Genomic DNA, 288,358 nt, shown 5'->3' on the forward strand with positions numbered 1-288,358 from the left:
TATTTCCCTGTGTTTTGATTGAGAGGTTATGTTGGGGGAGGGGGCGATGATACCTTCCTCAATGACTCAAGGGGGCGATTCTTTCAAAAAGGGTAAGAATCACTGCCCTAGAGAACTCAAAGAACTAAGGAAATTCATTGACAAAAACCTACAAAGGGGTTTTATCGAATCAGCTCGACCAAAGATTGCGGCCCCAGTCCTATTTCTTTACGCTTTTGCATGGACCACCGGAATTTAAACACTGAGTGTAGAAAGTGTGTACCCCCTTCCCTTAATGAAGGACTAGTTAGTTTACCTGTCCAAAGGAAAAATCTTTTCTAAACTAGATTTATGTGAGGCGTACTACCGCATTAGAATAAGGGAAGGGGATGAGTGGAAAACTGCTTTAAATACAAAACAGCCATTAGGTTGTTATCAATTTAAAGTACTTTCATTCAGATTACAAGGGGCCCCAGAGGTTTTCATGCAATTGATAATGGAAGTTCTACATGAACATTTGTTCAAAGGGGTCCTTGTTTACCTGGATAACATTTCAATATACACAGAAACAAAAGCAGAGCACATAAAACTGATCTGAGTGGTTCTAAACAAACTCCACTTCGTAAAACTGTACAAACTGTGCAAAACTCTGCAAATGTGAGTTTACCACTTTTCAAGTGGCCACTGGCTAGCAATTCAACCCCATGCCTGAGCTGCCCACAGAGGACCCAAAAATCCCCTCCCTTGGATTAACGATGTGGATTAACAATCTACAAGGTACATGGCCTGTTGTCAGATTGGCCCTACAAGAGGCTAGGGCAGCTTTCAAGGCCCAAGCAGACAAAAAGAGGGCTGAATCAAAACCATTCAAAGTGGGAGACAGAGTCTACCTCTCCACCAAATTCTTACAGTCACTTCAACCCTCAAAAAAACTGGGGCCAAAGTTCATATGCCCCATCACAAGGATTATAAATCCAGTCACTGTGGAACTCCTCCCCCTCCCCAAAACACTTAGACAGGTTCACCCCATTTTTCATGGTAGCCTATTGAAACCGGAGGTGACCTCCACCCTTAGATCACCTTCACCTTCACCCACACCCACAATCCCCATTATAATAGAAGGTGAACAACACTTTGAAAGCAAAGAAATCCTCAATTCACACATAAACCACTGGTCCACCCAGTACCTGGTGGCATGGAAACACCTCCAGCCTCCCAAAATGAATGGGTGCCCAAAATATATGTTAAGGCTCCTATGCTGTTAAGGAAATTCCACCTGCAATACCCATCTAAACTCTCCTAATTATTCATTGTGTTTTGTATTTTCTAGGTGGATTATCCCTTTTTAAAGACATATCTGAGTTTGAGTTTTTGAGTTTTTGAGTTTGAGTTTTATTAGAATTTGTAGGCCGCCCTTTTCCCTGAGGGGACTCAGGGCGGCTCACATAAAACTGGGAAGGGGGGAACACAAACATCAAGATAGAAGACATATAATAAGGCAACATACATTCATCATTCGGGAGGGGTAACTATCCTTATCCCCAGGCCTGACGGGCGAGCCAGTTCTTCAAGGCTATGCGGAAGGCTTGGACGGTGGAGAGGGTACGAATCTCCACGGGGAGCTCGTTCCAAAGGGCCGGGGCTACTGCTGAGAAGGCCCTCCTCCTTGTGGTTGCCAGCCGACACTGGCTGGCCGATGGAATACGGAGGAGGCCTAGTCTATGGGATCTTATTGGTCGCAGGGAGGTAATTGGCAGAAGGCGGTCTCTCAAGTATCCAGATCCACTGCCATGTAGGGCTTTATGGGTGATTAATAGCACCTTGAAGCGCATCCGGAGATCCTGACATCTGATATGTCAGATCCGTGAATCTGCCATTCTTCAGGGGAAGAGGGGGGCCCTATACTTCCTTTAGACTTTTCTATCCTTCTTTCCTATATATCCTGTACCATGTAATTAATTGCTTTATAGCTTCTAGCCTGGCACCTAGAGGCCTGGCATTTTCTCATCTTTTGGGGAATGTGTGGGGAGGGAGGGCCATGTGGACTGCATCGCTCAGGAAACAACCCTAAGAAAGTCTTCTTATCTATTTCCCAAGCGTCTGTTACAAAAACATTTCCACACCTGCTGATTGACTGAATCCACATTAGACTGTTGGGAGGGGACTCTCTTATTCCTATTGTATTGCCTTAAGGACCCCAGATCCTGCTTTACTTTTGCCCAGCTATCACTCCTTTTTCAATAAAAGGTTCCTTTTGAAATGTTAAGTTTCAAGAGTCTTTACTTCCTTGATTAAGGAGGGGAGGCCAGGCCTTACACTTAATTATTGTAAAACCAAATAAATTCAGTTAACATGATGCTTTTGAAATGTTTTCTTTCTATCACATGTTTGTGTAACACCAATATAGAATCAGTGCTAAGAGTAGGAAGCAACAAAGGTGCTTACCTTCCAGGTCCTTGGATGGGACACAACATAGAGAGCCAGGAATTGGAAGCTAAGTAGATTAGTCCTTGGATGCAACTCCACTAGGAGATCCAGGACTGGAAGTTAAACAGATTAGTCTTTGGATGGGACACCACCAGGAGATTCAGGACGTGGAAGATAAGCAAATTATTCTTCAAATGGGACTCTTCCCCAGCCCCTCAGCAAGAAAGAACTTTTCAGAAGAGCTGGGCAAGTTTAAAATTGGAGATGAGAAAAGGGGGAGGAGGAAAGGGTGCAGGGACCCCCTTCCCCTTAGAGAAGAATACTTGGTTTTTGTATACACCTGGACAAGAAATGAAGGACAACACAGACACACACACCTCTTCCCTCTCTATGCTAATGAGAAAGGGCAAAGGTAAATTTTTCAGAGGAGGGAGAGAGCAGCGGAGAATGTTCTCCCTTGCCGCTGGCATTTGACGAGTTGTCTGCATGGCGAATTGTCCTGCGTGGAAAGTCGACCAGGGCAAGTAACCCCATGGTAAATTGGCGGGGGAGGTCACCAGGGAGGGGGGCAGGGCATCCAGAGTGTGGGGAATCGCAGCCGTGGTAAGGTAACTCTGGTGAGTTGTCCTAGACTTGCCTACCACTAGGGTCCCAACTGGAAAGAAAAATATCATTCATTCCAGTTGCAGTTTTCTCCAAAGCAGATAGAAGATGTAATCTGGAAATGGTCCCCCTGAGCAGTTGTCATGATATACAACGGAAGATGCAGCATCCAATAGCAGTAGACTTATATACCGCTTCATAGGCCTTTCAGGCCTCTCTAAGCGGTTTACAGAGAGTCAGCATATTGCCCCCAACAATCTGGGTCCTCATTTTACCCACCTCGGAAGGATGGAAGGCTGAGTCAACCCTGAGCCGGTGAGATTTGAACCGCTGACCTGCTAATCTAGCAGTAGCCTGCAGTGCTGCATTTAACCACTGCGCCACCTTGGCATCCAGAGCCTTTTAGAGTTTCTCCAGTATTAAAAGGGCTTTGATTTGGGTTGAGTGACAATTTGCAAGCAATCCCTTACACTCCATAGATGTAAGAGAGCATTTGGAATATTCCACAATATTCCAAGTGCCACAAAAAGTACTTTGCAGGTAAAAGCTATGAATTCTATCAGTGAAACTTGAAAAATTAGAATATCGTGCAAAAGTTCATTTATTTCAGTAATGCAACTTAAAAGATGAAACTAATGTATGAGATAAGACTCATTACATGCAAAGCAAGATAGTTCAAGCTGTGATTTGTCATAATTGTGAAGATTATGGCGTACAGCTCATGAAAACCCAAATCCACCATCTCAGAAAATTAGAATATTACATGCAATCAATAAAACAAGGATTGTACATAGAACAATATCGGACCTCTGAAAAGTATAAGCATGCATATGTACTCAGTACTTGGTTTGGGCCCCTTTTGCAGCAATTACTGCTTCAATGTGGTGTGGCATGGAAGCTATCAGCTTGTGGCACTGCTGAGGTGTAATGGAAAACCAGGATGCTTCAACAGTGGCCTTCAGCTCTTCTGCATTGTTCGGTCTCATGTCTCTCATCTTTCTCTTGGCAATGCCACATAGATTCTCTATGGGGTTCAGGTCAGACGAGTTTGCTGGCCAATCAAGCACAGTAATCCCACAGTCATTGAACCAGGTTTTGGTGCTTTTGGCAGTATGGGCAGCTGGAAAATGAAGTCAGCATCCCCATAAAGCTCGTCTGCGGAAGGAATCATCAAGTGCTCCGAAATCTCCTGGTAAACGGCTGCGTTGACCCTGGTCTTAATGAAGCACAGTGGTCCAAAGTCCTGTTGCTCAGTGGTCCAAAGTCCTCTTTTCTCATGCTTCATTAAGACCAGGGTCAATGCAGCTGTACTGAGTATATATGCATGCTTATACTTTTCAGAGGTCCGATATTGTTCTATGTACAATCCTTGTTTTATTGATTGCATGTAATATTCTAATTTTCTGAGATGGTGGATTTGGGGTTTTCATGAGCTGTATGCCATAATCATCACAATTATGACAAATCACAGCTTGAACTATCTTGCTTTGCATGTAATGAGTCTTATCTCATATATTAGTTTCACCTTTTAAGTTGCATTACTGAAATAAATGAACTTTTGCATGATATTCTAATTTTTCGAGTTTCACCTGTATATCTTGTAAAAGGCTCAAATTGAATTCTGAAAAAGAAACTATATACTACTACCATGTTTTCCCATAAATAAGACAGGGTCTTACTTTCTTTTGAACCCCCCCCCGAAATAAGTGCTTGGCCTTATTTTCGGGGAGGTCTTATTATTTTTGAGGTGCAGGAGGCGGCGAGTGTGATCACCTCATGGCTGCTGCTATGTTGCAATATTTTCAGGGAAGGCTTATTTTTTGGGGGGAGGGCATATTTTAGTGCACGCATCAAAAGCCCAATTGGGCTTATTATCTGGGGAAGTCTTATTTTCAGAGAAACAGGGTAGTGTTCCTACTACAAATAATTGATTCTGAAGAAGAGAGATGACATTTTTGAAAATAAGCTACTATTTATTCTCATGTTTCATTTATCTTTGGGCAGGAGCCAAATCCAAATGATAATTCAGTCACTTCTTATAATTATCTTGATATTGCTTTAAGGCAAAGACAAGCAATCTTCAGCATCTCTTTCTGGAAGGACAAAAGGAAAAGAACAGGAAAATCATTTTTCAGACTTTCTTAATGCCTTCAGCATAATTAGAAATCTTTCCTATGTAACTAATTATCATAGATGACCCTACTTTTAATATATTCTCCCCATCACAGTCTTTGCCCTCTAAATAAAAATGTGACCTATGGATGTCATTGCTACCTTCATAATCTTCTGTCACTGACATAATTTATCTGAAAAGGCAACAGACTGTGACAGAACACCATAAAGGAGGATCCTGAGTGAGCATGAAATTCTGTCATCAGCAGTTATTGCAGTTAGCTAAGAAAATTTTTAGAGTAACCTATTTATAGTATAATTATTTTGTAAGATTTCATTTTCATTCAAAATTGTTTAGGAAAGAAGCCTCAACAGTAAACAATTGTGTAGAATCAGAAAATACCTGAATCAGAAAGGCCCAGCTAAACCCAATCTTTTTAGATTATTGGGTCTAAAACTTCAGTTGTAGATTTTCTCAGAATTATAGTCATTCAAATATAATTTGGAGGAACATTGTAATGCCTGGATATGGTAGGTAGTGAATGGAATAACAGTTCCACACTGCAAGCAACTTTGAAAGATACACTGATGATACCCAATGATATATTTTAATTCCAGGTCCAGTTCTTGCCATCGTATTTAAGAAAGACATTGGCAGTCTGAAACCTGCCAATCTTACATTCTGTGATTGAAGAAGGCTGGTTTTATGGTTAACAGAAATGACTAATGTCCCCTTGTGGAAACTTTGTGTACATAAAAATGTAGTAATAAGGCTTCTACTAAGGAAACTCTCCAAGAGATATGTACAATTCTAAATCAATCCCAAGTGTTCCTTTTCTGAGATGATGACCATGGAGCATGGTGTTTTATAGCTCCAGCACATTCATATGATACTGATTTTCTGAATACATTTCAGGGAGGCTTTTAGACACATCCTCATTTTGTGGATTTAGGAAGAGACTAAAGCAAAAAAGCCCATACTTTTTAGTTACCAGTAGTTTAAAAATGACAATAATTGATGGCTTTCTGGTTTCTATATGCTACATGGGCATCCTTTTTTGGATAGCATATAATTTTGTCCTTATTTCATTATATTTTTGAAGCATATAGCAATAGGCATTGTCCAATCTTTTTGGTGCAAATAACTTGCCAAGATAAAATATTTCTTACTACCTGCAAATATTTATAATCAGTAAATGCATACTGTGTGGGAAAGGTAATGTGATTCAATATTTCAGCATTTTTAATTCTTTCTGCACAAAACCAGGTCATCTGTCTGATTTGATACATGAAACAAGATCATTCTCTTATTCATTCATATTGCTAGTTCATTGCATTATGAATACTGCATTGCATTAGGTTACAAGGAATATAGTTTTAGTTTAGAATATGGTCAGAGAATTGAGGTGATCTTTTAAGAGATCCATGTAAATGTAGTGAGTGACCCCATTGATTACTGCTGGAAACATGATGAAATCAAATGTTAATGTTAGCTAAGGGTATCAGAAATAAAATTTCAGAGAGGTTTTAAATCAAGAATGTACTTCAGTGATTTGCATTTAAAGTATAAGTCCAAACATAGATCAATAGCCTCTTGTTTTACTGCCAGTTTTACTATGTCCAAAGAAAATGTGAACCATGTTTGTAGACATTCATTTTGACATGGAGCTTAGAAAGTATGAGTGCCTGAAAAGATTTAAACAATCAGTTATTCTGTGATCAAAAGAAATACTTGGGCAGACTTATATTAGGCAAACTTCTAGTGAATCCTCCAATAATGAAAGTAATTCTGTATCCCATGATACAGAACCTGATATTTTGTTCAGTGATTTTAGGCAGACAAATTAAATACTGATTTACTGGTGTTACACAAATCACTGAAGGTCACACTCCACTTTGTTAATTAAAGTACTTAATATTCATATGCATATCAATCAAGAGCAAAACCTCAAAGGCCAGAATGTCATTATAATGTAGAACCGCCATTGGAAAGCAGTGGGACTGAGCTATATTATTACCCATGTTCCCTCTAGGAAATCCTCATGGGTATGTCTCATTGGAGATTCATTCTTACTCTCAATTTCAGAGAGCTAAAAAGTCCAGTTCAACTTTACAGCTGTCCATTATGGGCCAGTGTGCAACTCTCCCAGCCTCTCAGGCCTGAGGGTATGTGCAAAGTTTCATATATATAAGGACTTCAACAAAGGGAGAGGAGGCAGCAGCAGTAATGCCTTTACTGGCTCCTGTCACCCAACTAGTCATAGGAGCTGAAGGCCTGGTCCACATGCTCTGAGGAGAAACCTCTGTGAACCAAAGCAGTTTTGGAAGGCTTGGTGAAATGTCCTGGAGCTGGAGTCCAAACAGCTGCTGTGAAATCATTTATTGTACTTTATTGCTCTGATAGAATGCAAGCAACAGATTATTAATGTATTAATCAAATTTATACAGTGTCCATCTCACTCTTTATATGTGACTCTGATTATGTTAACTGTACAATAAAAACAAAAGGAAAAGAACCAGCTAAAGAACAGAAGAAAATAAGGAAGCTCCAGGGCCACTCCCTGAAATTAAAGAGAAGATTAAGGATTCCAAACAAATTCAACAAATTCAAACTGCTAGGTCCTGAACTGGCTCTAGGAGTAGTTAATTTTTCAGAAGAGACTAAAAGTAGTATATGTTTATCAAGTCCCATTGAGCAAGGATAAAAGAGAAACACTGGACTGTTGGAACAAGATGTTACTTTGGGCCAAATAACCCCACTTTTGCCATAGCCAGCAACTAAACAAGCAGCAGTGGATACCAGGATCTGCCACTCAATAGTGTTTCATTTCGAATCTCTTAAAAATCATACTGGATGAGTAATGGCACTTATTTCCAAAAGAACTCATTTATGCCTGTTTTTAGTGTGTAGCACAAAATACTTTCTACCACTCCAAAATCTCATTCACATGAGGGTCATATACAGGTAATCTTCAACTTATAACTATTTGTTCAGTGACCATTCACAGTTATGGGACAAGGAGGTGTATGCAGTGCGTTGGGCCCTACTTACTTGGCAGCATTTCTTGGAAGGGGCAAATACCCCTTTTGAACTATGGACTGAGCATAAAAATCTGGAAGCCCTAAAAACTCCATGTAGGCTATCCCCTAAACAAATCCATTAGGCTCAACACTTTAATCAGTTCAACTTTACCCTGCGTTATGTCCCAGGAGGAAAGAATTTTATGGTGGATGCTTTGTCTAGATTGACCCAATACAACAGCATTAATGTTGCAGTGGTGAGACCTGTTATCTCCTTGAAAAGGTAGCAGCCCTGGTAACCAGTGGAGCTAATGGGAAGGGGGAGTCTGAAATTCCAAATGAACTTTGTGAGAAGCTCAAAGAAGCACTAAAAGCTGATGAATGGCTTACCACTCAGAAAAATGACTGCACCATGTGTGAAGGACTGGCTTGGGTTGGGCCAAATTATACATGCCCTCAAGTGAGAGAGAGACCGTATTAAAGGGCACCCATGACTCTAAGTCAGCAGGACATTTTGGATTTGTAAAAAACCTACACTTGGGTAAGAGGCAGTTTTGGTGGCCTTCATTGAAGAAAGACATTGAAAGCTGTGTGGCCAGCTGTCCACTTTGTGCTGTGGCAAAAAGACCTCCAGAAAAACCCACAGGGCTTTTACAGACTGTGGCCAATCCTCAGGCACCGTGGAAAGAAATGTCTATGGACTTTATGGTGAAATTGCCTGAAAGTGGAGAAACACTCTTAGATTGTTACGGATCTTTTTTCAAAACAGGTGCACTTTGTTCCTTACCCCAAGATTCCCTCCATAAAGATGTTAGCTAAACTCTTTGTACAACATGTCTATAAGTTGCATGGTGTACCTGAGTGCATTATTTCTGATAGAGGGGTGCAATTTACATCACAGTTTTGGAAGGAATTCTTGAAGCTGTTGGAAACTGCTCAGGTCTTTTTTTTTTTTCTTCTTTTATTCTTTTTTTTTTAAAAAAAAACAGAACTTTTTTATTTTTCTTTAAAAAAAACACAAATATGTCATCATTTGTCAATCATTAAGACATTGAAGTACAATTTTTTTTGTTGTGTGTGCCCCTCCCTCCCTCCCTCCACCCCCCACCCCCCCTCCTCCTTCCCCCCCGACTTCCCAGAACCCGTACACGGTATGGATTTTTAACTAACACAGTCTAAAATCTATTGAGAAAAAAGAAATAAAGAAATTAATGACATTCTAGATTGACCTTAGCTTCTTCTTACTGAACTGACTTTTAACAGTTTAAATCATTTCTGATCTTAAGCATAGGCTAACTGGAATTTCTTAGTCCCGTATTTATTTTGTATATAGTCAATCCATTTTTTCCAGTCTCGTTTATATATCTCATTTGAATGATCTTTGAGATATGCCGATATTTTAGCCATCTCGGCTAAGTTTGTTACTTTCAATGTCCATTCTTGGATTGTAGGCAAGTCTTCCTTCTTCCAATATTGCGCCACCAACAGTCTTGCTGCAGTTATCAGGTGCAGAATCAAATTGGTCTCTACCACTGTAAAGTCAGTACATATACCTAGTAAAAATAACTGAGGAATAAACTTTATCCTTCTTTTAAAAACATTTTGCATGACCCACCATATTTTTATCCAAAATGCCTTAACCTTTTGGCAGGTCCACCATATATGATAATATGTAGCATCGAGAGAACCACACCTCCAACATTTAGGCTGTACATTCGGATACATAGAAGCCAACTTTTTAGGATCTAAATGCCATCTATAGAACATCTTGTAAAAATTTTCTCTCAGATTTTGAGCTTGTGTAAATTTCACATTTCTTACCCAGATTCTTTCCCATGTATCCAACATTATTGGTTCCTCAATATTTTGAGCCCATTTTATCATACAATCTTTAACTAATTCTGTTTCCGAATCCATCTGTATTAATACATTATATATCCTCTTTATATGCATTAAGCTTTGATCTCTTATTTGTTTAAACAGATTATCCTCAACTTGGATAAAACCAATTTTTTGATCTATTTTCCACCTAGCCTGTAATTGCCCATACTGAAACCATGTTTGAACTACCTTCTCCTCTTTTAATACCTCTAAAGATTTTAATTGTAATACCCCCCTTTCCGAGGTAAGAAGCTGTCTGTAAGTAATTCTGTCCTGTTTTTGTGCTGTATTCATATTTTCAATTGCGTGTCTAGGAATTGCCCACATGGGTATCTTGTCATTTAATTTATATTGGTATTTCTTCCAAACCCGCAATAAAGCATTTCTTAAAATATGACTTTTAAAATTCTTATCCAATTTTTTGTTGAATAACAGGTAAGCATGCCAACCAAATACCAGATCGTGTCCCTCAATATTCAATATTCTATCATTGGTTAAATGAGTCCAATCACTAATTACAGATAATGCCACTGCATCATAATATAGTTTTAAATTAGGTAGTTTCAATCCTCCTCTCTCACGTACATCTTGCATTATTTTCATCTTTACCCTTGGCTTCTTTCCTGCCCACACAAATTTGTTGATACCCTTCTGCCATTCTAAAAGGTTCGCATCTTTTTTAAGTATAGGTAACATTTGGAAAAGAAATAAAAATTTTGGTAAAATGTTCATTTTCACTGCCGCTATCCTACCCAGCAAAGATAAGTGCAATTTCTCCCATTTTTTCATCTCTGTCTGTATGCTATGCCAAAGTGGTTCATAATTATGCTTATATAATTTCCCATTTGAAGTTAAAATGTTAACTCCAAGATATTTGACTTTTTTAACTACCTCACATCCTAGCATCACTCCTAATTCTTCCTTTTGTTTAATATTCATATTTATAGCTAATATTTTGGTTTTTCCTAAGTTTATTTTAAAACCCGACACTTGACCATATTGATTAATCGTATTCATTAAAACCATACTGGATTCCTGCGATTGTTCCAATATTATGACCAAATCATCCGCAAAAGCGCGGACTCTATATTCTTGCTGCCTAATCTTGATCCCTTTTAAACCATCCAAGCCCCGTATTTTATTCAACAATACTTCCAAAGTTATAATAAACAATAATGGGGACAAAGGACAGCCCTGTCTTGTACCTTTTCCAATTTGAAAAGAGTCTGTTAAATTTCCATTGACTATAATTTGTGCTGTTTGCTGTTGGTATATTGCTTTAATTGACTGTAAAAAATTATCTCCTATCTGCATTTTTTGCAGTATCTTCAGCAGAAATTGCCAGTTAACTCGATCAAAGGCCTTCTCAGCATCCAAAAATATAAACGCAGCAGGGATCTGGTTGTTCTTTCCCAAATATTCTAATGCATTAATAATTAATCTAACATTACTTTTCATCTGTCTCCCTTGTATAAAACCTGTTTGGTCCATATGTATCAATTGTTGAATGACCAACATTAACCTATTTGCTAATATTTTAGTAAAAATTTTATAATCTACATTCAGTAATGAAATAGGTCTATAATTTTTGGGTTGAGTAGTATCTTGATCTTCTTTGGGTATCAAAGATATAAACGCTGTCTTCCAAGATGGAGGGACTTTACCTTCCGTTTGAATCATATTAAATAATTCTCTAAGAGGTTCTACCATTTCTAACTGTAAGTTTTTATAGTAAACCGCTGTCAAGCCATCTGTACCTGGTGCTTTCCCTGACTTTAATTGCTTAATTACCTGTAGGATTTCCCCCGAGGTTATTGGTTGATTCAATTTTTGCCTGTGTTCTTCTCTAACTGAAGGTATTTTCTCTTTGTCTAAATATTTGTCTATGTCTAAACCATTAATTTTATCCCCTTTATACAGTTCTGTAAAAAATTCCCAGAAAGCCTTTTGAATCTCTTCCTGTTGAAACACCTCCTTCCCTCTGTAAATCAGTTTAGATATATTTCGAGTTTTCCTTTTTTTCCTAATCTGATAAGCTAACCATCTTCCAGGTTTGTTTGCATTACAAAAAGTATTGTGTTTTGCATATAATAAATTAGTAGCTACCTGGTCAGAGATCAACATGTCAAATTGAGATTTTAATATGTTAATAGCTTCCTTAACCTTTGTATCGTCTGGGTTCATTGTTAACTCCAGCTCTTTTCTCTTAATTTCCTCTTCCAGTTCTGTTCGTTTTAACCCTTGCTTATTTCTATGTGTTTTATTTATATTCATCAAAACTCCTCTCATATACGCTTTGCTTGCGTCCCATACAAATTCCATAGATGTACCCTTATTCATATTCAAAACAAAATATTCAGATAGTAATTTTTTACAATCATTAATATACTTTTCATATCTAAATAAGTTTTCATTCAATCTCCAAGACCTTCTTGCCTGCACTACCCTTCCCAACTCCATCCAAACTGGGTTGTGGTCCGAAAGGACCCTAGCTGCAATCTTTGTTTTCTTGACCCTAGAAAGCAAATCATTAGTGGTTAGGATAAAATCAATCCTTGAAAGGGATTGATGCCTGTCCGAGAAGAAAGTGAAGTCATATTCCTCTGCATTTCTTTCTCGCCAAATATCTCTCAATTCAAAATCATCCATAATGTCAAAGAAAGATTTGGGTAACTTTGCTCGCATCTTGGTATTTAGGCGGGAAATCTTCTTATCTCTCTTAGTATCTATCACTCCATTCCAGTCACCCAATAGTATACAGGAACTATAGTCCCACTGTACTAATTTAGCATGAAGATTTCTATAGAATCTATCTTGCTGTTGATTGGGAGCATAAATTCCCAAAAGTAATGTCTTTTTCCCTTCTAAGATTAAGTCTAAAGCAATATATCTTCCGAAGGGATCTGCTTCTATTAATTCAGCTTTCATATCTTTTCTTAAGTATACAACTATACCATTCTTCTTTTCCATAGCAGAAGCTGCAAAATGTTGACCAAGTTTTGAGTTGATCAAATATTTTGATCAGTTGACTTGATATGAGTTTCTTGCAAACAAATTACATCGTTCTTAAACTGTTTGAGATAATGAAATATTTTCTTCCTCTTCTGTGGAGAATTCAGTCCGTTGACATTCCATGTTAAAATCTTAGTTGTCATCTTTGGTTGGTTGAAGCATTTTTAGAGCTTCCTGCACGGCCTGTTTAACCTTAGGTCTAGCTCCTCCCACTGCTTCCAGATTTGTTATTGTAGTTCCTTGATCGATGGCCGATGATTGTTGATGCTGTTGCTTTTTAGCTTGTTTCTCCATACGTCTAGTAGTCATGCGGCTAGGTCTTAGTTCCATAGCACCTTGCACTTCTAGAGAAGAGAGATGCTCCATCTTGTCTGGTGGTTGTGTAGTTTGCTGTCTATCCTGTCCTTCTTGTGGTCTTTCTCTGGGTCCAGATGGTGCAGGGTGTCCGGCCTTCAATATATTATAATAAAAATCTCGGGCTTTCCATACAGAGTTGAGGCGGTACCTTTGCTTATCAAATGTAAATATGATGCCAAATGGCGCATCCCATCTATACTGTATCTGACGATTTCTGAGTTCTTCGACCAAAAAAGCGTAGTCTCTCCTGGCTCTTAACATTTGAGGTGGTATCTCTTTCAAAACAGCCAGGTCTTGACCGCCAATTTGAAGCTTAGTGTTATAAGACGCTTGCAGTACCATATTTCTAAGCTCTCTTGTAGTAAAATATATAACGATGTCTCGAGGAAGCTGCTTCTGCTTTGCCAGCCAGGAGTTAACGCGGTAAGCTTTGTCAATTTGCCAGTCTTGGTTGGTCCCTGGTCTTCCCATCAGGCGATCAAAAGCTTCCGATAGGATCTGTTTCAGGTTCTCCTGTTTCTCCTCACGCAGCCCCCTTACTCTTAATGCGAACTCCATTTGTCGGTACTGTATCATAATAATTTCTTTTTCAGCATTTTCCACTTTTTGTTCCACCACCTCTGTTTTCAATGTCAAGTTAGCATTGGCATCATTAAGAACCTCTAGAGTATCTTCCATTCCAGAAATATGTTCTGTTAATACAGTTACAAGACTCAGCATGTCGTCTCTAATTTTATCAACCTTAGCGTCAAATTTCTCATACAGCTCCTGTTTAAGTCCTTTTATTTCACTTTTAATTTCTTCTTTCATTTCTTTTATTTCCTCTTTTCTCTCCTCTCTATTATCTCTAAACTTATCTTCCATTTTAATTGTCTGTGCATTAAGAGCCTCGCTTAGATTACTCAGGAAAAATTCTTTCGTTAACACATCCCCAGCAGGGGGCGTAGGAAGCGGATGCTGCAGCTTTGTGCCAGGCACTGAAGATGTGCCCCTGGAAGTAGAGGGTGATGACTTCAAGTTAATATTTGGTTTTGAGGCCATTTCAAAATTTATCTGCCTGCAGTTAGTAGAACTCTATTGCCTGAATATGCAGCTTTAAGTAAAGAGGCTTTTATTTTGAAGTTTAAGGCTTAGCAAAACTTTCAGTGAGTAAACATTGTATCAAAACCGTTCAGCAGATTCATCACCATTTAACTTCCAAATAAGCAAAGTTAATGAAGGAGTAAAATTCTTCTATTGTGAAACCAAAACATATGATAAGCAATCTCTTTTGTTTTGAATTCTTGTGAGGATTAGCAAAAAGTGTTCGTTATTACCGGAGAAACCAGCCTGCTCGGCGCCATTTTAAAAGCCTCTAAGTAAATAATTTTTCGGAGGAGAAAAAGAAAAGAAGCTAAAATGTTGATAAACAATTATTGTCCACGCAGTAAACGGATTCAGCTCGTGATAAGATTAAATCAAACAAAACTTTGAGCAGAGTGGGGGAGACTTACTTTGTCCCTGCACAAGGCAGTTTGAAGTTCCCAGCACGGACAGCCGTTATGCCTTGGGCTAGCCCCCCTTTCCTTGCAAGCACAAAAGCTGCAAAAATCGAAGAGCATTTGCCAGCAAAACAGTTTCTTCTTTCCTTCTTGCCTGAAGGATAAGAAAACCTGATAAGACGTCAGATGGAAGATCCTCTAAACAGGTACGTAGCCAGGAATTCGGAGGCAGCTGATTTTTTGCTGCCTCCACCAGCAAGTCGAAACTGCTCAGGTCTTAAGCCCCTTCCATTAGCCCCAAACTAATTGGGCTTGTGAGAGAACTAACACAGTCCTGGAACAGTACTTCAGGTGCTAAATTAATTATCAATAGGACAATTGGGCTGACCTTTTGCCTTTCACAGAGGTAGCATACATTTAACAATTCTCTGCATAGTAGCATGGGGTTCACCCCATTTAAGGTGGCCTCCGGGCAGGACTTTGTAGCTATGCCAGAGCTGCCTGAAAAGAAACCACATGTATCATCAGCAGAGTAGATAGCCCAACTGCAGAACACTTGGCCAGTTGCCCGTAAGGAATTGGAGGAGGCATGTCAGGAACATAAAAAACAAGCTGACAAAAAATGTATGAAGACAAAGGATTTTCAAGTAGGTGACAGAGTTTACCTCTCCACAAAGTACTTACAGTCCACCCAACCATCTAAGAAACTTGGTCCTAAATATGTGGGGCCATTCCCAATTGTAAAAGTAATTAACCCCATCACTGTGTAATTGGAATTGCCCAAGAACTTAAAGCGTATTCACCCTGTATTTCATTGCAGCTTCCCCCTTTGGTATATTTTTATTATATCGAATAGACACACATACATACATATTTGCATATACTGTAGGAAAGGAAAGGAAAGGAAGAAAATGTAATTGAATTTTATGGTTGCATACAGTATTATACGTATAATGGCTGGTGAATTCTTCCATGCTTTTCCTTTTTTAAAAAATTCATGTTTTATTTGCAATTTTCTTTTCACGCCATACATATTTTGTGGACATGTATTAACTGGGTCAAATCTTTTTTAAACAATGCTAACAGAAACAATAAAAATACATATGCATACTCCTAGTCTTCCAACTTCTACAATACCATTCTCTCTGTCAGATCCCTAAAAAGTGATACTGCCATTCAATTGGGAGGAGGGGGCCTTGGACTCAATTTACTGGCAGTGCGTGTGACAACTGGTTTCCTGGCACCAGAACATGCAAACAATTACAAAGCTTCTTGGGATTCACCAACTTTTACCACCAGTTTATCCCCGCTTTTGCCCAGATTGCTCTCCTCATCACCAAGTTTTTAAAAACAAAAGGGGAGGGTAACCTGATATCAAAGCAGCCTTGAACTGGACAATGGAATGCCAAGCTGTATTTGAAAAACTTAAATGGCTGTTTTCAGCAGAGCCAATTCTAAAGCACCCGGACGCAGAGAAACCATTCTTCATACATGCTGATGCTAGCGATGTGGCAATAGGAGTGGTCCTGTTTCAGAAAAATGAGCAAGACCAATTACAACCATGTGCTTATACATCCCAAAAATTTAATGAATCCTAGCAAAGGTGGGCCATTTGGGAGAAAGAGGCTTCTGCAGTTCGGTGAGCTCTTTTAACCTGGAGGCATTTCTTAGAGGGGAGTAAGATCCTTTTTGAAGTCTGGATAGATCATAAAAATTTAGAAGCCCTAAAGACCCCAAGGAAACTCTCTCCAAAAGAAGTATGATGGGCTCAGCACTTTAAACGGTTTGAATTTATGCTCAGATATCTCGCCGGGGGGGGAGTATAATACAATAGTATGAAACCAGACGTAATGAAACCCATGATACAAAACAATCAACTAGCTGCTAAAGTAACCACCAGATCCCAGGCAAAACAAGACACTATGATAGACAATGACATCACCCAAACTTTTAAACAAGCTTTAGTCACTGATGAATGGTTTTTGAGCCACAAATCCAGCTGCCTGATGAAAGATAACTTAGCTTGGGTGGAAGGGAAGTTGTATGTTCCAGCTAGCCAAAGACTGCATTTAAAGGCAAGGTGCCATGACTCCAAATTAGCTGGACACTTTGGTTTTGTGAAAACTATACACCTAATTAAAAGGCAATTTTGGTGGCCATCATTAAAAAAGAAATAGAGAGCTATGTAGCTAGCTGCCCTATTTGTGCAGCAGCTAAAAGGCGCCAAGGGAAAATCCCAGGACTGTTACAGAGTATTGAGTATTGGACTCAATTTCACAAAAAGTACTGACACTGTACTGCTGTAGAGCTTTCTTCTTCCAGTAGATGTCTCTCCTCCTTCCAAGTCCAACATTAAATGGTCTGTCAAAAACAGCTGTTATCCAATAAATCTAGTTTAGAAATACAAATAAGCAAAAAAATTTCTGCTGAAAATCACCTTTCCAATTATTTAAGCTTTTTTACAGGCTTTCTGTATTTTAAGCCTTCCCTTGGGCATTTTTTTCACTTCTTAATTTTCAATTTTTAATCTTCTCCATGTGTCTAATCGCCATTTCTTTCATGCTTGGAAATGGTTCCACCACAAAACCGCGCTCAAATAAACCGCGCTCGACTAAACCGCATAGCTGACGTCATCAACAGGGCGACAACAGCGCGGAGACAGAAGCACGCTGTAAACACTAAACCTAAAATTAACCCCTAAACCTAACCCCCCTAAACCTAATCCTAAACCTAACCCTAACCCTTAACCTAACCCTAAACCTAACTCTTAACCTAAACCTAATCCTAATCCTAACCCTAACCCTAACCCTTAACCTAACCCTAAACCTAACCCTTAACCTAACCCTTAACCTAACCCTTAACCTAACCCTAAAGCTAACCCTAAAGCTAACCCTTACCTTAAGTTGAATTGGCTTGCTTTCAAAGCGCTATTTAAAGCGCCCTTCTTTCTCTGCACTGGCTGTTGTCGCTCTGTTGATGACGTCAGCAATGCGGTTTAATCAGGCGCGGCTTAGTCGGGCGCAGTTTTGATGGGTCATGCTTGGAAATTATCTTTTAAAATTCTTAAATATTAAGTCTTTAGAGTAAGTTATCTCACCCAGTTTCAATGCTCAAGATTGAAAAATTGGAAGCTGCCCACTGAGCAGTTAAAATTGGGTTTCCATTTGTCTCCTCCTCTAATTCAGACTCGGTAGTATGCCTCCCACAGGTTTAGTTTGGTGAACACCTTAACCTTGGCCAGATGGCATAGCATGACCTTCATTAGTGGCAGCGGATAGGTGTTTTCCACATATGCTGCATTTATTCATCTAAAGTCCATGCTTTTTCTTTTAAAAAGATGGCATGGACCCCCTAGATTTTGCTAGTTGTATGAAACCCCAGGCTAGGTTGGCATCAATGTAGTCTCTTAGCTTTTTCATCTCCTTGGGAGTCATAGAACACATTTTTGGTTTTGGAGTTTAGCCCCCAGCACAACCTCTTTTGCACAGTCTGTGGGTTGGTGGAGAGGTAGAGTATTGCATTCCTCTTCACTGAATGTCTCTGCTAAATCCCACTATTCTTTTGGTATCTGGAGAGTCCCGGGGGGGGGGGGAACGATGACTCCGTCATTACAGCAGCTTTCTCCCTTTGGTTAGTGTTGCTCAGCTGCTGCCAGGCTTTCCTTTCAGTTGAGGTTAGGGGTGGGTCTGGACCCACACCAATTTCAATTTTCAGTAACCCCCTTCCCAGGTGATCATTGGGCCCCATTTGCCACGCCAATCCCAGTCATTTTTGGCACCACTATGAATTCCAGCCCTTCCAGGGTTTGGCTGTGAGCCTGGTACTTCTATTCCCCTGACTCATTTAAATACAGGAGTCCCGTCAACCTCCACTCCAGGATCGTTGTTCTCGCCTCCCTCATGGACATGATTTGTCTCTTCCACATCTGGCCCTGAGAGGCTAGTTTAGCCTACAGGTGCTCCTCAGCTTGATAAAATTCCTTGGAAACCAGTGGTTGAACTTGTTCTTTTGCCCAGGCCCCTAGCTGGTATTTGACTTCAGCTATGGCCATTCACTCATGCATTGAGGAGAATGTCAGGCTCTCCTTGATTCCCCCCAGGCCCTGCCAGGGCCCAGCACTCCTCTGTTTTCTTCCTCCATCTTCCCTGAGACTTTTCCACTGCCCAGGTAGACCGGGTAAGCTACCGGAGCTCAAAACCCCGGACAGCAGCTCTGGTTTGAAGCCTTAGAGTTTAGAAAAGTTCTACAGATCAATTGGGCCTTTAAATGAATACCAATAGTAATACCCAGAACTTTTTTTTATCACAAATGACTTCATCTGTCAGAGAGTCATACTCACAGGTTGCAGCTTTTTTTTCTTAGCTATGTGACAAAACTGTCTACTGCTTCACCTTCTTCTTGCTTACAGCTGCCAAATATATATCTTTCATATATGACATTGGAGGCATCTAGAATGGCTTTAGTATCACTCTTTTGTTCCTCTGTAAGGGTTAAATTATGCTTATAAACATGGTTCCAAACATGCTCATCAGCCTCCTCAGTGTAGGGGCTTGTACTGCTGCTGGTTGTCATTTAAGCTTGTGGCTAGGAAGTAATTTTCAAACTCTGCTCTGAAGTTGTCTCACTTACTGCTGCAATCTCCACTCACCCTCATTGCCTCAGGCACTGATATGCTGTTAGCAGCTGCCATAATGCTGATTTTCTTGCTTCAAATGTTCGGCTTCCAGAACAGGACTGCAAGTGCTAGGCTGGCATACATCAAATGTGTAGAGACAGCACAGATTCAGATGCTTCTGACATCATGTTTCATGTGGATAATTAAAATGCTATACAAGCCATCATTGTACAGAACCATCTCGTTAGAGAGTGTAAAATACAACAGGAACAGGAAATGCATCATAGGAACAATAGAGGTGAATCCTAGAGTAGCAATGTAATACAGGAAACAACTATACTAGAGAGGAATAATAATGCTGCGTATAAGGTAGACATAACACCTGTAACAGGTGGCTGGGAGCAAAGGAGGCATGGCCAAGGATTGGTGACTAAATGTCCTATTCCATTGAGCTCAAAGGACTAAAAGTTTATTACATGTTACCTATGCACAAAAATTAGATCTACCAACAGTCAAGCCAAATTAGCACTAGATAAGAGTCTATGAAATTCATGGGGGGCTGTACCTGGTCTCTTGGTCGTAACAATCACAACAATTCCAAACTATTGGTGTGATTGACCCTGCCCTTGGAATCAACCTTGTCTTCTCCTACACCAAATTTTATTTTGCCTGAAACTACTATCTAAGATCAAACTTAATTCTGCTTCCATGTTGCTTCCACGTTGTTTATATTGTGACTTTTAATCTGTTTAAATACAGATTAAGTGAGACCTGCCTCAAAAACAGTAACTGTGAGAGGGACTTTGGAGTCCTAGTGGATGATCACTTGAATATGAATCAGCAATGTGCAGCAGCCAAAAGCTAAATACACTCCTGGTTAGTATAAACACATAGAATCAAGATCACATGAAGTATTATTACTGCTTTATAAAACCCTAGTAAGACACCATACTACAAAAAGATGTTGAGACTTTGGAAAATGTTCAGAGAAAAGCAACTAAGATGATCAAAGACCTGGAGACTATAACATGTGAAGAACAGCTGCAGGATTTGGGTTTGGCTACTCTAAAGAAAAGAAGAATAAGGGATAACATGATAGTAGTATTCCAGTATTTGAAGGGCTGCCACAAAGAAGAGTGGGTCAATTTATTTTCCAAAGCACCAGAGGGCAGGACAAGAAACAATGCTTGGAAACTAATCAAAGAGAGAAGCAACCTGGAATGAAGGAGAAACTTTCTAACAGTGAGGACAATTAACCAGTAGAAGAGCTTGCCTTCAGAAGTTGTGAGTCTTCATCACTGGATGCTAGAATAGACAGTCACTTATCTAAAATAGTGTAGGTTCTCCCACTTGAGCAGGCGGCTGGACTAGAAGACATCCAAGGTCTCTTCCAGCTTATTCTATTCTACTGTATGCATAATTAGAAACACAACTTGGCAAAGCACTCTGTGCCAACCTCTACTCACTTTTTGCAGGTCTCAGGTTACCGAATTCACAGTCTTCCTATAAAGTGTCTTAACTGCACTAAACTAGCTCTTTATTGAAACCAATAAATTGCACTGCTCATATAAAAGATACACAAACACTGAATATAGGTAAGTGGTATATGGCAGCTTCTCCATGGATGTGTAGCCATCTGACAGGCCTTTCGATAAAATATTTTAATGAAATTTTTCATTAAAATAATTCATATTTACTGATAAATAGATAACAAAAGTTTGAACTGCAAATTGCAAGTAAAGATTAGTGTAGTTGGAGTCAAGCAATGTTCACTATTTAGACTAGTTTCCATGATATCATTCTGAACCAGCTGGTTTAAGGAAATAGCATCCTAACCATTATTATAGCATTATATACTTTTGTTTTGTTTCTCTAGAATTAGAAATTTGTAATGCAACTTCAACTCCAGGCTTTAATTTAATAAGAAATCTAGTATTAAAATGTGAATTGTAATCATTTTTTTTCAAACCTGGCCACTATTAGCATCAAAGCCATTGTTCTTTATAATTTTACTGGAGGAAATCTTTCCTGCTGTTTCCCCTTTACCCAATCCCAATACAATATAAAAAAACAGGACAGGAACTAGTTTCTAAATGGTATTAGCAAATTAACCACAAAGATTGGCCTGTAGTCTAGATTCTTGGTCTGTATTATAACAATAACACATGGAAATTGTGTCCATTTTAAAGGCAGCAGGTGTTAGAACAATGAATGGCTACCTCCTTTGCATCTGGACCAGAAAAGCTGCTTCAGTGTTTACAAGAAATGTAACAAACATCCTGACCGTGGAACAGAAATACACAATTGCTATTCTTTTTTTCCGTTTTTCTCACACAGAAAGTTTTATTTATATTATGTAAATAAAAGCAGACTTGTTTGGAAGGAGGAGGAAACAATATTCATTTCCATATGGAAGTAAAAGCAATTTAGAGAGAAGGCATTCTCTTGTCAGATTAATTTGTTTTTTCCCTGCTTGGTTCATCCTAGATAATTCACCCTTTGACCATGCAACGGCACATTTTGAATCTTTGATGCAATTCAATTAAGCCAGTGGAAAGAAACCACATTTGAACCTACTGTTACACTAGTGCATCATTTCTCCCTCCAAAATGAAAAATACTGCCTGCTACACATAAATTTTAAAAATATTCAGGAGAAGAAAAGTGTAAAAGATAAGATTAGATTAGATTGGATTAGATTAGATTAACAGAGTTGGAAGGGACATTGTAGGTCATCTAGTCCAACCCCACACCGCCCAAACAGGGGACCCTACACTAGTGATGGTGAATATTTTTTGCCTCAGGTGCCAAAAGTACATGCATGTGTACTATAGTGCGCGTTCACGTGCCCACCCCCATAATTTAATGTCCCGCGTCATGCCCCCTGTGCACACGCGGATGGATTTCTTGGAGCCTGTAGAGGGCAAAAATGGTCTCCCCTGTCCCCCCAGAGGCCCTCTGGAAGCTGGAAATGGCCTGTTTTCTGACTTCCACTGGGCCCTGTAGGTCCGTTTTTTGCCCTGCCCAGGCCCCAGAGTCTTTCTAGGAGCCGGAGGGCAAAAACGGCCACCCCCACCTCTCAGAGGCCCTCCAGAGGCCAGAAACAGCCCGTTTTCTGACTTCTGGTGGGCCCGGTAGGTCCGTTTTTCACCCTCCACTGCTCCAGAGGCTTTCTAGGAGCCTGGGGAGAGCGAAAATGGCCTCCACTGCCCCCCCTGAGGCCTTCTAGAGGCCAGAAATGTTAAGTTCGTTATTAATTGAAGAGGCGTGAGGCAGCTGAGGTAAGAGAACAGCTATTTATTCAGTAGAACAGCAACAACAAACTATGTACAGAGATTCAGCACCATGCCCTGCTTGACAGCTATTTATACTAGAGCTGTCAAGCAGGGCAACCAATAGGAATGCTTAGGCAGCTTGCGCACAGCCAGCTGCACCTTAGCCAATCAGGCGCGGCTGAGCTGTTGCTGGCTGTCAGTCGTAAGTCAAGGACTTTAGGACCGGTTGCAAGTCGAGGACTTAGCAAGAAATATCCCATTTTTGGACTTCCAGTGGGCCCAGTAGGTCTGTTTTTTGCCCTCCCTGGCTCCAGAGGCTTTCTAGGAGCCGGGGGAGGGGAAAAAACAGCCCAACACGCAAACTGGAAGTTCAGGAATGGACTTCTGGGTTGCCCATTGGGCCTTTTTTCTCTCTCTGGAGGCTTCAGGAGGGTTCCCTGAAGCCTCCGGAGAGCAAAAAACAGCCCAACGCGCAAATCTGAAGTTTATTCCTCAGAAATGGCTCCGCATACCACCTGTGGCATGTGTGGCATAGGTTCGCCATCACGGCCCTACACCATTTCCGACAAATGGCAGTCCAATCTCTTCCTGAAAGCCTCCAGTGATGAAGCTCCCGCAACTTCCAAAGGCAAGCTGTTCCATTGGTTGATTGTTCTCACTGTCAGAAAATTTCAGTTTGCATCCATTATTCCTTGTCTGGCCTTCATAAAATCATTCTTCATAAATAGTTCTTAGACTGTTGTTTTTAAATGTCAGATTAGCCCACAATAAGGCTAGCCTTATTGCCAATTTGATCCTCAAAGCGGAGGCTGATCTTGCTTGTATAACAGAGACCTGGCTGAGCTCAGAGGGAGCCGTTCCCCTTGTAGAAATGTGACTATTGAGTTATCGAACATGGCACCAGTCTAGACCTCAGGGCCAGGGAAGGGTGTGGCTGTTATTATCAGAGAACCTCTAGTAACCTCCAGGGGCCCTGCTCCACAAGTGCCTGGCTGTGAGACTCTTTTTCTTAGGTTGGGCTCAAGGGATCAAGTGGGATTGCTGCTGTTGTACCAGCCTCCCAACTTCTGCTCTGTACCAACCTCTGCTGCGTTGCAGCTTCCCTACCCGGGCTTGTGGACCTCACTACAGGGCTGGTAGTGGAATTCCCCAGGCTTATAGTTCTGGGGGATTTCAATCTGCCCTCCCTGGGGTCAGAAGTAGCCTGAGATTTCATGGAAACCATGACTTCCATGGGCCTGTCCCAGTTCATCCAGGGCCCAACCAGGTGTGGTCACACAACCAATTTGGTGTTCTTGTCGTAGCAGTGCCTATGTGACCTGGAATTGGTGGCCCTGTCCTTGGTCCCCTTATAATGGTCAGATCACAGTCTGGTGGCAATTAGTTTCTTAAGAGCTGTACCCTCCAGCAGGGAGGGAGGTCCTATTAGATTGGTCTGCCCTGGGGGTTACAACTGCAGATCTACTGTGCAGTCCAGCTGAGCTCTTAGTCACTGTTTGGAATAGGAAGGTGACTGAGGCTCTGTGGATAGGATTGCATCCCTGCGACCTCTTCTCACCCGTAGACCTGTAGACCTCTCTGTGCCCCATGGTATACAATGGAACCGAGAGGGATGAAATGCATGAGGAGATGTCTAGAGCACCGGTGGTGGAAAACAAGGGATGAACTCAATCAAACACGGGTAAGAGCTGGTATTCTAGCAGTGATTAATGCTTCCCTACAGGAGGGAGCAGTGCCCCAGCACTTTAAGGAGACTGTGGTCCACCTTCTTCTTAAGAAACCATTGCTGGACTCTACCCGGTTGGATAATTTCTGATCTGTCTCCAATCTTCCCTCTTTGGGGAAGGTTATTGAGAATGTGGTTGCGTGGCAGCTCCAGAGGTTTCTGGATGAAACAGGTTATCTTGACCCCTACCAGTCAGGATTCAAGCCTGGCTTTGGGACAGTAAGGGCATTGGTTACACTTTTGGATGATCTCTGGTGGGAGTGGGATGGGGGTAGTCCATCCATCCTTGCTCTACTTGACCTCTCAGCAGCTTTTGATACCATCGACCATGGTATTCTCCTGGAGTAGCTTTGGGGGATGGGAGGGGGGGGTTGTGCTATCCTGGTTCACTTCCTTTCTCTGTGGCTGTTCTCAGTCAGGGTTGATAGGAGGGGAGAGATCCAGCCCTCTCCCACTGCTTTTCTGGGTTCCACGGGGTTCTCTCTGCTCCTGTTCAACATTTATATGAAGCCGCTGGGTGAGATCATTCGTCACCATGGGGTATCATCAATTTGCTGATGATATTCAGATGTATGTCTTGGCCCGTGGTGAGTTAAGTGATGCCGTGTCCTCCAGTGGTGGGTTCCTATGATCCACACTGCTATGCCCAGACCGGTAGCAGAAATGGGGTGTACGTTTGCATACCGTTAGAGTTGGAGACCCCTGTACCGGTATGGTATCTCCCCTGGCCTGCCCCAGCTCAATTCCCCTACTCACCCAGTAATAATGGAAGGGAGTGACAAAATACTTCCTACGGTGTGTGTGTGTGAGTTATGTTTTTCTAATGAAAGTAGCACACACCTGGAGTCTTAATTTGCTTGTTGGTTGGGTGTAATTTCCCCTGTAATTCTGAACTTCAGAATGACTCAGTGGTGTTTTTAGTTTCAGTTGGAGAATCTTCATAATGGCTTACCTGTGTTCTGAGTTTTGCTGATAATAAGATAATGCTCTGGTTGAATTAGACGCCTTTTATTTGTCTAGATATCTGTATTTTCCAGTCTATTGTATTGGATCTCTATATAGCACAGGGTATTGTAATCCTGTGCATAATTGACTTGAGTGTAGGTTTTTATGAAATTTCTTGACAGAACAATTAGAGAAATGAGATGCCTTCAGAAATTGTGGGTATACCATCACTGGAGATTTTAAAGAAGAAATTTGTCCATAATAGTATAGGTTCTCATCTCATGCTTCAGCAGGGGTTGGACTAGAAAACTTCCAAGGTCCATTCCAACTGTTATTCTTTATAAATCTCTCCACTCAGTCTTACCAACAGAATGGTGATAAACAATATTTGGAAATGTACATCAGGCAGTCTTCTGACAGCAAAATCTCATCTTATTGGCTAGTATCAAGGGGAATATGACTTTGAAAATGCTTCCTCTCCCACCATAACATGCAAGACAAGGTGAGAACTGGCTGGGAGGGGAGGGCAAGGAAGGGAGGGGCCAGGCGAGGGGCCACTCCATGTGAGTGACATAGTTGGCCATGCCCAACCAATCACATGACACACCCACCTAGTCAAGCTACCCAGTCACATGATCACCAAGCCACACCCACAAGATAGGCCACACCCATAGAATAAGTAGTAAAAAAGTTTGAAACCTACCACTGGTATCCTCCCTCTTGCAGTGCGTGGAGGCTGTTAGGGGCTGGATGGGGAGTACTACCCCAAACAGACCATGTGCATAATCTAGGGGTTCTCCTTGACTCATGACTCCTGCTCAAAAAGCAGGTGGTGGTCGTGGCCAGGAGGGCCTTTGCGCAACTGCGGGTTATGTGCCAGTTACACCCTTTCCTGGACCAACAAATCCCTACTCACAGTCACTCATGTCCTAGTCACTTTCCCTCTTGACTATTGCAACACGCTCTACATGGGGCTGCCCTTGAAAAGCATCCAGAAGCTCCATTTCATGCAAAATGCATGAAACCACATGGTTTTGTGCAGACCCCAGTGTACACATGTATCACCTCTCCTGCGGGAGTTGCATTGGCTGCCGATTTGCATCCAGGTGCAATTCAAGTTGCTGGTTGTCACCTTTAAAGCCCTTCATGGCTTGGGACCAGGTTTTATGAAGGACTGTCTCTTGTCGGCCACATCTACCCAACCCATCACAGTGGGGACGCAGGGAATGCTGCAAGTCCCATCCCTGAGGGAGAAACATCTGGTAGGACCCAGAAGAAGGGCCTTCTCTGTGGTGGCTCACTCTCTCTGGAACATCATTCTCCCATATATTAGAGCGGCCCCCACTCTAGTACTATTTTGGAAGGCACTAAAGACCTGGTTCTGCCAGCGGGTCTGGGGAACCCAGAGCAGGATGAAGCCCATTAAATGGCTCGTGTGATCTGCTCTTTCTGGGGCGGGGGTGATTTTTATTATATTATTCTATATTAATTTATTTGATACTTTTTATTCATTTTATTCTTTTAAATGTAGTTTTATATTTTGTAAGCCACCTTAAGATGCCATGAGTGAATAGGCAGCTCTATAAATTCAATAAATAAATAAATAAAACCTTCATAAAACTTTTTATGAACAAAGAACTTTTTACATACTGTATAAACTTTTGTATTTGCCCTCTCTCCACAATTACCACTATTCTTATTATTATGGTTTGTCACACAGTATATTTTTAGATTGGATTTGGCATTTTTATCCACCTATCGAATCCTTCCCAAGGACCTGTAGTCGGCAGATGTATATGTTTGATGTTATTATCAAGTATTTCAGGTATCTTCGCAAGATGTAAGCTATTCCAAATAAAGCTGCTTTTTGCAATTAACTGGTGGTGATATTGTCAGTACCCGTAGTTTTCATATGGTGCTCCAGATGTTTATATTTATTATTATTTTGCAAGCTGCATTATTCTCTAGAACAGATGTGGGGGAGGGGTGTATAAGGCACTACAAAAGGAGAAAGGATTTGACAGCTTCCTCCTATTCCCTGTCTCCCACAAAATCAGATATAATGGAGTTTGGATAAATGTCCACTTCTTAATAGTTTTAGGAAATGACCCCTGATTATCTCAGCCCAATGTCGCCATGGAAATGTTCTTCAGCTACTATTTTTAAAACCTCTCACTTCATAACAAAACCTGTGGAAATGATGAAGGGGAGCCACAAAGAGCTCCTGAGTTTTATAGTAGCACCTGGAATGGAGAGACCCTCCTTATTTGGACTGACCTGACTCCACAAGTGGAACCCTCTTGTGAATTGGAAAAGATGGCTTTTAAAAATCTGACCTCAACTGGCAGGGAGAAGGGAGGAAACTCCCTTGCCAGAAGCCAAAAGAGCCAACTGCCCAATTACATTTAAATAAATTGTTTTGGTAATAGTCCCTGATTTGGCAGGCTGGATGGCGCTGTATTCCATGGTGTGACCTTGGAATGGCTGATGGCTCTCATGGAATGGCATGACATGTAATTTTGATTCTCCTTATGCTAGCCTCCCCCTTATCCCTCCCTACAGCTCCCTCCCCTGTTTCTGTATGGCAGACTGGTAGCTGGCAAAGCATGATTGGCACAGGATGGCAGTACACACACACACACACACACACGCACACACACAAGCACAGAGAGAGCGTGCATGAGAAAAAAACATGTTTTGACTGAGGGCAAACTATTCTAGTCAGCTGTGGGGATACATATACACTTATGTCATTTGAGAGATTACCATATTTTTTGGAGTATAAGACACACTGGAGTATAAAATGCACCACGATTTTGAAGAGGCAAATTTAAAAAAAGTTTTTGCACTCTGCAGACCTCCCAAAAACGGTCCATTTTTTGTGAAAACACTCCCCTTTTTTTCAAAAAAAGGGGCATGAATAGCCTTTAGGAGGCTTGTAGAGTGCTCCTGGGGGGGGGGGTCCCCCAAACAAACAAAAAGTGGCCCTTTTTCACAAAAACAGGCCAGGTTTTTTTAAAAGGGTATGGATAGCCTTTAGGGGGCTTATAGAGTCTCCTGGGGGCTGGGGGGGATTGAGCAAAAATGGCCCATTTTTTGCTCATTTCTGCCCTCCCCAGCCCCCAGGACTACTCTGAAATCCTCCTAAAGGCTATGCATGGCCATTTTGGGGAGGGGGAGGGGTTTCGGGAGGCAAAAAATGCTGTATTCAGTGCATAAAATGCACTCAGATTTTCAGCTTCTTTTGAGGGAAAAAGGTGCTTCTTATACTCTGAAAAATATGGTAATTCTGAGTACTATACCATAGTAATCACAACTTAAAGATTAAAGGGCATTGTAGAAATGTTTTCTATGTGAAAACATTTTTATTAACAAATGCCGAAAAAATAACAGGAAAGCAAGATATAGAATTGCATTGCAATATATGTTGCAGTAACAATCAATTTTTGGAAAACATCAATTTATACAGTAGTAATAGAATCGGTCTGTAAGATTTGTACCTTTGAGGTCAACTTCAGAGGCCCTGCTTTCTGTCCTGAAAGCAATGTTTTTTTTTAGCAGTAGCCCCATGCTTCTTAGAAATGTACTACAGCAATGCAGCTAAGCCAATAAAGTGAAAAGCTGGTGGATTCAAAACTCTGCCTCAGAAGTCCTCTATGTCTTTCTACCCTGCCTTGATCCTCACCTTGATACTTCTCTGTGCTACTCTCTAACTTCTTGGGAATACTTCACTTGCTGTCGCCAACAGAACCTGCTGTGTGAGACATTCATACACACTGTGTACAAATTCTGGCAATGTAGAAGCGGAAAGACCAGTAGTGCCACCTCCTGGCTCTTAGTGTTGAAATTATATGGCTAAAGAAATCAGTTCTTTCCACACTCCTTTTTAAAGAGATAAAGCAGTAAATATATAAAACAAAACTGTATTTTTTAAAAAATAAAAGAAATAAGAGTACATACAGACTTGGGAGGTTAAGTAATCAATGCAGAGTCATGGCATAGGTATAGAGATAAGAAATATAGAGAATCATAGTGTTGGAAGGGGACTTGCAGGTCTTTATCATCTTAGATCTTCTCTGCACTCTTCCCATTCATTGCTTGTTCTACCCTCAATAGTTTTGGAGTCCAGAGAAGAATAACTAAGATGATAAGGAGTCTATAGGGTAAATTATATGAGAAATGGTAAAGGGAACTAGATATGAGTATCCTGACAAAGTGTGATGGCTCTCTCAGACGCAGGCTCAGATGACGATAAGGAGCCAACTTTGGAACTATCTGAGGGGGAAATATCTCAGCATTTTTATTGTTTTTTTTCCTTTAGCTTTAAACATTTTATTAGATCGGAATGTCAAACTCGCATCGTCATGTCATCATCACGTGATGTATTGGGACTTTTTTCTCCTTTGCTAAACCGGTGGGGGTGGCTAGCACATGACACATCCAGCTCGCGGGCCATGAGTTTGATACCCCTGTATTAGATTATAGAATAAAATACAAAATAAAAAGCAAATAGGAAGATACTGTGTGTGTGGGGGGGGGGGAGATGAAACCTTTTGGGCTCATACAGGCTATGTAAGGAGGAATAGACTTCCCAGAGAAGTACACATTCAGTTCCTGAAAAAAATGACCAGAATGGAAATACTTCAAAAAGCTAAAGGAAAGCCAATGGTGTATGAAGAAAAAGAAAAAAATGATTCTAAAACAGATACCGAGAAGACAATTTACAACAATGATAAACATGCAAATTGTAAAGAAAGTTAAATATTTAGGGGTTCTATTAACTGCAAGATGTGTATCACTCAAAGAAGATAACCATGACAAGCTGAAAGCAAAAATTAAAATGGATTTGGAAAATTGGAGAAACCTACAATTGTCCCTATTGGGTACACTAGCTACAATTAGATGAATATTCTGCAGAGATTATTATATCTATTTCAGATGATCCCAATAAAACTTGGGGAAAATATTTTGAAGAATTAAATAAGATATTAAAATTTGTATGGCAAAGAAAAAGTGAGAATAAAATTAAAAATGCTACAAGATATTAAAGTAGAGAAGATTTTGTTCTGGGAATTATGCCACCAAGCATCAACACTTATGTGGGTGAAAGAGTGGGCTAATTTGAGGAATATAAGGCTTTTAACACTGGAAAGTCATGATCTGCAATTGGGATGGCATGCCTTCTTATGGTACGAGAAGGTTAAGATACATAGCTATTTCTAGAGGCATTACATTAGAAATGCATTACTGTTAGTATGGACCAAAATCAAAGACTACCTGAAAGTGCCAGTATGGTTATCTATAATGGATATGGGGATATATCTTAATGTCATAAATATGGATAAAATTATAAGATGTAGGACATACTAAACAAAAGGGGAGAACTAAAAACAAAACAAGAACTAAAAAGATTAGGGATTGATCTATCATGGTGGCCACAATTACAGATATAATCCAGATATGAAAAAGGTAGAATGGAGTATGGGTTTTATAATGAACCAAATGAGCTAGACCAGATTCTAATGGGAACAGATGAAAAATTAATCAAGTGGATGTAGAATTATTTATTAACTATCAAATTGGAAGAAGAACAAGTAAAAAAATCTATGATAATTTGGGCTAGAAATTTTGGCTATACAATAGATTTGGACAGGTGGTAGAAATTATGGAATAGAAATTATAAGATCACAATGTCAATGACATATAAAGAAAATCTCTATAAAATATTTTATAGACGGCACTATTCACCTGCAAGATTAGTGAACATGTATAAAAGTTCTATTAACAAAGTTCTATTAAGTTCTATTAACAAAGCTGTTGTACTCAAACCATATTTTCTAGATTTTCCCTTTGGAAATTTAATGAATCCATATACTTAATTCTGATATTACTGAGGAATGAATCATACAATCATAGGGCTGGAAGGGATTTTGGAGATCTTCTAATCCAGCACCCTTTGCAAACCAGGGGTCCTTAAACCATCCTGGACAAATAATCGTCCAATCTTTTTTTGAAAACCTTCAGCAATAATGCACCCACAACTCTAGAAGGGGAAGTTGAGGCAGTCGTGGACACGGGCTGCACCTAGTGCTTAATCAGCATGTCCATCATGGAGCAGCTGAGCATACGCACAAGACTCTTAGCCAATCCCATTCGGTTTGAGCAAGTGGATGGGACGATAATTGGAGGAGCCTCCACCAAGCTAATTACCGACTTGGTGAAGTTGCAGACAGGGTACCACTATGAACTTCTCAGATTCATCATAGTTCCAAAAATGAATGAATGAATCATCTTGGGACTTATACGGTTGGATAAAGTGGGAGGATGGCATTCAAAAATTGACCCTAGGCATTGGGCTGCTACCCCTGTAAAGCCAGAAGGTCACCCAGGGGCCATCAAACCCCTTAAAGCAGACAGTCCAGAGTCTGCAGCCCCTGCAGCAGACACTAAAGTCCCAAGCATCCAGCAAGTACCAAAAGAATACTGGGATCTGGCAGGGATATTCAGTGAGGAAGATTGCAATTAAATATACCCAATTTATCCCGCAATTGTTGGAGATGTAGCCACAAGTCTGGAACATTCTACCATATGTGTTGGATGTGCCCCATCACAAGGAAATACTGGTGCAAAATTTGGAAATGGTTGGAAGAAATTACGGCGTAAAAAATAGAACTAAAACCAGAAGCATTCTTATTAGGACTATTAGATCAAAAAAATGGATAAACAACTTCAATACATAATAAATAATACATATACTCACTGCAGCTAGGATTGCTTTCGCACAAAACTGGAAAAAAATCAACACACCCACAGATGAAACAATAATCAGAAAAGTACTTGAATGTGCAGAGATGGACAAAATGACAATAGAACTAAAAGAAAGAGAAGAATCGGATTTATATTAAACTTGGAATAGAATTTATAAGTGGCTAGAAAACAGAAGCCAAAACAGAAAATGGAGAATGTAAATATAATGGTGATATAAATAATTAATATTATTATAAGGGTTACTACTATTGTTGTTATGTTATAGGACATAGTAAAAGCAATAGGAAGGCAATGCAAAATGGAGAACTAGAAAGGCTAAATATGAAAGCCAATACAGAAGGCTGTATAATTATTATGTATGTTTTGTTTTTTGTTTTTTCTTGTGTTTTTCTTTCTGTTTTTAAAGATTAAAATGTTCAATAAAAACTATTTTTAAAAAAAGACTGCAATTATCTCCCCTCTCACCGATTGCACGATAGAGTTTGTGCCTGGGGAAACCCTACCAAAGCCAAAAATGAGCTCCTAAAGAGATGGCAGAATTAAGGAAATACATTGATACCAACTTGAAGTAGGGCTTTATCCAACAGGCTGTCAGAAGTAGAAACCCCCGTGCTTTTCAAAGAGAAGAAAGTCTGTGTGTATGTGTGAGGCTTTGCATTGACTTCTTGGCGGCGGCGGGGGGGGGGGGATCAATGGCATTTTTATAAACAAACACCTAACCACTACCCCTCATGAAATACATGTTGAACCACTTGGCTAAAGGCAAAGTATTCACCAAAGTGGACTTGAAAGAGATGTATTACCACATATGTATCAGGGAGGGAAATGACCACCTTTAACTGCCGCCTTGGTAGTTTCCAATTCAAAGTCATGCCATTTGGGCTACATTTGGGCTGCTGTCTTCATGCAGTTCATTAATGAGGTGCTGCATGAGCACCTGTACAATGGGGTGCTCGTTTACCGTGATGACATTCTTGTCTTTTCTGAGTCCCTAGAAGAGCATGTAAAGCTGGCACGGCAAGTCCTGAAAAAACTTCTAGCTACCCTGCTCTATGCTAAGCTATCAAAGTGTGAATTCCACAAAACTTCACTGGATTACCTTGGCTATTTTATTTCCAGTGAGGGGCTAGAGATGGACCCAGGAAAAGTGATAGCAGTGCTAGTCTGGCAACCTCCACAGACCCGCAAACAGCTACAAAGCTTCCTGGGATTTGCTAACTTCTATAGGCAATACATCCCAGCTTTTGCAAAAGTCGCCCTGCCCTTGACTGAACTGTTTTTTTTTAAAAGCCACAGTATACAAGTGCAATCATGTGCTTTGAGATCTAAGACATATTATATTTCCCCCTCCCCCCTCCCCCTAAAACCCCACCTCCCTTCCCTCCCCCCGACTTACCAGAGCCCGTACATGGTATAGCTTTTTAACAAACACAGTCTAAGGTATCTTAAAAACAAAGCAGAAGAAAAGGATCGAAAAGATCTCTGCGTTGAACTCAGCTTCTTACTGTTACCCAAACTTTAAACAGTTTAAGTTATTACTAATCTTAAGCATATGCTATCTGGAATTTCTTAGTCCCATATTTCCTTTGTGTAGAGTCAATCCATTTTTCCAGTCTCGTTTATATCTCTCGTTTGAGTGGTCTTTAAGATATGCTGAGATTTTTGCCATCTCGGCTAAGTTTATAACTTTCAAAGTCCATTCTTGAGTTGTAGGTACGTCTTCCTTCTTCCAGTATTGCGCCACCAACAGTCTTGCTGCAGTTATTAAGTACAGAACCAAATTAATCTCTACGACTGAACTGTTAAAAACAGGCCCATCCCCGACAAAAGCTAAATCAACCTATTGGGTGGACAATAGACTGTCAAAAAAGCATTTGAAAAATTAAAATGGTTCTTTGCCAAAGAACCCATTCTGTAATACCTTGATCTAGAACAGAAATTCATAATCCAGGCAGATGCCAGTGATGTGGCTGTAGCGGCAGTGCTGGTGCAAAAGAACAAAGTGGGACAATTCTTGCCATGCGCTTATGTCTCCAAAAAGCTCACTGTCACGGAAAGAAGGTGGGTCATTTTGGAGAAAGAAGCCTATGTGATCCAGTGGGCCATACTAGAGGGGGGGATGTGCCATTCAAGGTCTGGACCATAAAAACCTCAAAGCCCTCAAAAGCCCAAAAGGCTAATGCAATGATGGAACAATACATCCGTTGTTCTGTGGATTACCAGCAGGACAACTGGTCGGATTTGCTACCTTTTGCCGAACTCGTGTATAACAACGCTGTCCACAGCAGCACTGGATTAACTCCTTTTCAAGTTACTAGCAGCATGAAATTTGTTCCCATGCCTGAACTGCCCAGAGAGCCCCCTTCCTCCATGTCTTTCATTGAATGGATGGACGTTCTTAAGAAGAGGTGGGAGAATATGAAAAAAGCTCTGGCAGAAGCAACAGAAGAGAACAAGAAACAAGTTGATAAGCACTGCTCGCTCCAAACTCCGTTCCGCATGTGGGATAAAGTTTTCTTGTCTTGTGTTTTGAGTCCAAGTTTGGTTGAGCATTGCTTCTTCCCAGGTGTCATGTGGTGAGATGGGTGGAAGGCTAATTCTATCTTTGTTATGTAGAATAGACTGGCCCAGACCCTAATGGCCCATTGACAAAGATGGGGGCAGCTGAGTTTCTGCCTCTCTTGAGTTTCTACTTCTCTTTTTAGAGAAAATATTCTGCCTTTTAAATATGTCCTAGGATAGTTCATTCTTCTAGGAGTGGGGTAGGTGCTAACTTCCTACAGTAGGAAGAAAGATCCAGTCTGGTTCCAAACCAGGAGAAAGATACTGGAAATAAAATGGAGTCTGGCTACATGGAAAGAAGGTTTGTGTTTATTTGGTTTCCAGAAACTTCAGTGACAGCAGAATGTTTCTGTGATGACTGACAAAATAGCTGAGTGAATGGATGGATTTTTATAGAGTTTTGGAGTTTGGTAATTGAGATGGTCCAGGGGGTTGGGCAATGTATTTATGCCTTGTGTCTTTTACTATTTCAATAGATTAATTCTATTATGTCCTAAAGGTCCTGTCCTGTCCTTAGAATTTGGGTGGGGGAATGTAAATTCTTAATCTCATCAGCTCCAGTCTTAGGTGGGAGCTCTGGCTGAAGCCATTTTGTTTATGAATAGATTGTCCCAGTCTTTCTGAATGGATACAAAATCTGCATTCTTCAATCTTCTTAGTTTGAAGCAGTTTTTCTATGGCAGGAAAAATGGGGCTGCTTTCTACCTTTGTTAAGATTTTTCTCTATTTCTCCTTTCGGAAAATATAATATTCTACCTCTTTTAATATTGCCCAAAATATTTAATTCTCTAGTGGGTGAGTGGTTTCCCACAACACACATTTTGTCACTTTCCCATTGGTTTTCCTCACAGATACATTACATTTCTATCCTTGCACAATTCCTTATTCATTATTTTCCCCAGAGTAGTTCCCAAATATTTAGTCACGTATCTAACCAAGAAGTACCTTCACCACTTATCATTGTCTTTTTTTCTTTGCGAATATGTTCCAGCTGCCAAGATGATATCTGATTTAGCTAGTTATCTAGACGACTGAAAAGCGGAGAGAATATACTTGAGAGGATAATATTGTTAGTGCTACCAATTAAAATATATTGCTCAACATTTATGTATTTTCTTTATAGAAAAAAAGACGGAGGCAGTACTATAGCGTAAGTTGGAAACGAGGGATGAAAAGCCACCTATCTTGGCTTTTATTAGGGATTTATTTTTCGGTTATTTTTTTCTTTTTTCTTTGACGTTCTGATTTAATTTTTTTATGTTTTGGAGGTGAATTTTAAGTATGGCAAAGGGAGCGACTAAATAAATGTTAGGACCCGAATCAAATTCTGCGAGGAAGGGCAATTGTACAACGAACATCCCATGTATTCTTTCGCCGCAACTAATAGTTTGTGATAAAGGCAACAATCTCCCTGCCGCTCCCTCCACCCCCACTCCGCCGCCGCCGCTGCTTCTATAGCAACCGCCCGGGCAGAAGAAAGAAGCAGGGGAGGCGAAGCGTGGCTTTGGTCTTGGCAGCTAGTTGCTAAGGAGGCGGCGCGGGGAGAACACCGCTGTGCAACTGCGGGAGAAGCAGCCTTCAGACGTGGAAGTGGGGCGTGATTCACGTGGCCCCGCAGCGGAGACAAGAGCTGGCCTTGCGGCACGCGCCGCCGTCGTTAAGGGCCTCTGCTATTGGGGCACTAGATGCCCACTGCTGCAGCCAGAAGGCTCATTTCCGGGTCTCTTACGCGGGAGCATTTTTCTCCCAGTTTAAACAAAGGATACATAGACTGAAAACTCTTCCTGACTCCTTTTTCAACAGGCATTAAGAAAACCGAATCGGAGCAGAAAGCTAAACACAAGGAAAGGTGACAAAAGACAATGTCGCATAAGTAAGTAAAAAGCAAAATACTAAAATTTTGCAAAACGCAATGACGTATAAGTAAGTACAAAATAAAACAGTACACTTTTGTTAAATATATAGTGTCATTATCAGGGGTGTCCATTTAGATCAATTCTGGTCCCGTTAGAGCTTCTACGAAGTTAACGTTAAAGGATGATGAATGGGTAGGAAACGGAAAATAGGAATAGGTTTGGCTTCACTTAGTATTTAGATGTAAATACCTTTAATATTGTGTTGCTTGCCTATTAATGACACTCCTATAACTGTAATTTAATAACTAATTTGTTTCTGGGGAGGGTTTATTGCAAACAAACATGGTGGAACGAAGTCTCATTTTCCATGCGTTTATCCCATTCGCCTTTGCCTATCTGGCTCTTTTCACATTGTATACACTCCTTAGATTGAAAAATGAGTGTTTCATATGGATACTCTATCCTTGTTTTGAAAAACAAAATAAAGTTTTAGAAATTCAAAATGTTTCAGCTGCATTACAGGCTGAGTTCTATTTTGTTTTTTTAATGGTGAAATAATCATTTTGGGACAGTTTTTAATAATAGAAAGCTGTATGACATGTTTCTCTTCAAGAAATAATATGTACAGTTTATGAAATCTAACTAGGTTCCTAACCTTTATGGTTTATAACTCATATTTTATTGGGAACATATGAAAGGTTTTAAGAGATTTTTGCCCTCTATTTGTAATGAGGCATATATCATGAGCCTTTATTATCATAGTTCATAAGGATCATAGTTCTCTGCAGTATTTTTTTCACAGGAACAAAACAATATAGAAAGTCATTGCAATCTGCATATATTGTAAGTGTGTAGGACATATTTATTTTTCTTGTATGAACGACATTTTAAAGTAAATTATACAGTTTTACATTATTTGTAAGGAAAAGGTTCTCATGCTCCAGAAAACAATATCTGAATCTTAGTTCAGTATTGTCCAACTTTGATTCATACACACTAGTTCCATGCAGCCATAAATAGGATAGCCATAAATAAAATAACCATAAATGTAAGAAATTTCTGTTGGACCTGTGATAGGCTAATAAATAGGCCCTTAATGATTTAAGGTTTTAGGAAGTATAGAAATAATCTAACTTTTATATGGTTTGGTCCCAGATCAAATTGTAATTGCCTAGACTGACTTGCAACAAAGGATCTTGTTGGCTGAAAAAAAAGGAATAAACAGTAGTGGGATTCAAATAATTTATCAACTGGTTCTCTGCCCTAATGACCGTCTTTTGCCTTGTAGAGTAATCTATCAAGTGATGTTAATAAACCAAATCCAACTTGGCCTACCAGGTTTCCTCAAGTCTTTCAAATCTACTTTTAAATGAGCAGTTTCAATAAAAAATAGTATTTACATTTCAGTTTACCTTATAGATCTTCAAAAAGTTCAATAATTATTTCCAAGCTTCGAAATCGCCTACTAGGATAAAGTCAAAGTCGAATAGCCTTCGAGGTGTTGTTTATTTTCTCTCCTTTCATCACTTTCACTTAAGTTTCCCATGTTTCAGTAATCTTCTTCCAGTAAATGGGCTCCCCTGCTCCCAATTCCAGCATTCAACAGAGTATAAGAGTCAAAACAACTGATTGTCAACCAGTCAGAGGGATTAAAAATAGAATTTAGAAAAGCAGTTTCTCCCAATAATCACTTTTCAGTGTTGTTAGACTTTTTCCAGGCTTTCTGTGTTTTAAAACATCCTTTAGGTATTTCTTTTACATCTTAGTCTTTAATCTTTCTCTTTAGTTTTTAAGTCTAATCTTTCTCCATAAATCCAATCACCATTTTGTTAATGTTTGGATATTGGTTTTTTGGAATTTTTTGCTTGGGTTAACTCTCTAAGGTAACATTTGGAAGTTATTTCACCCCGTTTCACTACTCTGTCCACGCACTGCTTCAGCACAAGATCTTAATGTCCTGGGTATCCCAGCTTGTGACTGACCAAGATGGCCATCATCCCTGCTGCCGTTTGGGAGAGCTTTCTTCGGATCAATGAGGAAATTGCGGTTTCCTCGTGATTGACGAAACGCCACTCCTTCCTTCACCAAACCTCCAGGGCGGCTTGACCCCATAGTGTCTCCTGGCAAGCAGTTGGTGGCTGCATTTCACGAAGCCCGGAAGACCTCCACTATTCTCCAGACATTCCCGCCTCAACCTCAACCAGTAGCCTCTGTTTTCTTGAGAAGACTGGTGAGGTGGGACTTTACACTCTCCCTATTCATATACACATTTTTAAAGCTGTATCATTCAATCCTGCTTAAAAAGAATCCTTTAATAGCTACCAGAAACCACAATATATATCAATTTAACCTTGATTGAATTTTGTAAACCTTCTGTTTACTTATTAAGAGCTTGATCTTTAATCCTATCAGTAGTATTCCACAACTTGATTTCTTATAATTTTCTCTTTCTCTCTTTTCAGGAACGACTTCAATAGTTTAATGTCCCTTTTCTAAAACTAAGCTAAGAAAGCTTTCTAAATGAGTTATACTTTCAATATGCTTTTTATTCAATGGAAAAAAGTCTATTGGTCAGTTATCTGAGTAAATAGGCAAATATTTCATTCATAAAATTGCCAAAGGTCAATTTTATTTGCAAAGTTACAAATAATGCAATTTGTGTTGTTTAAATTTCATTAGATTTGATAAGAATGTTTAAGAACATACTGTATTTCTTTTTCCCAAAACAAAAAACAAAACCTCTAGAATTAATATTTTCAAAAGTTTTGCTATTGTAGAAAAGACAACAAAAATCCATTTATCTCCTAATTTTATTTATTTATTTTATACACTTTATAAACTGCCAGCTCCAGGTGATTTGGGGCAACTTACATTTAAAAAGTGAAGAACCTAATGCTGGGAAAGATTGAGGGCAAAACAAGAAGGGGACGACAGAGAATGAAGTGGCTGGATGGAGTCACCGAAGCAGTAGGCGTGAGCTTAATACTCCAGAGTATGGTAGAGGACATAAAGGCCTGGAGGAATGTTGTCCATGGGGTCGCAATGGATCAGACATGACTTTGTACTAAGAACAACATTTAAAAAGTAAAAACAATTTAAAAAAGAAACAGACCATGAGTATCCAGAAGAGAAGTTTTTAAAAAGTTTTTTTATTTTTCAACATACAAACATTTCATCTTTCCTTAAACAGTTTGTCATCTGGGTACAAATATCTCTGTACGTCGGCTTTCAATATTTACAACATTCACATTAATATTAATTCTCTAATCTTAAAATTGTAGTATGTTAAACAATTAAACATTATTAATCTATTCATTTTCCTCTTAATGTATATTCTAATAAAAATACAATAATATTAAACATAATTATCTTCCTCATAATACCAACAGTTATCATCTTATTTATACCTCTATCTTAACATATTTTCTATTCTTTTATTTCCAATTCCCCTTTTTTTCTTCTAACCATTGATAAAATACTTTCCATATATAAAATATTCAGTTTGTTCTTTCTCTTTAATTATTAGTGTTAGTCTATTCATTTCTGCACATTCTAATATTTTCCTAATCGCCACCTCATCAATAGGAATCTCTTCACTTTTCCAATGTTGCGTAAATACAATTCTAGCTGCAGTTAATACTATAATTAAATAAGTGTTCTCTTTATTGTAAGTTTCAGGTAGAATCCCTAACAAAAATATTTCTGGTTTTAGCTCTGCGTTGTTTTATCATCTTCTCCAACTATGTGTTTATTTTTGTCCAATATTTTTTTGTTTCTACACATGTCCACCACATATGATAGTAATATCCAAATGTTGGCACTTGAGGGAATAAAAATATAACTAACAAATTAATGCCCTCTCTTAAACACTGATATTCACTTACCTTCCTTTGCTGATTTACAGAATGGGATTGTCTGCTCCCCGTAACAAAGAAATTGAAATTTTTAAAGCCCACTGATTAAACTTATGGTTTTATGGAAACCAAATGCAGTAATGTGAATGTATAGTTTTTCTCCTTTACCTATATATGTTGTGAAACTGAAGGAATAAAAGTGAAAGATAAGCTGACTTAGCTTTAAACATCTTTGCCAGTCTCGCTGGTGCATGGTGCCATCTGTAAAACATTTTATGCAAATTCTCTTTATATGCAGTTGACATTGTTAATTTGTAATTCCTTTCCCACAGTTTCTGCCATTTATCTAATTCTATCGTATAACCAAAAATTTTTGCCCATGTTATCATTGTCTCTTTTACTTGTTCCTCTTCTAACTTTATACCCAATAAGTAACTCTACAATTTCTTTATCAATCTTTCTTTTGTTCTTGTTAATATTTTATCTAATTCTGTTAGTTCTTTATAAAAACTATGTAATTTATCATCTTTCTCATATCTAGACTGTATCTGCACTTGTGAGTACCATGTTATATCGATCCCTTGCTCACTCTTTTCTTGTTTAGTTTGAAGCTCCCCCTTTTCATTCAAAATGTTTTTATATCTAACAATATTTCCCATGTTAATGACTTTTGGGTGAATCAATGTTTCCATTGTTGAAAGCCAAACTGGTATCCTCAAATAGTTCTTTGATTTTCTCCCATACTAATATTAGTACATCCCTTATATAATGTCTCTAAAAATATCCATGTATCTTATTTGTTCCATACCACAAGAAATCATGTCCTTCCAAAGTCAATAATCTTGTATTTCTTAATACAATCCATTCGTTCATCCATGTTAATACAGCAGCCTGATAATACAATTGCAATTTGGTAACCTGAAACCTCCTCTACTTCTTATATCTTGCAACATTTTAAAGCTAATTCTTGCTTTTTTCTCTTGCCAAATATACTTGTGTATTGTTTTATTAAGTTCTTCAAAATATTTTTTTCCCAATTTTATCGTGACTATTTGAAATAAATGCAATAATCTTGGCAGTATATTCATTTTAATTGTGGCTATTCTTCCTACCAACGATAATTGCAAAGTTTTCCATTTTTCCAGGTCTATTTGAATTTGTTTCAACAGTTTACGAGATTTTACTTTCTTTACAATCTGAATATCTATTCTCTTCAATAGATCTTTTTTCTGCTTATCTATAAGATCTTTAACTAGGATCTTAGTTTTCTCTTTATTTATTTTCACTGCCACTTCTCCATAGTCTTCTATTTTTTAAAATTAATTTAAGCCCTGTTTCTTATGGATGTTTCAAAATGGAAACTACCATTTTTTCGGAGTATAAGACGCACCAAGGTTTTGAAGAGGCAAATTTAAAAAAAGTAAGTAGGTAGGTAGAGGGATAGACAGGGGGAGAAAGAAAGAAATACAGTAGGTAGGTAGGGAGAGAGAGAGTAGGTAGGTAGAGGGATAGAGAGAGAAATATATATATAGAGAAATACAGTAGATAGGTAGGGAGAGTAGTTAGTAGGTAAGTAGGTAGACAAAGGGATAGGGAAAGAGAAATAGAGAGAGAGAAATATAGTAAATAGGGAGAGAGAGAGAGTGTAGGTAGGTAGGGAGAGGGATAGAGAAATACAATAGATAAGTAGGTGTTTCTGCTGGCACACCACTTGATCAATGCAATTCTCATCAATCAATTAAAAACAAGTTTTTACACTCTGCAAACCTCCCTAAAACAGCCTGTTTTTCACAAAAATGGGTCTGTTTTTTTCCTTTAAAAAGGCATGAATAACCTTGGGGGGCTTGCAGAGTGCTCCGGGGGGTGGGGCAAAAACATGCAAAAAATGGCCTGTTTTTCGCGAAAATGCCCATTTTTGTCAAAAAAATTGCATGCATAGCCTTATGGAGGCTTATAAAGTGCTGCTGGGGGCTGGGACGGGCAAAAAATGGCCCGTTTTTTGCTCATATCTGCCCTCCCCAGCCCCCAGGAGCTCTCTGAAAGTCTCCATAAGGCTATGCACAGCCATTTTGGTGAAAGGCCGGGGCTTCGGGAGGCAAAAAATGCTGTATTCGGTGTATAAGATGCACCCAGATTTTCAGCCTCTTTTTTGAGGAAAAAAGGTGCGTCTTATGGTCCGAAAAATACGGTAAGTCATCTGCAAATGCCTATAATTTATATTGTTATAATTTCCCTGTCAGGCCTGCAATCATATTCCTTTTAGGATCTTTCGCCTGCCACACACACTCTCTCTTTCTTTACTATGCTGTTTCATTAGTGGGGAATTAGGAGGGGGTAGGAGTAGAATGTGTTTGTTTTCAAAATAAAAAATTCCTTTCTAGAAATCAAGGTCATTCTTTGTCTCTGCATCTCTGCATCTGACCAGAAGTAGATGGGTGGAAATGCCAACGTGGCAGAGGAAGATTGGACCATGTGATGGACTTGTGGGTGTGGGGACAAGTTCATGAACTTTCAACTGGGTAGAAACCCAGGAAGGCTCACAGTCGGGTTTCCACAGATGTGCCAACATGTCTGTTTTATTAAATTGGAACTTTGATGAAAGTTATGTCTTGAATTCTGATTTAATTCTGGATGATATTTGGAACGCTGACATTAACCCAAATCTCCCTTAAAATAAATCACCAGCACCCTGGCATGGGGGCTGGCAAGGGGTGTTGATTCCCAACATCTGACCTGACCCGGTCAGCGTAAAATATCAGTGAACAATTAAGAGAAAAGAAGCTAATGATGAATTACTTTTCTGAAGTTCTTCCGAAGTACAAAAAAATTTGTGTGGGAGGAATTTTTCATCTTTATAGCATCTGGGAAGATGCACGCACAGCCAGAGGGGGATGGTTGGAGGGGGCACCCAGACCAACGTCTGTGGCCATATGTGAGTGAAAGTTCCTTCTCCTTCCCCAACAAAAACACAGCAATAAACGGGTGGAGATAATTACTTTTTCCATACAGCGATAAATGAGCTGAGCCAGCAAGAAGGGATTTGGCAAGCATCTCTCACCAATCAAGCACCACCAAATTGTACTTTTTTCCCAGGTCAAGGATGGCAGAGATGCCACTGGGCAACATGGGAAAATCCTCCAAGCCAGCAAAGGGGACCTTGGCCCTTAACCCCCCCCCCCGCCCCGCCAGCCATTGATGGTTGAATTGCAACCTATGAATCAAGCAACCCCAGGTCTTGGATGGGAGAGATTCCAATGGGCACCTGTTCTCCCTCAGCATATGGCACCATAGCAGATAACTGGGCAGTGACCAAACCAGGGATTGACCTCCCCACCAGTTCCAGTCTCACCTGCAATGCCCCAACAGGTTCTTACCTCACCTTCCTACAGAGAAGAGTTTTTGACAATGGAAGGAGGGATGAATGAGGGGGAAACTGCAGGAGGGATAGCAGAACAATGTGATGAGATGGTTCCTAAGTTTAGAGGTGCAACTGGGTTCCGTCCCTTGGGGGGGGGGCAATAAATGCCAGCGTTGCTGTCAATTCAGCCACAGAGCGTCAGAGTGCTTGGCTCCAGCCCCAATATCACAAATGTGTGCACCAACTGCCAGAGCAGTAAAGAGAAGGCCCCAGAAGCTACCACAGAAGAGTCATCTGGGCCAACAACCTCTGGAAGAGGATCCCTAACCTAAGGTGAAAAAAAGTCCTACCAATGGGGAGGCCTTGGAGGAGGAAAATGCCGAAGATGACCCAATGGTTAGTGCACCCATCCCCCCCTTTACAATAAAATGCAACTTCTAAGTGCCAGAAACGGGAGTGGAAGGGGAAGTTGGGGCAATTGTGGACAATAGCTGCACCCGATGCTTAATCAGCATATTGATTGTGGAACAAGTAGGTATACACACAAGACCCCTAAACCATCCCATTCGGTTTGAGCAAGTAGATGGAACACTGATTGGAGGGGCCCCAACCACGAAAATTATCGAGTTGGTAAAGTTGATGATAGGCCGACACTATGAATTACTTAGATTCATCGTAGCTCCAAGAATGAAGGAATCAATTATCTTGGGACTTGCATGGCTGGATTAGTGGGTGCCTACAATAAAGTGGGAGGATGGCGTTAGAACGGACAGCTTTGGGCTGTTACCACTGGTGGAGTCAAAAGGTCACCCAGGAATGATTGAACCCAACAGCCCAGACCGTCCGGAACCTGCAGCACCTGCCGCAGACACCAAACCCCCAGGGATCCAACAAGTACGAAAAGACTACTGGGACTTAGCTTAGTTCAGTGAGGAAGATGGCAACGATCTTCCCCCTCACCGGCCCACAGATTGCGCAATATACTTCAAACCTGGGGCTACCTTACCGAAGCGAAAATTGTACAACATGATTCCCAAAGAGATGGTTAAATTGAGGAACTACATCAACATTAATTTGAAACGGGGATGTATTGAACCAGCGAAGTCGAAAGTAGCAGCCTCAGTGCTCTTCAGAGAAAAGAAAGGTGCCGGAGTTCATCTCTATTGATCTGCGAGCCTTGAATGTGGTATGTGAAAAGAACACTTATCCTCTTCCCCTCATGAAAGATGTGTTAAACCACTTGGCAAAAGGCAATATCTTCATCAAGCTGAGAGAGTCGCATTACCGCATACGGATCAGAGAGGGAGATAAGTGGAAGACCACTTTTAACACCCCCCCTTGGCAGTTTTCAGTACAAGGTCATGTCATTTGGGCTACAAGGATCACCCGCAATCTTCATGCAGTACATAAATGAGGTGCTACATGAGCACCTGTACTGCAGAGTGCTTGTTTATCTAGATGACATCTTGATCTTCTCTGAAACCCTAGAACAGTGATGGGCAACCTTTTTGGCGTGGTGTGTCAAAAATCGGCAAAAAATCGAGCATAACTCGCGTTGTGTGTCACTTCGACAAAAACATAATTTTGCGCAATTTATAGTTTAAACTACAAAAATGTATAATTGTAATATATAATTGTATTTAATAAACCAAAAACAAATTATTTAACATACCTGCTTAGTAACTTCTTTGTTCATCAGTCGATTTCGTATGTTGCCCTTGATATTATTGAACTTGTTTGGGGTGCCGTGAACCAGGGCTGTGGAGTCGGCTGCTTCCAGCTCCACGTCCTCATCAACATGCCGCTCCAGCCCGCCCCTGCTATGAATATTCCTAGTGACGCGAGGGCGAAGAATATGAATATTCATAGCGGGGGCGGGCCGGAGCGGCATGTTGATGAGGACGTGGAGCTGGAAGCAGCAGACTCCACAGCCCTGCCGTGAACTGAGATAAGTGTGGTGCGGTCGTAACCGACAGTCCCAGGAGTAGACTCTCTGTGCCGGCCTGACTGGAGAGAGGCGCGCACTGTTCCCGCGCTCCTCTCCTGCGGGTCCTCCCTCGCCGCGCTGATGACGTGTGTGCGCACGGCACGCACGCCTTACCAGCAGCCCCTGCGCTCAGAAAGGGGCGGCGGCGATACAGTAAGTGAGTGTGGGCGGGGGAGATCACACGTCCCGCCCCCCCGTTCCTCCAGCACAGATTCTTTCATCCTCGGCGGCCGTGCAGGAGCCGAGGATGAATCGCATGAAATCCTGTGCGTGTCACCCCAAATGGCTACGCGTGTCAGCACTGACACGCATGTCATAGGTTCGCCATCACTGCCCTAGAAGAACATGTGAAGCTGATACAGCAAGTCCTGAAAAAACTTTTGGCCGCCAAGCTATATACAAAGTTGTCGAAGTGTGAGTTTCACAAGAACTCAGTAGATTACTTGGGTTATCGCATCTCCAACGAGGGGATAGAAATGGATCCAGGAAAAGTGAAAGTGTTAGAAAAGTGTTAGACTGGAAACCTCCAAGCACTCGCAGACAACTACAAAGCTTCCTTGGATTTGCCAATTTCTACAGGCAGTTCATTCTGACATTTGCGGAAATTGTCCTCCCATTGACTGAGCTAATAGGTCCTTCCCCAACGAAGCCAAAAACAAACCAACCTCTGAAATGGACAATGGACTGTCAAAAAGCCTTTGAGAAATTAAAACAGCTCTTTGCCCAAGAGCCCATGCTGCAACACCCCAACCTAAAGTGACCATTCATAATCCAGATGGATGCCAATGATGTAGCAATAGCTGCAGTGCTACTACAAGATAATAGAGGGCCACCTCTTGCTGTGCGCTTACATCTCCAAGAACCTCACCACTACTGAAAGGAGGTGGGCCATTTGGGACAAGACCATGTGATGGACTTGTGGGTGTGGGGACAAGTTCATGAACTTTCAACTGGGTGGAAACCCAGGAAGCCTCAGATTTGGGTTTCCAGATTGTGCCAACATGTCTGTCTTATTAAATTGGAACTTTGATGAAAGTTATGTCTTGAACTATGATGTAATTCTGGATGATATTTGGAACGCTGACATTCCCATTGCAAGTATATTTCATATTCCCTCTCCTTTTTTCCATATCTTGACTTAGCTTACTCTTAATTGTCTTTAAATAACAATCCTTACTGTTCAATGTTCATTACAATTCCATTAATCTACTATATAGAATAACAAATGGTACACATCTCACTTTGTTCATCATCTTAGAAGTTCTATGTATCCATATTTCATATATTTTAACTTATACTTAATTGTCCTTCCATTGACATATTCAATCAGTTAGCAACTCAGTATCATTATCATGTATAAAAGTGAATCACGTACCTCTACTTTACATTCTCAACATAACACTTTCCATATTCCATATATTTAATATTCCTCTATTTAATTGCCTTTCCATTATCATATTCAATCAGTTAGCAACTCAGTTTTATTATCATATATAGGAATAAACCACATATCTCAGCTTTATATTTCCCATATAACTATTTCTAATTGTCTGATTTTTTCCCCTAGTAAGTCTTTTGTCCCACTTCTCTATTCCTGTCTTCTCCCTTTTCTTTGTTTTGACATGTTCACCCACTTCAATTTTCCCCAAGCCATTGTCAAATCCAGTGAAATATTTTGTATTTTCCTTTGTTGGGGCATAACCGCCTTCTTCAATTTTCCCTATGCCACTGTCAAACTCAGTGAGATCTTTTGTCTGCTTTTTATTTTCCACCTTCTACCCCTTCACCATCCCCCCTCTTCTTCCTTCACTTCTTCACTTCCCGCTTCTCCTCAATAGCTATCTTCAAAATTCTATTTAGACTTGATTTTAATGATTTATGCATATTTTTTATAATTTCACATAGTTCTTCTAATTCCCACCTTTCCATAATGTCCAGTTCCAAAATTACAGTTAGTTATACAGTTCTTATTTCAGAGTTCTGGCTATCTTGATCCTTTGTTCTTTCTTTGACAAAAAAAAAAGAAAGAAAAGAAAAAAAGTCCCCCCCTTCCCTCCCTTGTTACCTTAATGTCTAATTCCAAAATTGCAGTTAGTTATACAGTTCTTATTTCAGAGTTCTGGTCCACCTTAAATTTAGCTAATACAGCTGATGTGAAGAGGAAGAGAAGCAGGATCCATCTTGATCTTTTGTTTTCCCTTCAGAAAAAAACAAAAGAAAAAACCTTCATATTTTCCCGATTCTTGATTTTATTATTATTATTACTTTCCCTTGTTACGGAAGGTGGAAGACTTCTCGTTTGTTATAGTTGCTCAAAATATATTAATTGGAACAAAATCAAAATACAACAAATCTCCGGTATGTTTCTCTTCATCTCCTGCTTTTCCAAATTCTGATTTATGGCAATTGGTTAATTAAAACTTTCTGCTCAGAGTTTTGCATTCCATTCGCTGCATAGGCAAGATTAGGTTATCAGTCAGAAAATAGTGCTCTCTTCTTGAGTTTTTTCTCCCTTGTTACATTCCATTTCTCATTAATTGGAGTTGCTTAAGATATATTAGTTAGAAGAAACTCGAACGAAGCAAATATCCTCGGTATGTTTTGGTTTCCATTTCACCCTCCTAGTCTCTCTTAAAAATGTATAGTTTGTGTTTGAATGGGTCTGTCACTTCTTTGCTTTCTCCTCTTTGTCCAAATTGTTTAAAGCAAATGGCTCACTTTTGGGCTAGTGATTCAACCCTCCATTTTTCCCCTTCTTCTTTTTTTTTTTTTTGCCAAAATCTGGATCTGTCCATCAATATTATTGATTTATACTCTCAAGGTTCTTTGCCTTTTCCAAATTCTAATTTATGAGTGTGGGTTAATTAGATCTTACCAGGCTTTCATCTCATCTCCTGCACATTGCTGTTCAGTTGCTTTGGCCTGAAGTCAGCTTCTTGTGCAGCCGTGTTGCCATGCTGCTGCCCTGACACCAATTCAAAGGGCAAATCTCCAACCTACGAGGGATCTGTTGCACTCCCTCTGGGTCTGATGAGACACTGCCCCTTCAACCCCCCCGGGAGGTTCTCATCCAAAAGGATCTCGGCATTGGTTTGTCAGGCAGTTGATCTGTCCAGCTGAAGAACTTCTGGTTGACTCTTCATATTCTTTTTTTGTGGGTCTTTTTGTAATGCTGTCTCTTGTATTCTTGTATTCTTCTAATAATATCATTTGATTTTTTCGCTTAAATTCTGTTTCCCTCTATATGTTATAGTTAATCCTCTAATATATGCTTTAGCTGTATCCCATACATTTTGTAAACATGTTTCTTCTTTTCTGTTCTCTGAAAAAAAAATCTAGTTCTCTTGCCATAAATTGAATAAATTCCTTTTAATATTTCTTGGTTCAATGTCCATCTTGATTTTCTTTTTTGTCTTTTATCAGATTATGATCTGCCCAATTACTTATATCTATACTTAACGTCTTTTATATATTAGCTTTTAGTTTTGCTGTCATTCATATCGTATCTATTCTTGACCAAGACACGTGTCTATTTGAATGAAATGAATATTGGGTTTCCTTAGGATGTATATCTCGTCATGCATCTTGAATAAGTAGTTCTTCCACCATTCTAAAAAAGGCCTTAGGAAGTGTCTTCCTTATTTTTTTATTTGCCTTTCTAGTTTTATAATACATTTCCACATCCGTAATTGCATTAAATTCTCCCAGAATACATATATTTTCATATTCCAATTCTATTTTTTTAATGGAGTTTTCCATAAAAATTCACTTGATTAGTATTTGGTGCATAAATTGCTACCAAAAGTATTAGTTTATTATTCATCATTATCTCCACCATCAAAATCCTCCCTTCCTCATCCATGAAAATTTGTTTAGCATTTATTGTCTCTTTTACATATAGGGTTATTCCCCTCTTCTTTTATTGTTATAAAGAAGTATATAACTTCCCAATTTGGGGGTATTCCAGTAATTTCAAATGTTATTTTTTATGTGAACTGCTTGTGAACAAGTAATGTTTAATTTTAATTTGGTTTATTAAAAATCCTTTTCCTTTTTGGAAGAAGGCGGGGCTTAGCAGTGAGAAGACGGCGTTTCAGGCTACTCCTGAAATTCCCCTATTCCGAAGGAATTTTTGGACAGGTCGTCGGACCCTAGCTGTCCCGTAGAGACAGTGAAAGGTGAGGGAAGATCCAGTGACCTCAGAGACGTTCGCAAAGTCTCTGGGGGGCTTGGAATTAACCTCTCCTGCCAACTCCTTTCTGGATTAGCTGTATGCTAACTGAAACTGCAGGTTGCCCCTAAGAATGGTGAAAGTGGATTCAACTGGTAAGCTGATTTTATTACTCAAAGAGAGACGGTCCGCACTAAAATTTAAGCTAATTGAAACCAAAGAACAGAAGAATCTAGCGGCGAATTGTTGTTTTTTTTTTAATGGATTTATGGCCGGTGGTTACCCTATTTCTTAAACGCTTTAAGGAATTCTTCAACATCCCCCCCCCCCTGACTCTTTCTAAGTGGGTTGTAAAACTAACCTACTACAAATTGGCCCTTCACGATCTGACACTTTTATTGCTTGGCTGTGTTGGTCTAAGATCAGATAAGATCGCACAGCTCCCAGTGTGTTTTTACTTGCAAATATCTTAGAGTCTCTAACTGCAACACAATATGGCGTCGAATTATATTCCCATGGGCTCATTTCAAATACTTTTTTCTACATTTCGAAAGCTGTTTGATTCATATCAAAGATTTGAAAAAAAATTGGATTATTTGACATTAAAATATGAAGGAAAAGGTGAGAATGTGGAATGTTTGAATGTTCCTGAAATACAAATGAAAAATGTGAGAAATGACATCTGGTCTATCTCGGAGGAAGAAAGAAATGCAATGCTGGAAAGGGGAGGAGCTATACAGAAGATTCATTTTAAGAGACAGATTGCAGGAGAAATGAGAAGTATTAAAGAATCTACACTTTATGAAACATCATTGGCAGATTTCTTAATTCCACCCTTGAGAATTAAAGTCAATTTGAAAAGTTTAACAAGCCTGGGACAACATTATTATCTCATCAGAGACATCCTGAGCAAAAAGGTGCGAAGATATCCCCGTTTGGACTTGCTTATAAAAACATTTGGTAAATCTATTCAACGAATGGCAATAGGACTGAGAAGGTTTTGTTATTGGAGAGACATAGGCTGACAGATTGAAGAATACAATTGAAAATTAGCTAAATCTAATTACTCTTATTTGTAATAGATATAGCTGAATAATAATTGATATTGATAGTAATGTATATAATGTGGAGTTGATATGATAAATAATAATTGGATATGAGAAAGGAAGGTTGGAAATACTTTTGGACTATATATAAAGGTTATTAATCACAATAATTATCACTATTAAAAAATAAAATAAAATATATACAGTTAAATGTTAATTAATATGGGGAAAATGCTATGATATACGATATAACTATATAAAGAAGGGAGAATGATAATAAATTATACTGCATGGAGGATGGAATTTTTGGTATTAAATATTATGGATGTTCAGCTAAAATAGGATATGAGGATTTGATGTTAATAGAGGATTTTACAAACAAATAAATGAAATGTCAGCATGTGGTTATGGATTAACTCTTTGGCATAGTTAAGGATGAAGGATGTTTAAATAACTGTAGTCAACTAAAAGTGGAGGTATAATGATATTAATATGGTAAACATTTGAGTTAAGATATTTGAATTAATATGAATTAATGGAAGAGATGCACCAAAACATGTTGTAACCAGCTGATATACTTTTTTAAATATAATATATACCTGTGTTCTTTTGTTTTGTTTTTGTTTTTGTTTTTGTTTTTTCTTCCCTGCCTTGTCTTTTGTTCTTTTTGTCTTTTTTCTTTTCCCACTGGTGTGGGCATGTATTGTTTAAGATTATTATTTTTACTAATATTTTTAAATAATAATTACAGTCAAATGAAAATGGATATATGATGATGGTGATATGTATGAATATTTGAGTTAAAATGCTCGAGTTAACATGAGTTATGTTTGTTGACTGTGGAGGAGATGCACGAAAGTTTATTTGTGACCGACTGACACACTTCCTATAGCATGTAAAGAAAGATATTGTACTTGTTTTAAATTAAAAATTAAAAAAAAATTTAATAAAAAAAAATCCTTTTCCTTTTTATTGCCGAATTCAGATTTCCATTTAGATTAATTGACATTAGTTTAATTTCTTCTTCCATGATTACTTGTAGGTGGGTTTTGTCATTCTTATCCCTCTTAGGTCTCTTGCCTTGGTCCCCTTTCTTATTGCTATTTCCTCTCTATCTCTTTCATCTTATTTTTGCTGTACATTCCTCTCTTCTGAGGCTTCTTCTCCTTGCTTAACCTCTTCTTTTTCACTTATTCCCATTTCCTCTCATAGTCCAAAATATTGCTCATAAAACTGTTCTGCTTTTCCTACAGAATCCAATCTGTGTCTTTGCTCCATCCAGGCCACCAATATTCCCTCTGGAATCAGCCATCCAAAGTTCACTCCATTCTTCATTAGTTGCCTCATCAGAAATTGATATTCTTTCCTTATTTCTCTCACTCTCCTCAGGATCTGTTTTAGTACTACTATTTCCTTCCCTTTGCATTTTAGAGGCTCGTCTCTTGCTCTTTGTAGAATCTGTCTTTATTGCTTAACATGGACCTCTCTAGGAAATCTATGTCTCACTGCATATCTGGTAATAACTCTAAATATTTCAACAATATCGGCCAAAAAGATTTCTTTGTCCACCTCTAGGGCACCTGCTAGCAAATCTGCCATTATCTTTGCTAGGTTTTCTCCTTTTTTCTTCTTCCATATTCTGAAATCACAGATAATAATTGGCCCTATCCATTCTAATGATATTATAATCTTTATTTTGGTCTGCCAGTCTGTTATCGACTTTATCCACTTTTTTTTTTGCCTGTTCAACTTTTTCTTCAACTTTCTGTACACATTGTTCATTACTTGCTATCATTTGGTGAACATTCTTTAGTTTTTCTTCTACTTTTTCTAATTTGTCCTCTACTTTCCCTATTTTTTCTTTGAAGTTATCGTGCAGGGCTTGGATCATTCCTTTTAAATCTGCCTGCATTACGTTCGCCTTTTCTTGTTGTAGTAAAGCATCCAAGGTCGTCTGCCCCGAGAGAATCAATCCTGCAGAGGATGATGCTGAAGATGATGCTGGCGGTGTTTTCCTCATTTTGAGTTATTTTTAATATTTGTAATCCACAAGGAGAAGAAAATGTAGTTATCAATTATAATCTGACAGTAGAAAAGGGAAAAAACCAAGAAAGACAAAGAGCAAAAAGAGTAACAGAAATAGTTTGTAATCCAAAAATATTCAATCTTTTGATTCCTTCCTTGTTTTCTTTAGGTTCTTCAGACCCTTATCCTTTATTATCCCATGAAAAGGAATAATGTATCAATAAATTGTAATCCACATAGGCCCACCAAACCCCAAATGTTTTGTATTTACTAAGAAAGAGTTCACAGAGCAAAAAAGAAAATATAGAAAGTGAATCCTTTTGTTGCTTATATTTCCCTTTGAGTTTCAAGAGCTAGATGGTTTAAAAATAACAGGACACAGTGTTACACTCTTTATCTCAGTTGTTCAGTCTGATCAACTTGTAGCACCAGAATTATTTTTCTGGCAGTCAATTCTTGTCTTTATTTACACAGTCACTCAAGGTTACTGTATTTTTCAGAGTATAAGACACACCTTTTTCCCTCAAAAAAGAGGCTGAAAATCTAGGTGCGTCTTATACACTGAAAACAGCATTTTTTGCCTCCCGAAACCCCGCCCCTGTCACCAAAATGGCTGTGCATTGCTTTTAGGAGGCTTTCAGAATGCTCTGGGGATCTGGGGAGGGCAGAAATGAGCAAAAAAGCATTGTTTTTTTGCTCAATTCCCCATCCCCAGCCCCCAGGAGCACTCTGTAAGCCTCCTAAAGGCTATCCATGCCTTTTTTTTTGATAAAAGGGCCATTTTTGTGAAAAATTGGCTGTTTCTTGCTCGGTTTTGGTGCCCCTGCCCCCCGGGAGCACTCTACAAGCCTCCTAAAGGCTATTTGTGCCCCTTTTGGGAGGAGGTTTGCAGAGTGCAAAAACTTTTTTTTTAAATTTGCCTCTTCAAAACCTTGGTGTGTCTTATACTCTGGTGCGTCTTATACTTCAAAAAATACGGTATGTACTTTATAGATTTACAGCTCCCAACTTCCACTTTCCTCTTCTGCCAATAGATGGCACTGCAGTTCTGCTACTCTCTCTCTCCCACTTTTACTTTTCTTTTTATACATTATATTCCAGTTTAAATTTCATAAAAATAAAATGATAACAAAGAAAGCAGATCTGTATATCCAAATATTGTGGTATTCAAAACTTCTGTACAGTCCAATATTATATTTGAGTTATCCAGTCCAGCTTTTAATTATAAATTATTTTCACACTTTTCTAAAAAGTTATCCAGCTTAATTTCCTGTTCCAAGATGGCTCTAACGTTCTCCTTGCCACTTTCTAAGAGGGGTGGAGAAGAAAAAAAACAATCCCACCTCCTCTTTAGGTCCCACTTTTACCAGCTGTATCTCAGCGGGATGCTTCTCTCCATTGAAATTAAAGTTTCAAAGTTGGAAATCTCTCACCCAGCTCGATTACACTGACTGTTAATCTTCAATGCTTCCTGTGGCTGCCCCAGCTTCGGTCCGGCATATGAATGTCGTCTTTTCCTCTCCATCGGGTTTGAGAGACTTCTCCAGATCAATCAGGGAGTTTGTGGGCTCCCTGAGATTAGCAGACTGTGCTCTCTTCACTCATCGCCCTTTCAAAGCGATTTCGGATCCAAACAGTCCTCCTGGAAGCTTGGATTTTGGAGCTGTCCCCCAGCGCACCAAGAGATGCATCGTCCACGCCCTCCCAGAAGACAGGTTTTGTTTAAAAATTCAGATAGTCCATGACTTAGAACGAGTCACTTAGTGACTGTTTAAAGTTACGATGGATCCCTAAAATATGGACATGATCTGGAACCAACAGTCAGGTCCCTCCCCCATAGTCATTTTGGGCCCATGCCAACTGATCTGCATTCCAGTCATGTGAATATGTTGCTGCAGAAAACTGACATTTACTGCCAGTTTCTAGGAAAAATTGGCCATTATGGACAATAGGTTTGCTTCACGATCGCAACATTTTCTCTATAACTGCCACATTTGCTTAATGGCCACCACAAAAGTCATAATATTGGGTGAGATCTTGTGACGATCTGTTTAACGACCTGCAGAACCTACGACCTGCATGACCATAATTCTGGTCTCAGTTACCATCATAAATCAAGAATTATCTATAAACCCAGCTACAACACCAGTCCATCCCAAAGCCTGGAAAAATGTTTTCAGTGACTTTCTGGATGTCTTTAGATTGGGAACCATATGGATTACAGGGAGATGCTGCGACAAGCAAGGCATGTGGGTTCTAGAAGATGACACTTGTTTTACTGAAGAGGTCTGAAGCACACAACTGTGCTTGATTTCCCCAAATAAACAGAAACAATTCGAAACAGGTGGTTCCTCAAATTGCCAAGCCCTGTGCTATAAAGGTTTTACAGGTTTTGTTTTGCTTGTTTGTTTATTTTCCTACCTTTATTATTACTTTAGAAGTACATCAAGGCAACAAATATGCATAATACAGGTAGTCCTCCATTTATGACTAGTCGCTTAGCAATGGCTCGAAGTGGCAACAGATCCCCACAAGCTATTTACATCTTGATTTTGAACTTGTGACAGATAGACAGATAAACACACATACACACAATATTTTGGGTGCTTGCCAACTTACCTTTGTAACTGCAGCAATATGTAACCACGTGGCCATGATTTTTGACAGTTTTTTTACATTTCCAGTGTTTACCTCCTTTTTCTGACAAAAAACATCCACTGGATAAAATTGATTTTCTTACCAATTGCCACAAAAGTCATAAAATTGGGCATGTCCACATGGTAACTCGCTTAACTATAACAACTTACAACTGTGATTCTAGGCTCAATTACTGAACTACTACTATTTTCCTTCCAACAACATCCCTGTGAAATAATTGGGTTAAGAGAGAGTGACTGGTCCAAAGTTACCCATCTGCCTTTCATGCCTAAGATGACACTAAAAATCACAGTCTTCTGGTTTCTAGACCAGCACCTTAACACCACACCTAATTGGCTATCTTGAATTATACCTGGTAACCAGTGCACCTTGTGAAGCATTGGGGTCACAAGGGAATGGCAAGCCAATCAATGTGTGTTTACTTCATTCAATATCAACAATATTTCGAGGTGGTCTTCAAAGACAACTGTATGTAGAGCACATTGCAGCACTTCATTCATGAGATGACTAGGCATACGTGATTCTGAAATGCATAGATGCAAATATTGCAGTGGATTAATCTCTGCAATGGCCCTCTTAGCCATAACTTCCACCTGCTCTCTGAGCAGGAGCTGTGAGTCCAAGATTACCACCAGGTTGTGCACCACTTAAGTGAGAAAGTACAATTCCATCCAATACTGAAGAGACACAGTCTCCGGAATATTCCTCCCCCAAGAAACCTCACAACTACTTGGTTTCGACAGGATTGAGCCTGTCTGTTCCTCCTTCACAAAGCTTCTAAGCACTTAAGATCTCAACAGTATTATTTGGTTGGCCTAGATGCGCACTTGTTATCAACAAGGAGGTGGCAATACAGTAGTCCTCAATGTATTAACACAATTGAGACCAAAATTTCTGTTGCCAAGTGAGACAGTTGTTAAATTAATTTTTCCCCATTTTATAACCTTTCTTCCCATAGTAGTTAAGTGAACTACAACAGCTGTTAAATTAGTAATACTGATGTTAAAAGAATCTTGCTTCCCTATTGACTTTGCTTGTCAGAAAGTCGCAAAAAGGGATTCATGATCCCAGAACACTGCAACTGTCAGAAATATGAACCAGTTGCCAACCATCAATTTTAATCACATGAGCTTGGGGATTCTACAACAGTCATAAGTATGAAAAACAATCACCTTTTTTCAATGCCGTTGTAACTTTAAACGGTCACTAAACAAATGATTGTAAGTTGAGGGCCACCTGATCCCAAACTGATCAATATTCCTATACAACAGTTTTTGCAGATGAGAGGGGTGAAGCCTCCCAGCAACTCCAATCACAGAGAACGGTCATCTCTGTTCTTGTGCTGATCTTTTCCTTGTTTGTGGGTTCCAAAGGGAGCCAAAAAGCCACTCTGTAGGAGCAGTGAAGCTACAAAGGAGTGCTCTCTGAGGTCAAAGGAGAGATCACAATCTCCTGTTGAACCCCAAGAGTTTTTTTCCTCTCTATGCCTCTCTATGTCAGGAAGAAGAGGCAGTCTAAGATGGCTGCCACAAAGCTGGGAGAGAGAACGACCATGTAAGCACAGTTCTGGTGCGAAGTTGGTGGACAATGTTGGGAACTGGATGAGAAGACCTTTATTTGAATTCTCAAATCCCAAAAATAATTTAGAAAAGGGTTCACAATTATTTAATGCAGCAGTGATCAGGCACTTTTGAAAAAATACTAAAATTGAAGGAGGCAGAATCGGAGAGGGGGGGGGGGGGAGACACAGAAAAATACAGAAAATTGGACTTTTAAACTGGATAGCCGTTTTATTGGAAAGGCATCTTGAAATGCTGGAATTATTTACTCAAAAATTAACATTAACTTGGGGGAGGACCGAAGACGTGACGACACGATGTGCAATCTCAATGCTCTGATATCACAGTCGACACTTTTGTCTCTGGGTGGTCCAAACGGACCTAAACCGTCCCATAGAGACAGTGAACAGGAAGAATACATCTTGCTGATCACAGGGACATAGCAAAGTCTCTGATTGATCCAAAAGAGGCTCTTCAAGCGGATGACAGAAATCCAGCCAAATGGCTGATGAATATGTAATTAAGAAAGGCTGATCGGTATAAAAATAACATTGAATAACTAAACAATGAAAGTAAAAATTAATATAAAGATGTAAATTGATACTAGTATTATATTAGCTTGTTGAATGAAACAAATATGTTTAATATTAATTTTCACACTGTTCACACACTGATATGTTTAAAAAATTAAAAAATAAAAACTTGAAAAAAATTTCTGTAGATATAAAACAAAAGGGGCAAGAGCATCAATCCTCAGGCATCCCACAAATAAGGGGTATCTCTCCTCTTCTATCAACATTGATTGAAACTTACTGCAAAGAAAGAATCATTGCAACATGGTACCAATTCCCACAACCAGTGCAGACAAATAACTATATTTTAAAAATTGCTGGGAGTATAAGATTCACTGAAACCAGTACACCATGCCCATCCTGGCTCTGCCAGATGTCTTTGACAAGCAGAATAATACTTCAACAAACACAATAATACATACAGTTCTTAATCCTGAAAGAGATTAAAATGTGTTCAGATAATCGCTTTCCTCCAGAATCCCCTGGAGTTGTTGACCACCTTCATAATTCTTAAAAAAATGTTGGAGGCCGAATCATAATCATTGGGTCCAGTGACTTCTTGAAGAGGGAGTGTATGACTGTCTCCTTTGAAGCCAAATTGAAGTATCCCCTCTGTCAAAGAATTAAGTGACTATCAGATTTAATAGCCATAGTTCCACAAATCCTGAATTCATAAAGTGTAGAATTTTATATAATCTGACAAGTACATTTAATTGAATTCAACTGAATTAGAATGGGATTTACTTCAAACTGACATCTATAAAATTTTGTTGTCAATTGTATATTATTTAATGCTTCCTTTAAGAGCTAACATATTTTTCTTTTTCCTGTTAGCACTTACAATAAAATATGGGCGGAAGCCCAAGAATCTCTCAACTGCTTGTTGCAAAAGGAGATTGAAGAGAAGTCCCCAAAGCCCCTGAAAGACCGCCTGTTAATTTTTCAGATGCTTGCTACTTTCTACATCAAATATGTGCAGATATTTCACAACTTAGAATCAGCTTATGACCAGATTGTTCACCCACAAAAACGCTTAATTATTCGTCAAGTGCTGGATGGTGTAATGGGCCGTATCTTGGAATTGAAGAATGAAATGGTAGAATTGGAATACTCAGAATACCATTATTTTGATGACATTTTACAGGATCTTAAATTATCCCCTGTAAGTATACTTCAGAAATTCATATTTTCTTGTGTGCATCCAGTCCCAAGCTAGTGCAGCTTTTTATTTTTGCTTTTTCACTGTTTTATTTTATTTACTTATTTAAAGTTTAATTTAAAATGAGAGTTTTCTATCAATATTCAATTTCACTTGAGAAGATCCTGTAGAAAAAACACCAGAATCTCACAGTCCGATAGTTGTTGGTACTTCCAATTCTTGCATTGCAAAAATTATATGATGTTCACTTCAGAAATACAGAGACCTAGTTCAATATTTCTGTTAAGATAAATGATAATTTCCAGAGGGTTTTTTTTTTTTAGAAATTCAGATTATAGTTTTACTCTAAATGTATATGTATAAAAGCTATGGCTCAGTGGCTAAGACGCTGAGCTTGTCGATCAGAAAGCTCAGCAGTTCAGCAGTTTGAATCCCTAGCACCGCGTAATGGAGTGAACTCCTGTTAGTTGTCCCAGCTTCTGCCAATTTAGGAGTTCGAAAGCATGTAAAAATGCAAGTAGAAAAAAAGGAACCACCTTTGGTGGGAAGATAATTGTGTTCCGTATGCCTTTGGTATTTAGTCATACCGGCCACATGACCATAGACACATCTTTGGACAGTGCTGGCTCCTCGGCTTTGAAATGGAGATGAGCACCGCCCCTTAGAGTTGGGAACGACTAGCACATATGTGCAAAGGGAACCTTTACCTTTAAATGTATATATAGGGTATGTACTCTGGTATGTAGTATAGAATATATACATCTAATATATGGAGTATGTATTCTAGTATCTATTATATACTAGTATCTATTATATAAACAGACATATTAGTATATAGAAAAATAATTATCAGAGGAAGCATATTCTCTCCATCTTTTGCATCACTTTACAATAGAACAATTGTTGGTCTGTTCTGATACAGCTGTTTTAAGCTACTTCATTTTGAAGTAATTTTGCAGCAGATGTTTGTTTAGCCATTTGAAATCTAAATATGATTGTATCTCTGGGTGGTGGGATCACTAAAAAGATTTTGAGAAATTAGAATGAAATAAAACATTCATAGCTAGATGGCTGTGCAAGCATTCCATATGGTTTAAGAGCTAGACCCTCAGAATAGTTCTAACATCTTCCCACTCAGCAGCTTAGAGATGAAAATTGGATTTAGATTGTGGCTTCCTGCATGAGTCAGCCCAGAGATACCTGGGACAAATCCATGATTTTCCTAGAGCCCATGAACTTTTGAATTCTTCTGCCATACAGTCAGACTCCAAACTAACAGGCGTGCCTTTGTTCACACATCAACATAGTCACAGCTGTCATCAGTTCTCCACGCGTAGTCCCTGCTTTTTTAAATCATCCTGCCAAGGGTTCTTCTAATATCTCTTCCTTGTCATTGCAGTTTAACTTTGACACTGCCTTCAATTTTTAGCCACCTTTTTTTGTTTTCCGCTTGCTTAATCATTGTCTCAGCCTTTCCTTCCTAATTTTTCAGTACATCAGTGTCTCCCCTCAGTCTTCATGGATCACCAAGATTGTGAATGAACATGGACATAGAGCATAGATATAGAACAGGGGTGTCAAACTCAATTTCATTGAAGGCTGCATCAGGATTGTGGTTGATTTTTGAGGGTTATGGTTGATTGGGTGAGCATGACTGGGATGGGGGCAGCCAGCTCGTTTCTCGCATTGGGAGGCACCTGTCCATTGTCTCCAGCAGAGGAAAGTGAGATCAGGGTGAGCATAAGCCCTTGTCCACCAGAGAAGCCTTGCAATTCCTCTCAGGCCACACGGAGGACCCCGGACAGCAGTGTGGATTGCTGGAGTCCTGGGCAGTGGAGGGCAAGCTCCCAGTTCAGCCCTTGAGCTCCCAGGACACCGGGCCCTCACAGCCCAGGCCACCTCCACTTGTCCAAGGGGGGCGCCTGGCTGAGCTTACCTTCTTCTCGCTGCTGCTGTGCTTGCTTTCTTTGGCCAGGTGGTACATGTTGTGTGCAGTAGGGCAAAGTATGTAGGTCAAAGGGAGGCCTACTCCCTCTCCTTGTGAGGAGACCCGGCTTTGTAATCTCAGCTATAGGATGGGAGACTACTAGGAGAGGAGGGGGCAAAGGGATGGCAAAAGGGCAGTAGCTGGTGGCCAAGTGCTAAGACAGGACTTCCCTCAGACCCTCCTTCCTCTCATAATCTTCCTTCCTCCCACCTTCCCCCTTCCACATTCCTATCTTCTCATTCCCATTTTCCTTTCACCCTCCCTCCCCTCCTCATTCCCATCTTCCTTCGTTCCTTCCTTCCTTCGTTCCTTCCTTCCTTCCTTCCTTCTCTCCTTCGCTGCTTCTCATTCCCATCTCCTTCCTTTTTCCTTTTTTTGTAGTGCTTGTTTCTTTTTTTTCACCTATTACTGCTTCAATGGAGTATGCTCAAGGGACTATACACTGCACATCGCTTCCATCCTGCCACCAATTGCATCAAGCCCTGCTCCCCCAGCTCCCGTCCTCAGCCCTGTGGAAGGCTGCAAGAAGCTCCCTCCCAGCTTCTCTTATCTCTCCCATTCCCCCAACCCCCACCAATGTCACAATGCGGGGATTGAAGGGGGGAGAACCCTATGCGCGCGCGCACACACACACACACACACACACACACAGGTTCCCATTTTGACCCCTCTCCCCTGTCACTGCCTCTGTTATCTCCCCCCTTGTAGCCCTGTACTTTGACATATATTTTTCCCAGGGCTGTATGTTATTATATATTCCCAAACAATTATAGAATAAAACATATGGTAGTATAATAATAGAAAGAATAATAGAAGACTCATTTAGCAATGACAAATTAGTTTTAGCAATACTAATCCAAACACTGAGCTCTTTGTTTATAAGGTAGGAATGAAGGAAGTTACTATATGCATAACCAACACAGTTTGTAAACATATATGTTTCTCTTCAACAGGATAACATTGAAATCCCTATCCCAAGGTACTTTATCAAGGAGAAACTTAAAGCATTAAAAGAGAGAGAGAGGATCCTTTCTCAGATCATGTTGGATGCCGGAATGTATGAAGATGAACCCGTAAGTATATCTATATAATAAATTGAGGGATACAGGTAATCCTCATTAGCAACCACTTGTTCAGTGACCATTCAGACTCACAGTCATGATGAACATGGGGACTTAATGAGCAATACTCAAAGTTGTAACCATCACAATGACTTGGTAGTCACATGATTGCAATTTTGGCACTTTGCAACTGGCTTGAACTTACGACAATTGCAGCAACTTCCTTGCCAGTTTTTCTCAAGCAAAGTCAATGGGGAAGCCAGTAGAACAAGTCACAAATTGCTCCTCTGTTTTTTCTCCCAGGGAGCCCCCAGGCAGCAGATCAAGTGCAGATCCCAAAAGGCAGGCTGTTGCCTTCTTCGCCACACATGGACCACAGTGCCCACCACTCCACACCACCTGCCCACCCATACTATAGGGCCCATCCCCACTCACTCATGCCATCCACCTGCATTCATACTGCAGCATCCAGCTGCATTGCAGCTCCCACTCCCCAGACAGCTGTTTCTCACTTAAATGTTGCAATGAGAACTGCTGGAATTGACTGCTAAGCAATGCAGTTATGTGACAATACACTTTATAATCTCTTTGCTTGGTGGTGGGGGAGGCTGAATATCATAACGACTTAATTAAAGATAATACATCATGATGATCATAATTATGGGACTAGGCAGAAATTCTTTCCTTAATGAATATATGGATACACATGTCCATACCCGTACAAAGCTTTCAATAGTGTCTTTTGTTCTTTAAACGTCTCAACTTTTTCTTTGATGGGAGCTCCATTCAATCATAAATTGGTTGGTCTTCCTGTGAACCCACTCATTCCACTTTCATGTTTATTTCCAGTCTAATCCTCATTATTTCTATATAACCAAATCATTTCAGTATACTTTGTTCATACCAATCACTCGTTTCTGTGTTCAGTAACCATACATTCTTGATCCTTTCACTTCTTTTCCTACCTGTACTCCAAGTAAAAGATTCTCACTCCATACAACTTTTATGTTTCTCTTGACATGTAAAAAGTGAGACAGAAGCACAAGTTTATGGAAATGTTTTTGTTTTGTAATCTTATGGGACTTTGGAGGCAACGGTCTTTGCTGTGATAGCCCTTTGGAATAATCTGACATATAGCTGGTCCTATGCGGGCCTTTTTTTAAAAACATGCCTTTTTTCCTCAGTCATTCAAATCAGGATGTTAAATAACTTTGTCTGCAAAGGGCCTAATACATTTTAGTTACCAGTTGCCAAATAATTGTTATATTTGGTTTTAGCTGGTATTATTTACTTTAGTTTTGGTTTCTTTGTTCTTTGGTCCACTATATACCATCCGGAATCATGTTGTTCAAATTGGATAGCCATACAAGAGCTCAGTCAATGTATTCCTTTAAGGACAGAACATTGAGAATATAAAAAAGCATTCTAGACCCATTTACCCCCCACAAAGTAGGGAGAGGTAATTTGGAATTATTCTGGGGTCAAAATGATACCTGTCAACAGGACTGATGTGGTGTGCTTACCTGAAATAACAATTGAGTTTTCTCTTAAACTTCCTTTTTATATTGCAGAAAAAACCTGTGAAGGTCATGCTTTTAGAAGAAGCTGTTAGAGTAATTCAAATAGCTGAGCGAGCTCGACAGGGCCGACTCAGGGCTACATTCATGAAGCAAATCTTTCTTGAAGAAAAGAGAGAACGATTAGCCAGGCTTCAGGGTACAAAAGGTCCAGATGTTGAAACTGCTGCAATGTGTATTCAAAGGGTAAACATACATACTTTTAGAAATATGTTCCATTGAAAAGTGGCTTTTTATTCAATTTCTTTTGAATGTGCTATCAATGGAGAATGTTCATACCTATTTTTATATTATTGTTTGCCTTCATTTAATTTAACAAAAAAGAAAAAAAAACAAATACATATTTACTTCTCATACATATGTGTATAAAATATGGTACAACAGTTTCAGGAAAGGATGATTGTATTTCATTGTAATATTTTAAGCATTTTGTTCTTAAGGTATAATGTCAGGTCTTTAATCCTCTATGTCAGTGGTCCCCAACCTTTTTGGCTGCACAGACTGGTGGTGGTGGTGGAAGACAGGTTCACACTCTCAATCTAATCCCGTGCATGCACAAATGAAGCTTCATGTGCTCACCCATCACTTGTGTAGCCCTTGTCCCAATGGGCCATGGACTGGGAGTTGGGGACCCTTGCTCTAAGTAATTGGAAACTTTAAGTTATCTTTTCCAAACTGAAGTACTATTACCAATAAAAAGGGTACTGAGCATCCATTTCAATAGTCTTTTTTTTAAAAAAAAATTATTTTCCTTTCAAATTCATTCTTAAATATACATTCTTATAATTATTATTTAACATTTGTCAATTTGTATCATTTTTCCGCCTGTATATTTACATTTTCATATTTTATTTCCCCTTCCCCTGATTTAATAATGGGTCATCTGAGTTATTTGTTTTGTGCTTTGTTCCTTTCTCTTTCTATTTGTATCTTCTTTCAAGCCAATCATAAAATTGCCCCCATGTCCTATAGTACACTGATTCCTCTTTGCCCTTTATTCTCAGTGTCAACTATTCATTTCTGCACAATCTAATATCTTCTTTATTACCTCTTCTTCCGATGGGATTTTGTCTGCTTTCCAGTTTTGTGCAAATAGAATTCTAGCTGCTGTTATTATTTGTACAATCAGATATGAGTCTTCTTTAGTATATTTTTCTGGTAGAATACCCAATAAGAATATCTCTGGCTTAAATTCTATGGGCTGATGTATCATTTTCTCTAACCATGATTGTATTTTAACCAAATAGCTTTTTCCATCTCTACCTGTCCACCACATATGATAATATGCGGCCTCTGATCCGGTGTCGATCCCGGGTAGCTCCCTGGTTTACCGAGGAGCTCTGGGAGATGAAACGCCAGAAAAGACGCCTAGAGCGTGGTTGGAGGGCCAGCCGGTCCGAATCTGATCGAACACTGGTAAGAATTTATATTAAATCCTACTTAGTGGCGATAAAAGCGGCAAAGCTGCAACATTTTTTCGCTCTTATCGCATCCGCAGATAACTGCCCAGCTGCTCTGTTTAGGGTGACCTGCTCCTTACTTAACCAAGGAACTGGGAAAGACCCCTTGCAGGGTAGCGCTGAAGAATTTGTTCAGTATCTGCAGGATAAAATTACTCAGATCCGGACAGGCTTGGACTCTGACTGGGTAGATTCAGGTGAGTCGACGGGGATGAATCTTGTGGAGACTATCTGGGATGAGTTTGACCCTGTGACCCCCAAGGGCATGGACAGGATTATGGGGAGACTCAGTGCTGCCACTTGTGTGCTGGACCTGTGTGGCTCTTGGTTAGTCTCGGCTTCCCGGGAGGTGACATGAGGTTGGCTCCAGGCGATTACCAACGCTTCATTGAGAGAGGGGTTCTTTCCCACCGCTTTGAAGGAGGCGGTGGTGAGGCCCCTCCTTAAGAAGCCTTCCCTGGACCCAGCTTCCTTAGCCAACTATCATCCGGTCTCCAACCTTCACTTTGTAGTGAAGGTTGTTGAGAGTGCGGTAGCACGTCAGCTTCCCCAGTACCTGGATGAAGCTGTCTACCTGGATCCATTTCAGTCGGGTTTCAGGCCTGGATACAGCACGGAGACAGCATTGGTCGCGTTGGTCGATGATCTCTGGCGGGCCCAAGACAGGGGCTACTCCTCTGTCCTGGTCCTATTAGACCTCTCAGCGGCTTTCGATACCATCGACCATGGTATCCTACTGCAATGACTTGGGGGGTTGGGAGTGGGGGGCACCGTTTTATGGTAATTCTCCTCCTACCTGTCAAATCTGTCGCAGTTTGTGTTGACTGGAGGGCAGGGATCGACCCCGAGGTACGTCACTTGTGGGGTGCCCCAGGGGTCGGTTCTCTCACCCCTCCTGTTCAACATATATATGAAGCTACTGGGTGAGATCATCCGTGGTTTTGGGGTACAGTATCATCAATATGCTGATGATACCCAACTTTTCATCTCTACCCCAAACCATCCAAACGATGCCCTTGACATGGTGTCCCGATGCCTGGAGGCTGTGCGGATCTGGATGGGGAGGAACAGGCTCAAGCTCAATCCCTCCAAGACTGAGTGGCTGTGGTTTCCGTCATCCCGATTTGTGCATCTTGTTCCATCTTTGATGATAGGGAGAGAAATTTTAGCCCCCTCAGAAAGGCCGCAATCTGGGCATCCTCCTGGATACGCGGCTTAGTTTAGAAGAACACCTGACGGCCGTGACCAGGGGGACCTTTTACCAGGTTCACCTGGTACATCAGTTGCACTCCTTCCTGGATCGGGATGCTCTGTGCACAGTCACTCATGCCCTCGTCCTTTCTCGCCTGGACTAATGTAACGCTCTCTACATGGGGCTGTCCTTGAAGAGCACCCAGAGGCTTCAATTGGTTCAGAATGCGGCTGCGTGGGTTATCATGGGGGCACCTAGGTGCTCCCATATTACACCCCTTTTAGGCGGCCTGCACTGGTTGCCGGTTGTCTTCCAGGTGCGATTCAAGGTACTAATTATAACCTTTAAAGCGCTCCATGGCTTAGGCTCAGGATACCTGTGAGACCACCTACTGCCACTGGTAGCCTCCCACCGTCCAGTGCGATCCCACAGAGTTGGCCTCCTCAGGGTGGCGTCGGCCAGACAGTGTCAGCTAGCGACCCCCACGGGGAGAGCCTTCTCTATGGGAGGGCCTTCCCTCTGGAATGAGCTGCCCCCGGAGCTTCATATAATCCCCGACCTCCGGTCCTAAAAGGCTGGCTTTTCCAGCAAGCCAGCCTGGCCTGAACAAAACAAAATAAATTATTGATCATTGTTAATTTTAATCATTTTTTTTTAAAAAATGTCATTGTTAATCCTAATTGGGTTTGTTTGGGATATTCTATTTAAATTTTTTTAACTTTTTTAATATGTGTGGTTTTTTCTAATGTTGTATGCCACCCTGAGTCCTTGGGAGAAGGTCGGCATATAAATCCAATAAACCAAACCAAACCAAACCAAACCAATATGTTCCTGGCAATTGGTGACATTTCCAACATTTAGCTGATTTATCCTTAAACATTTTTGCTACTCTTTCCGGTGTCATGTGCCATCTCTAAAACATTTTATATAAATTCTCTTTGTATGCTGTCATATTCCTTTCCCATAGTTGTTGCCATTTTTCTAGTTCTATTGTATATCTAAAGTTTTTTGCCCATCTTATTGTTTCTTTAACCTCTTCTTCTAAATTTATTCTAAGTAAATAAATGTACAATTTTTAAATCATTTTTTCATCCATTCCCATGAATCCATTCCTATCTAATTCTGAATCTTCCATGCTAAAGCTATACTCTTTAATGTCTTTCTCATACCTTGTTTGTATTTGCATTTGTTTAAACCATCCTATATCAATCCCTTTTTCTTCTAATTCTTTCTTTTGTTTTAGTTCTCCCTGTGCTGTTAGTATATCTTTGTACCTAATAACCTTTTTCGTACTACTAATATTCGGATGTGTCAAAGCTTCTATGATTGAAAGCCACATTGGTACTTCCATATAGTGTTTTTCTTTTACTTTTCCCCATACTGCATATAAACCATTTCTTACATAGTGTCTCTGAAAATAACCATGTGTTCTATTTTTCCCATACCATAAAAATGCGTGCCAACCCAATTGCATATTGTGTCCCTCTAAGGCTAATAACCTTGCATTTCTTAATAATATCCATTATTTTATCCACGTTAAGGCTGCTGCTTGATAATATAATTCCCAATTCAATACACCAAATCCACCTCTAATCCTTGAATCTTGTAACATTCTTATATTAATTTTCACTTTCTTTCCTTGCCAAATATATTTTCTTATTATTTTATTTAGTTTTTTGAAATACTTTCTCCTGTTTTATCAGTATTGTTTGGAATAAAAATAAGAGCCACAAGAGCCACAAAACCTGGGTGGGTGTGGCCAACTCAACATCACTCCCACAGTTACATGACACCCCCCCCCGACATGCCTACCCAGGTTTCATGGCTCAGTGTTTTCTGTGGGAATAGGGTCTCTCGCTCTTCTCTCCCTCTCTCTCATTTCTGTTTTTCTCTAGTTTTCTTTTCCTTTCCTCTTCTTCCTTCATTTCTTTCTTTCCTTCCCTTTCCCTCTTTCTTTTTCTTTCTTTGACATTGAATACAATAGCAAATCCAAAATAAAGTTATTAATTGTAGGAAATTGTTTATTGCTATTTACTCTAGCCCACTCCAATGAATAGTAGTCTTGGTTGTTTTCTTATAACAGTGACATATTTCCATTGGTCTTGTTCTTTAGATACATATTTAGGCTTATTTTTTATAGAAGCAGTTTGTTTCCTATTGTGTTCGATTTGGGTGTATTATGTCTAAAATTGTATGAAAGGAAATAGAAATGCTATAATATGCATTGTATAAAAGTAAGTCTACAAATGTCAAAAGAATCAACTTAGGATAGCCTCCAAATTATTTTATACCATATACTGAGAAGGAAAGAGGGATATTAGTCCTATTCCAGTGGTGGGTTGCAGGCTGTATGCCTGGTACGCGCATACTGGTGCCTGCCGGAAGCAGCCGCCACGGGACCGGAATGGTGCTTTGGAGGGCCCACCCGCCCTTGTTCCTTACCTGTATTTGAAGGAAACGGGCCATCTGCGCACGCATGTGCATTGTACAGCGCCTGCGCAACACTCCGCCGAGCAGCTGGAGTGGCGCAGGCGGTGGGTGCGCATGTGAATGCAGAGTGCATGCCCGTGGTGCACGCCCAGCTCCCGTTGCAGCATACCGGTTGCAACGGGAGCCGAAACCCACTACTGTCCTATTCCGTTTACCCAATTTATACAATACTTTCAATTTCTTGTTTATTTTTTCTCTTGTTGTAGTAAAAGAAACTGTAAGACGGACAATTAAATACCTTTTGATTTTATAATACAGATTTGGCGTGGACACACCCAGTGGAAGAAAACTTTGAAAATTAGAGAAGAAGAAATGGTATTTCTAGGCATGGTAAATCTTTAAATGTCTTTTTATTTGAATAATAATTAAATTTAATTATTTTGATTAATATAAAATGAATATTGAAAAGGTATACTATGCAATACAGTTGTTAAGAACAAATCTTTATGCCAAAAAAGACAACATATTGATACTGGAAATTTCTGCATCTGAATCAAATAAGAGTGAGAGCCAGAAAACAGAGTGACAGTAATGGATTTGGCAAGGTTCTTGGCCCATCTGTCTTAAAAAAAAAATCCTGACATATCAAGTGTCCTTATTTATATAATAAATCATCTCCATGTAAATCTACGTAGGCTTCCTTAAAAGTCATAAATGTTGGCTGACAACATTTTATTTCAAATGTGCTCAACCACCTAGGAAAAAAGACAGTATGTTCTCGTGGTGAAGGTGCTAGAGTAGGAGTAGGAAGACCCAAACTCTTGTGTATTCTTAGCTTCAGGGATTAACTTTGTGACACTGCGCCAATTGTGCTGTCTCAACCAAAATCTACTTTATAGGAATATTGTGAGGGAAACTGGGAGGAGAAAGTATAATGTAGACTACCTTAAACAAAACATAGAATATTAACGAAATAAATACACAGACAAATGCTGTAGGGCATTTATATGGGAATTAGAAAGGGTAAGGAGAAGCAATTCTATTTGCCTTCTGCTAAGCAGATATTGCATCTACCAAGGCAGCCATTTTATGAAAAAGCCCGTTGTTTATCAGGAATCTAATAAATTTGAAGATTACTCTTATGTTAAGATGTGAGGCTAAAGTTCAGGCCTCAGTAGTCCTTTGAAGTCATGGAAAGTCCCTATGGAAACCACAGGCATGTGATCAGAACTGCAGAAGGCGTGCTTGACTATTTTTATAATTTCTATATTTCTATAACTTACCTTTTTTTTGCCAGCTTCCTCTTATGTAGTTACATAAGAGGAAGCTGACACACAACAGATAAGGTATAGAAATATAAAAAAGTCAAGCGCTATTAGTCAAGTACTTAGTTAAGTGCAAGCAAAGAAATGTATAAAATATCTGCCTCACACTGCGTTCAACATTCCTTCTTATGAAAGACCCATCTTTATTCAGCTGAAAAAGCACATTGGCTTATCAATGCACACACCTGGACTATCTGGACTCTGTCTTTTATTTTATTGAACCACACCTGTCAATCTGCATAACACCATGACATGCTGTCAACATTTTAAATAATGCCCCCTAACCCGAAAAAAAAATACAGGAGGCTAAAAGGAGATGGATTTAAAAGACATACTGCTTCTACTACTAAAAGGTAGTTGAAAGGAGAGCAGAGGATGGTCAACTGTATATAAATATTTTCTATCAGCATGCAGGAGTAGTTTGTGTGCATGATGTTTGATTTTTTTCATCCTCAACCCTAGAAAGTGTGATGATCTTAAATAAAGAAATATAATAATCAGCATTGCTTTGTTAAATCTTTGTTAGTTACTTAATGTAACTACAACTATAAATAAAAGAGGAGTGGAGTTGTATTATATATGAGATATTAACTACACCTCTATAGAACGAAAACCTTCTTCAATGCATTTTGGTTTATATAAAAGGAAAAAAGAATGATATTGCCATAGGTGTATATTATAGACCCCCAAATCAGAGTAAATAGATAAAATTTTGCTAATCAGCTAGCTAAAGTGCGCAGGAAAAGCACTACGATAGTAATAGGGACTAACTAACTTGCCATCAACTGGGAGACAAACTGCACCAAGTGGAAAATCAAACAGGTTCCTGGTGAACCTAGCGGAAAATTTTATCATCCAAAAAGTAGAGGAGAGAACTAGAGAGTCAGCTATACTTCACTTAATTCTTACTAATATGGATGAAATGATAAAAGGTGTCTATGCCCAGTCTAGCACAATACCACTGAGAAAAAAAAACCAAGAATCAATGTCAAAAATAATGTAAAAAGTTTGTTTCAAGTTTCTTTCAACATATAAAAATTAGATGAAAGTCAAGGAAACAATCAGTCTACTGAAGAGAAAAGATGGCGTGGAGGTAATGGGCAGCGAAAGGGGAACTACTTCATTCATTCTTTGTATTTGTCTTTACACAAAATGAAAATATAGCCCAACCTAACAAAAATAGTACTGTGACAGATTTGTGATGACTCCCATCAGATGCTTCTGCAGATATCTCTCCACATGTCAGCTCGGAGGAAGATTATGCAGTTCCAGGAACATCAAGAGGGGAGTTGGTCAATGAGAAAAAACAGGAGCAGCGAAGGTCAGCCAGATTACTCATGAGGAGGCAGCCTCATGCTTCTTGATGGGCTGCACCAGAAGTTGGCTATTTAGCACAGCAGGAGATGATGTTGGGAACAACCTGTTTGTTTTCTTGCTGTGTGTTCTTGCCTTGAACTTTGGATGGTGTGTTTTCAGCTGTTTCCCTTGCCTTGCCTCTACCTGTGGATTTGCCTTTGCCTTGAAGACTAGTGTTGGCTTCATTTGAGTAGTGTGTGGAACTCATTGAGGTTGAGCTGTTGCCATCTGTGGAATACCAATTCAGGCTTGGAAGCCTTAATAAAGATGCCTTGCACCCATGGTGTGTGAGGGAAGGACAACACAAGATTAGGAATGAAAGTCAAATTTTAGGAATACAAGTCAAAATGGACAAGAAAATAGTAATAAAACCCCTAACTCCATTTCTCTTCTGCTTCTCTTAATGCTGTGGTGTTGCAGTGTTTCCTGGCCCTTCTATAAAGGGTCTGGGTGTAGCTTCTTTTGTGTGCAGTGGAGAGGTTGCTTGTGAAGCTGAGGATCTGGTCTGTATGGGTAGGTTTGTGGTAGACACAGGTTTCCAGTTCTCTGTTGTCTAGAGTCCTTATGTCAATGTCGCAGAATGGGAATCTTTTGTCCATTTCCTCATCAGGTATGAATTTGATCCCGAGGAATATGTTGTTGAGTAGGTGGTATGTTTCTTTCACTTGGGACCATTTGATGATGAGGAAAATGTCATTGATGTAGCGTGTCCAGAATTTTAGTTAGATGGTGGATAGGGCTTTGAGTTTTTGCTTCTGTTATTAGGCCTGATATGGGTGACCCCACGGGGTGCCATGAACTTGCTTATAGATTTTCCCATTGAAGTATGTATTGAGAGGCATAGATCCAGAAGTTTCATAATGGTTTCTATGGACATGGGGTGTTCTGTGGCAGTGTCATCTTTATGGGTATGGTGTTCAGTGAGTAGATGGAGTATGGCTTGTTTAGCCAGATCAATGTCAATTGAGCTGAAGAGTGTAGTGGCATTGAAGGAGACCACGATTTCTTCCTTACGTGCTTGATGAGTTGGAGAAATTGTTCTGGGGAATTTATTGATTAGGTTGAGTTGTTGACTAGGTGTCTAAGTTTCCTCTACAGGGTTTTTGCTAATTTGTATGTTAGTGTACAAACTAGCAAAAACCCTCAGAAGAAACTCAGACTCTTAATTAATGCAGCACCACAGCATTAAGAAAAGTAGAAGAGAGATGTTTGCTTGACACCTTTCTATGCAATGGCTATCCAAAAAACATTGTATTCAGACAAAGTACCAACATCACAATGCACCACACAGCCAACCACCACACAAAAGGGATGTCAGAAATGACAGCCAGAATTCTCCAATCCCTAGGAATAGTAATAGCCCAGAAACCCACAGCCACATTCCTCAAGGAATTATCCAGAACCAAGGACAAGCTACAGAAGAATAAAAGAAACAATGTAATTTACAAAATTAATTGTAGCAATTGCAACCAATTCTATGTGGGACAAATATCACGTTGATTACAAACCAGAATACATGAACGCCAGCTGGCAGTCAAATGCTAGGATCCCAAATCCCTAATCTCTACCTACACTGACACAGAGCAGCATCAATTTAATTAGAACAATACTAGAATCATTGGCCATGCTATCACCTGCTACGTGCATGAGTTCATTGAAACTTGGCATTTCACAGACAGTTCCATCAACAGACACATAATCAGCCTATGAACTCCTCAGAATTCAATTGTAAGAGTCAACCAGCAACAGCACTGACCCTCAACCAATTCATGCAACCAGCACTTCACCTCCCAGTGACCTTCACCTGACATGACCTCCCCATCATCATTACAAGGCTTTTACCTGATCCAGCACAAGCCTCTCACCTGATGTGACCTCCCCATCACAAAACTTACCACACAGAGCCTTTATAAGCAGAAGAACACCAAGACAAACATCCCATAAACTCTGCTGAAAATGTTACTTAGCCTGGTAACAAAACGTTTGGAAACCATCCCACAAGCTCAATGAATCAACCTCCACTCTCAACTCTATAATATACATTGGAAGACTTAGATGGCACGGGCACATTGTACACAGTAAAGAAGACTCGGTAGCAAGAACAACCATGCATCTAGACCCTGATGGCCAGCAACCCTGTAGAAAAAGTGGAAGGAGAACAGGAAATATGTGACCATCACCCCTGATGGAGATGACTGCAAAGACAAGCGGTCCCTGCCAAACAACAAGCGGTCCCTGCCATAATGTGGAAATAACTCTAGGAAGAAGAAGCTTTTATAGTATACATTAAAATAAAACTGACTAATTTGAATAGTTTATCAACACCTAATATCTCCCAAATGTTCTCTCAGAGCTATGTTTTTACTTCTTCATGGAAGCTACTAGAAAAGAAGGAGGCAATTTATTCCATAAGAGAAGGCCCTTCTATAGGATCTCTGTAAATGGAATCTCTTGGAAATGGGAACTTCAGCAGGGTCTCTCCTCCAAATTTTGCTGGATGGACAGATTATTAAATCTAATCTCTAAAATAGTTTCAATATAAGAAAGGTGAGTTTTTATAAGAAATATCAGAAATTTTGTGTTAGAGGTGGCAGATACACATAACAAAATTAGAAATTACGAGGCTTCCATTGAAATAAACCCAGACTTGCCACAGTGACATTGAAATTATCAGAAAGGGAAAGATAATACTGTGCCTGATTTATAAATTACCTTTGGAAGGTACACATTTTGTTCCAACCATCCTGGTGGGATCAGTTATAAAAGATCAGCATGATTCAAGGATATAGATAAAATGTACTGGTGGTTGAATCCTCTTTTTTGTATGAGAATTGTCTATTAAATGACTTAATATGGAAAAGGAGGAAAATAAAGATGATGAATGTATAAATTACTTGGTTTATGTCTGCTGAGCATATGAAGCTGTTTTACATAGAATCAGCTATATGAGGCTGTCTGCCTTAACTGACAACAATATATTAAAGTCTCAGATAAAGATATTTCCTAGCCTTAAAGTAGATACTACTTATTGAATATATGATTCTTTGTGTGCAAACATATATTCTACTATTGATTTATGAATGCCATATGAACAGAAAGGCAGATTTAAATCAAAATGATTTATAAGGAGACATGACGGCACAGTGATTAGAATGCAATATTGCAGGCTAACATTGCTCACTGCCAGGAGTTCAATTCTGACCGGCTCAAGGTTGACTCAGCCTTCCATTATTCCATGGTCGGTAAAATGAGAAGCCAGATTGTTGGGGGTTCTATGTTGACTCTATAAACCACTTAGATAGTGTTATAAAGCACTATAAAGTGGTATATGTCTAAATGCTATTGCTATGGTAATAAAATAATTCTACTATATATCATAGTAACTATCTTTGGTTTGAGTTCTGTTACCTGCAGTATACTGTATGAGTTTTCAGTATCATGTACAGAATCTTAATATATAGAATTTAATAGTGAGAAACTAATGTAGAATATGAAATCATTCTGAATTGAAACACTGAAGGTAAAGTAAGAAGTGGAATAGGAGAAATAAAAACAGCAATCTTCTAAGTATTTGTCATCTATTATCCTGATCAGGGCACTTAAATGGCCACAGTAAAGTCAGTTGCTATATCCACTTCAGGCTGGATATAGCATCAACAAAGCAGAATTAGTTCCTCTGGTGTTAATAATAGAATAACTGTGTTAATAAAACTGGAAATACAATATATGCAACATCTGTTTTTAGATCCCACCACCCCATTTCCAGAGACCTAGTGCTTCGTTATTACGTGCCCAGAAGGTTGATACTTTAAGATGTGAAATTCAGGAGAAATATGAATCAGACTTCCAGAAAGCTCTAGTAAGCATCAAAGAGCGAGTGAAAGAAATTGAAGGACCAGACATCAAAGAAACCCTCCAAGACCAGATCCGCCAGTGGTTTATTGAATGCCGGTGAGATACCATTCTTTCTTTCCCTAACCTCTCCTTATCTCTAATCACAATGACCATAAGAGTTTGTAAACATTTCTTTAAGATGGTTGGAATCAAGGCTGCTTCAGTACAGAAAACAGTTTTAAACAAACCAAAAAAATTATCGAAATCACAAGTTGAATCATCATTTCTCATCACTGTTAGCACAGATTCATGGATTTAGAGTACAATATCATATATTATTGGAATTCTTATGCAGAAATGTATAACAGGTTTTTTTACTTATACATAGAGCTATCTTGCACAAAACTCTCTGTAATGAAGTCAATGTAGTAATCTGTTTCCTTCAGTATATTGATAATTGTCATTGATACTAATATTTACCAACAAATATTAATTTGTAGATTAGCTTACATTATAGCTAGAACTGACTAAACAATAATTTCAGAATATTTTCAGGGAATTGTGTTTAATTAAAAAGGAACAAAAATAGACCCAGGAAACTACAGACTAATCAGTCTAACATCAATACCTGGGAAGATACTGGGGGAAAAAAATTTGAAAAATAAATATTTGAATACCTAGAAACAAATAAAGCTATAACTAGAAGCCAGCACGGGTTTGTTAAAAACAGATCATGCCAAACCAATCTTATTTCATTCTTTGACAAAGTGACTAAATCAGTTGACCAGCGAAATACTGTGGACGTAGTATATGTAGAATATACTAAGGCATTTGACAAAGTAGACTACACCCTGTATCTTGAAATTTTAGAAAAATGTTAGAAAAAAAAACAACCTACTTCTTGCTAAGTTAGGAAAATAGTGGGATAGACAGCATCACCACCAGATGGATTTGTAACTGACTGACAAAATGTACTCAATGAATCGTCCTTAATGGTATTACATCTACATGGAGGAAAGTAAGCAGTGGGGTGCCACATGCTTCTGTCTTAGGCCCAGTACTCTTCAATCTATATATATATAAGTGAAATGCCTCTCATGCACGTCATGAAATCTCTAGAACAATAAAGCCTACAAACTTGGTCATTCTATGTGCACCACGGGAGAACCCAAGCATGAGTTTAACTTTTGGCCATTAGCCTTGAGACTGAGTTTAAAAAAGTCTTGTCCACACCCCCTCTAGTTGGTAGAGCCCAGTTTTGTATGAAGGCACAGCCGATCAGATAAATGGAAATAAGGTAAGTTCTGAAAAATACAACTGGAAAGGTAAGTTATTCCCCAAGACCCCGGACTGAGACTGCCCAAGGGTGGGGTTGGATTCTCCCACGGCACACATAGAACAACCATTCAGGTAAGCCAATGGTCTTTCTCCTGCGCGCCACTTGGAGAATCCAAACATGGGACATGCCCAAGCATATGGATCTAAGGACGGGTACTGGAATGGTCCGTGGTCTCAGGAACATTGATGACCCTCTGCAGTACAAATCACCCAAAGGAGCCTCAGTGGAGGCATATACGTCCAGTTTGTAATGTTTGATGAAGGGTGATGGTGATGACTAAGTCGCCGCCCTGCATATCTCTTCAATCGAAGCTTGTGTGGCCCAGGCAGCGGTGATAGCTGCATTTCACGTGGAATGGGCCGTAATCCGTCTGGGCACTGGGCTGGCCTGGATCTCATAGGCTTGAGAGATACACGCCCTCAACCAACGCCCCACAGTGTTAGATGTCACCTTCACACCCGTGGTTGCTGGTTGAAAGGAGATGAATAATGATTCTGTCTTCCTGAAAGCTGCTGTTCCTTGACATATTGGCATAGGGCCCTTCTCACATCTATGTGGTGCCAACTTCTTTCGCGAGGATGTTGTGGTCACGGACAGAAATTGGGGAGAACAATCTTGTGGGCCCTGTGAAACCATGAGTTGATTTTGGGTGGGAATGCTGGATCCAAATATAAAACAACTCTGTCCGTATGAAAAATGCAGAGATCTTGGTGTACCAAGAGGGCCCCCAACTCTGATACTGCCAGCAGCTGGGTGCAGAGGACAAACCGAACGGTAGCGCTCTGTACTGGTAATGCCAGTCTGCAAATTGGAACCTCAGGAACTTCCTGTGAGCTGGACATATGGGCACGTGAAGATAAGCCTTCCCTGATGTATGCAGCCCAAGATGGATTTGAGGTACTGCATCTTGAAGTGTTTAGACTTTTTCAAGTCTAAAATAGCTCGCCAGCCTCCTGAGCTCTTGGGCACTAAGAATAGGATTGAATAAAATCCCCTGCCCTCGTGTCCCGATGGAACTGGCTCTATGGCCAATATGTCAAGCAGGTGCTGGATCTCGGTGTTCATGAGATTCTTTTTTATTTGACATCTGGGAACGGGACCCTGATGAAATGTCTCGGGGGATGGGTGGAGGTGGAAAGGAATTCTAGAGTGAGGCCCAGCCTCACCGTCTACAATACCCAAGCATATGTGGTGGATGCTTCCCATTGACTTATGAAGTGGGTATGTTGTCTACCATGGGATGCGGTGTTTGGGAACCACTTGTATCTGCAAAACGGTCAGTTGCTTGAGCCTCGAAAGGGCTGCTTCGCAGGAGGTTGTTGCTGCAACAACCTCCTGCCTCTATCACGAAACCCTGACCTATTCTGAAACCTGTCCTGGTATCTGTCGGATTCCTGATTGTATGACCGATGGTACTGGGAGGAGTATTACGAATATTGTGGAGCTCCAAATCCCTGGTCAGCCGGCCGAAAGGACGGGCGTCTGAAATAGAGTTGCGTCCTGTGATCCACCCGCCTGTGAGCAAGGGGAAGCACCTTACTTTTGTCCCTATTTTCTACCAGTATAGGGTCAAGAGCTTCTCCAAAGAGAGGCCCGCCCTTAAATGGAGCGAAAGCGAGACGCCACTTGGAATGTAGGTCACCCTACCAGTGGCATAGCCACAGGAGACGACTGGATGTAATGTTGGAAGCTAGCACCCTAGACGCAAACTTAGCAACGTTGAGCGTAGTGTCCGAGAAAAATTTGATAGCCGCCACCAGTTTGTTAATAATAGCCGGAGAACCTCCAGAGCAATTCTGGCCTGCAATTGTCTGAGCCAGACCAGAGAAGTCCTATTAAAAAAGGACGCCGCAGTAGATACCCTCAGCGCCCAGGCGGCCACCTGATGCATCCTGCAAAGAGTCATCTCAGCTTTGCGGTCCTCCGCCTTTAAACCATCTGACACATTGGAAGGCACGATAGCTGGGGAAGCTAGGGCTGATACTGGTGGATCCACTGGAGGAAGCTGTAATAATGCTTCAAATTCTGTACTAGCACTATAAAACTTCCTATCATTATTACCTGGAGGAGGCACTGAGCTGGGTTGGGCCCGCTGTCTTTGAATGACATCAGAGGCATTGGAACAGCCTCTTGCTCTGGAACCTGCCCTGCGAAAAGGCGTTCCGTGGAGTCTAATTCTACCACTGACCTTGCAGGGTTAGAGATGCCCAGCCCCATGTTGGCAGTGGCTTTGGCCTTATAAAGTAATGACTTAAACAGATGAGGGTGAAATAGACCCGAGAATGCTGGTTTGTCAGGGACCCAGCCTTCATCATCTGAGAACTCCTGATCCCCTAGATCAGTGTTTCTCAACTTTGACGACCTTAAGTCCTGTGGACCTCAACTCCCAGAATCCCCCAGCCAACACAGCCTAGATCCTCCTCTGCAGCTAGTGAGTTTTCACTGTGCAGATAATGAGCTGGTGAAGAGGTCTATTGAGGAACTGATAATGGTCTGGTCAAGGACCATGACCTGGGGGCCTGTCCCCTGCATTGTAATTCAGATTCCACCCCCTGTGCAGAAATGTGCTGCAGAAATGAGGCGGCGAATCTCTAAGTAGGACAAGGACCTGATTTTCCACAGGGCAGAGCCTCACCGCTGTGGAGTTAAGGGAAGTCACAGGAACTGAGAGTTCTGGTTCGGTATCTAACAATGGGCCTACTCTTGAAAGACTTGATGGGGAACCAGGGCCCAGGCCAACCTCTTCCGCTAATAATCCCCAGGAAACAACATCAGGGGATCAGCCCTGAGTGGCCTGCAGGAATGGAGGAGAGGCAGGTGGAGAATGGGAAGATAGGGTCTCCAATGCTAGAGCCGGTGGAGAATCTTGATCTCGTGCACCTCTGATGAACTTAGAGGAGTGCTTTCCTGAAGGCTTTTGTTTGGCCCTAGAATCTTTGTTAACTATAGTAGAGGGAGCACGAGTCACGGACTTGCTGGTCCATGATGAACTCCTGGTGGTAGATCTGGCTACTCTAGCAGTGGAGGGCCCCAGAACGGCCTGTGATCCTGGGGAAACCTCTGCCCCTGAACTGCTGTCCAAAATGGATCAGCCATGATAGAAATTAAGCCTCCTTTCAAGTAATGGGGGAATTAGTGGTAAGGCCCTGAGCAACAGGAGTCCTGACTCTCTGCAATATGTGGCTGAAGAAAAAGAAACCATGGCTACTCAAGTCTCTGTGGTCTTTTCACTCCAAACCTCACAATCACCGGTCAGATTGAATTGTCCAATAACGCTGAGAATGCAAAGCTGCAAACAGACTTTCCCAGAGGAGAAGCTGAATGTGTTAGCTGTGGCAGCAGCCCCAGTTCCAAAATTGCTGTGGGATAGGAATTATAAAGTAACGATGTCAACTGCATATGAAGAAAATTTATATAAGATGTCTTGTAGATGGCATCTCCCACCGGCGAAATTGGCAAAGATGTTTAAAGATAAATCAGCTAGATGTTGGAAGTGCCACCAAATACCTGGATCTTATTATCATATGTGGTGGACATGTGGAGAAGCAAAGAAGTATTGGACAAAAATAAAGATATGGTTGGAAGAGATGCTAAAACAACATAATGATTTTAAACAAGAAATATTTTTGTTGGGAATCTTGCCTGAAACTTATAACAAAGAAAATATATATTTAATTATTCATGTATTAATAGCAGCTAGAATTGTATTTGCACAATATTGGAAAAGTGAAGAGATTCTTACTGAAGAGAAGATGATTAGGAAAATATTAGAATGTGCAGAAATGAATAGATTAACACTAGCAATTAAAGAGAGGGAACAAACTGATTATTATATGATATAGGAAGCTTTTTACCAATGGTTAGAGAATAAAAAAGGAAATTGGAAATAAAGGAAGAAGACAAGAAGAATAGAAGTTACATTATGATAGAGATAAGAATAACATGGCAACCGGTAACAGGAGTATGATGAGAATAATTATGTTTAAAATTATTGCATTTTTATTAGAAGATATGTTATGAAGGAAATGAAGATTTACAAATGGTATAATTGTTCAATGTATATAATTTGTGGAAGGATGTTGCACGGAAATATTTGTACCCAGATAACACACTGCTCAAACGGAGATGAATTGTTTCTGTTTTTTAAAATGGAAAATAAATGATTTTTTAAAAAAAGAATCTAAAATCAATTACTACTAGTCAGAAGAAAACCTACTTGAGGATTTGAATCTTTGCATAATAGCTCTGTGTTATTAGACTGCATCTTCAGTTATCTGATTCCATCCCCGTGTTATTCTATCAATAGTATATGTGACAAATATTATGTAAATTAATATGTAGTATTTTAAAATGTTTTAGGTTGTTAAATGTGGGGTCTGAGCTTGGTTGATTTCTTGCAGCTGTTTCATTACCAAACTTGGTAACATTATCAGTGCTAGTAGGGTTTGGTGTTTCCTCTCATTTTATATACTAATGGCTTGCCCTGCCAGGGTTGGTGAGAATGGTCTTAGATGTTGTTTAGGAATTATCCTATATTTTTTGAGCAGATCAAAAGACTCAACAATCCCAGAAGAGAAAACAGGAAGCATCTACAACTTAGAGTGTAACGACTGCAGCAACCATTATATAGCAGCAACTACATAATGACTGCAGCAACCATTATGTAGGCAGAAGACTAGCAGAGCACATCCATGAACACCAATTAGCAGTCAGAAGAAATGATGAAAATTCCTTAATTTCACAACATGGAAAAACTTAACCATGGTTTCAACTGGGAAACTGAGAGCATCCTGGACCAAGTCAAGTCCAAAAATGCTAAGAGAATTCCTGGAAGCCTGGCACTCATACAGATTGGCCATCCACAGGCACATAAACATCTACATACCAATCAAAAAACCAAAATGGAAAACTTCCTCACCAGCAATCAGCACCCAGTTGAACAGAGATTAACGCCAAGATTAACATTAGACCAACAATCAAGAAGCAAACAATACCGATTTGCTTCCAGGTGTAATTCAAGGTGCTGGTCATCACCTTTAAACAGTGGTGAAATCCAAAAATGTTTCCTACCGGTTCTGTAGGTGTTGTTTGGTGGGCATGGCTTGGTGAGCATGTGACCAGGTAGGCGTAGCCAACTTGTAAAATGTGGTGAAACTCACTTAACAACACTCTTACTTAGCAACCAAAATTTTGGGCTCAATTGTGGTCATAAGTTCTCTTTCTTTCTTTCTTTCTTTCTTTCTTTCTTTCTTTCTTTCTTTCTTTCTTTCTTTCTTGTCTCTCTCTCCCTTCCTCTTTCTTTCTCTTTTTCTTTCTTTGTCTCTCTATCTTCTCGCTCTTCTTTCCTTCCCCCTCTCTTTCTTTCTTTGTCTCCTCTTCCTCTTTCTTCCTCTTTTTCTTTGTCTCCCACCCTTCCTCTTTCTCTTTCTTTGTCTCCCTTCTTTCTTTCTTGTCCCCCTCTTTCTCCCTTCCTCATTCTTCCTCTTTATTTCTCTTTTTCTTTTTTTCTTGTCTCTCTCCCCCTTCCTCTTTTTTCTTGTCCCTCTCTCTCTCCATTCCTCTTTCTTTCTCTTTCTTTGTCTGGCTGTTTTCTTTTCGTTCTCTCTCTTTCTCTCAGGGTGTGCTCTGTTGCTGCCAGGTGCATCTGCGCAGGAGAACTCCCTGGCACGGCGCAGTTCTGGGATGGTGGAGAGCCCAAGCAAGCTTCACCCCCATTGCTGCCACCGCTGCTGGCCAGCTTGCGAAGGCAGGCAAGCAGAAGGTCATGTGGAAGGCAGGCAAGCATGTCATGACCTGCTGGCCATGGGGAAGGGAGCTAGCATGCTTGTTTACTTCCCATGTGGCCTTTTGCTTGCCTGCCTTTGCAAGCTGGCCATGGGGACACCTGGAAGGTTGCATGGAAGGCAGGCAAGCATGGCAGGGCTGTGGGATGCAGGGAAGGGAAAGGAGTACGGGAGGTAGGCTGGGATGGTGGAAAGCAGAGACTGGGTGGGGCGGGGCAAGCGAGCAGTGACCAAGGGACTGGTTCGGGAGCATGGCCAGCCAAAGGTCTCCAACCGGTTCGGCGACCCAGGCCCAATGTCTGCTACTGATTCTCCTGAACTGGTCTACAACATATAGTGTAGTCTCCTGAACTGGTCCGAACCAATAGGATTTCACCCCTGCCTTTAAAGCCCTTCATGGCTTGGGACCAGGTTATCTGAGGGACTGTCTCTTGCCAGTCATATCCACCCGACCTATCAGAGCAGGGAGGCAGAGAATGTTGTCTCAGGGATATGTCCCACCAGGTGCATATCCCCGAGGCATATGCACCTGGTGGGACCCAGAAAAAGGACTTCCGTGGTGGTTCCCTCTCTCTGCAACATCATTCCCCCAGAGATTAGAATGGCCCCCATTGTAATACTCTTCCAGAAGGCGCTGAAGATTTGGCTCTGCCAGCGGGTCTGGGGAACCAAGACCAGAATGGGACCCATTAAATGTCTTGCGTGATCTTCTGTCACCGGGATGGGGTGGTGGTGTGATTTTGTTATATTGTACTATATCAGTGATGGCAAATCTTTTTGGCACTGAGTGCTGAAAAGGTCGCATGGAAATCTCACATGCATGCTCATTGGGGCTGCGCTCTGGCAAAGTCAAACTTACAGGATCTAGCACACATGCGCACCTGATGATCAGGTGAGACAGATTTTCAGCACTGCCATGCATACAAAAGGATCACACTCCACAAACACCACACTTCCGAGTTTGGTCGTGCATGCACACCCGACAATCAGCTGGCTGGTGCGCATGTGCACATAGGTTTTCAGCACTGCTGTGTGTGCAAAGGAAAGCTGATCATCACGTGCCCATGCGCGCTAGAAACCTGGATGCCAAACAGGCAAGGCTGCGCATGCCAGGCAACATGGCTTTACGTGCTACTTTGGGTATGTGTGCCATAGTTTCATCATCACAGTACTATATTAATTTATTTGATTCTTGTTAGTTTTTATTGTTTTAAATGTGGTTTTATATTCTGCAAACCTCCTTGAGTCGCCATGGGCTAATAAGCAGCAATAAAAATTCAATAAACATACAAATAAATAAATAAATAAATAAATAAAATACCCCAATGAAGAAACTGCCAAACAAGCTGACAGTAAATAATATCCCGGTCAAGGAACCTCTAATACCACTCCCACTAGAGGAAACCACTGGTATATAAAATGAGATCAAACCTCATCTTACTGATGATATTACCTAGTTTGGTGATGAAACATCTACAGGAAAACAAAGCTCAGAGAGCACTGGAGACCCCACAGTCCAACCCTGACCTACAAATATCCTCTTCTATTAGTTATCAAGTAAATTTAATTTTATATTTTATCCTATTCAAACAGGCACATTACAGGAAAATTTCCTGATTATCCTGATGAAGAACAAGGTGGCTCAGCAGTTCTTTTCTCAGAAAAAACTCCAGAAGAGGTAGAGTTTATTTCAGTATAAATGTATATGGTATTTACTGTCCTTTTAAAACACAAATAAGTGATTCATGACTTAGGCATCCTGAAGGAAATTGCTACTGATTTCCTTTAGTTCAATGTTATAGTGCATTAATTGCTTGTTATACATTGAATGTTATAATAATGAATTCTACTTATAGAAGAGAATTACAAGATAGGAACAAATAAATTTGATAAATAAATTGATATTTAATAAATAAAAAACAAAATGACCTGATATTGTTGGGGAGCAGAGATCGACCCCTAGGCCCCTAACGTGTGGGGTGCCTCAGGGTTCGGTCCTGTCCCCCCTTCTTTTCAACATCTACATGAAACCGCTGGGTGAGATCATTCGACGGCACGGGATAAAGTACCATCAATATGCGGACGATACTCAATTGTATCTGTCCGCCCCGTGCCAACTCAACGAAGCGATGGATGTGATGAGCCAGGGGCTGGATGCTGTTAAAGACTGGATGGGGGTCAACAAGCTTGTCCTCAATCCAGAAAAGACCGAGTGGCTGTTGTGTTTCCCTCCCAAGAATTGGCCAAGTACTCCATCTCTCAGGCTGGGGGGTCAAATTATACGCCCCTCAGACAGGGTTGGCAACTTGGGAGTCCTCCTGGACCCACAGCTGACCTTCGAACATCATTTGTCAGCTGTGACCAGGGGGGCATTTGCCCAGGTTCGCCTGGTACACCAGTTGCGTCCCTACCTGAACCGGGAGGCCCTCACAACAGTCACTCGTGCCCTTGTGACCTCTAGGCTGGAATATTGCAATGTGCTCTACATGGGGCTGCCCTTGAAGAGCATTCGGCGACTCCAGCTAGTCCAGAACGCGGCCGCGCGAGCGATAGTGGGTGCACCTCGGTTCACCCACGTAATACCTATCCTCCGCGAGCTGCGCTGGCTACCTGTTGATCTCCGGGTGCGCTTCAAGGTGCTACTTATCACCTATAAAGCCCTTCATGGTAGTGGGCCTGGGTACTTGAGAGACCGCCTACTGCCAATCACCTCCACCAGACCGATTCGATCGCATCGATTAGGCCTCCTCCGAATTCCATCTTCTAGCCAGTGCAAACTGGCAACTACCCGGAGGAGGGCCTTCTCGGTGGCTGCTCCGTCCCTTTGGAACGAACTCCCCGTGGAGATTCGGACCCTCACCACCCTCCAATCCTTCCGCGCTGCCGTAAAGATCTGGCTGTCCCGGCTGGCCTGGGGCTAAGATTATAGCCCCACTCGAATGGTGTGATTGTTGGGTTTTTTCTCTTTTAATATGCTGTATTGTTCACTGTTTGTTGTTTCCCCCCTCCCTTTTGAATTGTGAGCCGCCCTGAGTCCCTTCAGGGAAAAGGGCGGCATACAAATAAAGGTAAAAGTAAAAAAGTAAATATAGATAACTAGTTCATTAATTATAGCAATTTCCGTCACTCTAAAAGGTGATAGTGAGCTTTGCATACATTTTGAATACATCTGGACATCAACCAAAATGAAATGGTGTGCTTTGTCAAGAGTCAAGAGTATTTAAAATGTTGGTTAAAGTTATTTATTCATTAGATTTGTGGTAGCTGGAGCATGTTTGCAGTAGTGCCTCCAGGTTTTATTTTATTTTATCAATTTTTAGTATTCCCATTGGATCCTTTTTAATTTAATTAACATTTTTTGGTGTAGATAACAGCGTAGAACATAATACAAACAAAAACTTTTGTTGCTGCTGAGAATTAAAAAAGCATGGGAAAAAGAAAGAAACGCCATGGCACCAGCTCCCCATTCCCAACAATCTGGAGAGATAAGAACAGGACCTGCAAAAAGATGTGGCAAAACAGCATTTACTAGACTTTCCCGATATAGCGGGGAGGGGGACGGGATGACAATCTGAAAGCCAGCTTTTCTCACAAACAACTAGTCCAATAACTTCCTATATGGAAACTGAGTTAAAGACTAAAAAGGCGACCAACAACCAGATAATTCAGAGTATGGAGAGTTTACCTTGGGAAAATTCAACTGAGTTTATGGCAAAGCAATGCCTTCTCACAGCGCAAACAATGGTTTCAATATTCGAACAATTAATTGCCATCCAACATGATGTAGAGACTTCTCTAAAAGTCAAAAAAAGCGAAAAAAGACTTCGCTGTTTTTCTTCAAGTACAATATCGGGCCCCATGTACCCCCACTAAAGTTCTTCCAGAAGACTTGGTTAACTCCCATACGCAGGATAAGGAAGAGGAAAAAGAGCAAAGAGCCAGAGAAACAGTTAAAGAGTCGGATAAAAAGTGGCAGTCCTCTCAGAAAAACAGTCCCTCCCCAGACAAGGCAATGAGAGGGAAAGATATTAATAAAGAAGAAGTCAGGAAAGTATTCCTCCCCCAATCACAACAATCACATCGCTCCCTACAAACCCAACAGATTGCTTTTAGAACCATATGAACGGACTTAATTATGGACGTTGGAATTCCAGAAGTGCAATATTAAATTCCCTAAGCCAGCTTCTTCACTGTCACAGGGATCTGATTGATCTCCGTGCTGTGGAGTGGCTTCCTGAGGTCCCAAATTGGAAGCAGATTCTCCTGTCTTTCAAACAGCCCACCATACCACAGATGCTATTCAACATGAAGGCATATTTAGCCCTCTTTCAAATCTTTCCCATCAGAGTCTTCGGTGAGGAAAGGGTTACTCCGTTAATTGCTAACATAAGAGCTCCCAAGGTGGCTGCCTCCTCCTCATTTTCGACCTTGGGAAAGAGAGAGAAAGACAGTGGGAGTCAAACAGCCTTGTCTGGTGAAGAGATACTTAACAGCATAGAAGCTGGTCTCATGTTTTTGGCACTCTCCCAAGGAAAGAACAAGACAATATATTATACAAGTTAGAAAATTTAAAGAAATCCTTATTGGTCACAATGGACACAGCAGAGCCGCTTATAGATCTGGTTTCCCCAATAATTGAGCCTCTCACTTCTCCCCCAGAGGACAAGGGATTGCATGAATACAAGATCATGGAAAATAGAAGCCAAGACCCAAAGGGGGTATTAGAGGTCCCAGTAGAGATGGAGATGCTTTCATCCCTGTGTGAATATCCCATGACATCTTCACCGAACCAAGAAACTGAGTGTCGACCCACGTCAGAGCCACCACCTCAAAGAATGAAATATTACCTAATAATTCCTTGTCCTACACCCAGAGAAGAGAGATCAGTGTGGCAAGCTCTGTTAGCTGATGCTAAAACCTCTTACCCTGAACAAGTTCCTCAAGAGTCTACACAGGTCTTAGTCGGGACCTCCCTACTTTTAGAGAAGGCCAATTTTGTGTGCGATGACACCTCAATCCATGGCAACAACCAGACAACTTCCCTTTGTATAAATCAAGTTTCCTGATGAGCTGCAAAAGATGACCCACTTTCCCTTATAACCTGGAACATAGTGGTTGGTCTGTTCCATCAAAAGACCAACTCTTTTTTTACTATATATTACAATTTGACATCCTCCTCTTATAGGAAACTTGGGCCTCCACAGAGATTCGGTTAGATGGTTATTGGGTTAACTCAATCCCACCTGTCCCAAGCAAGGGGTGGGAGAGCTAAAAGGGGGTATTGTAACATTAGTTAATACATCCTTGCAATTTAAATGTGTACCACTGCCACCTTTACAGCCATGGGTTGTAACTACATTGCTCTTATTTAAACAGGTGGAGATTTTGTTTTTTAATATCTATATTCCTCTACTTGATAAGAATAATGTGATTAACAATATTTGGGACAGCATAAAAGATTTTATTCTTGGCTGTTCAGACAAATACCCCAAAGCTGCAATAATTATAGGGAGGGACTTAAACTAAACGCTAGAATGGGACCAAATGATCAAGCATTATTTAATCAATTCAAGATCCACTATGATGAAAATGTAACGGAAGAATCCTTGCATTCCAGACAATTTAAAGACCCTAAAGCTAACCGGGCAGGTTTGTGTGTAACATAAATGACTGTACGTTTGTATCTTTGTATCCTTAATGGGACCCCATTGGGCAACTATCCAGCAAAATATACTTATCGGGGAGCAGGAAGAAAATCCACAGTTGATTACTGGATAATATCATATGACTTCCTGAAGTTCTTACAGAAGATGGAGGTAGATTCGTGACTGGAAAGTGATCATAATACAATTCTCCTTGCTGTCACATTGCACCAGAAATCTCTAAGGGCAGGCACAGCCTACCCACCCAGGTTAGAGAGTCAAAATACCCAGGTAAAAATTGAATGGAATGAGAAAAATGCTAAGGAAGTTACCAAATGGATGTTAGCCCCTGAAACCATAGAGCTACATATATCTCTACTATGGAATAAGCGTGGAGGATCTTACTTAGAGGGGTTTGAAACCTTAATTTTAAAATTGAATTCGATTCTCAGTAACAGATCACTAACTCATTCCAAAAGGCTGGTTTCAAAGAATAAAAAATGGTTCAATAGAGATTGCGTGCAACTAAAAAGGATATATAATATGGAGTACAAGAAAAGTAAAAATGCCCCTTTTGGGATCACACTCACTACTTAAAAAAGCTGAAAGCACAATATAAGACCCTTCTAAATATTGCGGCTAATTATGGCAGTCAGGACAAAAAATACATCCCTTTTTTGGCACATCACTAGGGAATTGGGGAAACCTCTCCTACCCCCAACAAATCAGGTTCCGATTCATGCCTGGAAAGAATATTTTAGGGAGCTTTATACAGATCCGGACTATGTAACTAAGGAGAGCCAAACTAGTTTGGATCAAACTCCTTACTGGCCCCCTGTTACACCAGAAGAAATATCCCGGTTGATCGGAGCCCTAAAGGCGAATAAGGCACCGGGTGCTGATAATGTCCTGCCAGAAATAATAAAAAAGAACGCCAGTTGGTGGGCTCCACTTTTAGCATCACTGTTTACATTTATAGATAAAACAGGCCATATGCCTAGAGTTTGGGGAGTAGCAATTATCATACCAATTTATAAAAAAGGTAATAGAAATGACCCAGGCAATTATAGACCCATTAGTCTTCTGAGCATTATTAGTAAATTGTATGCCAAACACTTAAATTATAAACTTCAGGATTGGCTAATTTCAGGGGGGATAATCAAAGATGAACAAGCCAGTTTTAGAGAAGGAAGATCTACGCTGGATCATATCTGGGGGTTCACTGACAAAAGGGCGACCGACAAAAGTGCGGCCGACTAAACCGTGGTGACAAAACCGCGAGTTCTGAACCGCGCCGACGAATAAGCGCTGATTCGCGTCGACAACAGCACACCGACAGAAGGGCGCTGTAAACCTAACCCTAACACTAAACGTAACGCTAACCCTAACCCCATATATATATATGTTTTTTTATTTGTGCTGATAAATAAATAAAGGGAGACTAGTATAGATCTATTTCAAGCTATTTAGCTCTCATTAGCTAGCCATAGCTTGAAATAGATCTATACTAGTCTCCCTTTATTTATTTATCAGCACAAATAAAAAAACACAAATATAACAAAGGCAACAGTAAAAATATTGGGTTTCTGTCGTGATGGACTCTTGTGATGAGCCGATTGACAGATGATGGAAGCAGTTAGCTTCCTCCCATAATTGGGGCTTACCAGGGGTTGTAAAAATCTAATAGATACCTTCCACCCTGGCTTCGCTGATAACGGATAAAGAGCCTGTGGCCTAATGGCTAAGATCTCTGCCTAGTATGCAATATAGCCCAGGTTCAAATCCCAGTAAGGGTATGGCTAGCTGATGAGAGCTAAATAGCTTGAAATAGATCTATACTAGTCTCCCTTTATTTATTTATCAGCACAAATAACACACACACACACACACACACACACACACACACACACATATATATATATGTATATATGTATATATGTATATATGTATATATGTATATATATATATATATATGATCACCCCTTCCTCCCCCAGGGGGACCCTTTGGCTTATCAGGGAACTTCTCATGGAATTGTTTCACCAATTCATCTGCTTTTAAATCCCAACTTTTCACCCATGTAGCTTCAGACAAAGGGTAACCCTTCCAATGCACCAAATATTGTAAGCAACCTCTATACATCCTGGAATCCAAGATTTTTTTCATTTCATAATGTGTTTCCCCTTCTACCACTACAGGAGGAGGGGGAGCTTGGGCAGATGGCCTTATGCTAGATCCCCTTACAGGTTTTAACAAGCTACAATGGAATACTGGGTAAATTTTCCCTAGAATTCTGGGTAAGCTGAGTCTAACTGTAACTTGGTTAATTATCTTTTCTATTGGGAAAGGTCCTAGGAATTTTGGACCCAGTTTCTTACTAGGCATCCTCAATCTTATGTATTTCGTAGATAAAAAAACTTTGTCCCCCACCCTAAAGGGGGGTTGGAGGGAACGATGTTTATCAGCTTGCTTCTTGTAGGCTTCTGCCGCATCGGTTAGAGTCTTCTTCGTATTTTCCCATCCCTTTTTCAGTGTGTCCATCCATTTATTCAGAGACATGGAGGAGGGAGGTTCTTTTGGTAGCTCAGGCATGGGAAAGAACTCCATGCCACTGGTAAGCTGGAACGGAGTTAAACCAGTACTGCTGTTGTACCGGTTTGTTGTATGCCACTTCAGCGAAAGGTAGTAAGTCTGATCAGTTGTCTTGCTGATAGTCCACATAACACCGGAGGTATTGTTCCACCATCGCATTGGCCCTCTCTGCTGTGCCATTGGTGCTGGGATGAAATGCTGAGCTGAGCCCCTGCGTGGACCCAATTGATTTGAGGAACTCTCTCCAGAACTTAGCGGTGAATTGAACTCCACAATCTGAAATGACCCTTTTTGGCAATTTCAGCGAAAGTTGGGATGAACTGCCTATAAAAATTCGCAAATCCAAGAAAACTTTGTAGTTGTTTGCGAGTACCGGGAGGTTTCCAATCCAACACCGCTTTTACTTTTCCTGGATCCATTTCTACTCCTTCGTTGGAGATACAATACCCCAGGTAATCTAGCAAGGTCTTGTGGAACTCACACTTTGACAACTTGGCATACAGCTTGGCATCTAGACGTTTTTTCAGAACTTGACGCACCAGTTTTACATGTTCTTCTAAGGTCTCAGAGAAAATCAAGATGTCATCCAAATAAATGAGTACTCTGCGGTACAGGTGGTTATGTAACATCTCATTTATGTACTTCATGAAGACTGCGGGTGCTCCTTGTAGTCCAAAAGGCATGACTTTGTACTGGAAGCTTCCCAGGGGAGTGTTAAATGCAGTTTTCCACTCATACCCTTTTCGGATTTGTATGCGGTAATATGCCTCTCTCAAGTCCAGCTTGGTGAAGATTTTGCCTTTAGCCAAATGGTTCAACATATCTTTCATGAGGGGGAGGGGAATAGGTGTTCTTTTCACATACTACATTCAAAGCTCGCAGATCTACACAGAGGCGAACTCTGCCATCTTTCTTTTCTCTGAAGAGTATTGGAGTATTGGAGTAGTTTATTTATATGCCGCCCTTTTCCCTGGGGGGACTCAGGGCGGCTTACAATTCGAAAGGAGGGGAAAACAAACAGATTAACACATAAGACAGTACATCATTAAAAGCACAACATTCGTACAATTCGGGTGGGTTACGGTCTTTAACCCCAGGCCTGACGGGATAGCCAGGTTTTGAGGGATGTGCGGAAGGTCTGGAAGGTGGTGAGGGTACGAATCTCCACGGGGAGATCGTTCCATAGGGTCGGAGCTGCCACCGAGAAGGCTCTCCTCCGCGTGGTTGCCAGTCGACATTGACCGGCAGATGGAACTCGGAGGAGGCCTAATCTATGGGATCTAATTGGTCGAGTGGAGGTAATTGGCAGTAGGCGGTCTCTCAAGTACCCAGATCCACTACCATGAAGGGCTTTGTAGGTGACAAGTAGCTACCTTCGACTTGACTGGTTCAATAAAACCCTTTTTTAAATTGGTGTTGATGTACTTCCTCAATTCAGTCATCTCCTTAGGAGTCATAGAGTACATTTTTGGTTTTGGTAAGGCTACTCCTGGTTTGAAGTCTATCACACAGTCTGTGGGGCGGTGAGGTGGAAGGAAGTCTCCGTCTTCCTCACTGAACACACCCGCCAAGTCCCAGTAGACCTTTGGCACTCATTGGATCCCCGGAGGTTTGGTGTCTGTTGCGGGGGCTGCAGGTTCTGGATGGTTTGGGCTGTTGGTTCTAATTGTTCCAGGGTGGCCTTTAGGCTCCACAGATGGTAACGGGCCAAAATCAATGATCAATTTTCTAACACCGTCCTCCCACTTGATTGTAGGTGCCCGCTTGTCCAACCATGCAAGTCCCAAGATAATTGACTCCTGCAATTTTGGGGCTACAATGAATCTCATAGTGTCGGCCTATCTTCAACTTTACTAATTCAGTGATCTTTGTGGCCATTGCGGGGGCGCCCCCAATTAGGGTTCTATCTACTTGCTCGAACCGAATAGGGTGGGTTACGGGTCTTGTGCGTATTCCTAGCTGCTCCACTATTGACATGCTGATTAAGCATCTGGTGCAGTCGGTGTCTATGATCGCCCCAACTTCCCCTTCTATCCCTGTTCTGGGCACTTGGAGTTAGGATTTTATGGTAAAGGGGGGAATAGGTGCACTCACCATTGTGTCGTCTTCGGCATTTTCATCCTCCTCCTCTGAGGCCCCAGGGTCTTCTTCAATAGCAGGGTTCTCTGCCTCCATTGGTTGCTGTAGTAAACGGCTCTTTTCGGGTGGCTTTTTTGGTTTTTTCTTCAATCCTCTCTCTTTCTGGCCTTCCTTGATTTTAAGCAGGCCTTTGATTCAATATCCAGGATTACCCTCTGGGAGAAACTAAATGCACCACTATCGATAAATGCCTCCTCTTCCTCATACAAAAATTGTATGCCAATTCCACCCTGAAAGTGAGGTGCAATCCCCAAGGGAGTTTAACCACCCCAGTAAGGGTACCGTATTTTCACGACCATAAGCCGCACCATATTATAAGCCGCAGTATCAGTTAATGTTAATTTTTCAAACTTTTTTCACATATAAAGCGCACCGGGTTATAAGCCGCGCTCAGAGACCCGGCTCCCCTTGGTTCCTCATCGAATCACGTGCGCAGGTTGCAACTGGAACTCCGTCTGCCCGAGTTGGGGCATTTTCTGGCTTCTTCGGGAGGCAGCCCGCCGGCTTCGGGGAAGGCTGGGACGGAGAGCGCGGCGACCGTGGAGCATGTGCAAAGTACTTTCGCCCCCACGCCGGCCCCCCTCACCGCGCGCCGGCCTTCGGGGATGAAGGGGCAGGACTTCCCGGGCGGAAGGCATGCCTGGCTCTGCGGCTCCAGCCCCGGCACCTTTCGGCCGAGCCTCTCCCGCCAGGCGGCCGCCTTCCTCCACTGAGCAGCCCCGCGCAGCCTCGCCACCCCGGGAGATTGCCAGCGCGGGGGCCTGGGGCGCCACGGCCAGGGAAGCCGAACCGGGCGGCGGCGGCGCTCCGGTCGCTCTGTCCTCTCCGCCTCCCGCGCCTTGCCTGCCGCCCGCCCGCCCAGGATGCTGACCTACTGCCATGCCCCGCGCCCGCCGCTGGCCCGCTTCTGCGCCTCCGCTGCCGCCGCCGCCGCCCTGCTCGGAGTCCTCTGGCTGCACGCCTGCCACGGCATGCCCCATGTCATCTGCCTCGGTGAGCCAGGCGGGGGGGGACGGAGGCGGGCAGGGCGCCCGGGTTGCGGTCCCCGAGGCGGGCGGGTGGGTGCACGTGGCAGGCTAGCGGGACGTTTCTGGCGCGGGAGGCTTCAGGCTCCGCTGCTCTCCCGGCTCTTGCCCGGCCGGCGTGGTGTGCTGGGAAGACCGGCGCCGCACCGGCCACCCGGGCGCCCTTGACCGGCAGCGCAGAGCCGGCTGGGGCGCGGAGCGGAGTTAGGCAGGGCGACTGCCGGGGCGGATGGGGTGCTCAGCGCCGGCAAATCCTGAAGGGCTGCGCCGGTCTGCCGTCCCTTCTTGCGGCGGCGGGAGTGACGGAACAGCCCAGTTTATAGGGGCTGGGAGCTGGGTGGCTCTCTGCTCGCCCCCCGGTCTCCGACTCAGAAAGTAGCGAGGTTGAAGGGAGAGACCCGAGGGACGTGTGCATGCTTGCGAGCTTCAAGTTTGAGCGTCGGGAGGGAGAGATTTTCAATCTTTTTTCACATATAAAGCGCACCGGGCTATAAGCCGCACTGCCGGTTTTTGATCAAATTTTAGGATTTTCAGTGCGGCTTATAGTCGTGAAAATACGGTACAAAAAGGGGTAGGCAGGGTTGCATCCTGTCCCCCGCCCTCTTTAACTTCTATATTAATCCCCTGATTGAGCTCTTACAGAACCCTGATTTCCATCCCCCTAACCTAGCACAACGCAAAGTTCCAATTTTCTTATATGCTGATGATGCCGCTATTATTTCACAAACCCCTGTAGGACTGAAGAGAGCAATTAGGGCAACACTCGGCTATTGCAGGCAAAACAATCTGGTCCTTAACTTTGATAAATCAAAATTTTAGTTTTTGCTAAAAGACCAAGCCAATAGTCCTGGAAAATAGAAGGAGATAGTGTGGAACAGGTTAGAACATTTAGATACCTTGGGGTGGTTTTCCACTCGCAAGGGACATGGAAGGCATACCTGGATCACACATTGCAAGCAGCCAATAGGTCCTCAAACGCAGTTAAACATTTCTTTTACACAGGCGGAGGTCAGTTAATACCTGCTGCCTTAAAACTTTTTGAGACTAAAACATTGGCACAAAATCTATATGGGGCACAAACAGGAATCCTTGCAAAGAAATACTTGCTCGAAACCATACAAACCATTCCTGCGAGCCATCTTAGCTGCACCCAATGGAATGCCAAATGCACAGTTAAGAATTGAGACAGGCATGCCTGAAATTCAGGTAAGAGCCTGGAAGATGACGGTCATTCATTGGCTTAAAATGCATTTCTTTCCAGAGGGACTGTTCCCACTAGTGTTGACTGACAATTTCCCATCCCCCTGAAAACAGGCAATTGATCACAAGCTGGGCTCTTATGGGCTCTCACCATTATTCTTAATGTCCCTAGGCTTTGATCAAGCAAAGCAAGTAGTAATTAATAGAATGAAGGACATGGAGTTCCAAGAAGAACTAAATGGGTTGCCTCTCCACAGTAGGGACAGAATCAAACAGGGTGTGTGGGAATCGGCAAGATATCTAAATGACCTGATCTTCCCAAAACAAAGAATAGCTTTCTTCAGAGCCAGATTTAACATTCTTCCTTCAGCACTCCTCCAGGGCAGGTATAAGAGAACACCTATAGCAGAATGGGTTTGTACATGTGGTAAAGGAGAAGTGGACACTGAGCTATACAGAGCTTGTAGGTCTGCACATATTCTCCCATTATTAGAGAGATTGCTAGGGAGGACAGACAACTTTTATCTAGGCTTTCTCCTCCAGGACACAAACCTGGCTACCACTTATGCAGTGGCAAAGTTCTGTGCCGCTGCAATGTCCACAAGAAAAAATTGGTTACAGAAGTATAGTTGTCATCTTGTACCAATTATTTGGACATATCTCTAACAATTTCTGGACCTTTGTATTTATTCCCATACTTAACGGCTTTGCTCCCAGGTAAATCAGGGAGTGACCGGAACAATTTGAGAACATGTATGTTATTTTTCACTTTTAACATCAATACGTTTTAATTATATCTTAATGTCAGTACTTTTTAACATATTGTAAAAAGTAATGTGTATTGCTGGTCTTTGACTTATACATTAGATTTGTACTCGCTGCTATCTACCCAACCTCGGAAGTTTTATTATATAGTATAGCAAACAACAACAACAATAAAAACTGTAAGATATCTCTCCAAATTTATTGCTAATTGAATCTAACTTCCAGCAGGAGGGAAGAGAAATTATTAATACGATGACCTCTAAGATCAGCTTATTTGTATTCTTATATATAGTACTATCTTTAAGGTGTTTTAAAAATGTAAATAGACACGATTCCTTCTATCAGGTTGCTGCTGAACTAGCTGCTAAAGCAGAAGAAGAACAGAAAAAGAAAGGGAAAAAGGGGAAAAGGGAAAAGAAAGAGAAGGGCAAATCGAAGAAGAAAGGAAATGAGATAGAAGAAAAGAAACCAAAGAAGAAAGATGAGGCAAGTCACTCTGAATCAGAAATAATAACATATATAAATCCAGAAAAAAGATGGTAAAAATAATATTCTCTAATAGAGTTTTGAGATTATTTTATTTTGTTTTGGTGTATTGTAATTTTATGGATACATGTATATCTCTGGTCAGCCTGAAAGAAGAGAATCATGAAGAGATATTTGAAGGTTAGACATTCTTTATCACCCTTCTGAAACTTTCTGTGCTATAATATAAGGTGCTAAAGGGTTCAAACTCAGTATAGCTTGTCTTCTCCAACCCTGAGTATACAGTATTACTATATATAGGGTTGTGGGTGTGTCAGAGGTGGAATTCAGCCAGTTCTGACCACTTCTGGCGAACCAGGAATTTTGAGTAATTCGAAGAACTGGCAAATACCACCTCTGGATGGCTCCGCCCCATCTATTCGCTGCCTCCTGAGTTCCAGCTGATCGGTTGGGTCGTCTTCTATTGTTGCCCTGCACAGCAGAACGGAGCTGGAAAGCAGATTAGTAGGGTGGGGAGGGAATGGGGATTTTATAGTATACTTGCCCTGGAGTGGGGTGGAAATTGAGATTTTACAGTATTCTTTCCCAGAAGTGGAGAGGGAATGGGGATTTTGCAATATCCTTCCCCATGCTCACTAAGCCATGCCCACCAAGCCACACCATGCCCACAGAACTGGTAGTAAAAAAAAATTGAATCCCACCACCGGGGGGTGGGGGGGTGGGATGCATATGTGTATAAATATGTATGTATGTAATATGAAACATGATATGATGTTTTTAACCTACTTATACCTATTCCTTACCTTCAGAACACAACAAGTTCTTAAGGGTTCAACCAAGCCAATTCCAGATCTGACACAGCTTTTGTAATATCTGATTGCTTTGTATGCATAAAAGGGTTTGGCAAATTACATATAAGTCACATTTGTTTAAGATGTTATAAGAAGCAGGTTTGATACGCAGTGTTCATGCATATTCTAAATAGTTTGAATTGTAAGAATGAAACAGACAATACAAATGAAGAATAGACTTATAGTAATGTATGGCTTAATTAAATTCCAGGGATATGAAATTTAAGAGTTTTGTTTTAACTTACATATGTGCAAGTTCATTTCTAAACAATTTGTTCTTAAAAACTTAACTAGAATTTTGACATGATGAGAGAATAATAGTTTAAACATTTCAGAAAAAGAAAAACATATCACAGGGGGAAAAAACAACTGGGGTGAGTGTGTGCTATAGTATTTAGGTGGATGAATCAGCTCCCAGGTGACCCAGGTACAATTTCACTAAGCCACAATGGAACTTACTGTGGCTTTTGAGCCAGACCTTTTCAACAAATCACAGGATTATTGTTTTGAAGATCAAACAAGAGGCGACTGCCTTGAGTACCTTAGAGAACAAGTTAAATATAAATGTAATTAATGAATGAACTGGAAAGTCTCCGAAGCACTCCAAAAATTTGCTGAATCTTGTTATAATAAAATTTTCAGGTTTCATGGGCACATGTAACTTACTTGAGACTTTTATGCAGCTTCTTCTAAGCTCCTCCTAATACATTAAAACTAAAGTATGGAGTGACACAGGTTTATCACCATAATAAATATTTTATTTGATAAAACAAGTCTGTATAAGGTGGGATAGAACAAAAAAAGAGAAAATAAATCAACATATGATGCCAAAAGACTCAGCTGAGGAGCATATTTTCTGCTTTAATGGCTAGGGAAGTTTCAGGAACAGCTGCCTTATCTCAGTTCTCTCTCACTTGGCCAGTTTGAACACATTAAAATTAAGAAAAAACATTGCATATTTGTCTTACTTGAGTCTCAGGAGTACTGAAAAATTCATCCAGTGCAGAAATGAGAACTATCTTATATCATTGTCATACTCCTTTTATCAGATTGGCAGAATCTCTGAAAATTTATACAGATAAACGTTTTTCTGCATTTAAATTCTAGAATTTAGAATGGTAGAATTTAATTTAATAAAATTTTTAATTTGATTATAATGATTATATTATATTATTATAATTATTATTTATAATGGCTCAGTGGTTAAAGATACTAACCTTATCAGCTGGAAATTTGACAATTCGGGTTCAAGACTCGAATATAATGCAATGAGGTTAGCTCCCATTCCGTTTCTGTTCAGCTCCTGCCCACCTAGCAGTTCGAAAACATGCAAATGCAAGTAGGTACCATTTTGGTGAGAAAGTAACAGAATTCTGTGGTCCTTTGGCATATAGCCATCTGGCCACATGACCACGGAAAATGTCTTTCGATAATGCTGGCTCCCTTGGCCAAGAATTGGAGATGAGCACTGCACCCTAGAGTCAGATATGGCTGGACAGAGAAACTGGATTTTTACTATGATTTAGAAACATTATCAACATATCTATTTATAAATAAAATAGAATAAATAAGATTTTAAGTATTACTAAGAAAAATGCTACAGGCCTTTCTTTAAACCAGCTAATGTAAATGTGCAGTGAGATGAATAAGCATTGGGATTCCTTCCTATCTTTTTAGAAATTCTGGGATGGAGCTATTGGGGACCGTGGTTCTATCAGTCACTCCAACTTGTTACTTTCATCTACTCGGTTGCAGTTAATAGAAGCAGGACAGGCTAGACATTGCTATATCACAATGATGGCTAACTTTTGCCAGACTGAGTGCCCCAAACGTAAATGCGCATGTGCACTCCTGAACCCCCAAAATGCAATGCGCACATGGCCCCCCACATGCACCCCGCCACCTGCATGTGTGGCCCATCACATGTGCCCCCGCATGCATGTGTGGCCTCCCGCGCATGCATGCATGCCCCCCGCATGAGCCCCGTCCACTGCGCATGAATGGCAGATACCCAAAGACCAGCTGGCTGGCGGAAGGCACACATGCGTGCGTGGTGCAGCTGAACTGGGGCGATGGCTCGTGTGCCGACAAAGAGGGCACTGCGTGCCACCTCTGGCATGCATGCCATAGGTTCATCACCTATATCATTTCAAACAATAGGAAGTCTGATGTTTTTCATTTATTATCAAAATCTGCTGACTATGTGAATTTTCTAGTTAATACTCCAGTAACAGTGGGATCCCTAATTGCAGTTTCATGGACTCATTTAAACACAGAAAATGTGAGTACCTTCAGGGGAAAGACAGAGGGACAGAGAAACCAATTTGCTTACAATCATATACATAAAGACTTTTCCCCATACCCAAATATTATACCCAATAGATATACCCAAATATTCAGAATGAACAATGAAATACAGAATAAAGAGAGTGAGAGATTAAAGTATATCAGAATGCCTGGAATTAGAGAAGTAGTAAAACTCATTCATGCAAATGTAAGGATTAATAATAATAACTGTTCTTTACAACTAAGATTTGCAGCATGAATTTGAAAATGTATTTACAATTGTGTTCCAAAATCAGTTCTAGCAAGATTTATATTATTTATTAAGGAAGAAGAGGAAGGTTGGAAAATGTCCCCAAGTAATTTTCTCCCAATAATGGAAGAAGGAAACAACAAATACAAAGGCAAGTAGAGAGAAACTTAAAACAGCTTGGTGAATATTTAGACTGTTTATGTTTTTCATGTACTTTTTGTTAAATATTAATATATGGTGCCTAAGACTGAAAACATGCGTCTCCTGCTTGGCTGAATCAAAAAGAAATTGTAAGGTCAATGTTAACTTTAAGAGATGACATAAAACAATTTTCGCTGGTCCATTTTTAATCAGATATATAAACAGCAATCCCCAAATATAGATATAGTAGAAATTGAAAATTAATTTCCAAGGGTAAGACAAATGCTTTGCTATAACTTTTTAAATAGCATTTCAAAAGTTTACATTTCAAATATGTCTGGGGATTTCATAGATTTTTACAGGATGGGACATGGTATTGCTTCATCAAAAGGTTCAGTTTATTTGTAGACTTCATGTTAAAGAAGGAACTAATTTTGTGGTGTTTAAATGTCGATGTATGCTAATAATGGTGTAATCATGGTTTTATTAAATACTTGGAGAGCAATACTGTAGAAATTTCCAGTTGATAGATGTAACCCTTAGAGATTATGCGCTGCTATAAAAGCCCATAAAATTTCATGGGAGGCTTGTATTATCAATTAAGAGAATATATATATAATATATAAAGTATCAAAAGATGCTTTCACATATCTCTGTTGTAATGGAAAGGGAGATAGAGACATGTAAAATATCACATTTCTCAATAGGCCTTATAAGAGAATACTTGTTTTTCACCTGCCAGTCAAAGGATCCATCGGTAAATTCAATTATCTGTTGTCTATGGAGTATTATATAACAAAGAAACACTCCAGTTATCATCATTAACAATATCAGCATGTTATTTTGAGTATATAATTAACTGGAGGGAAATTCAAAATAACTTACATACATAGTAAAATTAGAATATGTAATCCACCTACAAATATGCACTTTTAATTAGATTACAGTGGCCTATACATTTTGCCCACCTAATGCAGCTTTCACTTCAAAAATATTTTCCCATCCTTATCTACTTTCAAATATCTGAACTCTTTGCAGAAGCAGGATATAGACTCTACAATGGGTATTGCTAAACCTGTAGCCAGAATTGAGCTTTAAAACTTCATTAATTACAGTTAATTTTCCATTTCAAAAAATCATTAAAACTCATTAATGTAATGAATTCAGTTATCAGAACCAGAAATACAAATTTTGCTATGCTTTAAGACTTATTAAAAAACAAAAAAAACAAGCCCTCGTTCCCTTCTCATTCTTTTTCTTTTCTTGGGTGACAGATATTTGGAAGAATAGAGATGAGAAATGGAACTTTTCACAAGAATATGACCCAGAACTAATCAAAGAAGAAAAAAGGAAAGAAGTGGAAGAAGAGATCAGAGTTCAGGTGACTTCATTCTAGTAGGTCATTTAAAAGAAAAAAAACGGCTGTAGTCAAAGAAGATTCCTATACAAAAGTAAAATTTATCAGGAATATCTATTTTATAATTTAATATCAGCCTGCCTTTGTCTTTGAAACTTGTGCTACAAATGATTGAAATGATGCTCCCTGGAAGTTCCTTGTTTTACAGAAAAAAGCAGGTGGCTTCTATACAAATATAAAATCTATATACATTTGTTTAAAAAATAAATAAATAAAATAAGCTTTGATATCATGAAAATGTTTTATTCTTTCCAATTCCTTCTGATAATCATGTTACTTACCTAAAGTAGTAAAAAAATGTTTCAGTTCTAGCTTTCTAAAGACCCTGAATAGACTTTTCTATATAATTATAATCATAATCTCTAGCATTTAGTAGCATAATTTTTTGTACATGCATAATTTCTGGTCTGCTCTGCCATGAAAATGAGTTCATAGAATCCTTGATTGGTAGACAAATATGTATACTGTCTACGCTACATATTTGTGTTCTTATATATATATATATATTGTAACCTTTTACAAAGTTTCTGGGAAGTGCAGCATTTTTGCCATTTAGCATAACTTATCTCAGCTGATCACATGAAAGTTAATGAGGGTCAGACCTGGTCAATTCCTGGATGAGAAGCCACCAGGAAATTCCAAGACTGTGAAGTTGAGAAAACATTTAAGCAGTGGTGGGTTCCGGATCTCGTTGCAATGGTACGGTGCAACGGGGCCTGGCGCCAACCACATGAACCCACATAGCACACATGCACACACGCGCAGCGCGTGCATGTGTACTTATCAACTGCGACACTCCAGCTGCTCAGCGGAGCATCGCGCAGGCGCCGTGCATGTGTGCGGAAGCCCCCAAAACTTCAAATACCAGTAAGAAGCGAGGGTGGGCGGTTGGGCCCTCAGGAACACTGTACTGGAACAGTACCTGGTGCTCCCGGCAGGCACCGGTATGCCCATACCAGGCGTACCAGTCATAACCCACCACTACATTTCAGCCACCTAGTATATTTCTGGCAGAAGTTTCAAAGCAAATTTCCCAATGTATGAAAAAGTTTCTGAATTATTGTAGCACAACAGCTTTCTTACATGTGTTTTGTAATCCACTTTGTGTCTACTGTAGAATTATGAATTCCATCTTTCCTGTTGGATCAATATTTTTGGGCCGCCTGCAGAAAAGGGATTGTGGAACACAATCAGTTATCTGATTGTGGAGCACTAAGTGATGTGTATGTGTGAGTGTATGTGTGTATGTGTATGAGAGAGAGGGGGGGCAGTAGTTTAAGAAAGTATATTTTATGAATAGTGTGCATAAGTATGTAAAACGTACATAGAGGACCCTATATATGCAATATACTTATTTGGAACCTGATCTGATCTTCAAGCCAAAAAATTGCTACATTTGATTTATACCATCAGGGAACTAGAAACCCCTAAGAGTCCAGGCTTCAGTTCTGCATGGTGACACAGCACATTTAATGCTGAAATCTAAGATTCACATAAAGCATGATATTTATTTATTCCATATCTATCTCACCATTAGCCAAACAACTCTTGTTACCCTTCTGAATACCAAAAGAGATAGGGTCAGTCTGATTTCTACTGGGAGACTCTTACAGACAATTGGAGTTGCCATTAAAAAGCGGCTCCTTCTAGCCTCAAGTATCTTTATTTCCTGGAAGTGGGGAACAAATATTAAGTTCTCTTAAGGTCACCAGATGGATCAACCAGTTCTAAAAATACCCATCTGCCTTTATAAACATGGGTCAGCTATGGCTTTATAAGTCAAATATACACTTTAAATTGTACATGGAAATTAACTAGTTATCAGTGCAGTACCCACAACATAGAGGTAACCTGCACTCAGCATCAGGGGACCTGCTGACATCATAGGGTCTGCTACACTGTGAGCTAACTACAGTTTCCTAATATTCTTTAAAGGCAGTCCTATATAGAATATCTTGTACTGACATTGAATTATTATAGCCAAATGAGTAGCAGTGCAGTAGTAATGACTTCCAAATCAAGTCATTCTCTCTCTAGTCACAGCTTCCATTTGCTTGAGCAGGTGCCAAGAGTCCAAACAGCCTTCCAAATTGCAAAACTGCTCCTTCAGAGGTAGTGCTTATCCATCCAGAGTCTGTTTATTTACTTGTTTGATTAAAAGGCTTATATGGCTACCCATCTAAAAACCCAGCTCTGGGCAGCTCACAACAACAATAAAACTCAGAAACATAAAAACTGTAAAAACAAAACAAAACCCATCATCTCAATTATCCTTTGGGATGCCCAACAATCAACTCCAGACATCCTCTTTCGCCCCTGTACCTAGAAATAATCCAGGTCTTGATGGCCTTCTAAAAGACTAAAAGGACAGGGGCCTGCCAAATCCATAGGACAGGTGTTCCATAAAATAGATGTAGCCACAGTGGAGGTACACTAGGTCCCACTAGATGGCAAGATTTAAGAAAAGGGATTTGGAGCATGCTTACTCTATCCAATTTAGTATTTTATTTTGATAATAATGCTTTATTTTGGAGGGAAGGTTATTACAGACATAATTCTCCCTCCAAAAATGCTAATAAAATTGGATGATAATATATGAGTGTTTATCCTTGGCATAACATTTATATTTTCTGGTTGCAGATTTTTTTTAGTACAATATTTTGTATTACCTCTATGTATGTGCTTATACAGGTTGATGAATTAATGCGCCAGGAACTGAAAAATCTAAAATTAGCCGTGGATAGAGAGACAGAGAAAACTGGGAAAAAAGGAAAAAAAGGGAAGGTAACTATTTAGTATGGATTTACTATAATATTGTATCAGAAGTTGGGGAACATGAAATAAATATAAACAAAATAAAAGTGCTTATTATTTGTATAAAGACGTATTTCATCAAAGAGAGTTGTACTCAAATGAAAACATTTGCCATATGTGGAAGTACTACCTTTGCAAAGTATTTTTGCAAAGTATACTTTGCAAAGTATAAAGTAGAACAAGAAGCAATGGATGGAAACAAATCAAGAAGAGTACCAACTTAGAAATAAGAAGAAATTTCCTCTCTTAGAACTATCAGTGGAATGGCTTGCCTTCAAAAGCTGTGGGTGCTCTTTCACTGGAGTTTTTTTAAAGAAGAGATTGCACAACCATTTTTTTTTAAATGGTGTAGAGTCTCCTTAAGCAAGGAGTTGGACTAAAGAACCTCCAAGGTCCCTTCCAACTCTGTTAATCTGTTTTTTCTGTTTATGATCTTCAGAAAAAGAAAAAAGGGAAAAAAGGTGGAAGAAAGAAAAAGGGAAAAAAGGATAAAGATCTGACAGCTGATCGGTAAAGTTGCAGTTGCTCTTCTGAGATTCATTCTGATAAGTCTTTAACTGCAATCAAATTTGTTGGCTATTATGGAGAATCTAACATGAATTGTTTTTAAACTTCTAATAATGCAGAAAGAAATTTAGATAAAGAAAGTACAATTTACATAAAGTTTATTTTTGGTTAAATGTACAATAGTTTGTGAGTGTTCTTCATATGTATCAAATATGCATTAAATTTTATTTCGAGTTGGGAGCAATCCAACCAACACACAAGTAAATAATTCAGCAGGATTCATTGATATAAGAAAGTTCTTTATATACAATACCATATAGCAGAAGCCAGAATCAGAACTCAGAATCCAGAAATCCAGAATCAATAATCACAGAAGTTATAGAATCACAGAAGCACTTATATATATACAGATATACAGATCAGTGAACCTAAGCCACGCCCAGGCTCTGAACCATCTGGGTCACCAAACAGTCCTCATTGGCTGACCTGTTACCATGTCTATTCCAATTCATGAACTGTTACATACTGACACTCCTCCCTTTATGTCTGGAATAGACATAAAACCAAATAACTTAATATTCTTCCCATGGTGTGCTGCACCCAGTGGCTTGGTCCTTATATTTGCCAGATTGTCCTCTGAAGAACAGTGAAGCAAGCTAATTAATTTAGATTTGATGACTTCTCTTACATTACAGTATTTAACATCCACATGCTTGCTTCTATTCTTTACTCTGTCACCTGTTGCCATTTTAATGCAAGCAGCATTATCCTCGAACACCGTTACAGCTTCAGTTACTTTTCCGTTACATTTAAATCCTTTAACAGCTGTACGTACCAAGTTACCTCACAACAATAAATTCTGCCTCTGGAAACAAAGTTGTTTGTTTCCTGGACTTCCAACCAATTAAAGTCCCTCCAAACAATACCACAATCCCAAAATTGGACTTCCTTCTGGTTTTTATATCATTTACATAGTCACTAACAACATAGCATTCTTTCATGTTGTATCTCTCCAATAGCTGTTCAATTTTCCTTCTTTGACTGAGAACATAATCACTTTTCTCAGTTTTTTGTATTTCTACACCAAGATAGTTTTTTATTTCTCCCAAATCTTTTAATTCAATTTTTTTCTTTAATTGATTAGCAAATTCCTTTTTCTGTGACAGATTTTGCGCAATTAAACACAGATCATCTACAAATGCTAATACTTAACAATTCCCACCTTGTATCTTTCCAGTGTATATGCAACCATCAGCCTTGCAACTCTTGAACCCAAGACCATTCAATGCAGTATTAAAACAGATATTCCAATTCCTGGCTGACTGCTTTAGCCCATAAATGGCCTTGTTCAATTTATATATAGTGTTAGGCTTTTTGCTTTCATACCCTGGTGCTTCTTCCTCTAATTTTGTGTTGAGGAATGCTGTGGTTATATCAAAATGCCAAATTTTATGGCCATGTGCCACTGCCAATGCTAGTGCCAACCTTATGCTTTCACTCTTTACAGTTGGTGTGAATACCTCATCATAGTGCAGATTTTTCCTTTGTGAAAAACCTTGTGCCACTAATTTTGCTTTAGATTGTACCTCATTGTTGGTCAGTACTTTCTTTTTATACACCCATTTACATCGTACGGCTTTGCAAACTTCTGGCAAAGTTATAGATGTGAACACTTTATGTTCACCCTTTGATTTCATTTCTTTGTCCATAGCTTCTTTCCATTTCACTTGTTTAATTTTGGGTAATACCAATACCAAATTAGGGTAAAGGTTAGCCCTGACTCCTTTTCTTGTTCTTTTTGAGCTTCTCCCTGAACGCTGATGCCATCATTAAGTGGGTCACTAAGTGGAACATTCAAAAAATTGGCATAAATTCTGTTCCAATTTTGCTCTTCAAAGCTAGCAGACCTGGAAATGACTATTCTTTTGCTCCCATTGTTAAAGTGATAGCTCTTTGATCCAGGCTCATAGCCTGTAAACCTGAGCTTTCTAGCCTTTGATTAACCTTTTCTCATGATTGCTTTTGGAATATGCACCCATGCATTGCTTCCAAAAACCCTTAAATGTGACAGAGATGGCTTCCTCCCATAAAGCACTGAATGTGGAGTATTATTAATAGCGGAATTCCACAGCCTATTGATTAAATAATTAGCAGTCAACATGGCTTCACCCCAATATGACCTGCTCAGACGAGAATCCTCCAGCAATGGGTCCTTTATTTTTTGTAGAACAGCATTCCATCTCTTAGCCATGCCATTTTCAGCTGCTGTTTACGGATCTGTGCATTGGTGTTTTATTCCTAACTGTCCCAACCACTGTTGAAAACTTGCTGACATGAATTCTGAACCTCTGTCAGTTTGCAGTTGACATATCTGTTGTTTATATCTTATTTCTACGAAGCTTACTCATTGCTTCCATTTCTGTAGCACCTCTATTTTACTCTTTAGTAAATTGCAGAACCCAAACCTGCTGTAGTCATCTACAATGACCAGTGCATACTTTGCTCCTCCCAAACTGGCTTGTATTGGCCCAACCCAGTGGTGGGTTTCAAAATTTTTTGGAACCTCTTCTGTAGGTGTGGCCTGCTTTGTGGGAGTGGCTTGCTGGCCATGTGACTGGATGGGAGTGGCTTGCCAGGCATGTGACTGAGTGGGAGTGACTTGACAGTCATATGATTGGATGGGCATGGCCAACTTGTAAACTGTGGTGAAAGTCACTTAACAAAGCTCTTGCTTAGCAATCAAAATGTTGGCTCAGAAACTCTGGCATTGAAGCACACAAGTCTTAAAGCTGTCAAGTTACAAGACCCTTGCATCCCTAACCCTTTAGAAAAAAAAAACATCCACGGGGATGCTCAAATTTGACAGCAAATTTGACAGCTTTAAAACTTGTGGACTCCCAGAATTCCTCCTCTCATTCTTCATCTTGATGATGTTGCTGCACCTGCCGGGCGCAGATGGATGGAGGTAGTCAGAGTGGCGGCGAGGCGGCCCGGCGAGCGAGCGAGGGAGGATCAGCCTGCCTGATCCCCCATCACTCACTCTTTTGCCCGCCCGGGCTGCAACTGCTCCGTTCTGGTTACCTCTGTCCATCTGCACCCGGCAGCTGTGGTGATGTCATCAAGATGAAGAGCGAGAGGGAAGAGCCTGGCCAGGAGAGAGGGCCCTGGCTCCGCTTCGTCTGAGTCACGAAGTGAGGTGAAAGGGCCTCGGTGCCCTGCCTGATTCAGGCAGGGCACTGAGGTCCCTTCACTCCCACTTCGTCTTGATGACATTGCCGCAGCTGCCAGGTGCAGGTGGACGGAGGTAGCCAGAGTGGCGCCAAGGCGGCCTGGGCGGGCAAAAGAGTGAGCGAGTGATGGAGGATCAGGCAGGGCACCGAGGCCCCTTCGCCTCCCTTCGCTCCCACTTCGTCTTGATGACGCTGCTGCAGCTGCCAGATCACGAGGATCAGGCTGATCCTCCATCGCTCGCTCGCTCTTACGCCCACCCAGGCTGCCTCGGCAGAAGTCTTTTGCTGACGGCCAGACCTCCCCTCCTCAGACTTGCTTTGCTGAGCACGGGGCGACGGGCGGTAGTTTGTGAGGCATGGCCGGCACCTAGGAGGCAAGCTCCCGCCGCCGTCCTTGTGCCCGTGCTTGCCAGCGGCTAGGCATCTTAGGCAGGTCCAGGGACCTTACATATGCCTTGCAAGGTCCCCAAATTTGTCAAAGAAGCCAGCTGCACCACGTAAGCTCCCCCCGCCGTCCCCACCTCCGCACCTGTGCTTGCCGGCGGCCAGACATCTTAGGCAAGTCTGGGGACCAAGCTCTTGGCTGAACATCTGCAAAAAAGCAAGCAGGAAGTGGAAAATGATTTGGATGATGTATATAGGGTCCACACAAACTGTGCAAGTACACATAAACTTCCAAGAGAGATACATGTAAGATTTACAAGAAAAAAGACAAGAGATAAAGTCTATAGCAAAACAAGAGAAGAGTCTTTGTTCTATAAGGAAAAAGAAATCATAACATTAAAACAGATACCAAAACGGATAAGGGAACAGAGAAGAAACTACCATTTCCTATCGACCCAACTGCTCAAATACAGAGTGATGTTTAGATGGCTTATTCCTGAGGGGATGCTAATAACCTGGCAGGAAAAAAAATTCCGTATTGACGAGTAGAGTAGAGAGGAAGCAGAAAATAAGAGTCAGGAAGAACAGACATCAGAGGACAAACTTACAGAGCAGGATATAGGGGACCGAAGGGAAATAGAATGACAGGAGAGAGAAGGAGCCAGGACAAGAACACAAACCGAGACAAGAACAAGGAAAGGACCAAAACCAACATGCCAATAAGATGGAAGATGAAATAAAGATGATATCCTTGAACATCAATGGTATCAACTCACTGGCCAAGCAAAAACAAACATTAACAAGACTCAAAAGACAGAATATGGATATTGTCTGCCTACAGGAGGTCCATATCAAAGAATAAGCACACCAACGTGCATAAGCACACCAACGTGCATACCATCTCTGTCTTACTATCCCCATTTATCTGTATTTACTTCCTTTGTTCATGTTCATGTTCATACCTATACTTGTTACCTTGTATATGTTTGACAAATAAATAAATAAATAAGAAACACCTCCAGTCTTGCTGTCCCGTTTCTTGCTTTTTTGAAAATATTTGCTGGGCTGTAATCTGGTCTCTTCTGTTACTCTGGTCGCTGCAGACATCCTGTCTGTAGCTTTTTTCTCTCTGTTCCTTGGGGCCCCACCTTAGGAATTTCTCCTCATGGCTTTTTCTAAAATGGCGTTTGTTTTCTTCTGAAATCAAACAGGCTTTAAGGGCTTCCATTCATAAGTCCTGGTTTGCACTCAAAAACAGCTGAAACAATGTCCCACGTTTCATCAAGGCTATTTAACACCAACAGTACCTTGAGATTCAGGAATATGCATGCCACACTGTTCCAACTCAATAAATAAAGTTTGCATATGCAGTAAATGCCTTTCCACATTCTCTTGTAGTAACAGTCTGGCTCTGTACAATTGTCTTGATAATTACACAATATTGCATGCTGATGCACTCACATGCGCACTTCTTTTTTTTCATTTTTATTATTTTATTTATATAACACTCAATTTTCATCAAAGTATGTATTCTGGGTACAATTATGTTTAGATTGTCATATTTATACATCTTCATTATATTTTCATCATTATAGATTGTCATCACAATAATAACAACAACCATATAATATTCTAACCTTAATATTTAACATTTAACATCATCTTCTTTAACAAGACTCCTCTCTACCATTACCTCCCTTCATATCTCCTCCTTTCTAACTTCTGTTTCTATTATCTAGCCAGATAAAATGTGTCCCATATCAAAAAATATTCAGTTTCTTCTTTATCCTTAATAGCAAGTGTTAATCTATCCATTTCTGCACAATCTAATATTTTTTAATTATATTCTATTCATACGGGATCTCATCACTTTTCCATTGTGTAAATACAATTCTAGTTGCTGTTAATATATGCAGAATCAAATATGCAGTCTTTTTGTCATATTTTTCTGGTAGTATGCCCAACAGAAATATCTGTGGTTTCAGGTCTATATGTAGTTTTATCATTTTTTCCAGCCATGTGCGTATTTTTGTCCACTATTTCCTTGCTCTTGAGCATGTCTACCACATGTAATATAAACCAGATGTTTGATTACACTTCCTATCTTTAAACATTTTTGCCAGTCTTGCCGGTGGAAAATGCCCTCTATAAAACATTTTATACAAGTTTTCCTTATATGCAGTCAACATCATCAATTTAATATTTCTATCCCACAATTTCTGCCACTTGAGTATCCAAAAAGTTTAGCCAAGCAATCATTGTCTCCTTTATCTGTTCACTTTCAAGTTTAATACTGAATAAGTAACAATATAATTTCTTTATCAATTTACCATTTGTTCCAGTCAATATCTGATCTAGTTATGTTAGCTCTTTGTTAAAATTATGCAGTTTAGCATCTTTCTCATAACAAGATTGTATCTGCATATGAGGCCACCATGCTATAACTATCCCCTGACTTCTAAGTTCCTGTTTTGTTTTTAACTTCCCTTTATCATTCAATATGTTCTTATATCTTACAATTTTTCCCATATTAATAACATTAGGCTATACTAAAGCCTCCATGGTGGAAAGCCAGATTGGTATTTTTAAATAATGTTCTTTTATCTTAGTCCATACTAATAACAATGTGTTTCTTACATAGTATCTCTGAAAGTAACTATGTATTTTATTCTTCCCATACCATAAGAAAGTATCACATGCACACTTCTTAATTTCAGCCAAACCTCCTTTGCAGTTTTAAGTTAGCTACATTCAGGAATTGTTCGTCTTCTAAACTTAAGATGATATAGGCCAGTGCCTTATCATGCTGCCTTTGATCTACTGCTGCTAATTGTGCCTGGGGTGGATTAATAACAATATCCCAGAGCTCCTTAGCCTTCAGGAAACATTCCATTTTTGCAGCCCAAATAATATAATTTTTCCGTCCCAATTGAGGCAGAGAGCTCTCCTTGAATTCAGCACCCATCCTGCAAGACTTCTCTGCCTTGTTCCTTTTACTTATAACACAGGCAGTTCCTCAGCTTGATTACAGTTCAGTCTTACTGTATCTGGTGTGCTCTGGGCCCATAACCTGTTAGAGTTTGCAGCAATCCAACCAGCACAAAAGTAAATAATTCAGCGGGATTCATTTACATAAGAAACTTCTTTATATACAATACCGTACAGCAGAAGCCAGAACTCAGAATCCAGAAGTACAGAATCAAGAATCACAGAAGCTATAGAATCACAGCAGCACACACACACACACATACACACCTTCTTTATTTATTGTCCTGCTTGATCTTTGTGCCAAATTGGATATTGGATAGCTGCATAAGAATTATTGCCCAAAAGCATCACTGTTTTTTTCCCTTTGAATTTTCTAAATTATCTAAATGGTAGGGCCAAATGTTAAATTCAATTTTCTATCAACCCCCCCTCCTGATATGTAAAATATGAGTAGATTCTTAGCCCTTGCCCATTGCATCAGTATTTCCAACATTACCTTTCAATACAATAAAATACTCGTATAGATCACTTTCACAAATTCTGCTGCTTGACCCACAGTTCTGAACTAACATGCATAGGATTGCACTATATATAAGACTTTAGTGCTTCATTTTTCAAACAGATAGTCCTCAACTTACAATAGTTCATTTAGTGACCATTCGAAGTTACGTCACTGGAAAAAAGTGACATGGCCATTTTTATACTTACAACTATTGCGACATTCCATTGTTACATGATCAAAATTCAGACAATTGGCAATTCACTCATGTCACAGTTAGTGTCCCAAGGTGATGTGATCACCTTTGCAACTTTCTGACAAGCAAAGTCAAATTGGGAAGCCAAATTCATTTAACAAACATATTACTAATTTAACAACTGCAGTGGTTCACTTAATAACTGTGAGAAGAAGGATCATAAAATGGGGCAAAAATCAATTAACACTTATCTCAATTAGCAACAGAAATGTTGGGCTCAAGTGTGGTCATAAGTCGAGGACTATCTTATGCTACAATAATACTAAATAAATATGATTTCATAGTATTTATGCACCAACACATGAAAAATATGACAGTAACAGTAAATATGCAATGGCAAACTTTCATTAAAAGTATGAATGAGCTACTATTAAACATAAAAATATTTTTAGGGAAGAACATTTAAAGGAGATCTCTAATAAATGATAGAAAATACATGCTTTTGTTTTAATAGAAGAATATATGTAGTTCATGGTTGAACTGTGGAGTCCTTGATGCTCTTTGAGCCTGGTTGTTTCCTTGCAGATATTTCATTACTTAACTAGGCAACATCATCAGTGCTAATCTCGTTGAAATACTTGCAGAAACCATCAAGAATATGCATTTGTCCACAGATATGTTTGTGTAGCTTACTCTTTATTTCTGTATAGGACCATTGATTCTCTTTACCAAGAGTTGGTAGAAGAAGGAATATTAATAAGAAGTAAAAAAGTAAAACTCAGCGATTATGTTGGTAAAGTATAAACTTTATATGTTAGTACAGACTATGTATTTGTTTTGGGATTGCATTCATGCAATGTATTATTTTGGATTTAAGCATTTGTGACAGAATTGGTACTAGATAAATGAACTACAATACCAGTCATTTTAAATTCAGCTAAAAGTTACCGAGAATCAGCATCTTGGTGACATAGATTAAAATATAGATTAAAACAAATTCAGATGACCATCTCTTCAGGATTTTGGCTGCAGTTGACATATTTTAGTAAATTGTTCTTCCTGACAGTAGCAGCAGATCCAAAACAGAATTAATAGGCTGATACATTATTACTTAAATATTTGGTAATCTGTAATAATGATACAAAATTACAAAGGGAATTTTTAAAAATACTTACCAATAACTTGGCCAGCCCACTTCTATTAAATAGAAGTAGAAAAACTTGAAAAGCCCAGAGGAAGAGCACCAGGACAAACAGAACGTTCCTCACAGGTTGGTGAGTGATCTTTAAACATATCTAGAATCTAATTTGTCACATAGGGTAAGATTTACTTAGTTCTCTTGTATTGATGCAGCAACAATTGAATATTTCAACAAAGCATATTTCTGACTGAATGTAGAATAGATGATAGTAGGAACAGCACAAACATGCACACACACTCACATAGGTGTTCTGTACTTATTATTGTAGTGGCATTTCTGACAATGCTGTAGGTTTAGATGGCATTCCTATCTCCAAATTTTAAGTACAATAGTCTAAACATTAATGCTCATAAAAACTTTCCACACTTTGGACGAGAATTACAATTATAAACTTATTATTTAAGGTATGTTGAGTGCCTTCTGATTCTATAATTCATCACTATTGGTTGACACCTCAGTACTGAGCTCTTTCTCAAGTGAATAAGTAATTTATGTTGCATTTTAGTTGTGTTTCTGTGTTTTCTCATTTTATTTACATATGAACAGTATTAATGCACTGTGTTTTAGATTTTTTAAATTAGCATTCCATGATAAAATAGGGCCTCCAAATTTAATTCGAAAATGTAGTATGTTCAATCTTTTAAAGCTATAATGCCTTTCCACAGGATGGAAAGCAGTTATGTAATCCCAGGTAAGAACATAGCTTCTTTAAACAGTTGAAAGGATATGCCATGTTGGTGCTCCCATGTGCACCAAAATATATTTTCAGAAATCACAAATGAAACACAGCAGTCCCAATAGGCAATTTCAATTTATTGGTTATACTTATGGTTGCCTTGACAAGTCTCTGAATTTTATAGAAGGTCCCACATTTCATCTGAGATAAGAATAGTTCATACTACAGCTAGTCCTCACTTAACAACAGTAATTGGGATTGGGAGCTCCATTGCTATGTGATGTCAAATAAAATATAAAATAGCAGAATTGGAAAGGACCTTCTAGTCCTGCTTGAGCCCTATAATGTTCTGGATAAATGGGTGTCCAATCTCTTTTTGATAACTTGCAATGATGGAGCATCCACAACTTCTGGAGGCAGGCTGTTCTACTGATTGATTGCTCTCAATCTCAGGAAATTTCTTCTTAGTTTCTAAACGTAGTTTAGTTTAAAAATTTCTTCTGGCTGGAACCAGAAAATAGGTTCAAGACCCAGAAGGATCTCGACACACTTGAACATTAGGCAGGACAAGAAGCAGCAATGTATGGAAACTTGTTGTGGCCCAGCAGGAGCCGTTGGAGCTGCCGATGGACTCTGATAGCGAGGGACCCTATGAGTCGGCTCTGGAAGATGTGGAGGACACTAGGCAGGGTTCAGACTCCAAGTAGGGACCAGAGAGGCTGGTTGGCCACCAGGAGGCGCCTGAGGCATGGAGCAGTGGTGAAGATCAAAGGGAGTTTGTCCCTGACGTCAGGCACTGGAGCAGTGGTGAAGATCAAAGGGAGTTTGTCCCTGACGCCAGGCAAAGGAGGGCAGAGAAACGGAGGCAGCAGTTACAGAGACAGACTCATAAGAAGTACTTAAGCCCAGCTGGTTGTAGCTTGGCTCCTCCCAAGAGAGTATATAAGAAGAGACTTTGGGAGGAGACCTTTTGCAAGTCACAACCATTCATACCAAACTGGAGAAGCTCTTGTGTGTATTGTATCTCTTATCTGTGGGAGTCTGGGTCGCTGCCAACGTCTTGCCTGTGAATAATTACTGTGAATAAAGCATGGCTAACAGTAAGCTTGTGTCGGCGTTAGTCACCGGACGGAGGGGGGGTCAGAACAGAAACTAATCTAGGAAAAAACTAACCTAGAACTAAGGACAAATTTCCTGACAGTGAGAACTATTAACCAATGGAACAGCTTGCCTTCAGAATTTGTGGGTTCTCCATCACTGGAGGTTTTTAAGAAGAGATCGGACAGCCATTTGTCTATAATTGTATAGGGCAGGGGTTCCCAACCTCTGTGCCTTGGCCCACAACTGGACCATGGCCTATTCGGAATTGGGCCGCGTGAATGACTGGCCAGAGTGCACACATGCAGCTCAACTTGTGCAAGTGGTGGGTAATCAAGTACGTGCGTGCCAGCCCACCACTCATGTAAGTCGAGCTGTGCACATACCAACCTGCCACTTGTGCAGCCCAATTCCCCTCTCCACCCCACCCTACCCCCAGCCAGGCCACCAAGCCACAAAGGTTGGGTACCACTGATATAGGGTCTCCGGTTTATGCAATGGGTTGGATTAGAAGATCTCCAAGGTACCTTTCAACTCTGTTATTAAATATTCCTCATTCAGTGCCATCATAATCTTAAGTGGTTGCTGAATAAGTGGATCTTATGTAAGAACTACTGGAAAGTATTCTCCTCAAGAAACGGCCGGAGACAATATAACGCTAACCATTTATTAACGTAGCTGACAACGAACAAAGTAACGAACTTAACTGACAGCCTTTTATATGCGGTTGTCAAACTGTTAACCAATAGGAAGCGTCCCCAGCTTCCTCGAGCCTGCACACGCGCCAGCTTCAACGGCTTCCTTTTTTCCCCATTGATTGACAAGTCTTTCTCGAGACTTCAGAACGTAGCAACTACCTATATTATTTACAGTTGTTCATGGAAGTTTAGAATCTATGTCTATTTCTCACCCATGTTAAGAATGCATTCCAACTAAGGAACGGTTAGGATCGAAAATATTCTATTTATGTTCCCTAACAATTTCTACTTGTTTCTACTCAAGTAGACCACTGCTTAAGTATGAGCCAGCAGTGTGCTACAGCTGTCAAAAAAGCAAATGCAGCCCTAGTCTGCATTAACAGAGGGACAGCATCAAGATCATAAGACGTGACAATACACTTTTATACTGCAATAGTGAGGCCACATTTGGAATACTGCATCCAGTTCTGGTCACCACAATACAAAAAAGACACTGAACCCCTAGAAAGAGAGCAGAGAAGGGCAACAAAGATGATAAGGGCTCTGGAGGTTAAATCATGTTATGAATACTTGAGGGAGTTAGGTATGTCTAGCCTATCGAAGAGAAGGACTTTGCGTGACAGGATAGCTGTCTTCCAAAACTTGGGAGACATACAAGAGAAGATTAACTTATCAGAGGGCAGGACAAGTATGGGTGGAGGCTTGTTAAAGAGAGATCAAAACTAAAACCAAGGAGACAGTGAGAACAATTAATCAATGGAGCAACTTGCCTCTTGGAGTTGTGGGTGCTTCATTACTAGTAGCTTTCAAAAATGGATTGGACAGTTATTTGACTGGGATAATACAAGGTCTCCTTCCTTGAGCAGGGATTTGGACTGGATTCCTTCCAAATCTATGATTCAATTTCTATATTCTACTTTTTGAAACTAATCTTTTTGTATGGTGCATTTGTTTCTTCCTTGTAGGTGAATACAGCTATCTGGGGACTACACTTCGACAAGTAGATGTAGAACCAATGCCTTCTCTTACAGATGTGAAGCAACTTATAGTCCTGTATGGAATATTGCCATTAGGTAAGTTCATAGGAGAACTGGGCAAAAGGCAGAATACAATGCTTGGGTTCCTGACAGTTTCATATTTTTATTAGCTATGACGTTTGATTTATTTCTTCTGAAATAATTTTATACAGTTCTTATCTCTTAAAATATTTTCAGCTAAGATTAAAAAATGTCTAATTTTAAAAGCTTTAACTACAGCACCACTCTTTATAATTTTATTTCCATCATAACAGTTTGGCAGCTGCAGCATATACAAAAAAGCCATTTGGGGAAAACAACAAATTAAGTCTCCAATATTTAAATTAAATTTGAAGGAAGACCGAGATTTTAATGTATCTTTGATAAACCAGTTAACCTTTCCCCCTTTCTTTTTATTTATTTAGTTTTAAAAAAAGATACACTTCTAGAAGAGATAATATCAATAAATAGACAAAGAAAATTTCTCAAGTTATACAATTACGTTCAATATATCCTCAATTTATTATTATTATGTATTATTATTTATAAATACCAACTATGATTTATAAATACTTTGGAGAAGGCTTTAATACTGGGAAAGGTGGAAGGAAGAAGAGGAAAACCAGCATCAAGTTGGGTAGACTGAATTACAGTGGTGATGGGAGTGCTGTTGGAATTGCTTCCTAAAGGCTATGCACACCCCTTTTTTTGACAAAAAATGGACCATTTTTGGGAGGTCTGCAGAGTGCAAAAACTTTTTTTTAAATTTGCCTCTTCAAAATCTTGGTGCATCTTATGCTCCAGTGTGTCTTATACTCTGAAAAATGTGGTATGTCTCGAAGTTGCTGAAACCTCAGAGTCATACTGTAGAAGGCTGCGGTATAGGGTGAAACAAATGACTATATCTCCACAAGTATTGCATCGGCAAACATAACATTTAAAAATGTTCATTGGGGAAGTGTGTGCATGTTCACACCAAATTTCATCGAAATCCATGAGGGTTGAGTAGGACACTTTTCTGAAATCAGACCACTTGACATGGAATGACCCAGTCTCAGCAACTTTTTTATATTGTAACCAAAACCGAATGCAGTATTCCAAGTGTCAAACTTTCTTAAGTATTATCTCATTCCACAATCTGTTTAGACTTTAAAGAGGTGGCTTGAACGAAATTATTTTAGGATTCACTTCATTTAAACCAAAAAATACTAGTTTTTGCTGGGTCATTGTAAAGAAAAGGTTGAATTTTAATTATTTAGAAATTTTATATATATATATATATATATATATTTTAAAAAGCTTGCTGCGCCGAGGTGGCGCTGTGGTTAGGGTGCAGTACTGCAGGCCACTTCAGCTGACTGTTATCTGCAGTTCAGCGGTTCTAATCTCACCAGCTCAAGGTTGACTCAGCCTTCCATCCTTCCAAGGTGGGTGAAATGAGGACCCAGACTGTGGGGGCGATATGCTGACTCTGTAAACCGCTTAGAGAGGGCTGAAAGCCCTATGAAGCGGTATATAAGTCTAACTGCTATTGCTATCTCCAGCCTCGAAATGAAAGTTCTCTTTTGATCCATTCTGTTGCCAAGCCTTTGTCAGTCCCATTAGTTGGTTTTTCCCATCCAGCACTTAGACATTACAGTTTGAGCTATTAGAAAGAAGCTTTCTTTAAAAATATATTTTGAACAATTTTATCATTGTACTAATTTTATTCTCTAGGTTCTCAGTCTGTCCATGAGAAAGCTCCTCTAGTGAAAACCTTGCTCTTGGTTGGCCCTGTAGGAGTAGGGAAAAAAATGCTTATTCATGCTCTGTGCACGGAAACAGGAGCCAACCTGTTCAATTTATCTGCGGCAAATATTGCTGGTAAATATCCTGGCAAGGCTGGTCTTCAGTTGATGCTACATATGGTTTTTAAGGTAGGGTCCAGAAATATTTCATTATTATTTCCTACAATAATATTACCTACAATAATAATGTTCAGGATTTTAGTAGACAATAGATAATTTATTATGCACTACTATTTAATTATGATAATGAATAATTATAACAGTGAAAATCCAGACTATTAAAATAGTTTGTTAGCACCCTGTGTTTCCTGTCTTTCCAAAATATTTTTACATTAGTGTATACATTTTGAAATCTTCTTTTCTTTGACTGATTTAATCTTCAATCCTATAGACCTTGGGAAATAAAGATTTGTGGTTTTCCAGATGGTGAGAATATTTTGACCTCAGAAACCTTGTTTTGGCTCCTGTGGAAAACTGAGAATAGTTGCTTTTGTGCTGCTAACAAAAAAAATGAACTGCAAGACAGCCTCCGACAGTTCTGCAAACCAGTTACTAATCTATGCAAATTAAGAGCTAGGCTATGTTAATTGCACTCATTGGTTTCAGTGGAAGTAAATTATATAGGAAAAATAGGGAGGACAGAAAATAAACAAAAGTGAGGAGGGGAGTGCTTCCTTGCTTTTGTCTTGCTGGTTAGAACCTTGTAGAATTTAAAGAAAACTCCAGCATCAAATGACTTAGAAACAAGAGTTAGGATTAGCTATACAGGTAGTCCTTGTTTAACAACCACAATTATGACTGGCAACTTGATTGTTAGCAAACCACTTGCTAAGTGAAACTGCAATTTTGCTTATGATTTTATTTTGCTTCGCTATACAGACCTGCAAAGATTATAAATGGGACAATTCGCCACAAAATTATTTGTCATCGTTTTTTATCTCTGAATTGTCATTAAATGAAAGTCACTCAATGACTGTATAACTTTTATGATCTTCCATGTTCTTTTGTAAAATACATTGTATTAATAAACATGGATTTAAAATGTCCTTTGAGGGGACCACATTTTCAATGGGAAATCAGTGGACCAAAAAACCTTAAGAATTTAAAATCAATCTCTTAAATATTCTTCCCCTCACAAGATTACGCAATATTTCCCCAGCCAGGGATAGATGGAATTTTTGAGTTTTTGCTCACCAATCATTTTTCAAAATTGGTCAGTGCCTAAATTAATATTAAGCAGAAAATATGAGGTGGATAACACTGTTCAGTGACATTAACTGTACTCTATTATCCGCTGATGTAAGTTACTTAGAAACTTCTTAATGAATCATTTAAAAGTGCTTGATTAAATTATTAATTATAAATTATTAATTGGTTTGGTTTGGTTTATTAGATTTATATGCCGCCCTTCTCCCAAGGACTCAGGGCAGCGTACAACATTAAAAGAAACACATAATACAAAAGTTAAAAAAAATTAAATAGAATATCCCAAACAAACCCAATTAGAATTGACAATAACATTTTTTAAAAAATCGAATTAAAATTAACAATGATCAATAATTTATTTTGTTTTGTTCAGGCCAGGCTGGCTTGCTGGAAAAGCCAACTTTTTAGGGCGCGTCGGAAGGACCGGAGGTCGGGGATTATACGAAGCTCCGGGGGCAGCTCATTCCAGAGGGAAGGCGCTCCCACAGAGAAGGCTCTCCCCCTGGGGGTCACTAACCGACACTGTCTGGCTGACGGCATCCTGAGGAGGCCAACTCTGTGGGATTGCACTGGACGGTGGGAGGCTACCGGTGGTAGTAGATGGTCTCGCAGGTACCCTGGGCCTAAGCCATGGAACGCTTTAAAGGTCATAATTAGTACTTTGAATCGCACCCGGAAGACAACCGGCAACCAGTGCAGGCCGCCTAAAAGGGGTGTAACATGGGAGCACCTAGGTGCCCCCATGATAACTCATGCAGCCGCATTCTGGACCAGTTGAAGCCTCCGGGTGCTCTTCAAGGGCAGCCTCATGAAGAGAACGTTACAGTAGTCCAGGCGAGAAAGGACGAGGGCATGAGTGACTGTGCAGAGAGCATCCCGATCCAAGAAAGGGGGCAACTGACATACCAGGCGAAGCTGGTAAAAGGTCCCCTTGGTCACAGCCGTCAGGTGTTCTTCTAAACTAAGCCGCATATCCAGGAGGATGCCCAGATTGCGGGCCCTCTCTGTGGGAGCTAAAATTTCTCCCCCTGTCATCAAAGATGGAACAAGATGCACAAATCGGGATGACAGAAACCACAGCCACACAGTCTTAGAGGGATTGAGTTTGAGCCTGTTCCTCCCCATCCAGATTCGCACAGCCTCCAGGCTTTGGGATATCACGTCTAGGGGCATCGTTTGGGTGGTTTGGGGTAGAGATGAAAAGTTGGGTATCATCAGCATATTGATGATACTGTACCCCAAAACCACAGATGATCTCACTCAGTGGTTTCATATATATGTTGAACAGGAGGGGTGAGAGAACCGACCCCTGGGGCACCCCACAAGTGACGCGCCTCGGGGTCGATTCCTGCCCTCTAGTCAACACAAACTGCGACCAATCTGACAGGTAGGAGGAGAACCACCGTAAAACGGTGCCCCCCACTCCCAACCCCCTGAGTCGTCACAGTAGGATACCATGGTCGATGGTATCAAAAGCCACTGAGAGGTCTAATAGGACCAGGACAGAGGAGCAGCCCCTGTCCCGGGCCCGCCAGAGATCATCGACCAACGCGGCCAATGCTGTATCCGTGCTGCATCCGGGCCTGAAACCCGACTGAAACTGATCCAGGTAGACAGCTTCATCCAGGGACTGCGGAAGCTGATGTGCTACCGCACTCTCAACAACCTTCACTACAAAGAGAAGGTTGGAGACCGGACGACAGTTGGCTAAAAAAGCTGGGTCCGGGGAAGTCTTCTTAATGAGGGGCCTCACCACCGCCTCCTTCAAGGCGGTGGGAAAGAACCCCTCTCTCAACGAAGCGTTGGTAATCGCCTGGAGCCAGCCTCGTGTCACCTCCTGGGAAGCCGAGACTAACCAAGAGCCACACGGGTCCAGCACACAAGTGGCAGCACTGAGTCTCCCCATAATCCTGTCCATGCTCTCGGAGGTCACAGGGTCAAACTCATCCCAGATGGTCTCTACAAGATTCATCCCCGTCGACTCACCCGAATTTACCCAGTCAGAGTCCAAGCCTGTCGGGATCTGAGCGATTTTATTCTGCAGATACTGAACAAATTCTTCAGTCCTACCCTTCAAGGGGTCTTTCCCAGCTCCTTGGTTAAGTAAGGAGCGGGTCACCCTAAACAGGGCGGCTGGGCAGTTATCTACGGACACGATAAGAGCGGAAAAATGTTGCTGTTTTGCCGCTTTTATCTCCACTAAGTAGGATTTAATATGAATTCTTATTAGTGTTCAATAAGATTTGGACCGGCTGGCCCTCCAACCACTCTCTAGGCATCTTTTCTGGCGTTTCATCTCCCAGAGCTCCTTGGTAAACCAGGGAGCTACCCGGGATCGACACCGGGTCAGAGGCCGCAATGGCACAGCACGATCCAAAGCCCCAGTGGCCGCCCTATCCCAGGCTTCCACTAGGGCTTAGGTCGAGTTGTGAGCAAGGGATATAATTTTATCTTCTTCTATATGTTGGCCCTTGAAGTAGATTTCCTCTCCGTTTAATTCCTCTTTCTGTATTCCATTCTTTCCATTTTCAGGAACAAACCAAATACCATAGATATCAGCAGGTTTGGTCTCTTTATATTCATTTTCCACTTCGGTGTTTTGAGTTTCAATCACCCCATTTTGCATTTGATGAACATTTTCAATTTTTTCGTCATATTTTCTTGTTATGTGTTCTACGTATTCTAATTGTTTCTCTTCTTTATTTAATAATTTCTGCAGTTCTGAAAGTATATCTTGCAAAGTCAAGACCTCTATTTTTTCTGGGTATTGTGTCATTCTTGACAAACACAGCAACCTTAGCTTAAAAGATTTCTCCTCTCTGATCAAATTTCAGAGGGACATCTGTGCGTTCTTTTATCAGTGTGTAGCCAAAACAAAGCCTTGGGGCGCCAAGTCAGCAATCCGTGACAGAAAAGAAAAGAAGAAACGTTCCGTTTTGAATATTCAAAGCGTATTCTACTACTATTAAGAGCGTAAACACTCTTAAAGAGTTTCTTTTTGTATATAGCCACAGGGATAAAGAGGAAGACTTTAATCTGTAAATTACAGAGAGTCACAAAGAGAGAAGAAGAAAACTTAATCCATCCATTTCAAAAGGCTTGCATAGATTCGATCCATGTAAATAACATTTAAAAAGTAAGATAACCACTGTCCAAAACCATTCCAAATTTAGTTCCGCCGCTTGATTCTTCTATTCTTTAATTTAAATTAGTTGTTAAGTTTTTGTAGGCAGATTCTTTTTTAAAGCAATAAAAATTCCTCACCAGCTGGAAACACTTTCTCTTTCCTTCCGTTTTGGGCTGTCCCGACTTTGTCAACGTTGTGGCTGGAATTTTTGTCACCGGCTTGAAGATCTTCCCTTGCTTCTTTTGAGGATTTTGTGATATCCCTGAGATCAGCAAGACATAATCTTCCTCTTCACCGTTTAGGCCCGTTGGGACCCCCCAGTGGCAAAAGTATTGGCTGTGGTCTTAGAGCGTTGAAACCACACAACTATCTCATCGCGACATTGGCTCGTCCCTCCATAATTTTGATTATTAGCGGGGAAATGTTATGATATAGGATATAGTCAAATAAAGGAGGGATAATGATGACAACATGTATGTATGTATGCATGTATGTATGGCTACAATATAAGGATTCTGGATGAAAATTGCAAAAAGTGATCTCGGAAGGAGGATTAGAAAAGTCTGTTATTAAATATTATGGATGTTTAACTAGAACAGGACATAAGGATTCGGTGTTATTGGAGGATTTTAGAAATATTAAATGAAACCCCAGTATGTGGTTATGTATTAAATCTAGGTATATTTTACGATGAAGGGTGTTTAAACATCTATAGTCAAATGAAAATGGAGGTACAAGGGTAACATGTATAAATATTTGAGTTAAAATACTTGAGTTAATATGAATTATGTTTGATGACTCTGGAAGAGATGCACAAAAACCTTTTGTAACCAACTGATACACTTTCTACAGTATGTAAGGAAGGAAGATTTTATGCGTTGTGTTTGTTTTGAAAAAAATATTAAAAAAAGATAGTTTCAAGATTTAGAAGGATCTCAACACACTTGAACATTGGGTCCTATCTAACAGAATAAAATTAAATGCAGAGAAAAATAAGGTTTTACATTTAGACAAGAAATACCAAATGTACAGGTATAGAATAGGTATAACCTGGCTCTAAAACAGTAACCGTGAGAGTGATCTTGGAGTCCTAGTTAGCAATCACTTAAATATAAGCCAGCAGTGTGCTGCTGCTGCTACCAAAACAACCAATGCAATCCTAGGTTGTATTAACAGGGATAGAATCAAGACCACATGAAATGTTAGTATTGTTTTATAATGCATTATTAAGAACACACTTGAAATATTGCATCCAGTTTTGGTTGCCACAATATAAAAAAAAATGTTGAGTGTCAGATCCCTAAAAGTGATACTGCCATTCAATTGGGAGGGGAGGGGGGCTTGGAGTAGATTTATTAGCAGTGCCTGTGACAACTGATATTTTACAACTGGTTTCCTGGCACCAAAGTGAGATCCCCTCACCTTTTGGGGGAATATTTATGATGGCTATGTGGGAGGGTTCACTTTAATGTCTAACGGAAGATAGCCATGGTAATGTATGTTTATTCAGTTCTCAGGGCAGTTGGCAAAGGAAACCTCTTCACACTTATATATTGTCTAAAATCTGCATTCTAACTAACAGGAGGGGTCTCTACTGCCTTAATTCTACTTCCATTGCTGAAGGGGATTCAGACATTGCTTTGAATTCAGTGGTTGCCATTCTACTTAATGAAAGGTTCCTTTTGAAATACTCAGTTTCAAGAGTCTTTATTTTCTTAAGTTAGGAGAGGAACCCTTATATAAAGCAACATCTCTGCAAAACAGTCAGCCCGGAGAAGCAATTTTTGCTCTACCGAGGGGACCCTACAAACTATGTCTAAGCACAACAGTGAGTAGGGGGAAGCTGAATGCTCAAGGGAGACATCAACCCCCCCCCCAAGCGGAGACCTGCTCCATGTACCCTGTCGGAGAAGATGAGGTGAACCTGGAGGATCCCAAAAAGCCCCACTAGTCAATCGGTATCAGGATGAAAGATGGCTGGGATGGGAGGACTAGAGGAGAACCCTCATCCGTGGTAACCAAAAACTAGGGTGGAAATTGGAGCTAGAAGCCCCCTCTGATCAGGAGGAGCTAAATGAAGCCTCGTTGAGAGAGGATCATCTGAAGAGACAGGTAACCCAGTTGGTGATGGAGATTTTGGGAAATCTCAATATCCGGGGGAGCTGGAACAGCAGCCAAGAAGCATTGGAAGGGCAGCAGCCACGGATGATGCCGGGGGGCTAACACCCCTCCAGGCCCTGCTGATCCAACAGATGGCACAGCAGCAACAGCAGGGGACCTAGCAAACTCTCCCCCCCCAGTTGGTGCGTGGATTGGGGCCCTCTCCCAAACAAACACAAAACCTGCAATTAGAAAGAAAAAACCCCTTCCTTGGGGTGAAGTTTGATGGGAACCCGAAAAAATTAGGATTGTTTGTGGCACATGTGCTCACATACATACAAGAATACGGGCATGATTTTCAAACCCAAGGATCCTGAGTGTGAGTGGTTACCCTAGCCCTGGAAGGAGCTGCTGCCAGATGGATGGTGACCCTATGTGATGCTGATGCACCAGAACTGCGGGTCTTCGACCGTTTCATGATGGCCCTGCGATGACGTTTTGAGGACCCCCTTGCAGACTGCAAAGCGCTCGACTGCATTAAAGTTGTGAAGCAGGGACGGCGGCCAGTGGCAGAGTATACCGAAAATTCCAAGATCTGGCATATCGTGTGAACTGGCCAGATGATATCCTGGTAAGCTGGTTCAAGGATGGGCTGAGTGATGACCTGTACAATGCCTGTTTGGCCCGAGGTGCACTGAATCACCTACATGAGTGGTATCTGCTGAGTAACAGGCTGAGATAGATATGGCCAGAAACTAGTACCAAGTGGGATGAGTGTGGAAGAAATCCCTACCCCAATGGAAGCAAGAACCTTTCAAACTGCAAGCCGTATTTTCTCCGAAACCCTCAGCCTGTTTCAAGTGTGGAAAGGAGGGGCACCGAGCTGTAGAATGTCATTCTAAAACACCCACTCAGAAACCAGAGCGCCTGTCGGGGGAAACCTATGAAACATGGCCAGTGCAAGAAGGAGAGTTCCCTGAGGAGCAGTGAGATTATAGTTTCCAACCCCTCCCCTCTTTGAGGAGGAAACTCCAGCTTCTCAGCAGGAGGATCCAAACTCATCCAGAAGTGATCCAGAGGATGAACCACTGGTAAGCAAACCAATTAAACTGCTTAGCCTCCCCCTAAAACTGTTTATCCCCAACTGGGAGACAGGGATAAAAATCTCCACTCAGGGTGCACCCACTGTTTAATCAGCCCAACCCTGGTAAGGAAATTGAGGATTAATGTAAGGAAGCTGAAAAGCCCCATAGCTTTTTGCCAACTAGATGGGTCAATAGCGGGGGGGGGGGGAGAGGGCAGCTTCATTTGCCACTGAGCCTCTACAGATAGGCATCGGGAGCCATGAAGAAATACTTACATTTATAGTGGTGACTGGCATGGAATTGCTGCTAGTTTTGCACCTTGCATGGCTGAAAAAATGGAACCCCAAAATTAATTGGAAGCAAGGCACCATAAAAGTTCAGATGCATGTGGCTTTTGCTGAGAATCCACACAAAGAAACTGAGGGGGCAGAGCATCAAGAAACAGCAATGCCTGCTTACACTATGCCACCCCAGGGCATACCCCAAAAATACAAAGACTTGGCTGAAGTTTTTAGCGAAAAAGCTGACAAGCTCCCACCCTCCCACCGCTCCACTGACTGTGCGATAGAAATCCTACCCGGTGCCAAACTCCCTAAACCCAAGATATATAGCATGTCCCCAAAGGAGCTAGAAAACTGAGGGTATTCATTGAGAAAAACCTAGCAAGGGATTTCATTGAGCCAGCCTGACCAAAAATCGCAGTCCCAGTATTATTTAGAGGGAGAAAAAAGATGGCTCTAAACATCTCTGTAGATTTTAGAAACTTAAATCCGATCAGTGTAGAGAACATGTACCTCTCCCCCTTATGAAAGACATGCTAGCAAACCTCCCTAAAGGGAAAAAAATGTCAAAGCTGGATTTAAGAGAGGCTTACTACCGTATCAGAATTAAAGCGGGAGACGAATTGAAAACAGCATTTAAAACCCCTCTTGGATGCTACCAATTCAAAGTGCTCCCATTTGGGCTACAAGGGATCACTGTTCCCTCTAAGGTGCGCGGCTGCGCGGCCGCGCACATGGAAAGAAACCCCCACGCAGCAGTTTCTAGCTGCCGCGCAGAGATTTCTTTAAAGCAAATGTGGGGAAGTCCTTTGCAGGCGGCTAGAACTGGCCGCCTGCAAAGGACCTCCCCAGACTTGTTTTGAAGAGCACGGCTCTTCAAAGGGGGATTCCTTCCTGAGAGACCCCGTCCAGAAAATGCGGGGAGCGGCAGCGGAGCCCTGGGGCTGCTTCTGCTGCGTCCGCTGGACTGTGGGGCTGGGAAGGGGGTGGGAAGAGCGGCGGGGCTGGCGGTGGCCGGCGGTGGCAGGCTGGTTCGCCTCCTCCTCCTCCAACAGCACTGCTGGATTTCCGCCCAACGCTGCGGGGGCACCAGCGGGAGCTTTGGCGGCTTCACCTCAGCCGCAGCGCTGAGCAGCAAATGTGTTGGTGCTGTCGGAGGAGGAGGAGGAGGCGGCAGCAATAGCACCTGAGGACAGGACAAGAAGCAATGGAAACTTGTCAGAAGGAGACTCAAGCTGGAAATAAGGAGAAATCTGACAGTAAGAACAATTAAAATCAATGGAATCTTAATTCATTTGTTACAGGTTTTCAAAAGACTGGACAGCCATTTGTCTCAGATGATATAAAGACTCCTGCCTTGGACAAGGGGCTGGACTAGAAGACCTCCAGTATCCCTTCTGATTCTATGATTTTAAAAACCACAAGCTTTTTACAGCTCGCTTGCAACTTTACCAAATTTAATTCAGCCATTTCCTTTTGTTATTAAATGGGTATTGCTAGTTCAATGCACATGCGCTCCACTTTTAAGATGCTGAAAAAATCCCCATGACCTGCAACAAAATTCATTCTTCCACTCTTATCTTGCCCTAACTTCTGATAGGTTCCTGAAATATAGATCTATAAAATTTAGTGAAAATCTATTTTAATGCAGACTCATAAAACAGATTGGGAACAAATGACATTAGTGCTCTGGGATAATAGCAGGTTTACTCTATTTGGATTTTCAGATAAAAGGTATCTTTTGTGCTAAGTTTTAACAATGTAGTTCTCTAATGTAACTATGAAACAGTCCAAATATACAATTCCCCTCAGGGAGGAATTATGGGAGTTGAAGTCCACAAGTTTTAAAGCTGTCACGTTTGAAGACCCCTGGGGTTTTTTTCCCCTAAAGGGTTAGGGGTGCAAGGGTCTTGTAACAACAGCTTTAAGACTTGCGTGCTTCAAATGCCAGACTTTCTGAGCCAACATTTTGGTTGCTAAGCAGGAGCGTTGTTAAGTGATACTGATATTATATAACACTTTTAATTAAGCGGGTACCTTGAATAAACATAACTTTGAGTTTCAAATAATACTGATTTTGTTGTTGTCAGGTGACATCTGTGAAAAAAATTCAGGTGCTCAGGCATGAAAATATGCCGCTCAAACACTATACTTTTCCGCTCACACTGAAAAAAAATTAGAGGGAACATTGCAAGGGATCCCTGCAGTGTTTATGCAATTAATAAACGAAGTGCTACATGAGCATTTGTATAAGGGAGGTTTGGTATATTTAGATGACATTTTATTATATACCGAGCCAAAGCAGAACATGTAAAACTAGTCCGGGCTGTTCTGAACAAACTCTGCTCTGCTAAACTTTATGCTAAACTTTCTAAATGTGAATTCCACCAAGAAAAAATCGATTATTTAGGGTATCGCATTTCACACCAGGGCATAGAAATTGATCCTTTAAAAGTGCAGGTGGTACTTGATTGGGAACCACCCAGAACATGTAAACAGTTACAAAACGTCCTGGGATTCGCCAACTTTTACCGCCAGTTTATCCCCACTTTTGCCCAGATTGCTCTCCCCATCACCAAGCTTTTAAAAATAAAGGGGAGGGTAACCCGAAACCGAAGCAGCCTTTGAACTGGACAATGGAATGCCAAGCTGCATTTGAAAAACTTAAATGACTGTTTTCAGCAGAGCCAATTCTAAAGCACCTGGATACAGAGAAACCATTCGTCATACAAGCAGATGCCAGTGATGTGGTAATAGGAGCAGTCCTGCTTCAGAAAAATGAGCAAGGCCAATTACAACTATGCGCTTACACATCCCAAAAAATTGAATGAAACTGAACAAAGGTGGGCCATTTGGGAGTAAGAAGCTTATGTAGTATGGTGGGCGCTTTTAATTTGGAGGCATTTCCTAGAGGGAAGTAAGATCCCTTTTGAAAACTAGATCATTAAAAATTTAGAAGCCTTAAAGACCCAAAGGAAACTCCCCAAAACAAGTACGATGGGCTCAGTACTTTAAATGGTTTGAATTTATGCTCAGATATCTCCCAGGTGGGGAAATTTTTCTGGCAGATGCACTATCCAGAAAACCGCAATACAATAGTATGACGCCAGATGTAATCAAACCCATGATACAAAACAATCAGGTGGCCGCTAAAGTAATCACCATATTCCAGGCAAAACAAGAAAAATTGTCAAACAGTGATACCACCCAAACTTTTAAACAAGCTTTAGCCACCGATGAATGGTTTTTGAGCCACAAATCCAGCTGCCTGATGAAAGATAACTTAGCTTGATTGGGAGGGAAGTTGTATGTTCCAGCTAGCCAAAGACTGCAGTTAATGGCAAGGTGCCATGGCTCCAAATTACCTTGGCACTTTGGTTTTGTGAAAACTTTACACTTAATTAAAGACAATTTTGAGGGCCATCACTAAAAAAGGACATAGAGAGAAATGTAGTTAGTTGCCCTATTTGTGCAGCAGCTAAAAGACATCAAGGGATAATCCAAGGATTCTTACAGAAGGTAGCTGAACCTTCAGCACCATGGAGAGAGATTGCTATGGACTTTATGGTAGAACTGCCAGAAAGTGCGGGGATTACTGTCATTTGGGTCGTATCAGACCTGTTTTCAAAACAGGCACATTTTATACCTTGCCAAACAATCCCAACTGCCAGAAGTCTAGGCAAGTTATTCCTGAGACACATTTATTGCCTTCATGGAGCCCCACAGAGAATCATCTCCAACAGAGGGGTCCAATTCACTTAAAAATTTTGGAGGGCATTTTTGACTTTACTTGGCACCACCCAAGGATTGAGCTCCAGTCACCATGCGGAAACTAATGGACAAACTGAAAAAGTTCACTCGGTCCTAGAACAATATCTAAGATGCTTTATTAATTTTCAACAGGATAACTGGACTGAAATTTTACTTTTTGTGGAAGTGGCATTCAATAACTCTGTACACTCAAGCACTGGTTTCATCCCTTTTAGAGTAGCAACAGGCCAGGATTTCAGCCCCATACCTGAATTACCCACAGAAGAACCCACTATCCCCTCACTTAAGGAGTGGATAGACACATTATGAAACACATGGCCAGTAGTTAGAGTAGCTTTAAAGGAAGCTAGAGCGGCTTTTAAAATTCAAGATGACAAGAAAAGAATGGAACCCAAACCTTTCCATGTTGGAGATAGAGTATACTTATCTACAAAATTCCTGAAGTCATTGCAGCCATCAAAGAAATTAGGGCCAAATTTCATTGGACCTTTCCCTATCACTAGAGTCATCAACCCAGTAACAGTAGAACTACTCCTTCCAAAGACACATCCACCCAGTATTTCACATTAGTTTACTCAAACGAGAAGTAATCTCACCACTCAGACCACCTGCACCCACACCAACTTCTATCTATCATGATAGAAGGTGAACAACACTTTGAAATTAAGGAAATCTTTGACTCTAGGCTCCACAGGGGGAAAACCCAATACTTAGTTGCTTAGAAGCATCTACCTTCATCCCAAAATGAATGGGTAGCTAAACATCATGTTAGGACCCCTACCTTACTGAAAAAAAATCCACTCCCAATACCCTGACAAACCTTGTTAAAATACTATGGTGGAATTTTTGTTTCTATCTTTTCATAGGTGGATCTCTCCTTTTTCTAAGGAAGGAAGCATGTCAGATCCCTAAAAGTGATTCTGCCATTCAGTTGGGAGGAGGGGGGGCTTGGAGTCAATTTATTAGCAGTTCCTGTGAAAACTGATATTTTACAACTGGTTCCCTGGCGCCAAAGTGCCTTGAGATCCCCTCACCTTTTGGGGTAATGTTTATGATGGCCATGTGGGAGGGTTCACTTTAATGTCTAATGGAAGATAGCCATGGGAATATATGTTTATTTGGTTCTCAGGGCAGTTGGTAAAGGAAACCTCTTCACATTTGTGTATTGGCTAAAATCTGCATTCTAAATAATGGGAGGGGTCTCTTGCTATAATTCTACTTGCATTACACTTGCAAGAAAACAATATTTATCCTTTCCACAATGATATTACGGAGGGGTATATATTGATCAGTAGAAGAAAAAAATTCTGTAAGACTGCATTTTTAGAGAGAATTCCCAAAGACCTTCATATTGCCAACCCTCAAGGGATGGGATTTAGCACCATCCCTTCCCACACATTATTCATTCACATGATTCTACACACAGAAATAAACACAAAGAGTCTGAGGTCCAAGCCATAAAATGCTTTATACAGAATATTGAATAGCCAAGTTGGAAGGGACCTTGTAGGTCTTCTAGTCCAACCCCCTGCTCGAGCAGGGAGTACTATACCATTCTGGACAAATGGCTGTCCAATCTTTTCTTGAAAACATCCAGTGATGGAGCACCCACAAATTCTGGATGCAAGCTTTTAATTGTTCTCATTGACAGTAAGTTTCTCTTTAATTCTAGGCTGGATGTCACTTTGTTAAGCTTCCATCCATTGCTTCTTGTCCTGCTTTCTGGTACTTTAGAAAATAGATTGACCGCCTCTTCTTTGTGGCAGTGCCTTAAATATTGGAGCACTGCTATCATGTCTTCACTAGTCCTTTTCACTAGACTAGAACATACTCAATTCCTGCAACCATTCATCATACGCTACCAGTCCCCTAATCATCTTTGTTGCTCTTCTCTGCACTCATTTAGAGTCTCAATATCTTTTTTTGCTTTGTGGTGACCAAAACCGGACACAGTATTCTAGATATGATCTTACCAGTGCAGTATAAAGCTATACTAAAACTTCACGTGATCTTGATATTAACCTATTCTATACCTGTGCAATTGTTTTTTCTTGCATAAGTTTCAAACTTGTTTCTATATTTTTAATAGGTAATGATTATCTCTTTGCACACCTAATGTATCACACAAAATGATTTGTCACATTATTGGAATTTACACTATTCTAATTGGTATTTCTATGGAAAATGCAGTAATTGTTCCCATCTCCAAATATAAATTTTATATGTTTATTAATGAAATAAAAGTTTAAAAGAATATAATAACTTCAGTTTATTTTTAACAAAGTCAGAGTAATTACATAAAGTAAAGTTTAAAAAAAATCAAAATATCCTATCTACTAGATAGATAGATAGATAGATAGATAGATAGATAGATAGATAGAGATAGATAGAGAGAGAGAGAGAGAGAGAGAGAGAGAGAGAGAGAGAGAGAGAGAGTATAAATGTTTAAAATAAATAGATAAATAAATAGGAAGGGAGGGAGGAAGGAAGGAAGGGACAAGCTGGAGGATAAACCCATACCCAAAGTGTATCTGCTATCTTCATCATCATAATCAGAGTTGGAAGGGACCTTGAAGGTCTACTAGTTCAACCCCCTGCTCAAGCAGGAGACCCTCAACCAGTGGAACAGCTGAGAATATATCTCCTATATTACGTTATTTCTTCAAAATTAGCCTTTTCTTTTTTGAGCTTTTCTGAAGGAGGGAATTGAATCTTTCTTTTCTCCATTTAGTGCACAAAACAATGTCTAAAATTCTAATGGCAAATACATATATGTTGGCTTCAACTGTATGCATGATAATCTCACGTTAATTGAATTTTGGCTCACATTAAATGCTATCTGGTATCAATTTGTAATTTGTACTAATTCAATTATCACACTATTCAAACTTGCACTAATCACAATTTTCCTGTATCAGTGGCTTCCTGCCAAACCCCTTACGGCTGGTTAATAAATGAGCAGATACATTCTGGACCAACAATACTGTTAATCATTGCTTTACAACCATTCATTCAGCAACTGTTCAAAGTTACAACAGCACTGAATGATGATAGTTACTTCTTGAAATTACGGCCATTCCAGCACCCCAATGGTCACGTAACCAAAATTAGACATTTGGCAGACCACCCACATTTACACAGTTGTTCTGACTCAGCTGCCCAAACATGACAAACCTTCTGAAGTTAAATCAATTATTCCTTTATTGGGAGCCCCAGCAAAGTTTCTCTCACACCACAGGCTAACAAGTTTGTCCAGCAGGGAGATGAATAGTTGTCTGCCATATCTATTCATCTCCCCCACCTTGCCTTTTATCCCCAGAGCTAGGGTGGTGTTTCACTAGCAGCATGGTTCTTCCGTCCCAAGGATCACCCCATAGATTTCCACTGCTCTCCTCTCCTCTGCCTTCTGCACATCCGTGCAGGCACTGGACCCAGATGTTCATCCTCTTCCTAAACAGCCACCTCCAGACTTGGGGGCCGTTGACTCTCCATCTGAGGGTTGACGGACAGCTCAGGCTCCATCTCTCTGTCTCTCTCTCTCTCTGTGTCTCTCTCTCTCTCTCTCTCTCCCTCCCCCCTCCCCCCTCTGTCTCTCTCTGTCTCTCTCTGACAGCTCCATTCCCTCTTCCCCCTCAAAGCTCTCAGGTTGCCTTGATGCTGACCCTGACTCCCACGCCCCCTCCTCATCTGATTCAGCTGCTGGACAGGCCAGCGGCCAACAGGCCACAATAACAGCATATGCTTCAACTACTCCCATTTCTGGTTTTTTGACTGTCCTGCACTTAAGTGCTACCATATACTTCGGCTACCCCATCTGAGGGGTGCCTCAGCAACGGGGAAAAAAGAAGGTCAGCTTCAACACAGCTGGAAGGATATAGGTTAATACTACTATCTTTGAGAAATCTAACATTCCTTGTATGCAGACTGGCATTCAAATAGTTCTAAACTATTGTGTACAGTATTATTAATTAATAAGTTTAAGTGGAAAAGATTTATAAATAGCAGGACTGTTATACCTATACATAATCATTTCATTTCAGAGGATGATATTATACTACTCAGTTTCTAACCAAAATAAAACCAAGATAAAAAGCTTTTGCTAACAGACGTTAAAGTCTAATGTGAACCATCACCCAAAATACAATCTAGATCAGGGGTATCAAACTCGTGTCGTCACATCATTGTCATATGATGTGTCACAAGTTTTTCTCCCTTTGCTAAACTGGGGTGGGTGTGGCCAGTGTGTGACACATCTACCCTGCGGCCGCGAGTTTGACACTCCCTGAACTAGATAGTTGAAGAAAATATTTTTCAATTATTTTGAAATACCTTAACTATCATAACTTATAGTGGTAAGGCTAAGGAGCCATCTGCTGGTGACTTTAAAAAATGAACAACATAGCTCTGCTAATAAAAAAATCAGATATAAATTGATTACATAGTTCATTTATTTATTAATAGATAGATACTACCTATTCATGGTTCATTCAAATGAAGTATTCATAGCATATCCATATATTGTCTGTTATATATTCACTAGCAATTTCATTTCGATACCAATGAATTATGTGTGTCTTTGTTGGTTAAAAAAAAGAAATAGCAGTTGTCTGACCACATTTAGATATGCTGCACTAAATAATATAATTTGCTGTATAGATAAATCTGTTCCTAATATCTGAAATATTATCAGAAAGTTAGTATAAATAAGTTGGGATTTGTCCCTTTTTTCTTCCTATACCAATTGCTAATTTAACTGCAAACCATAAGAGCTTTTTTTCCTTCTGTTCTAAAAAACATAAAATGAGACTAATATTCTAACATCTGCAATTAGCTATCTGGGTAGTATTGTACAGCAAATGATCTCTTGCAGAGAAAAATACTTCTAAAGCTCCTCAGAAGTCGTATAATGTATTAACAAAGAAATGTCTCCCAAGGAGTATGTTCATACATTCAATTGATTCCAGCTGGAAGTATTTAAATAATTGAAGAATTAATAACTGAATTTATTCTATACAGTTAAATTTTTGCACTTTCTGTATATTAATTTTCTTTAAGTAACAGTGCTATTGAAGTCCTTAATTATATTGCATTATTTTTCAAACACTTTCTTGATATATCTAGAAGTTGATATTTATGAAGTCTATTATATCATTTCCATGTGGGCAATAATAATCATGTAGAAAAACAATGACAACAGTTCCTTGTGTCCATTCCATTTGCTTATGTTCCTTTGTTTAAATTGGCTTATTTTCAGAATAAGAGATATTTAAGGATGTGATATATCTGTGATGGCGACCCTGTGGTACAGGGCCATGTTTGCTGGCACAGAAACCCTCAGCTCCAGCATATATGTGCACACTGGCCAGCTGATTTTAGGCCTTCCGGAGGGCTGGGGGAGGCCGTTTTCGCCCTCCCCAATCTTCAGGAAAGCCTCTGGAGCATAGAGAGGGTGAAAAACAAACCCAACGGTCCAAACCGTTGGGCCTGTTTTTCGCCCTCCCCAGGTTCTGGAGGCTTTCCTGAAGTCTGGGGAGGGCAAAAAAATGGCCCAATGGGCAAACCTGAAGTTTGAACTTGTTTGTTCAAACTATTGTTTTTCTGCATAGGTGGGTAGGCACATGTGCGCGATAGCGCATGCACAAACAGTTTTGGCACACCTTTAGAAAAAGGTTAGCCATCACTGTGCTATATCATTGTTTGCTACTTTTATATCCAATCCCAGTGTCAACTTGTAAAGCGTTGCCATGACTATTATCAGGTTGGCATTTGAGAGAGGATTCCATGCATACCTTCGGCTAGAGTCGGATCTCATATTTCAACAACCTAGTTCATGAATATGAGTTATGACACATGACAGAAGGGAGGAGATAGAGGGGTAAAGTTCAAACGCAATTAAGCGGCAGCCAGTTTTGGCTGCCCAGGAGTACATGCCAGAATGTTGATCCTAATAAATGAATGGATTTCTTTTGAACTTTGTCTCAAGGCTCATAAATTAATTAGGTATCTTCTGGAAACTTCATAGAGAGCCAAAACTGACTTTTAAAATCTATCAAGATTTCCGGGCTTCCTACATCCCGGGCTCTCCAGTCACTTCCCGGTATTTGAGATGCTTGGAGGGAAAATCAGGCAACCGTGGAAGAAAGCCTGATTTCAGCTGAAGGAAGTCAGCCATCCCCCAACTTCAGAGCTCCAGACTTCCACACAGCGATGTCTTTCCCAGCAGCAGAAGCAAGAAAAGATGAGTACTGGTGGAAATTAGCCCCTAAGGCAGCTAATGGGGTAGAGTTCCCTTACCCCAATTCCCAGATACAGGGAAGGGTCTCAAGCAAGCTGGCAAGGGTGGACTGGAGTGGGGCTGGAAACAAGCCAGGCTCCCAAAGCCCCAGATGGAATCCCTGGGGAGTGCAATAGAGCAACTGAGGAAGGAGCCGAGGTGGTGCAGTGGTTAGGGTGCAGTACTGCAGGCCACTTCAGCTGACTGTTATCTGCAGTTCAGCGGTTCAAATCTCACCGGCTCAAGGTTGACTCAGCCTTCCATCCTTCCATCATTTCCGGTGAAATGAGGACCCAGACTGTGGGGGCAATTTGCTAACTCAATTTGCTAAAAATCTGTAAACCGCTTAGAAAGGGCTGAAAGCTCTATGAAGCGGTATATAAGTCTAATTAATAAATAAATAATAAATAAATTTTGACCAGGCCACCCTTCACGATGAGGGGCCATCATGCTGCCCAAAAGAGAGGGGAGGGACATCTGATCCTGTTGAAGGGAGGAGACTGGAGCATAGCCCCTCTCCTGCACCCGATAGAAGGAGAAGGAGCCCAAAACGGCAACCAGTGCCTCTCCCACGCAGCAGGCACGCTGTCAAGAGCAGGCAACCCCCTCCCTTTCTCTGAACTAGGGGTGAAGAAGATGACCAGCCATATCAGAGGCTGACAGGATGTTGGAGAAGTAGGGCTAAACAACACACCCCAATTCAGGGGAAAGTTTGACGGGGACTCAAACTAGCTAGCTCTATTCCTTGATTCAGCTGATACCCACCTAGAACCCTATGGGCACCTCTACCTATTACCCAGAGCCATGGTGAATACCATCGCAGAGGGTCTAGAGGGAGAAGCAAGGGAATGGCTAGCAGCCCTCCACAAGAGGTGAACCCCCAACTGCAAGACATAAATGACTTCCTGCAACTGCTAGAGGCTTGAGGAGGGGGAGGAGAAACCATATGCAGAAGAGGAACTCAGCAACCTAAAGCAGAGGGGCCGCAGGGAACCACAGAACCACAGCAGGCCCTGAGACCAGCCCTCCCTCGAAGTCTGCTGAAATGCTCTAGATGCAGGGCGATGGGCACATAGCAGCTGCAAGCCCAACCCCAGCCCCAAAACCAAGGTCAGACCCACCGCCCAGGGCACAACCAGAACGAGGCCCCAAATGGACCATCAACACGTCCAGGAAATCCCTCCAGGCTGCAGAGGCCCCTTTCCCCTCAGGCGAAAGTGGTCAAACCCCAGGCAACGACAACCAGTTGCCCGAATCATGACAGCAAGGACGAGGGAGAAAATGACCCAATGGTGAGTGAACCAATTCACCCTTTCCTTTTTCCAATATGCCTCACAGCCTCAAAAACAGGAAACCAGGGGGATGTTCAAGCCCTAATAGACTCAGGCTGTAGGAGGTGCTTGATCAACCTAATCACAGTCCTGAAACCGGGGATCAAAGCAAAAAGACTGGCCCACTCAATCCGGTTTGAGCAGGTCGATGGGTCCCTAATGGAAGGAGCCTATGCCACCCACCTGACTGAACCACTGAGGCGAGAGCTAGTGGATCACTGGGAAGTAATTCAATTCATAATAGCCCCCAAAATGACAGACCCAGACATACTGGGAGTTTCCTGGCTAGACAAGTAGGGACCAACCATCTGGTGGAAAGGGGGTACTTGCAGACTTAGGATATCAAGGGGGCCCCAACCCCTCCCACACCAGCTAGCAAAAACACCACCCACACAGCCCCCCCCAAAAAAATAGCCCACAAGAACAACTGGCAACCACATCCGACAAAACCCCAGAGGACAAACTGATTTCAATGGAAGTATTTAGCGAGGCCGAGTGCGATGTTCTGCCTCCTCACCGTGAGGCAGACTGTGCTATCGAAATCATCCCAGGGGCAAAACTACCCAAGCCCAAACTGTATGCCATGATGCCCCAGGAAATGCAAGAGATGCGCAAATACATAAACAAAAACCTAGCTAGGGGGTTCATTGAGCCAGCCAAGCCACGGGTTGGGGCACCAGTCCTCTTCAAAGAGAAAAAAGATGGAAGTATGAGATTGTGTGGACTTTCGAGGGATAAATGGGGCGTGCGTACACAACGTATACCCTACTTCCCCCCTCATGAAGGACATGCTATCCCTATCTGGCCAGGGAAAAGTCTTCACCAAACTGGACCTCAGAGAAGCATACTACTGAGTACATATCAGAGAGGGAGATGAATGGAAAACAGCATTCAACTGCCCCCTAGGGAGCTTTCAAATCAAAGTGATGCCTTTCGGACTGCAGGGGGCCCCAGCGGTATTCATGCAGTTAATAAATGAGGTGCTGCACGAGCACCTCTACAAGGGGGTCCTTGTCTACCTGGATGGCATCCTCATCTACACTGAGACCATGGACGACCACGTACCACTGGTCCACCAAGTACTGGAAAAACTTCTGGCAGCCAACCTATACATCAAGATATCAAAATGCAAATTCCACTGTGCACGGTTAGACTACCTGAGTTACCGAGTGTCAAATGAGGGATTAGAGATGGACCTAGCCAAAGTACAAGCCGTCTTAAGCTGACAACCCCCTCACACCCGCAGACAGCCACAAAGTTTCCTAGGGTTTGCAAACTTCTAAAGGCAATTCATCCCCTCCTTTGCGAAGATTGCCAAACCCCTGACAGACTTCCTGAAGACAGGGAGCCCAGGAATGAAAACTCATCCGGGACAACCCTTACAGTGGGACCTAACCTGCCAAGAGGCATTCAAAACACTAAAAGAAATGTTTGCAAAGGAGCCGATGCTGAAACATCCTGACTCCAATCAACCCTTCGTGATCCAGGCAGATGCCAGCAACATGGCAGTGGGAGCGGTGCTACTACAAAGAAACAACCAAGGAAACTTACAACCCTGCACCTACACGTCTCGTAAGCTCACAGACACAGAGAGACGATGAGCCACTGCTTTCGCAGTGAAATGAGCACTGCTAACCTGAAGACACCTGTTGGAAGGGATCCAGAAACCATTCGAAGTCTGGACTGACCACAAAAATCTGGAGGCGCTTAGGACCCCATGAAAACTATCACCCAAACAAGTCCGATGGGCTCAATACTTCAACAGTTTTGATTTTGTCTTATAGGACATTCCAGGTGGGAGGAAATTTATAACTGACGCCCTCTCCTGGATGCCTCAGTACAAATGCGAACGGGAGCACGTAGTGGACGCCATCATTCCCTCTACTCAAACTGCTGCCCAAGGGCCACCATGCAGCAACGCAGTGACCAGCAAAACCAACCTGCAAGTGACCTAACCACGAGGTTAAAAACCGAACTGCTAGCAGACCCCTGGTTCCAAAACAACCAACACATCTTGACGAAAAGAGATGCTCTTGCAAGGAAGGGGACGAAACTTTACATCCCAGAATTCTCCAGAGGAGCCACGTCGCCAAATCGGCAGGCCACTTTGGGTTCCTAAAGACTTTACACTTAGCCCGGAGGCAATTCTGGTGGCCTGGCATAAAGAAAGATGTGGATAATTACGTGAAAAGTTACACTACCTGAGCCACAATGAAGAGACAACCAGGAAAACCCCCTGGACTGCTGCAAACAGTCTTCAGGTTCAATCCACTGCTCAAAGTAGGAGATCCTATAACATTCTGGATAAATGGTTGTCCAATCTTTTCTTAAAAACCCCAATTGATAAAGCACCCACAACTCTGAGAGGAAAGCTGTTCCATTGGTTAATTGCTCTCACTGTCAGGAAATTTCTCCTTAGTTCCAGGTAGGATCTCTCTTTAATGAGCTTCCAGATGTTACTTCTTGTTCTGCCTTCAGGTAGTTTAGACAATAGGCCGACCCCTTCTTCTCTGTGTCAGCCCCTCAACCATTGAAAGACTACTATCATATCACCCCTAGTCTTTTACTTTGTTAAACTAGGCATACTTAATTCATTATATGGTTTAGCCTCCAGATATCTTTGTTGCTCTTCTCTACACACTTTCTAGGGTCTCAACATCTTTTTGTATCATGGTGACCATAATGGAATGCAGTATTCCAAGTGTTCATCAATTCAATATAAAATGATATTGTCACTCCACATGATCTTGAAACTATCCCTTTGTTGATGCAACCTATGACTGAATTAACTTTTTGGGCAGCTGCAGCACTATATTAAGTATTAATTCCTCTTAGAATTGCTGCTGTTGAGCCAGATACCATTTATTATATATCTGTGCATTTGGTTTTTCTTGCCTATGTCTAACAGGGGTGTCAAACTCAAGGCCTACAGGCAGGATGTGGCCTGTGGGATGCTTAGATCTGGCCCGCAGGGCTCTCTTGGAAACAGCGAAGGATCAACCTGCAGTGCCTCTGCTAGCAAAAACATTGCTCGGGAAGGCCATGTGTGGCCCTCCTGAGCTCTGTTTTCGCTGGCAGAGAGTTGCAGGAGACTGTTGCAGCCAAATACAGAGCTCAAGAGCCTGTTTTTGCTGGCAGAGCACTCAGGCCACCATAGGCTCCCCGACATGAGTGATATTGAGGTGGCTATCCCCACCCTGCTCATGCCCATTCCAGATCCCCAAGATCAAACACAACCCTGTTGCGGCTTTCAATGAAATAGAATTTGACACCCCTGGTCTAAGACCTTATTTTTCTTACCACTGAATTGCCGTTTGTTGGATAAGACCCAGTGTTCAAATCTGTCAAGGTCTTTCTGAATCTTGAAACTATCTTCTAAAGTATTAGTTATTTCCTTCAGGTTGGTGTTTTCTTCAAATTCGATGAGCTCCCCTTCTATCCCTTCATCTAGATCATTTACAGTGATATTAAATAGTGTTGGGCCTCAGACAGAACTCGAACATATACCACAGCATGCATCCCACAATGCTGATATAAAATTAGCTGCCTTTGTTTTAATAAATATGGATGTTAGCTACATGTTTGTTTATTCATGTTGGAAGTATCCCAGTTAAAATCAGGCACACTATATGACATAAAATATAAAATACAAGATTAAAATATGTATAAATTAATCAGATCTTGCCCAGGAACTAACAACATTAATTGTGTTCCATCGTGCTACCATGAGGTCCTGAATTGGGTCACAAAGGGCAAATATACATATATGCTGTTGTTCCACATGTCACCACAATCGCAAAGAGTAGAAGTCACCAGATAACCCTATTTGATCAGAGTATTTCTGGATCTTGGACCCATGCACAATCTATTCAATGATTTCCATACTTCTCAGCTTTTATCAGACCCAGGTGCCAGCTATTCTATTGGTTCCATCCAGTGTTGGTTCTTTGTAGCTTTCCATAGACCACTCTGCTGTCAAATTTTTTTGAAGTCTTCTTTCGATGTAAGGAAGCTTTTTCTGGATTTTAATCTTTGATAAGCTGTTTGTAGGCTATATAGAGGGTATTATCTAAATATAGATCTAATCCTCTCTCTGAATGCTGTATTCTGCTAGCTTCATTCAGAGCAACATCTATTTTCCCAGCATGTGCTGATTTATACCAGACTGGGCAAGCATATTTGCCTGAGGAACAGCAAAAGCTAGGGCTGTTGTCTTACGGACTCTTGGTTTGGCACTCCAGGTAGAGCTCATTAATTTCATGAAAATGTGTTATCATCCACTGACTTTAGTGTCGGTACAAGGCTGTTTATACGTTAGGGCCCTATCTAGAGTGAGCCCTAAATATTTAGGGCTGACCAATGCTCCAATAATGTCCCTTATATAATATGCAGCTTCCTAGGTTTTGTTGGATTTGGTCTTAACTGGTTATCACAATAGTATTGATTTAGCTTTACCAGGGCTTCATTAAACGTTGTTCAACCTCCTCAAATGTTTTCCCCTGTACAGCTATTGCTCAATTGTCAGCATACATAGAGTTCTTAGTACTTTCAGGGAGTGGCTGATCATTGGTGTTAAATGATCTTGGTTAAAAAGAGTTAGAGCCAATACATTATCTTGTAGTAAGCCATTCCTTAGGATCTTCTATCTACTTGGCCTTCCCTGGAATTCCACAAAAAACATACAGTTCTGAAGCAGATTCCTGATTATATTTGTGAATTTAAAATCTCTGGTCATATCATAAACTTTCTGCTTCAGTCTTCTAAGTTTCATTGAGAGACCGCCTGCTGCCAATTACCTCCCATAGACCTGTTAGATCGCACAGGGTCGGCCTCCTCCGGGTTCCGTCTACCAGCCAATGCCATCTGGCTACCACCCGGGGGAGGGCCGTCTCTGTAGAGGGTCCGGCCCTTTGGAATGAACTCCCCGCGGAGATTCGGACCCTCACCTCTCTCCAGGCCTTCCGGAAAGCCATCAAAACCTGGCTGTGCTGGCAGGCCTGGGGTTGATGAGTTCCCCTCCCCTCTCGACTTGTATGGCTGTATGACTCTTGTGTATTTTAATTACGTGTATTGTGCTTATATCCCCTTTTCCCCTTTTGAGTTGTTCGCCGCCCTGAGTCCCTCCCGGAGAAGGGCGGCATACAAATAAACTAAATCTTAATCTTAATCTCATAGTATCATATGCAGCAGTGAGATCTATAAATACAGTTCCTGTTACATTGCCTTTTTGGAATCCATCTTCAATATACTGGGTTAGATTCGGGATCTGTGCTGTGCAACTTTTTTTCCAGGTGAAATCCAATCTGCTGTGGTAAGACAAGGAGTTCTACAGCTACAGTGAGGTGATGTTGTATCATTCTTTCAAAGATTTTACAGGTCACAAGAAAGAAATTGGACAATAGTTCTTAGGGCTATTGGCCTCTTTAAGTGCTTTTAAAATGGCTACAGCCTTAGTTTGTCACCAGGTGCTAGGATTCTCACATTGTTCCAAGCATTGATTAAACATTTTTAGTAGCCACTGTCTTGCTTTCGGTCCAATTGCTTTATCTGTTCAATAAGGATGTCATCCAAATCAACAGCTCTCCATGACCTACTCTTCCTTATAGTCTCTCAGTTCTTCCATAATAAAGGGGGACAATAGGTTAGTCCTTTCCTCCTCCTCATTTCTATTGATTTTAATCTTGTGTTTTTATGACCTTTGATCTGGGTTGCTCTTCTTAAGAAGCTATTTGGTCTGCAGTCATGTTGGCATGATCGCTAGCACGAGTTGGATCATTATTTAGGTGACTCAATAATTTCCACACTTTGTGGTTAGTTGTGCTCATGTTCAGTTCCTCTATTGTTTTAATCCAGCATTCTCTCTTAGCTTCAGCTATAGAAATAATTAGCTGCTGTCCTGCATTTACTGTGTCTTCTGCCATCGGATCAGCCTCAAAAGAGTAAGATACTTCTGCAATTTGTCCTTTGTTTCTGCTGTAAAGCCTTGGATAATAGTGAGCTTTGCAGCCCCTTGGGACTGATAGCCGGGAACATTTTTTTAATGGATTCCACACATTTGTTGTAATAGGTCAGTTTAGCTATTAATTGAGGAACAACACTGTCCAAATTTAGGCCAGTCAGCTTCTTTTGAAGTTATACTATATCTACATCTAAAGGGGATATTGTGAGGTTGAATTACAGCAGTAACCTGACATATAATTGGTCAGTGCTGGGGATTTGGGATAGGTGGGCAGACTACTTTGATACATTGCTGGATTACGGTCACTCACAAATATCAAGTCTGGGTTTTATTCTCTGTGCCATCTTCCACTGTTAAATGAAACTGGTAATTTATTGCCATGTAAAAGAGTTAAGTTATTCAAATTCGCCCACTGTATCACAACCTCCCCATTTCTATTGTCAACAGGATACCCCCAGATTGCTGTGACTATTATACTATCTGTGGGGCCACTCTGCTACAAGCTGCATGCTCTGTATTTTAGGTCTTTTCTGATAGTTGTCTCTGTGGGTCTCCTGCATACACAGGACATTGCAGTTTTATTTTTGGCACAAGTCCTGCAACAGTTCTCCAACAAACTTTTAATGTTTACTGAAATATTAGTCACCTGTGGATCTAAAAAGGTCTTTTTTAGTATACAGATAGTTCCATGGGTGGGAATGAGCACCTCACTACATTTTGGATGCCTTTGGATTGAAAGGATTAGCCAGCTATAAACTGTTGTCCAGGGGATGCTGAATGTGTTAATATCACACATTCTTTAGGGCAGTGTTTTTTAACCTTTTTTGTGCAAAGGCACACTTTTTTCATGAAAAAAATCACGAGGCACACCACCATTAGAAAATGTTTAAAAAATTTAACTCTGTGCCTATATTGAATATATATAAAGTAATTTTCCCACGGCACACCTTACACTATGTCACGGCACACTAGTGTGCCGTGGCACAGTGGTTGAAAAACACTGCTTTAGGGAGGCTCCTTTCATGTCCCCTGTTAGTTACATTTATGTATGTTAGTTATATAAAATTGTTATATAAATTTTGCTGATTAGTAATATAATTGCCCTTGTCTAAAACTGTACATTATAAATTGTACAGAGTCAAGGACTTGTTTAAGTCCAGTCATTGGTAAAATGAAAATGAAAGATTTTATGATCCACAAGTATAATCAATGTGCATTTGAATTGACCACTAAAATATATTCAAGGCCACTAAAATGAATGAACTTGACATGTATTTCATTTGGGATGTGCAATGCACCCTAAGGACTTAGTCACACATGACACACATTTATGATGAAGGTTAATTATCATGATTACCTCTAAATTTTCCTCATGTGTGAACACATTTTAAGGATACAGAGTATTCCCCTGTAAAACTAATAACATATACATTAATTTTAAAAGATTTAGAATATACCTGTAACATCACATAAAAGTTGCATTTTGAATGATGGTGATGATGACAAAAACAACACAGTATTTACATAAATTATTTAACAATGAATAGAACAGTTGATGCGCCCAGCTGACAACTTTCTTATTCAAAAGTTAGAGGAGGGACCTAGAGGGTTTCCTATAGTGGAGTTAATTCCACGAAGGAGTGGAAGTTGTAGGAACTTTGCAGGAGAATGATCATGTCATACTAGAATACAGAATAACAGAGTTGGAAGGGACCTTGGACAAATGGCTCTCTTTGCTAAGTTTCCATTCATTACTTTTTTGTGTATCCTCAGTTGACACTGTGGCAGCCCTTCAAAAATGTCACCCTTACTCCCTCTCTACATTAGACTCGACATACTCAATTCCCACAACTATTTATCGTATGCTTTAGCCTCCAGTTTGCTAATCATTCCAGTCTTTCAAGGCTGACAAAGTCAGGGCAATTTGGAGGAGAAGTGTTTAGCTGGTAAGAAACTTTTATTGTTTAAAGAAAAACGGACTGCCTAAAATTTTTTTACAACTAACTTAAATCAAAGAATAGAACTTAGTGGCGATTTTGATCTTTCTAATGGTTCTGGACAGTGATTATCTTACTTTTTAAATGTTATTTACATGGATTGATTCTAGTAAACCTTTTCACATGGATGGATTACATCTCGACACTTTTTTTGCTTGGCTGTTCTGGCTTAAGATATGATAAGATTGTACAGCTGTTCCTTTGTAGTTTATTTTCTCTTGCAAGTCTTTCAGTTTTGCTGAGCTTTTAAGAAAAAATACAACTGCGTATAAACATGGCGTCTCTTCAAGAGTCTCTCCAAGCGATACTTTCAGCTTTGAAGATACAGAGGAAAGATTTGAAAGAAAATTGGATTATTTGATGTATTTGGCAACAAATTGTGATGAAAAAACTGAGGATGTTCATCAAATACAAAATAAGAAAATGGAAATTCAAAAAATTGAAATGGAAAACGGAGATAAAGAATTTGAGCTTGTTGATATTCGTGACAATTGGTTTATTTATGAGGGAGGAAAGAATGGAATATTTGAAGAGGAGTTAAATGGAGAGAAAATTTACTTCAAAGGACAGGACATAGAAGGAGAAGAAAGCACTAAAGAACTTATGGACTATGAAATACTATTTGCAAAACATTTGATAACACTGCTGAGAATTAAAGACAAGCTGATAAACGAAACAAAAGGAGGGCGTCAACATTATATGAGAGATACCACAAATAAGAAGGTGCAAAGATCACTTTGTATGGACTTGTTCAAAAAGATGTTTGGAGAATTGGATCCACAAATGGCAGTAGATATAAGATTGTTCTGTTATTGGAGAGATACAGGTTGATAGATGGAAGAGTATAATTCAAAATTAGCTAAACTTAGTTAAATCCATTGGTAATAGGTATAGTTAAATAAAAATTGATAATGATAGTAATGTATACAATGTTGAGCTGTTATGATAAGTAATAATTGGATATGAGAAGGGAAGGTTAGAAATATTTTTGGACTATATATAAAGATTATTAATAACAATAATAATTATAATTTAAAAAAAACCTATATACAGTTAAGATTTAACTAATAGGGGGAAAATGTTATGATATAGGATATAGTTAAATAAAGAAAGATAATGATAATAAATTATATACATGGAGGATTAGAAAATTTTGGTATTAAATATTATGGATGTTTAGCTAAAACAGGATATGAGGATTTAATGTTAATGGAGGATTTTACAAATAAGTAAATGAAATGCCAGCATGTGGCTATGTATTGAATTTTGGTATACTTAAGGATGAAGGATGTTTAAATAACTAGTCAAATAAAAGTGGAGGTAGGATGATGTTAATATAGTAAATATTTGAGTTAAGATTTTTGAATAAATAAGAATTATATTTGATGACGGTGGAAGAGTTGCACAAAAGCTTTTTGTAACCAGCTGATATACTTTCTACAGTATATGTTTGTTTTTAAAATAAATTAAAAAAAATAATGAAATTGGCCTGTAATTTTGAATTTCTTGTATATTGGTTTCTTCTTTTGGGATTAGCGATATTATTGCTTCTGTCCATGATTCAGGTATCTTGGCTTTTCCTAAAACTTCATTAAACATTTCCACCCCTAGCTCTTCCAATATTATTTTGTTATATTTGCATAACTCCACCAGTATTCTGTCTGGTCCTGGGGTTTTATTATTTTTCTGATTTTTCAGGATTAATTCCACTTCGGCTAACGTTATTGGCCTGTTTATTGCCTCCCTTTGTTCTTTTGAGATTGGTGTTATCTTTTCTGTGTTTAAATAATGTTTTATTTTGATTTCTTCCATACTATCTTGCGTGTATAGTTTTGCGAAGTATTTATGAATAATATGCTTCTTTTCTTCCGCTTTTTATTGAATTCTTCCCTCATCATCTTTTAATTTATATATCATCCTTTTTTCTCTTTTGTTCTTCAATCTGTATGCCAACCATCGTCCAGGTTTGTTGGCTTGTTCAAAGTAATTCTGTCTGACTGCTTTAACTTTCTGTGCTAATTCCTTTTGAGTTATTAAGTTGATTTTATGTTTTATCATCTCTATTTTTTCTTTTTTAATTTTATTCTTTGGATTTTTCTGTAGTTCTTCAGCTTCTCTAAGTTCTTTTTGCATGCCTTCTTGTTGCTCTTTTTGTTTTCTAGTTTTTCTCACCATGTAGGCAATCATAAGGCCTCTTGTGAATGCTTTCATAGTATCCCAGAGATTTTGAATTGAGGTGTCTTCTTTCTTATTTATTCTAAAGAATAGTTTTAATTTTTTCTCCAGCATTTGAGTGTATTTTATTTCATTTACAATATTTGAATTCATCATCCATCTTTTTCTTCTTCTTTGACCTTTCCATCTTAATTTTATTGGATTATGATCTGCCAACTCATTTGCTTCTATTTCAATTTCATCTAATTGATTACATAGACCAGATGAAATCCAAGCCATGTCAATTCTCGATAGGGACTGATGGGGGTTCGAATAAAAGGTATACTGCTTTCTTGTTTTGTTCCTTTCTCTCCAAATATGTAGTTTATATTCCATTGCCATCTCAAAAAAGGATTTGGGTAATGTATTTTTTTTGTTTTATTTTCCTTTTTGCTTTCATAGTCCACTTTTTTATCCACTATTGCATTATAATTCCCAATTAAACAAATGTTTTCATATTCTAATTCATTTATTTTGTTATGTAATTTCCTATAAAATTCCTCTTGTTTCCGATTTGGTGTATATATGACTATTAATAATATCGGTTTTTCTGTTGTCTCTAATTCAATCATTAGCATTCTGCCTTCTTCATCAGAGTAGACTTCTTTGGAGTTTATTTTTTCCTTTATATAGATTGCTATCCCTCCTTTTTTTTAATCTGCCAGTGCTGTATATAATTTCCCTAGTTTTTTGTTTTCCAGTAAGTTCCTATATTCCCTTTTAATATGCACTTCCTGTATAAAGGTTATATCTACCTTCAATTTCTTAAGTTTATTAAACATCTGTGCTCTTTTTTTGGTGCATTCAGTCCATTCAAGTTTATCGAAATAATTGTTATTTCCTGGTCCATCTTTAGATGGGGTGTTTTTTGTTACTTCTGGTTTGTATCTGACTTTTCCCTCTCGCGCCTTCCTTTTCTCCTCTCTCTCTTTCTTGCCTCTGTTCTTCTCTCCTGTTTCTTTCCTTGTCTCCTGATGTTTCTTCCTCTTGACTTCTACTTTCTAGTTCCTCTTTACTTCCTTGTTCTTCTTCCCCTTTGCAGTATTCTTCATAGAATTTCTGCACTTCTTCTATATTCTCTATCTTATATCTTTTTCCTTGCCAAGATACCAGTACCCCTTCTGGTACCAACCATCTGTACATTATTCTGTTTTTATTTAACTGATTTGTTAAAACTTGGTATTGCCTATGTTGTTCCCGAATTCTCCGTGGAATCTGTTTAAGCGTGATCAACTCTTTTCCCTGTAATGTAATCGTCCCTTCTCTGTTTTTTTTGTACACTTCATCTCTCGTTGGTTTTTTAGCAAATCTTACGTGCACTTCTCTCGGAAGCCTATGTCTTCTGGCATAATTAGTATGCACACGGTAAGCTTCATCGATGTCCCCTCGCAACTCTTGTTCTTTTCTCTGTAAAATTTCAGTGAACATTTCAATCATTTTTCCTTTCAGGTCTTCCTCTTTCTCTTCTGGTATGTTTTGGAATCTTAGGTAGAATGCAGCTCTTTCATTTTCAAGTCGGATTATTGTTAGCTCTAATTCTTTATTAACTTGTCTATATTTGAGCTCCATTTTTTCCATCTTCTGATCTATTTGTTCTATTTTTGTTTCGATGTTCTTTCTGTTCATTGGTTGCTAAGGCATTCTGTATTCTTTCAATTTTGTCATCCACATTTTTGATAGTTCCTTTCAATTCAATTCTCCCATTTCATTTTTCATTTCTTCATGATTCCTCCTTGTCTTTTCATGATTTGTAGTTGTCATTTCTTGGCTTTTCGTCAACGTCTCTTGTATCATCTGGAGCATCAATTGCATACTCTGCATTGTTGGTGCTGCTCCCATTGTTCCTGCCATCGTTCCACCTTTCTCCAGCCCCAATGCGCTCTCCATTGATCTTTGATTTGAGGAGGGGGGTGTAGTTTTTTTCACTAATTTTACTGAAGTTGCCATTTTTATCCCCCTATTTATCCTTGCCTACAATTGCATATAAATTCTACTTTACTTCTACTTTATCAGCAATATCAATGGTATAAATAATTGTATATCTCAATATTTAATAATAATGAACTTTCTTAATATCACATTTCAATATCTAAACATTCCTATGTATTATTCTATTCCGTTTTTGATCCTTAATTAATATATATCATAGATTTATATATCACACTGTTATCTTATACAGATAGATGTCTCTCAATTGTATCGGTTATACAGGTATTCAATTCTAGTAATTCGTTTCTCTCTATGTATATATATATATATCAGCTTATGCGACCATTGGTTTTCTTGCATCAGACTTCACGGTTCAAATTTATAATCCACTAGGTGTCACCCTCTCCTCAGTATCACTGTTAATGTCAACAATTCCAGCAAAAAAGGGAACTAAAGGGCCCTCTAATCGTTCCAAAACAGTCCTCTCTCTACTGTCTCTGGCACCATTCCAAGTTCCGAGGCAAATAAATACCAAATACTTGTAAGTTCAACTATTCTTTGGGAAAAACAAAACAGTAGAAGGAAGAGCAAGAAGAAAAAAGTCAACTACTAACCTGACTGTTAAACAATCCTTTCTGTGCCTTCCAAATCTTCTCGGCAGTTACTATATTCTACTCCTGTTGGCCATGCCGGGTTTTTGTTCTCACTGTGACCAATTCCTTCAAGTTATTCAAGCTGTCAGTTCCAACTCAGGGTCTCTGCTTCACTTCTTTTCGGCAAAATTGAACTGCAGAAACAGTGTCCTTCCCGGCGCCTCTTTCTTTCCAGCTCGCCCTCTCTGCCAATTTCGTGTTGTCCTCCTCTTCTTTGGGTTGCCAGTAAGAGTAACAGATGTCTCGATTTCACTTGCTTTCTCTCTCTGCATCCTTCTTATGCGGTCGCCATCGCTCCGGTCCTAACCAAATGGCAGGATAGATCCTCGTCCGTTTAGTGGGTTTCTCCTACCTGCTGGGGGATTTGCCTTATCACCCCAGCGTCTTCAGAGTATCCCCCTTAATCTGCTGGAAACAGCCATTCTTAAGTAGTGCCTCCTTAAATTTCCCCGCACTTTCTGGCAGTTCTACAATAAAGTCCATAGCAATCTCTCTCCAGGGTGCTGAAGGTTCGGCTACCTTCTGTAAGAGTCCTTGGATTTTCCCTTGACGTCTTTTAGCTGCTGCACAAATAGGGCAGCTAACTACATATCTCTCTATGTTCTTTTTTAGTGATGGCCACCAAAATTGTCTTTTAATTAAGTGTAAAGTTTTCACAAAACCAAAGTGCCCACTAATTTGGAATCACCTTGCCATTAACTGCAGTCTTTGGCTAGCTGGAACATACAACTTCCCTCCCACTCAATCTAGGTTATCTTTCATCAGGCAGCTCTCTTTGTGGCTCAAACACCATTCATCGGTGGTTAAAGCTGGTTTAAAAGTTTGGGTGGTGTCATTGTCCTCCAAAGTGTCTCATTTTCCCTGGGATCTGGTGGTTATTTTAGCGGCTAGTTGATTGTCTTGTATCATGGGTTTGATTATGTTTGGCTTCAAACTATTGTATTGCGGTTTCCTGGATAGTGCATCTGCCAGAAAATCCCCCCGCCCCGGAGGTATCTGAGCGTAAATTCAAACCATTTAAAGTACTGAGCCCATCATACTTGTTTTGGAGAGAGTTTCCTTGGGGGTCTTTAGGGCTTCTAAATTTTTATGATCTGTCCAGACTTCAAAAAGGATCTTATGCCCCTCTATGAAATGTCTCCAGGTTAAAAGAGCCCATTGAACTGCATAAGCCTCTTTCTCTCAAATAGCCCACCTTTGCTCAGATTCATTCTGAATCTGGTTGTAATTGGTCTTCCTCATTTTTCTGAAGCAGGACCGCTCCTATCGCCACATCGCTAGCATCTGCTTGTATGACGAACGGTTTCTCTGTGTCCGGGTGCTTTAGGATTGGTTCTGCCAAAAACAGTCATTTAAGTTTTTCAAATGCCACTTGGCATTCCATTGTCCAGTTCAAAGGCTGCTTTGCTTTCAAGTTACCCTCCCCTCTTGTTTTTAAAAGCTTGGTGATGAGGAGAGCAATTTGGGCGAAAGCATTGATGAACTGCCGGTAAAAGTTGGCGAATCCCAGGAAGCTTTGCAACGTTCTGGGTGGTTCCCAGTCAAGTACCGATTGCACTTTCGAAGGATCCATTTCTATGCCCTGGTGTGAAATGCGGTATCCTAAGTAATCAATTTTTTCTTGGTGGAATTCGCATTTGAAGAGTTTAGCATAAAGTTTTGCAGAGCAAAGCTTGTTCAGAACCACCCGGACTAGTTTTACATGTTCGGCCTTGGTCTCCGAATATAATAAAATGTCATCAATATAGACTATGCAGCCCTTATATAAATGTTCCTGCAACACTTTGTTTATTAATTGCATAAATACTGCATGGGCCCCTTGTAGCCCAAATGGTAGCACTTTGAATTGATAGCATCCAAGAGGGGTGTTAAATGCCATTTTCCATTCATCTCCCTCCTTAATTCTGATACGGTAGTAAGCCACCCTTAAATCCAGCTTTGAAAAAATTATCCTTTAGCTAGGTGTGCTAGCATATCCTTCATGAGTGGGAGCGGATATATATTTTTCATACTGATCGAATTTAAATTTCAAAAATCGACACATAGGCGTTTAGAGCCATCTTTTCTCTCTCTAAACAACACTGGGGCTGCAACTTTTGGTCGGGCTGGTTCAATGAAACCCCTTGCTAGGTTTTTTCAATGAATGCTCTCAGTTCTTCCAGCTCCCTTGGAGACATGCTATACATCTTGGGTTTAGGGAGTTTGGCTCCAGGTAGAATTTCTATCACACAGTCAGTGGAGCGGTGGGTGTTGGTGGGAGTTCATCAGATGCTTTTTCGCTAAAATCCTCAGCCAAGTCCTTATATTCTTTGGGTATGCCCTGGTTTGGCATAGTGTAAGCAGACATTGCTGTTTTTAGGTGCTCTGCCCCTTCAGTTTCTTTGTCTGGATTCTCAGCAAAAGTCATGTGCATCTGCACTCTTATGGTGCCTTGCTTCCAATTAATTTTGGGGTTCCATTTTTTCAGCCATGCGAGACCCAGAACTAGTGGCCATTCCATGCCAGCCACCACTATAAATGTAAGCATTTCCTTGTGGCTTCCGATGCCTATCTGTAGAGGCTCAGTGACAAAAAAAAGCTGGCTCCCCCCCCCCCCCTGCTATTGACCCATCTAATTGGCAAAAAGCTGTGGAGCTTTTCAGCTTCCTTACATTAATCCTCAATTTCCTTACCAGGATTGGGCTGATCAAACAGCGGGTGCACCTTGAGTCCACTAAAGCTGAGATTTTCATTCCCCTCTCCCAGTTGGGGATAAACAGTCTTAGGGGCAAGGTAAGCGGTTTAATTGGTTTGCTTACCAGTGGTTCATCTTCTGCATCTCTTCTGGATGAGTATGGTTCCTCCTGCTGCGAAGCTGGGGTTTCCTCCTCAAAGAAGGGAGGGGTGGAAATTTAACAGTTTCCCTACTCCTCAGGGCCATCTCCTTTCTGCGCTGGCGAGGTTTCATAGGCTTTCCCCCCAATGGGGAGGCTTGAGAGACCGCCTTCTGCCGATTACCTCCCTCCGACCGATAAGATCGCACAGACTGGGCCTCCTCCGAATCCCATCCGCCAGTCAATGTCGACTGGCGACTACACGGAGGAGAGCCTTTTCTGTTGCAGCTCCGACCCTGTGGAACGATCTCCCCGTCGAGATACGCACCCTCACCACCGTCCAGGCCTTCCGCGCAGCCCTCAAGACCTGGCTATCCCAACAGGCCTGGGGATAAGCCTCTAATTTGCCCCACCCGAGTGTTGAATGTTGAATGCAAGTTGTGTTTTTATTACTTTATTTTGTTCACATATTGTTTATTTTGAATTGCACCTCCTCCCTAATGATTGTAAGCCGCCCTGAGTCCCCTCAGGGAAAAGGGCGGCCTATAAATCCTAATAAAATACCAAAAATACCAAAAAAATGGGCGATCTGGTTTCTTAGCCAGTGCCTGAGAACGACATTCTGCAGCTCGGTGCCCCTCTTTTCCACACTTGAAACAGGCTAAGGATTTTGGAGAAGGTATCGTTTGCGGTTTAAAAGGTTCTTGTTTCCATTGGGGTGGGGATTTCTTCCACATTTGTCCTCCTCGGTACTGATTTCTGGCCATGTCAATCTCTGCCTCTTCAGCCATAAGATACCACTCATGTAGGTGGTTGGCACTTCAGGCCAAACAAGCATCATAGAGGTCATCACTCAGCCAATCCTTGAACCAGCTTACCAGGATATTGTCTGGCCAGTTCACATGACATGTCAGGTCTCGGAATTCTTCGGTATACTCTGCCACTGGCTGGCATCCCTGCTTCACAACTTTAATGCGGTCACATGCTTTGCGGTCTGCGAGGGGGTCCTCAAACCGTTGTTGCAGGGCCATAATGAAACAATCAAAGTCCCACAGTTCTGGTGCATCAGCATCATGTAAAGTCACCATCCATCTGGCGCCGGCTCCTTCCAGGGCTAGGGTGACCACTTGTACTCCGGGTCCTTGAGTTCGAAAATCACACCCATATTCTTTCATGTAGGTGAGCATGTGTGCCATAAAGAATCCCAATTTTTTCAGGTTCCCATCAAATTTTACCCCAGGGAAGGAGTTTTCCTTTCTAACTGCAGGTTTCTGGGTTGGTTAGCAGTGGCCCCCAACCCATGCGCCAACTGGGTGGGAGCTGTTGCTGCTGTGCTGTCAGCTTGACCAGCAGGGACCAGAAGGGGGTTAGTTTCCCTGGCGTCATCCCTGTTTTCCGCCCTTTCACCGCTTCTCGGTTGCCGGTCTGGCTCCCCCCGGAGGTTGATTTTTTCCAAAATTTCCATCAGCGAGGCTTCATTTAGCTCCTCCTGGTCATAGGGGCTTCTAACTCCAATTTTCCACCCTGGTTTTCGGCTACCTCGGGTAAGAGTGACTCCTCTCGTTCTCCCTTCCCAGGCGTCTTTCATCCCGATTCCGATTGACCAACGGGGCTTTTTAGGGTCCTCCAGGCTCATCTCGTTCTCTCCGCCAGGGTACAAGAAGCAGGTCTCTGGTTATGGAGGGGTTTCCATCTCCCTCCAGCAGTCAGTTCCCCCTTGTTCACTGTTATGCTCAGACATGGTTTGTTGGGTCCCCTCGGTAGAGTAAAAATGTTTCTCTCCTGGTTGACCACTTTGCAGAGAGGTGCTGCTTTATATAATGACTCCTCTCCTAACTTGAGAAAGTAAAGACTCTTGAAACGGATTATTTCAAAAGGAACCTTTAATCAGTCAGGATGGAAACTATTAGAAGCAAAGCAGCATCTGAAACCCTTTAGGTGATGCAAATGGGATTAAGCTGATAATGACCCCTCCACTTTGTCCGAATGCAGATTCTAACCAATACACAAATATGAAGATGTTTCCTTAACTCTTCTGCCCTGAGGGTCAATAAAACACATGTTCCCATGGCTATCTCTAGTTAGACATTAAAGTAAGTTATCCCACATGCTCTCATAAACATCCCCCCAGAGATGCTGGCACCTTTAGTTTCTGGTGACAGGAAACCAGTTGTAAAGTTGTAAAACTCAGTTGTTACAGATACGCTAATGATTTTACTCCGAGGCTCCCCTCCTCCCATTTGAATGGCAATATCACTTTTAGGGATGTGACAGGCGTATTGGAACATTAAGATGTTTTATTAACTACCAACAGACAATTGGACTGACCTGTTACCTTTTACTGAAGTAGCTTACAACAACTCTGTACAGAGTAGCACTGGCTTCACCCCATTTCAGGTTGCCACAGGACAAGAATTCAACCCCATGCCAGAGCTACCAGCTAAGGTACCTGACATCCCCTCCCTTAAGGAGTGGATAAACAATCTGCAATCTATTTGGCCAGTGGTCAGACTAGCTCTACAAGAAGCTAGAGCAGCTTTTAAAGTTCAAGCTCACAAGAAATGCTGTGAACCCAAACATTCAAGGTGGGTTGAATGTATATCTATTCACAAGTTTCTATAATCCTTACAATCATCTAAGAAACTGGGACCAAAATTCATTGGCCCATTCCCCATCACTAGAATCATTAACCCCATCATGGTAGAACTCCTCCTTCCTAACATACTTAGGCAGGATCATCCAGTGTTTCACTGCAGCCTACTCAAACCAGAAATCACTTCAAAGGTCACACCCCCTTTGCCCAAACCCCCAACCCTCATTATGGTGGATGAAGAACAACATTTTGAAATTAAAGATATCTTTGACTCCCTCACTCACCATGGCTCCACACAATATTTAGTGGTATGGAAACAGCTACCATCCTCTCAGAACGAATGGATAGCCAAAAAACATGTAAAAGCTCCCACAATGTTAAGGAAATTCCACATGAGATACCCTCACAAACCATCCTAAATCTCAATGTATTATATGTTTTATGTCTTTCCAGGTGGATTTTCCATTTTTCTGTGGAAGGCAATATGTCAGATCCGTGTATCTGCCATTCTTTGGTGGAAGAAGGAGGGGTTGGATTTGATACATTCTGTTCTTTCTCCTTTTTATGTATCCTAGGTATCCTATTTCTTGACTTGTCTTTTTGTATAACCTTTCGCTTGATTTATAACCGTTGTGTGGCGCCTCAGATGTCTGGAAAATCCTCACCTCTTGGGGAATGCAGGGAGGGAGGACAGTTCTGTGGATTGCAATTCCCGATGATCCTGAGAACCTCTTCTTATCTGTTTCCCAGAGAGGCTGGTACAAAACCATTTTCACACCCACAGATTGGTGGGAATCCACATTGGACTGTTAAGAGGGGTTCCTAATTTCCTTTATCATGGATTGTATAGCCTGAAGGTCCCAGAGCCTGCTTTGAATGTTGACTTGCTTTCGCCCCTCTTCAATAAAAAGATTCCTTTTGAAATACCAAGTTTTCAAGAGTCTACACTTTCTTGAGGGGCGGGGGGCAAGGCAGGTCCTTACACACTCATTTGTCTTCATCCTATTAGTTATGCCTGCATTATATTGAATTCCAATTCCACTATATACTCCACTGTTCAGGTCACATTTGGAATATTGCATCCAGTCTGGTCACCAAAAAACAAAACAAATGTAGAAGTCCTAAAAAGAATATAGAGAAGGGTAACAAAGATTGTAAGAGATCTAAATCCCGTGAAGAATGGGTAAAGGAATTAAGTATGTTTAGTTAACAAATGAAGAAAAAACTGAGGGAAGACATGATAGCAGTTTCCAGTTCATGAAGTCGTGCCACATGGAAGAGGCATCAATTTTATGGGATAGGTATGTTTAGCTTAATGAATAAAGAGAAGACTGAAGCAATGGATAGAGACTCCTTGGGGAAGATCTAACCTGGAAATAAGGAATTTCCTGATAATGAGAACTATTAAGCAGTGGAACAGCTTTCCTCACAGAATTGTGAATGTGAATGCTCCATTGCTGAAGAAAAGATTGGACAACCATTTGTACAAAAAGGTGTATGGAACCCTGCCTTGCCATTATCTGGGTTGGATTTTGACTGTCCTAAATAAGCTGGATTCCTTGTTATTGTGCTTACCAAATCTATTTTGCTAAACCAAGATCAACCTCTTTACCCTGTCCAAATTTCTTTTTTATTAAAGATTTTAATTACAGTAGTAAAATCTAATACAAACAATACAAAGAATGAAAAATAGAAAAAAGAGGAAAATGTGTAAAAAAATAGAAGAAAAAAGAACTACAAAAAGAAAAAGAAAAATATAATTGAGAGAAAAGAAATATATCAAGAAGTGTCTTCCAATCTTCATTTCAATTATAAACAATTTTTGTTTCATCCCCTCTTAGTTTATAATCAATGATCTCTGCATCCCATTCCTCATCTCTTATCTATAGCCAAGTCCGTAAAGCATCAACTTTTCAGCCAAAAAGCTGAAGACACCAGCCAAAATTTCATAAAAGGTTGTCAGTTTTGTAACAGCATATCTTATTTTAACCTTGATCAAATAAACCAACTTTAGATTTATTCCTACTATCAGTCTTAGTCCATTCAAATAATTTCATAGAACTTGATATCATTTCTTCTTTCTTCTCACAGGTTTCTTCAAAGCCTCTGATATAAAAGAATTATCCTGATCACTCTTCTTCATTACTTTTATTCCCCTTTGATTTTTAAAATAACCAGTTTCATTTGTATGTTCAGTTAGACATTATTTTCCATATCATTCTCATAATCTATAATTTTAGATCCATTTTCAATGCCGTCTCAATCTTCTCAAGTAAAAGTTATTCATCTGCCATTTTTTCCATGACATATTTTGGACACACTGCATCTGTGAAGCAAACATTGCTTTTGACATTGTTGATACTAACTTATTCCATTTTTCAAAAGTATCCTTCAGTATGTTTGAAGTGAAAATGTTTATACCATTCTATATGTTCCAATTAATTTGCTATTGATTAGGCTTGTGTATTTTTCTCCTTTAACTTTAATTCTCAATTCCCTCTAGTGTTCAATTTTTTAAATTTTTTATCTTTATATCTTGTCTTATCAAAGTCCAAAATATCTATTTTGCATGGGAAATATTTATAATTAATTCCAAAATCCTATTCCAAGTTGATCTGGATCCTTGATCCATATATAATTTTCCCAGAACAAATTCTTATTTAGGTTTTTGTGTTTATTTTTGTTTTTAAAAAATCTTATATGATTCAAATGTTCTTTCATTATGGATTGAGGGAAAAGTCACCCTGTGTTTTCAGACTTGTTGGTCCTAAGATCTCTAATAGTTGAAAAGTAGTTAGCAAGCAATTTCCAAATGGGATTTAGAAAAGAAAGTTTGTGAAGTTAGTATCCTTTGAAAGATGCTGACTATGGTTGTGAGAAGGTCAGCTATTTCTGCTGTGTCTCAGTGCTGAAAATCCACCATGGACTGCTCTTCTGTGATCTCACAAAAAAACATCTCTTCAAAACACATTCTCCCATCCTCTCCTTTTCTGCAAAGGTTTTGAAGAGATGGTCTCTTTGTTCATGGTGGTAATTAATTGCTTTTCACAGAGCTGTCTGCATATTTTCTACCAAATCCAACTTTCTTATCTCCCCTTTCAATTTCATTAGAAATTATGATCTTGCTGACATTGCTGTCTGGATCATTGAAGCTACTGAACCCACTTTGCAACCACATTTCTTACAGCTGAGGGATTTCTATTAATTTTTGTGGTCAAAATTGACCTATGCATGCAAAGAATATCTTTTTTCCCATTTGTTGAGAAGATTTATTATAGATGGAGGAGGTTAACTTTTCATGGTCTTTGGAAACAGAGTGGAAGGTAAGGGTGAAGATGAATAAAATTTCTCTTCTAAATTTTCTGATCTTATTCTTAATACCTTGATGGTCACAGCAAGTGACAGCATCTAGCAAATTTTGAAAAAAATTAGGCAACATCAGAACTCGAGTTCTCAGTCCTCTTCGTTGTTTGCTTGCAGGCATGTCAACCCTATGATGTTGCTTAGTTGGGTAGTGAAATGTAATGAAATGTCTACAGGCAAAGAGCACCAAGATTTTTTATTAACCCTGAGTTACAGACATTCCTTTCTATTGGGAGGTCAGAACTGGTTAATAATTGGCTGGGAGACCACCAGAAGATTAGGTTGGAAAATTAAAAAAATAGAAAAACCACTTCCTTATTTGAAAAAAAAATCTTTTTTTAATCTCCTAGGTTGCCAGACAGTTACAGCCTTCAGTTATATGGATTGGAGATACAGAAAAAACATTCTACAGAAAGGTACCTAAAACTGAAAAAGAGGTAAATCCTTTTTTATATATGGTATAAGCAAACAAGCAGCATAGCACATTAATTGCTAATTTTTCATTCATTTACTTATTTATTTGTTTATGGTTTTAGAACACACATTAATTAGTCATAAATCTATTGCATGGTAATTATATAATAATAAATGCAAACCAGATTATTTTTATAATTAAAATATATATCCTTGTTGAAGAAATGTAAGTGATTTTTGATTAACACAGAATTTTTCACTAGGCACAATAGAAACAAGACCAGATCAGTTTTAACAACAAGTAAGGTGTCAAAGCAATTTTAAATTGTCACATGTTTAAAGACAACTAATTATAATTACTGAAAAAGCTGGCATTATTAATTTTGTAACATTGTGTGATGATCAGATTTTAAAATTAATCATTGAATCACAACAAGTTTTAAAAATAAATTTAAACTAGATGATTCATATATTTGTAAAAATATGTGAGTTCCCTATTATGCAACCATGTTTTTATTATTTCTTAATTCTCTTAATCTATTTTTAATTCATATTTTTGATAAACTGCCAGTCAGTAGTAAAAAAGCAGTCTTGATCCAAAGTGTTACCATTTGCTCTAAATTTAAGAAATTATTTTAAAAACAGTTCCAAGGTTTAACACCTAAAAGAATCATATTTTGAAAAATGACAGAAATATTTAAATTGGCTATGATGGTATTGCTGCCCTCTGCTGGCTAAAATGTTTGCCACAAAGTTCCTTGTTAAGTTTCTTCACATTCTGTGTGTTTTTGTAGCAATATATATATACATATATACATATATACATACATACATACATACACACACACACACACACACACACACACACACACACACATATATACATATATATACATACATACATACACATACACACACACACACATAAATGCATTTTTGCCTCTGGCACTGCATCTTCCTGTAAAAGAACATCCATCCTTTTCTGAAGTGGTTGATCCTCAAAATGTTTATAATATGAACCTGTCAATCCATCCTATAATATACACATCATGTGTGTATATTATTAATTATATTGCTTAACTTAATTTAAACAAATGACATTGATTCAAAAGTTAATGTGTGTGAAATCTACCACTGCATATTTCCTTTGTTACTGTGAAATCAAGTAGGTTTGTCTTGCAATGGATAGTTCCAAATAAAAATCCTATATATCATCCTTGTCAAATTTAAGACTGCATATATTTGTGTTTGTTCTGGAAGATGGAACCTAAACGTTTGAAAAAACAACTTCCCAAAATTTTGAAAACTCTAAAAATTGAAGATCGAATTTTAATCATTGGAACCACTAACCGGCCATTTGATGCAGAGATCAAATCCTTCTGCAAAGTTTATAAGAAAATAATTTTGGTGCCGCGGCCAGACTATGCTTCAAGATTTGGCAAGTATATGAAAATAAAACTAGTTTATGCAAAGATATCTCAAAATTTAAAAAGTATTTATGCTACTCGAAAATTCATTACTGAATCTTAGAAACATACACACACACGTATATACCTATGTATATAACAATAATAGTATTAGATATATATAATAATAGTCTTTCAGCTTATACATTGTAGTTATAATGTATTATATTTTGTAGCAGTATACATAATAGTATTTTCCCAATTTCTACTTTCTGTCTCTTAATTCTAACCCTTAATACTGTGATGGTGAACTTCTGGCACGTGTGCCAGAGTTGGCACACAGCACCCTCTCGGTGGGCACACAAGCTGTCACCCCAGTTCAGCTCCTCCATCAGGGATGTGCAGTTAGGGGAGGCAGAGCCTCACCACTGTCATCATGAAAAGAAAAAAATATATAAAAGGAAAAAGGCAAGAGCTGAGGTCAGGCTGAGATAGTTGCTGCCAGAATCACCATGGATGACTCTGCTTAGTGCTTAATTGTTTAAAAAAGCCTCTAAAAAAGTGCCCTCTACAGGAGGTGGCAGGAGAATGAGGTGCCTCATCTAGTCTGACTTTATGATCACTTGAGCAGAGCTAAGCAAGGGTTAAAAGCCGAAAAATTCCTGACGTAGATGAGGCACGTCGTTCTCCTGCCTCCTGTAGAGATTGTTTTTTTAGAGGCTTTTTAGAGGCTCTGGCAGCAACTAGCTCAGCCTGACCTCAGCTCATGCCTTTTTCCTTTTACATTTTTTTCTTTTCATTATGGTAGGCAAGAGCAGAGTTGAAATCCTCTTTGAAACAGCTGGAAAAGGTACGTGTGTGGGTCGGAGGGAGGGGGAGGAATTCAAAAAGTTTGGTTGTATGCAGAGCCACGTTGCCTTTTCAAACACACACACACACACACAGCTGGATAAAAGTATATAAGCCCAGCTTCACTGGTTACAAGTTTGAAAAGGCAACGTGGCTCCACCTGCAATCAAATCGGAAGGCAGCAGGGGAATGGGGGGGGGGGGTATGGCAGAGGAGCTGCTTACAAGCCATTGGAAAATATATCCAATCGAACTTCTGTGTTTGTGTTTGCTTGAGAGTGAGTGAGAGAGGAATCCAACTTCTCTCTGTGTGTGCGTGTGTCTGTTTGAGAGAGGGGAGAGGGAGAGAGGGGGGGAGGAAGGAGGGGGAGGAAGGAGGGGGAGGGAGAAGAAAAAGAATGAAGGAAAACTTTTTGGCAAAGGAGAAAAACAAATGCTGTCGCTTTAAATCAGAACTGAGCATGCCTGGCTGTGGAATTCTGGGAGTTGAAGTCCACAAGTCTACTAAAATTTGAAACCCCTGTGTCAGTGCCTCACCAGCTATAAACCTCACTGCATGTCACTGTCCTCCATACATATATGTGCGCCTCCCACTGGCCAGCTGGTCTTCAAGTCTCTGTCGTGCATGCGGGAGAGCAAGGTGCATGCGGGGGAGTGGGGTGCATGCATGTGCAGTGGGGAATGAATGTGGGGGGGGACTGCATGCACAGGGAGTGGACGCATGTGGGAAACAACCTTTCTTGTATCCCTGTACATCACTCATGTTTAATCTAAATCTCTACATCTACATCTACATCTGTTGTCTGTGTCAACTCATAAAGCATTTCCATGTCTGTTATCAAGTTGGCATGGTAAGGAAAGAGGGGAGTGCATTCCATGCATACCTTCGACTAGAGTCAGATCTTAGATTACCACAGCAGGCTTGTGAGGCATGGAATTCTATAGCCTGCTGGAGCACCTTGTTGGATAATGTGATTTATAACACAGATTGAGGGGAGGAGGAAACAGGAGCAAAGTTCAGCTGTAACTTACTTGAGGTCAGATCTGACTCCAATGGGGTATTGCCGAAATGTTGTTCCTAATAAATGACTGGATTTTCAAACTTGGCTCGAGGCTCATGAATTAATTAGAGCATCTTTAGGAAACCTGACAGAGAGTCAGATCTGCTTTTAAAATCTATCAAGATAACTAGGTCTCCTGAATCCTGGACTCTCCAATTGCTCTCTGATATCTGGAGTGCCTGGAGGGAAACTCAGGCAACCATGGCAGAGAACGGGCTATCCAAAGAGAGCCTGATTGCAGCTGGAGTGCAGCCTAACCTCAGACATCAAAGCTTAGATGCCTGTTCCAGCGACCGAAGCAAGAAGAGATGAGTATTTGTGGAAGTTAACCCCTAAAGAAGCTGAGGTTGAGCTCCCCCACCCAATGCCCAGAAAAAGGGAAGGGCCATGAGTGAGCTGGGAAAAGTGGAGTGGATGCTAGACTGGAAACAAACCTGGCTCCCAAAGCCCCTGATGGAGCCCCTCGGGAGTTCCATAGAGCAGAGCAGGGAGGAATTTGACCAGGCCACACTCCGTGAAGAGGGGCCATTATGCAGGCCAAAAGAGAGGAGAGGAGCAGTGGATCCTTTTGAAATGAGGAGAAGCAGACAGGAACGCAGCCCCCCTTTTCCACCCATCAGAAGGAGGCTGCAACCAGTGCTTCTTCCATGCAGCAGACAGGGAAGACAACCCCCTTTCTCCCTCTGAACTAGAGCTGAGGAAGATGGCCAGCCATATCAAGTGCAAGCATACAGAGGCTGATGAAAGGAGGGAGGAGCAGTACTGAACAAACCGCCCCAATTCAGGGGAAAGTTTGATGGGGACTCAGACCAGTTAGCCCTATTCCTTGACTCAGCTGAAACCCACCTAGAATGCTATGGACACCTCTACCCATCCCCCAGAGCCATGATGAATACCATCTCAGAGGGGCTAGAAGAAGAAGCAAGGGAATGGCTACCAACCCTCCACAAGAGGAGAGCCCCCCCCCCAACTGCAAGGCATAGATGACTTCCTACAACTCCTAGAGGCCAGATTTTTTTTGAATTTTTTTTTGAATTTTAATTGAACAAAAACACAAAAAAAGAATCATCCTTCATTACATCTTGTAGAAAGCGTGTCGATTGGTTACAGATAACTTTTGTGCATTTCTTCGACAGTCATTACTTATAGTTCATATTAGATTATACACTTTAAGTCAAAAATCTTTGTATATCTTACAATCAATGTACCACAATTCTCATTTGACTACAATTATTTGAACATGCTTTTACCTCAAATCATTCATATTTAAAGACACAACCACATAATGGCATTAATTAGCTATTTCAAAAAATCCTTCAATAACATTACACCTTTATAGTATTTTTAAGCAAAAGTCAATTAATAAAGTTTCTAAGCCTTTCCCCCCCTTTTTTTCCCAACTCACTGATTAAAATTTATATCCAAGTTACTTTTGCCAATACCATAGCATGTATATATTGTTAAACAATGGCCATTAATGTTTCCTTGTTATTATAATTGGCTAAAAATCATTTACTATTTATGTCCCATCACCTCTCGTCAGACTCCCCCCAAAAAGAAAAAAACCTTAAGCCTTTATAACAATAGCTAAATAAAAATTTGTTAATAAAATTTTATAAGTCTTTCTTTTTCCCAAGTCACAATTTGCAATTTATATCCAATTTTTTTTTTGCTAGATTACCATACATGTATATATCATTAGGCTATATCCATTATCGTTTCCTTATTGTTATTATAGTTAATTAATTGTTAGCGAATATACATTTGATAATAATCTAAAACAATCCAAGAGTACATAATTCCTACTTATTAGTCACCAAAATCAACTGATTTTTTATTATCAACTTTCATTATCAACCTATATCTTTCCAGTAACAAAAAATATTATCTCTCTTGCCAATTGTTGTGTAAGTCTTCTTTTTATCTCCTTTATAAGGTTTTTATAAACTTTTCTCCGCACTTTGAACTCATTGTTTAGAATTTATATCCAAGTTACTTTTGCCAATACTTTTGCCATGTATATATTGTTAAACAATGTCCATTAAAATTTCCTTGTTGTTATTATAATTGGCTAAAAATCATTTACTATTTATGCCCCATCTCCTCTCATTAGCCCCCCACCCCCCCAAAAAAACCTTACACCTTTATAATAAGATCTAAATGAAAATTTGTTAATAAAAATTATAAGTCTTTTTCCCAAGTCAAAATTTACTATTTATATCCAAATTTCTTTTACTAAATTGCCAATAGATGTATATATCATTACGCTGTATCCATTATCATTTCATTATTATTATTTATGGTTAATTAATTTTTAGCGAGTAAACATTTAATAACAATCTAAAACAATCTAAGAGTTACAAAATTCCTACTTATTAATCACCAATAATAAAAAACTAATTTTTATTATCAACTTTAATTGTCAACCTGTATCTTTCCAATAACAAAACAGTCTTATCTCTCTTGCCAATTGTGGAGTCAGTCTTCTTTTTATCTCCTTTATAAGGTTTTTATAGGCTTCTCTCCGCAATTTGTTGCTTGAAGGGTCTCTCAGATAATCTCGTTGCCCACCAGTTGCTACTAAAATTAACTTGTCTTTGGTTGTCAATCTTGCTTCTGAAAAAAATTATCTTCTTATGTCTATCATCATTAGTATTTTTTTTTCTTCTGTGTCCTGAAATTTGGGGTAGAGCTCCAATTCGTCAAATTCCCTTTTCCATATTCCCTTCTTTCCACTTTCACCCACATTTGCTCCATTAATAAATTAATCTATTATCTTATCTTTATTTTTTATATCTTCATTCTCCCCTTTAATTTTTGGGACTCCAACCCCATCATCTTTTGCTGTCTTTCCAACTTCTCAATTCTCCCATATCATTCCAATAGATTTTGAATTCCAATCAAAATATTTTGGGATTTTAAGGTTTCCTCATCTAAGTATTGATCCATGTTTCCAAAACATAAGGAGAGAGAAAAAGAAAAAAACTAATAGCGACTGCCACTCTAGCCTTCCAGGCCTCTCTTACTTTTTATTTTAAATTGACTTGAATACAAGTTCTTTTATGCTCTTCAAAGGGGAAAGGTTCTGTTTCCCCCCCACACACACACTTTCTTCCCCTGCCAAAATAATTATCAGAGGCACCTGTGATCAGAGGCAGATTTGAGACTTCAAGGAACTCCAAACCTTGGAATGATCTGATCAACTAGGGCATTCGTTCGTTTCATTTTGTTTATTGGTTTTGTATGCCGGCCACTCCCGAAGGACTCCGGGCAGCTCACAATGAAACGGGGGAGGGGATAAATAAGACAATACAAACAATATTAAAAATACACAACAGTCACAAATGAAGCGGGGCTGGATACTTCAACAGCCCTCAGCCTGCCGGAACAGCCAGGACTTGGTATCTTTACAGAAGGCCGGGAGGGTAATAAAGGTCTGGATCTCCACGGGGAGCTTGTTCCAGAGGGCTGGAGCAGCAACAGAGAAGGCTCTCCCCCGGGGGGTCGCCAGCCGACATTGGCTGGCAGATGGAACCCGGAGAAGGCCGAGCCTGTGTGATCGAATCGGTCTTTGGGAGGTAATTGGCAGGAGGCGATCTCTCAGGTACCCAGGTCCGATGCCATGCAGGGCTTTTTATTCATTAACATCTTTTATTTCATTTTCATTTTCCTTTATACAATCACTTAAATACTGTGCAGTTAAAAAAAAAGCAATAAACACAACTCATAACACTTCTATCCTTCATACACCCTTCCTTCTACCCCTCCAACTTTCATTTCTCCCCTCCAACAATCCCCTCTTCTACTTCCCCTCCCCCTCAACTATTCCTTTCTCCCCTTCCCACCATCTCACCCTCCTTACATTCCCTTCTCACTCCCTCTTAATTCCTCCCTCTTCTTTCCCTCTACTCCTCACTTCGGTGTATTTTTACTATTCATTGGTCTATTCGTTTTGTAATTTACACTAAAATTATAAAAGAAAAATTTAAGGGAAAGGAGAGAAAAAATGAAAGGAAAAAAAAGCAACAGTATCCAAGTGCATTCATTGTTTTAAAAAATTGAATCTATATTTCCACCCTCCCCCCCTCCCCCCCCATGAACCCCCCTCCCAGACCTCCTTCCGACTTCCCAGATCCCATTCCCGACATCGTTCCTTATCAAGCAAAGTCTGGAGTATATTGAAACCAAATAGATTAGAAGCTAAACAAAAAATAAAGAATAAAAAAAATTAAAAAAATAAAAATAAAAAAAAAGGAAGGGGAAAAAGACCCCCCCCAAAAAAAGAGAAATCAATAAACTCTCTACCTTAAGCTCAGCTTCCCATTATTATTAACACTTAAGCAATGTGCATCATTCCTCAATTAATTTTTTACTTGCAGGATTTCAAACTATGTTGAAACCAAGTGAGTTAATCAAATAAAATTCTACTCTAGCTAGGGACCTTATCTCTTTATCTAAATATGTATCCATTTCCAAACCTTTAATATATCCCTTTTACCTCTTTCTCTATAAAGCAACTTAAACACCTCAAATATTTCTCTCGGTTTCTGTTCCAACTCCTCTCATCCTGCCTCTACCCGTGTCCATATATATATATTATTATCATCCGTACACCTCTCCTATTTGCTCCGCCTTCCTTCAAGCTCCCTGAATATATTCTTCCAAACATTATGTTCAGATAAAAATTACTATAAAAGTCAACTTACTTTCTGGCCCAAAATAAGCTCTAATTAAACCTTCACTACCCTCCCATCTGCGCCACCCTTCCCAACTCGATTCAACCTAAACCACAATCCGAAAGCATCACAATCTCCGCCTTCCTCACCCTAGAGAATAAAACATAAGCAGTTTATGTAAAAGTTCCAAGTTGTCCATCAAGTCTTTTTTTTTTTAAAGTCCCATACAATATAATTTCCAAGGCGATCAGCATCACTTCCCACAGCCTTAATGTCTCTTGATCGGTATACCGCCACGCCATCTTCTACAAGACATAGTCACAGAGTATTATTCGAGTTAAGATTAAGCAAATGTTTTGGAAGCATAACTAAATCCTTGATCTCCACTCTGCTGCCCCTCCGAAGGGGAAAAACGACAGCTCCCGCCCTGTAATTGTGTGATTGGTTGTTTCTCTTGTACTTCTCCTTGTATTTGTCCAAGTCGGGGTAATTCAGGAAGTCCCGCCTTTAAAATCTTATGATAAAAGTCTCGGGCTTCACAAGCTGAGTTGAGGCGATGTTTCTGATCGTCAAGTGTGACTGTAATACCAAATGGCGCCTCCCATCTGTACTGTATCTGATTATCTCTAAGTTCTTTAGTTAAAAAAGCATAGTCTCTCCTGGCTGGAGACGACCAAGAGACTGCCTCTGCAGGGCTTATTTCTTTGGCAGAGATCACATTAAGAAACAACAATCCTGCAAATGCTGCGTAAGTTTGGATTGCAATATAGGGATGTCAGCCACTAATGCAGTAGGTGGGGACCACTATGAGACATTCGATGAGCTCTTTGGACAAGTTTCCACACCATTTGCTGGAGAAGTTGGATTTTATTCTGGACTACCCACCATCCATTGCACAATTTGCCATTGGGGTTTAATTTATCTCTGGTGTCATATAAGGCAGGAAGCTGCAGTGTGGTGTCACAGGGAAGGAGAGCTAGAAGTTTGGTTTGTTCTGACAGGTGGCTTGGCCCCATTCAGCGGCTTGGTGGGCCCAATAATCAGCAGCATGGTTGCCACAAGAAATTTCGCTGTGGTCAATCTGGTGGCTTCAGCAGTGAATGATGGCCAATTCAGATGTAAGGGCTTCATCTTTAAACTTTTCCCATCAGCCCAATGAATTCATGGGTTTTCCACAAGGCAGCATGAGTATGTGCAGCTAGGAAGGCATAGGGACTGTCGGTATATATGTTAGTGGCCAGTCCTTCTGATAGGTAGCATGCCTCAGTTAGGGCCAGGAGCTCAACTGCTTGGACGGATCAGTGTGTTGGAAGCTGTTGCAAAAGGAGGGACCCATCTGTGGATACTACTGCTAAGCCAGTGTATCTCTTCCCATTCTTGACAAAAGATGAACCATGCATCCAAAGTTGGGATTCAGGGTTCTCAAGAGGCTCAGTTCTAAGGTCAGCACGAATGCCCAACACAGCCTCCAAGACAGTTAAACAATCATGCTTCTGGCCTTCCTTGGGTGGTGGTGGTGGAATGAGGCTGGGTTCAGTCTTTCACCTATGAAGTTGAACAGTCTGCTTCTAAGATCTGGTTAGCATACTTAGAGACACAGCATGAAATAGCCCAGGCAGGGAGCTTTTGCTCCAGTAAGGTTTGGACTGAATGGGTTGTGTAGACATTCAGGGGGGCTCCAAAAATTATTTTGTGTGTTTCCTGAATTAGGATGGCTGTGGCAGCAACAGACTGAAGACAGGCTGACCAGCCCCTGGCAACTGGATCCAGAACTTTAGATAGGTGTAAGAGTTCCTCTCCTAGTTTAAGACAGTGAAGGCTCTTGAAACCGAGTATTTCAAAACGAACCTTTTATTAAGTAGAATGGAAACCGTTCAACAGTTCAAAGGAACATCTGAATCCCCTTAGGCAATGTGAGTAGAATTAAAGCAGTAGAGACCCCTCCCATTAGTTAGAATGCAGATTTTAGCCAATATACAAGTGTGAAGATTTTCCTTTGCCAACTGCCCTGAGAACCGAACAAACATACACTCCCATGGTTATCTTCTGTTAATCATTAAAGTGAAACATCCCACATGGCCATCATAAACATTCCCCCAAAAGGTGAGAGGACCTCAAGGCATTTTGGCGCCAGGAAACCAGTTTTCACAGGCACTGCTAATAAATCGACTCCAAGCCCCCCCCTCCTCCCAATTGAATGGGAGTATCACTTTCAGGGATCTGACAAGCCTTCCTTTAAAAAAGGAGACACCCACCTGTGAAAATAGAGAATAAAAATTCCATCATAGTATTTTAACAAGGTTTGTCAGGGTATTAGGAGTGAAATTTTTTCAGCAAGGTAGGGGTCCTAACCTGGTGTTTAGCTACCCATTCATTTTGGGATGAGGGTAAATGCTTTCAAGTAACTAAGTATTGGGTTTTCCCCCTGTATATCCTAGAGTCAACCAGTGCTTGAGTGTACAGCGTTATTGAATGCCAGTTCCGCGAAAGGTAAAAGTTCAGTCCAGTTATTCTGTTGAAAATTAATAAAACATCTTAGATATTGTTCTAGGACTGAGTTGCATTTTTCAGTTTGATTGTTAGTTTGCGTGTAGTGCGATGAGCTCAACCCTTGGACAGTGCCAAGTAAAGTCAAAAATGCCCTCTAAAATGTTGAGGTGAATTGGATCTCTCTGTTGGAGATGATTCTCTGTGGGGCTCCATGAAGACGATAAATATGTCTCAGGAATAACTTGCCTAGACTTTTGGCAGTCTGGATTGTTTGGCAAGGTATAAAATGTGCCTGTTTTGAAAACAGGTCTGTTACAACCCAAATGACAGTATTCCCCGCACTTTCTGGTAGTTCCATAATAAAGTCCATCACAATGTCTCTCCATGGTGCTGAAGGTTCAGCTACCTTCTGTAAGAGTCCTGGGATTTTCCCTTGACGTCTTTTAGCTGCTGCACAAATAGGGCAGATCATTACATAGCTCTCTATGTCCTTTTTTAGTGATGGCCACCAAATTTTTCTTTTAATTAAGTGTAAAGTTTTCACAAAACCAAAGTGTCCAACTAATTTGGAGTCGTGGCACCTTGCCATAAACTGCAGTCTTTGGCTAGCTGGAATATACAACTTCCCTCCCACCCAAGCTAAGTTATATTTCATCAGGCAGCTGGATTTGAAACCATTCATTGGTGGCTAAAGCTTGTTTAAAAGTTTAGGTGGTGTCATTGTCCGTCAATGTTTCTTGTTTTTCCTGGGACCTGGTGATTACTTTAACGACTAGCTGATTGTTTTGTATCATGGGTTTGAAGTTTTCTGGATAGTGCATCTGCCAGAAAATTTTTCCCCCTGGAAGATATCTGAGCATAAATTCAAACAGTTTAAAGTACTGAGCCCATTGTACCTGTTTTAGGGAGCGTTTCCTTGGGGTCTTTAAGGCTTCTAAATTTTTATGATCCATCCAGACTTCAAAAGGGATCTTACACCCCTCTAGGAAATACCGAACTGCATAAGTTTCTTTCTCCCAAATGGCCCACCTTTGCTCAGTTTCATTCAATTTTTTGGATGTGTAAGCTCATGGTTGTAATTGGTCTTGCTGAAGCAGGACCACTCCTATTGCCACATCACTGGCATCTGCTTGTATGATGAATGGTTTCTCTGTGTGTAGGTGCTTCAGAATTGGCTCTGCTGAAAACAGTCCTTTAAGTTTTTCAGATGCAGTTTGGCATTCCATAGTCTAGTTCAAAGTCTGCTTCGGTTTTGGGTTACCTTCTCCCTTCATTTTTAAAAGCTTGGTGATGGGGAGAGCAATCTGGGCAAAAGGGGATAAACTAGCAGTAAAAGTTGGCAAATCCCAGGAAGCTTTGTGACTGTTTACGTGTTTTAGATGGTTCCCAATCAAGTACCACCTGCACTTTTAAAGGATCCATTTCTATGCCCTGCTGTGAAATGCGGTACCCTAAATAATCAATTTTTTTTCTTGGTGGAATTCACATTTAGAGAGTTTGGCAGAATGGAGTTTGTTCAGAACAGCCAGAACAGTTTTACATGTTCTGCTTTGGTCTCACTATATAATAAAATATCATCTAAATAAACCAAAATTCCCTTGTACAAATACTCGTGTAGCACTTCAACACTGCAGAGGCCCCTTGTAGCTCAAATGGGAGCACTTTGAATTGGTAGCATCCAAGAGGGGTGTTAAATGCTATTTTCCATTTGTCTCCTGCTTTAATTCTGATACGGTAGTAAACCTTCCTCAAATCCAGCTTTGAATTTTTTTTCTCTTTAGCGAGGTGTGCTAGCATGTCTTTCATGATGGGGAACTGCATGTTCTCCACACTGATCATATTTAAGTTTCTAAAACCCTCACAGAGACATTTAGAGCCATCTTTTTTTCCTCTAAATAACACTGGGGCTGCAATTTTTGGTCGGGCTGGCTCAATGAAGCCCCTTGCTAGGTTTTTCTCAGTGAATGCTCTCAGTTCTTCCAGCTCCCTCAGGGACATGCTATACATCTTGGGTTTAGGGAGTTTGGCCCTGGGTAGGATTTCTATTGCACAGTCAGTGGAGTGATGGCGGGGGCGGGGGGAGCTTGTCAGAGGCTTTTTCACTAAAAACCTCAGCCTAGTTTTTGTATTCTTTGGGTATGCCCTGGGTTGGCAGGTCACTGGAAAAGTGTGGTCAACAATGTGTATGGATTGGCCACTACTGGATGCAGAGGGTAAATCCGGGCATTAGTTTCTCTCAAATCGTGATCAAATCTCCAAGATCCATCAGGCTTGGGTACAGGAAAAATTGGTGTATGACTCTATGTGAACAAGAAGTCCAGTTTTCAGAAAAAGTTCAATGTAGGCCTTAATGCCAATCTGGGCCTCTCGCTTGATTGGGTACTGAGGAATCGCAATAGGTTGGGCATCAGGGAAGAGGTGAGTTATGTGAGGTGTGACAAATCTAGAAAATCCAGGGGTTCCTTGGTACCACACCTGAGGATTTATTTTATCAGAGTTAGGCTCTTTAGGGATAGTCTCCTTCCCCAAGAAACAAATATAAGCTTTTTCTGTGGGGGAATATTAAGGGAGAGTCCCTGCTGGGTGCATTGCATAATGGCTCCCAGTTTCCTTGGAGATCCCAAAAGGTTGATAGGGTATTGTGGGAGGATCAGAAAGGAATGATGGAGGGAGGGGCCTGCTTTTAAATGTACTGTCATGGGGTAGCTAAGAGGGGCATTTTCCTCTATCCCAGTAGTTCCAATAATGGAGTAGTCTGGGAGGAAAGGCAGGGGATTGCTGCATCATTTAGGACGCTGAATGTGGCCCCTGTATCAATCAAAAAGAAATAAAGTTTCTCCCCCACTTTTAACTCCACCAGAGGGTCAGGAGAGGAAATTGGCCCTCCGGAGTCCCTTCAATAGGACTCTGGGTGGAACTCAGGCCCTGGGTTGACATAAGGAGCATAGGGGCTTGTTGGGTTTGAGGCCTGAAACCTCCCCATCCCTAAATTGTCCAAGTCCCCTGCTGGGTTGTCATTCCAGGGGGCAATCTTTTCTCCAGTGGACAACTTGTTTACAGCGGGCACACTGATTTTTCTGGAGGGAGACTCCTTTTGGAAAAGAATGAATTACCCCACGTTACTCTGGGAAGTGATAGCAACTGCTAAAAACCTGTTTTCGCATTTTGTGATCTTCCTTCCTTTCTTCTTCCTCTTCTCTCTGGGAATAGACAGTGAAGGCAGTTTGAATAAGAGTATCCAGGGCCTGAGTAGTAGGGGCCTCAGGTTTTTGTAGTTTCTTCCTAATGTCTGGAGCACTTTGGCCCACAAAAGTCATTTTCAACAAAAACTCATTGACTGGACTATTGGGGTCGAGATCAGTGTATCTCCAAAACCCATCTTTGAGACGGTTCAAAAAATGGGCGAAGGGATTCCTTTGCATCTTGGATGATCTGGTGGACATGATGAAAATTCACTGTTTTAGGACACCAAGTTTCAGCCCCTGTAGGATTGAATCCCAGGCTCGCTGGAGAATGAAGGTGCCCCGATCCGAGTTGGGATTAACTTCAAAATTGGGGTTCAAAAGAGCCAGGGGTTCAGGCCACAAATCAACGGCATCATGATTAGTTTGAATGCCATGTTCCCTAGCAGCTTTATAGTATGTTGTGGTGACTTTAAGGACTTGTTGTTTTTCTTTGGTGGATAATAGTGCTGACAAGAGGGTAAAAATGTCAGGCACATTGGGTTTATGGGTGGCCATTATACGTTGAACAAGTTCTGCATAACTTTGGGGAGATTCCCTGTAAGGGACAAATCCTGTTTTCCAGTTAAAAAGATTACTGGTAGTAAAGGGGGTGTGAATCTACACCAGCTGGTCTTTCATAGGAACCTGTCGAAGGGGGGCTAGGATTGAAGTCTAGTATTAAGATTACAATTTACTAGGTTAGAAAACAACTAATTTCTGACAGTATACAATAATATAAGCAGAAGACAATAACAAAGCTTAATTCTTAATAAATTATTTCTAGTAGTATATCATATCAAAAGCAAACTGCAAATATTGGTTTAATCAGTAACAATTATATAGTAACATAAGCAATTTATAATAAAAGCAAATAGCCAATATTGATTCTTTTTTATTCATGTTGATTAATATACTCCTTCAATATCATTAAGCCTCTTATCCAGATATGGAATTTGCACACAGCCTCTTCCAATGACTTTAGCCTTCTGGCCATTTGCCAATGCTACTGCATCTCAAGCAGATGGATCCATTCTGTAAAACAATTTAGAATTATTAACAATTGTTTGACTTGCACCACTGTGTATGAACCATTTATCTCTGCTATCACAATAGCTAACTTTTGCAACAGCAACTTGTCCATCTTTTGATTGCAAATAATTTCTTCTTTGCAAACAGCTTTTTCCTTGCAAACAGTACTTCTGTAGATGTGTCTTTTCACCACAAATGAAGCACCACTTCTGTTGCTGGACTGTAATTTTATAACTCTTTTGCTACTTCATTTGTCCTTGCAAACTCCTTGTCTGATGCTATGGTCTCTGTAGACAGCCAGTCTGTGGAATTTTCCGCTCTTTTCTCCCTGCTCCTTGGGCCCCACTTCAGGAATTTCTAATCATGGCTTTTTCTATAATGGCGTTTCTTCTTCTCAGCAATCAAACAAGCCTTTAAAGCCTCCAAGCACAGCTCCTGCTCTGGTTTGCATTCAAACACTGCAGAAACTATGTCCTACGTTTCATCAAGACTATTTAACACTAAGAACACCTTTTTGACTTAGGAAAATGCAATCCATGCTGTTCCAACGCCACAAACAAAGTTTGCATTTGCAATAAATGTCTTTCCACAGATTCACCTGGTTGCAAATGGGGTCCGTATAATTATTTTGATAATTGTACAATATGCTGACACCTAACATACACATTTCTTAATTTCATCCGGACTTCCTTTGCAGTCTTTAAATCAGCTACATTGATAAACTGTTCATCTTCTAAACTAAAGATGATATAAGCCATTGCTTTATCATGCTGCTTCTGCTCACAGCTGCAAAAACTTGTGGTGGATTAATAAAAATATTCCACAGCTCCTTAGCCTTCAGGAAACATTCCATCCTTGCAGCCCAAATAATATTGTTCTTCTGTCCCAAACAAGGCACAGAGCTTTCCTTAAATTTAGCAGCAATAATCCTGCAATCTTTCTCTGCCTTGTTTCTCTTTTAAACACAGGCAGTCTTCACAGCTTCATTACAGTTCAGTCTTTCTGTGCTCTCTGGGCCCATAACCTGTCAGAGTTTGTTGCATAAATTCAAATCCAATAGCACAGAGAGATAACTGATTCAGCTGGATTCATTAACTTATTTATATACGTACATAAGAATAGATGAATACATGTACAATACCAACAGGTGGTTCTTCCAAGTAAACCCAAGGCGGAAGAATTACAGGCAAACACAAGCAGTTAACTTCATTTCAGCAGACAAGCCCAGACAGACTGCTGGTTAACTTCTCAGAGCATCAGACTGCTTAAGTTTCTGTTTCAATTCTTTGCACAGACTCAATTTGTTTAAGCTCCCACTGGCTGACTTAGTTGCTATGCTTATTCATTGGCTGACCTTGTTCCCATGTCTCTACTGTGTTTCCCTGAAAATAAGACAGGGTCTTATTTTCTTTTGACCCCCGAAATGAGCACTTGGCCTTATTTTCAGGGAGGTCTTATTATTTTTGAAGTGCAGGAGGCAGTGAGCGTGGTCACCTCCTGACTGCTGCTGTGTTGCAATATTTTCAGGGAGGGCTTATTTTCAGGGGAGGGCTTATTTTAGAGCATGCACTCAAAAACTCATTTGGGCTTATTTTCCAGGGATGTGTTATTTTCAGGGAAATAGGGTACCAATCATAAATATTTTAACAAGAAACTATTTTAAAAGTGATGCCATATGATCCCAAATGAGAATGGCTACAGTCACTAAACTATCAGATGAACTACTGGGATTATTTTGCAGGGAAAGAAGCTTAATGTATCCTACTTTTTAAGTGGGTTTTAAAAGTGGGTTGATTCTATGTGAATTGCAGTTGACTATCAAATCACTCTGACCTTCCTGAAAAATATGCAGATATCAACAATTTTAATAGTTTTAAAATGAGACTATTGTAAAATCAAATAGTTAAAAATAATCTGTTTTTCTTATCACCTACTACTATGATTATTATTCGGCCTTCTAACTGTTGATTTTCTTCCTTTTGTAATCATTTTAACAGTTTTATGGAAATACTTCATTCAGCAAAATGGAGGGTTTCTCTCCAAACATCTAAATATCAGTTGCCTGGCACAGGTTTCTGATGGTTATGCTCAGGGATCCATTCTCCGAGCAGTTCAAGCAGTCCTAACTGAAAGACGTCGAATGCAGCTGAGTAAGAAGCCACTGACTGCTGTTGAATTTCTAACTTGCCTAGCAAGACAGGATCCAGTGTACAAAGAAGAGGAAGAAACATTTAAGGTTAAGAAATTTGCCTTTTTTGTCTGTGGAAGAGTAAGTAGTATTCAGAATGTTGCTGCTTTTGCTCAATACATTCAGAAGTGTGTTTCCTAATGAATTGTATTAATACGATCTGAAGAGAAACCAGAATATGTGGAAATCAGCAAAGATCTGAAAGATCTAACTTTTCTTAAAAGTAGAATAGCATTTTTAATATCCTCTCCTTAGCACTCCTACAGGGGAGGTATAATAAAACTTCAGTAGCTGAGCGAATGTGTACATATGGCAATTGGGAAGTGAAAGATAACTTATATGTCCTAGTTTGAGCAAGTTCTACAGGGACATCAGATCAACATACATCTCTCTATTAAAGAGATTTCTAGGGAGATCAAATACTTTCTACATGAACCATCTCCTTCAGGATTCAAATCCAACCACCACTCGTGCAAAATTTTGTGCTACTACAATGATAATAAGGATTCTTATTCATGCTACTACTACTACTTTACTACTATTAGTAAAATTATTACTAATAATAGTAAAGCAGTAATAGTAAAATTATTATTACTAATAATAATTTTTAGAGAATGTGTTTATTTTAATGTTTAACTTTTGTTCTGGTCTGTGACCGTAATAAAGATTGATTCTGATTCTAATGAATTGGAATCAATTTCATCTGGTTCAAACCCCATAGGTTATTGAACAGTCAGTAAGTTAGAATACAGAATAGAGTTAGAAGGGAACTTGGAGGTTTTCCAATTCAGTCCTTGCTCAACCAGGAGATCCTATGCCATTCTAGACAAATGGCTATGCAAACTGTTCTTAAAACCTCCAGTAATCGAGCACCTACAACTGAAGCAAGCCATTTCACTAATTGATAGTTCTAACTGACAGGATATCTCTCCTGTCAGTTCTAAAAAGATCTCTGCTTGATAGGTTTCCATCTGGTACTTCTTATCCTGCCCTCAGTTGCTTTGGAGAATAGGTTGACCCCTCTTCTCTGTGACAGCCCCTCAAATACTGGAATACTATCATGTCATCCCTACTTCTCTTTGTTAGATTAGACATTCCCACTTCCATAATTGTTTATAATATATTTTAGCTTCCAGCCCTTTTATCATCTTTGTTGTTCTTCTCTGCACTCTTTATAGAGTCTCAACATCTTTTTTGTAATCATGGGAACTAAAATTGGATGCAGTATTCAAAGTGTGGTCTTAACAAAACAGTACAAAGCGGTAAAAAAAAAACCTTGACCTTGATACTATTCCTCTGTTGATGCAGCCTAGGACGTCATTGCTTTTTGAGTAGCTGCAGCATACTGCTGGCTCATATTTAAGTGTTTGTCTACTAGGACATCAAAATCCCTTTCACAGTTACTTCTGTCAAACCAGATATCACCTATTCTGTATTTGTGCATTTGGCCTTTCTTGCCTGAGTGTAAGACCTTACATTTCTCACCACCAACTTGCATTTTGTTGGATGATATGCAGTGTTCGTCTATCCAGATTCCTCTGGATCTTGAGCCTGTCTTATAAATTGTTGGCTATTCCCCCCTAGCTTGATATTTTCTGCAAATTTGATGGGATCCTGTTCTATCCCATCATTTAAATCATTTATGATGTTGAAGAATACTGGGCCTAAGACAGAACCTTGGATTCAGTTCAGTAGTAGGATTCAAATAATTTAACAACTAGTTCTCCACTCTAATGACCAGCTGGGTAAGCATGGCTGGGTGGGCATGGGACTGGGTGGTCATGGACAACTCAACGTCACTCGTCACTTCGCCTTGCCCAGCCTCTCGTGATCATGAGGATGCTGCAGCGTAGGTGTGAAAAACAGTCATAAGTCACTTTTTTCAGTGCCATTGTTACTTTGAATGGTCACTAAAAAAAACTATTGTAAGTCAAGGATTACCAGTACAAAATGCAAAAAACGTATTTGCTTGCAAAAAGCTGTCCTAAATACCAATCATTAGATTAAAAATGGGGGAATACACACTGAAGATCAATGACAGTCACAGCCATAATGGAAACCTAAACCATTCTGTCTAAATACCTTCCTTTTCATCAGCAATACCAGAAACCCAGAGTTACAAATCAGGCAGGGTATCAGAGTACCTTGAGGAATTAAAATAGTTAAAATGCAAGAATAACTATCAGCAGCCAACTCTTGCTCATAAAGTGAAACCCTTTAGCAGAGAGGTCGTTTAAGCTCTCCAGAAAGTGGGTTGGCATAATTGGGCTATAAAATGCCAAGCTAAAGAGACAAATTAGCAAAGTATAAAGGGGACCCAGGTTCAAGTCTCTGCCCTCCCAAGTTTGTCAGGATCACAATAAAACTAGTACATGCCACAGATATCTAAATAAACTTCAAGCCTGTGTTGGAAGAAATATCCATCGAGTTCAGTTCCAAGCTGGGAGAAAGACACTGGAAACATGGAGACTGATTGGAAAGATGGTTTAATGATGAAGCAGAACCACGGATGGTTCCACATGGGTGGTTCTGTTGCAGCTGATCATATGGAGTTGAGGGTGAGGGTTTTTATAACTTCTCTTGGGCTTTGAACTTGAGCTTCCTGTTCCTGTGCAAGAACATGTATTCTATTGACTGTTGTCAGTCTCCCACAGGGCCATGTAGCTAGTTCTGCAGGTTGTCTGAGAGGTTTGGTTGAAGTTTGGGCCCTCTCAGATGATGTAATGAAGAGATTTGTGTCCTGAAAGGGTGTTGGTCAATTCCTATGGTGTCTTAATGTCTTTCCTTCTCTTTTGGATCTTGAGTGAGGGCTAATCCCATTCTGCCTTTGTTCAGACCTTGCTGCAGAGAATTTTTGCCTTATGAATAGATCTATCTATCTCTTTATCTCTTAAGTGCTGACATCTGCTGTGGGCTATTAAGGAAGGTGGGGGCTACTTTCTCCCTCTAAAAAAAACATGTTTCTCCATTTCTCATCCAGGGAAATATATTCTTCTAGTAGAGGGGTGGTTGCTAACTTTCTACAATTGATGACATGTCACTAAACCTTATTATCATGAGAGAAAACTGAAATGAGTTAGAAGGAGGATCTACTTACTATCAGTAAGCAAATCATGTCCCTTTAGCCACCCCAAAGCAATGCAAGAGACTCATATCCCAAAGGTGCTTTTTCAAGAGGCAACTAGACTTTCTTGGTTTCCAAAAAACCAAGCGACAACCATGACCTGGATGACTGGAAAGTCCCCATAAACAAGAGACTCCTGTACTCACTGAACTGACAAAGCACCCTTTCCCACCCAGGAGAAGCAATCATTAGATCCATTTGCACCACTTAAAGATACCAGCTGGTCATGACTTCCGGTTGCACTTCCAGCGCCTTCAGAAGCCTGATCCACAAGCTCAGTGGTCAAATTTGGACCATAGCCACCCTGAAGGGGTGATGAAGAAAAGGGGGACTGCGTGGCAGGTAGAAGAGAGCCACATCTCTCCTCCCTGACTGGGAAAGCTCCCTCATCTGAAGACGAAGAGCAGTGGCAGCCAAAAATGGCCCCCATGAAGCTGGAGACAGCCTGAATACCCAAGATTGTCCTGGAGTGGAGAAAGTGAATGGAGTGTTATCTGGGTGAGAATATATATTTTTAGTTGGAAGTTGACCCCAGAAATCCAAAGGGGAAGCATATTTAAAGCTATTATTGAAACGGCAAATGGGCACACATGAAAAGTACCAAAGAATTGAAGAAGAAAAAAATCTCATTTTTAAATAATAAATAGAAAGCTAAAAGATGTGGTACTGAGAGCATTTTAAAATGCTGGAATTAAAGTCCCAAATTCCTTTTTCCAAATATTGCCCAATTATTGGATTTATAATTTAAAATTTAAATTGGAACTGTCAACAATATTACAGAGAGGCTGAAGCAGACAGAAGCAAGAGCTCCATCCGCTGATGAAAAGGGAAATATCCAAGCTTGGAAATAACTATTCAAAAAGACTGAAAATATTTGTTGGACACGGATCTACTCTAAGACCACTAGAGATTTGATTATTAGCTAAGGACTTCAGTTAAGAGTCTCTGAATATCATTTAATATTATTGAACATGTAAAGTAATTTGAAGAGGCGTGGATAACCTTCTGGTGACTTCAAATTGTTTGGACTGACTATTGATGATACATTTAAAATTGTGACTTCGAAGTTTGGCTTTTTAAATTAATGAACTCTGGACAGTGAGCTAAAAAAGAGATTACCTAAACACAGACGCAATACAAGACAGAAGTGTGGGGAACCTAAACAGAATGGAGCCTTTTCAAAGCACTGAGAAAATATTTGACCGTATAGATAAAAAAATTGGAAAATTTAATACAAAGAATAATGGACAATGGTCAGGACAATGAAGAAAGAATGGAGCCACCAGAAGAAACGGAGGGGAAAGCGGAGAGAAATCAGCAAGAAGAAGATAACAAGGAGAAGATGTTACCAAAACTAATAGTGATTAAGGAACTAAAAAAGGAGGAAAATAATGTAAAAGACCTAAAAAGGGAATGAGAGAAACAGGGAGAGAACTGGGGAAAAGAGATAGGCGGTGGGATAGATAGTTCTGGAATTAGACAGTGGGAAGGGTAGAAATGGGAGAAAAAGTTAGATTGCATAGCCAAACAGAACAAATAAAAGACTTAAGGGACAAATATGGGAGGAAAACTAAAAAGAAAATAAAGTTTTGGATGTGGGTAAAGTGGGACTCATGTATTACACATCAGTCACACAAGAAGTGCAAAGTATCCAAAAAGAGAAGCCACTTTTGGCTGGTGATTCAATTGTAAGGGATATAAATTTAGGAAAGGATATGGAGGATTTGAAAGAGGTCATGTCCTACTGCCAGCCAAGACAAGACAATTCTTAAGATAGTCAAGATAGAGTAAGGACTGTGATGTTGATGCTATTATACATCTTGGCACAAATGATCTGTCCCAAAATGATGTACTTTCTGTGCAGAATGATTTCCAGAACTTGGGGTATGAAGTTAGTAGTATAGGTTGTAGTCTTATCTTTTCAGAGGTTTTACCAATACATAAGGAACAAACAGGGAAAGGCCAGTGTGTATCGAAGTTTAATGTGTGGCTAAAGGAGTGGTGTAAAAGGGAAGGCTTTGGTTTTATTAATCATGATGTCTGCAGCTGATCCAATGAAAAACTGTACAAAAGAGATGGTTTGCATATATCAAAGAAAGTGACCAAGTTACTTGGCATTAAATTCACAGATTTTCTGGATAAACATTTAAACTGACCAGTGGGGACAGAGAGAGAATTTATTCAGAAAATTTCTGTCCCCAGCAATCTAAAATTAATAGGGTTATCAGTGCATGTAACATAGAGGTTTGTGAGGGTAAGATTATCAACTTTGCTGTCAAGCAAAATCAAGCATTTAATAGTGAATTCCATACCATGTGCACTAATCAAATAGGTGGCAAGAAAGCAGGGGCAGTCAGGCACAACACAGGATATGTTGTATGTTTACAGACAGTAAACACAAGGTCAATCAAAATGGACTCAAATGTCTATTACCAATGCACAGTATGAGGAATAAATGGTGAATTAGAAATTCAAGTAAATGAGGACAGATACGATATTGTTGCCATTACAGAAACTTGGTGGGATGAAACCTACAAATGGAACATATAGCTAGAAGGATTCAAATTATTTAAAAGAAATAGATCAAATAAAAGAGGAGGTGGAATTGTACTATCTATAAGAAATAACTACATCTCTACAGAAATAGAGCACAAATTATCTTGAATGAATTTGGGTCAATATTAAAAGGGGGGAATAGCATAGGTCTATACCATAGGCCATCCAACCAAACAGGAAATAGATTAACTTTTTGTCAGTCAGCTAACTAAGGTATGTAGGAAGCACATCACAATAGTGATGGGGAATTTTAACTACCTTGACATCAACTGGGAGACAAACTCTGTACCAGGTGGAAGATCCAACAGTTTTGTAACAAGTCTAGCAGACAATTTTGTTTCCCAAAATGTAGAGAAGGGAAAAAGGGAATCAGCCATATTGAACTTAATTCTCACTAACAGAGATGAAATGATAAAAGGTGTTGAAGCTACAAGAACCTTGGGGGCAAGTGATCATGCAATAGTGGAATTCAACATTATGCGAGGACAAGTAGTAGAACAAAGTCAAACTAGAGTCTTGGACTTTAAGAGAGCTAATTTCAATAAATTTAGAGAGTGCTTGGGAAGGATTCCATGGATGAGAATCCTCAAGGGGAAAACAACTCAAGAAGCTTAGGAAATTTTGAAAAGTGATATTATAAAAGCCCAGTCTAGCACAATACCAATGAAGAAGAAAAATAACAGCTCTCAAAAGAAAGCAGCATGGCTGCATAAAGAACTCTGACAAATTGAAAGACAAAAAAGGTCAATTATAAAAAGTAGAAAGGGGAGCTCATAACTAAGGCAGAATATCAGCAAATAGCCCGAGCCTGCAAAGATGAAGGGAGGAAAGCTAAGGCTTACAATGAACAAAGGCTTGCGACAAAAGTAAAAAACAACAACAAAAGAAGCTTCTCCCAACATGTTAGAAAAAAGAAAAGGAAACAATTGGTCCATTTCTGGGAGAAAGTGGCGAAGAAGGTGACAAGCAACAGGGGGCAAGCAGTACTACTGTCTTTACACAAAAGGGAAAAAAAACAGTCCAACCTATCAAAAACAGCAACACAAAAAACAGATTAGGAGCACAAGTTAAAATAGGAAAGAAAATGGTAAGTGAGCACCTGTCTCCCGTAGACAAGTTCAAATCACCAGGACCGGATGCATTACACCACAAGGTTCTGAAGGAACTGGCAGACGAGATCTCAGAACCACTCAACTATATCTGTCAAAGATCCTGGAGCACCAAGGAACTGCCAGAGGACTGGAAAAGAGCTGATGTAAAAAAGGAAAAAAAATAGATCCAGGAAACCACAGACATATTAGCCTGACCTTAATACCAGGGAAGATTCTGGAAAAGATAATCAAGCAACGAATCAGTGAACACCTGGAAGCAAGCAAAGTAATAACCAAAAGGCAACATGAGTTTGTCAAAAACAGATTGTGATAACAGATAAAATAGAAAACAACAAACAAACAAAAGAATCAAAACATATGTCGAGCACTAACAACAACAACAAAGAAAAAATGGTGTAGAAAAAAAAGAAAGAAGTGATCCAAATACCAATTATATTTAATATATAGAATCCACCCCAACTGGACATGACCAATATGAAGAAAAAGCAGTCAACAGATTAAGTAAACATTACATTAATCTTCAAATTCCTCTGTTAACCATTTCTGCAGTGATCGTCAACAAACTTCAGCAACTTGGTGCACAGCCCAAATCTCTTGGAGGAATACATTTACCACAGGCACAAGAGAATCTGGTGGGGTTAAGGAAAAGAGGTGTGGGTGAAAACAATAACTGGCGAAGAATGGGGTCATTTGGGTACAGGTGTTTTGCAAATTGTTGTATGCATACTCAGCCAACACTAGCACATCTGCCCAGTTGTCCTGCTGTTGATTCACTAAGCACCAGAAATATTGCTTGAGGATGGTAATCATTCTTTTACTATACTCTTCGGTCTCTGGATGATGGGCCAAGGAGAGGCACAGCTGTATCTCAAGTTTTTTCAGCCAAGCCTGCCAGAACTGCACTGTGAATTGCACTCCTTGATCTGACATGACCTGATCTGGCAGACAGTGCAGCTGAAACACGTAGCGAATGAATAACTAGGCCATGAACAGAGCCGGGGAGTCCTGAACATGGGATAAAAAGGGCCATTTTAGTGAACATATCCACCATAACCTGCATAGTGCTGGTTTTCTTAGATGGTGGCAGCTTGATGATAAAATCCATAGAGAACACCCCCCCCCAATCTCTACAATGTTGGCAAAGGCTGCAGCAGTCCAGGGTGGGGGCACTGGTGGTATTTTTGGCCTGCCTATACCACACAAGAGGCCACATACCCAGCAGGATGTCATGCAAAAGAAGCTGCCACCAAATGTTCATGAAATTAGATAAAAAGTCTTGAACACCCCAAGGTGGCCCACTGCCTAGTTGTCATAGCATTACTGCAAAATGAAACTTCATAGGAGCCCCTGCTGATACATAGAGGCGGTCCTGGAAACAAAGGAAGTCTGTAGGACACTCGTGATTTAGTCCAAGGTGCAGGAAATGTGGTGACCTCATTCCCTGCACCTTGGGCCAAGTCATTACAGTGTGCTGCCACAAACATCCTGCTGCTGTGCATCCCAGATTTGTGCTCTCAGATCCACAGGTTGGTCAGTGATGGTGAAGCACTCCAACAGAATGATTGGGCAAGGCCTTAACTTGTCCTTCTTTTGGCTATACTGGGGTTTGTGGGACAATGCATCTGCACACTGGTTGCGTCCACTTGTCATATAACGTCACCTGAAAGTCAAAATGCACAAAGAACAACAACCGTTGCACCTGCCACTGGTTCAGAGTCCCATCCATCTGCAGGTGCTTTAGTTTGCAGTGATAAGTCCAAACCTCAATTTGTTGCCAGGCACCTTGGTGCTGCCAGGTGTTGAAGGCCACCTTCATCTCCAAGGCAAGAAGCAGTTCCAAAGACACAGTGAAGCAAAGACCAAAAGCAGTCCACAAGTAAAGAGCTAGGTCCAAGGCAAAAGACAAAGAGCAATCTTTCAAGCAAGGCAAGGCAAACAGTAACAGACACAAGTCAAAGCCTGGGGAGTGTAAGCCAAAGCAAGCAATCGTTCCTGGCAAAGATTAACTTGCCATGGCTTCTCCTTAAGTTATTCCACTGTTCCTTGTGAGGAGGGGTGGGACAACTTTCTCTTGAGTAACTTTGCAGCCCTTCTCTGGGCTTACTTGTGCTCCACTCTCCTTGCCCTTGGATCAGTGGAGTAGGCAGTTGTTCCTCATCAGAGGAGATCTGCCTATCAGCACCACTGCCTATCAGCAGTTGTCCATCTGGTTGATCATGTCCCCCAATCACGAAGGTGCCCAGGACAGCATTTTCCTCAGCCTCTGGCCTCTCCAAATATGCCAAGAGAGATGTGTCACTCCTGTCAGACAGTCCCAGTTCCAACTCATCCTCCTCTGAACTGGGTTCCATAGGGTCCATGAGAGTAAAGGAATAACACCCAAATTGTTTTTAAATTGGCGTGTCCATAACACCTAAAAGAAATGCCTCAAGCTTAAAAGAAAAGCATAATATTTGTATCATAAGTATTTTATGCATTGTCATTGTTACATTGGTCCAGTATGTTTTCATGCACCACCTCCACTCTTTCATAAGAGCCAAGGTGGCACAGTGGTTAAAGTGCAGTACTGCAGGCTACTTCAGCTGACTGCTAGCTACAGTTCGGCAGTTCAAATCTCACTGGCTCAGCTTTCCATCCTTCCCAAGTAGGTAAAATGAGGACCTAGATTGTTGTGGGCAATATGAAGAGGTATATAAGTCTAAGTACTATTGCTATTGCTAAATTCGCAAGACCATCACAAAACTTTCTAAATTTCTTAAAATCAGCTCTTTTAAAGTCTATGACACTGGTTTGATTATTGTCTGTTGTTTATATTTGCTTTGTATTGAATTTTAACATGACATGCTCACTGTCCCCCAAAGTTCTGGCAACTTCAATCCTCTATCACTTTTTCTCTGTTAGTAAGAATAGTATAGCTGTCCCTCTAGTTCCCTCCTCTACCTTTTAGGTGACAAAGTTGTCAGCTAGGTTGGTCAAGGTCCTGTTCAATCTCCCACTGGATGCAGAGTTTATCTCCCAATTGATATCAGGGTAGTTAAAGCCCCCATTACTACTGCAGTGTGTTTCCTACGTACATTTGTTAACTGGTTAGCAAAAAGTTTTTTACTGATTCCGATTCAGATTAACAGAGTCGGAAGAGACTTTGTAGGTCATCTAGTCCAACCCCCTCCTGCCCAAGCAAGAGAACTTACACCATTTCTGACAGATGGCAGTCTAGTCTCTTCTTGAAAGCTTCCACTGATGAAGCTCCTACAACTTCTGAAAACAAGTTGTTCCATTGGTTGATTGTTCTCACTGTCAGAAAAATTATCCTTATTTCCAAGTTGATTCTCTCCTTCAACAGTTTCCATCCATTATTCCTTGTCTGACCTTCAAGTGCTTTGGAAAATAGCTTGACCCCTTCCTCTCTGTGACAGCCCCTCAAATTGTCAGCTCCAGCCAGCCCAGAGGCCCAGAGCTGCCATTCAGGGGAGAAAACTGGGCCAGCTGCCAGGCCTCATGTTTACCAGATGTAGAGTTCCCTCCTCCACAAACAGTCCAGCTGAGACATCTACAAAGCTCTTGATAACTGACTGTGAACAATCCATGATTAATTGCCAGGTGGTTTTTGCTCTGGATCACAAGATGATGGGTGTGCGCAGGCAAGGGGATAGGGTTTATCCTAATTACCAAGTAACTATAAAAGGTGATGGGGAACACCGAGTGGTAGCTCTGACAATTTATTCATTGCCTTAGTGCTTTGTTGGTCAGTTCATGTCATAGGAAAGATAAACTGCATTTTCAAACTGTTTCTGTGTTTGGCTGTTTTCATTAACCCTTTGGAATCTGACACAAATATTGGAACACTTGTATCATGTCTCCCCTGGTCCTTCTCTTCACTAGATTAGACATGCCAAGTACTTTCAACCATTCATCATATATTTAGCCTCCAGTTCCTTAATCATCTTGGTTGCCATTCTCTGCACTCTTTCTAGAGTCTCAAAATCTCTTTTATAATGTGGTAATCAAAACTGGATGCAGTATTCTAGGTGTGGTCTTACTTTATAGAGTGGTATTAGTAGCTCACTTGATCTTGATTGTATCCCTTTGTTAATGCAATTTAGGATTGCATTGGCTTTTTTGGCTGCAGCCGCACACTATTGGCTTATATTTAATTGGTTGTCCACTAAAGCTCCAATATCTCTCTCACAATTACTGCTATTAAGCCTGGTTTCACTCAGTTTATATATGTACATTTAGTTTTTCTTGCCTAAGTGTAAGACTTTACTTTTCTTTACATCGAATTTCATTTTGTTAGATAGGGCTCAGTGTTCAAGTATGTCAAGATCCATTTGGATCTTGAGCCTATCATCTAGGATGTTGACTATTCCTGCCAGTTTAGTATCATCTGCAAATTTGATAAGTTCCCCTTCTAGTCCCTCATCTAAGTCATTTATGAAGATATTGAAGAGTACTGGGCCTAAGACAGAACCTTGTGGTACCCCACTGCTTACTTCCCGCCATGTAGATGTAGTATCATTAAGGACTACTTATTGACTACTGTTTTTCAGCCAGTTACAAATCCATCTGATGGTGATGCTATCTATCCCACTTTTTTTCTAGCTTACCAAGAAGTAGGTTGTGGTCTACTCTGTCAAATGCCTTGCTGTCTAAGTATGTATATTATGCCCACAATATTTCGCTGGTCTACTAATTTAGTCACTATGTTGAAGAATGAAATAAGATTGGTTTGGCATGAACTGTTTTTAACAAACCCATGCTGACTTTTAGTTGTTACTTTACTTTTATTCTGTTACTTTGTTGGCAGATCTGTTTTTTTATTATCTTTTCCAGTATCTTCCCCAGTATTTGATGTTAGGTTGATTGATCTATAATTTCCTAGGTCCAGGATTTTCCCCCACTTTTTTTTTTTTTTTTTTTTTGAAGATGGGAACCACATTAGCTCTTTTCCAGTCCTCTGGTAGTTCCCCAGTGCTCCAAGATTTTTGAAAGATGTGGTACAGTGATCTGAGATGACATCCACCAGCTCCTTTAGAACTCTGGGATATAATCCGTCAGGTCTCAGTGATCTGTATTCATCAAGATCAGACAGGTGTTCTGTTACTATTTTTTGCTTATTTTAACTTATTTCTAGTCTATCTTTTACAGTTTTGTCTTTGGTAGGTTGGTCTAGAGTTTATTTTTGCGTGACGACTGATGCAAGAAATGAGTAAAGCAGCTCTGTTTTCTCTCTGGTGCATATTACTGCTTTGCAGTCTTTTCTCTTTAATGGACCAACTATTTGCTTGATTTTTTTTTTCTTGTTATTTATATGTTGGAAGAAACTTTTTTTAATTACCTTTGATGTTTGTTGCAAGTATTTGTTCATTTTGAGCCTTTTCTTTCCTTACTTGATCTTTGCAGATTCTGGCTATCTGATGATATTCTGCCTCAGTTATGTGTTCTTCTTTCCATTTTTTGTACTTGTCCTTTTTGTCTTTCAATTTATCAGAGATATCTTTGTGCAGCCATGCTGGTTTATTCTTGGTGTTCTTGTGTTTCTTTTTCAATGGTATTGTGCTGGACTGGGCTTCTATGATCATATTTTTCAGAGTTTCCAGAGCTTCTTGAGTTGTTTTCCCCTTTAGGATTTTCATCCAAGGAACCTTTCCCAAGTTCTCTCCGAATTTGTTAAAATCAGCTCTTTAAATTCTAGGACTCTGGTATCATTATGTTATAATGCTAGTGTTTGCATTATGGTGAATTCTAGTATGACACTCTCTCTGAAGGTTCCTGCGGTTTCAAATCCCTCTATCACTTCTTCTTTGTTTGTAAAAATTAAGTCCAGTATGGCTATCCCTCTAGTTCCCTCCTCTCCCTTGTGGACAAAACGTTGTCAGCTAGGTTGGTCAGGAACCTATTTGATTTCTCGCTTGGTCCGGAATTAGTCTTCCAATTGATGTCAGGGTAATTGAAGTCACCATTCCTGTTGTAGTGTGTTTCCTACATATATTTGTTAGTTGTTTGGCAAAAAGTACATCTATTTTTTTCTCCTTGTTTGGGTGGCCTGTACTGTATATTTATGACAATGTCATTCTTTCTTTCTTTTACATTGATCTGTATGCATTCTAGGAGGTTTTCGTCTTTTGTTTTGTGCATTTCTGTAGTAATGTAGTGGTCCTTTACATACAGTGCAACTCCACCTCCTCTTTTATGGAGTCTGGTTTTTTTGAACAGTTTGTATCCTTCTAGTAGTATGTTCCAGTCATGGGTTTCCTCCCACCAGATTTCTGTTATTCCAACTATATCATATCTACCTTCATGTATTAATAATTCAAGTTCACCCTGTTTGTTCTCCAAACTTGTGCATTTGTATACAGGCACTTGACTCTTTATGTTTGACTCTGTCCAATGTCGCTTCCTATGTCTCCTATTTGGTATTTGAGTTTGTCTTCCTTCCCATCCCTCCTCACCTCATTACTTGATTTGTTTTCTAGGAGTTTTTGCTTGGAATTAGGTCCTGGAGATTGGTTACCATCCCCTCTCAATTTTAGTTCAAAGTCCTCCTGATAAGCCAGTCGTTTTCTGAAAACATTCTTCCCAGTCTTTGTGAGGTGCAGCTCATCCCTTGCCAAAAGCACATCATGGAGGCAGACCATGGTCCAGGAATCCAAAGTTTTTTTGGTGACACCAACCCAGTGGTTCACTTCTAGAATCCTTTGTTCTCTTATCCGATGTTGCCCTTTCTTTGGCAGTACATTTTTTAAAAAATATTTTTCATTATTTAACTTTATCAATAGCAGTTAGACTTATATACCGCTTCATAGGGCTTTCAGCCCTCTCTAAGCGGTTTACAGAGTCAGCATATTGCCCCCAACAACAATCCGGGTCTTCATTTTACCCACCTCGGAAGGATGGAAGGCTGAGTCAACCCTGAGCCGGTGAGATTTGAACAGCCGAACTGCAGAACTGCAGTCAGCTAAAGTAGCCTGCAGTGCTGCATTTAACCACTGCGCCACCTCAGCTCTTTTTTGTGTCATTCATCCCTACATGTAGTGGTAGAAAGGGGTAGTAATCTGTCATCCTAATTATTTTGGTTAGATTCTCAGCCACATCCTTGATTTTTGCTCCAGAGAGAGAACATAACCTCCTAGATTGTATGCCCGGTCTGCAGATGGCTGGTTCTGTTCCTTTAGAATAGAATCTCGTATCATCAATACTTGTATTCCTTTTTTAGGGGGGTGCAGCCTTGGGGTGCTTTTCTGTTTATCTCAGATGAGTTGAATGTGACTTTTTAATGGATATTTGATGATGTCTCTTTTCTAGGTGCTTGCATATTTTCTTTGAGGGTTGTGGGTCCTAACATTCTTGGGGGAATTCAGAGAATGTTAAGTTATCTTGAATTAAGGATAAATGTACTAATAGTGAGAACAGTTTGCCTTCAGAAGTTGTGGGTGCTTCATCACTAAAGGGTTTACAGAAGAGCCACTTGCCTGAAATGGTATAGAATCTCCTGCTTCAGCAGGGGGCTGGACTAGAAGACTTTCAGCTCTATTCTGATTGATTGGCCTAATATTCAAAAAATGAGCTGCTCTCAAAGCAATGTTATGCATGTATTTTCAGGTTTTCTAAAAACATTTCTATCTAATTTTCTAGGTTTGGTACGCAAAGACTCCTCTAGGAAAAGCACGAATCAAGTCACTGACAGAGAAGGAAGATACTGGAAAGGGGAAAGGAAAAGGAAAAGGAAAAGACAAGGGAAAAGAAAAGGATAAGGAGAAAAAGAAGGAAGGCAAAAAAACAAAAAAATAGAAATGGTCTTAATAGTCATCATTGTTAATTTAAAGGAGAACCTTTTCTTGGAATGCAGGTTTTCTACTTGATTCCAGTAAACAGATCATATGTAAAAGTGCTCTTGAAAAACATAGGCAAAACATCTGTATGACATTTAGTTCCTTCAAACTACTGTATTTTTCTTTTATTATATGCAAACTATTTTAAAGTTACTTAGATTTTGGTAGGATTTATCAGTTTTAAAAATATAGTAATTGAAAATATGTCTACAAATGTTAAGTTACACATTTTAGAGTATTTATGTTTATGAGCTTTGCCCAGTGAGAGAGCAACATATCTATTCAATCCATATATAGCTTAGAAGTGGTTTATTTCTTCTTTCCTGGTTGGACATGAGAACTATGTAATAATCTGTTCCACTGGTAATCTGCATGTATCCTCTGTATCCTCTGGGATAGGTCTTTCCTTAGCCCTACAGGGAATTGCAGGCTTCTGCATAGAAGAAGACTGTATATTTATAACTCACAAAATTTGTAAAACACTGATAAATTACTTTTTCCAATAAATTTTTTAGAATTCAAAAGATGTATTTTATGGAGTTATTTTAAAATACCATTAGCTGCTGAATGCCATTGGATGAACATTTCTGTGAATACATTTTCAGGTATATATCCCCTGCTCAGAACTGGTGCATAACCTAGGAGTCTTCCTGAACTCTCCATTCCTAGTGGCAGCTATGGCCATGAAAACCTTTCATAGATTCAGCTTGTGCACTAGTTGCACACATTTTTGGAACAAGAGACCTGCCTCACAATCACTCATTGTATGGTCATCTTCAAGTTGGATTTTTACAATGTGGTCCAAATGGGGCTTCCCTTAAAGATCACCCAGAAATTATAGCTGATCCCAAATGTGCAGGGCAATCAGTTATGAGCATGCCCTGATATGTGAACTGCATTGGTTGCCATTTGGGTTTGAAGTTATTTCAAGATGCTGATTATGATCTATAAAGTCTTACATTGCATAGGGCCTACTATCTGAGGGACTACATGTCTATTTGCTCCAACACAGCTCACTTGCTTCAGGTCCTATCAATTAAATCAAGTCCTCAACCCCTGGACCGTAGCCCACTACCAGGGCAAGCACCTTCCATTCAAGTGCTTTCTGCTCACACAAGTGGAACTTCAAGTACAAGCGCCCTCCATTCACGCACACCAATGGATTTGTGTGCGTGCACACCTGCCATTCACATACACACACCTCTGCACTGGACCAGGCTACCAAGGTGGAAAGATTGGGCACTGAATTAAATGATGCTCTCTAATGGGCTGCAGGAAGTAGGCCTTCTTTTCTCCCACCTTTGGAACAACATCTCCCCTCATATTGCTTGTGTTCTATACCAGTGGTTCTTAACCTTTTTGAAAGAATCGCCCCCTTGAGCCATTGAGGAAGTTATCATCACCCCCTCCCCCAATATAACCTCTCAATCACATCACAGGGAAATAATTCTTTAATTTATGCAAACACATTTTTTTTTCTTTAAAATTGTCATCAGGACATATCAATGCAAATAATTTATTTCAAGTTTTTTTCCCATATCTCAACTATGTAAACTCTGCCACCCATCACTTTACTCCCAAACTTTGTGATACATGTATTTCATTATTATTTTATTTATTCAAGACACTTAAATGCAATGACCACTGAAAACTAAATTCAACTGCAAGAAAATGAAATGCTCGGAAAAAAACAGGAACATTTAATGATTTAATTACAAGTGAATTTTAACATGCAAAAAGAAATATAAAAAGGGCATAAGAACAAACCGCAATGCAGGAACTAAGAATTTCAAGATGAAAACTCTGAAACTAAATTAAGATTCGAAGAAAATATATATTCATGCACACTGTAAAAAGGGTTAAAAAGACACAAAAATTTTACAGAAGCAAAGCAACAAAAATCAGAGCGACAAATTTAATGCCTTAAACTAAAGAAATATATATATATATATCTACACAAAAAGTTTACACGAAGAGCAGAACAAAAAAAAAATTGAAACCATAAAACTGAGAAAATATAATATCGAATTTTTTAGCGTGGAATGCACGCTAAAAAAGTACAATACAGACTTCCGGTGGTGACGTCGAGACGAGTGTGGGGAAGAAATCAGGGCTCTGACTTCTTATCCCAATCTACACGTTTGGAGGATCCCTTCGGGGGTACGCTGATCTTGGAGAGAGATGCGGAGGAGTAGGGAAACCCTAGGACTAATGAGGCGTGGGGCAACCGCCCATTACAACGTGGGGATACTCTTTTAATCCAGTGTGCAAGCGTCTGCCTTGTTTCAATGATGGACTTGAAGTTTCAACAAACTATCTAAAAGGGGAAGGAAGAATTTAATCAACTTCTTGTGTCACTGAGTGGATTAGCAGACTGGCTTGCGAGTGAAACAGCGGTGTGGGCAGAAAGGGAAGATCGCAGAGGAGAACGGGCAAAGCAGTGAGTCTCCAGAAATTGGGTGAGAGATCCCTATAACCGAGAGGCCACTTGAAGGAGGGAGAGCAACAGATTTTTAAAGGCAAAGACCAGCCTGAAGAACTAATTAGCATAAGGGAGCAATCGATTGGAGGGGAGACAACAAGAAAGAGCACGAACTGACTCTAAGTCATACAGATTCAGGTAGTGGGAAGAAACCGAGAAGGGAGGAGGACTTGGAGAACTCTGGTGTGCTTGAGAGCAGCAGTTGACAGACAGTGAAACGGAAGGGGAAGAGATTGATAATAATCAAACTGGTTTTATACAAGGGAGACAAATGAGAAGTAATGTAAGACAAATTGTTAATATATTGGAATATTTGGGAAAGAATAACCAAATCCCCGCAGCGCTTATATTTCTAGATGCTGAGAAAGCATTTGATCGAGTGAGTTGGCAATTTTTAATGAAAACAAAGCAAACAATGCAAATTGGAGAGTATTTTCTACAATCAATCAACGCAATATATCAGGAACAAACAGCACAAATTATAGTCAATGGAAGTATATCAGAATCTTTTAAAATTGAGAAAGGTACAAGACAGGGTTGCCTCCTATCACCATTATTGTTTATTATAACCCTGGAGTCATTGCTGAATAAAATACGGGGGTCAGATGATTTATAGGATATTAAGATTAGGCACCAAGAATATAGATTATGTGCATTTGCGGACGACTTGGTTATAACTTTAACCCAACCAGGGAAATCTACCAAGGTTTTAATGAATATGATTAATCAATATGGCCAAGTATCAGGGTTTAAAATAAATCTAGGGAAAACAAAGATGCTAGTTAAAAATATGAACACTAATCAAAGGGAAGACTTAGAAAAAATAACAGAATGTGAAATAGTTAAAAGGGTTAAATATTTAGGAGTTTATATCTCAACTTCAAATGGGAAATTATATAAGTATAATTATGAGCCATTATGGCATAGAATACAGGTAGAGATGAAAAATTGGGAAAAATTACAATTATCTTTGTTGGGAAGAATAGCAGCAGTGAAAATGAATGTCTTGCCTAAGTTCTTATTTCTTTTTCAAATGATACCAATACTTAAAAAATACGCAAATTTGCTTGAATGGCAGAAGAGCATTAACAAATTTGTTTGGGCAGGGAAGAAACAGAGAATAAAACTTAAAATATTGCAAGACGTACGTGAGAGAGGAGGCTTGAAAATGCCAAATTTAAAACTATACTATGAAGCAGTAGTTTTATCAATAATTTGTGACTGGATTAATTCAACAGAGGATAGATTACTGAATATCGAGGGGCATGACTTGATATATGCCTGGCATGCTTATTTGATATACAACAAGATCATATATAAAAGTCATATATTAAGGAATGCTTTATTGCGTGTCTGGAAAAAATATCAAAATAAACTAAATGATAAGATACCTATGTGGGCAATTCCCAGACATGCTATAGAGAACATAAGTAAAGTGCAAAAACAGGATGTAACCACATACAGAAAGCTTCTTACTATAGAAAGAGGTGTATTACAGCTAAAACCCTTGAATGTACTAAAAGAGGAAAAGATAATTCAAACATGGTTTCAGTATGGACAGTTACAGGCCAGATGGAAAAAAGATCAGAAAATTGGTATTACGCAAGATGAGGACAACTTACTAAAACAAATTAGGGATCAAAGTCAAATGCATATAAAAAAGTTATATAACATATTAATAGAAATGGATTCTGAAACAGAATTAGTTAAAGACTGTATAATAAAGTGGGCACAAAATTTTGAAGAACCAATATTGCTGGATACATGGGAAAAGATATGGGTAAGAAATGTAAAATTCACGCAAGCCCAAAACCTGAGAGAGAACTTCTACAAGATGTTTTATAGATGGCACTTAGATCCTAAAAAATTGGCTTGTATGCATCCGATTTTACAACCTAAATGCTGGAGATGTGATTGTGTTGATGCTACGGATTATCATATATGGTGGACTTGCAAAAAGGCTAAAGCATTCTGGATAAAAATATGGTGGATTATGCAAAATATTTTTTAAAAGCAGATAAAGTTTACCCCTCACTTATTCTTGTTAGGTATAACTACTGATTGTACTGTTACAGAGACTAATTTGATCTTGAACCTAACAATGGCAGCAAGACTGTTGGTGGCGCAATACTGGAAGAAGGAAGATTTGCCTACTATTCAAGAATGGACATCAAAAGTAACAAACTTAGCAGAGATGGCTAAAATATCAGCATATCTAAAGGATCACTCAGACGAGAAATATAAACTGGAGTGGAGATGGATCGATTATATTCAAAATAAATGTGGGACTAACAAATTCCAGATAGCTTATGATTGAAGAAACAAGGAATGATATAATCTGTTTAGAGTTAGCTTAACAAAGAGGAGTTAAAGTACAAGTGAAGGATGATGTTAAACTTTTTTTAGTTTACTTTAGAGTATGATTGTTGAAGATTTATACCCTGTATTTGCTCTGGGAAGTTGGGGGGGGAGGTTGGGGGGAAAAGGGTTCGGGGGGGAAAGGGTTCGGGGGGAGGGCGGGAGAGGGGAGGTAAATATTTGTAAAAGCTTTTTAAAATTTTCAATTAAAAAAAAGATATGGTTCTGTTGATATGAATGAGCACTGAAACTTTCTCTGTCCTTCCCCCTCTCTATTTGTTTTCTCCTGATAACTATTACCAGTTATTATTGAATAACTTAGAGATATATATAGATATTATTTAAGTTGCTTATATTGCTTTAAGACTACTGTTTGTATATTAATATAGATAGAACAAGCTAAGTTAAGGAATCGTTTAAAAGGGAAAGATATTGGATGTTAATTTGGGATAACATATATAAGATATTAAAAGAACAAGATAAAATTGTAAAAGAGATGGCGAATATCACAACAGCACTGAGATCTGGGAAAAAGACAATTGTAAACCAGTGACAAATCCAGAGACAAAGGTATTGATTGCTTCTCCAGCATCCCAAAGGTCAACAGAAGAAATGACTACAATGGAAAAACCAAATTCTGGATCAAATATCGAAAATGTGCAGACAGCGCTGCTAATTATCCAAGAAACTATAATTAAGCTTCAAGAAGCAGTAGCTAAAAACCACAATGAAATGAAAATGGATATGAATGAAATGAAAATAGAGATGAGTGAAATGAAAAATGAAGTTAAAAACGACATACAGAAATTAGATGACAAAATGGGAATTATACAACAAACACTGGAAAAAAAATGAACAGTCAATAAAAGCGGTAGAAAAAAGAACAGAACAAACAGAAGAAACTAGACTTAGTTGAACAGCAGATGAAAACATCAAGCAAAAACTTAGAAGACTCTCTCATCCACCTGGAAATGGACCGTGCAGCATTTTACCATGTAATAGAGACAAAAGAGGAAGATCTACCAATGATAATGTCGGGATTAATAGCAGAGATGTTAAAAAGAGACAGACATGAGATTCTAAATGAGTTGGATGATATATACAGGAAAAGCACCAATTATGCCAGAAAACACTGATTGCTCAGAGAAGTACACATCAGATTCGTGAGGAAAAAAGTAAGAGATATAATTTATAAAATAACAAGAGATGAGCCAATAATGTACAAAGGGAAAAAGATGGGATAAAGACAAATTTAATTTATGCAAACCCATAGGGAAGAATATTAATGATAGAGATATGGATAAATCAAAAATCAGTACTACTGGTAGCAATATACGCCCCAAATGAAAATCAGAAGGACTTTTATAAAAAATTACATGAAAAAATTAGAGAAATTGGAGTGAGGAATATCTGCATAATAGGAGATTATAATGCCATAGTAGACAGTAAAAAAGATTACATAAGTGACAAAAAAAACTTTAAAAAAAGTATTACCAACAACCTGTTTTGAGATAATGGAGGAATTAAACTTGATAGATATTTGGAGAAAAATGGAACCAGAAATTTTTTTTTACTTTTTATTCCAACCCACACCAATCTTGGTCACGGATTGATATGGCATGGATGAATGGAGAAATTGGGGCAGAAATACATACAATTGAAATATTACCAAATACTTGGGCAGATCATAACCCCATTAAAATAATCTGGAAAGGGGAAAAAAAGACTAGGCGAAGATGGATGTTAAATCTGCAAATATCAAAAGAAAAAGAATTTATTCAAAAATGTAGAAACGAATTGGCATTATTCCTTAAGGAAAACACAAAAGAACAGACAACTATACAAAATATATGGGACACCATGAAAACTTATTCCCGTGGAATTATTATAGCACATTCAGCAAAAAGAAATAAAGAAAAATGGGCACAACAGAAGATATTAGAGGAGGAAATCAAAAATTTAGAAATAGAATTACAAAATAAGCCACAAAGTGACAAAATCAGAAAGGATTGGATGTTAGCAAAACATAAATTAAATATATTAGACCAGGAAGAAATGGTAAAGGGCCTAAAACTAACAAAACAAAACTTCTTTGAGCAAGCAAATAAACTGGGGAGGTGGCTGTCATATAGATTGAGAAAAGAAAGAAAAAAAAAGATTAATATATGAACTTCAAGAGGAAACTGGTGAACTACAACATACAATAGAAGGGAAGAAAAAGATTGCATACAAGTATTTTGAGAATTTGTATAAAGGGGAACAAGTAGATGGAAAACAAATAAAAGAATATTTAATGGAGAAGAAACTCCGACAATAGCAGAAGATATGAAAGAAATGTTGTCAAAAAAAAATATAACGAAACTAGAATTGAAACAGGCGATTCAGAAACAGAAAAATAATAAAAGGTCCAGATGGATTCCCAGCAGAATGGTACAAAATAATAGATGAATTGAATGCTGGAGATGTATAATGAGGCACTGATGAAAGCAAAAATACCAGAGTCATGGAAGGAAGTACATATTACATTAATATTTAAAGAAGGTGCAGATTAAAAACAGATTCAAAACTATAGGCCAATGTCATTGTTGAATGCCGACTATAAAACATTCACCACAATAATAGCGGAGAGATTGAAAAAAACTATTAAATGTCTATATACATCCAGACCAAAATGGATTTCTCCCAACAAGACAAATCAGGAATAACACTAGAATAATAGCAAATATTTTAGAGTACAATGAGGCACATCCAGAGAAACAAGTGGCACTCGTCTTTCTGGATGCACAGAAGGCATTTGACAATTTAAATTGGGAATTAATGATACAACAAATTAAGAATATGAAATTAGGAGACCAATTTTAAAGATTAATAGAAACAATATACTCCACCCAATAGGCAAATATATTATTAAATGGGGAAAGTACAGAGACCTTTAAAATAATGAAAGGAGTAAGGCAGGGATGCCCACTATCACCTCTGCTCTTCATCCTGACGCTTGAAAGTCTTTTAATAAGAATTAGACAAAATTCGGAGATAAGAGGAACTAAAATTAAAAAAGAGGAATATAAAATCCAAAAACAATACAAAGAGACACACAAATTTTTTTACAGAGCACAACAAGAATTCAAAAACGAAGCCGAAAACTCAAACTGGAACATGAAATCCAATGCAAGCAAATACAACGATAAGAGCTGAGACAATTATTAGTGAAGAAAATGTATGTACACAAAAAGCAAAAAAAGAACATCAATGGCTGCCTTGTGCTTGGTGAGCTGATGCCAATTTCTTGATGTATGGAACCATTTTTGTTAATTTCATTCTTAATTCGCCGCGTTCAGAGATCTTCAACATATTCCTTGACTTAGAAAGGATCTGTTGGACAGCACTGAATCCCCTCTCCACTAAGTAAGTGGAAGGAAAGGCTAAAAGAAGCAACTTAACTTCCTCCCACAATATTGGGAAAGTGTTCCTCATTTTTACCCCAAAAGCTTCGCAGCCGTAACTCTGAAAATGTGATTGGGCTTCACAGTCATATTTCAGATTTGTCAGTGGCTCTTACAGTTTGGGATGAAGTTGTCTGCTGTGAAAGGATTTAGCACTCAAGTGGGCACTTCCAGATTCATCAGATCATAGAATCTGGCTTCTTTTGGTTGCTTCAAATGGCAGCAAAAAACATCCAAATCTTCTGCTTGGAGTTGATGTTCATTACAAAGGCTTGGGAACTGATACAGCTCCTGGCGACTCATATTGCTTGCAAGGAAGTCCAATTTTGAAATAAATGAGCAGATTACTCCTTTGGCCATAAGAAAATTGATTTTATCTCCTTGCAGCTTTACTTTCACTTCATTCAGCTTGTCAAAAACATCAGCGAGATAAGCTACATCCAGACATCGAAGTTTAGGAGAACTGCTTAGACTTGGATCAATGGATTCAAGAAATTCGACAGCTGGATCAAAAAGTTTGTCGAATCGCCACACTTCCTTTTGAAAGCCACCTTACTTCAGTGTGCAAAAGGAGACATTCAAACTCCTCATTATTTTGTTCACAAAGCTTGTGAAATGTCAGTTGTTCAAGGTCTTAAAGCATTGCATTTGACTTAATTTTATTCACAGCATTAATAACGTAGTGTATAGACTCATGCAAACGGCCAGTCAAATTTTTGGATACAAGGTGCTGTCTATGAACGATGCAATGGACAGTCATAACTCCAGGTACAACCAATTTTAGATGAGCTTGAAAACTGCGATATCATCCAACCATGGATGCAGCTCCGTTGGTTGCACATGCCACCACATTTGTCAAAGGGACGTTTTTCTCATTAAAAAACTCTTCAACCTTTTTAAATATTGAAGAACCTTTTGTGTCAGTGGCTAAATTTTGAGCAAATAACAGTTCTTCCCCGATCTCTTCATTTCCATTGATGAAATGGACATAAGCCAATAACAAGGCTTCATTTTCACGAATCGTTGACTCATCAATCTGCATCACAAATTCGTACTTTTCAAGGTGTCAATAAGCTTTACTTCCACTTCAGCAGCCATTTCATCAATTCTTTTGATATGGTGTCATTGCTCAAAGGAATCGATTTCGTGAAAGTGCTTGTGCTGGGCCCCAACATGGTGGCAACAACCTGTTTCACTGCTGGTAAAATCAGCATTTCTCCAATAGTGTGAGGTTTACCACATTTTGCTATCAACAAAGATACTTCATAGGAACAAATGAGCCCCTTGTCGTCGTTGAGTGACGATTTTCCAAATAACTTCTCAACAGTGCTGTGACCCTCAAACTTGACCTTTAAGGATTGGAAAAATGATACCGGTTTGTCGGCTTTATCCAAATGAATTCTTACCAAATGGTCTTTCAGTTGGGAAGGCTTCATCGCTTCATTTGAAAATGTTTTGTCACAAAGAAGACAAAATGAAAGCTGTAAGTTGGAAGGAGATGGAATGAATCCCAATTTTAGGTATTCCGTCGAATATTGGCGACACTTCCTCTTCTCGGACATGTTGAGAGGTCTTCGAAATGAAAGGCACCAACTGCAAATTAAATTTTTGACTGCACTGGAACACTATAAAACACATGTGGACGTCGATAAACCTAGTTTCAAGAGTTACATTGACATTACAGCTGATATCACAGGGGACAGCCACTCAGCATGCGAAAGAAGTGCTCACCCCTCCATCACTGCCCATTCTGGCCAGTGGCGCGCCACTGTAGAGTGAGGAGGCTGCTGTGCAACGTGCATGAAGATGAGCAATGCATATTCACATATGTATGACATTCTGTACTGAAGCTAGCTGGAGGAACATTTTAAAACACAATTCAATCCACTAATAGCGAGCGATCTGATGTTTTTGTACGACAGATATACAGCGGTTCACTGTACGAAAAAAGTTTCAAAAGTGTCCCCAAAACTTCTCACTCCATCGCCCCCATATCGCCCCCCCTTCCATTCCTTTGCCCCCTCATCACCCCTTTTTGTTCCATCCACCCCCCCCCCCGAAAAACAAAAACGTTCCCTGGGGGGGGCAATATCGCCCAGGTTAAGAACTAATGTTCTATACCATGCTGTACATTGTTTTCAAATTTGTGAAGCTGCCAGAGCTATTTGAAATTGGACAGGCTAAAAATTTGACAAATAAATAAATATTACACTTGACCTTAGACAAAAAGCAATAAATGTTTTCATATACTAGTGGGAATAGTATTAAAACTGCTTGAATTATGCTATTAGTTAGGAAAGAGGTTAATATGTTAGCAACACGAATATATTGATTGTTATGGACATTTATTATTATTAAGATAGGATATTAGATTTTGATTTAATTCTTATTATTTTATTAGCCTATAAAATGATTCTTTTATTTCATAGATGTTTGGCAAAATTGTATAATTAATATATAATCATTTAATTCTAGGAAATGACATTGATCTATTGATGTATCAGAGTAAGGATAAGAAGATCTCTCCTAAAAATATAGTTATAATCAAAATTAGAAGGTGTTCTAAGCTTACACACAAAAGTTTAATTTGATTGATGTGTAGTGTAAACTTCATGTTAGGATTAATTTCGTATGCTCACAGAATGTGTTCTATACTAGATTATTTTAATTTCTTTTTTATTAGAATATGTTTTTGATTCTTCTGTTCATCTTATTATTATATCTGATCATGCTTCTCTCACCTGAACCCTTCAATTTAAAAAATTTAAATCTGCACAACGTAATTGGTATTTTAACATTTGTTACAAAAGGAAGGATTTTTAAGTTAAAGAAGAAATTTTGATTAAAGAAAGATGTAGAAGATCCTATCGAGCTGGCCTATCATGCAGTTGTATTAGCCAAGTTACAGATGGGAAATTTTTATGATGACCAGGTAGCTTTTTCATTTAATAGATTAAAGCATTGGGAGCCTGATGAAAAAGATGATATGTTGTTGACACATCAATTAAAGCAAGATCAACAGAGCCTACTTTCTAAAATAGAGTATTAATGTAAAGTATTAGAATGTAGAACATAGACTAATAGGATTAGAAGGGACCTTGGAGGTCTTCTAGTCCAACCGCCTGTTCAATCAGGAGAACGCTATATGATTAACTATTATTAATTACTAATTATTAAAAATCATTAGAATTAACTTTTTTCTAAATTATCATATACTTGTTATTATAACATACAAAGCTTGTAGGATAATAGGAAGCAATTCTTGAATCATATAGATATTCAATTTTTATTACAGGATAATATTGATATTACTTGATTCTAATAGTTTGTGTAAATTGATTAACCTCCTGGTCCTAGAATGGTACGAAGTGTTTGCAGATTTCCTGGACTCTGTACTATTGGAAGTTTATAATGAATCTTTTAAAAAGCTAGTAAATGGCCCCTTTCATTTTATGAGGCTTATATAAAATTGATTTGAAAACCAGATAAAAATCCTAAATTCTGGGCAAGCTACAGGTTTACTTCATTAATTAAAGTGGATACAGAGGCTCCAATTCTTTTACTTTATTGGCTAGATGGTTGAAGAAATTTTATTACTTAGAATCTAACCATCCCAGACAGGGTTTAAAATGATGAAGCATTAGTCAATTTACATTTATTAATTATTAATTTATTTATGTATTTATTTATTAATAATTATACTGGAAATAGCTAAAGACAGATTGGACTCTGTGTTCTTTAAATGCAAAAAAAATCTTTGTTTTGGTGCAGATTAATTGTTTAAAACAACTGATGATCAGATACAGTTTTTCCAGAGATTTTGTTCGTTGGATTGAGACATATTATTTGCAACCTTGTATGAGAGCCATGGCAAATGAAACTATTTCAAATTCTTTTGAGTTACAATGTGGTATTTGGCAGGTGTGTCCATTTTTGTCCTTGTTTTATAATTTGATCCTTTAGGTTTAATGGGTATTATCTCAGCAGGGAGCTAATGCAGATTATTTTTATATAACAATTATGTATTAAGAATTTTGGATAAGTATTTTTCTGTCTAATTTCATACACATAGTATAGTATTTTGGAAAGTACTGCACACTGAACAAACTGTTTAAAAGGAACTGGGCTAAATGCTGTTTATGGGCTTTGGGCCCAAATCCTTTTGACAAATGTGATCAACAGAATCACTGTGGCATTTGATTCCTGTAGGAGTTTTGCTGCTTTTGAGGAAGATTCAGTGAAAGGGATTGGGGGAGGAGGGAGGAGTCTAATTATTTTCAGTAGGAATTCTAAAAGACAAGTATTTTTAATAGGGGGGGGGTGATGACTCAGTGGTTTAAAATGTTGAGCTTGTCAGTTGGAAAGTTGACAACTTGGTTTCAAGAACCACGTGCTGGGCCACAGGTGAGCTCCTGTTACTTGCCCTAGCTAGCAGTTTAAAACATGCAAATACAAGTAGATAAATAGGTAACACTTCAGTGGGAAAGTGACAGCATTCTGTGCGCCTCAGCATATATTCATGCTGGCCACCTGACTCAGGAAATATCCTTGGAAAATGCTAGATCCCTTGATTAAGAAACAGAGTTGAGCACCATTCCCTAGAGTCAGACACGACTGAAGAGGGGAAACCTTTACCTTTATTTTAATATGCATGAATTTACTTATATTTATATTGTATCTGTTATTTATTTATTCATTCATTTTCTATCTTTATTTATAAAAAATGTATAGCAACAGTGTATGTTAGTAATTGTCATTTACATGTAACACATGAAATACATTTTCATATATAAAATTCTTTCATGTATGAAAAATAAGCATCCTTGCTACTGTATTCAGATGAATGAGCACCAACACAAAATTTTGTGTGATTTGCATTGAAGCCAAGAATACAAAATAACAGAACTGAAAGGGATTTGGAGGTCTTCTACTTGAGAAGGTCCCTATACCATTCCTAGGTTAAAACTGTAGCAGTCCGATTGTATTGTTTACATTTTTTTTCACCTTTCTACAATCTGTGACATCTAAACATCTGCTCAAGGTAATCCTAATTTTAGTGGCCTGTTGTTCCCAAATAATATTAAAAAAACTTTAGATTTAAAACAGCAAATTTGGTGTGATGAATGTCAAGGGAATCAGCAACAGGGTGAAAAAATCATAAAACCCTGAAACTATATTATAAGCCAGATTTTAAAATTTGACTTCCTATTAGCATATCAAAAATTATGTGCTCTAAGAATAAACCCCAAATAAATTACTTCATGTCCAAATATCCAAAAGATATTTTATACACAGACATTATAGTGAGGATTGAGCCAGGCTGAAATTATTGATCATAATATATAATCATTTTCATAATTACAGAATCAAATTCATTTTTCTGTTTATTCTGTTTTGAATTCAGTGGAAGTCTGTATGTGTAAAAAAAGTTGACCTGACTTTCTAACATCCATTGAAATTAGTTCATATATTTACTAAAAGCAATGATATTTGAATTGTTCCTCTTGGTGAAATGACTGCACAAAGCAGTTATTAGCCATTGGCATGGTGGGAGAAGAGAGAGAACTGCAGCCAATCAAACCTGTAGCTGGAATTAAATCAGAATAAAGAATACATACATATATACATACATACATACATACATACATACATACATACATACATACATAATCACAGAATAAATCAATCATCAGGACCAGATAGTTTACATTTCAGGGTTCTAAATGAGGTGGCAGATGTGATCTTGAAACTACTGAACCATATCATTCAAAGATCCTGGAACACTGGGGAATTATCAGAGGACCAGAAAAGAGCCAATGTGGTTCCCATCTTCAAACAAGGAAAAAGTGCACCCAGAAAACTTCAGACCAATCAGCTTGATATCAGTACCTGGGAAGATCCTGGAAAAGATAATCAAGTAGCACATTGTGGATAAGGGAATGTTTTTTTCCAAGATTTTATTTTTTAAAATATATCAAATAATGCATGAACAGTGTGACACCTGGGTGTCATACATTCTAATACAAATAAAAGTAATAAAACTAATAAATTTATTACATTCAGTCAATTTATGAATTTCTAATAATAATACACATTTATATTAGATTATAGACATGATTATTAGATTAGATTATAGACATAATTATTCAATTATTCCATGTTGTATCTTGTTATTACTTTTATTATTATAAAGTGTATACAATAATATTCCACCTTCTCTTGTTTCTATCACTTATTCTAGCTCTTATTCATGTCACACTATTAAAAAAAACTTTTTCTGTCTATTATATCTAACTTCTAATCATGTCACCTACCAAAAGAAGAGAGAGAGAGAGAGAGAGAGAGAGAAGGAAAAGCAAATCAGAACATCAATAAATAGAAGGATTATCCATCATCTCTTGCCTGCTTCAATATTTTTATTGCTACGCTTTAAAAGAGAGAGAAGGAAAAGCAAATCAGAAAAATAAAAGTCATCTATTGCCTCTTGCCCACTTCAATACTTTAACTGCTATGCATTTTCTATTGACTTTCCTCCCCAATTCCTCTCTTAAATCTTTATCTGTATCTTCATCTGCTTCTTGGCTATTCGATCTAAGCACTTCTCCCACTTCTAACTCTCTTCTACTGCTCAGTTTCTAAAGTTTCTATCCAGATCCTTGTCTCCCTTTCAAACATATCTTCCAACTCTCTTAATATATTTTCTCCTGGTTTAATTCAACAGGCATTGTTATTTCCATTGTTGTCTCCTTTTTGTCTTCTTCCTTTCTTTCTTCTGTTGACGCCTCCCTTTCCTGGGCGGCTTGGTCTTTGCTCATCGTCCTTTGTACGATATTTTCCATTTTGTCTGTAATCTCCTTACATCAGGGATGAAAATCTACCAGTTCTGCCTGGTTTGCTGGAATCGGTAATCGGCTTTTAAAAAGTAAAAAAAGGTTCCCACGATCGCACAGCACAGCTGATTATCACAGCTGATGAACCTTTTTTTACTTTTTTAAAAGCATTTTTTACTATCTGTTCACCCAACTGGTAGTAAAAAAATGCTTTAAAAAGTTTTTTAAAAGGGTTCTAACTACCAGCTGTTTGACAATCAGCTGTGCTGTAGGATGTCGGAACCTTTTTCTTTCTTTTTTTTTAAAGCATTTTTACTATCTATTAGCCCTAACCGTGAATCTGTTGCAGGGGCCATTTTGTGTGAAGTCCAGCTGCTGCTGTATTGTCTGTGAGTCAGTTGTGTAGCTTTTCTGTTAACTTTGTGTAAAGTGTGATAGTTGATTTTTGAGCTCTCTGTGACCATGTGAGGTTCCTGCTTGTTGCAGGGCCATTTTGTGTGAAGTTCAGCTGTTTTGCATCCCTTTTGCAAGTTCAATCTTCTAGCATTACATCCAACTGTCCCTTTAGTTGAGTAGTTCCTCACTTTTATATTTGGATCTCCAATAATCATGCGGTAGCTAAAAATAATCCAATAGATATTTTCACAGTCTTTCATATAGGTGTAGTTTTCTCTTTCGTCAGCAGTGGCACTCATCACTTAAATTTCAGTATTGCTACTCAGATGTCATTTTGGTTGTAAAACAATTATAAACAATTATAAAAGCAGAATAAGCTTCATGGGTAAGTAATTCCAACATTTAAAAATGCCTTCCCAGTACCACTTTTTCCCAATTTAGGAATTCAATTTCCTGTATATTTCAAAAAAACAAAATTATTATTCTCTCCTGCACCTTTTATTTCTGGTGTTTACTCAGAGTGCCTAGATGCCGGGGTGTGTATGTGTGTGTTTAAAAGCACAATGGCTATATATGTATACTTTTTCCTCTCTCTTTTTTAAAAAAGGAGGAAGATATATGTTAAAATTAAATATGTATATTAAAAAGGAATTATAAATACCATCAACATAAAACGGAGCTCGCTCAGAAGCTGAAATACACCAAGTAAATGAGATGAAGAGTGTGAAGCAGAGGGGAGAGGTAAGGGAAAAAGAGAGGGATAGGAGAGAGGGCGGGGGAGGAAGAGGAGAAGAGAAAGGAGTGGAAAGGAGAGAGAGGAGAAGGAGAGAGGAAGGGGAAGTAGAGAAGATAAGGGTGACAGAGGGAAGAAAGGAGGTAGGGAGGGGGAGGAGAGAGGGAGAAGAAAGTGATGGATAAGGTACAAATATGGTATATGGAGAGCAGAAGAGCCAATAATTGTTTTTGGGAGTTGATGGCAAGACAAATTGATGTAAACATTTAATAATACAATACAATGTTGGCTATGTAATAGTATACATGTGGTTATATGTTATGAAAATGAAAAAAAAAAGTTAATAAAAATAATTTAAAAAGAGTGCCTAAACACCGCTTTAACAGATAGAGCTGAGCTGATAGTTTTAAATTGTTCCTTGGGGTTAAATTTAAAGCAAAAAGAAAATCCTCGCCCCCAGTTCCAATACAGTCCACTTACCAGTCTTAGTTGTTCCTCAGTTGTCCCAGTTTTGTGGCAGCCATCTTTAGGTTGTCTCTTCTTGCTGTGGCTGGGAGGGGGGAAAAACCCAGGTGTAGCAAGGGATCTGCAAGATACAAAAAAGATGTTGAAACCCTATAAAAACTGCAGAGAAGATCAACAAAGATGATAAGGGAACTGGAGGCTAAAGCCTATGATGAACAATTGCAGAAAGGTATGTCTAGTCCTGTGATGGCGAACTTATGGCACATATGCCACAGGTGTTACACGGAGCCATATCAATGGGCACATGAGCTGTTGCCGTAGCTTGGCTCCAGCGTGCATGCACATGGTGGCTAGCTGATTTTTGGCTGGCCTGCCCAAGCTGCCCTTCCCTTCCCAGGAGTCTCACACGATGCCAGGTAAGTACAGGCTATTGGGGGTAGTTTCAGCCTCCAGAGGCCTCCGGGAGGGTGGGGGAGGCCATTTTCACCCTCCTCAGGCTCCAGGAAAACCTCTGTACCCTGGGGAGGGCGAAAAAGGGGTCTGCTGGGTCCACCGGAAGCCAGGAAATGGGCCATTTCCGGCTTCCAGAGGGTCTCCAGTGAGGTGGAGGAAGCCATTATCACCCTCTCCAGGCTCCAAAAAAGCTGAGTGCACATTTGCGGGTCAGCGGGAGGCTCATGCATGCATACACAGGGGGCACGGCATGGGGGTATTAAATTATGGGTGTGAGCATGCATGCACGCGCAATAGCGCACAAGTACTTTCAGCACCTGAGTGGAAAAAGGTTCGCCATCACTGGTCTAGTCTAACAAGTAGTAATGATGATATGTTGGCAGTAGTCCAATGCTTGAGGGGCTGTCATAGGGAAGAGAGAGTTGACCTATTCTTCAAAGAAGCTCAGGGCAGGACAACAAGTAATGGAAGAGCATTAAAGAGAGATCCAACCTAAAACTAAGGAGAAAGTTCTTGACAGAACAATTAGTAAAATGACTTATCTCCAAAAGTGGGTATGGAGGTTTTCAAGAAGAGACTAGATAGACATTTGTCTGGAATCATGTCGGGTCCCAGAGAGCTGGACTAGAAGATCTCTAAGATCTCTTCCAACCCTATTATTCTATGCTCTGAAATACTAGGGGCCATCTGCTCTGAAGGGTTTAAGGACTATTCTGGTTGAAACAGTTTTGAATTGAAACTGAAAAACATGAATGGTGCATTTGGAATGGGGGGGGGAGGTAGGAAAATGTCATTCCTTCATGGCCTCAGGAAATGGTGGATGACCTCTGCTAATAATAGGCCAAGCAGATATATCCTTGCTCTGGGATAGTCTATATCAGGGCTGTCAAATTCCTGGCCCGGGGCCGGATGCATCATGCACTAGTCACCCCCACCCCATTGTACTGAAGGGAGGGAAGTCCCAATACATCACATGATGCTGCTGTGACAACATGAGTTTAACACCACTACTCTATACTTACTGGCTGGATGGACAAGCATGAGTACTGCATTTGCAGCTGGAGTTGTTTTGTGGCTTCGTGAAATTAGTGTCTGGTCTACTTGTATAATAGTGGTCGCCTTATTACAGTAGAGGAATGAAGTTTTAATACATGTCCCGTTCTTTTTGTTCCTTGGATCAAGGTTAAGAATAAGGACGCATTATAGCTCACAGCTTTTCAAAGCAGCTTTTGAGTTCTGTATGCAGATGAATTCCGTCTTGGAATTTTAGTTTTAATGTAATCTCTCTTGAACAAGACAGAGAAACCCTGCATCAATAAGCAGGACCCAGTCTTGTCCTCTTTCTCAACAGTCGTCCTTTGTGATCCACTCAAGACTTCAGTTGAGCATCTCAAAGCCCAATGAATCGCATTCCCTTCACAGACTCCTGAGTGGGCCCATTGTTTAAATGCCCATTAAGAACACCAAATATGCCTTTTTTCTCAAACAAATACAAAACTCTCTAATACAAAGTGAAACTGACTGTTCTATTAATGTCCATCTTGCATCAGGAAGTTTATAAAGAGTGGAAAATTTATAATTGACTTTTCTGCTAGTAGCAAATGTCACATTTCCTTAATCCTTCATAATTCACTAAGGTGTTTCAACTGCCTCCAAGGCTCCCACAACAGTACTTACAAATTAGCACATTTTTTTGCTTTTCATTAAACACAATACAGAAATCTTCTCATATTAGGGTTTCTCGTCTCATTATTGAAAGTACTAGTACTTTGGAACTTCTGCTAGCAAATTATAATGTGCTCAGCCAGTGTCCATTGTAAAATATGCACTTCAAAAACTATCACATACTTGGTCCTCTTTAAGCACTGGAAAAATTGAAGTGTATTCTGAAAAGCTTCATGGAGTCTGTATAGCTTTGCAAATCATTGCTATGCTATGCCAAGCTCTCTTTCATTTTCCACAGGCACCGCGCCATTATTGTTCTTTAAAAAATCAAAACGGATTGTTTCTTGCTGTGATGAAAAATTATTTAAGATAACAAGCCGTATGAAAACCCCAAATCATTTTGGGCTCTTCTCTTTACAGTATTATTTGCCTCGTGCATTTCTGGCATTATGCTATCTCCTGAATTGACCACCTTGCCTAGTGAGCAGGTGATATTTCAGAAACTTCCCATATAGTCTACTTTGATCTTCACCTGGAGAAAGGAAGTATGCAGATGATTCTGCAAAGATGGCATCCACATAGCAGCCATAAGTCTGTCAGAACCATTGCAACAGAGAAATCAAAGAGAAAAACATTAAGTGGGGTTCTAGCTAAATGCTCAGCTGGTGTTTCCTTTAAACATAACACGTTGCTAGAGTTCATATGGAAAATAAACCTTGCTAACAGTATATTCATATAAAGAAATATACTGCTAGTAAGGTTCTTTTCAAAACCAAAACAACAAGCAAACTCCGGTGATATTCCAATGTTTGTCAAAAGAAAATAGCATGTACTTCCACCATCTTGTCACAGTTTCAATAACCCTCTTCCTGGATTTCATTTTCTCTCACTCAACAAATGATTTCTAAAGGAAGACTCACTAGCACAGGCTTTCACCCTGAGTGGCTAGTTGAAGTGTTTGCAAAGTTCTCCAATGCTTGACTCACTAAACTTCATTAGGGATGATAGGGAAAGGCGACCTCTGATAGACAAGTTGCAACTGAGATTTTGGGAGGTAAAGGAGCTTTATGCTTAATCTTCATGGTAGCTATTTCATATCATTGCTAAGAAGCAGTGTTAGAAACCAGAATATCTTGCAGAATTATTTTAGGTATTTCTTCTTCTTCTCAGGACCTGGTAACATCACTGCTAGAAGGCACTTTCTGCTTTTTATTTAATTACTAAATTGCTGGCTACTGAATCTCTCAGCAGATCAGAATAACACATTCTAATTCAAACAATTAAAAGCAACATTAAAAACAATTGAAAGCTGACTTTAAAACTTATCTCTTAAAGGCTTTTTAAAAGCAAATAAGTTAGCTCCCTCAATTAGAGCAGGGATGTATTCCAAAGATCTAAAGCATCCAAGAATGTTTGACCTCAAATTGCCACAAATTGTATAGGCAAATCTCAGATGATTTTAGCAGTGGGGTGGTGAGCGGATTGTATCACAAGAATTACACATTACATAGGATATAAAAATAATAATAATCTGTACATTGTATTTTGTTTGGAAATAAAAATCTCTTCAATACTGTTGCCACAAGTATAAGATGGTCTGGAAAGCAATCCGTTCAGAGCCTAACCTGTTTGTTGGCTGCTGATATCAGCTGATTCTGAGCAGCTTGCAAAAAAAAAATTGTATCATGAAACAGGGGTTTCATGTTGTGGATTTTTAATGTCATAAGCTGTTTGAAGTCACCCTATGTGAGAGAGAAAGAGAGAGAGAGAGAGAGAGAGAGAGAGAACACATGTACAGTGCATTCAGAAAGTATTCAGACCCCCTTTTTTCGTTTTTGTTATGCTGCAGCCTGATTCTACAATTGTTGAAATTCATTTTTTTCTCATTAATCTACACTCAGTACCCCATAATGACAAAGTGAAAACAGAATTTTAGAAATGTCTGTAAATTTATTAAAAAGAAAAAACTGAATTATCACATTAGCATCAGTATTCATACCCGTTGCAACAACATGTGAAATCTAGCTCTAGTGCAGGGATGTCAACTCCCGCCCCGTGGGCTGGATGCATCATGCACTACCCACGCCCATACCCGGTTTAGTGAAGGGGGGGGAAGTTCCAATATGTCATGTGACAATGTGAGTTTGACACCCCTGCTCTAGTGCCTCCCATTTCTCTTGATCACTACACCTTGAATGGAGTCAAACTGTGGTAAATTAAATTGATTGGACATTTTAAGATTCACTATGATGAAAATGTAACAGGAGAATCTTTGCATTCCAGACAATTTAAAGACCCTAAAGCTAATCGGGAAGGTTTGTGTGTAAGACAAATGACTGTACGTTTGGATCTTTGTATCCTTAACGGGTCCCCATGGGGCGACTTTCCAGCAGAATATACTTATCGGGGAGCAGGAAGAAAATCCACAGTTGATTACTGGATAATATCATATGACCTCCTGAAGTTCTTACAGAAGATGGAGGTAGACTCGCAACTGGAAAGCGATCATAGTACAATTCTCCTTACTCTCACATTGCACCAGAAATCTCTAAGGGCAGGCACAGCCTACCTACCCAGGTTAGAGACTCAGGTAAAAATTAAATGGAACGAGAAAAAGGCTAAGGAAGTTACCAAATGGATGTTAGCCCCTGAAACCATAGAGCTACGTACATCTCTACTATGGAATAAGTGTGGAGGATCTTACCTAGAGGGGTTTGAATCCTTAATTTTAAATTTGAATTCGGTTCTCAGTAACATCATTAGCTCACTCCAAAAGGCCACTTTCAAAGAATAAAAAATGGTTCAATAGAGATTGTGTGCAACTAAAAAGGATATATAATATGGAATACAAGAAAAGTAAAAGTGCCCCCTTTGAGGATCACACTTACTACTTAAAGCAGCTGAAAGCACAATATAAGAACCTTCTAAAATAAAAGAAAAGTGCAGCTCTGAAGGAGTCTTGGCATAGACTAATTACGGGAGTCAGGACAAAAAATACATCCCTTTTTTGGTACATCACCAGGGGATTGGAGAAACCTCCCCTATCCCCCCAACAAATCAGGTTCCAATTCATGCCTGGGAAGAGTATTTTAGGGAGCTTTATACAGATCCTGACTATGTAACCAAGGAGAGCCAAGCTAATTTGGACCAAATTCCTTACTGGCCCCCTGTTACACCAGAAGAGATATCCCGATTGATCGGAGCCCTAAAGGCTAATAAGGCACCTGGGGCTGATAATGTCCTGCCAGAAATAATAAAAAAGAACGCCAGTTGGTGGGCTCCACTTTTAGCATCACTGTTTACATTTATAGATAAAACCGGCCATATGCCTAGAAATTGGGGAGTAGCAATTATCATACCAATTTATAAAAAAGGTAATAGAAATGACCCAGGCAATTATAAACCCATTATTCTTCTAAGCATGATTAGTAAACTGTATGCCAAACACCTAAGTTATAAACTTCAAGATTGGCTAATTTCAGGGGGGATAATCAAAGACAAACAAGCCGGTTTTAGAGAAGGAAGATCTATGGTGGATCATATCTTGGTACTCCACCATTTAGTACAAAAATACACATATTAAAAAAAATCCTCTTTTTTTGTGGCCTTCCTTGATTTTAAGCAGTCCTTTGATTCAATATCCAGGATCACCCTCTGAGAGAAAATAAAATGCACCACTATCGATAAACGCTTCCTCTTCCTCATACAAAAATTGTATGCCAATTCCACCTTGAAAGTAATCCCCAAGGGAATTTAACTGGCTCAGTAAGGGTACAAAAAGGGGTACGGCAGGGTTGCATCCTGTCCCCCTCCCTCTTTAGCTTCTATATTAATCCCCTGATTGATCTCTTACAGAACCCTGATTTCCATCCTCCTAACCTAGCACAACACAAAATTCCAATTCTCTTATATGCTGATGCTGATGCTATTATTTCACAAACCCCTGTAGGACTGAAGAGAGCAATTAGGGCAACACTCGGCTACTGCAGGCAAAACAAGCTGGTCCTTAACTTTGATAAATCAAAATTTTTAGTTTTTGCTAAAAGACCAAGCCAATACTCCTGGAAAATAGAAGGAAATAGTTTGGAACAGGTTAAAACATTTAGATACCTTGGGGTGGTTTTCCACTCGCAAGGGACATGGAAGGCACACCTGGATCACACATTGCAAGTAGCCAATAGGTCCTCAAATGCAATTAAACATTTCTTTTATACAGGTGGAGGTCAGTTAGTACCTGCTGCCTTAAAACTTTTTGAGGCCAAAACATTGGCACAAATTCTATATGGGGCACAAACAGGAATCCTTGCAAAGAAATACTTGCTAGAAACCATACAAACCAAATTCCTGCGAGTCATCTTAGCTGCACCCAATGGAACGTCAAATGCCCAGTTAAGAATTGAGACAGGCATGCCTCAAATTCAGGTAAGAGCCTGGAAGATGATGATCATTCATTGGCTTAAAATGCATTTCTTTCCAGAGGGACTGTCCCCACTAGTGTTGACTGACAATTTCCTCTCCCCCTGAAAACAGGCAATTGATCACAAGCTGGGCTCTTATGGGCTCTCACCGTTATTCTTAATGTCCCTAGGCTTTGATCAAGCAAAGCAAGTAGTAATTAATAGAATGAAGGACATGGAGTTCCAAGAAGAACTAAATAGGTTGCCTCTCCACAGTAGGGACAGAATCAAACAGGGTGTGTGGGAATCAGCAAGATATCTAAATGACCTGATCTTCCCAAAACAAAGAATAGCTTTCTTCAGAGCCAGATTTAACATTCTTCCTTCAGCACTCCTCCAGGGCAGGTATAAGAGAACACCTATAGCAGAACGGGTTTGTATATGTGATAAAGGAGAAGTGGAAGATAATTCACATGTTCTATTACACTGCGAGCTATACAGAGCTTGTAGGTCTGCACATAGTCTCCCCTTATTAGAGCGATTGCCAGGGAGGGCAGACAATTTTTATCTAGGCTTTCTCCTCCAGGACACTAACCTGGTTACCAAGTATGCAGTGGCAAAGTTCTGGGCTGCTGCAATGTCTATAAGAAAAAAATTGGCTACAGAAGTATAGTTGTCATCTTGTACCAATTATCTGGACATATCTCTAACAATCTTTGGACCATTGTATTTACTCCTATACTTAACAGTGTTGCACCCAGGTAAACCAGGGCGTGACCTGAACAATCTGAGAACATGTATGTTATTTTCCAGTTTTAACATCAATGCTTTTTAATTATATCTTAATGTCAGTACTTTTTAACATATTGTAAAAAGTAATGTGTATTGCTAGTCTTTGACCGTAATAAAGATTTACTTACTTACTTACTCAAATGAAAGATGTTTGGTGCAACCAGGACTCTTCTAAGAGCTGGTCACCTGGTCAAACTGACCTATTAGGGAAGAAGGGCTTTAGTAGGAGACGTGACCAAGCGTTAAATAAAGAGGCTCACCCAAAGGGAATTTAGAGTGGGGGATAAAGTGTATTTGTCCATGAAATATCTAAACCTGAAACAGCCTTGTAAAAAGTTAGGTCCCAATAACATAGGGCCTTTCCAAATTATCTGGATTGTGAGTCGAATGACAGTGGAGCTGAAGTTACCAAGAAGCCTAAGGCAAGTTCATCCAGTATTTTATTGCAGTCTTTTAAAACCCTTTGAGGGATCTGGCTTGAGGCCAGTGAAAAAACAACCTCCTCCTCCCATCCTAGTTAAGGGAGAGAGCACTATGAGATCAAAAGAATTCTCAACTCCAGATATCACAATGGAAAATTACAGTGCCTAGTACTGTAGAAAGGCTACCTGTTAGCAGACGCTGTGTGGGTGGCAGCTCTAGATGTTAGTGCAGTGAGGTTAGTTAAGACGTTTCATGCTAAGTATCCTCAACGTCCCCAATAAGGATTGTAGCAATAATTGGATTGTAAGTAATAATGTAATAATATGTATGTTTATTGTTTCAAGTCTACCTTTCTTCCATGTGTGTAGAGTGTGTGTGTGTGTGTGTGTGTGTGTGTGTGTGTGTGTGTGTTCAGCATGTCAAGACTGAGTCAAGTTTTCACTTGCTTTGCTCTCAGCTTGATAAAGAATGGGGTGGGGTAGATTGGAATACAAGGGTGGAGGGAATGGCATCCAATCATTGTTGATTCCCACTTTTAAGAAAGGTTTCATCAAAATCACTGAGTGCTTGTATGCAAAAAAAAAAAATCCCATTGATTTTGGCCACCACTCTTTGTCTGTCTGTTTGTCTGTGTGTCTGTCTGTCTATCTATATCTAAATATCTATATACAGTATCTATATATCTATCTATACACAACTTTGTATTTGCATTCCGTTGGGACATTATCTGCACATCATATTTTGCAGAATGTAGTGAAACCACATCATTCAGATCTGTTAATGAAGCCTGTCATATCTAACTTTGTATAGAACTTTTTCAAAACCTAAACTTTGAAGTGCTATGTATAATAAAGATAAAATAGCTCATTTTGCTTTCTTCTTCAAACTTCAAATCTTCAAACTGTAAAGCATCAAGCTCCAGATCAGGTAATGGTAACATATACATATCAATGCATGGGCAGTGTGGCACTTGGCTGTCATACATCCTAATACCAATAAAACTAGTAAAATTAATCATAGTTATTACATTCAACCAATTTATATATTTCTAATAATACACATCTATATTGAGTTATAGTCTATCATTATTTAATTATTCCATGTTTTAATATATTGCTCTAATGCCACTCACCATATTATATAATCATACAAAGTTAAACTGCCATTCAATTTCTAAGCTTTCTTCTTGTTATTACTTTTATTTTATTATACAAAAAGTATCCACTAATATTCCCCCTTTTTCTTATTTCTACCTCTATTCTAACTTTTAATCATGTCACCTTTTATTTAAAGATGTTTTCTTTCTATCCTACCTAACTTCTAATCATGCCATCATTCTTTTTAAAAAAGGGAAACAAAGAGAAGAAAAAAAAGCAAATCAGAACAACAACAAAGATATTTTTTAACCCTAACCTTTTCCTTTGTATCCATTGTCTCTCACCCGCTTCAGTACTTTAGTTGCTGTGCTTTTTTTTTACTCGCCTCCCATATTCTTCTCTTGGATCTGTCTGCATCTACTTCTTGGCTGTTCAATCTAAGTATTTCTCCCATCTCTACCCTCTTCCACTTCCAAGCTTCCAAAATACCTGTCCAAATCCCTATCTCCCTTTCAAAAGTATCGTCCTGTATCTTCAATTGTCTTTTCAACTGTCTTAAAATATTTTCCAAAAATTTCTCCAGTCCACTCAAGGCTTCCGTTGCTTCAACCAGGCCAGTCCCAGGACCAGGGATCTTTCCATCCCAGGGGCAACTATAAAAGATGCTGAGTGACCCCCATCTGCATCCGAGGTGGCGCAGTGGTTAGGGTGCAGTACTGCAGGCCACTTCAGCTGATTGTTATCTGCAGTTCAGCGGTTCTAATCTCACCGGCTCAAGGTTGACTCAGCCTTCCATCCTTCCGAGGTGGGTAAAATGAGGACCCAGACTGTGGGGGCGATATGCTGACTCTGTAAACTGCTTAGAGAGGGCTGAAAGCCCTATGAAGCGGTATATAAGTCTAACTGCTATTGCTATTGCTATCCCCAAGGGTTTGGTAGCAAATGTGGTGGGAATGCCCTCTGCAACTGAGTCATCCAGTGGGCAGAAGGCAATTGGCATTTTGAGCCGTCAGCAGGTGGCACTCTCAACTTAAATTTCAGTGTTGCCACTAGTAAATCTAATTTTAGTCTTTCAATCATAATTTTAATTGTTGTTCAATTATAGAAGCAGAATAAGTTTTTAAAGTAAATAATTCCAGCATTTTAAAATGCCTTCCCATTACCACATCTTCCTAGTTTAAGAGTCCAATTTTCTGTATTTTAAAAGATTTATTGTTTTTCTCTCTTGAGTCTTTTCCTTCTAGTCTGGTATTTTTCTCAGAATACTTAATCACTGCTTTTAACAATAATTCTGAGCAAATAGTTCTAAATTATTTCTTGGGGTTAGGTTTTAAGTGAAAATGAGTCCTCTCCCCAGTTCCAGCAACTGTTCACCTACTTCACTCCAGCACCAGTCTTAGGTGTTCCATGGTTGTCCCAGTTTCGTGGCAGCCATGTTTAGGCTGCCTTTTCTCCTCACTGTGGCAGAGAGGGAAAAAGAACCCCAGGTCAGACAGGAGAGCTTCAACTCTCTGTGACCTCATAGGGCAGTGATGGCGAACCTATGACACGCGTGTCAGTGCTGACACGCGTAGCCATTTCGGGTGACACGCACATGCTCCCCAAACTTGTTTCAGCGGCAGCTCTCAGCCTGGGCGGCAGCGTCACGCAGGCTGTGGAAGGAGGAGGAGGAGGAGGAGGAGGAGGAGGAGGGAACCAACCAAAGAGAGGCTTTTACCGGGTCTGCGCCCCACAGCCAGGATCGTCCTTGCGCCTCAAGCCGCGTTTCTTCCTGCAAAGCCCTTCGGGCAACCCGAGAGTTCCGCTTGACGCCAGAAGGGCTTTGCAGGAAGAAACGCAGCTTGAGGCGCCAGGACGGTCCTGGCTGTGGGGCGCAGACTCGGTAAAAGTTGGTTCCCTCCTCCTCCTCCTCCCCCTCCTTCCACAGCTTGTGTGACGCTGCCGCCCAGGCTGAGAGCTGCCGCTGCCGCTGCTGCACAACTGAGGGAGGGAGAGGGAAAGCAGAGGTAGCCTCAAATTCCACCGTTGGGACAGGGGAAAGGGCTTGTCCCTCAAGAGTGGGGGGGGATAGAGGTGGGAAGAAGGGGCCCGGCCTGTCCCCAACGCCCCCCACAGACGGATTACGGATCGAACGCTTCTCTCTCTGCAGCCTTTTTCTGCAAGTCCCAGCTACTCAGCGGGGCGTCATCATTTCCGGGGGGTTGCAGTTTTCCAGCTCAGATATCAGGATCCGCCGGGATTAAGTGGGAGAAAACGCCGCTGGCCAAGCGGAACAAACACATCCAAAGGTTAATCTTATTTTACGAAAACACAACTTCCAAAAGTCGATCGTGGCCTCCGTCAAGAAGCTCTTCCCCCACCCCCCACCCATTCTGGGGTCTTGGTGTCCCTCGGCTAAGATCCACCCCGGAAAGCAGAACGGGGGCAGCCCTCCTGTAATTCTGGCTGGGTTAAAGAGCAGGGATGGAGGAGCCATATCACACCTTCATTCAAAGGGTGGGGAGGGGGAGGCCCGATAAAGTCCCTCCCTTGGGGTGTCTGAAGTCCCAGCTGAAGCAGCCGAAGGAAAAAGGATAAGCATCCGTCGCTGCCCAATGGCGCTTGGGGTAACCCCGCTGTGCAGAGCCAGTCGAGGCTCATCCTGCAAATGAGGGTTTCCTTTGGGGAGGGCCAGGTGGTTTCAAGCACCCCAAACAGCCAATCTCTCTCTCTCCGTCCCCCTTCCTTTGCTCCTGGGGCTGCAGAACTTTCCATGGGCTCAACAGTAATTGAGTAAAATTCTAAGCCACTGCAGTAGCTGCTTTTTGGTTTTATTTTTTTTAATATTTATCAGTCTCTCTTTTAGTTGAAGAGTTGAAGTCCACAAGGCTTAAAGCTGTCAGGTTTGAAGACCCCTGGGGTTTTTTTCCTAAAGGGTTAGGGGTGCAAGGTTCTTGTAACTTGACAGCTTTAAGACTTGCACGCTTCAATGCCAGAGTTTCTGAGCCAACATTTTGGTTGCTAAGCAGGACCGTTGGTAAGTGATACTGATAATAATATCAAGGGCAACATACGAAATCGACTGATGAACAAAGAAGTTACTAAGCAGCTATGTTAAATAATTTGTTTTTGGTTTATTAAATACAATTATATTGCAATTATATATTTTTGTAGTTTAAACTATAAATTGCGCAAAATTATGTTTTTGTCGAAGTGACACACAACGCGAGTTATGCTCGATTTTTTGCCGATTTTTGACACACCACGCCAAAAAGGTTGCCCATCACTGTCATAGGGCACCCCTCTTTGCTTCACCGCACCTGTAGGGTGGCTTTGGCTCCTTTTGGAGGCCTCCAGTGGGGAGAACTTGGCACAGGAGTGTGGAGACGCACTCCGCATGTCCAATCCCACCGCAACATCAACCACAAGTCGAAAAACCTGCCTGATCTTGGTGAACATAAATCATTGGGACCTGACGAATTACATCCCACAGTTCTAAAGAATCTGGCAGATGTCATCTCAGAACCACTGTACTATAGCTTTCAAAAACCCTGAAGCACTGGGGAACTACCAGAGGACTGGAAAAGAGCTGTTGTAATTCCCATTTTCAAAAAAGGAAATTAGAAAAACAGACCCCGGAAACTACAGATCAATCAGCCTAACATCAATATTCGGTAAGATACTGGAAAAGATAATCAGAAAACAGATCTGGATACATCTAGAAACAAGTAAATTATAACTAGAAGTCAGCAGGGGTTTGCTAAAACAGATCATGCCAAACCAATCTTATTTCATTCTTTGACAAAGTGACTAAATTAGTACATCAGCAAAATGCTTTGTACATAGTATACTTGTACTTCAGCAAGGCATTCAACAAGTTATACCACAACCTACTTCTTACTAAGTTAGGAAAACAGTGGAACAGATAGCATGACCATCAGATGGATTTGTAATTGGCTGTATAAAATATAACATATATTTATATATTTCATAATATATTATGAAACTATATCTTCATAAATGACTTAGATGAGAGAATAAAAGGGGAACTTATCAAATTTGCAGATGATACTAAGCTGGCAGGAATAGCCATCATCCTAGATGAGTGATGGCTAACCTTTTTCAGATCATGTGCCAAAAGCGAGGGAGCACAGGGGGGTCATGTGTGGGCATGCCACTTCCATAATGCTATGCACGCCACCCCCTGCATGAATATGCATGTGACGCCCTTGCCCCCCAACCCCCGCTTTTGGCCTGTGATGGACCCATCTTTCACCCTTCCCAGGCTCCAGAGGCTTTCTAGGAGCCTGGGGAGAGCAAAAACAGCCTGCCCCATCCCCCAGAGGCCCTCCAGAGGCTTCAGGGAAACCTTCTGAAGCCTCTGGAGGGCAAAAAACAGCTGTACTGGCAACCTGGAAATTCAGGAACAGTGATTTCCAGTTTGCCCATAGGGCCATTTTTTACCCTCTGGAGATGACTTTGGCCTTCTTTTTTGGCTGTTTTCCGCGCTCCGGGGGCTTCCCTGAAGCCTCTGGAAGGTGAAAAACCACCCAATGCGCAAACCAAAAGTTTGGGAACTGACTTCGAGTTTGCGCGTTTGGCTGTTGTTCATGCTCTGGAGCACGGAAAATGGCCCTATGGGCAACCTGGAAGTTAGGGAATGGTGACTGGTTTGTCCATAGGGCTGTTTTTCATCCTCCAGAGCCTTTAGGAGGTTTCACTGAACTTCACTGAACTTCCATTCCTGAACTTCCAGGTTGCCATTTTTCATCCTCCGGAGGGCAAAAAACAGTTATATGGAAGTTACTTCCGGGTTGCCCATAGGGCCATTTGTCGTGCTCCAGAGGCTTCAGGGAAGCCTCCTGAAGTCTCTGGAAGATGAAAAATGGCCGTACTGGCAACCTGGACATTCGGGAATGGTGACTTCTGGTTTGCCCATAGGGCTGTTTTTCGCCCTCCGGAGCTTTCAGGGAAGCCTCCAAAAGACTCCGGAGGATGAAAAACGGTGCTACGGACAAACCAGAAATCACTTCTGTGTTGCTTGTAGGGCTCTTTTTCACCTTCCGGAGGCTTCAGGGAAGCCTTCTGAAGGCTCGGGGGGGGGGGCGAAAAAAGGCCCTACAAACAAACTGGAAGTCACCGTTCCCAAAGTTCCAGGTTGCTCGTAGGGTGGTTTTTCGTGCTCCGGAGCACAAACAACAGCCCAACACGCAAACTAGAAGTCATTTCCCAAATGTCTGGTTTGCAGATTGGATGGTTTTTCGCCCTCCGGAGGCTTCAGGGAATCCTCCGGAGCATGAAAAACAGCCAAAAAAAGAAGGCCGAAGTCAGCTGGCCAGCACATGCATGCGTGTTGGAGCTGTCAGGGCACTGCCTCGTGTGCCCTAAAAAATAGGTCCATGTGCCACCTGTGGCACGCGTGCCATAGGTTTGCTATCACAGCCCTAGATGATAGGCTCAAAATCCAGATGAATCTTGACAGAATTGAACATTGGGCCCTAACTAACAAAATGAAATTCAATGTAGAGGAAAGTAAAATCTTGCACTTAGGCAAGAAAAACCAAAATATACATATAGATTGGGAGAAACCAGGCTTAATAGCAGTGACTGTGAGTGGGATCTTGGAGTCTTAATGGACAACCAATTAAATATGAGCCAACAGCCAAAAAAGCCAATGCAATCCTAAATTGCATTAACAGAAGGATTCAATCAAAATCACACCAGGTATTAATACCATTCTATAAAGCCTTAGTAAAACCACATCTAGAATATTGTATCCTGTTTTGGTCACCACACTATAAAAAAGATGTTGAGACTCTAGAAAGAGTGCAGGGCAAGAAAGATGATTAGGGGACTGGAGACTAAAACACATGAAAAACGGTTACAGGAACTGTAACCATGGCTAGTCTAGTGAAGGGAAGAACCAGGGGTCATATGATAGCAGTGTTCCAATATTTGAGGGGCTTTCACAGAGGAGGGATCAAGCTATTTTCCAAAGAACCTGAAGGCCAAACAGTAATTATAGATGGAAACTGATCAGTGGTGGGATTCAATTTTTTTTACTACCGGTTCTGTGGCCGTGGCTTGGTGGGTGTGGTAGGGGAAGGATACTGTAAATCTCCATTCCCTCCCCTCCCCAGGATAAGGTTACTGCAAAATCCCCATTCCCTCCTGATCAGCTGGGACTCAGCAGGCAGAGAATAGATGGGGGCAGGGCGAGTCAGAGGTGGCATTTACCAGTTCTTCAAACTACTCAAAATTTCTGCTACCAGTTCTCCAGAACTGGTCAGAACCTACTGAATACCACCTCTCAAACTGATCAAGGAGAGATTCAACCTAGAAATAAGGATAAATTTTCTGACAGTGAGCGCAATCAACCAATGGAACAGCTTGCCTTCAGAAATTGTGGGAGCTTCATCACTGGAAGCTTTCAAGAAGAGACTGGGCTGCCATCTGTCAGAAATGGTGTAGGGCAATGATGGCTAACCTTTTTGTCATTGTGTGATGAAAGCGTGCACGCCCACACTCAACATTTTAAAGAATTCTCCAGGAATCTATACTGGCTGTTTTAGTCCCCGCCCCCCACATTTGTTCTTCTTCTGTAGATTTTGTATGTATGCCTCAAATATCCTGTTTAGTATAATTCCCCATCCTTTCTGAAAATTTTCTCTTTAAAGCATTTCAAACCATTGCATCTGACCTATTTTCCCTGAGAGTTCATCACAGTCCACTGTTCTGAAGTTCAGGATGCAAATGTACTCTTCACAATTTTTCCTTCTCCAGATATTGCAAATCCAAAGATTACATAATATGTTTCTGGAAGGTGCTAATCACCTTCAACTTGTTCCCATCTGTTAATTAGGATCACAACTACAGTATCAGACTCCTCTGTTCTTTCTTTCACTTTCTGAAAACTGAAGCTACAACTGAAAGAGATCAAAATTGTTTGGACTTCTGATTGTTAGCAGTTACATTTCTAGCAGATGTCAAAAGAACTGAAATTTTCCTTTCTTGCTGTTGCACGCCACTTTAAAAGATTGGTCACCTGATACAGAAAGGCCTTACATATCTCTTCTGCCTCCAGTAGCCTGTAATAAACTTTATCTTCTTTTATTCTTCCTGAATACTTTCAACGGGATTTCTGTGTTGTGACTCCTGAATTTCTATTTAGATATATTTTTCCTTTTGCCTCACCCTTTTCCTTGAATATATTGTTCCTTTTGAATAAATTGCAGACTTCCAATACTATGTGGCAATCATGAATATCATGCCCCCAGATTTCAGTGATGCCTATTACATCCTGTTTGTTTCCTGTATTAGGATTGCTAATTCTTCCTGTTGATTTCTCACACATGTTGCAGAAACATCTGGCATCTTTATTCGGCTTTATCTGAAAAGTCAGTAAACTGATTTTCTTACTCCTTTTCTGGCTAAAAGTAACATGAACACAATTCAAACAGTTAGAAAATTTCCACAATTAAGTTTCTATAAAAAGATAGCATGTTATTTTGTTTATGTATGCCATCCAAACTTCATTCCATCCGGTGCTTGAATAAAGTCTTGCTTCTTAGTTTATACCCACTCCAATGCAATTAAATTAAATTAAATTAAATATAAAAATTCTGAGTCATAGTGAAGAAAAATAATACTGTGCAGTATCTTTGGTTACCTGTGATAGCAACTCCCTTTCTACTTACTGGAAGATTTGACCTTGCTCTATATATGTCAACCATTTCATCAGCTGCGACATCAACATTTCAGAGCAAAGCAGCAGTCATTTTGATTTATTTAGACAAGCTTATCACATTAAGTTACTTACGCTAAAACATTGCTGTAGCCCGTCTAAGCCTCTTTTGTTTGCCAGAAGATAATTTAAGCAATGAATGCAAAATAATACTGAAAGATATGAAGTGTCTCGCTTACTATTCAGAGTTTTGTCCACTTTCTTTCTCAGAAGATGCTCCAAATTCTCTGCGCTCAGAAGTAAATTCTTAGTTATGCTTACTAATGAAGACTTGATAGAAATCAGGTTTCCATAATTTGGGGAAGATGCCAATATTCAATCTATTTATCAGCCAATGGAAAGGACAAGAGAAAGTGTTCTACATTCAGAGAAAGTTGTAGCTACGGTTTTATGACCTAGGATAAAAAAAAAAACTTACACAAGAACATGATTTATAATTGTGCTAACAATATTCTATTCTGTCTATTATCAACTGGCTTTAAAATTTAGTGCATGATTTGATAATATGGGATATTTCACATTATAATGCAGATTACCAAATGTATACAGTAACACATGCAGAAGGAGAGGTGAATGTGTAAATGGTTATAGAATTCAAGAACATTGATAATTACACAATTTATAATTATATATAGACCACAGAATCATGGGGCTTAGAATTATTTGCAGACCACAGAATCATGGGGCTGGAAGGGACCTTGGAGATCTTCTAGTCCAATTCCCTGCCCAAGCCAGGAGACCTTACTGCATCCCAGACAAATGGGTATCCAAACTTTTTTGAAGACTTCCAGCAATGGAGTAACCCCAGCTGCGAGAGGCAAATTGTTCTCACTGTTGGAAACTTTAACTTTAGTTCCAGATTGGATCTCTCTTTAACATGCTTCCCACCCAGGTTCTTTGGAGAATAAGTCAACACTCTCCTCCCTTTGACAGTTCCTCAAGTACCAGAAGACAGCTATCATCACCACTAATCCTAGGTTAGACATACCTAATTCCCTTAACTGTTCATCATATAGTTAAACAACTAGTTCTCTTATCATCTTTACTGCTCTTCTCTATACTCTTTATAGGGTCTCAGAATATGTTTTTTATTGTGACAACCAGGTCCAACTGCGACCTCACTAGTACAATATAAAGTGCTACTATCATGTCCCATGATCTTACTTAAGTATCATGGCCTCATCAGATCCCATTTCAGATGAGGAGTTAAAACTGGGATTGTCTGACAGGGATGGCATATCTCCCTTGGAGTATTTGGAGAAGCCAAGGGCTGAGAACAATGCTGTCCCAGACCCCTCAGGCATTGGGAGAGGTGATCAACTGGAAAGCTGCCTACCCTCACAGACACAGGGGAGGATTGACTGCAGACAGACAGTGGTGCTGAAAGGCAGCTGATCTGCTCTGATGAGGAACAACTGCCTCTCCCACTCAATCAAAGGGCATGGAGAGTAAAACAGAGGGAAGTTCAAAGAGGCCTCTGAGATTGCTCAGGAAAAGGTCATCCTGCCTCTCCTCACAAGGACTACCTAGCATGGGTTCACTTAAGGAGAAATTGGGGTTGGGGGTTGTCTTTCAGGAACAATTGTTTGCTTTGGATTATGCTCCCCCAGCTTTGGAAAAACTCAGACTTGACTCTTCTTTCTGCCTGTGCCATGCCCTGCCTTTGCCTTGTAGACTATTTTTACTTGTGGACTTCCTTTGCCTTGTTGGACTTGCCTTTTGCCTTGAGGACAGACCTTTGGCCTCATGGATTTGCCTGATCATGTCATTCTTGCCATTTGGACCTTGACTCTGGACCTTGCCCCATGAGCTTGCACCTTCTCTTTGGACTTCCTCTCTGTCTTTATGAATTGGTTTTGTTTGTTGGCTAGCTTTTGACTGAGGGTGTCTGCCTTCAGGGAAGTGTGGGGTGGAGCCTTATCAGATGTTGTAGGGTTGTTTGTTGTGGCAGTTAACTGGAACTGACTAGAAAGAAAGAGATGAGGCCTCAAAGTCCTAACCACTGAAAGATGGAGGAGAGATGGCAGAGAAAGCAGTAAGCAACCAGAGCAATGAACAACGGAAATGAAAACAACAAATAAAGCCTGAGGTCCCAATAGAATGAGGTCCCAACAGAGAATAAAAATAAATAGAGAACACAAATTGGGATCAAAAGGCAACTAATAAGGATACATTATTAGGAACATTAGAAATCAATTAAGAATAGTATTAAAAATTAGTCAAATAAATAAGGCAAATTTCAAACATAAATAAACAATAAGATACGGAAGGAATAGAAGTTGGAGAAAATATAGAGAAGAAAAGAATAAATAAGACTAAACAAAATAGTAAGCAAGGTTAAATTAAAGAAATAGTAAGGTTGAAAAGGGCAGGAAAAAAGGATAAGAAAAAAGAATAATTACAAATCACTCAGAACAGAGAAGATACAAATAAGACTAAGATCAAAGCACTTATACCTACTTCAACAAAAAGGGGGGATTTTCACTTTTGAAATTTTGAAATTTCAAAACTTAAATTTTGAAAATTTTAAATGAACTATTACATTTTTAAAATTTTTAATATCATTTTTTTCTTTTGAAAAACTGTAGCAAAAACTTCACATCCCTAAATGAACTTTCAAAATGAAATTTTGAAAATATTTTTTCTTTAAATATATACTGAGACAAAATCTCCTACTTTTGCATATTTTTTAATCCTTAAAAGAACCAGCAAGAGACCGGAAGCTCTCCAGCTGGACAGACATGGGGGGGGTGAGCTCTCAAAAGCCTCACCTGTCTGACAAACCTGTTCCAAGATTCTTTTTGGATCAGAACCCCCCTGGAGGGGGGCGAAGAAGGGGCAGCATCTCATCAGACCCAGAGGGAGATAACAGGTCCCTCACAGGTTGGAGATTTGCCCTCTGAATTGGTGTGTGTGGGGGAGCTTGGCTGCAAAAAAGCTGGCTTCCAGCCAAAGCACTGAACAGGAGCATATAGAAGACAAGATGAAAGACCAGTAAGAAGATTCATTTAACCAACATTAAATGAAGTTTTTCCAAGTTAATCAAAAGTTGGAAAAGGCAAAGAATCTTGAGAGTACAAATAATATTAATAGATAGATCTGGATTTTGGCAAAAGGAAAAAAAGAAAGGGAAAATGAAAGGTTGAAAAACCAGCCCCCCAAAAAAGCTATTTGTTTGAAATAATTTGGACAGAAAGGGAGAAAGCAAAGAAGTGACAAACCTACTCAAATATAAACCCTAAATTTGATTTTGGATTTGAAATAGAAACCAAACATTCCGAGGGATTTCGTCTGAACTACTTCCAACTAATATATCTTAAGCAACTCCAATTAGGGAGAAAAATCAAGAAAAAAGCACTACCTTCTCACTGATAACTGATAACCTAATCTTGACTGTGTGGGAAGTTTTAATTAACCAACTTCCATAAATCAGAATTTGAAAAAGCAGAAGGCAGAGAGATCAAGATGACTTCAGGTTCTCTTCCGTTTTTACATAAACTGAATTAGCTAAATTTAAGGTGGACCAGAACCTCAAAATAAGATCTGCATAACTAACTGCAATTTTGGAACTGGACATTTAAGGAAGAACAAAAGACCAAGATGGCTCTCGTTGTTCTTCCCCATAGCAGCTGAAGTAGATAAATTTAAGGTGGACCAGAACTCTGAAAGAAGAACTGTATAACTAACTGTAACTTTGGAAATAGACATCATGGAAAGCTCAGAATTTGAAAAACTATGTGAAATCATAAAAAATATGCATACACCATTAAAATCATTAAAATTAAGCCTAAATAGAATTATGAATCTGGAGAAGCAGGGATTTAAAGAAGAGGAAAAAGAAGAATGGGGGAAAGATAATGAAGGAGTAGAAATGGTGGGAAATAAAAAGCAGACAAAAAAACTCCATTGTGCTTGGCAGTGGTATAAGGAAAATGGTAAAGGGGGGATGTCCCAACAAAAGGGAATAAAAAGCAGACAAAAGATGTTTCGGAGGTTGACAGTGCCGATGGGCTTTAAACACTTTGAAGACCTCTGGTATAGGTTCTCCTGCTTGAGGGGGCTGGACCAGAAGACCTCCAAGGTCCTTTCCAGCTCATTTATTCTAAAGCTTATATGTTGGTTGCGGGTGGATTTTCTTTTAGGATATGTGTTTAGTTTTTGAAATATCCCCATTCCCATCCTCTCTCCTTGCAGAATTACTGGTTTTGAATAGTTGGTTCGGCGAGCAGAAGTTTAGCCATTGAAACCACGTAAGCATTTAAAGGCAGAATGTCTGTGTCATGCAAAATAATTGGCAATCTGAAGGAGATAAGATTATATTGTATGCCTTTGAATGTGTGGATATGTGCACACATAAATTTTGCAGCAGGGTTAACAATGACCAGAGCACCTCTTTGTTAGCATAGCCAATAAGAAACTTGGCCAATAATATTAAGGCAAGTATGAGCAATTATCTGTCCATGGTTGCTTAAAAAAAATGACACCAGAGTTTCTTGCCATTTTTGGATGGGGACTGGATGAAAACAGTAATACAAATCTTAAAATTGAGATTTTTTTTAAAAAAAAAGGAAAAATAGATTGTACTACAGTTTTGTTTAGATGTGTGATGCGAGTCAACCGTTTTTGATATTTAGACCACCAAATCTTAAAGACTATGCAGATGGTTTGGAAGGGGTTAGTAACAAAGCTAGTATTGATATTGTGGAAATTAATGAAACTGAAAATTACAATGATGTTATTGCAGGGATGTGACTATCCAGCTAAAGTTGTTTCTCTGACATTCTAAGACTTATATGTCTGAGTGATATCCGGATCTTCTTTTGATGGAAATTCCAGATTGGGTGATAAATCCATTTTCAGATACTGAGGAAGATGGGGTAGTGGAGGAACAACTCATAGAGCTGCAAAATGACATTGAGCTAAAGCCAAAGTTTAAGTAATCGTACCAAGAGCTTTGGTTACAGAAAGAAATTTCTGATCGCTATCCTGCACTATGGACAGTGGTTAAGAACTCCTTGTTGCATTTCCAACATCATATTTGGTGGAACGTGGCTTCAGTGTGGTCATCCAACTTCTCTCCTAGCAAAGAAATTGACCCCTTTATTGAATGTGGTGATTTAAGACTCCTGCTAAGTGACTTAAAACCAGACATTGGGAAACTGGTATCGCTTCATCAAGCCCATCCATCACATTAAGAATTTACTGAACAGTGAAGTAGTTACTAAATTTTACTGAGTTTACTAAGTTACTAGTTACTAAGATTCTTGATAAATGACTATCAGACTTTGAAAACCTGGTATCACTGGATCATGTTCATCAATTTTGTTGAATTAACATTAACTAAAAAGGTTTTAAATTGGATTTTGAATAAATGTGCAATTAATTGTTACAGTTTTGAATTTTACTGTTACTATCTTCCTTCTGTCGTGCAAACCACCCAGTTACATGATCGCCCCAGCCACGCCCACCAAGCCACGCCCACAGAACCAGTAGTAAAAAAAATTAATTCCACCACTGGGTGGGGGGCACTGAGGATCAGTTTGTAGCACCAAAGGGGCAGTGGACTGAAAAAGTTTGGGAACCACTGCTCTAGGCTATACAGGGGTCGCTTACAGTATTTAGTGCATTGGATGGGGTACCCTTTGGCTGAAGCTACTTGGGTGAAAAGCTGAAACCTAAAAGAGGATAAGTTAGTAAAACAGTTCCACAATAAATTCCCCAATAAACCAAAGGGTCTCCCCCGGAGGGGAGGTGGTTAATTAAATGATGTTAACCCCTATATTAATCTCTTTCAGGAATCATTTTCCTTTTGAGGACAGGCCGCCTGTCAGGCCTGCAGTCATATTCCTTGCTGGATCTTTGGCTTGCCACTCTCTCTAATATTTTACTATGCTTTTTCTTTAGTGGGGAATTGGGAAAGAGAATAGTAAGGAGTAGAATGTGTTGTTCTCAAAATAAAAAATTCCTTTTTAGAAGTCCAAGGTCATCTTTTGTCTTTACACCTTTGAGCCTGACCGGAATTGGATGGGTGGAACTGCCAGTATGGAAGTGGAAGATTGAACCATGTGATGGACTTGTGGGTGTGGGGGCAAGATCATGAACTTTCAACTGGGTGGGAACCCCAGGAAGCTTTCAGATTCAGGTTTCCACAGTAGCAACATGTCTCTATTAATAAATTGGAACTTTGAGGAAAGCTCTGCCTTGGACTCTGATTTAATTTTGGATGATATTTGGAACACTGACACTGGATTTCATTGAGGACTGCATTAGGGTTGTGTTTGACCTCAGGAGGCAAATACAACCTCCTGGGATAAGCGTAGCTGGGGTAGGCATGGCCAGCTCAACATCGCTCATGTGGTGATCTGGGTAGGATTGGGGGAAATGCATTGTCTCCAGTGGAGGAAGATGAGACCATGGTGAGTACCAAACTCTTGTACACCACAGGAGCCTCACCATCCCTCTCAGGCCATGCAGAGGGCTCCTGGATGGCAGTGTGAACTGCCTTGTACCCTGGGCAGTGAAGGGCAAGAACTCAATTGGCCCTTGAGCTCCCAGGGCACTGGAACCCTACAGTCCAGCCCAGCCCCGCCCCACTTGCCAGGGGCCCTGGCTGCACTTACCTTCTCTTCAAGGCTGCTGCTGCTGTGCTTGCTGTCCTTGGCCAGGTTACTCGTGGTGTGTGCGGGAGGGCAAAGTGTGTGGGTCAGAGGTATGCCCACCCACCTCTGCTTGTGAGGAGACCTGACCTTGTAACCAAAGCAGCCTCGGATGGGAAACCATCAGGAGAGGTCAGGAGGAGAGGACAAGAGGATGGTGAAATGGCAGCAGAGCTGCTGGTGGCCAACTGCTAAGGCAGGACTTCCCTCAGATTCTCCCTCTCGCCCTCATTATAATCTCCCTCCCTCCTTCCTCCCTCCCTTCCTCCCTCCCTCCCTTCCTTTCCCCCTTTTCTTCTGCCCAGCTGGAGAAGGGGGTTGCGCCAGTGCCTGTTCCGCCCCCCGAAAGCATGCCTCCCAACCTCACCATGTGCTGGCTCAGCCACCACCGCACTTGGAGCATAACTTCTTCTCCGGCTTCCAAACTCCAAAACCCGGCTGCCGAATCTTCCAGCATGGCCGCTCTAGGAGTATGGTCTATGGTTGTGGGCTGGCTGCTGGAAGACTCTTTGTCCAGAAAACTCTCTGTTTGGCAGCTGGCCCACAACCCTAGAGCACACTCCTAGAGCACCTTAGGGATACCCCCTAGGTCAGTGAATGGTGCTCTGTCTGGCTGGAGAGAGGGTTTACCAGGTGGCTGCTCATGAGCATGGTCACCTCATGGCTGCTTCGCCCCTGGGGCTGTGCTCGGCTCTTCGAGAGCCTGCTTGCAATGGAGCAGCTCCCCCCTCCAGCCAGGCAGAATGCCACTCCCCAACCTAGCGGTATCCCAAAGGCGCCAAGCTACTTGAGCGCCTTTCCACCCCGCCCCCCGGCTCCCACGGCCTGGCACTTTCGGGATACCGCTAGGTCGGTGAGGTGAGGGGGTTTGTCCAGGGGGCTTATTTTCAGGGGTGGGCTTATATTTTTGCCCACACGAAAAATGTGGCAAGGCGTTAGTTTCAGGACAGGTCGTATTTTTGGGGAAACACGGTAGTTGCTTTTCTATTAAGACATAATCCTTAAAAGGGCTCTCCTGAATAGACCCTGCCATAGTCTAATTCAGACTGGAAACATAGCAAAGGAAAATATTTCCCCCCTCTCTGCTTTGTCCTGTTTTCCCCACTGGAAATGGCTGCAACACACATGGCATGCACATAGGAAGCAGTGAGCACATGAGTGCTGACTTCCAAGGTGAAAGGGAAGTGCTCAGAACACAGTCAGCCTGCGGAGCAAGGCAGTCTCCAGGGACAGCATATCCCATGCTGCCACCTCTGCACACCCCTTCACTGTCTCCAGGGTGGCCCCGCAGAAGTAAGGCTAACCACATTCCAGTTTGGATGGCCGCCACCAGGTTGTAGAGCAACACCCAATCAATCTGGGCAGAGCCAAGACCTGTAGGCCGGTCCTTTGCTGTTTTCAGGGCAGCTCTGTGGGTCAGATCTAACCACATTGCAGGCTGGAACTGAGCTGTGGACCTTGAGTTTGACATGGCTGTCTTAGCAATATGTCTTGTATAATATGCCTGACAGTCAGCTCTTGTTTTCTACACTTCTTTTTCCTTTATCTTTGTTATGCAGACTTTGCAAATACACATCTCTCCCCTTCCTTCTAAGGTCATGGCATAATCTTTCATTTTCACAGCAAATGACCCTACTGCAAATGGCCTATCACAGTAGTGGGGATTTTAACCATCCTGACATCAAATGGGAAACAAACTCTGCATCAAGTGGGAGACCAAGCAGATTATTGACCAACCTAGCTGACAATTTGTCATCCAAAAAATAGAGGTAGGAACTAGAATGACAGCTGTACTGGACCTATTTCATATTAATAGAAAAGAAATGATAGACAGGATTGAAGTCACAGGGACTTGGGGGGAGAGTAACCATGCAATATTGGAATTCAACATAATACATATACAAGCAACAGAGCATAATCAAACCCATGTCCTAGACTTTAAAACAGCTGATTTTAACAAACTCAGAGAGAACTTGGGAAGAATTCCAGGACAAAAATCTTAAAGCAGAACTCAATCCAAGAAGGTTGGGAAAATTTTGAAAAATATGGTTTTAAAAGCCCGGTCCAGCACAATACTGCCAAAAAAGAAAAACAAAAAATCCAAAAGGAAACCAGCAAGATTAAACAAAAATCTCTTTGATAAATGACAAAAAGGATAAGTACAAAAAATGGAAAAAAGCACGTATAATTAAGACAGAATATCAACAAATAGCCTGAACTTGCAAAGATGAAATCAGGAAAGCTAAGGCTCAGAATGAAGTAGGACTTGCAACAATTGTCAATAATAATAATAATAATAATAATAATAATAATAATAATAATAATAATATTAATAATAATAATAATAATAATAATAATAATAATAATATTCCAAAAGCACTGGAATTACATTTAAAACAGTTAAAAATTGACAAAATCACCATCAGTCAAATGCAAAAAGCTGCACTGCTTGGATCTGCACGCATATTACGAAAATACGTTACGACGTCCTAGGCCCCTGGGTGGGGCCCGACTAGTAACCAATGCCAAATCCGGCGAAACAACTGGCCACTGTGATACAATTGTATAATAATAATAATAATAATAACTCCGCCATTGCCGGTCCCAAGAACTCCGCCATTGCCGGTCCCAAGCCCGGATGAGAAAGGAGGAAGGTTGGGATCAGGTTGGCATCTGGTCCCGTAAAAAAACCCCCGCCAACCCATACAATATGGTGAAAAAAACAAATAAGAATTCCATACCGCATCGGTCGTCGCGCGGGTTAACAAGGGCCACGGCGGATGTTGGGGTCCCTGGACATCCGTCGACAAGTGGGCTACAAGTGGACCAGCCAACAAAACGACAAAAATATAGTGCAGATGAAAACTGTGCCATAATGGCCTGTTACTACAACTCAGAGCCAGAAAAAAGAGGCTATTTAAAGCGAATGTATGAATTATGGAAACAACAATATCCAGATTCAAATGTTAGTGAACAACGACTAGCAGATCAAAGGCGATTTATTATACGGAATAAAGTGTTTAGTGAAGTTGAACATGAGGAAATTCAGGCAAATTGCAAAACCCAAAAAACAATATCACAAGCGGAAATAACTGATATTCAAGACACAACTAAAGACATTATAGTAGAACTCCCAGAAGAAGCTCTTGGGGAGGAAATAATATCACCACCACTAGAACCAGTTATCACTGAACCAACTGATGAACTAACTCAAAAACAAAAAGAATTGAAGGATAAGATCATGGAGCATTTTCTGCTTAATGAGGAAAGGCAACGTTTACCATCACTAAAAACTGTGCCAAAGAAAATTTTGGCCCCTATCATGAAAATGGTTAATGCAGTGTTTTCAACAATTGAACCAGGATCCATCTTGGAAACAAACCAGTTAATGTACAGCGCAGCTGTAATAGTCACTAATGAACTAGGCATTAAAATTAAAGTACCTAGTCATACAACAGAAAAAGCATCAAAGCCAAAGTGGAAAATCCGTTTAGAACAAAAAATAAAAAAATTAAGGGCAGATGCTAGTAACTTAAAGAACATGCATGAGCAACGGCTTAAAAACAACAAAATCATAGATCGGCTAATCAGGAGATATAGATTGGATACAAGAAACATCAATGAAGCTGTAGAGATTGTAAAACAGCAGATAACAGCAACAGCTAGAAAAATTGAAAGATATGAGGCACGAATCATCCAATATAAACAAAATCAGCAATTTCGATCAGACCAACGGCGTTTTTATCAAAGTCTTAATGTAAATGGTGACACCAAAAGTGAAAAACCAGAAAAACAGGCCACAGTTGAATTCTGGAAAGAATTGTGGGAAAATGCAAAGGACTACAACAAGGAAGCAAAGTGGATACATGACTTTGAGAAAAGCATTGGCAACAAACAAATGCAAGTATTAGAAATAACAACTGAGATGGTCAAAAATCGAGTTAAAAAGGTAAAGAATTGGACATCACCTGGAAAGGACCAATTACATGGTTTCTGGCTCAAATATCTGACCAGTTTACATGCAATATTGGCCAGGCAACTGAATGAAATTTTACAAAAGGGCCAAATTGATGAATGGTTGACAACTGGAAAAACATACTTGATTCAGAAAGATCCAACTAAAGGAACAACACCTGAAAACTATAGACCAATAACATGCTTGCCAACAACCTTCAAATTACTCACAGGCATTATTGCAGATAACATGATGGATTATTTGGAAACAAACAACATCTTGCCAGTAGAGCAAAAAGGCAACAAAAGAAGGAGCAGGGGCACAAAAGATCAGCTTCTAATTGATAAAATGATATTAGAAAATTGTAAGAACAGAAAAACGAACTTGAATATGGTCTGGATTGATTACAAAAAGGCATTTGACTCACTGCCACATAGTTGGATCATAAAATGCTTAGAAACAACTGGCATTAGCAAAAATATTACATCCTTTACTGAAAAGGCAATGAAACAATGGAGAACTGAGTTGGCAGTAGGGAATGAGAGCTACGGAATGGTTAATATCAAGCGAGGAATTTTCCAGGGTGATTCACTTTCACCTCTTCTCTTCATCATCGCAATGATCCCACTATCAGTAATCTTAAAAAAAATGAAATTAGGCTACCAAACAGCCAAAAAAGCTGAAAAAATTTCGCATTTACTATATATGGATGATTTGAAACTCTATGGAAAGTCTGAAATAGAAATCCAATCATTGACAAATACAGTCCGAGTATTCAGCACCGATATTTCAATGCAGTTTGGCATGGAAAAATGCGCCACTGTATCCATAAAAAGAGGCAAAATCACTGCATCTGAGGGAATTGAAATGCCCAATGGCCAACTAATTAAATGCAAAGAAAATGAAGCCTACAAATACTTAGGCATTCTGCAGTTGGATAACATCAAGCATGGAGAAGTAAAAACTATTGTCAGACGAGAGTACACCAACAGAGTTAGGAAAATTTTGAAATCTAAATTGAATGGTGGAAATACAATCAAGGCCATAAATACCTGGGCAATACCAGTTATAAGATACACAGCTGGCATAGTTAACTGGACACAAGCTGATTTGGACCTTTTGGACCGAAAAACCAGGAAACTAATGACAATGCACTACAGTTTACATCCACGTGGTGATACTGATAGACTATACCTGCCACGAAAATCAGGTGGCAGAGGATTATTACAAGTGAAGCAAACAGTTGAAGAAGAAAAACATGCACTGGCTGATTATTTAAAAGAAAGTCAAGAACATCTATTAATCGAAGTAAAGAACAAAAATCTACTGAAGGCCCAACAGACAAAACAAGAATACAGAAAAGATGTGATAAAATCAAGAATGGAGAGTTGGCAGAACAAAGCACTGCATGGTCAATTTCTGGAAAAAATAAAAGATAAAGTGGACAGGGAACAAACTTGGTTATGGTTAAAAACAGGTACATTAAAGAAAGAAACAGAGTCACTAATCCTGGCTGCGCAAGAACAAGCTATCCGCACAAATGCCATTAAGGCCAAAATCGAAAAATCCTCTGATGATGCCAAATGCAGACTTTGCAAAGAAGCTGACGAAACTGTTGATCACATACTCAGCTGCTGTAAAAAAATCGCGCAGACTGATTATAAATTGCGGCACAATTCAGTAGCACAAATGATCCATTGGATCCCCTTTTATACAAAATGTTTATGTTTCATTCTCTTGGGTGAGGAAAGCTCCCCTCAGAGTTCTGGTCTGTATATCTAAAAGATCAATAGATATCTCCCCTTTCAGGTAGAAAGGGGCAGGGAGGAGCTCAGTCGTTAGGATCTCTTTGTAATTCACAGCCTTTTCTTTTGCTGTGAACGGAGAAGAGGTTCAACAAAAGCTGAGCTTTTTTTTTTTTTTTACTCCAGCCAGATCTTCTCAGCTGTTTTTTTTTCAGCTCTAGGCAGGTCGTCCCTCCCCCCTCAGAACAAATCTAAGCTATTTAAAGTCGGTCCGAGCAGCGACCATTCCTGAAATTTTTTTTTGTTTATTACTATTTAAAATACCAGCTTCAAGCTTACCAAAAACTCCTTTGCTTAACTGTTTTTCAAAATGGCGATTTTATAGCCTTCGCAGTTGATATATCTAACCAGCCCGGTTTTCCTGAAGACCTCTCTTTACTAATTGCCAAAGTCTACTCAAAGTATTTTATTTTAAATCAAGGTGCTCAAAGACTTTGTTTGTTCGCTTTTGTTCTTTTATAATGGCTCCCAAGTCAAAACATTCTAATTCTAAATGTTTTTTTAACAATACATCCCAAGTAATCGCTATAAAGCCACAGTCTTTGCCTTCTATGCCCCCTACTGGAGACTTGTTAACGAAAGAATTTCTTTTTGATACTCTCAGGGAATTTAGAGAGGAAATAATGCAATTTATTTTGGAATTATGTGATAAACTTGATGCCAAGATTGCTCAAACAAAGGAGGATACCATCGGGGTTATAACTGTGATGACAGACTATATTGCAGGAATGGAGGATAAATTGGAACTTTTGGAAAAAGCCAATTTTAATTTGATATCCAAAATCGAAAAGTTGCAACAGGAAGTTGATAAGGCAGAGAGACAACTTGTCATGACAAATTATAAAAAGACTGCGTTTGCAATAAGAGTTAGGGGATTGCGTGAAAACGAACAGAAGAATTTGAAGCAGACCTTTTTGAGGCTTTCAGTCGTGTGGTGGGAGGTCCGGGACTCAACTTTGATTGGCAGATTCAAAAAATTTACCGCCATAGTTCGTGGACAGCAAAACAGAGTCAGCTGCCGAGAGATGTGGTTATATATTTTGCTACAAAAGAATCCAGAAACGCGATACTACAAGAGTTCTACAACAACAGGCTGCGAATTGATGGACAGGACTTGATCGTTTTTAAAGAGGTGCCACCCCAGATGTTAAAAGCCAGGAGAGACTATGCTTTTTTAACTAAAGAACTTAGAGATAATCAGATACAGTACAGATGGGAGGCGCCATTTGGCATTACAGTCACACTTGACGATCAAAAGCATCACCTTAATTCAGCTTGTGAAGCTCGAGACTTTTACTATAAGATTTTAAAGGCGGGACTTCCTGAATTACCCGGACCTGGACAAAGACAAGGAGAAGCAGATGGGAAACAACCAATCACACAACTACAAGGCGGGAGCTATCGTTTTTCCCCTTCGGCAGCGCAGCAGAGCAGAGAACAAGGACTTAATTATGCTTCCAAAGCATCTGCTTAATCTTAACTCGAATAATACTCTGTGACTCTGTCTTGTAGAAAATGGCATAGTGGTATACCGATCAAGAGACATTAGGTCTGTAAGAAATGATGTTGATCTCCTCGGAAATTATATTGTATGGGACTTAAAAAAAAAAAAAGACTTGATGGACAACTTTGAACTTTTATACAAAATGTTTATGTTTTATTCTCTTGGGTGAGGAAGGCGGAGATTGTGATGCTTCCGGATTGTGGTTTAGGTTGAATCGAGTTGGGAAGGGTGGCACAGATGGGAGGGTAGTGAAGGTTTAATTAGAGTTTATTTTGAGCCAGAAAGTAAGCTGATTTTTATAGTAATTCTTATTTGAACATAATGTGTGGAAGAATATACTTAGGGAGCTTGAAGGAAGGCGGAGCAAATATGGGAGGAGTACGGATGATAACAAAATATATATATTGACACGGGTAGAGGCAGGATGAGAGGAGCTGGAACAGAAACCGAGAGAAATATTTGAGGTGTTTAAGTTGCTTTATAGAGAAAGAGGTAAAAGGGATATATTAAAGGTTTGGAAATGGATATATATTTAGATAAGGAGATAAAGTCCCTAGCTAGAGTAGAATTTTATTTGATTAACTCACTTGGTTTCAACATAGTTTGAAATCCTGCAAGTAATAAATTAATTGAGATTAGGAATGATGCACATTGCTTAAGTGTTAATAATGATGGGAAGCTGAGGTTAAGGTAGAGAGTTTATTGATTTCTCTTTTTGGGGGGGGGTTCCCCCTTTTATTTTTTAATTATTCTTTTCTTTTTTTCCTTTATTTTTTATTTTTTACTTTTTATTTTTTATTATTTTTTAACTTTTAATCTATCTGGTTTCAATATACTCCAGACTTTGCTTGATAAAGAATGATGTCGGGAATGGGATCTGGGAAGTCGGAAGGGGGTCAGGGAGGGGGGTTCATGGGGGGGAGGGGGGAGGGTGGAAACATAGACTCAATTTTTAAAACAATGAATGCACTTGGATACTGTTGCTTCTTTTTCTTTCTTTTTTTTTCTTTTCCTTTTATTTTCCTTTTATTTTTTTTTCTCTTTTCCTATAATTTTAGTGTAAATTACAAAACGAATAGACCTATGAATAGTAGAAATACACCGAAGTGGGGAGTAGAGGGAAAGAAGAGGGAGGAATTAAGAGGGAGTGAGAAGGGAATGTAAGGAGGGTGAGACGGTGGGAAGGGGAGAAAGGAATGGTTGAGGGGGAGGGGAAGTAGAAGAGGGGATTGTTGGAGGGGAGAAATGAAAGTTGGAGGGGTAGAAGGAAGGGTGTATGAAGGATAGAAGTGTTATGAGTTGTTTATTGCTTTTTCAACTGCACAGTATTTAAGTGATTGTATAAAGGAAAATGAAAATGAAATAAAAGATGTTATTAAAAAAAAACAGTAAAGGAACACAAGGCAGAAAACACCCTGCAGAAAGCACAGCTCCAACTTCTCAACAAAAGAATAAGACAGATTAATTTTATAATTAAGGCAGAGCTGAAGAAGCTTCTTGAATGAGAAGTAAAATGTCTTCAAAGAAAACCAGAAAGTCTAGTTGCCTCTTGAAAAAAGCACCTTTGGGACAACCATGACCTAGATGACTGAGAATCTCCATAGACAAAGACAGTAGGGTTGTTTTCCAGCCAGTCCACTTTCATCTTTGTACTAAATCAAGAATGTCCATAGAGTTTAAGTACTTATAGGACTCTGCCTGCTGAAAAGTCTAGGGCTATTAGGAAATCCAGCTTAGCACAGATGTGTGCATTCCTTTAGGGAGACTGTAAGAGAATAGCAGCAGATGATGCTGACAAGGGCCTCTGGAAGGAATATCCCTGCATCAGCTTGGAATGCTTCATAAGTGCCTCTCTGCTTCATTTGTGAACAGTTAGTAATAGAACAGATTTTACACATTTTGCAGTTGTTGTTGACTTAAGAAGGGAAATGTTATAGTATTGTAATACCAATAGAGCCAAGAATGAGTCAAGCCTTTATCTCCCAGGCACTGGGTGCTGTTGAAGACAATGTAAAAAATATGTTGCTAGGCCATGTTTGTACTATGATTGAGTATAAATGCCATTTACTCATCCTTTATTGCCAGTGCTTCAGAGTTACATGCTGCTGGAATCTAATGGAGTGCTCTTTTGAAAATCCAGCACCAATTCTCTCCCTTCTATTTTGGCCTGGTATAACTATCTTGCATGACAATTGAGTTGACATTTTACTAATATTGATAAGGAACTGTTGTTGCTTATGCTGTTTGTTGTTGTTGTTGTTGTTGTTGTTAGTTGCGAAGTCCCCATGGACAACATTCCTCCAGGCCTTCCTGTCTTCTACTATCCTCTGGAGTCCATTCAAGTTCACGCCAATTGCTTCAGTGACTCCATCCAGTACCTCATTCTTTGTCATCCCTTTCTTCTTTTGCCTTCAATCTTTCCCAGCATTAGGCTCTTCTCCAGTGAGTCCTTCCTTCTCATTAGGTGGCCAAAGTATTTGAGTTTCATCTTCAGGATCTGGCCTTCTAAAGAGCAGTCAGGGTTGATCTGCTCTAGGACTGACCGGTTTGATCGCCTTACAGTCCAAGGGACTCGCAGGAGTCTTCTACAGCACCATAGTTCAAAAGCCTCAATTCTTTGGCACTCAGCCTTTCTTATGGTCCAACTTTCACAGCCATACATTGCAACTGGGAAAACCATAATCTTGAGTATATGCACTTTTCTTGGCAGGGTGATGTCTCTGCTTTTTAGTATGCTGTCTAGATTTCTAGATTGGAAATCATATGCAGTACATATCAGTACATACTCTATATGATTTCACAAGAATATTTAACATGAGCATAATTTTTATAGCAAGCTGCTATCTGTAATAATCTTAGCATATAAACTTAACATTTCTATAAAATTTATTTTGCAAATCTTTTTGCATGCTTTTCTATTTATTGCTCTATAGCTTTCTTCTTGCAGACCTATCAGAAAAATATAAATAATACAAATAATACATCATATAGAAAGTTAGAAACTTTTGGATAAAAGCATTTCCAATGAAATACCAAACTTGGATAAAAGGTCAGTGATGATGGAATTAATTAACAGGCTAGAATTTGATTTTACATGGATAATAATATGTGGAAATACTGTAAAAATAAAATCCAATGCTTTAAGTAAAGCCATTTAATGGTGTGCATACATTGTACAGTATGTGCATTGGTTTGTAAAAGAAGCCTGTATTTCCCAGTCCTGTTGAGATCCTGGAAGATCCTCAAATGGTATTTTATGGTTAAATATTACACCTGAGAGCTAGTTGAGGGTGAATTTTATACACAGTAAGATGCAATGTATTTTCCTTAGACCAGCAGCAACCACTCACTCACTAGCAGGGAGAGTATTGGAAGAGGAAGCAATCATGTATTTGACACTTGAACACATATGCAATTCACCATGAGGAACAAGCAGAGATAGCCAGGAGTTGGAGTGTGAATGATGATGAAAAGTTGTCAGGGATAGTAGCAAGGAATGGATGGTGAAGATCAGATAAATCAGAAGAAGTAGATAGAGAATGGCTAAGGGGAGAACATAAATGGTTGTGGGGGGGATTGGATGGAATTGGTGAAATCAAAAGGAAGAGCCAACAGGCAAGAAAAGGGGGTTGGGTGAGATCTTGCTCAGAATGATTACATCATGCTTATAGGTCTCAGGACCAGTATCATCATTCAGAAGTTTCAGAGCCAGATTGGGAATCAGAGAATGACAAAACAAAATATAAAATACTTTGTAATAGCATAAAGCAATGTTTAAAAATAGTTTCTGTAAATAGATGCACATTCTCAAAATGAGTTTACTTTATTCTAATAAGTAAAATGTAGCACAATGGGTTGCAAAGGTCATATCCAAAGCTGCTGAAGAGCAACAGAGTGAGAACAGTATTATCTACCATATTTTTCAGAGTATACGACACACCTTTTTCCTTCAAAAAAGAGGGTGAAAATCTGTCTGTGTCTTATACACTGAATACAGCATTTTTGGCCTCCCCAAACTGCGCCCTTTGCAAAATGGCTGTGCATAGCCTTTAGAAGGCTTCCAGAGCTGGGGGCTGGGGAGGGCAAAAATGAGCGGAAAATGAGCCAGTTTTTGCTCATTTCTGCCCCCCCCAGTCCCCAGGAGCACTCTATAAGCCTCCTAAAGGTTATTCATGCCCTTTTTTGACAAAAATGGGCCCATTTTCACAAAAAAATGCCAATTACCTCCACCAGACCGATTCGATCGCATCGATTAGGCCTCCTCCGAATCCCATCGTCTAGCCAGTGCAAACTGGCAACTACCCGGGGAGGGCCTTCTCGGTGGCTGCTCCGTCCCTTTGGAACGAACTCCCCGTGGAGATTCGGACCCTCACCACCCTCCAATCCTTCCGCGCTGCTGTAAAGATCTGGCTGTCCCGGCTGGCCTGGGGCTAAGATTATAGCCCCACTCGAATGGTATGATTGTTGCATTTTTTTTCTCTTTTAATATGTTGTATTGTTTATTGTTTGTTGTTTCCCCCTCCCTTTTGAAGTGTGAGCCGCCCTGAGTCCCCTTAGGGAAAAGGGCGGCATACAAATAAAGGCAAACTAAACTAAACTAAACCATTTTCACAAAAAACGGGCCATTTTTGGGAGATCTACAGAATGCAAACACCTTTTTTTAAATAAATTTGCCTCTTCAAAATCTTGGTGCATCTTATACTCTGTTGTGTCTTATACTCTGAAAAATATGGTAAGTAGAGGTTTATCCCTGCCTCCATTACACACTAGCACCTCCCTTGTCAAGGCCGCTCCTGCCACAATATCTTGGTATTCACAGAACAAAATGTCTTGCTTCAGGACTTTGCTCCATTATTAAATTTATGCTGTCCATCCTTTGATTCAAAGCAATGCAAGCATTAAAAATGCTCTTCTTATTGTTAGTTATCCTGGCTATACTCTGAATCACTTGCCTATTGCTATTGCTATTGCGGATGTGCCATTTGTTTTCGGCAAATGGCTACCATCCCTTTGGGGAACTGAGGAAAACATTTGATAATCAGGGCACTGCAGAGGCAGGGAGGATAGTTTTGTAGCAGGCCTGAACTTCTTTATGTGCTGCTTTCTCTGTCCTTTCTACCACACCGTATTTGTCATCTCCTAAGTTACAATAATGTAAAGTATACATAGAAAAAGATATAAAAGCATAGAAATAACTTAGAAGGGAAAAATACAGATCCTACCACAGTTGCACATATAGCTAGCTCCTTCAGCCCTTGAGAAGTCAGAGTGAGCAGGTGCTGCAAAAATCCCTGACTTGCTTCAATGACTGCAATGGGGCAAAAACTAGTGAATGAACTAATTTTCCCCAAATGGAATAGTAGAGACCTTTTCTGTCTCCTCTTTCTTGGAGAAAACCTGGAGAGAAATTGATATGGAAAAAGTGGGTAGATGCAGTGACAGGCGTCAAAGGAACCAACATGCTCCTGAAGAGGGCAAAAATTAGACAGGAGACTGGCTAGTAACCGAAGGGGAGATGGGTATTTTTATGTATTTATACATAAATACATAATGTTTTTCATTCAGGGGCTTAAGGTACCACAAGTATCATTCCTTCCACCTGATTTTCTCTGTTCCTCCGGTGTCTGTTCAGTGCCGCCCTCATTCGTGCTGCAGGCTATGTCACTCTCGCAAGACAGAAAAGGCTACCGCCGTTGCCCCTCATTCCACTGAGGGTGGCTGCCCAGGCACAGCAAAATGAACTGCCAAAGGAGAGTGTTTCGTGCTCCTTGTCTATATCCAAAAGCCTGTCAGGGAAGGGCTTTAAAGCGCCATTATATTGGGCTTCTAGGAACCCAATTAGAAAATCGTCTACCTGAGTAAACTGGAATTCCACCATGTCTTGGTTTCAGGGGGCTTCCAGTTATAGGTATGCCGAGGGTGAGGCGACGAGGCAGAGGCGTATAAAAGGAACCAACCCTTATACAGGCTTCTCCCTACTATTCTCGCGGCTCGGAAGGAAAGGAGTACTTCAAGAGTTGACTGCCTTGACTGGTTTTGGCTGCGAGAGGAGAAAAGAGAACCCGAAACTCAATGTTTTGCTTCGTGTTCTTTCGTTGGCTCAGAGCCTTGTGGTGGCGCAAATCCCCAAGGGAGGGATCTTTTTTCCCCCATTGAGGCAAATATCACCAACTTGCAGCGAGATGGTGTAAAACTCGGGCAGTGGCTCTACGGGAAGGGAGGCAGAGGGCAGTAATTAGCAGAAAACCGGTCCCCCTTTCTGCCGATTGCGTTGCTCTTGTTTTCTCCCAATTAGCGAGACAACGCTGTCGAGAGCACACGAAGCAGTGGGACAACAAGAACAGAAATTTAAAACCTCCTTCACGGCGATGTTTTGTGAAATATGGCTTTAATACGGCCATTTTCACCGAGAAGTTGAGAGCTTTGCGACACACTTTGCTCTCCAGGTTAGCCAGTCTGCTAGAGGTCTCCAGGAAACCATGTAGGAAAGTGCTGCTATCCACCGTGCGAAAAGGCAGAAACCTCTGCCTACTGAAATGGGGTGAGTGGCTCTTGCAACCACAGCTCTGCTCGACCAGCAAGCCTATTAGAGTTGATAGTAGTGGCAGGCCAGGGAAGAGGACGTTTTACCCCAATACGTGACGGAATAAATGGAAGGGATTCCTTTTTCTTTTTCGTCTTCCCAAAGAAGGAAATGAGTATGCGGTCTCATTCCCAAAAGTGGACAGCCCACCGCTCTTTCCTGCCGCTCTTTTTCGCAAGCACACCTTGGGGAAAACGCAGTGCAGCCTAGCAACAGCTTGGGTTTGTTAGGCCCAAGATACCTGCTGCTGCGAATTGCACGCCATCTTTGGCGGCACTTTTCATCCCCAGCATTCTCCGTTCCTGTCCTTGAAGCCCTTTGGAATCTTAGCCACTGAAGAGATTTAAATCTCGGTAAATCCAGCTACCTTGCACTAATTTCTCCTGTGGAAAGGATTTCTTTTAGAACTGCTGCCCTGCGGGTGGACCCTGCCTGCTTTCTCCCCAGAAAACAGCAAATAATGACCGCTGAACTACTCGGAGACCCGGTGGCACCCGTTGCCCGGGCTTGGCGCTCAGAATCTGGCCAGCCCCGAAACTCCTAAACCTTTCCCACTCTCATATAAAACCCGCTGGGTGCTGAAATGAGCGCTTCGAAGTCAAGAGGGCTGTCTGGTTAACGAGCGTTGCTGCTCAGGGCCCTTCCGAGCAAACGGAACCTGTAAAACAACCCAAGGCAGACTGCGGCGGCGGTATTTTTTTCTTTCTCTTTTCAAGTCCTAATGAAGCTGCTGCGTGAACATTTCCAATCCCCCATGGCTTTAAATAAAATCAGAAGATAATCAGAAGCTGTGGAAGAGCGAGTAAAGGGAATATTTACGGGCGGAAGCTGCGCAAAGAGGTGGTGGCTGCGACTGCTATTGATGTCTAAAATGATGGATAACGCGAGAATGGCAAATATACTATTTGTCTAATGGCTCTGCAATTAAATTCCCCTGTAAATGACCCATGCCTCATTTCATCCTAATCTATGGAATTTTGATTGAATTCGTCAGCTCTAATTGAAAAATACTGCACATTAATGTGTGCTTTGCACATTCCTAACTAGAGCGGTTTTAATGATCCCTCAGCCCTCTGTCCTGCAGAGCATGGAGACTTTTAGAGAAAAAATGTGGAAGACTGGGCTCCTCCCCTGGCTGTGGTCGTAACAGACAGACACACACAGAGACACACAAACACACACACTTCTGTGTAACCCCTTTTTCTGTAACGAGATACTACCCCTCAGTGATGGACAGATTCTTAAATCTAAGTTTTTAATTAAATACACGTAGTCTTTCTGCCTCATCCCTGCTTTACTGGCTTCAATATAACAGGGATGTTTTTGGAAGCAAAAGCTTTTATGCTCGCCCCTGTACCGGACTGAGTTGGTTTTTTAAATGCCACTTCTTCAGTCTCCTGGCTTCTTACATCTTGAGTTTTAAGAGGCTTTCTGGGGCAAAGAGAGAGCTTCCCGGTCCGCCTTGCGAAATTCCCGCCCCTAGGGTTGTCAAACTGGCGGCCCTCGAGCGCCCATCCCAGCCCTGCGAATGGGGAAAACGTCAGGAAACGTCATGTGACGGCAACGTGACGCCGCGAGTTTGACAGAGCATGTGAAATAGCTTCCCATTTTAGATTTAAAATTGTGTGTATCACGTTTTCTGCCAAATAAATGCTCCCATCACATCCCCCCAAATGAAAATGATAGCCAGTTCTCCCATCTCAGTCATAAATATGTAAATCATAAATTGGTCCTAAAACTCATTAATACAATCATGACCATACATATCAAAAACAGTTATGGCAGATAGTATACAACATATATTTAAAATTCTGTGCAGATCAGAAAAATTGCTAACTGAAGAATGTGTATATTTACCCAGCCAGGCTCCCTACCACCTAGTGCAGAGTGCTGAATCCTGGAGCAGATTTTTGCCTCAGAACCCTAGCCCAGCCCTTCATTCTCTCTTTCTAACATCACCATCCTTTACCCAAAACTTGGCTGGTGTTCTTAGAAGTTGGAAGGCAAACATCTTGTTGAATACCAAGGAAAGCTGAACATCAAAAGATGTATACTGTTGTCACAAGTCCTGCATTGGTGAAGAAGAAGCCAAAGTGATATAGTTAGTTAAGGAGTAAGTTAAATAGTTAAGGACAGGAAGACCTTGGTTCAAGTCTGCTGTTAGCAAACTTGAGTTATAACAGTTCAGTGACTTATGACCTTTTTTCACTTTTATGATCATATGATCAGAATTCAGATGCTTGACAAGTGACTCATTTTAAGTTGGTTGCATGTTATGGGGTCATGTGATCATCTTTTGCAATCTTCTGGCAAGCAAAGTAAAGGAGGATCGACTTAACAACCACGTTACTAATTTAGCAACTACAGGGATTCACTTAACAATTGTGGCAAGAAAGGTAATAAAATGGGGCAAAACTCACTTAACAATCTCAATAACAGTATTCCATTATTTGAGGGCGATGCCACAAAGAAGAGGGGGTCAACTTATTTTCCAAAGCACCAGAAGTCAAGGCAAGAAACAATGGATGAAAACTACTCAAGGAGAGAAGCAGCCTAGAATGAAGGAGAAACTTCCTAACAGTGAGGACAATTAACCAGTGGAACAGCTTGCCTTTAGAACTTGTAGGTATTTCATCACTGGAGTTTAAAAAACAAAAACTGGAGAGTCACCTATCTGAAATGGTATAGGGTCTCCTCCTCTATTGTGATTGATACCTGTAAATCTAATAGAAAAATAGAAGCAGAAGAAAGGGGCACAATGGAAAAAATACAGGAGATCTAATACACATTATATTTTCTCCAGATATACATTCATGAGACTGCAGGTTTAACCAAAGGATCCCAATTATTTAAACAGTAACATACGTATCCCCAAGGGTCTTTGAAAATCTTTAAAATCTGGCCATCTGTGATATAAGAAGTCATAATGATTATGGTAACTGAACTGTACTGGTAGTACTACAGTGAACGTCCTATGTCAGCACTGAATGGGAAATCCATTTTCAGAGTTAAAGGCAGCTCTGAAAGAGATCTTGCTCCTCCAACTGAACTTGTCTGGAGCCTTGGGGTGTGGCTGAGTTGTTCTAGAGTTATGATCTTCATGCAATAGCTAAAACGCTCAGCAATAATATCCACCTTCCCTTTCTGCTGAACACGGGGCTAGAAGATCTCCACTCTGTTCCTGTTTTGTTTTGTTCTGTTCTGTTGTGTTCTAGTCTCTAGTCTAACAGGGATCTAACAGATTAACAGAGTTGGAAGGGACCTTGTAGGACATCTAGTCCAACCCCCTCCTGCCCAAGCAGGAGACCCTACACCACTTCTGACAGATGGCAGTCCAATCTCTTCTTGAAAGCTTCCAATGATGAAGTTCCTACAACTTCTGAAGGCAAACTGTTCCGCTGGATGATTTTCTCAGTCAGAATTTTTTTCCTTATTTCTAGGTTGAATCTCTCCAGTTTCCAGTTGACCAGTTTCCATCCATTAATCCTTGTATGGCCTTCAGGTGCTTTGGAAAATAGCTTGACCCCTTCCTCTGTCTGGCAGTCCCTCAAATATTTGAACATTGCTATCATGTCTCCTCTGGTCCTTCTCTTCACTAGACTAGCCATGCCCAGTTCCTGCAACTGTTCATCTTTGTTTTAGCCTCCAGTTCCCTCATCATTTTGGTTGCTCCTCTATGCACTCTTTCTAGAGTCTCAACATTTTTTTTACAGTGTGGTGACCAAAACTGGATGCAGTATTCTATGTATGGTCTTACTAAGTGGTATTAGTACCTCACTTGATCTTGATTGTATCTCTCTGTTAATGCAACTTGGGATTGCATTGGTTTTTTTGGCTGCCGCTGCACACTGCTAACTCATATTTAATTATCTGCTAAGTCCACTAAGTCTTCAAGATCCCTTCCACATTTACTGCTATTAAGTCTGGTTTCACTCAGTCTATGTATACTTTTGGTTTTTCTTGCCTAAGTTAAGACTTTACTTTTCTCTACATTGATTTTCATTATTAGATTGGGCCGAGTGTTCACGTCTATCGTATCTTGAGCCTGTCATCTAGGGTGTTAGCTATTCCTGCCAGCAAATCATCCACAAATTTGGTAAGTTCCCATTTTACTCCCTCATCTAAGTCATTTATGAAGATATTGAGTACTTGGGCCTAAGATGATATGTCATATGATATGAACTCAAACAAAAGGATCAGCTCAGTTCCAGATGCTTACAAATGTCAGAACCACTTGATTAAATCACTAGTTCTGATGTCACCACTCTCTTATTCCTGATTCATAACTGCATCTGGATTTTTCTCCAGAACATTGCAATAGTTTGATGTTACTAATACTTTGTCTTCCCAAGAATAAAAGAGATAGGGTCTTTTTATTAATAAAAGAGTTTTTCCAGGATTTAATAAATCAAAAAGGAAATACATTACACTAATCTGGTGTTTTTTATGTAAAATTATTTTCTAAAGGTAAAAGGGATTCAATCACTCACTGATTTGTACATCAAAGCATCAAGTTATTCTCTTTCAAAGGCAAAGGTGGTTTTAAGGTGCAAGATACCATTTTTAAAATAGCTTCAATATGGCTATGCTTCTGTATGGGGAATAGCTGGGATTCAAGGCTAGAAGAGCTATTGCTTTACATCTAGAACATCTAGTCCTTGCCTCTCCGTGGGGGATCAAAGTAGGAAAATGACTTTTCAGAGAACCTAAGCAGCTACAATTTACTCAAGCTTTTCTCCAAGATCTTGAAAGGCAAGACTGATGGGTTGGTTTAATATAGGGGTAGCTCTGATGAAATGTCAGTGAGATATAGATGGAAAACCAAGTCTAGAGATTGCAGGGGGTAAGGACAGAGAGTGTTGTGGTCCTTTCTCTTATCCTGAATTTTTTGCCTTCTTCAGGAGCATCTTTTCCACAAATTTGGGTGGGAGATATAATAATTGCTTTGCTTTTCAGCTTCCCAAAAAATGAACCATGAAACATCATAAAGTGACTATGTGAAATGTGTTCTGAAATTAACTGAGTTTAGTTTAATTAATTTATAATTAATGTATAATTCATCTTTCTTTTAGGAGCAAAAGTGTCAGGATAAATAGCGCTCCCTCTTCTATTTTTCCTATAACAACTTTATGAAGTACAATGGAGGATGGGCTGGCTCAAAGTTACTTAAAGAGGTTCTGTGAGCTTCAGTGAGTGTGGACTAGAATTTTGGTTTGCCCACTTCCAGATTATAACTATTAACACCACTCTGTATTCAGCAAAACTATAAATATATCTTTATCAATGCAAGTTCTGGTAATTTTATGAAGGGAGGTATTGCCTCCTTCCACTCCTTCCACTCTGAGGCATCCTAGTACCCTCTTTCCCTGTAAAAAGTGGATTAAAAACAAGAATAACTGCAGACTTACTGAATGGCTCTAAATCAATGTCTGTAACAAATTCATTGTGCTGAATGGCCCTTTGAATGGAACTATTAAAAATTCATTGCCTTTTGTTTTGCCCTTTGGCAAAATCCCATTGCTTGTTGGTTCCTCACACACAGTTAAATAGGAATTACATTTCATTATAGTTTTCCTAGTTGCAGAATAAGAAATGTGTTAAGTTCTACTGTAAATAGACACATACTACAATTAGCTGCCTTAGCCACCTGAACAATTTAATGAATCCAATATCAAACAGAAATCGTAGTTCATCTTAATTTTTCCTTCCCCATTTAAAGCAAGGAACATATTCTTATATGTCTCATTTCTGGAAGACTATGATGGGGATGTATGTATGTATGTATGTATGTATGTATGTGTATGTATATATGTATGTATATATGTATGTATATATGTATGTGTATATGTATGTGTATATGTATGTATATATGTATGTATATATGTATATGTGTATATGTGTGCATGTGTGCATGTGTGCATGTGTACATATGTACATGTGTACATGTGTACATATGTACATATGTATATATGTATATGTGTACATGTGTGCATGTGTGTATGTGTACATATGTGCATGTGTGCATGTGTGCATGTGTGCATGTGTGCATATGTACATATGTACATATGTACATCATATGTACATATGTCTATATATATTTAAATTTAAGCAATTTAAAAATTTAATTTTACAGATGTATTAGGCAGTTATGTATGTATCACAAAGGAAAAGATCTGACATTTGTGTGAGCATCTCACAAGAAGCATCTGTCCATTTCAGTACAGCAACCAATAAGGGAGTCAATGTGTTATGGTTCTTTGTCCAGTGTGGCAGGTGTGGGGGAAGGCACAGAGCAGAGGGAGGCAGGGATGGACCTTGTTATCAATTCTTCAGCAGCAAGGCATTTTTCTCCCATTCAACCATTTACTCCAGTTCTGATGTCAAAATTCTAGCAATAAATCAGATAATTACTTTATGATTGAAATCATCTCCACACATATAGTACCTATATTTCATGGGTGCCCAGCCTTTTGGTTTACCTGGGCCACATTAAGTGAAGAGGAATTGTCTTGCACCACATACAAAATGTATAATATAGTTGGAGGGTGTAAATCACATAATGTTAAAAGTTTACAATATTGTGGGACCGCCTCACTAACTGCTCAGGGCTGTATGTGGTCCAGGCCATGGGTTGGACACACCTGCTATATTTGAATGAAAATTAGCTGACTAGCATTGCTATTTTACAATGAGCTTTTCTGGAAGATGCAGAGCACGGAATAATTGCTCAGCTTGGGTATATTGAGATTTCTCAATATTGGTCAACTTACCAGATACTCTAGAGGGCACTGTTGAACCTTGTCATACCTTCATCTCCTTTCTGTCCTTCCATCTTTTCATATACCATCCACATTATCTTCCCCAGCTTGGATTTTCCTACTACAAACAATGCATCAAAATCAGAACTACATCTTTAATGTGAGCTGGCAGGGCTAGACCATATTTTCTTAGCTTGCAGTGTGTCAGGAACTGAGTGTGGTGAATTCTGGAAGGAAGAAAATAATGTGGTTTGCAGGCAGCATATACATGTTCACACTTTTTCTTATGTCCATGTTATATGGGGTGGAAGAGCAGGACATCCTTAGATGCCATCCACAAGTAAGTACACTGAACAGGACTGATGAGTAAATACAAATAGTTACATCATTAGTGTTATTTCTAATGCAAAGAAATAATTCTGTACTTGCAACATTTTAAGAAATAATACAGTCTAACAATTTTGTTCAGTCTCATCTTTTTTTTTTTTACATTAACACAAAGTAAAACATTTATTTTGGTTCAGACACATTAAACTACTTTATTTTTTCAAAAACCACATTTATTGGGAAAAACTATTGAAGTACAAATTCAGAGGGAACAGTGATATAAAAGACTTTACACTCTAAGTTGTACTTGGTAAAAAGAAATCAAATTAAAAAGTCAGATAATAAAACCATTCCCAGTCTCTGCATGCTGGCACTCGTTGTTACTTGGAAATGGAAAAAAAAGTTTAAACATATAATGCCCAGGTTTATAATAATTTATACATTTGGGTTTTTTTTTTAAGCTGGTTTGAAAATTTCATAAAGAAAAATTTGATATTGACAGCCTTAGGCTTGGTAATGCCCTTTTGATTATGATAAATATTACAACACATTTCTATTATTACGAGTTGCAATTATCCAATTATGGACCCTTCTACTTTTCCACTTTCTTTTCACTAATTCCATTTTTTTTAACAATGTTTACTTATATTGAATATGCACTATGGTTCCCAAGTCTTGTGCCCTTTTCAATCTCAAAGTAAAATTCAATCCTCACACTTCCAAAGTGCAACTTAATATTGACAGGGCATGCTGACACTAGAGCATAGGTATCTTCAGCTTTCTTACCATTAGGGCATTTCAGAACTGTGTGGAAGAGTAATTGTTCTGAGGCTTAACTGAGGTGGTCTGAAAATCATAATCAATGCTGCAACGCCAGTAGAGGCAGTATTGGACCCTCACTCAGGATTGTGAATGGTAACTTTTTGTACTGGGAATGGATATTGTTATATCACTGAAAGTGTCTGCTGTGCAATATTTTGATAGAACAATACAGATCATAGTAGGACATTGTGTAAACCCTTTTGCCAGAAAAATAAGAGAGAAATGTCTAATGTCCTTGGGGCACAAAAGTTTATTTTGCTATCTGGAAGTTGAGTCATGACAATTGGATGTCCTTTATTTTTTGGTTTAAAATGTTTCGCTGCTTATTCAAATGGCTTCTTCAGTGGAGATAAGCAATGAAACATTTCAAAGCCAAAAAAAGAAAGAAATCCAGTTGTCATGACTCATCTTCCAGACATCTCTACTTGGATGACTGAGAATCTTCATGGACATATTTACTTTGCTATGCATTGCAACACCATGCCTTTTTAAGTATGCAGGCAGGTACTGTATGCTTTTATTTGCTTTCTATAACATTTCATGAACTTTCCCCCCTATTATTTATATTATTCTCCATATATCCAGGTCTACATACTAGATAAATGTATGTGAAGTCAAATAACAACACTCCATGAATCCAATTAAGTGGGCTTTAGATTATGCTACAGTAAATCAATTAATTTGTAAAGTATTAAAGTTAAGAATGGAGAGTTTTGAACTCAGTGTCACTTCAATATCTCTGAATATGGAAAAAGAAAGAAATGAAATTTGGATGGTACCTTCATTTTATGGCAGTCTTGACTAAAAGCCAGTATGTATCAGACAGAAGTTGAATATCTAATCTAAAAAATCTAAAAAATAATGTGGATATCATGATGGCAGTGTATGAAATGTGATCTGTGATGCTAAACTTAATATCAACACAACCTGTTTCCTGCCACCATCTCTGAAATCAAGTGAGTTTCCATCAATAGTTTCTGCTCACTAATCGCTTATTTTTAATAATAAGTTTGCCACTAGTTTATGTAAATGTACTCAAGAAGTTAAACAGCAGAGAAGACTCTTTACCTGGGCTACAATTTAATTTACTATTATAACAACAATGTAATTTTCAGAAGTGGAAAGGCGTTAGGTTTATTTATTCAGCATTACTGCAGTTCTTCCAAATATGCTTTTTTATGGTAAAAGGTTGAACAAATTGATGTCATCAAATCTATAAATATATTAGTAGGATTCATGTAATCTCCTAGGAGATATATAGAAGGACCATAATTACTGAATGTTTTCAGACATGAACACAGTCATTAGCAGGGTGTGTATAACTTGCAGAGTTCTAAACTGTCACCTGTCTTGCAAAATCTGAAATAAAAAATTGGCTGCATGAAAATAGGAATGCATAAAAAATACACCATAAGCATAAAGATCAGGCTCCAAACCAAAATCTTGCATGTATTTGAATTGTTAAGACTTTTCTGTATACTGCAGCTTATTTTAACTCTTCAGTGGTAAAGCAGGTAATGTGGATATTCATTATATCTGTACAAAATTGAAAGTATTATTCTAGTTAAATTTCAGACTGATCTGAACGTTTTTTTGTAATTCCAACAAAATCTCTATGCTTTCTTTTTTAATATTAATTCAGGATTATTTTTGAGGGAGTATTTAATAATCTGTATATTTTAGATTTAATTAAATATTTATACTTTGAAATAAATGGTCTAGACCTGTTACATGCACTAATCTTAAAATGAAGAACACACTATACCAGATCTCTAAACTGGACTCTCCAGATGGTTAGCTTTGGTTTCCATAAGATGTTCAGAACTTCTACTGGATTTTTCTCTGGATTTTATACCAAATGACCATCTACAATTGATACTGTGATTTTTAATATGCGTGTAGTAAAGTGCTTATGGAAAACTTGGTCCCTGTGCAAAATATCATTTGCAGATTTTCAATCCTTCATTGGCCCTAGTTTACGATCTCATTTGCCATGATGACACCTAGGTACTTCAGGAAGACCCACAAGCAATGAAAACCACAGCAAATGTCCCTCGTCAGCCACCACTGTTTCCCAACTTTGCTTTTGCATTTGTGCCTCACATGGGCCTCTGTCACAGAAAAGGCTCTGGCCATTCTCAGCTCCATCCTTTCGTGAATTTGCTCAACCCCCCTCTTCCCCCCACCCCAGGCCAGGTGAGCAATTGAGGAAGCAGAAATGAAGGCCCGCACAAGTGCTCCCCCCCCCGCGCCCGCGCTCACATTTGGAAGCCAGCAAAACTAGACACGTCATGCCTAAGGGGTGTGTGTGTGTGTGTGTGTGTAAGGCCCCTGTCTAAGCAGCATGTCTAAGCTGCCACTAATGATCCGGTAGTAGCCATCCCTTCTCCGATCCGATCTCCTGATACCACTCAAGGTCAAGACAAATACCGTTGTTTTTTTTAATTCCACCATGGAACAGCTTTCCTCATTGAATCTCTGAAAAATTCCCCAAAGGCGGCAGCTTTGTCGTGGGAAATGGCCCCGCGCATCTTTGGCCGCGATGCCTCAGCGCTCGTGTCTGGCTTGTTTCAGTCTCAAAGGCCGTCCCGTGGGCGCACGCCTAGCTGACTGGCACGGCTTTGCTTCTCCTCTTCCGAGTCTCTGCGCAGGGAACGGAGCTGAGCAGCGGTCTCTCGCTACCTTTCTTGGACCTGAAATCTCGATGTTCCACTGCCACAATTCAGTCCCCTCTCCCACCCAGGCGCGCGGCTTTCGATTGGCCTGGCCCGCTGGAAGAGTCGCAAAAGTGTGGCAGCCTCTCTGCTGCCCTGCTCGCGCTCCGGTAGAAGGAGACGGGCTGCACATTTGCAGCCCGCGGATTACAAATCCCAGGCGGGGACGGAAGCAGAACTGCAGCTTTAAGAGCCCTGCTGCCTTTGATCTGCACCAGAGCACAGCGCTTCCTCTGCCGAGAGAGGTAGATTTAAACCACCGTAATCACAGCCGGTACCTAGCAGGCTACAGAGCGGAGGAAAGAGCGCGTTTCTTTCTCTCCTGGAGGTCCCTTTGAGATATCAAATGCTGCGGATCGCCGAGTCTCTTTCAGAGCAAGCCAATGGTCCTTGGCCCCCTGCCTCGAGAGAAGACGAAGCTTGACCCTTTGCAAGCCCAGGAAAAAGCACATGCCCTACAAACACTTGCACAGGGGCGCATTTCATCCTATTCTGAATAACAGGAGAGTTACACAATACTGTATAACACACAGTCCAGATTTCAGTAGGGGATTATTTATGTTCACATCTAAATTAATTTATTTATCCAGGTTAATTATTCTGGATTAAATGCTAGTCCTATCCCCACCTTCTTCCTGGAGCTCTACCGGTAATATAAATTAAATGTCCATTTTCATTTAAGTTTTTATCGAGGTAGCAAAAGCACTTTCAATACATTCACCTCTCAGGCAAGACAGTTGGCGCTCCAGGAATGGATGCCAGCATCTTCGGGGTGCACTGTTGGAAGGAGAGACGAGCGGGGGGGGGGGGATTGTCTGCAAAAGGAGATCATTCCCTTTGCTATGTGGTCACTAAACCAAAGAGGAATGGCGGCTGAGGATAGGTCGAGTCCCACTCCTGCTCTCTAGCTCGGTCTCCATCTCTCTTCCCCCCTCACTTCCCTCCCCCCACCCGCGACTGAGAGGTTTTCATTTCTTTCATTGAGCACAATGCACTCAAGTTTTCTCGTTTGGCTGGAAACTATTCAACTACTACAAGAGCATCATTCTGTCCTTCGGGTAAAAAGTTGAATTTCAATTGAAAACAAAATCCAGTTATTGGCAGTGCCTAGCTCTTTATATTTTTACAATATATAAATTTTAGGATAAAAATCATCATCCTTTCATAATTAAGATACAAATTGGAGGAAATGGTAGTGGAGAGAAATCAGGCATTGTCACTCATTAACCGAAATAATCACTCCCTAATCTGCTATCAAACGACTCCACCCCAGCCATTAAGTGAAATGCCAAAAAGAAACTCCTGGTTCAAATTTAAGACAGGCATTGTTGAGTCAAAAGCAAAATCACCTCCATTCTGATTCCAAATGAGCAAATAAAAATTTCGAGATGAGAAGGGCGAGAAAGCGTTTTAAAACACCAGTACAAAAAATGTCTATGTTTTCTTAATTAAGTACAGAACGATCTGAAGGTCCCTGATTTGATAGGCTTCCATTAAAAAAAAAGAAACTCAGAACTTTAACTTGTTGACAACCTTACTGACAATCTTCTCCGGGCGGCAAGATAAGCCCCAGCAACGGTAGACACCCCTTTCTTTCAACGCGGAAAAGGGGTAGTTTGAAAAGTTTATTTTTTTAGTTCATCCGCCCCTCCTCCGCCCCCGGCCGGATCTTTAAGGAAAAGCTAATAGTTGCTCACATTTAAAAGCAAAAAAAAAAAATCTTTCAAGTTAGACGAATGCAAATGAAACCTTTAGATGTTTCGTTTTTGCTTTTGTTTTGAGTGCCGTTTCTCTTTAAAATAAGCCACTTGATCATTGCCTGGGAATCTCTATTAATCGAATGGGTTTGCCTTTTTGCCAGGTCCTTTATCATTATTTATGGGCTCTAGATTGTTTCAAAGTTCCCTTGACGTTCGATTTACAAGTTTGGGGCTCTTTTCTTTTCCCTGTCCTGCCTTTTGTTCTCAAGAAAGACATCGTGTTGGAAGGGCTTTGAAAAGCCAAACACGAGAGGCCTGCCCGTGAAAAAGGAGCAGACTCGGTCCTTTTTAATTCGTCCGGGCTAGTGAATGACTCTTTGACATAATTGCAGAAGCCATTTCAAAAGCTGAGGGTGGGGGGTGCCTTCCATTAAAGCTGCCTACGTCAACTCTATAGAGGGGGGGAGACTTTCCGAAGCGGATTCTCTCCTCCACCATCTCTTCGAAAGAGTGAATAAAATAGTTTATTGGGGAAAGGGGAAAGGAAAGAAGAAAGAAAAGAAAGACAGAAAAGAAAAAGGAGGAGGGAGGGAGAGACGAGGCTCCCATCTGTTTGCTCCTCGCAAATCGATGCCTCCGATGCCTTCTCCGGAGAACGTTTCCTTTTACACAAGAACTCTTCGCGAAACCTGCCCCGGCAGGACTTTTAGATAAACTTGGACGGAAAAAATGTTTTTCTCGCCAACCAACAAGATCCCTCAGATCCTTGAGCCTGCAGTCAACTGCTACTTCAAGGAGGGGATAGTCACTCCATCCCGAAGGAACCCGACATTCCAAACTCCCCCTCCCCTCAGACTGACGACGCGAACCGCCTCGCAGCAAAATTGGGAACGATTCTCAAGCCTGGAGTCGAAGCAACAGCGCGGCCAAGCCCGAAGACCGCGCCGCTTGGTCGGGATCAGCCATCGGGGTGGCCCTTTGCCTCAGGATAAGGAGGCGTGTGGGAAATGTTAGGGACCAGGGTCCGAGGAAACCCGAGTTTTGAATTTGGCTTCTGGTTCCCTCAGGACCCGAGGCGGGAAGGCCGAGCCTCCTCCGGTACTTCTAAAAGCAGACGGCTCCTCCTTTCTCCCTCCCCCAGAACCCCCTTTCTGCCCAGCCATAAATCTCCCCGAGGAATGGAGTGGGAAACAGGCGCGGGCGCGGGGGAGGGGTGTCTTGGCGGTACTTTTCTGGCATTCAGCAGACTGCAAAAGGGGTCTGGGATCGATGTTGCCTAATCGTTACAACCCTTGCTAGGCGTTGGAATCATCCAGCGGGTGGTAATAGTTAAATGGTATGACCAACGATCAAACCGAGCTTTCCAAAAATAGGTCTTTCCAGAAACGCTATCCAATCTATTCTCCCTTCCCAAACTGGCAACCATCATACAAGGGGAGCATAAGGAAATGAGGAAACCTGTTTTGAGGGGAGTGCAGGGAACGGAGAGGGGAGGAGGGGACTAAGGTTTTATACCCTGCGAAACTGCCAGGCTTAATAGAAATGAAGAAGGGAGTGAGAGGAACTGAGTTCAAATTCAAACAACAGACATCCTGTTTCTGCCTGCCCGGGCTAACTGTTCCCTGCTGCTGTTGCTGCCCTGTTTCTGGAGATGAAAGGTCCCCCCTCAATCCTTCACTTCTTTTTCAGTCACAGGAATAGCATGTTTTCCTCGCAAAGGCTGCTAAGAGGAGGGACCGAAGTGAGGGGAAAGGTATGCGATTTTTCAAATGGCTTCTGGTCTTTTGTGGGAAAACGCAAAACGTGTAGCGCAAAGGGGCAGAAATGCGGGTGAAGGAGACAAGACACAGAAAGGCTGGATCTACAAAGGTTTAGATCGATACGTTCATAAATATCGATTAGTCTTTATTTTCCAATTAACTACTCTTGTAAAGAAATTCCCATTACCCATGTAACGACCCTCATTTCTCTCTGATCGTTATCTTGTTAGGGTCTCCAAAAGGCATTCTCCCCAGTGGAGGTCATTAAATTTTAGTAGCAATTGCAGGCTCGGGCAGGAAGATTTTCTGGCTAAATGCAGCCGTCCTCCCATCTAGACGACAATAAGTTCCTTCAAATATCGTCAAACTTTTGACTTCAGGCAAGTGGTGTCTACAGTTCCCGTGTACGATTTCTTACGTCACTGCCGCTGACCCTTAAATCATTATTTCCAAGAGCCAAAGCAGCCCCTCTGACGAAGGAGAGGGGAAACCAGTGAGGCGCGCGCCGCGGAGCGGGTGGGGGCGGATGCTGCTAATCCATCTCCCCGAGTTCTGGAGCCCCCGACCCTCCTGATCATTCCAGGCTCCAGCCTTCCGCGGGCAAAAGAAGCGTTCGGAAAGGATCAGAGGAAAGGATATGTGGGCGGGGGATAAAACCGGCACGGAATTGAAGGGATCCAAAGTCACAAGCGGAGGAATCGGATGGAGCGCTCGGAACCAGCTGCTGAGTGTCAGGGGTTGAGATCCCAGCCGATCTTTGCCTGTTGCTCACCCTCAGGGACAAATGAAGACCCGGGCCTTGGCCTTCCGGGGGGTGTGCCTCAGGTCACAGAGCAGCACAGGGAGGCTCGTTTCCTCGCGGATGCATCAGGTCTACCGAACACTCTGTCCCAGTCAGGGCAAGAGACAAGCAAAGCAGTGGGCGGCAAATTGCACCCCCGTTCTTGCACACGTCCGCCCTGCACGAGTGCGGAAAGCTTCCCGTCAAGCCAAGCTTCAGAGGATGCGCTACCAGATTGTCGGACTCGGCTCCCTTTCTGCGGACCGGAGGAGGGGCGGAGTTAAAATCTCTTCGCCGCCGCCGCCGCTCCGCCGCACATTCCTCTCCCTATCCCTCTCCCTCACACTTCCTGGCCAATGAAGAGGGAGAGAGGCAGCCACGTGGTCCGGAAAGGTTCCGAGCCTGGCAAAATGTGAATGAGAAAGAAGAGCGCGATTCAAAGGTACCGCCGACACCCAAGAGTGAGTGAGTGAGAGAGAGAGAGAGAGAGAGAGCGCTTGGCGTCTGGCTCTCTGAGGGCCCCAAGAGAGAGAGCGCGCTCCGAGGGACAGAAAGAAGGCAGGCAGGCCTTTCCTGGGAAGTGTCTAGGTTCGGATTGGATCACGGCTCAAGGCAACTCGACCCGATGTCTCCCTGCCGCGGACAGGGAGACCCAACTTTGACCCTCTGTTGCCCAGTCCAGGCAGTCCCCTACATCCGCCGCCGCCGCCGCCAGTCCTGGTCCCGCTCGTCCCCGGCCAGCACCTGGCCCTAAAGCCACCGGGCCACCCCGTCTGCTTCTTGTCTCGCGCGCCTCCTTGGCCTGTAGCGCCTCTATGAGTGCAGCTTTTCAGCCGTCTCTCATGATGATGCCGCGCCCTTTGGGAAGCAGCACTGCCTTCAGCATAGACTCGCTCATCGGCAGCCCGCCTCAGCCCAGCCCGGGCCACTTCGTCTACACAGGCTACCCTATGTTCATGCCCTACAGACCAGTAGTCCTGCCGCCTCCTCCACCACCACCGGCCGCCATGCCCCAGACAAGTCTGCCGCCCTCACACCATCACCAGATTTCCAGCCTACCCACCAGTTTTTGCTCCAGTCTGGCACAGGGCATGGCTTTAACTTCCACCCTCATGGCCACCCTGCCGGGCACATTCTCGGCTTCCCCGCAGCACCAAGAGGCGGCGAGAAAGTTTGCACCACAAGCTCTCCAGGGCAGTTTTGACAAGGTGGATGCCATTCAGGCAGAAGCTGAAGACGGCAAGGCATTCTTGGCCAAGGAGGGCTCACTACTGGCCTTCTCTGCCTCCGAAGCAGTGCAGGCTTCTCTCGGTAAGTACCTCGGCTGGCAAGTGCATTTCCGTGTCTCAGACGTGCTGCAGATAGTTGGCTACAAAACTAGCCCTGGCCGAGGAAGCCAAAGTGAAACGGAGTGTGGGTACCGATCATCTTGTCTTCAGGTGACCCAGGTCATATAATTCTAACCGGAAAGGCAGCCTGGAAAATTGAAATGCGTAAACTTTATGAATGTATCTGTGCGTTCATGCGAATATTTGCATTTCTCTTAGTTTTCCACGCAATTCTCATGGGCAGCAAATTAAAACCTCAAGGATGCGGGGGGGGGGGAATGGGCACATTCATATTAATACAGGGTGTGCATATTGCTATTATTCTATTGCTGTAATTCTGTTGTTATTATTTGAGGCGTTTAGAAAGGCATTACTATCGCCGTCCGTGAAACATGAACACGGGACTGCTCCGGTATTTAACTTAACATTTATGTAACATAATATCATAACATGAATATTATTCCTTCCTTAAATCCTTTTAGGATTTCGAGAACAAGGGCAGGGGGGGAGGTTAAGCAATAGATTATTCAGGGATTATCCCTCCTAATCGATTCCTTACATACAATTAGAAGTGTTTGTGAACGTGAAGGACGTTTAGAAAATGCAATTTGGAATGAGTAAGCCAAAGAGCAAGGCACTGGCACGTTAGCCTGGCGAATTTCCTTCTTATGTCCCTTGCTTAAGAAAAGAAGCAAGTCTTGAGAATGAGCAAAAAAAAGTGGCATGCACCAAGATGGGTGAACCCAACTCCCTTTCCCATTTTGCATGCCATTTTGACGTTCTGCTTTCCGCTTGGCGATCTACGGGCGCAAAGAACATTCAAAGAATACTGCGATGAATTTGCTGACAACGAAGAGTCTTGTGGCATCCAAACGGTGTAGGGGTTGGGGGAAGCAGACACTTCCGGGAAAACGTGACGGACTTCAGCCCCGAAAGCTTGTGCTTTCATTATTTCGATGCCTCTGCCCTAAAACTGTTTCTAGAACTCACCGAAAAATAACTTTTAACGTTACTGAGTTTCTCCTCAGAGTACCGGGGGAAATGGTTCTCGGTCCCTCTGTCCTATCCCTGGCTCATCCCCATTCTCCTCTGACTTGCATCCAAGCCGGATTCTGCTACCTCGGAATTAAGCCTAAAATCTCTCCCCATCCCTCAGGTTGCACGGAGGAGGAGGAGGAGGAGGAGGAGGAGGAGGAGGAGGAGGAGGAGGAGGAGGAGGAGGAGGAGGAGGCTGTTCTTGGGGATGCTGGCAAAAATCTGGGTGAAACATATAAACAGATGCTGTTTTTGGCTTTCCTCCAGGCACCACACGAGCAGCCTCAGGAAAAGAAGACGCCAAAGCGGAGGACGATTCGAAAGGCAAAGAGGAAAGTTTCTCGCTGGACAGCGATCTCGATTATAGCTCCGACGATAATCTGCCGGGCCAATCGGCGCACAAGGAAGACGATACTGGCAACGGCCTGGAGGAGAGCAGTCAGAACTCGGCGAACCCAAACAGTACCACTTCAACGGGAAAAAACCGCCGCCGGCGAACTGCCTTCACCAGCGAGCAGCTGCTGGAACTAGAAAAGGAATTCCACTGCAAGAAATACCTTTCTTTGACCGAGCGATCCCAGATTGCGCACGCCCTCAAACTCAGCGAAGTGCAGGTCAAAATCTGGTTCCAAAACAGGAGGGCCAAGTGGAAACGGGTGAAGGCGGGAAATGCCAATTCTAAGACCGGGGAGCCGTCCCGAAACCCCAAGATTGTGGTGCCTATCCCAGTGCACGTTAGCCGGTTCGCAATCCGGAGCCAGCACCAACAACTGGAGCAGGCCAGGCCGTGAGCGGGGACAAATCTGAACGAGGTTACCCCACCCCTCGGCACCGATCTTTTCCTGTCCTCACGCGCACAATCATCTCTCCTCCCCGTCCGCCCGCCCCGCTCCCCAAATTGGGGCATAAAAGAGAATTTTTCACTCACCAAGTGAAGGAACCGCTAACCAAACTAATTAGGCCACGCTGAAGTACATTTATAAACCATCCATCAGAAAACTCGTGTCATTTTTCCAGAGGGAATATCAAAAGACTTGGAGGAACTATTTACATATTTATGAAAATGTCCAATTTTATATATAAAGCGCTGGATCTCAGCTGCTGTATTTTGACTGTGACGAGACCAATGAGCAGTGAGGTGAAGTCTGACATTCCAAAAGTACATTTTATTGTCAAAAATTTCAACGTCTCTTCTCCCACTGTTATTCTCCTTCCCCAATTCCTTTAAATGAAAGAAGAAGAAAACTACCATTTTAACTTGTACAGCTTCTTCTTTTTCCTTTTCTTTCCTTTCCGGTCCACCCTCCTACTTCTCCTCTTCATTTTTTCAAGGGGGGAGCGATGGAGAAGCAAATGAGATATTCTTCCGGTGCACCTCTGTTTTTTATCCCCTTATTCTAAGTCCCGTTTCTCCTCCCCACTCTTTTCTTTAAATGCACGAGTTTTTTCTATTGTGTTGAATTAATTTATTTCAAATGTAGTTTACTTTTTTAAGTTATGCAAATGAAACAAAACATAATGATGTTGTGAATAAAATGCCCAAACGAGAAAAACAAAAATAGACAAGACTGAGCAGCTCTTCTGTATGAAGTTCTAAGTTCCGAAAACTCAGGATTGTGGAACTTCATCGGCACTTTCCTCTTTGGTGCCGATCCCGTCCACAGCCCCGTTCCTCTTTTAAAGAGGCGACGGGTTCAGCTGAGGACGGGGGTGGGTGGATGGGCCATAAGAGGGTGAGCGCCTGATGAAGAAACCTGTCTGGTGTTGCTCAGAATAGCTGCAAACAGTACCCGAAAGCTTATGTGAGGGGTTGCCATGCACCAGGGTCACCAGTTTGGGCCCTGGTAGAGTAGCAGGTGATGACCCTACCTCTCTTGGCAAGCGGAGACGGGAGAAGCACTGGGTGTCCTGGTCTTAGTGTTTGGTGGTCTGCGCTAGGGGGATGTTCAGGTCAGAGGGGAGACCCTCCATTTCTTGACGGAAAAGGAAAGGCTCCTGCTGAGTTTTTTTCTTTCTTGGTATAGGTTTGACCAAGCCAGCTCAACGTGCCAGCAATTCTACCTTTCCGGATTAATTCCGGACGAGAACAAGATCGTTGGAAACAAGAAGGGAAAGGAAGGGAAGGGGGCAGAACAAACCGATTGTGAGGGCTTCTCACAATCTAGATCCAAACGCCTGGTTCCGACGTTGCTGCAACCGTAGGAAAGTAAAAAAGGAGGAGAAGGATTTTCTGTAGAAGCTTCAACACAGATTGCCACAAAAAGTTGAATGCGGTCTGGGTCCCACCGCCATCACCACCTCGAAACAGTGTTGCCTCCGTTGCTTTTCATCCAGTAACAATATGCAAGCCAACATGCAGGCCAACTTCTGCAAATAGGTGTGTCCAACTCTTTTTTCCGCTCTTCTCTAGCTACGAAAATTACTGGCTAAAATAGTCTAGGGCTGGACGGTATACTTGTGCAGAAGAGGCAAGAGGAGAAAGGCGATTCCCTGACCAAGTCAAACCTGTGGGAGGCAGGAGGCGACCCCGAAGAGTTTCTGCCGCTTGCCTGCCAATTAACAACTGGCAGCGAACAAGTTTGAAAAACCCTTTCAACCCCACCCATTCACTTGGGGAAACAGAAACAAATATACCCATCAACGTGACTGGGAAGATCTGAGATGTCTCAGATTGCCGCGGGGTCTGCACCAGTACTCCGGGGTGCCTGCGTCTGATGGGCCTGACGACGTACAAAGTCGGAACAAGCAGCGTGGCTCAGTCAGCCGCTGGTTCTGCTCGCTTTTAGGCGATGCTGCTTTCCAGATTTCGAAGAAAAGGAGAATTGCTTTTGATTGCCCGATATAAGGACCGTTTCTCTTGAACACGTTAAAGAGGGTCCTCTTCGGACTGTGGGCCCACCTTCCAGTGTGCCTGCTCCCCCCCCCTCCAAGGCTCGGAGAACCTGCTCCACTCTAATGCTAACAGATCTAAAAGCCGCCTCCTCCTCTGGCTGAAGAGTCCCATTTGAGCAGAAAAGGGCAGTTTCAACATCTTCCAAAAAGTTAAAGAGGGAAGGAAGCCGGGAGCTCTCAAAACCTTTCCTATGATTTCTCAGCTGCCTTCTGGTTAGAGCCTTTGCTGTTTGCTCGTCTGCAAACAGTGTCCATATAGGGGTCCCTGTCTGCCACGGTTTTCTGTGCGAGAGGGAACAGAGAGACATCCGGCGGGAGGGAAAGGGCCCAAGCGCGTGCACACCTGGTGGATGGTCGATTTCTTCTTCTCACACTATAATTTGAGCGGAGCAGGAGGGGAAATGGTCGCTTCCCGCAGGGTCAGGAAAAGCCCTAAGCGGGACCCCCGAGGCCAGGGCGGGAGCCAAGAAGATAAACAAGCGAGGGGGGTGGGCTGATAGATGCCACCATTCACCATTGCAGCTTTCATTTGGCTGCCTAATGAGTCAGATCACAGGGAGAGAGAAAAATTGTCAATCGCCCAGACCCTAATGAATTTTTTTGCAAATTGTAATCAAGCCAGGCCGTCTCAGCTCGCTGATTAATGAGACCCAAGAGGCTTGGTCGGCACCTCCGCTTTTTATTCCATCCCAGCCTCCCTGCACTAAATTAACAGCAACTTGTCTGCGCTTCAAATTAACTCCCAATGATTAATTCTGATGGGGGGGCCTGAAGAATAGCTTGCGTTAATAGACACTGGCCTCTGATGCTGTTTGAAATTAATATACTTCCCCCCTCTGGCTGCCGGCTTTAATCCAGAGTTGGCTTTGACATCCCTATATTTGTTGTTATAATAAATCTCACTTACATCTGCACATCAAATCATTACAAAGCCCACGGTCCCATCCCAGAAAGCTGGGACTGCATTGAAAAAACAGTCGGGAAAGTTGGACTGGGATTTGCCTGTTTTGCACTTAACAATAAATCCCTGCTTACATTAAAGTATTTTAGATCTGATGAGGAATAAGATACACACACAACATACATCTGTGTATGAATTTTAAATGTTCTCTCTCTTTTTTAAAGAGAGAAAGTAGCTGTTTTTTTTTCTTTTGGGCGGACAATTAAGATGATAATCGCGGAAGGTTGATTCATTTCTTGTCCCGATAGGAAACTACGGTACAAGCTCAAACTAGAAAAACAAAAAGGGTGTTATTTTTCTCGCCCCCGCGAAGGGCAGCGGGGCGGAGGGCCGAGGCAGAAGAAAACAGCTAGAGTATCTGCTCCCCTTCACTTGGAGGCTTGGTCACCGAGGTTTCCTCCACATGGTGAACAAGGGGCCTCTCCAAGTCTCCGCCGGCAAACGGTCTACTATTCTTCTACCGGCAGCGAATCCGCCTCCACTTACAGGTTCGGTGGCCGTTTCCAAATCCCTCCCCCGCGAATTTTCAGCGAGCGGCCTAGGGGTGGGACGCCTGCGAGCGATCCAGGCACCTTTCTCTCTCCCTCCTTTCTCGCTCCGCAGAAGAGTCGCATCTCTCTCCCATCTTGATTCTGTTTGTATTGACTTAATTGGCTTAATTATTTCTGCCGTGATTGGCAAGCTGGCTTATCTTTTTAAGCGACCCTCCTGCCTCAGGGGTCTGCCAATGATCCCTTGTCAGAGTGAAGGCGGATTGCTTTGGCAGACCCCTAAGTTGCACAAGAAGACCTTTGCAATGGAAAGCAATGGAGAGAAATCTGGGAATGACCCGATCTGGCTTCTATTTGGTGGGAGGCCTTTTGGCAGCATAGCAATATGGTCTCTTTAATTAAAACCCACCCCAACTGTACAGCAGAAAAACGGTGCTGTGCCAAAGGAAATTATAAACGGGTAATCTTGTTGTCTCCACGTATTTCTACTCCAATTTATAATCGAAAACGACAGAATTGTTAGCTGCAAAACTCTAAAGGCAGACCAAAACATGAAAAACTTTTCTAAAAGCTTTCCTTACAAAAAGTGCCAGGAAAACAGCCCCTTTGGGAATTGAGCAGAGGGAAAATAGAGGAAAGGGAAGAATCATATTCTCCTCCCCCCTCCCTTCAAGAGGCACCCAACACTTCCTCCGATATTTTTATGATTTTGTGCCCGGGAAGCCAGGCCAGAACCAGTCCACCGACTCTCCATAGCATGAGAACTAGAAGAGCGCAAGACTGCACCTGGAAGGATAAAGCCCGAGGGGAGGCAGCAATCGTGTGGAAAGGGCGAGGAAGGAGAGGAGAGGACGTTGGCCGCGTTATCCGCGCAGCAATTGTTTCATTGAGAGTCGAAAGCAGAAGGATTTACTTCTGTGCTTTAGACTTAACATCTATTTAGAGTTTTGAATGAACGTCTCTACTAGAATTCTGCGGTCAGGAACTGGGGCCCTTTAGTCATAATTTGGATCCGAATTGTGAGCACCGGAGCCGTTTTCACCTAGCGGCCGCTTCCAACCAACTGATCTTATCTTTTCCCATGGCAAGATCTTTACTACAACAACTGGTAGTCCTGTTTGGGGTCCTAGCATTCAGCACAACTCGAGAAAGCTAAGCAGCACCGGGCCTTGTTAGCAGGAGGACCTCGTGGAAATCCATGGCTTGCGTAGCAAAAGATCTTCCCGAAGGCGGCAAAGCCTATCTGGATTACTGCTAGTAAAACGGAGCGAATGCGTCCCAGAGTTCCACCAGAAGGCGGCTTTTCCTTCTCAGGGTTAACGCAGCTATTATCTCTAACCATCGCCGCCAAAGGCTGCACCGGGAAAGGTTTCCGTTAGGCGGTCTCTCCAGTTTTCTTAACGGCTGGCTAGTTCCACGACACCGGTGCACATCTTTCTCCCTGCAGCTTAGCAAGATGGGCCTCCCAAGGTTGGCCGACCACGGGCTTCTGAACTCGCTGTGTTTCTTTCTGGAGGGCCTTCGGAATGATATCCGCGGCCAGATCAATCTTCATCTTCATCAATCTAAACAGGAGAAATACGAGAGGGATAACTTGAACATGAAGGCAAATCAAACTGTCACAGTAATAAAGTGCCTGAAACATTGACCCACAAAAGCAACACCATATGTATGGAGACAACTTGTATGAATTATAAATTACATCGTTAAAATTGATTGCCTATTTTAACCATCCCAAAACACAGGTTGAAGTGCTTCCTGCCAACTACATTCTCCTTACTACAGGAGGTCCTTTCAGGCTTGCCAGCCAGAGATGCTTCTCCAAAGAGACCAGGTATGGCTATGGAGACAAAAAGATGTTAATGGCAAGATAATTTGCAAACCAGTGTCAGGTTTCAAGAGCTTTGAAAAACTAGAATTTGGCACATTTGGCACTTCCTATACTGCTTGGTTGAACTGGGCCCCTTTTCAGAAGGAACCCAAGCAATCTGGTAAGTCACATAGTGTACTGGAGCATATTTGGTCCACCCTAAAGCAAAACTGATGCTTAAGCACAATGTTTTAACTTTTTGAAAATTAGAAATAGTAAAAATAAAGTAACTCATGTATTTTCATGCTTTGCCTTTCAGCCTTGAAAATATACACAATAAACAGAATACCAATACATAAAACACAAATAAAATATGCATACCATTCAAATTAAAAGCTCAGCCATATAATAAATGCCATTGAGATAATGTAATAATTTTCACAGGTTTGTTATATTAAATTATAAGAACTTAGAAAATATTTATTCTGTAAAAGTATGAACAAAATTTAGTTTTATTGCTATTAGTTTTATGGAGGGAGGTCAAAGTACTTAAGGCCCGCCCACAAAAATTGCAATGCAAGCTTTTTATAAAAAAATGAAACGCTATCTAGCTGCACCTAGACTTCCCTAACGGGAGCTTGTTGGTTGGGCCAATTTGTTCAACTCATTTATTACTCACACTGCACTTTCCCTGCATGGGACTAGGTAAGTTATTCATGGCAAAATCATTTCAAAGTTCCCCAAAGCTGCTCTACTCAAGTACAGACAAGCAGGAATATCTGAACGCCAAAAGTTCCACCCAGTTTCAAATGCAAGTGCTATTATCACTGCTTAGCTTGTCTTGCTGTTGCTCTGGTATGCAGTCAAGTCAAGGGACAAATGGGATATGATGCCTTGAATCTCAAGCTATAACTATGAAACTCTCTTTTTTGCAATTCGTCAAGCTAACTTCACCCCTCCTCTCCAAGAAAGCATGTCACTGTCCTTCCAAAATAAAGAATATATGTCATATGTTTTTTTTAAATGAAAGTCACAAAAATGCATTAAGCCATTTCAATTGCTCCTCAAATGTCTTATAATATTTTTCTATGATCAAATATTAACAGTTTCCTGGCTTAATAAGGGAAATAAGTAAGACTGCCCAGTATCCATCATGTCAGCTGAAAGTCTAATACAGCCATACATGTTAGCTATATTTCAGAGATGAATGCAATGTATAGTTTTGCATTGAATTCCCATCCAAATTAAGGAGAACAAGCCTTACTATTTTAGGAGCAACTGCAGATACTCAGAAATTCAGAATATTCTAATAGTATGTGTACTAATTAGCAAGCTCACTATAAAATCCTGGGCTTAAGGCAGCATGTTCTTCAAATAGCTTAATTTTTGATAGTAATATTAAGTTCAAGGTATATGCAATTCAAAAAGTAAATTAAGTCACTCCCCAAATGTCTTCTACTGCACTGACTCCTTCTCTAGGATAAAGACTCCCCAACTCTTCCCCAAGAGGCAAAACAAAGGGAAACCATTTTGGAGAAAATTCTGTCTTGGGGGCGGGGGCAAGTGGGAGGAGGAGGAAGAGAAGAGCAAAAGCTAACTGGATCCTAAAGAATGGAGTCTGCCTCTTCAGTGGTTGCTTTTTCTCCCCTGCTGGGCCCTGACCATAGAACCTTCTAATCTATTTATTTCAATCCACTTCATCCTCTCTCATGCTTTTGTTAGGGTTTCAGCCCCTGGCTTTGTGGTATGACCAAGAATCTTTTATAAGCCCCTTCCCCTCTTGTTTGAGGTCCCTGTTGCTGCTTGAATTACAATGGATAAAACAGGATTACACTGACCTGATCCTATTAAACCCTGCCAACTGATCTGCACTGACACCCCCCTCCCAAGCATCCATCACAAACTTACTTAAAAGTTTTCTGCCGTCATGTATGCACAGAGAAGTGGGAAACTGAAAACTGAGATGAGGCTGATAAAAGCCAATAGTGATGGAGATTTCTTTTTCACGTCAGTGTAAGAAGTTTTTCTTTCTTGGTTAGAGATTCTTCCAATTGATGCATCTTTATTTATGCCTGTCTACATTGAGTAGTCTCATTCCTGTCACTGTGATTAGACTATGAGACAGTGAGCAGGGTACCGACAAAAAAAGTCTTAGCTAAGTTAAGGAGATATTATTTTGGAATTTTCTTTCCCCCTCCAAATACTAGCTTAAAGTATGAATTTTGTGTATATTCAAGAGTCATAGATAAATTAAATGATTACAGCTATTGGTTATATAATATGATTGCAGGATATTTATGTTCTCTGGTATCATCCCACACAATTCAAGGTTTCTCTGGCCAATTTATTATTTGTTTATTTAAATATTTAAATATATTGCCTGTATACACAGGACACCAAGCACTGTAGAATATAAAAGAATTATCAAAGTTTATGTTGAAATATTTTAAAATAAAGCAATATTAACACATTACATCACCAAATGTCAAGGGAATTATTTAAAAAATCTTTTTAGTAAAATATAGGAAAGGAGATGCTTATTTATTTTCTAGAAAAAAGTTAAGATTCCAGAAAGTGGAAAGCAAAGTTCCTTGTCTATGTTAAGAAAATATCTGCTAATGATTGTTCTATTTTATTATTCTAAGACTGTATTGTATATATAGATTAAGAAGGTACAGTATATGGCTGCCAAAGTCAAATATAGTGCTTTTGGGCAACTTAAAACAGCCAAAGAAAACAAGCAAAAGAACAGTTCAAATTAAAAGGCATTTTCTCCAGATGGAAACTCCATTCAACCAAACCAAATGTCCCAGAAGGTAATCAGGTTTTTAAAGCATTTCTGAAGACCAACAAGGCTGGGGTCAGCTATATTTTAAGGGAACTTTAAAAGCTGTTCTATGTCACCAAGAAACTCAGGAGGTCCCATCAGGAAACATTGTTTAAGAGGAAAGAATCAAATTATTATTTGAGTGTGCATGATGTGCAGATATCACTGTGTCAGAAAAAACACAATCATGAGTCATGTAGGGGTTTATATGTGATAGGTAGACATAAGTTGCACTGACCAATGTAGGGAGTCAGGGAAGTCACAAAATAATGGTATGATATATACCAAAGTACATCTATAACTATTTCATACCACTGTATTCTAAAGCAATTCTAGCTTTCAGATGGTCAGCTCCTTGTAGAGCATATTGCAGAAACCCAGTCAGGAAGTGACTCTGGCATAAGTAAGCAGGGCCTACCAAACCAGATACAGGCACAGAAGACAAAGTTGTACAAAGGTCAATTTAGCCTGAGAATATGCAACCTTATCCGTGAGATGAAAAATATCCAGGTTTTGGCACATAGGGCTCCACAAAACCATAGTTATTTAGCCTTGCTGGAGTTGAGCCAAAACCTGTTCTTCCCCATCCTCAGGCATTGGAATAGAATTTTGATAGCTTCATTTATTTAAGGGTGAGCAAACAGCTGACCAAATCCTAAGTTGGAGAATGATTCCTCTTGAGTATTTTTAAAATCTAAAATAGTATATAGATTAATAAAGGTAGGTACACATTTGAGTAAAGTTAATCTCCTAATCACTATATAGTCATGTAGTTCAGTAAAATTATTGAAATATTTTTGTCATTGATTCAGCTCCAAAACCAAATTTGAGTCTAAATCAAAATGAATCCGAACCAATAATTTCCTTCAAGAGCATCAAACATCACCATCAATCAATGAATCAATGAATCAACCAATCAGAATAGAGCTGGAAGAGAATGTAGAGGTCTTTTAGACTAGCCCCCTGTTCAATCAGGGCATCCTATACCATTTCAGTATACTGTCCAGTCTCTTCTTAAAAACCTCCAGTGATGAAGCACCCAAAACATCTGAAGGCAAGCTGTTCTGCTGGTTAATTGTCCTTACTGTTAGGAAAATTCTTCTTAATTCCAAGTTGTTTCCCTCCTTGATCAGTTTCCATCCATTGTTTCTTATCCTGCCTCCTGGTGCTTTGGAAAATAGGTTAACCTCCCTCCTCTTTGTGGCAGCCTCCCAAATACTGGAATACTGCTGTCATGTCCCCACTAGTTCTTCTTTTCTCTAGACTAGCCAAACCCAAATCCTGCAACTGTTCTTCATATATTTAGTCTCCAGCCTTTAATCATCTTGCTTGCTCTTCTTTGCACTTTTTCCAAAGTCACATCTTTTTGTAATATGGTGACCAAAACTGGATGCAGTATTCCAGGTGTCATTTTAGTAAGGCTTTATAAAGTAGTACTAATACTTCATGTGATTTTGATTCTGTACCTCTGTTTATACAACCAAGGATTGTATTAGCTTTTTTGGTTGCTGGCGCACACTGCTGACTCATGTTTAATTGATTGTCCACTAGGGCTCCAAGGTCCCTCTCACAGTTACTATTTTTAAGTCAGGTTTCACCTAATCTGTATCTGTACCTTTGGTTTTTCCTGCCCTGGTGAAAAAGCTGCTTTTCTCTACATTAAATTTCATTTTGTTGGAAAAGGCCCATTGTTAAGTCTGTCAAGATCTTTTTGGATCCTAAGCTTATCTTCTGGAATGTTGACTATTCCTGCCAGCTTAGTGTCATCTTCAAATTTGATGAGATCCCCTTCTATTCCCTCATCTAAGTTATTTATGAAGATATTGAAGAATACTGGGTCTCAGACGGAACCTTGGGGTATCCCACTGCTAACTTCCCTCCCTATAGATGCAGTACCACTAAGGACTACTCATTGAGTATAATTTGTCAGCCGGTTACAAATCCATCTGGTGGTGATGCTGTCTATCCCACATTTATCAAGAAGTAGGTTGTGGTTTAGTTTGTGAAATGCTCTGCGAAGTCTAAATATACTATGTTCACAGCATTTTGCTGGTCTTCTAATTTAGTCACTTTGTCAAAGAATTAAATAAGATTGATTTGGCAATCTGTTTTTAACAAACTGGTGCTGGCAGTTATTTGTTTCTAGATGTTCACGGATCTGATTTTTAAAATTATTTTTCCCCCAGAATCTTTCCAGCTATTGTTGTTAGGCTGATTGGGCTGTAGTTTCTTGGGTCTGTTTTTTTTTTAAAAAGATGGGAACCATATCACTCTCATCCAAGGTTGCAGCAACTTTAACCCCCTCTATCACTTCTATACATGATTTTAAAGGCAATTATTCAACATTTCAATATTCCATTTTAATGCCAATGATGTTATAAATGTACATGGTAATACATCTTTCGCTCTCTAGTCTTTCCCATCAAATTGTTACTTATATTCTATTATATAAAAAGAAGGAAAACAAATTATATCTGCTAATATTCCTCCTTAATCAGGTCACTATTACTAATCCTAATATATAAAGGTAGGTGTTCTTATTTCTTCCTCTATAAATTTCTAATCAGGTCATCATTATATTATAAAATAGAAGAAAAAAACCTATAATAATTTCTTACTATCCATCGTCTCTTGCCTATTTTAATTCCTATTCATTTTTCTTATTCAATTCTTATTCATTTTTCTTATTCAATTCTTATTTATTTTTTGGCTCACCTCCCATATTCCTGTCTTGGATCTTTATCTCTATCAACTTCTGTATCTTTACCATTCAGACTGAATATATCTCCCATCTCTATCCTCCTAAGTTGCCAGGTCTCCAGAATATTCACCCATGCCCTTATCTCCCTTTCAAAAGTATCTTCCCAGTTTTCTGATTCTGTTTTAAAATCTCTTAAAGTGCTTTCCCCTTAGTTTATTTCATCAATCATTATTATCTTTATCATCTTCTCCTTCCCATCTTTCGATTTTGTTTGCTGGTTTGTCCATTCTGTCTTTTCTTCCATTCTTTCTGCTATCTCCTCTCTTTCCTGGGCTCTTTGATCTTTGTTCATCATCAGTTGTAGCATATTTTCTATTTTCCCATGTATGCCTTGCATTAGGTTCTTTAGCTCTTTCATTTTTTTTTGATAGAAAGAATCTAATGGTTTGAGACATCAATGTCATTTCTCTTGAAATCTCACTCCTTTCCCTCTGATGAAGCATCTTGTCTTAATTTAATAAGTCCCATTCTTACTCAAGTCCAAAAGCAATATATTCCAATCCAATGTTACTCCTCAACGAGTTCGGTTATCATAATCTTTTATTAATCAATTCCATTTACCATATTTTTTGGAGTATAAGATGCACCGGAGTAAAAGATGCACCAAAGTTTGGAAGAGACAAATTTAAAAAATGTAGGTAGGTAGATAGAGGGATAGAGAGAGAGAGAAATACAGTAGGTAGTAGGGATAGAGAGAGTAGTTAGTTAGTTAGTTAGTTAGGTAGGTAGATAAAGGGATAGAGAGGGAGAGAAAGAGAGAAATACAGAAGGTAGGTAGGAAGAGAGAGAGTAGTTAGGTAGGTAGGTAGATAAAAGGATAGAGAGAGAGAGAAATAGAGATAGAGAGAAATACAGTAGGTAGGTAGGTAGGGAGAGAGTGTGTAGGTAGGTAGGTAGTGGGATAGAGAGAGAGAAATGGAGAGAGAGAGAGAGAGATACAGTAGGTAGGGGGGAAGAGAGAGAGAGTAGGTAAGTAGGTAGTTTTTTCCAGGTGTATTTATCCATGTGCTGGAGAAGGAGATCACTGACAATCTGCAGCACCTAAGACTTTGTTTCTGCTGGCACAGCACTTAATTAATGTAATTCTCATCAATCAGTTAAAGAGCATTCCAAAAAGGAAAAAAAAAGTTTTTGCACTTTGCAAACCTCCCCAAAATGGCCTGTTTTTCATGAAAACAAGCCAGTTTTTTTAAAAGGCATGAATAGCCTTGGGGGGCCTTGCAGAGTGTTTTGGGGGGGGGAATGAGCAAAAATTGGCCCATTTTTCACAAAAACGGGCCTGTTTTTTGTAAAAAAAAAATGCATGCATAGCCTTATGGAGGCTTATAAAGTGCTGCTGAGGGCTGGGGGGGGGGCAAAAAATGGCCCATACTTTGTCATTTCTGCCCTCCCCAGCCCCCAGGATCTCTCTGAAAGCTTCCAGGGTATGCACGGCCATTTTGGTAAATGGACGGGGCTTCGGGAGGCAAAAAATGCTGTATTTGATGTATAAGACACATCCAGATTTTCAGCTTCTTTTTTGAGGAAAAAAGGTGCATCTTATACTCTGAAAAATAAGTCCAGGAAGCTTCCACAAGTCAAAAATCATTTTCCTTTACTTAAAAGTCTTTCTTATTCTCATAATAGGATATCTAGTAATCATAAAGTAACAACTTATAAAACATTAAGTGTCACCACAATCCTCCAGATGGTTGTTATTTCTTTCATCCAAAAGGTTTTCTAAACTTGTAGGTGTCTGGTATAATCCATTCACCAATAGATGGTGCCCTCAGTTTAGGTTTCAGTGTTGTTTCAAGTCATGTAGATATAATTAATCCAAATTTAGTTCAGTTTATGGGGGGAAAGTCCACTATTCAAGTAATTTCAAATAGATAGTCCAGTATTTTTATGCCTTCCCAAAACAATGTCTACCCAATTTAAAACTCCAGATTTTCTATGTTTTAAAAGCTTTTCTCCCCTTAGTTCCTTTTTTTCAGGTCTAGGATTTTTCTCTCTATGGTAGTTCGCTGCTTTAAAAAAATACTTTGAAGAGTCTTTTTTCCTGGAATTTCCTGTTTCTTTTTTTCTTTAAGGTTAGGGTCTAAATAAAAAGGAATCTTCTCACCCAGCTCCAATCACTATTCATCTGCATCCCTCCTGCACATTTCTTTGTTGCTTCGGCTGTCCCAGCTTTGTGGTAGCTTTCAGCTTCCTTTTTTTTAGTTTTAAATTTTATTTACAAACATGTAAAATATGCACACACACAACTTAGACGTACACCACATTTACACAATAGAATAAGGACAGGAGCTTCCTGTTTTTTCTAATAGCAATTTCCAATCAATATATTGTTTCCCCTTCTATTATATTTCATTTGTATTTCACCATTCTTAACTCTCTTATTTTACTCCTCTGTCTGCTATATTGGCTGATTACTTCTAGTAAGTTTAAACCACTTGGATACATATATATGTGTTAATTCTCCTTAACTACTATTTTTGGGCTTTGTTGTCTTCCTTCATTGATCCTTATTTCTTTCCTCCATCCACCTATACCATTTATCCCATATCTGATAGTATTCTGTTTCTTCTTTTCCCTGGATTTCTTTTGTTAATTTGTCTATTTCAGCACAGTCCATAACCTTTCTTATTATTTCATCTTTGCTTGGAATTAATTCAATTATATTAAATTAATTAATATAATGATAGCTGAATATTTTTCCAGTTTTCTAAATCTTTCTTTATTTGTGTCACTAGTTTATTATAATTATCATCCTTAATTGTGGAACATTTTGCAGACACCCAGATCTCCAATTATTTCACTTTCTTAGTTATTTGCATGCTAGCTGCTAATTCCAGTTCCTCTTCTTGCTTTTTTGTTATATTCTTGGTTATCATTTTTGTTTTGCCTTTATTGATTTTTAATCCTGCCACTTCGCCATATTCTTCTAATTTTTTTAATTAATTTCAGATTGGATTCTAATGGATCTTCTAGAACAAATACTAAGTCATCGACATAAGCTTGGGCCTTATATTCTTTGTTTTTGAGTCTCAAACCTTTTATTCCCTGGTCCTTCCTAATTTCATTTAATAAAATTTCCAGAGTTAATATAAACAGCAAAGGAGTGAGGGGGCATCCCTGTCTAACTCCCTTTTTTATTTCAATCTTCTCTGTTAGTTTTCCGTTCATCAGAACTTTGGCTGTCTGACTGTTATAAAGTTTTTCTATCATTTTTGTAAATTTTCCTCCAAATTTCATCCTAATAGTGTTATTATAAATTTCCAAATTACGTTGTCGAATGCTTTTTATGCATCAAGGAAAACCAGTATCATTAGTTTTTTTCTGGATGCGCCTCGTAATCTATTATGTCTAGGATGACTCTCGTATTATTTTTAATGTGTCTGTGAGGTAAAAATCCATTTTGGTCCGGCTGTATTCGTTCATTTAAAACCTGTTTAATTCTTCCTGCCATAATTGCTGCAAATATTTTATAATCGGAATTTAGTAATGAAATTGGTCTGTAGTTTTGTATTTTTTGTAGATTGGTTTCTTCTTTCGGGATTAGCGATATTATTGCTTCCGTCCATGATTCAGGCATCTTGGCTGTTCCTAAAACTTCGTTAAACATTTCCACTCCTAGTTCTTCCAATATTATTTTATTATATTTGTATAGCTCCACCGGTATTCCATCTGGTCCTGGGGTTTTATTATTTTTCTGGTTTTTCAGTACTAATTCCACTTCGGCTAACGTTATCGGCCTGTTTATCGCCTCCCTTTGTTCTTTTGAGATTGGTGTTATCTTTTCTGTGTTTAAATAATGTTTTATCTTGATTTCCTCCATACTATCTTGCGCGTATAGTTTTGCAAAATATTTATGAATAATATGCTTCTTTTCTTCCACTTTGTATTGAATTCTTCCCTCATCATCTTTTAGTTGATATATCATACTTTTTTCTCTTTCATTCTTCAATCTGTATGCCAACCATCCTCCAGGTTTGTTGGCTTGTTCATAGTAATTTTGTCTGGCAGCTTTAATTTTCTGTGCTAATTCCTTTTGTTATTAAGTTGATCTTATGTTCTACCATCTCTCTTTTTTCTTTTTTAATTTTATTCTCCGAGTCTTTTTGTAGTTCAGCTTCGGCTTCTATAAGTTCTTTTTGCATACATTCTTGTTGCTCTTTTTGTTTCTTTTTGTTTTCTAGTTTTTTTTCGCCATGTAGGCAATCATGAGGCCTCTTTTGTATGCTTTCATAGTATCCCAGAGATTTTGAATTGTGGTGTCTTCTTTTTTATTTATTCTAAAAAATAGTTTTAATTCTTTCTCCAGCATTTGAGTGTATTCTATTTCATTTACAATATTTGAATTCATCATTCATCTTTTTCTTCTTCTTTGACCTTTCCATCTTAATTTTATTGGATTATGATCTGCCCACTCATTTACTTCTATTTCAATTTCGTCTAACTGATTACATAGACCAGATGAGATCCAAGCCATGTCAATTCTTGATAGGGACTGGTGGGGATTCGAATAAAAGGTATATTGCTTTCTTGTTTTGTGCCTTTCTCTCCAAATATCCTGTAGTTTATATTCCATTGCCATCTCAAAAAAGGTTTTGGGTAACATATTTTGTTTTGTTTTATTTTTCTCTTTGCTTTCATAGTCCATTTTTTAAAATCCACTATTGCATTATAATCTCCAACTAAGCAAATATTTTCATATTCTAATACGTTTATTTTGTGTAATTTTGTATAGAATTCTTCTTGTTTCTGATTTGGTGCATATATAACTATTAATAATATCGTTTTTTCTCTTGTCTCTAATTCAATCATTAGCATCCTGTCTTCTTAATCAGAGTAGACTGCTTTGGAGTTTATTTTTTCCTTTATATATGTTGCTATCCCTCTTTTTTTTATCTGACAGTTGTGTACATAATTTCCCTGGTTTTTTGTTTTCCAGTAAATTCCTATGTTCTCTTTTAATATGCACTTCTTATATACAGGTTATATCTACCTTCAGTTTCTTAAGTTTATTAAACATTTGCACTCGTTTTTTTGGTGCGTTCAGTCCATTCAAGTTCATCGAGATAATTGTTATTTCCTGGTCCATCTTTAGATAGGGTGTTTTTTGTTGCTTCTGGTTTGTATCTGACTTTTTCCTCTCTAGGTCCTCTTTCTAGGTCCTCTTTACTTCCTTGTTCTTCTTCCTATGTGCAGTATTTTTCATAGAATTCCTATGCTTCTTCTATATTCTCTATCTTATATCTTTTTCCTTGCCAAGATACCAATACCCCTTCTGGTACCAACCATTTGTACATTATTCTATTTTTATTTAACTGATTTGTTAAAAATTGGTATTGTCTACATTGTTCACGAATTCTCTGTGGAATCTGTTTAAGTGTGATCAACTCTTTTCTCTGGAATGTAATCGTCCCTTCTCTGGTTTTTTGTACACTTCGTCTTACGTGCACTTCTCTCGGGAGCCTATGTCTTCTGGCATAATTAGTATGCACAAGGTAAGCTTTATCGATGTCCCCTCTCAACTCTTGTTCTTTTCTCTGTAGAATTTCGGTGAAGATTTGATCATTTTTTCCTTTCAGGTCTTCCTCCTTTTCTTCCAGTATGTTTTGGAATGTTAGATAGAATGAAGCTCTTTCATTTTCAAGTCAGATTATTGATAACTCTAATTCTTTATTAACTTGTCTATATTTCAGCTCCATTTTTTCCATCTTCTGATCTGTTTGTTCTATTTTTGTTTTGATGTTCTGGCTTTTCTATTCGTTGATTGATAAGGCATTCTGTATCCTTTCAATTTTGTCATCCACATTTTTGATATTTTCTTTCAATTTTCCCATTTTATTTTTCATTTCTTCATGATTCCTCCTTGTCTCTTCATGATTTGTAGCTGTCACTTCTTGGTTTTTCATCAATGTCTCTTGTATCATCTGGAGCATCAATTGCATACTCTGCATTGTTGGTGCTGGTCCCGTTGTTCCTGCCATCATTCTGCCTTTCTCCAGCCCAATAGATCTTTGATTTGAGGGGGAGGATGTTGCTGAAGCCAGATTGGATGTTGTTTTTTTCACTAACTTTACTGAAGTTGCCATTTTTATCCCCCTATTTATCCTTGTCCACAATTGCATATAGATTCTACTTTACTTCTACTTCATCAGCAATATCAGTGGTATCAATAATTATATATCTCAATATTTAACAATAATTAACTTTCCTTAATATCACTTTTCAATATCTAAACATTCCTACGTATTATTCTATTCCGTTTTTGATCCTTAATTATTATATATCATAGAGTTATATATCACACTGTTATCTTATACAAATAGATGTCTCTCAATTGCATCAGTTACACAGGTACTCAATTCTAGTAATAAATTTCTCTCTATATATATACTCCAGCTTATGTCACCATTGGTTTTCTTGCATCAGACTTCATGGTTCAAATTTATAATCCACTAGGTGTCACCCTCTCCTCTGTATCACTGTTAGTGGCAATCAGTTAGTACAACAAGTCCAGCAGCAAAGGCAAAATAAAGAGGGGTGGGTAAAGAAGCCCTCTAATTGTTCCAAAACAATTCTCTCTCCACTGTCTCTGGTACCATTCCAAGTTCTGAGGAGAATAAATACTGTATATTTGTAAGGTGTCCCCTCCAAAAAAAGAAAAAAAAAAAGAAAAAGAGTGCTTGCTCCCTTTGTTAACTGAGTTTATTGTTCACGGTTGAAACTCTTCAAAGCTCAAAGCTATTCTTTGGAAAAACAAAAGAGTAGAAGGAAGAGCAAGAAGAAAAAAGTCAACAACCAACCCGACTGTTAAACAATCCTTTATGTGCTTTCCAAGTTTTCTCAGCAGTTACTATGTCTTTGGGTATGTTTCTTATATCTCCTACTTTGTAACTTGGATTTCCATCCTTTCCATCACTCTCTACTTTGTCGTTGTTATTGTTTAATTTCTTATTTCTCTTTACTCCATACCTCCTTATGTCATTGGCTATCTAGTGGTTTTTGCTTGGAATTTGGTTCTAACGGTCATGAAGATTGCACCCCTCCCTAATTTTAATTAAAAGTCCTTTTGATAAGATGAGCCAGTAATTTTCCAAATACATTGTTTCCAGTTCTTGTGAGGTGCAGTGCATCCCTTGTCAGTAGCCCTTCATATTGATAATGCAGACCATGTATTAGGAAGCTGAAGTTCTGTTGATGACACCAGTTTTTAAGCCAGTGTTTATTTCTAAAATTCTTTTCACCCACATTGTATGTTGGCCTTTTGTTGGAAGTATAGATGAAGTCATCACTTATGCTCCCAATTCTTTAACTTTTTCCCGAGCTGTTCATAATCTTTTGTTATTGTTTTCAGATTCATTGTTTTGTCATTGGTCCCCACGTGTAGGAAAAGAAAAAGCTAGTAATCTGTGGAGTTGATTATTTTAGTAAGGTGCTCAGTTACATTTTTTTTATTTTTGCTTCAGAAGGCAATATACTTCCCTAGATTGATTGCCTGGTCTGCAATATAGTTTCTGTTCCCCTAAGAATTGAATCTACTATCACCAATATTCACCATTTTTTCCCTAGGAAAGTCTGTAATACTTTTTTTTCCTGTCTCAGGAATGCTAGGTTATGCCTCTTTTTTTAAGAAACTATGAATGAATGCTCTTTTGTGAGTGTCTGTACATTTTCTTCCAGGAGAAGCCTAGAAAAGTGATGTTCAGTTCCAGAGGGGTTTCATTGGAGTGGGCTATGGTAAATAATAGGTGTTTTGCTTTTGCTTTTGGTTGTTGTTTTCTTCTAAAAGTGACATGTTTCCATCAGTCTTGCTCTTTAGGTAGATATGTAGGTACATTTTTACAGAAACTGTTTGTTCCCCATTGTGTTTGATTTGAGTGTATCGCTTTTCTTCTTTATGTCCATATATGGGGGGGGGAGGGGTTCATTATTTTTAAAAGCTTTTTGCTCCCTATTGTGTTTTATTTTGGTGTAGATTTTTGTTTAGCTTGGGATTTCTCTCTTTATTCATTGAGTTTCAGAGTTCCTAGAGTTGCCTCTAGACCCTTTACTTTTTCTTCTAGTAATTCAAGTAGTTTATATTTGATACATATGTACATAGTTTGGGTCCTTTCTGGGCATAAGCTGAAACATATGGCACACTTTGCAAGTCACTATAGTGTCAGTCTCTGTTGCCATGACTGTCACATCTAGGAAAACCTGAATCTGAAAGCTTTCAGGTTTTCCCACCCAAATTAAAGTTCAGGTCCCTGCCCAGCACCCACATGTCCATCACGTGGTCAAATCAGGCACCATCCCAACTGAAGATGCTTCCCAGTCACACCACTCCAGGTGCAGGGCAAGATGTCCTTGACTTTTCAAGGCAGAAATATTATTGTGACTATATCTATCCCACTCCATATAATCCCCCTCCCAAATTCCCAAAGGATTAAATGTTGCAGGCCTGAAGGCCCAATGCAAAAGATGGCTTCCAGGCCTGACAATGACTTTATTTCTTTGTTTGCTAAAAAATTAAAACTTTCTAAAAATTAAATATTTTTCCTATTGCAAAGTGTTAGTTTACAATAGTTCTTGACTTTTTGTTCTCTGTCTTGAAAAATTCTTCACTGCTTTCCCTGTTTAAAGTACCCATCTCTTTTTCTGTGGTTTTCCTCCTCTTAGATCATTAAGAATTTAAAAATTTCTAAAGAATTACAATTAGTAAACTATTTTTAAAATGTTTAATTGAAAAAATAAATTGAAAAATTAAAAAAAATTAAAAAAGGAATTGTACAAAAATATTTAAAAAAATTAAAATTAAAAAGATTTAAAAATTGAAAAAGAATTTAAATTTAATAATATTTAAAAGTTGAAAAAGATTAAAATTTGAACAAAGAATATAAAAATTGAAAAAAATATAAAAAATGTGAAAAGGAATTTTCTTTAAAAAAGTAATTGAGAAATTTTAAAATTTAAGAATTTACAAGAGTCCTTGGCTCTTTATGAAGTAATGTGCACTTCTTTTTTTAAAAAAATAGTCTCAGACTATTTTCTAGGAGTTGCTTTGCTCTTAACCCTCTACTCCCTCCCTTGAAAGTTTGTCCCTTTCCTCCCAGTCCACAAGTGTTTTGTAGTTATCTTTTTTTCCTGCTTTCTTGCTCCTGTGTTGCCTGGCCACAGGTACGCTGTGCTGATGTGGTCAGTCTGCTTAGGTGGTCCACTGTGCTGGTCTCAGATTGTAATGACCTGGGGCTGGGCATGAAAACAACACAGCCGGAGTGAAGGCTTAATTCCCTTTTATTGCAGTTAAGCCTCTAACTCCCCCCCCCAAGTTTCCACAGTTCACTGTAAGTCCAAGAGCAATGCTCCAAACACATCCACACACCTCCACTAGTTCCTGGCTGCTGTGAGTCGAGAGAAGTAGCCAGTTCTGAGAGCAAACACAGTTCAGGAAACGTGGTTCTAGGGAGTCTTTGTCGCATGGAGGGATCACTGGGGCTGCAGCCCAATCTGAATACTTGTCCATGGCCAGGTCAAGCAAAGCGAGGCACGTTGAATCCAGGTAAAGCAAGGTTAAGCACAATAACACAAGGTGGCAAGATGTTGACAACTACAAGCATGGCTGGAAAAAGACAACACTTGTTCCTGACAAACGCCCTTCCTCAGTGCATCTCTTTAAATCTCATTCCTCAGCTGAGCCTTGTGACAAGGGTCCAAGTCATTGGTTCACCCTGTGCTGATCTAGCCTCCTCTCCACTCTCTGTGCTTGAGGATTGGGTGGGGGAGGCAATCACTCCTCCCCAAAGCTCTGGTGCTCCTCTGCTCTGCTGCCAACTCTTTCCCTCTCTTCCTCCCTCACTCAGTTGTCCTGTGCCCTCTCTCTGTTGCCGGCCACGTGCCTGAGGGACCTGGGACTACCTCGTCCTGCTCCACGGGTCATTCCTCAGGAATCATAGAGGCCCCACCATTGTCTTCCATTGGCTCCAGCTCCATCTCATCCTCCACCTTGGACCCAGGCTCTGATGGGGCCATGACACCAATGCTGCTAGTCTATTGCACTGCTCTCAGCCATTGCTGTGGGTGCTGTTGCTCAGTTGGTCCTCTGTACTGCTCTTAGTCACTGTTCAACTAAATAAGCCTCCTCTTTCTGTTATTTAAAGTGTCCTCTCAAGGGCCAGAAAATGACAGGCTCCAGCACAGACTCTGCTAATTAGTAGAGAATTTGAATTGTCAATTGATCCTCATGACACATGGATTTTCAATTGATTACTTTAGGAGATCCTCATACCAGATACAAAAAAGAGGATTCTCTCTCTTTCCTTCTTTTTCTAAACAGTGTGCAATCATAACATGCCCAGCCCAGTTCTTTCTCTAGCCACAGTCATGCAGAGTGAGGGAGAGAGTGTGGGGGGGAGGGAGGGAGGGGGAGAGAGAGGGAGAGAAGATTTGCAAGAAAAGATTAAATAAAACCATAAAACATTTTCATTTGGCATTCTTCGGAATGCATAAATTGAATTCTGTGAGAGATCTGCACTGTAAACAAATGGGCAAGTGCAATTTGACATGAACAAAATGAAATTTCATTAAGAGGTACATCACATATGCAATGCCACAATGTACTACATCAAACAATACAATTTCAGCATACAATACAATTCAAGCAAGATCTAAAAGAAGAAGGTGATCTTAACTGTCATGATGTGGAAGCTTACTTTCAAGATACCCAATCATAAACTGATAAAATTGGACTTCATGTAGTTTCAGTCAAAAAATTCTTGTAGTAGTTATCACATTTTCAAGTAGAATAGTTGTAAGATACTAAATTGGAAAGATGACAGAAGATTTCTGCTCACTAAATCATTACATTATGGAAATTATATTACAGCTGAAAAGGTACGTTGAAACTTTCTTCTGCAGATTTAAAGTAGGAGTGAACCACTGTTGTCATCAAGCATAATTTCGATTATCTCTTGTATCTCTTGTATCCATGTTGGCTGTTTCCACCAGTCAATTCTAGCATCTTCTAGACTAGTGGTGGGTTCCAGATCCCGTTGCAACCAGTACAGTTGCAACAGGGCTCAGTGTCCTCCACATGAATGTGCGCAGTGTGTGCACACACACGCGTAGTGCGTGCATGCATCTTACCATCCACCGATGACTCCGCAAGCCTCCGTAATGCTCCAGCTGCTTGGCGGAGCATCTTGCACCATGCATGTGTGCAGAAGCGCCAAAGGGTTTAAAGACAGGTAAGGAGCGCGGGCAGGTCGGTGGGCCCTTTGGAGCACAGTACCGGAACAGTACTCGGTGCTCTGGGCAGGCTCTGGTATGCCCATACAGGGGCGTACCGCCTGCAACCCATCACTGTTTTAGACTCAAACAAACATTGGTGTGTCAACAGTGTGGTAATGGGGACAGACTATATATTGTGTCAGTAAAGGTCAAGTAATGTTAGAAATTGCTGTGTGTTGCAAGTAGGGAAATGTCCTAGATTTAAATGGAGTTGGAATTAAAATATCTTCAGGCTATATATTGCCTATACTTGTCTTAAAACATATGAACTGAAGAGAAGAGATAAAAATAGTTGAAGCAATTATTTCAGAGTAATGTAAACAGAGTAGGAGAAGGACATTTTAACTAGATGGTGTACATATCTCTGTAGAACTGGAAGGATTTTCACTAAGAATGCTCTCTGTGGAACATAGGTAGAATGAAGATTTTCTGTTGCTTTCATTTTTCCATTTTTGACTATTTCATGAAGTTATTTGAAATTTATTCTAAGCTTAAGCCAAATTTTACTGAGTTCCTCAAACAATGGCAAATTCTTTCAATAATTCTTGGCCACTGATTTTGGTGGCATGATAAAGAGAAGTGATCGAGATTTACTAGGCTACCTTCAGATGACCACTAAAGTACTTTAGAGTTGGTGCAATTTCTCCTGCAACTTTTCCACTGATTGGAAAAAAGAATGGGCCAGAAAAAAATTCTGATTGATCAAATGATTAAATGTACAGTATATCCTATCTTTTTATCAACTAAATATGTCTCACTGTGATATACAATAAGCATGAAATAAAAGAAAGGAAACTAAAACACAGTTTAAAACTACCAATACATAAATAATACATTAATGTAACAATGAACAACCACCCAATTTAATTATAGATGATTTTGTACATCCATATCCTGCAGGAATTAAAATATATAAGTCTGCAGGTGGAAGGATGATATCAAAAGAACTAGCTTGACCTCTTTTGTAGAGTTCCACATTCTTGGAATTAACTATGAAAAGTTAAGCTAAAGGACTGAAAAAAAGGAAATGGAGCAGAACAGATTCAGTAAGTCATTTTATGTCAGAAGCAGAAGGACATATATTACAGTTTTTGTACAGTAATGGCAATAAGATACCATTACTCTTATCTATCTTCTCAGATTTCCCCCGCCCTGAAGCTCCTTTTTTAAGATGACAAGAACAGGGGTAAAGACAATATCACATTTCTGAGAAGCTTATCTGATACTATATATGACGTGGATGGATAATGGATATGAAGTATGTCAGTGCTGCCTTCCTGCTTTGCCTGATTGCTGCTTTTTCCTATCTCGTAACCACTTGGCTTTAACAAAAGTATATGTTTCACCATGAATGCACTTGAAGGCTCTTTCTTTCTAAATGACAAAGTCAGGACAAGTCTAACATTAAGTCAACTCTGCAGTAATGGTCTACCTGGAAAATTGCATCTACCACATGGATTGTGCAAGAAATGTTAGACCATGAAGGAGAACAAGAAGACATGGTGTCCTGGGGGAACACTGCTTTGAACCAAGAGACAGTGAGGAGTATCCTGGGTTAGAAGAAGTGGATAACCTCTTAGAAGCAAGCACCTGACCAGTGGTCAACCAGAGTCAGGAGGTTGAAGGATTGGGACAAACCTTTCCCTGTAGTAACTCTTAGCCAAGGGAACTGATCCCAAGCCTGGTGTTCCATCGAGGCATATAAACCTGTGATTGATGAACCAGACTCTCAATGCAATGGCACTTGAGCAGCAGCGATCAATTTTTTGAGGGAGACCTTCAATTGCAATAGACCCAGGGCAGCAGCAGCCCAACCAGCAATCACTTGACTGGCTCCACCACCAACCCGAGCCACCCTCCTGGGGAGAAGGGATTGCCATCCACTGGGGTTAGGAGTGAAATTCAATGGGGATGTGAAACATCTAGTCTTCTTCCTCACCCAAGTGTGGAATTACATGGAAGAGTATAGGCCTGGCTTACAGAATAACATGGACAGAGTGTGGTGTGTCACTATGGCCCCATCATTGTGGTGTCCTCCTCAGGAGTAAAGGGGATTCTTATGACCCTTTTGGACTTGGGATACACAAGGTATGTGATTAGCCCCCAGGTAGCAGAGAAGCTGTGGATAGGACTGAGGAAACGGAGGCACTGAGGCAACCCATGGCATTTTTCCAGTTGGATGGCTCAATAACAGGCAGAGTACCAGTGACCTGCCTGACCGAGTCAGTGGAGTTTAAAGCTGGGCCCCATGTAGAGACTATTCACTTCATTGTAGTCTCCAAGATGACAGAACCCATGGTCCTGGTGTTAGGGTGGTGGAAAAAGTAAAACCTGGCCTTGAAATTGGGACAGAAATGGCAGTTGCAAATGGAAGCAAGAGACCAGCAGTGGCTAGTGAAAGTGTTAAGCTGCAGCTGTGAGTCTGCAGCCAGGAAAGTAAAAGTGGAAGCTTCTAATACGGTAAAGGGAGGCAGTGAGCTAGAGCCACTGATTCCACAGAAATACTGTGACCTAGCTGAGGTCTTTAGCAAAAAAGGAATCAGACATGCTCCCATCCCACAGACCCACGGATTGTGTGATTGAGTTCATGCTGGGAGCCAAATTACCCAACTGAAAATGTACTTGATGGCACCCAAGGAGATGGTAGAGCTCTGGGAATTTATAGACTAGAAAATATGTACTCCCTTCAACTTATGAGGGACATGAGGGACATGTTGAACTACCTGGCCAAGGGGAGGGTCTTCACTAAGCTGGACTGAGAGAGGCATACTACTGAGTGAGGATAAAGGTAGGAGATGAATGGGAAATGGTGTTTAATTGCCTCCTGTGCAGCTATCAGTTTTAAAGGTGGTGCGTTTTAAAGGTGGTGAACAGTGTTCCACTGTGAGAACTTGGCCACCCCTCTCTGCCGTCCAACCCAATGGGGGTGCTTCTGCCGGGCCATTCCCCCCTGCTGGGCTGTTGTGCTCAGTGCTCAATGGGAGAGGGGAGCACTTTCCCATGCAGCCCCTTTCTTTCTCTTAGCCCCAACAACAAGGGAGGAGTAAGGCCAGGCTTTGTGGATGGCCCACACCCCACAAGATCTTCCCCCACCATTCTCTCCCAGCATTCTTTGCTGAGCGGCAACAGCAAATGTACCGCAATTAAGGTGGAATGCTGTTGCTGCCCAAAGGCAAGTGCAGGGACGCTTTGCTCCCGCACTAAGGCTCCAACCATGCCACTGCCATGACAGGATGATGGCTCTTTCATCCCTCTGTTTCAAGAGGGTGATGGAGCTGCAGCAGAGGGCCCAAAGAGTCGCATGTGACTCCAGAGCCGCAGGTTGCCGATCTCTGTCCTGGTCCCTAAAATCCCATTTGAAGTGTAAACTGACCTGGATGTCATAATACAACAGTGCTTAAGAGGAGGATGTTAACTCTATGATTTCATCCTCACAGCTAACAGAACCAGCTTCATGAAACAACAGAGGGCAGGT

General features: G+C 40.3%; 2 protein-coding genes and 1 pseudogene across 2 annotated transcripts; 2 read left to right on the top strand and 1 right to left on the bottom strand.

Annotated features, from left to right (window-relative positions):
* The first annotated feature begins 34,388 nt into the window (after positions 1–34,388).
* On the top strand, positions 34,389–191,005 carry IQCA1 (IQ motif containing with AAA domain 1). Its single transcript, XM_032213062.1, has 19 exons — positions 34,389–34,702; positions 58,684–59,011; positions 61,949–62,068; positions 63,628–63,819; positions 69,034–69,105; positions 75,142–75,347; positions 83,946–84,030; positions 96,059–96,199; positions 99,662–99,737; positions 101,002–101,108; positions 103,836–103,928; positions 104,398–104,468; positions 112,473–112,555; positions 116,401–116,508; positions 118,168–118,367; positions 159,285–159,371; positions 160,609–160,786; positions 176,080–176,318; positions 190,698–191,005. The coding sequence occupies exons 1-19, from the start codon at positions 34,389–34,391 to the stop codon at positions 190,851–190,853; spliced, it is 2,856 nt and encodes a 951-aa protein (XP_032068953.1). The 3' UTR covers positions 190,854–191,005.
* An 8,328-nt stretch (positions 191,006–199,333) lies between these two features.
* Positions 199,334–200,739, bottom strand: LOC116505704 (annotated as a pseudogene).
* Positions 200,740–260,331: 59,592 nt separating this feature from the next.
* On the top strand, positions 260,332–262,670 carry GBX2 (gastrulation brain homeobox 2). The gene is made up of 2 exons (XM_032214699.1): positions 260,332–260,827; positions 262,147–262,670. The coding sequence occupies exons 1-2, from the start codon at positions 260,332–260,334 to the stop codon at positions 262,668–262,670; spliced, it is 1,020 nt and encodes a 339-aa protein (XP_032070590.1).
* Positions 262,671–288,358: the final 25,688 nt, after the last annotated feature.

The sequence above is a fragment of the Thamnophis elegans genome, chromosome 3 (genome assembly GCF_009769535.1).
Source record: "Thamnophis elegans isolate rThaEle1 chromosome 3, rThaEle1.pri, whole genome shotgun sequence".
Classification (NCBI taxonomy): Eukaryota; Metazoa; Chordata; class Lepidosauria; order Squamata; family Colubridae; genus Thamnophis; species Thamnophis elegans.

Bases quoted from the DNA above. Each gene is read 5' to 3' on its own strand.
- IQCA1 (XM_032213062.1), top strand. From the start codon at position 34,389: ATGGAACAATACATCCGTTGTTCTGTGGATTACCAGCAGGACAACTGG. The intron at 103,929-104,397 runs GTAACTATTTAG...TATGATCTTCAG, and splicing joins AAAAAGGAAAAAAAGGGAAG to AAAAAGAAAAAAGGGAAAAA. The intron at 176,319-190,697 runs GTTAAGAAATTT...CTAATTTTCTAG, and splicing joins AAGAGGAAGAAACATTTAAG to GTTTGGTACGCAAAGACTCC.
- GBX2 (XM_032214699.1), top strand. From the start codon at position 260,332: ATGAGTGCAGCTTTTCAGCCGTCTCTCATGATGATGCCGCGCCCTTTG. The intron at 260,828-262,146 runs GTAAGTACCTCG...GCTTTCCTCCAG, and splicing joins AGCAGTGCAGGCTTCTCTCG to GCACCACACGAGCAGCCTCA.